At 42.3% G+C, this 288,358-nt stretch overlaps 4 protein-coding genes across 22 annotated transcripts; 3 read left to right on the forward strand and 1 right to left on the reverse strand.

Annotated features, from left to right (window-relative positions):
- Positions 1-12,697: 12,697 nt before the first annotated feature.
- Positions 12,698-17,160, forward strand: SLC39A12 (solute carrier family 39 member 12). Its single transcript, XM_048511228.1, has 3 exons — positions 12,698-12,851; positions 14,201-14,388; positions 16,056-17,160. Exons 1-3 carry the CDS (start codon positions 12,719-12,721, stop codon positions 16,182-16,184), a joined length of 450 nt encoding a protein of 149 aa, XP_048367185.1. The 5' UTR covers positions 12,698-12,718; the 3' UTR covers positions 16,185-17,160.
- Positions 17,161-39,017: 21,857 nt separating this feature from the next.
- Positions 39,018-197,957, forward strand: CACNB2 (calcium voltage-gated channel auxiliary subunit beta 2). Of its 13 annotated transcripts, XM_048510600.1 has the most exons (16): positions 39,018-39,468; positions 55,615-55,707; positions 144,209-144,328; positions 165,972-166,094; positions 168,812-168,948; positions 172,013-172,089; positions 176,592-176,725; positions 180,314-180,394; positions 180,772-180,830; positions 182,944-183,053; positions 185,264-185,272; positions 190,777-190,928; positions 192,316-192,411; positions 193,196-193,381; positions 195,059-195,105; positions 195,936-196,023. In XM_048510600.1, exons 1-15 carry the CDS (start codon positions 39,352-39,354, stop codon positions 195,059-195,061), a joined length of 1,497 nt encoding a protein of 498 aa, XP_048366557.1. In that variant the 5' UTR covers positions 39,018-39,351; the 3' UTR covers positions 195,062-195,105; positions 195,936-196,023. The 13 variants fall into 13 exon arrangements, with proteins under 13 accessions (XP_048366557.1, XP_048366545.1, XP_048366549.1 ...); XM_048510588.1 differs by lacking the exon at positions 195,059-195,105 and having other exon boundaries at positions 39,022-39,468; positions 195,936-197,957; XM_048510592.1 differs by lacking the exons at positions 176,592-176,725; positions 195,059-195,105 and adding an exon at positions 176,872-176,891 and having other exon boundaries at positions 39,022-39,468; positions 195,936-197,957.
- A 9,714-nt stretch (positions 197,958-207,671) lies between these two features.
- NSUN6 (NOP2/Sun RNA methyltransferase 6) lies at positions 207,672-232,946 on the reverse strand. Of its 6 annotated transcripts, none has more exons than XM_048510674.1 (12): positions 232,928-232,946; positions 228,616-228,725; positions 227,693-227,848; positions 226,861-226,940; positions 226,074-226,183; positions 223,770-223,923; positions 222,895-222,976; positions 219,386-219,505; positions 215,169-215,313; positions 213,633-213,781; positions 211,699-211,824; positions 207,672-208,267 (listed from the first exon to the last, which is right to left on the reverse strand). In XM_048510674.1, exons 2-12 carry the CDS (start codon positions 228,688-228,690, stop codon positions 208,061-208,063), a joined length of 1,404 nt encoding a protein of 467 aa, XP_048366631.1. In that variant the 5' UTR covers positions 228,691-228,725; positions 232,928-232,946; the 3' UTR covers positions 207,672-208,060. The 6 variants fall into 6 exon arrangements, with proteins under 6 accessions (XP_048366631.1, XP_048366630.1, XP_048366629.1 ...); XM_048510673.1 differs by lacking the exon at positions 232,928-232,946 and adding an exon at positions 232,899-232,919; XM_048510672.1 differs by lacking the exon at positions 232,928-232,946 and adding an exon at positions 232,575-232,645.
- On the forward strand, positions 232,938-248,007 carry ARL5B (ADP ribosylation factor like GTPase 5B). 2 transcript variants are annotated; one of them, XM_048510675.1, is made up of 6 exons: positions 232,938-233,200; positions 240,049-240,109; positions 241,225-241,372; positions 242,431-242,514; positions 243,354-243,505; positions 244,883-248,007. In XM_048510675.1, exons 1-6 carry the CDS (start codon positions 233,155-233,157, stop codon positions 244,929-244,931), a joined length of 540 nt encoding a protein of 179 aa, XP_048366632.1. In that variant the 5' UTR covers positions 232,938-233,154; the 3' UTR covers positions 244,932-248,007. The 2 variants fall into 2 exon arrangements, with proteins under 2 accessions (XP_048366632.1, XP_048366633.1); XM_048510676.1 differs by having other exon boundaries at positions 232,940-233,100.
- Positions 248,008-288,358: the final 40,351 nt, after the last annotated feature.

The following is a 288,358-nucleotide window of genomic DNA, read 5'->3' on the forward strand; positions in this document are numbered from 1 at the left end:
GGGGGGGGGGGTGGGGGGGGGGGGGGGTGGGGGGGGGGGGGGGTGGGGGGGGGGGGGGGTGGGGGGGGGGGGGGGTGGGGGGGGGGGGGGGTGGGGGGGGGGGGGGGTGGGGGGGGGGGGGGGTGGGGGGGGGGGGGGGTGGGGGGGGGGGGGGGTGGGGGGGGGGGGGGGTGGGGGGGGGGGGGGGTGGGGGGGGGGGGGGGTGGGGGGGGGGGGGGGTGGGGGGGGGGGGGGGTGGGGGGGGGGGGGGGTGGGGGGGGGGGGGGGTGGGGGGGGGGGGGGGTGGGGGGGGGGGGGGGTGGGGGGGGGGGGGGGTGGGGGGGGGGGGGGGTGGGGGGGGGGGGGGGTGGGGGGGGGGGGGGGTGGGGGGGGGGGGGGGTGGGGGGGGGGGGGGGTGGGGGGGGGGGGGGGTGGGGGGGGGGGGGGGTGGGGGGGGGGGGGGGTGGGGGGGGGGGGGGGTGGGGGGGGGGGGGGGTGGGGGGGGGGGGGGGTGGGGGGGGGGGGGGGTGGGGGGGGGGGGGGGTGGGGGGGGGGGGGGGTGGGGGGGGGGGGGGGTGGGGGGGGGGGGGGGTGGGGGGGGGGGGGGGTGGGGGGGGGGGGGGGTGGGGGGGGGGGGGGGTGGGGGGGGGGGGGGGTGGGGGGGGGGGGGGGTGGGGGGGGGGGGGGGTGGGGGGGGGGGGGGGTGGGGGGGGGGGGGGGTGGGGGGGGGGGGGGGTGGGGGGGGGGGGGGGTGGGGGGGGGGGGGGGTGGGGGGGGGGGGGGGTGGGGGGGGGGGGGGGTGGGGGGGGGGGGGGGTGGGGGGGGGGGGGGGTGGGGGGGGGGGGGGGTGGGGGGGGGGGGGGGTGGGGGGGGGGGGGGGTGGGGGGGGGGGGGGGTGGGGGGGGGGGGGGGTGGGGGGGGGGGGGGGTGGGGGGGGGGGGGGGTGGGGGGGGGGGGGGGTGGGGGGGGGGGGGGGTGGGGGGGGGGGGGGGTGGGGGGGGGGGGGGGTGGGGGGGGGGGGGGGTGGGGGGGGGGGGGGGTGGGGGGGGGGGGGGGTGGGGGGGGGGGGGGGTGGGGGGGGGGGGGGGTGGGGGGGGGGGGGGGTGGGGGGGGGGGGGGGTGGGGGGGGGGGGGGGTGGGGGGGGGGGGGGGTGGGGGGGGGGGGGGGTGGGGGGGGGGGGGGGTGGGGGGGGGGGGGGGTGGGGGGGGGGGGGGGTGGGGGGGGGGGGGGGTGGGGGGGGGGGGGGGTGGGGGGGGGGGGGGGTGGGGGGGGGGGGGGGTGGGGGGGGGGGGGGGTGGGGGGGGGGGGGGGTGGGGGGGGGGGGGGGTGGGGGGGGGGGGGGGTGGGGGGGGGGGGGGGTGGGGGGGGGGGGGGGTGGGGGGGGGGGGGGGTGGGGGGGGGGGGGGGTGGGGGGGGGGGGGGGTGGGGGGGGGGGGGGGTGGGGGGGGGGGGGGGTGGGGGGGGGGGGGGGTGGGGGGGGGGGGGGGTGGGGGGGGGGGGGGGTGGGGGGGGGGGGGGGTGGGGGGGGGGGGGGGTGGGGGGGGGGGGGGGTGGGGGGGGGGGGGGGTGGGGGGGGGGGGGGGTGGGGGGGGGGGGGGGTGGGGGGGGGGGGGGGTGGGGGGGGGGGGGGGTGGGGGGGGGGGGGGGTGGGGGGGGGGGGGGGTGGGGGGGGGGGGGGGTGGGGGGGGGGGGGGGTGGGGGGGGGGGGGGGTGGGGGGGGGGGGGGGTGGGGGGGGGGGGGGGTGGGGGGGGGGGGGGGTGGGGGGGGGGGGGGGTGGGGGGGGGGGGGGGTGGGGGGGGGGGGGGGTGGGGGGGGGGGGGGGTGGGGGGGGGGGGGGGTGGGGGGGGGGGGGGGTGGGGGGGGGGGGGGGTGGGGGGGGGGGGGGGTGGGGGGGGGGGGGGGTGGGGGGGGGGGGGGGTGGGGGGGGGGGGGGGTGGGGGGGGGGGGGGGTGGGGGGGGGGGGGGGTGGGGGGGGGGGGGGGTGGGGGGGGGGGGGGGTGGGGGGGGGGGGGGGTGGGGGGGGGGGGGGGTGGGGGGGGGGGGGGGTGGGGGGGGGGGGGGGTGGGGGGGGGGGGGGGTGGGGGGGGGGGGGGGTGGGGGGGGGGGGGGGTGGGGGGGGGGGGGGGTGGGGGGGGGGGGGGGTGGGGGGGGGGGGGGGTGGGGGGGGGGGGGGGTGGGGGGGGGGGGGGGTGGGGGGGGGGGGGGGTGGGGGGGGGGGGGGGTGGGGGGGGGGGGGGGTGGGGGGGGGGGGGGGTGGGGGGGGGGGGGGGTGGGGGGGGGGGGGGGTGGGGGGGGGGGGGGGTGGGGGGGGGGGGGGGTGGGGGGGGGGGGGGGTGGGGGGGGGGGGGGGTGGGGGGGGGGGGGGGTGGGGGGGGGGGGGGGTGGGGGGGGGGGGGGGTGGGGGGGGGGGGGGGTGGGGGGGGGGGGGGGTGGGGGGGGGGGGGGGTGGGGGGGGGGGGGGGTGGGGGGGGGGGGGGGTGGGGGGGGGGGGGGGTGGGGGGGGGGGGGGGTGGGGGGGGGGGGGGGTGGGGGGGGGGGGGGGTGGGGGGGGGGGGGGGTGGGGGGGGGGGGGGGTGGGGGGGGGGGGGGGTGGGGGGGGGGGGGGGTGGGGGGGGGGGGGGGTGGGGGGGGGGGGGGGTGGGGGGGGGGGGGGGTGGGGGGGGGGGGGGGTGGGGGGGGGGGGGGGTGGGGGGGGGGGGGGGTGGGGGGGGGGGGGGGTGGGGGGGGGGGGGGGTGGGGGGGGGGGGGGGTGGGGGGGGGGGGGGGTGGGGGGGGGGGGGGGTGGGGGGGGGGGGGGGTGGGGGGGGGGGGGGGTGGGGGGGGGGGGGGGTGGGGGGGGGGGGGGGTGGGGGGGGGGGGGGGTGGGGGGGGGGGGGGGTGGGGGGGGGGGGGGGTGGGGGGGGGGGGGGGTGGGGGGGGGGGGGGGTGGGGGGGGGGGGGGGTGGGGGGGGGGGGGGGTGGGGGGGGGGGGGGGTGGGGGGGGGGGGGGGTGGGGGGGGGGGGGGGTGGGGGGGGGGGGGGGTGGGGGGGGGGGGGGGTGGGGGGGGGGGGGGGTGGGGGGGGGGGGGGGTGGGGGGGGGGGGGGGTGGGGGGGGGGGGGGGTGGGGGGGGGGGGGGGTGGGGGGGGGGGGGGGTGGGGGGGGGGGGGGGTGGGGGGGGGGGGGGGTGGGGGGGGGGGGGGGTGGGGGGGGGGGGGGGTGGGGGGGGGGGGGGGTGGGGGGGGGGGGGGGTGGGGGGGGGGGGGGGTGGGGGGGGGGGGGGGTGGGGGGGGGGGGGGGTGGGGGGGGGGGGGGGTGGGGGGGGGGGGGGGTGGGGGGGGGGGGGGGTGGGGGGGGGGGGGGGTGGGGGGGGGGGGGGGTGGGGGGGGGGGGGGGTGGGGGGGGGGGGGGGTGGGGGGGGGGGGGGGTGGGGGGGGGGGGGGGTGGGGGGGGGGGGGGGTGGGGGGGGGGGGGGGTGGGGGGGGGGGGGGGTGGGGGGGGGGGGGGGTGGGGGGGGGGGGGGGTGGGGGGGGGGGGGGGTGGGGGGGGGGGGGGGTGGGGGGGGGGGGGGGTGGGGGGGGGGGGGGGTGGGGGGGGGGGGGGGTGGGGGGGGGGGGGGGTGGGGGGGGGGGGGGGTGGGGGGGGGGGGGGGTGGGGGGGGGGGGGGGTGGGGGGGGGGGGGGGTGGGGGGGGGGGGGGGTGGGGGGGGGGGGGGGTGGGGGGGGGGGGGGGTGGGGGGGGGGGGGGGTGGGGGGGGGGGGGGGTGGGGGGGGGGGGGGGTGGGGGGGGGGGGGGGTGGGGGGGGGGGGGGGTGGGGGGGGGGGGGGGTGGGGGGGGGGGGGGGTGGGGGGGGGGGGGGGTGGGGGGGGGGGGGGGTGGGGGGGGGGGGGGGTGGGGGGGGGGGGGGGTGGGGGGGGGGGGGGGTGGGGGGGGGGGGGGGTGGGGGGGGGGGGGGGTGGGGGGGGGGGGGGGTGGGGGGGGGGGGGGGTGGGGGGGGGGGGGGGTGGGGGGGGGGGGGGGTGGGGGGGGGGGGGGGTGGGGGGGGGGGGGGGTGGGGGGGGGGGGGGGTGGGGGGGGGGGGGGGTGGGGGGGGGGGGGGGTGGGGGGGGGGGGGGGTGGGGGGGGGGGGGGGTGGGGGGGGGGGGGGGTGGGGGGGGGGGGGGGTGGGGGGGGGGGGGGGTGGGGGGGGGGGGGGGTGGGGGGGGGGGGGGGTGGGGGGGGGGGGGGGTGGGGGGGGGGGGGGGTGGGGGGGGGGGGGGGTGGGGGGGGGGGGGGGTGGGGGGGGGGGGGGGTGGGGGGGGGGGGGGGTGGGGGGGGGGGGGGGTGGGGGGGGGGGGGGGTGGGGGGGGGGGGGGGTGGGGGGGGGGGGGGGTGGGGGGGGGGGGGGGTGGGGGGGGGGGGGGGTGGGGGGGGGGGGGGGTGGGGGGGGGGGGGGGTGGGGGGGGGGGGGGGTGGGGGGGGGGGGGGGTGGGGGGGGGGGGGGGTGGGGGGGGGGGGGGGTGGGGGGGGGGGGGGGTGGGGGGGGGGGGGGGTGGGGGGGGGGGGGGGTGGGGGGGGGGGGGGGTGGGGGGGGGGGGGGGTGGGGGGGGGGGGGGGTGGGGGGGGGGGGGGGTGGGGGGGGGGGGGGGTGGGGGGGGGGGGGGGTGGGGGGGGGGGGGGGTGGGGGGGGGGGGGGGTGGGGGGGGGGGGGGGTGGGGGGGGGGGGGGGTGGGGGGGGGGGGGGGTGGGGGGGGGGGGGGGTGGGGGGGGGGGGGGGTGGGGGGGGGGGGGGGTGGGGGGGGGGGGGGGTGGGGGGGGGGGGGGGTGGGGGGGGGGGGGGGTGGGGGGGGGGGGGGGTGGGGGGGGGGGGGGGTGGGGGGGGGGGGGGGTGGGGGGGGGGGGGGGTGGGGGGGGGGGGGGGTGGGGGGGGGGGGGGGTGGGGGGGGGGGGGGGTGGGGGGGGGGGGGGGTGGGGGGGGGGGGGGGTGGGGGGGGGGGGGGGTGGGGGGGGGGGGGGGTGGGGGGGGGGGGGGGTGGGGGGGGGGGGGGGTGGGGGGGGGGGGGGGTGGGGGGGGGGGGGGGTGGGGGGGGGGGGGGGTGGGGGGGGGGGGGGGTGGGGGGGGGGGGGGGTGGGGGGGGGGGGGGGTGGGGGGGGGGGGGGGTGGGGGGGGGGGGGGGTGGGGGGGGGGGGGGGTGGGGGGGGGGGGGGGTGGGGGGGGGGGGGGGTGGGGGGGGGGGGGGGTGGGGGGGGGGGGGGGTGGGGGGGGGGGGGGGTGGGGGGGGGGGGGGGTGGGGGGGGGGGGGGGTGGGGGGGGGGGGGGGTGGGGGGGGGGGGGGGTGGGGGGGGGGGGGGGTGGGGGGGGGGGGGGGTGGGGGGGGGGGGGGGTGGGGGGGGGGGGGGGTGGGGGGGGGGGGGGGTGGGGGGGGGGGGGGGTGGGGGGGGGGGGGGGTGGGGGGGGGGGGGGGTGGGGGGGGGGGGGGGTGGGGGGGGGGGGGGGTGGGGGGGGGGGGGGGTGGGGGGGGGGGGGGGTGGGGGGGGGGGGGGGTGGGGGGGGGGGGGGGTGGGGGGGGGGGGGGGGGGGGGGGGGGGGGGGTGGGGGGGGGGGGGGTGCTGGGGGGGGGGGGGGGGGGGGGGGGGGGGGGGGGGGGGGCGGGGGGGGGGGGGGGGGGGGGGGGGGGGGGGGGGGGGAGGGGGGGGGGGGAGGGGGCGGGGAGGGGGGGGTGGTGCGGGGGGGGGGGGGGGGGTGGGGGGGGTGGGGGGGGGGGGGGGCGGGGGGGTGGGGGGGGGGGGGTGGGGGGGGGGGGTGGGGGGGGGGGCCTCTCACTCTGCTTATTACCCAAATAGGGAAAACAATTCCCCAACAAAAAGGTTATGGGGGCCCAGGACAGCTTACTAGCTGCTTAGGAGACCAAGCAAAGAGATTGCTGGTGCAGATTTGAAAAGGAAAGTTTTTTTTTTTCTCAGCTGCCCTCAATGGGAGGTATCTTGGATTTACAGTGGTGCTTTTGAATGGGAAGAAGACACAAAAAAGAGTAGGAGCAACATGTCCACAGCAGACAGCGCATCCAGATCTTCATGCACGTAATGCCTGGTAATACAGGTCACGTAAGTCAAGCCCCCAGTTTGCCACCATTAAGAAAACTAGGACAAAAATAACTTCCTCATGTGGCTTGACCTGCATGTTTTCCAGAATTTGGAAGTCCAAGAAATAGCATATGTCCTTAACAGGGAATCGCCAGTGGCCTGATGCCGGTGATAGAGCCCAGAGCCAGTTTAAACGTGATGATAAAGGAGCCTCACTCTTCCATATGTTCATCTCTGGATGAATCTGAAGGCTGCTTTAGCAATGGATTGCCAAAAACTTCTGCACGTGCTCTCATGGGAATCTTTAAATGGTAGATATGCATTTGGATCAAGTCAATTTGTCAGATCCGGCTTCAGGCAACAAACCTGTATACATGCAGAATGTCCCCAAGTGGAGTTTTAACTGAGCATCTACAATATATGGAGGATTTAAGACATCCAAACACGGTGCAACTTAGGAGCTACATTGCTGACGAGTGATTTTCTAAGTGCTTTACTTGTGAAGAGTTCAGGCCAAGAACGTTACTAACTCTCATGTAGCTGTACTTCAAGCTTCGTGGATGATTTTAACAGTGGATTATGCCTTTAAATTACTTAAGAAATGCTGCAATTGGTCTTAAAGAGAAGCTTCCAAGTTCTCCAGGAAATGGGAACTCTACTTTGAGAAAGTGGCATGGTCATCTTTCAAAAGCAGCAGAAAGTTCCTGTTTCACCTGTGGAAAAAGGTCACGTGTGGCTTCTGGACTGCTGGTCCAAGCAAGCTAGCCATTCAGATGGTAATACAACCCTAAACAAAGAAAAATGCCTGGAAAGGTAGAAAGGAGATTTTAGAATGAATCCTCTGGAGCGAAAAGAAAGGGAGGTGGAAAATTCCCCTCAGCTCCAAAAACCTTTTGCTAGGCCAATGACTCTGAACGCAAAGGAAAAGAAGAATTGGTTTCTGTTAGACTCTGGCGCAGGAAAGCATGTTTTGAATGACAAAAAAGTATTTTACTGACTGAAGCCATGCAATGAAGTTTTAACCCAAGCTAATGGGAGCAGTTTTTGCCTCCGAGGAGAAGGATCAGCAAAATTGCACTTTTAATGGATGAAAAAGGAGAAATGATATTGTTTACTTTGAAAAAGGCTTTCTATGTCCCAACTGCTGGGGACAATCTCTTGTCTACAGCAAGCTTTGTAAAGGCAAAATGTGAAATTGTTATGAAGGAAGAATGTTGTCTAATCATTGACAGGGAATTAAATAAGACATTCCGTGCTGAGCTCCATGGCAATTATTACTATCTGAAAGATAATAAAACCCGATATTTGATGCTGATGATAAATCTTTGAAAGTGTTCTAAGGACATTTAAAACGCAAAACGCATTGCTTTATTTTCTTGCTTGGCAGGTCAAAAAATTGGGTCATCGATCTTTTAAGTTCTGTGAAACAACTTGTTGAAAGTTGCAATTTGAAAGTTTTGATTGTGGCCTCATAACTCTTGAGAAATGTAGAGATTTTGTTTGAAAGCAAAAGGGACTGCACCTAGGGTCAGTAGAACAAAAGGCCATGAAGCCAATGTGAAGTTTTTGGAAAGGGTGAATTGTGACAGGTAGGCCATGCATCGCCCATCTTGTGGCGTGAGTTGCATATGTCTCACAATCTGTGAAGCCAAAAGTAGAATTTGTAAGCCGTTTATTTCCTGGAAGTCAGAAAGACCAAGCTGCTGATACAACTGAAAGGCTATCTAAGCATCACTTAGAAAAAACAAGTTTGGCAGGAGTCTCCAGAGGTGTTATTCTCTGACAATGGCTCTTGAATTCTATTAATAACAATCTTGAAGAGTATTTAGCCAGTGAAGAGAAGGCATTGTGCATGCCTAGATCAGTAAAAGTGATGAAGCGCTTTCCAGAATGGTAGGAATTGGAGTGAGTCAACAGGACTATTCGCCTTAGAAGCGGCTACCTTTCGTTGTTTGTTGATGCAAAGCAAACCTGCACCTGACTCCCCCTACTGGGCAGAGGCAGCAAAATACTGCCACCTACTTTGCAGTACCAATAGAAGCATTCACTCAGCAACAGGAAAAGACTCCTTATGAGCTGTGGAATGGCAAGTTGCCAGGGATTAAAGAAACATTTTAAAAGTCTTTCGGATCAAAAAAAAGTTTTTAGCTTTGTCCCTAAAGAAAAGAGAGCGAAGTTGGATCCAAGAGAATTGGAACTTGGTATTTTAATAGGATACAACCCATTTTCATGGGGATATAGGATCCTTGAATCCTACAACTGGACAAGTTGACGTCTTGAATGCAGTTTACACTGATGAAGGAATTTCCCAGAGGCTCCTATCAGGGCAACAGCACGAGTGCAAAGCGCCCGCCTCCAGAGCCTGGGGAAATCACCTTATCAGAGTTAGTCAGTGAAGCAGCTGTTGCCCCAGTGAGAGGATTTGGAAACTGCCAGTTTAGAAGGAGACAGCAACTGGGCAGTCTGACTCAGAGCAAAAGTGACACAGAGAGGAAGTTAAAAGAAAGATTCCTCGTCACTGAAAGAGGGAGATCACAGAGGAGCTAACAAAGGAGTTATGCCAAAGGGAAATATGATGACTATAGTTTGTCATGCAAATTGTTGAATCTGAAAAAATGTTGAATCTAAAAGTGAACCCACTAGCCTTGATGCCGGAAAGTATGCAACTGCCCCACTCCTGGAGGTAGGTGAGTGGACCTTCAGGACTATCTGTTGAGTATTGCAGTTTCAAGGCACAAGATGCAAGTGCAACACTTGAATATTGGCACTATTTCTAGCAAAGCAAAGCTACCAGCTTTACTAAAGGGAACAAAGGTTTTCCAGCAAAGGGGACAGAAGCTGAACCATGTTTATTTTCAAAGAATAAGAAAGAATGGATGTAGTACCAGTACATTCTGACATTTGTTGATGATCTTTTAGTCTCATTGCTGCCAGATGCGTAGTGAGGGATGCAGCACAGGAAATTGCCAAGATGATGAATGCGATCTGTTGGAGTAAAGCAACTGGGATGGAAAAAGCAAAGCAATATTTGGAGAATACAAATCTGGAAAGAACCCAGGATGGAGGATTTCTTCTCTCAACCAGAAAGCTTAAAGATCATGGACTTTATTGAGTCAGTGAACATAGAAAGATGCAAAAGGTGTCAGGACACCAATGAAGCCCTGAATACCTCAAGCTTCAATGATGGATACAGCCAATGGAGAACAATAATAAGATATTAGAGAAGCTATTGGAAAGCTGTTGTATCTGGAGCACAGTCCTCAAGACCAGATATCACAGCTGCTGTAGGAATAATGCAAGAAGCAGAAAAGACAAGTGCAACAAATCATCGCATGATTGGAAGCTGTAAAAGAATAGCTCAATATCTGATTAAAAAAACAATGGACTTGAAAATTGAGGAGTTTCACTTAGTACCTGCAAAGGATCCAAAACTACTAGGTTACATGGATGCAAAACTGGGGGTGAAGACAAGCACTGATTTTAGCTTCAAGCAAGAAGTGGATACAATTTTCTACTATGGAAGGGAGCTTGATAGAAGCTGGACTGAAGTAGAAAAACAGACTATTATTGCCCAATCTACTTACAGAATCTGAATGCATTGCAAGCCAATAGTGCATGTCGGAGAAATGGAATGGATCATTGCTCTACTAAAGGACTTTGGCATAGATGAATCCTAAGCCAATCACCCTCTTTGGCAGGGACGAAATCAAGCCAGTATTACCCTTGGATGAAGTCTAGAAGGGATCAACAACAGAAGTAAACTTACATACATAATCAAGATCTCAGGACTGAGAGCGGATGATGAAGGAGGGACTGATCAATGCTCGAGTATACACTCCTCAGAAGAGATGGTGGCTGACATCTTCAATAAGCCACTGGGGAAGACTGGAAGTTTGAAAATCTTCGAGAAAGTTTATGCCAAAATGCGAATTTTAATGTGATTGAATTTGATATCTGCATTGTTATGATGAAGTTGAATTTTTGTTTTACTGTTATGATTAAGCTTTACATGATGTTATGATTGCAAGTGCATTGTGACAATGACACTTGAGAAAGGGGATTTGTTAGGAGTTTGCAAGAGTGTCGTTGTCACAATCCTGACAGTAGCACAAGGGGTTAACTGTTGTGCATGTTAATTAGCTTCAAGTGAGGTCAGTGTCTTGCTATCAATTCATTGTTGATTAGTCATTGGGCAGCTAATCCGACATTGCTTATGTAGGAAGGAAGGGGCAGAGCACATAGGGGTCCAGAGAGTTATAAGAGTTAACTATGTTTTCTTTGCCTCACACACACGAGGTTTTTTCTTGTACCTGTAAGATGGATTCACCTTAAGAGGTGAAATGCCTAGGCCACATGTGGGCTCACATGTGCCTAAGTTCTGCAACTAAGTTTGTACTAGAATAGTAAGGATTTGTTATGTTTATTCCATGTATACCCTACCCTGATTTAGTTAAGTAAAGTTTCTTTTTATAATCACAGCAAAAGTCTCCTGGTCTTTCCTCTCACTCTGCTTATTACCCAAATAGGGAAACAATTCCCCAACACCCCCCCACTCCCCCTGCAGCATCCCCCCACTAAAGTAAGTGTGTGGGGGGTGCCTCGGGGGGGAGGGGAAAGGGGGAGGGGCTGGGGCTGGGGGGATTTTGTACCCACTACGTGATCCAAATCCATGCACCCAATGCGTCGCGCCCCCTGCCCCTGGGAGCTTCGCTGCTGTCCTGCCTAGAGGTTAGCAACTTTAGAGGTGAACAAGGATTCATCCAACAAACTACTAAGTCCATCCCACAGAACATGTAGCCTCTGCATCCTATCTTACATACTTCTCTTTCAATGGATGCTTAACAGTGCACGCCTTTGGACAATTACTTCAGTCTAAATCTATAGATTACAGGATTGTTTTGTCAATCTAATTTTCACTCCCACCTCCATAATAGATTATAAGCAACAACTACACACTATTATTTTCTGAGTTTTTATCTTACTCATCACTGCTGTTCATAATAGGACTTATGGAATAAAAGATATAAGCTTCTGATTAATATTGCGGTGATAGCCAATGACTACAATTACTTGTTTGCTTCCACGTGGTCTGTCTTTAGCCAGTCCATCAGGATAATCACAAGAGAGAATGCCTCTGATTCCCATCTAGCTTGTTTTTTTCAGTGCTTAGAGCTATTTACTTCTCATAATCTCGACTGTTACCTCTGCTTGTCAAATGATAAAGTTTGAAGCCTATTTTTTCATATATTATAGATGTAAAGCTAGATAATGGAATTGTGTGGTTTGCCTGGATTTCAGCCCCTCTAGTATATATTACTGAGGAGGGAAGGCAGCATGGTGTAGCCCAATCTCATCAAATCTCAGAAGCTAAGCAGGGTCAGTCCTTGGATGGGATATCACTAGGATTGCCAGCCTCCAGATAGTGGCTGAAGATCTCCTGCTATTACAGCTAATCTCAAGGCAACAGAGATCAGTTCATCTGGAGAAAATGGCCACTTTGAAAGGGGGACTCCTTTGAAGTCCCTCCTCCCCACAAACCCTCCCCTCCTCAGGATCCACCTCCAAAATCTCCAGGTATTTCCCAAACAAGAACAGGCAACCCTAGAGACCACCAAGGAAGATTCTGCAGAGGAAGGCAATGGCAAACCACCTCTGCTTCTTGCATGCCTGGAAAGCCCCTTGGTGGAATCACTATAAATCAGCTATAACTTGTCGGCACTTCACACGCACAGGGCATGAATTACTAGTTACAAACTTCATGTGGTGGAGCAACACTATTATTTATTTCTGTGCTGCTCTTGTGTTCTGCAATATGTCTGTTATATTTTTGAAGCAACTGTTCACAATGGGGACATCTTAGGTTTAGTACTGCAAGTTGGCAATGAAATCTAGCTAGCCTGCCAATATTATGGTTCATAAAGCTCCCAGTCAACTAAAGGGATTTTTAAAAATATAGTTGCAAGATTTTTTTAAAAAAAATTGATGTATGTTTCTTTAATAACCATTTAGAAGGTTTCAGTTCTGGACAATTTTATGGAACAAAAAGCAACTTGGCCTGGAAAAACACTATAACAGTAAAATTATGCCCCCACTCCAAATCTTTCAGTGTATTCTCTGAAGCACATCATGTATCCAGGAGAGAAGAACTGGGAAATCAGTAGGCAAATACATGTTGCTGAGGCACCAGAAACACACCATCCTTTCTGTAAATGCTCCCACTCTGTATATAACATGACATACTCAGATATGCTTTATCCTAATCAAATGCAAGCAGAACTGTGGTAAATGAGCAATGTTATCACACAACCATCTTTCAGCGCTGTACTAAATGTACTAATGCTTTTGACTACGAATGCATTCAACTTTGGCCTCAATGAAAAGGAATGCAAACATGACAGTTTCACTGAAGACAATTATTTTTCATTTGCTCATAGATTCACATGGTTCATACTTTAAAAATCTTAAGATGTTCAAGCGGCAGTAACCAGAGGTAGATTAAACTCTTTGAAAATAGCAGCATAATCCTATGCAGAGTCACTCAAACAAGCCTCACTAATTTTAGTGGATTTACACTGGAGTAGCTGCATAGGATTTCACTGCAAGCAAGGAAAATTTAGAGAAAAATGATCCAATGGAATGATTGAATTAACTATGACTTTTATTCTTCTAGGGAAAGGAATTAGTTTTCTAGCCATTATGATTCTGGTGGGTGACAGTCTACACAATTTTGCTGATGGCATGGTAATAGGTGCAGCATTTTCCTCAGCTGCAGAAACAGGTGTGACCACAACCATTGCTATTTTATGCCCCGAAATTCCCCATGAGATGGGTAAGCATGTTCATATGTTTTCCTAAAGCTTGTGCAAAGGAAAAGACTGTTACTTTTTCCTTTTTGAAAACTGTGTTTCATCTATTTCCAATTCTTGCATATTTATGATTGTACATTATTACTGCATTTCAATGTAAATCTTTTCCACAATGCACTCTGATGAAATTATGCTTTTTAACCCAGAATAGGAGGGAAAGAAAGATTTGTGGCAGCTGGATCATATTCTATCACTGATTTTTGTATGATGGGTCAGGCCTTAGCAGTGAGTCATAACAACTTTGTAGGTGGGTTGCCAAGCTGATAGCTGATAACAGTGAAGCACAAAGAGCTAAATGAAGGATATGTTTTCCTTCCATTTACAGTGTGTATCTACAGTAACATCTCTATTGCATTTCAGCTGCCTTGTAGAAATATAGAATATCACTGGCATGCAGATATATGAAGCTGAGTTAGCTACCTTAGTTATGTAACTATGTGCAATTTTTGGCAACAAATCAAATAGCAGCCCCACCCCACAGAGAGGTGTGCACAAACAGTGTGTGTGTGTGTTAATGTGAAGCTGCTTTTCTCAACTTGTCACAGTTGTGAATAGAAAAGCGTTGTCAACCTGAGAGGCACAACACTTCCATTACATATCAGGTACAAAGTCTTCATGTTATTTCACAGAAAACAGGATGACTTTATAACATGTACACTGGACTTTAGTGACACACCAGTATAGTCTGTTGTTCCGTTTTCTTCAGAATTTTTTTTGACTTTTGGTAAAATGGGTCATAATTGTCCCAAAAAGATCTCATTGCTGATTTCTAAAATAGATGAATTGGCTTTTTATTGAAAGGACATGCTAAACATCAAAAGTGAGAGAAATCAAGTGAGGACTCTGAAGTATGGCAGCAGATTAACAAAGCAAATAGAAGATTAGGTTAATAAAAACATGATTAAGTACAGAGAACAGAATATAGATTCACCTCCACTTGCTGAGAAAACCTCATTCCCCCAAGTTGTATCTGGAAATATAACAGCAGTGAGCTCCAAGCTTCTGTTTTCAGTATGAATAATCTCATGGAAAATAATTTCATGCTTTTTATTTACATGTGAACTAAGCCTGAACATAGGAAATAAATTTCCCAGCATTTTCTAAACTTTATCTTTAGGAACAAGTGAACCTTTGTGTTAACAATTCACACCAATTGTGCAAAAGAGGTTGAAAGACTATTTTAGTGTCAAGTATGGAAGCACTGTAACATTTTGCATGGATAGATCTATCTTAATATTTTTGCTGTGTGAAACTCTACTAGTGTTTTATCTGCCAATTAATATTTTATGTCTCTTTCTTCCTGTCTTCCCAGGAGATTTTGCGGTACTGTTAAGTACAGGACTTTCTTCAAAAATTTCCATTTTAATGAATTTCACAAGTGCCCTAACTGCTTTCATAGGACTTTACATTGGCCTTTCAATATCAACAAACTCTTGGATTCAAAATTGGATATTTACTATCACTGCTGGGATGTTTTTGTACTTATCATTAGCAGAAATGGTAAGCGATGCAACATCATCATCTACTTTTTATCTTTTAAAGATGGAAGTTCATTATAAATTGTTCTGTTAAAATTATATTACTGTACTACTGAAAGGCAAAAGTTTTCATCACTTAACTGTAAAGATGGCACTGTTAGAGTACATTGCATTTTCTTGTATTTTTCACACAAGCAGAGTTTATAACAGTCAAACTTGTCTAACTTCAACTGATTTCAATGTAATGGTAGAAAGTACCATCAAATCACAGCTGACATGGCAACCCAATAGAGTTTCCATGACAAGACTCATTCAGAGGTGGTTTGCCATTTCCTGCCTCTACATGGGCTGAGAGCATTTTGGCAGAATGTGATGGGCCTAAGGTCACCCAGCAAGCTTCATGTGGAGGAGTGGGAAATCAAACCCAGTTCTCCAGATTAGAGTCCACCATTCTTAATCACTGCATCATGGTGACTTTTAATACTGTAAAAACTGAGGTCAGTATCCCCTCGTCCTTCTTCAAAGATGTTTCTTGCTCAGGCACTGTAATTTCCTCTCCTGAGGGTTCAAAGCTTATATTCCCCAAGGGTCCAAACCTATTGGACAATTCAAGGTTATTAAACAGAGTTTCTGTCTCCGGCTGAGGCGGAGGCCATGGAGGCGGAGGCCATGGAGGCAGAGGCCGTTCTCAGACGCATCTAGCGGGCAAGTCGCGGCCTCTGGAGGAGGCCCGGTAGAGGGCAGAGACGGCTGCCCGCGATGGAGCCGCCTCTTCTCTCCATCCCACTCACCTATTTCCCGTCGTGCGGCATGCTGTGCGTTGAAGCCCACGCCCATACAGCTGCCCCTCCAACCTCCAGGGGTCGGAGGGACAGCGTGGGCGGGGCTTCGACGGGCCAGCAATGGCTGATGACGGGGACAAGGTGAGTGGGATCGGACGAAGGGAAATGCAGAGCCCGGCGGTGCTGTTGCGCACCGCACGGGAACACGCTTCTTTTCGTTAAGTGGGCAGAAAACAACCTTTAAAGGGAGGCGAGAAGCCAGGGCTGCCTTGATTCTGCCGCCTCTGGGGAGGGGAGCGGCGGCATTGGTCGGCAGCTGCTGCTTAGCAGCAAGCGCAGCTTCAGTGCGAATATTGGCTCCTGGGGAACTGCAGCGTTTTTACCGTTCCCAGGGCGCCATAAACAGGCCGTGCGGAAACGGCCTGTGTATGGCATATACCTTTTACTAAAAGAGAGAATTACAACAAACTCAAAGTGAAAGGAAATAATATTTAGGTTGCATTAATTTTAACGGAAGAATTAGAAGATCATTTGAACAACCTCCTGGTTACCATTTCACCAACTCTCAAATAGCTGTAATACAGCCACACAAAAAATTAGGCTACTTTACTATGAGGAAGCATGACTATTTAGAGGAGATGTTTTTCTTGGAAAGATTAAAAATAGTGTGGATGTAAACTTTGATTTATCACGATGATAAAAGATCTGAAATCCTGTAATTTATCATCCAATGGCATAAAATAATATAATATCTCAAATGAGCAACAGATTTGTATCTCCTATTTTGAAATTAGAGAGTTAGAAGTTTATTCTAATGAAGTTTGGCATGTTTCCCATCAGACTCTCCACCCCCGCCCCCGAGACTAATATATTTGGTTCTCATTCTGATGTCTTATTCTTTTTTTAGCTTCCTGAAATGACTCATGTTCAATCACAGCGACCCTGGCTGATGTTTCTCCTGCAGAACCTTGGGTTACTATTAGGTTGGCTGTGTCTCTTGCTTCTAGCTATATATGAACACAAAATTAAAATATAAATCTTCTACAAGTAATCTGTAAAGACCAGATTGTTGGACAACTCCCATTCATGTCAATGGGATTCACATCTGGAGAACTTCAATGTGAACTATGAACTTATTACAGAACTGCTGATATTTTTGTATTGGAAGCAAAGTAGGTTACTACCGTATTTACCTACATATTGATTTGTGGTTCAGATATCTGTATTTTAGCAATAGGAATGTTTAGATGTATTGGATTGGATCCAAAGTTTCAGAATCTAGCAAAGGATGACTCCCCTGCCTTTCCCCCTCTACTACAACCCATGAAGACCCTTCCCCCACTGCTCCTGAAATATCAAGGGACCTTCAAGGACTTTGTAGGATACAGTAAAGATCTTCAGGGAAGTGGAGAATTGCCAATAATCACCTTCTCAGCGGCTACCAATTAAAGTGCCATTCCACTGGTTGAATGGGGTTTTTACCAGTAGAATGATACCTTTCCCCCAACCTATTGCATTTTACTTATTTGCAATGTTATTTTAACAAACCTCTTAGGTACATTTTGTCACAAAGCATCTTTTCAGTTACTATGACATTTTTAATAAATAAATATTTATAAATGTATATACTGTGATTGAAATGAAAAAATGTAAACTAAACAGCAACACATTTTACTAATCTGCATCCAGTGTTTGTGTCCAAGAAATATACCAATTTTATGAGGAAGTATCAAGTACTTTCCAGACTGTCAAATTATGTTGAACTAAATGAATCCACTAAACATATGAAATAATATATGAAATAATATGTGAAATATACAAAATAAATGCATCTACTAAGATTTCTTGTTATATATGTATTATATTATTAGTACCAGGCAAGTTCAAATGATGCTGAATTATAGCTAATTTTGTTAATTTATAGTTTGATTCTGAAAAAATAGTTTGATTCTGAAAATCCGAAATAGTTTGATTCTGAAAATCCAAAGTTCTCTACCCTGTGGTTAATTTTTTTTAAATGAACTAAGTAATGAGAGCCAGAGGAAAATAGTAGCTTAGACAATGAGCTGTGTTCTGGGAGTTTTCGTTCTAATCTTGCGTGGGTGGGTGTGGGTGTGCGCATAACATGTTATCCAGTCACATCTGATTTATGGCACCCTGCAGAGTTTTCAAGGTAACAGACTAACAAAGGGGGTTTACCATTGCCTACTTCAGTATTTCAACCCTGGACTTTCTTGGTGGTCCCCCATCCAAATACTAACCAGAGTCAGCCCTGCTTAGCTTCCAAGTTTGATGAGCTTGAGCTAGCCTGGGCTATTTAGGTCAGGGCTTAATCTTGTATCTAATCTCATATTAGCCACAAAATCACCACATGTAGGCAAACTGCTAGCTCTCCGTCTCATTCTCTCATAAACAATTTGGAGATAGCAATATTGATCTATGTTATAGAGCTTTTATTAGTATGATAGTATATGTTAAGTACTGAAATTTCTATGTAGGTACTAAATATTATGACTGACAATTTGCTGCCCTTTACTAATAAAACAAAACTTGCCATCTGAGGCAGGCTTTTACTACCTCCTGATGACAGAAGCAAATGTATGTCCATAAAATGTCAAGGTGCTGCCTCTCACAACATGTCTGCTATTTCTATGAGTACTTTCTGCAAGAAAGCTGCTGCTGTTCCTACCCCGTTTGATTTTAATAGGTTTGAATTGCATATTAAAGTAGATTTACCCCATTATAATGTTATTGAATGCAAGAGGAAGCATTAGGCTAACATATGCTAAAACTGGCATCAGTTTTAGAAAATTGTACAGCAGGACAAATATTCAAAATGTATTCACTTCTATACTTCAATACATTTCTACTATACCAAATACAATGTTGGCAATAGATCGTATAATTAGACAGCACTGTACAAGCTTTCAAGAGGCTTTCAAGAACATATTTTTGTAGATTCCATGGTCTGTGAACATAAGCTTATCTAAACTGCCCATTATACTGTCTTTAAGATGTTTTAAATAAATGACTGATATCTTTTTACTCCATGTGAAATTGTCAAAATGTTAACCAATAAAAAAATGAAACAGAAATCTGCCAATGTTTCCTCCATTAGTACTGAGGCACAATGCATTCCACGACCTTCAATATCTACCATGATATACTGTGCAAATTCACCAAATCTACTCTTGTATCACTAAATCCAAATTAATATACAGGACATTTATAGTCTTAAATGATAATTCTACTATAGAATGTGCACAGGTGAACTACAGCCAACAAAATGAAGAAGAATAAGAGTTTGGATTTATACCCCACCTTTCTCTCCTGTAAGGAAGCTCAAGGTGGCTTACAAGCTCCTTTCCCTACCTCTCCCCAAAACAGATACCTTGTGAGGTAGATGTGGCTGAGAAAGTTCCGAAGAACTGCAGCTAGCCCAAGGTCATGCCCTTTCCGCATGGGCCTTTTACAGCGCCCTGGGGACGGCAAAAACGCCGTCCCGAGGGAGCTGTTTGCAAGGGGGGTGCAGCTGCTTCGCAGCCGCCCTCGCTCCTCCCCAACTTCGCGAAGCCACCATTTCTCCATCTCGCTCCCCAAGCAAGGTTTTTGGAAAACAGCGGCTTCCAGCCGCTGCCGTGCGAACGGCAGTGGCTGGAAGGCAGCATCCCTCCCCCCTTGCCCAATCGACTTACTGTCCCTGCGACCGTCCGGCGCGTCACCGACGCCTGGGGACACGCCCCCCCGCCCTGCGACTCCGGAGCAGTCGCTCAGGGCAGGGGGCGTGTCCCCTGGCCTCGGCGATGCGCCAGACGGTCGCAGGGATGGTAAGTCGATCGGGTGACGGCGCAGCACTGTCTTCCCGGTCATTACCGGGACCATTTGTGCAAACGGTCCCGGGGGGGTTGGGTCAGCATCTTGTACGCCGACCTGACCCCCAGTGTGGCCATGCGGAAGCAGCCTCAGTCAGCAGGAATGTAGGAGTGTGGAAACACATCTGGTTCACCAGATAAGCATCTACCACTCAGGTGGAGGAGTTGGGAATGAAACCTGGTTCTCCAGATTAGAATTCACCTGCTCTTAGCCACTACACCACGCTGGCACTGACATCCTTATGCAATGGTGAAAACATGTACATGTTTTTTCCTAACTTGAATCCACCAGATTGTGTGGCAAATAAACACACCAGAGTCTCATTCTTAGATAGTAGTAGCATAGTTTGTGAGCCAACATGGTTAAGATGTTCAACTAGGAAACTCACGTTTGAAACCCCATTCTGCCATGGAAACTTGCTGTGTGACCTTAGGCCAGTCACATATTTTCTGCCATAACCCTGACAAGTATTTGGATGGAAGACCTCCAAGGAATATCAAGGGCATGGCATGGAGACAGGCAATGACAAATCACCTCTGAACACCTCTTGCCTTGAACCCCCTATCAGGTTGTTATAAGTCAGATGTGACTTGATGGGGAAGGGGGGAGAAGTAGCATAGTTCAAGCAATACCACAGTCTACACATTCTCATCTTCACTCATATTTTATGTTGTGTCTTCTGGATACAATTTTAGATAACTCTAGGGGGCTCTGGAATTACATAGGACAGTTTGATATAGAGGTAAAATATCCAAGGTAAAATATATATATATGTGTGTGATTAGAAGACCCAAAGGAGATAACCTCTGCAACTTCAGAATGGGTTGCGATAAATGGACAAACAAACAAAAAAGCAGAAGAAGAGGTTGAGGGAATGCTGAAAGATTTCGACTTGGATCCTGCCTAAGTGTATGCAGATGGAAGGATTTCTGTGTGTGGAAATATGAGTCTGTCCCTCCCACTGCAGTCTGAAATGCCCCACAAAATCTTACTTCTGGGGGATGGAGGACACTCAGAAATAGCCCAGTAATATGCCAATAAAGGTATAATAAGGTGGCTGTGGATTAATTCAACATTCAGGTTCCATGTTTCTCTGAGACAAGGTATAGTTGCTATCCTGTGCTTCCTCAACATAGGAAAGAAATGCCAAAACAGACTCAACCCGAACTGCTGAGAACACAGCAACACCATTGTAGCTTATAGCAACAGTGTCACTAATTGCAGAGCAGCAGTCCAACAATACCCCATGTTAGTCACATATGAAATAAGCCAACCAATATTTGATCATGCCAGCATGTCTCCCTGACATCAGTGTGCCCACGTTTAGTGACAGAAAAGAACAAAAGAAGGAATGAAAGCAACCCTCTACCCTCTGCTATAGGAACGACTCTAGTGGGCTTCACAGAAGTCATGAGAGATTATATCATTCTTGGATCTCTGCAGATAGTAGTTCATATATCCTCCTGGAATTGGATAGCATTTTGACTGGTAGACACAAAGGGGAGTAGGAATAGGCAGTCAATCAGACATGGCAATCTTGTTTTTTATTCCATGTTCAAGCTGTTTTCCATTTGAAGTCTGCATACATAGAATCATAAAATACAGCATAAAAGCAGCATAAAAATAAAAGACAACCTTTTTCAAGTATTATAAATATATTTATTATTTATTAATATGGTCAACAATTAGAGAAACTGCAGAGGATATTTCCTACAGCAACAAAAATTGTTAAAAGAGTGGATATTCAAAATACAGGAACAAACATAAATTGATAATTAAAATTTTTACAATGTTGAATCATAATAAACTATGATAGTTACCAATATCAGCTCAACATAGCAGATTATGATGAATTTTAAACAAGGCATTTCAAAACTTAGTAATGCAAGCTGAAACGTGAGGATTCTAATCCTTAAGCACCTTTTTTTGCTCACTGAGGCCCCTTCCACACACGCAAAATAATGCATTTTCAAACCACTTTCACAACTGTTTGCAAGTGAATTTTGCTATTCCGCACAGAAGAAGAAGAAGAGTTTGGATTTATATCCCCCCTTTCTCTCCTGTAGGAGACTCAAAGGGGCTGACAATTTCCTTGCCCTTCCCCCCTCACAACAAACACCCTGTGAGGTAGGTGGGGCTGAGAGAGGTCCGAGAAGCTGTGACTAGCCCAAGGTCACCCAGCTGGCGTGTGGGGGAGTGTACAGGCTAATCTGAATTCCCCAGATAAGCCTCCACAACTCAAGCGACAGAGCTGGAAATCAAACCCGGTTCCTCCAGATTAGATACACAAGCTCTTAACCTCCTATGCCACTGCTGCTCCCAGCTTCAAAGAGCACTGAAAGCAGTTTGAAAGTGCATTATTTTGCATGTGCGGAATGAGCCTGAACTGCTATCTGAACAGCTACTGAACTATACATAACTCTATGTTGTTCCTGAGTTTAAATAATTTCTAAATCCCAAAGAGGCCCATCAGATATATTTAAGGTTCTTAAAGAGGAACTTTTTTAAATATGAAGATGAGCTCGTCACATTTAAAAGATTTCCCCTTTAAGAATCATAAAATACATTTTCCTTTTGTGACAGTGAGTACACCATGATATCTTACCAATAAGGGTTCGAACATCCAACGATGAACTCTTATTCAATCGCCATGCAGGACACATATCTACGCAAGCCCTGTGCATCCTGCACCATGTCTGGCCACTCCCAAACAACTCTACTTTGCCAGATCAGACAGCTGAAGCAAGTAGCTAAATAAAGAAGACTAATAGGGGGTCAGGGTTCTGGTACCATTTTTTAGTACCAGAACTTATAACATGTGCTTCTTCCCATATACCATATATACATATACCATGATAAAAGAGGTGTAGCAAGGGGCAAAAGCATCTGGTGCACCGGTGCACCCTCCACCCCGCCCAGCCCCAAAATGCCCCCACTCCCCTGCAACACCCCTGGAACACCCTCGCCACACCCCCACAGGGGCACGTGCCCAGTGCATTGCGCACCCCCCATTCCCTTGGAGCTACGCCTTTGCCAGGATGTTGTGAAAATATACATACGTTGGATGCTTCTGTCCTTTGACCAGACAAACTCTCCTTTGGCTAAGAAAGAAAAGGTTAAAATACTGTTATCAGATACCAATAAAAATCTAACGTATTCTGTTGCCAAGTTTGCCTGGATATCAAGTAAAATCAGGAAGGCCCGGAAGGCCCGACAGAGCACTACTGGCTCTGCCAGCTAATCCTTATTATTAATTATTATTAGACTGACCTTCCACTCATTATTTTGAGCTGATGTTCTGAGTTCCTGAGGCCTATTATCTGCATTTTGTTAACTGTTTTAATCTGTATATTTGTAATATCTGTAAATTTTACGATTTTAATTCTTTTGGATCTTGCTGGTCAATGACCGTAAATAAACTATGATGATGATACATACACATACAATCGCATAAACCATGAAAGAAAGAAAATTATTTTAAGTTTGAAATCTCATTTTCTACATTTCTGAAGTTATACCATGACCCATATGAGTTGAACACACCCACAAACTCTTTTGTTTCTTTCACTCTTTTTTATATTTCTGCTATTTTTGTTAAACTTAACATGTAGCCCAATTAAGAGTCCTACAAAGCTTGTTTATTTTTGGCTTGTATCCTGATGTCCCCTTCTACTTGCAGTAGGCATTTTTGCTCATGGAAAAGGTGGAGAGGTATTTTCATTGAAGCCCCTATCTATGCAGTCCCCACATGGGCCCTCATGATAATTCTGGGAGTCTGCCAACCACAGGGGAACAATTTCAGGTGGGATAAAAGAGTACAGTGGGAGGCAGGGAATCTATCATTTATATAGTTCAGCTTGAACTGTACTGCACAAGATCTGACTCTTTATAAATAGATTCATTAAGTTTAAAGCTTTATTTTTCTGGCCTTTTTCACTGCAATATCATCAGTGATGATCTCCCTGAACCATTTCTCTTGCCAGATAAAAATAAACAAAACAGTCTCTATAGTCTTAAAATTTATTTCTATGGAGAAAAGGCCTATTAGTAAAAAGCCTGAAGTTTTTGACGACTGCTTGCTTTTTTGAAGTTTTTGGCGACTGCTTGAAACTTCTTTCAGCTTCTGCCACTGTCACTGGCAATGCATTTTAACTACATTAATTCTGTAATACCTAAGGAAATTGCTAGCAAAAAGCTTTGTTCCATCTTAGTCAGAATATAATTTGACTTCAAGGAACTGAAGTCTGTCTTTTATAATAACAGCATCTATTTTATTGCTTTCTTCTCTATGATCTGAGAGTATATCTGCATTACATATAAAGATTTAACACTCATTCATTTTCCTTGGGGAAGTATAGTGAAGGGAGCTAGGCACCTCTAAGGCCCTTTCCGCACGGGCGGAATATGGCGGCCTGGGGACGGCAAAAACGCCGTCCCCAGGCCGCCATTCGCATAGGGGGCACAGCTGCGCCGCCCTCGCGCCGCCCGACCGGTGCCAAGCCGGCATTTCCAGAGTGCGCTGGGAAGCGCACTTTCTTGGAAACGCCGGCTGGAAGCCGTTGCCATGCGAACGGCAGCGGCTTCCCAGCGCTCCCCCCCCCACTCCCTCCCTCCACTTACCTGCTCTCCGGCCCTCCAGTGCGTTGCCGAGGCCTTGGGACACGCCCCCCTGCTCTGCGACGCTGAAGCAGGTGCGCAGGACAGGGGAGGCGTGTCCCCAGGCCCCGGCGATGCAGGTGAGTCCACCGGGCGACAGCACCCAGCGGCGACGTCTTCCCAGTTCTTTCTGGGACCGTCCATGCGGACGGTCCCGGCGTCATCGGGTCAGCGTTAATGACCTCCGTGCGGAAAGGGCCCTTGTTACTAGAGGGTTCTCGGAAAATGAGTTGTCAGGATTCTTTGGTAGAAGTAGTGCCCTGTTGCTTTTCTACAGTTTGAAGCAATTTGCAACATTATGAGCCATCATTTGGCCTCTTGTAACAATCCTTTGAAATATGTAGAAGTATGCTAGACCTTGAATCAATCTAGGTACATTCGAAGTTTTGCCTAGATCTCTTGTAATTCCTTTGAACAGTAAATAGTCTACAATTAAACACTGAAGGGTCCATGTTGGGCTGTTCTCTCAACACTGCAGAACCATGACCCAACTGATGTGGCAACCATAATCTGGAAACAGCTGCCGGAGGGAGTGGCAATCTCAGCTCTAAGTGACCACACTAGGACCAAGAGTGCCCATGTTGTAAAAGGATGTGAGATGATGTGCTTCCACTACAGCTGATGATAGAGCATCAACATGGGGCTTTGAAGAGACTATAAAATCCTCTGAGTCCATGGGAAGAGATTTCTGTCATCTTGGAAACTCAAGGCAATGGAGATGAACCAAGGGAGGCAATTGCTGGAGGAGCATTAAAACCCCAACAAACTAACCAAAGGGAATACCAGTTGAATCCAACAAAGGCCAGCAAAATAACTGGATCTGGAGTGAAGGGCCAGGCACAGGATCTGTGGTTTAATGGAAAAAGAGAACCATGATATTTGTAGTAATACAAGGCCAGTGATGAAGTTGATTTCTTGGGAGAGAGAGAGCTCTAATGCCCAACCAGCTGTGGCCAAGAGCTGGGCCTGTAATTGCTAAGCCCATTTTTGCAAGGAGGAGTTGGGATATACTCTATAAAGCTGCTATATGGTCTGTTCTGCACAGGCCAAGAAACACGCGTGTAGGATGCTATATAACCAGAGGTGGGATCCAACCAGTTCTCACCACTTCTCTAGAAGTAGTTACTATTTTTTTCTGAGTGCCGAGAAGGGGTTACTAAAGCAACCTTCCTGCCCAATAGGGACTGGAGGTGCGTGTGTGCGGCGGCGCCACTGTTTGAATCTCACCACCATCGGAACCTATTATTAAAATGTTTGGATCCCACCACTGTATATAACCCATTTGCTGGGGGGGGGGGGACTTGCACAGGTCCTGCCCCCAAAATGAGTCTGCCCATTTTATTTTCCCCAACCTGTGTTTTTCAAAAATCATGAAACAAGCGATCCTTTTGAAAGATTCCAGTTGGAGCTGCTCCCAAGCGAATGGCCAGGCAGGAGGCACTTTATTTCCTTCCCTTCCACACCATCCTCCAGGGTGAGAGAGAAGCTGCCCGCCATTGCCCTCCATTACAGGGAGACCCCTTTTCCTTTTTTAAAAAAATTGTGGCTTGCAACTGCATAGCTTCACAAGTGCAGCCAGTCATATAATGGGACATCAGTATGGCTGTGGGGATTCATGTCAGCCTGCCTGTGTAGCTATCCATGTGTTGCAGGACAATAAAAAAAGAGAGAAGTGTCTCCAAATGAAGGCGCAACAGCAACCCGGATTGTTTCTGTGGCCTACAATCACTGCCTGCATGGGGCGCATGTGAACGGGGAAACAGGAAAACAGGTTCCTTTATCACGACTACAACCCATTATACATTTGCTGTGCGAAAGGGGCCTATGTTTGTCATTTAGGTAAAGTATCAAAAACTCTCATCCACATGTGAATTCAGAATTCTGTATGTCATTTTCAACAGCAACCAAATGTGATTTGAATAGTTTTTGAAAGGTGAATGTGCATCTAAGAACAAACCAAGCCTGTTTAACTGAAGGACTTTATATGATTTTTTTAAAACAAAAGGGGTTGTTTGGATGCAAAACTGTTTTTACTCATTTGTTGAACATAGTCCACATCTTCCTTTCAGGTGCTTTTATTGCAGGAGAAGGACAATTTCCTTGCACTCAGATTACTGTAATTTGCACATAAACTGACATGATTGACTGCACCTTGTCCTAATAACAAAACAATTGCAGCACATCTCATGCATACTTTGTGTGGTTGTAAGTCACCTAGAATGAGTACTGTGTATTTGGAAGTTTTAGAAAATTCACATACATTCTCTCTCTCTCTCTCTCTCTCTCTCACACACACACACGCACGCACGCACGCACGCACGCACGCACGCACACACACTTTATCACAGTTTAATTATTTTTCTTTTAAAATACATTTCCATTTGAAAACAAATAGCATTTATTTTCCTTTGGTACAATGTACATTTTTTTAAAAAAAAAGGTAAGGTGAAAAAGAGCAGTGTGGCTAACCACTTCCAGTAAAGCTTCCCTGCTGCTCACCTTGCAGAGACTAGATGTCCGACTGTTGAAATGAGGGTTATAACATTGTGGCAAAAGCAACTGGTATGCTTTTGAAAAAAAACACAATTACAATTGGTGAGGCAATCCTGTATTTTCAATTTACCGTTTATGCAGCCCATTTTACTAAATATATATATATATATATATATGTATAGTACCAGAAGAATACAACTGTTTGTAAAAAGGGGGAGGCAATAATTCTAGTGATTGTTTTTACATTCCATCTGAGATGATGAGTTAAAGGCGTATAATCATTTTAAATGGGATGAAGCTCACTCTGCCGACTTTCCATGTGGAAATTTTTCAACAGTATATAGTGTTGAGTGACAAAGTAAAATAGTTTATCAGGGCAAAAAGTGATACATGTGACTAATGACCTAGATTTGTGAGGGGGAGAGACAAGGAGAGAGAGAGAGAGAGAGAAGATAATGGCTTTTACGATAATGTCTCCAGTCACAAAAGCCTCCTCAAATATCTTACAATCCTTCTCACATTGCATTTTCTCTAAGTATATTTATCAATGTGCTCTACAAGGAAGCCACGATGCAAGCATTTACTTTCTCTACCAGAGAAGATTAACTCTAAAGAAAATCAGGAATGCACTTTTCCTATTTGCAGGAACATTTGCATTACAGAAATGGCACGATGACCAATAGTCCTAAGAACATTATTGTCATCGTTTTCTTTGGCGTAGGTTATCAATTCAAGATTCCCAAAACAATGACTGACAACATAATTTGGATCGATCGCTATTAGCGATGGTCAATTATCAAGTTATTTTACTACACAACAACCAACACATCAGTGGAGACTGCTTTTCTCCCCAGAAAGTTTGAAGCAGTGGCAGGGAAACAGCACAGCCAGATGCTGGAACCGAGTATTACTTATTTTTCTTATTAAGGCATTTCTACCTTGCCTTTCTTCTTGGATCATAAGAATTCTAGTTTCCCTTTTCTCTCTTTCAGTTCAGTAGAGCTTCAAGTTCTAATCACAGCTTCCTGTGACAGCAGAGGGGAGAGATACGGTAATATAAAGGGCCAAGGACAGTTCTGCTGTAGCATAAAAAGACAAGGAGAGTAATGCAAAAGGAAGTCAAAAAGGAAGGAATAGAAGATGGGAGATCTTCTATTCTCTGGCTCTGGTGAACCCCCCTCCCAGCAATTGCGTGATGACCTAGAATAATGTACAACCCAGAAAGTCTTTGTTTGTGTCTAACTTTTTGGTTATCACTCTTTATGTTGGAGACATAAATGGTAAAAAGACTGATATAGCAGACTGGATTCCCTGGCCTCCTTAGTACTGTTTTTTTAATGTTAATCTATATCCTGGCCTGATATTTCCATATAACCCATTTGAGAATTTTATTGTGGCTTTCAGATTTCCACATACAAAAAGAAAAATAACTGGACACATGTGCTGCCAGGCAGGAACAGATAGTTTTCTGATCTTATAAAACAACCAAAAGCGAGGCAAAAATACATTGCACAAAATTTCTTACATTTAACATTCCCCCGAATGTGATTGTTTTTCAAAGTCTGTGTTATTTCTGCAAAATTCATTTTGCTAGAATAGGTCATCTTTCTTTCCTTCTTCCTTTCTCTTCTTTTGGTCCTTCCACTATAAGCAACACATGGCAATTATCTTGCCAAATGCACTGTTGTACATTTTCTACCATGAATAGGAATAGCAGGCACATTAGCCAACACTCGAAAATCTTCCAAAACGAAGATTAATTACCAGATGTTCCAGGAAGCTTATCATCATCACCCCTCTCAGCCCAATTGTCCTTGCTTTAGTTGGCTCTTTGATAGTTCACACAATATCCTAGACAGTTTCAGGCAGCAGCATGCTGTTCCTCAAATGAACTGATTTTATTTTAGTACAAGCCCCCCTCCCTTTGCCAGGAATTCATTTTCAAGCTGTAGAAAAACAAGACCACTATATGGTTTCTCTTGATTACACTGCAGATTCCCTCACAATCTGGATTTCAGTGGGAAAGCACCACCATGGGAGTCTACTCTCTCTTTGCTCTCAGTGTATAGAGATTAGTGTTAATGGAAGTTGTATGTGAGACTCCCTCACACCTTCAACAGAGCATCTTTCTAGTTAGCATCACTGCTGGAATAGGGTCTCCATCTGTGCTAATATCTCAGAGAAAGTGGGGCGCACGAGTTTGTCTGGATGTGGTCAAAACAATGCATTTTTAAAAAGAAATATAAAAATGTATTAAAATCATGGAGGTGGGGAAGAGATGTCTTGGAGGCTGTTTAGCATCTTAACTGGGACTGGCAGCTTGAAAGAGATCTAAATTGACTAGTATTAGTAAATGGAATTAAAAACATTGATGTGTCACTTTTAACATTTAAAAGTATTTAAAGCAACTGTCGCTGTCAAGAACACTGATAGTTTGCTGCATCATGTAACCTTTCATTGTTGTCTGTTAAGTTTGGAAAGTCACGTACAACTGATGAAGAGCACATCCTATCAGCAGTTAGTGAGGCTCTAAGTACTGTTTTGCATAAGTCACCACACAATATAATTAAAATGATTCTTCTTATCAACAATTCAGGGCAAAGACACATAGATGAAATGGCTGTAAACATGGAAGGTACATTGTGCAGTACACTAAGGACAATGGAATTTACATTACAGCTGGATGAGTCAATTTTGCCAGGCAATGAATCTTAGCATCTCGCTTCTGTGCACTTTATAAAAGTTTAGCTCAAAGGTTATTTGCAAGGCAATTAGGAGCAGATACTAAAGGGGAGTCAAAATTTCATGCTGTTGAGCAATTCTTCAAAGACAAAGAAACTCCATTTACCAACATACTTGCTTGTGTAACTGATGGAGTACCATCAATGATTGGTCGCTATTGTGGGTGTGTTGCTTACATTACAAAAAGCACTGCCAAATGTCTTTGCCATTCACTGGCAACCTCTGGGTGCAAAACCCCCTCAATGATTGCCTGCACAAGTCATTACACAGTAATTGCTGCAGTGAGTAAAGCCCATGCTCTCAATGATCAACTATTCTGAAAGCTCTGTGTTATGAAAATTTTGAGCTTTCTACTGAAGTTCATTGGCTTTCAAAAGGCAACTGTGCGAGATGCTTTTATGACCTTTTTGACACTGTTGGGGAGTTTTTTGAAGACATGAATGCTTTGCTCAGTGATGATCTCAAAGAGATCAGGCAAGACACTGCTTATTAATCAGAATTATTTGCAAAATTCAATGAAATGAATTTGTGCTTGCAAGGAAATGAAGTCAATCATATTAAGACCAAATCTGTCACCTCTGAGTTAATTCTATTCAAATGCAATATAAGCCGTCAAGAGTTATACCAGTTTTCAAGCCTGTCTGAGCTTGAACAGAAAGGTAGAATACAAGAAGATCTGCAACTTTTTCATGACCACTGGGATATGCTGCATGAAGATATGTGTGAGTGATCTGAGGATCTTCTTTTGATGGAAATTCCAGATTGGATGATAAATCCATTGTCAAATACTGAGGAAGTTTGGGTAGTGGAAGAAGAACTAACTGAGCTACAAAATGACATTGAGATGAAGCCAAAGAAACCACATCGGGAGTTTTGGTTACAGAAATAAATTTCTGATGGGTTTTTTTTTGCACTATCGACAATCATATCTAGTGGAATGTGGTTTTATAGTGTGGTAATCCAACTGTTCTCCAAGCAAAGAAATTGACTCTAGATTACAACATTCGGTGATTTATAACTCCTGCTAAATCAGACATTGGGAAACTAGTATCAGTTCATCAAGTCCATTAATTGCATCAAGAATTACTGAATAGTGAAGAAGTTACTAAATATCTAAGATTCATAGTTATCTGAGACACATAGTTCATTACTTTCTGCAACTCTGCAACAGAAGAAGTGAGGGTTTGCAACTGATGAAGAAGAGACTTTGAAACTGGCTTTAAGGCCGTTTCCGCACGGAGGTGGAAGGGGTCGGGTCGACGTAATCCACGCCAACCCGACCCCTCTGGGACCGTCTGCATGGACAGTCCCAGAAATGGCCGAGACGACAGCGCAGAGCTGCGCCGTCGTCAGAGTGACTCACCAGTCCTGCGGCCCTCCGGCACGTCGCCGAGGCCAGGGGACACGCCCCCCTGCCCTGCGCGACCGCTCCAGAGTCGCAGGGCAAAGGGGACATGTCCTCAGGCCTTGACGATGCGCCGGAGGGCCGCAGGACTGGTGAGTCGCCTGGTGGGGGGGGGGAGGCGCCTGGAAGCCACTGCCGTGCGAACGGCAGCGGCTCCAAGCCGGCGTTTCCTGTAAACCTCGCTTGCCGAGCGAGGTTTGGAAATGCCGGCTTCGCGCCGGCGCGGCTGCGCAGCAGCTGTGCCCCCTGTGCGAATGGCTCCCTGGGGACGGCGTTTTTGCCATCCCCAGGGTGCCATATTCCGCCCGTGCGGAAAGGGCCTACGTTTACTTTTGGAAGTGGATCTAGCCATGCTGACAGCATAAGGTGTAGCACTGTCTTCTAGCCTTACTTTGGTAGGAAATATTTGTAAAGTTCCCAATTCCTGTTGAGATTCTTGTGGAAAGTCATCTAGTGATGGATCAAACCCACTGCAACAGCTGTGTTTGTACTCAGGAGATTGTTGGTCACATTTTGAGTGCATAAACCTGGAAGCTGTAGGCTTTCCCTTGAAAATGGTTTGAGGTTCATATGATGGTAATTTTCTTAGACTAATTACTTATTTGAATTCTACATTTTTGATATTATGGTCCCTTTCAGATTGTTGTTTACTCTTTCACCATTTCAGTATTCAATAAGGTTGGATGGAGATTTCAGAACACAGTAAAAATTATAAAGTGCAAACAAAACAAAGAACTTTTTTCTGTCTTCCATGCTGTGATTAGGAAAGCAATGTCTTACACCCTGTGGGGAATAAAAGCTCTTACTGAGAGTATGTTGCTCTGGTCCCTGTTGCCATGGATCTCTTGCTCTCTGTTAGTTTTCAGTGAAGCCTTGAGTTTGAACTTTCCATTTCACAGTGAAGTTTACCATTTTCCGAACCTTTCTCTTTTCTCATAAAATCGTACATATCGGTCTTCCTGTGATAAATTATTGCAATTAAAAAACCAATCTCTTTTGATGTTAAATTTTCAACATTTAAAAGATGGCTTCAGTTTTTTGTGATAACTGAGACTGAAAATGGTAGCAGACTTCATCTTTCAGGCTTATCTATTCAGGTTACTGGTACAAACTGAAAGCTCAAAAAACGTGGTCTTTGATTTTCTTGTGTTTATATTGCTCCAAACAGAACATATTGCTGTGATATAGAAATGGTTATATATCAAAGATACAGGTGAATAGTGACAAAATCAGCACAAGATATTAGTTTGCTGGTGGGGAAGGGGGAATCTGAAAGGTTTTTTTAATTGGATATGTTGATGCATAATGGTGCATCTAAACCAGTGGTGGCGAACCTATGGCACTGGTGCCAGAGGTGGCACTCAGAGCCCTCTCTGTGGGCACGCGTGTGCAGAGTTCGTCATGTGGGGGGGAAATCGCTCCCCCCGCACATCTAGGCTGGCCTGGGCCACTGGGCTCGATGTGTGTGCACCTCAGCGAGCAGGGAGGACTCGGCTGGCGGGCCTGGTGCCTGTGCTCCAGGTGGCTGCTGCCCGGGGGGGAGGGGGCAGAGGCGGCAGAGATGCTAGAGAGGCGCAGAGTGGCGTATGTGGGACTTCCTGGAGGCTACAGCAGGCTGGCCCCTGCTTGAGGGGGTTATTCAGGTTAAATTCTTGCTTTGGCACTTTGCAGTAAATAAGTAGGTTTTGGGTTGCTATTTGGGCACTCGGTCTCAAAAAGGTTTGCCATCACTGATCTAAACAATGCAGGTGATGTGAGCCATGTTGGGAGTACCCCAAATCCATCACACACACTCTTCGGGACTCATATTTTTTTAAAAAAATGATGAGTTGCTCAGATGCAGCTCTGAACACTGTGATGGAGGGGGAGCATTTTCCCACCTGCTGCAGTTTCCCTAGTAGAAATGGCCATGGGGCTGTCTGCCCTTTCCTCAGGCTCCTTGTATCCAGAGATTCTTTGATCAAGAAAACATGGAGCACGAAGTGAGAAAGCAGGAACCCCCCCCTCCCCCAATGGCTTTTTCCACTGGGGAAAATGCTTGGAGCTGCACCAAGTGACCCAGCAGTTTTTAAAGGTAAATACCCAAGAGTATGTTTGACAGTGAGATGGGCTGAGGGAACCTCCAACATAGCTTGCATCGCCTGTACAGTTAAATAAGCCCCAAGAGCAACAATTCTATAATGAACATTGTAAAACAGCGCAGGAAAGTACATCATAATAATTGTATCTGGAAAAACTACACACTTCCTAAAACCCAATCAGTGTAGAATATACAGGATTCCTCCCATCATCCTGTTATATGATTAATCTTTAGAATACGTACTGCTCTGTATTATACAGATCAGTGTAAACCATTATTAAACATATGCTTAATAATTCTCTCAATCTAATCCCCTCAGCCTAATATTGAGCTATCTTACAAAGATGTTGAAAGTGTTACTAAGATAATTATGTGAAATTATTTGAGAACTTTAAAGCTTTAAATAAATTTTATGCACTAAGATGGCACCATCAGAGCAATTGCTACTGCATCTGTGCCTTTGGGAAAGGGGCAGTCAATGTACCTGTTTTTGTGTGTGTGCTCAATGTGATTATTCAACAATAATGTCCCTGACCCCTCACCCCCACAATTTATTTGTCCCTTCTACCTAAACCTGAAAAGGAAACCCTGTGCAACAGGAAGTCAGTGTGGAATCATGTAACCCAGTTGTTCCCTCCTTTGTACACCAAAGGAGGCCCAACAGAGGCAGAGATGATATAACCTTGCTACAGAAGCAAGAAGCAGAACTGCAGGAAATAGCACTTTAACCTTTTCATTTCAGTGGAGAAAATGCTGAGGCTAGCCTTGAGATAACCAGAAACATGGAGGAAAGTACCAGCTAAGATTTACTGTTCCTTAAAACCACACTGTCAGAGTATAATAACATTATATAAAATCACATAAGCAAAGTTTGCAATTTTGCACACCACTACCGAGGGTCTAGCAAGACAAGAAATGCACTGTTAACTCTCTGCAGCTTTTTAAAAAGTTAAATAATATCTGTGTGCTGACTTGATTTGGATTGGAATTACAATGAAGGAGGAGAGAAGGTTTCACCAATCCAACTTGGCATTATCTCACCAAGACTCCCCTGCCTTGGGTGCTATTAGCTCTGGCTGGGAAAATGATGGGCGTCGTCTTCCACTCCCACACAGAGTTTTATCTCCAGCTCACTTCCTCAACTGTGTTGGTTTGTCTGGGAGGTTTCCACACAACATCATTTTCTGGCCATCTCCCTTCAAAGTTTTCTCTGGTACTGTGCAGTTTTTCCTAAACCTGCTTTGGTATGATCTTTTAGAAAGAAAGAAAGAAAGAAAGAAAGAAAGAAAGAAAGAAAGAAAGAAAGAAAGAAAGAAAGAAAGAAAGAAAGAAAGAAAGAAAGAAAGAAAGAAAGAAAGAAAGAATGAATAAACATACGCAAAGTTGGCCTTGGGAAACTGGAAAGGAAGGTGTAGATTTCTGCCTTTCCCTCTCCATATCTAGCACCCTTTCCATATCTGTCAGTCATCCTGCCAGTTTATAAACTGCTAACTAATAAAAGCCAAAAAACCCCAATGGAGATGTAAGGAGAATAGTAAGTGTGAGGGGAAAGAACAAGTAGTTGCCCCATGTGGAGGTTCCATGGCACTACAAGGGCTGTGCCACATGCAGTCTCAGGGGCTCCTTTACCACCTAGTGGCGATGGGGGAGCCCACCCAGCTCACAGCAGGACCAAGCCCATGGTATCCAAGGAATGCTCTGCACAGGGAAGAAGATGGCCTCCCCAGGCACCTTATAAGGTTTCCAGGGCCTCCAGGCCCTAGCAGCGCCTCCTGAGCAGCCACCAATCAGAGATCTTGGGTGATGAGATCAGTCAGGAACTATCAGTCAGTTCCAAGATGCTTTGGGCCCAGAAGCCTGGTTTCCAGTTCCAACAACCAAGCTAACAGTTGAGGGCCTTTCCAGCAGCCGGAGCAACAGGTGGGGCAACAGGCCCCACCCCAAGCAGCCACTGGGTGTGGGCTCTGGGCCCCCTGCCAATGGAGCAAGTGGCAGGGCAGATGGACGAGCAGTCAGGGAGGGTTCCAACCCTCTGTCCCTCACATTTTCACCCCCTTTACAGAGGAGATGGTCCTTCGCTACCTGGCACACCCTCAAGGTCAAGGCCAGACCTCCAAGACCTTGCGCATGCACCTAGCTGCCATTTCCTTTTATTGCAAGGCACTGGGCATAGCCAACCCATGTCGTTCTTTCCTTCTTAGGAGATATGTTCACCCTGGTTTGAGAACTAATGTTTTTTGTCTTTCAGACCTTTCAGGCCATCACAGGACTATCTGGATTGTCAGCCACAGCATTGTCTATTGGGTCTCCAAGTATGCCTTGTCTTCTGGTTGGGGGAGAGACCTTGGCATCTCCAGCCACATGGCCATGTTTTGGATGGGACAGGGAGGGATGTGTTGGGAGGCCTTGTAGTGCAGTGGGGAAATCAAACCCAGCTCTCCAGAGTCCACCATTTGTAACCCCTACACCAAGCTGACTCTCAGTCCTAAATTGTGATTTTAAATTCTGGTTTTATGTTCTTAATACAATTTAAGCATTTTACCAATATTGTAAGTTGCTGTGAGCTTTGTAAAGAAGAAAGGTAGCTAATAAATATTTTAAATAAATAAGAAGCTTCACGAGCTTACTCAAATACATAGTGTGAGTGTTTGCAAACATGTATATCATAAAAGTGACAAGGAGAACGAGAGAGAAGGTTAACTGCAGCTCCTTCCTCATTATTTGGTGGCAAGCTGAGCCTTTACTGAATGGTTAGTATTGCTAAAAGACAGTGCTTGACTAGATTACTGTGGTATATTAGACTTGCTCATTAGAAACTTACAGCCACCCAGTATAACCTAGTCATGTATACATTGGTGTTCATTGTTCTCTTTACAAAGTCATTCAAGGACATCAGGCAAGAATGGAATGTTCTCACTGTTTCTCTTTAGTGTACCGCAGATTTAAACTAGACAAGGAACATAATAAAGCAGTAACAAAGACAGCACTGACTGTCCTAACAGATTCAATCTTTCTCTCAACAAAATAGTCTACAAATGGGTCTCCCAGAAAAACTAAAAGCAGATTTCTTGTTCAAACAATTAGTTATCAATAAAACACATACTTTATTTATTTATTTATTTGTTTGTTTGTTTGTTTATATCCCACCCACCCCCATAGGGCTCAGGATGGCAAACAACAACAACATCATAAACAGCAAAACATCAATAATCATAGCATCACAATAATCATAGCATCACAGCAGCATAAACAGCAAAACATCAATAATCATAGCATCACAATAATCATAGCATCACAGCAGCATAAACAGCAAAACATCAATAATCATAGCATCACAATAATCATAGCATCACAGCAGCATAAACAGCAAAACATCAATAATCACAGCATCACAATAATCATAGCATCACAGCAGCATAAACAGCAAAACATCAATAATCATAGCATCACAATAATCATAGCATCACAGCAGCATAAACAGCAAAACATTAATAATCATAGCATCACAAATAATCATAGCAGCATAGCAGCATAAACAGCAAAACATCAATAATCATAGCATCACACAATTACAATACTAAAATACAATAAGCTAACATAGTCTGCTCCACCTACAGCATAACCCTACCCAAACAGTCCCCAACGGGCCCACAACAGGCGGCGCCCTTGTGCCACTGCCCTTTGGCTGCCGGCCAATTTAAATTTATTAATATGCTGCCTTTCAACCCAATACAATCCCGAAAGTAGTGAACACCAGGCATTAAAACATTTAAATACTATTTGAAATGTTTATAGAATTATTAAAATACCAATGGTTTAATATTTTAAAAGATATAAACATACAACACACACCCTGTCAAGGAAGAGGGTCAGTAAGAGCACTACTGGGAAGAGTAACACTTTACAGAAAGGGAGGGGTTGTGGAGATTCAGTAGAAGAGACTTTGGTTGGCATGCAGAAGATCCCTGATTTAATCCCTGGCATTTCCAGTTAAAAAGAACCAGGTGATGTGAGAGATATCTACCTGACATCTGGGAGAGCTGCTGTCAGTCTGATTAGATAATGTGGCCCTTGATGGATTGATGGGCTGATTCAGTTTAAAGCAGTTTCATGCGTTTTCAAATGATAGCAACACATTGACACCCACTTTCATCTCCATAGTTAACGCCAACAGATTATTCTAAGATTAAACAGACATTTAAAGAGAAGCAGAACACAACAGCATGCTCTTTAAGAATTTACTGTCATTCCTTTAATGTACTAACTGCGTGGTAGACTGATGCAAGTTTTCCCTGTTACATGAAATAGGTGATATATGCAGGCCCTTGTTTCAAGAGGCCTGCAGAGAGAAAGGCAGCATTTTGTAAGATGCCTGGTTGACTTTGGAGACAATCATTTGGATTTGTGAATGAGGACTGATGACCTAACCATCTTTGCAGGGCTGCTTTACATTCCTCTCTTCTGATTCTTCCTTATACAGTTGCTTCATACGGTGGTATGCTTGAGAAGTATATGAACATAAAATACTTGAACAGACAGTTCCAGCAAAGCTCGTACCTTTTTGTTTTATATTTAAAGTGCTTCTGTCTCACATCAACAAAAGAATCATTCTTTATTATCACTGTTACAACCACTGCCTGCTAGCTCACCACTTGGTGGGGATGCTCTGCCTGGCCTGCCCATTCATCTCCCGCCATGGCCAACTCGGGCTTGCAGCTGCTGGGCCTTGTGCTGGCCCTGCTGGGCTGGCTGGCCATGCTGGCGGCCACGATCATGCCCCAGTGACAGATCTCGTCCTACGCCGGTGACATCATCACGGCTGTGGCCATCTACCAAGGCCTGTGGATGTTGTGTGCCTGGCAGAGCTCTGGACAAATCCAGCGCAAAGTCTAAGACTCAGTACTCAGCCTCAAGGGAAATTCTGTGAAAGGTATTATCTGGCACGAACTTCAGTATCCTCCTTACTGTTCGCAAGATGCTTGTGTCAGATTAAGAGCTGCTAATGGAAACTCCAACCTCTGGGGTTTTGGGGTGTGTGTGTGTGTTGGGGCACTGTTGAATTCCAATGTCGCTTCTGCTTTTGATGTACCTCCCAACTAAGGCACAAGACCCAGAGTCACAAAATGGGGCAGGACTGTAAGGGTTTTTAAGTCTCCATCTTGGTTGTTTTTAAGCTGCATTATATTGTATTGTTGTTTTATGTTTTAGGACATTTATTGTTTTTATTGAATTTTATGTTATGCTGTTGTACTGCTGCCCTGAACCCCTTCTGGGGATGGGCAGGGTAAAAAAATCTAATGAATAAAAATAAATAAATAAAGATACTATATTATAAAATAAATATAGATACTAACAAAACAAAAGACTAGAACACAAAAAGCATACTGGCTGTTGTGGGTTTTCTGGGCTGTGTGGCTGTGGTCCGGTAGTTTTAGCTTCTAACTTTTTACCCGTATCTATTGCTGGCATCTCTGGAGGCATGCCACAGTGTCTCTCTCTGTGGCAAAGGGACATGCCTCCAAAGATCCCAGCCATAGATGAGGGCAAAACTTTAGGAGCTAAAACTACCAGATCACGGCTACACAGCCTGGAAAACCCGCAACAGCCAGTTGATTCTGGTCATGAAAACCTTCAACAATACAACCAACATATTACCATGCTAAGAAAAGCCAATGAAGCCATCGCTGAAATTGTCAAATGGAAGATATGGCTTAAGGGAAATTATAATAAAGTGTAGAAACAATTATTTATATATAATAAGTCACGGCTGTCTTATGGCAACCCCCTAATGTTTTCAAAGCAAAACATGTTCAGAGATGGTTGCCATTGCATGCCTCTGCAGTGGAAGTCTCCACCCAAACACTACTGGTTTCCAAATGCTGATGATTGTATACTTTCCCATATATAAATATTATCAAAATGTGCTAGAGCACAGCACAGGGCCTTTTTGAGCTTGTGAGCATCTTCGCAGTGAAGAAGACTACCTTATTCAGAGCCTGGCCACTGGTTTGTTAAAGTTAGTATTGCCTGTACAATTGGATGCATGGTTCAGCCACTGGGAAGACAGTGCATTTGAAGATTGGGCTTATACTCTTGAACGAAACTAACTACAATTTGGCTTTCTTGGATCTTTTCCTTCACAACAGCAGCAGTTGCAGGCTCGCAGCACTGGTTAGTTTTGTGTGCTTTTCCAGGACGTTAAGCATCCTCCAGCCACAAAAGACTGTGACAAGCTCAGTCCATCTTGTACCGCAGACACCAGGTATTTCTTATTACAAGTCATCAAGCCCTTGAATTTCTCCTGTTCCGTTGGGAGGCTCAGCCTCTGCGCTGAAAAGTCATTTTGTGGAAGGATCCTGAAGGCTGGCATAAGTCTAACCAACGAACTGAAGTTCCTCCCTTCACAATAAAGTTCCTCAGACAACCCGGCGCGGCAGATACTCAGCTATAACAGTTTGCAAGTTCCCCCGAAATAGATTCCTGGCTCCTTTTCGACGGCCGCTGTCGACCTCAGCCTCTTCGCGCGCTTTCCCCCCATCCATTGGTTTCGAGGATGGGGAGGAAAATAAAGAAGAGAGGAGAAAGGGAGGGTCGTTGTTGTCACTCTCAGCTTCTCTCCGGCTCCTCCCCTTTCGTCGGCTGTAGTAGCGGCTGCCGTGCTCCATTCTCTGAAGCAGAGACTACGGTAGTTCAGCCAGGGCGAAGCAGGAGCCTGGACTTGGAGGAGCCCGTCTCCCTTTCCTGCCGGCACCCCACTTAGCAAGCACTTCATCGTTTGGAAATGGCCCATCCATCAACGAGCAGCAGCAGCAGCAGCAGCAGCAGCAGCCCCGTCCTCGTGCTGCAACAATAAGGGTCGCCGCCACCGCCGAAGGCGTGGGGGGGAGAGCAATTAATTTCCAGTTCCGTTCCCGAGGCGCTTTGTTGCTGAAAACGCCTGCGACTTTTTCTCCAATGGTGCAAAGTGACATGTCCAAATCGCCTCCCACTTCGGCAGCAGTGACGGCGGCGCAGGAGATGCAGATGGAGCAGCTACTGGACAACCCCCCAGCGCTGGTCACGGCAGTGCAGGTGAGGCATGGGGGAGGGGGGAGCGGGGGGAGCACCGCGGAAGGGGGTAGGAAGAAGGGGGGCGGAGGCGGCTCCCCTTCCCCCCAGTAGTCCGGGGCGGTTGCCGTCTTCTGCCTGGAGAAGTTTTATTCTCTTTCAATGGTTAATGGCTTCCATCTTTCTGTCTCCATGAGGAGGAAAGCAGGAAATGCAGAAGCGGCTCCGCTCTTGTTCAGTCCCAGATCAGGGACATAAAGATAAAAGTCTACCCTGCTTGCAGTCAGTTTATTAGGTTCAGAGGTTGGGGTTGGGGGCTAGAAACATCGCTGGAAAGCGCCCTACCCGCAGCCAGTCCCAGCCCCGCACCGCCCAAAGGAAAAGCCGGAGCAAGAAGTCCCTGGACGGGGCACTTGAGCAGGGTGGGGCTGGGTGGGGTGGAGTGGCTCCGTCCCATCCTTCTGCGGGAGAGGTGAGACCCGGCGGGGCGGCCCTGTCCCCACTCCCGTCCCTCCCCGCTCTGGGGCATAGGGGTCTCCAAGACTGGGTGGCCGCAGTGGAGGGGGCGAGCCCAGAGACCCACCTGACCTTTTCTAGCCTTGATGTTTTACCAACCCCTGATTTGGAATCACTGCCTCTAATATCAGCCGCGATCATTGATTTAGAATAGTCTCCCTTTTCTTTTCAGAGCGCTTGAAAATTACTTTCATTGCAACAGGGTAGGCTGATGTGGTCTTTGTGTCTTGGACGTTTCGTTCTACCGAAGACTTCATTCTTGCTCTTATCTGGTTAAGAGAAGATACAGGCAGGAACAGCCGGAGTTGGGAAGAGGGAAGGAAAGGGGCAACACTGGCTGGCACATCAAGTTGGCAAAACACATGCTTTCCCAGATGGGTACAAGCTTCAGGGAGTGGTGGCCAATCAGGAGTTCTTGAGATGCACGTGTGTTTCTAAAATACACGTTTTTGAAACACCAAATGTCATGTTCGAGTAGATGCTGGAAAAGTAACATTTGATGCATTTATTATGCCTTGGTTAACACTTTGTGGTCATCCTGTGGATTCAGAGTCAAACAAGAAGATAGGGATTTTCTTTATGGGCAAGATAGAGATTATTGTAGGAGAGGTTGGAAGGGACAGTTCTATCAGTAATTTTTTTTTTTAAAAAAATCTCAAATACACTTTAACAAGATGTGTTAATTTGAGTAGACAGTGATTCCCAGCAATTCTGCTCACTCTTTTCACAGTCTAAAATACACATTTGGAGGACTATTAACCACAATGGTATACTGGATGTTTTTCCTGTTTTTGACAGTGTTGTTCATTAATCTTTCTCATTCTGCATTCAGATGTTGGAAGATGAAAGTAAATTAAGCTTCACATTATCCTTGGGGATGGGGCAGTTTATAAATCAAATAAATAAATAAATAAAACATGTATAAAATACACATCTATTTCTGTGTAGTATTCAGTGTTCTGTAGTAAAGGAACTGAAACATATTTTATGCATACACACACACAAGGTGCAGTTTTCTTTACTAATTGTATGGTACCCCAGGTTATCTCAATTTTGTGCTAGGGGGCTGCATATGTTATAAACGCATCAGGATCAAGGGAATCTGGATCTGTCTGTATGTGTTAGAATTTATTTTATTATAAACGTTCGCATTGTAATACAACAACATGCTGTTGGTGTTTAAAGTACAGAATAGATACAGCTACAAATCACTTGCAATTCATAATTCCTTGACAGAATGAAAATACAACAAATGTATGCATCTGATTTAAAAACAGATAATTTCAATACACATGTTCTTGAAGGACAATGATTTGTTTCATTAATGAATACAAAAGATCCTGGATATTTCTATCAAATTGGACAGAAAGGTTTGGATTCTTCTAGGTGTCATATACTAAGCAATCCGTATATACTGTTGGCCAACTTATCCCCCCCCCCCCCCATTTCTGTATGAATGGTGACAGCATTTCCAAAAGTCTAGATCCAGGTAGCCACATTATAAGAACTTATGCTACCTTGGCATGATTCACATGCACATGTACATAGGGGGACTTACCTTTTCAAAGTCTTCCACTGCTCTGCATGGCAGTGTGGAGAAGCGCCTTCAGACTTCCTCCCGTGCCATTTTTGCTAGCAGAAACCATTGTGGGGGATCCTTTGTGCCCCTTCTTTGCACCCCACATGTGCTAAGAAGGGATCTGCAACCCGCGGCTCCAGAGACGCATGCGGCTCTTTCAGCCTTTTACTGCAGCTCCACATGGCCTGGAGGTCAGAGGGTAGCGTGGGCATGTCCCTCCAGCCCTCCAGAGCAGCGCTGGAAGGAAAAGTGAGTGGAGGGGCCAAACCGTAGGCAGCTACGTGCATGAGGGCGCCGCTTTTAGTGTCCCCTCCACTCACCTCTCCTTCCAGCACTTCTCTGGAGGGCTGGAGGGACACGTCCACGCTGCCCTCTGACCCCTGGGGGTTGGAGGGCAGCATGGGCATGTCCCTTCAGAGCAGCTGCCATCCCCTCTCTGCCATCCTCACAGCCGCCATCCCCCCTCTGCCCCACAGAGCAGGCAGCTGCCTGCTCCATCAGGCAGAGGGGGTTTCCCTGCCTGGTGCTGCTGCCTCCTGCAGTGCTAGAGGCCATGGCACTGGGCAGGCCGTGGCTGCCATCTCCCCTCTGCTCTGTCAGGCAGAGGGGTTTTCCCTGCCTGGCGCCTCCGCCTCCTGGCAGGAAAGGTGAGTGGAGGAGCTGAACCGGAGGCGACTTTGTGCAGAGCTGCCTCTCTGGCTCAGTAGATCTTCGGGGCCGTGGAAAACCGGTCCAAATGGCTCTTTGGGTGGAAAAGGTTGCCGACCCCTGTGCTAAGATCATGTGATTGAGGACACCTGGAGCCCAAGGAAGAGGCAAACTGAGCTCTCCGTGGCTATTTCTGCTGGCAGAAATGGTGCAGGAAGGAACCTTATGCCCCTCCTCCATGTTTGCAGTGTTTGGAGCTGCACCGGGTGGCAGCATGCTTTAAAATGGTGAGAACCTCTTTGCAAGTGTGGCTATGAGTTGCACTGGGGGACCTGAATGAGACTTGTGTCACTCCTATTGTTTAAATAAGTTCTTAATATTGATAGTGGTGAGTGGTTAGAATTTTGGGGTAGGATTTGAGGGACCTTAGTTCAAATCCCCACTCTGCTGTGGAAGCTTGTTGGGCCAGCTGTACGCTCTCTACCTAACTATCTTACAGGATTGTTGCAAGGATAATATGGAGGAGAGGAGAATGATGTATATTGCTTTGGGTCCCCATTGGAAAAAGAGGCAGGGAATAAATGAAGTAAATAAATGAACTGGAACACTGTTACAAAATGTCCTTTGAAAAAAGAAATTTTAGCTTTGATGATCCCAAATGCTACCTACCCGGAGAATCTGACAAGAGTATTGCATTGTTTGTAAAGTGAATGGCTGCCTGTCACTGATCACCAAGGCATGAAAAATAATTATGCAAATCAACTTGCACAATTCTACCTGGCTTCTTTTTATGAAGAGCATCACATCTTGAAAAACTGTAAAGGAAAGAAAGTAACACAAAGCACTAGTACTCCTTTTGTTTTGATCTCTAGTATAATACTCTAGTGGATAGCTCTTGGTCAGAGTGGGTGATATGAAATTAGCAATAAAATAGAACTCTAAATAAAGTCACAGCCTCTTAAGTCTGTTTATTTCAATGGACTTAGGCCTGAACTAGTCAAGATATTAGTCCACAAGTTGGGTCAGGACACTCTTGCACTGACTTGCCTTCTTTACCCTCAATTCTACAGTTGCAGAATATTTATTTCCCTAGGTGCTGCCAGGCCCTGCCTGGATCAGGACAATTTCTATGGGAAAGGAGAGGCCTTCCCTTTGGGCTGTTTTCTCAAATTAACTCCTGCCGTTTTTATGGACTAATATCTAGTTCTACCCTAGAAGATTGCACTGGAAGTATTTCTTAAGATGGTTCATTAAAGTGACTAGCAATGTTGTTTTCAGCAGTGAAAGGCAGCAGTGGTGGGATCTGCCTTTTATTCTTCTAGCAAAACAACATTTTGGTAGTTAATCAAGGACAATTTAAAATATGGCTGATTAGACAGAGAACCCTTACTTCAGGACTCTTCTCTGCGCAGTGGGCTTGCAGAGGACTCTCCTTTTCTCTGTTTACATGCAAGGAGGCAGCCCAGTACCTGCCCCACAGTGGCTTGCTGAAGTTTCAGTTGCCCTCCCCTTTTGCTGCTTCTCTTAAGTCCACCCAACAACAGACTTAAATGTGGAGATCTCACAGATATTCTCTTTCCCTCCCTTCCCCGATAAAAACACCCACTCTCTGCTGCTGCAAGACAGAGACTTGTTTTTAAAATATAAGCTCGTCTGAAAGAAAGTTTTTTAAATGCCCTCCCAATCATTGGAGAGGCAGAGTGGAGGAGGTGGGATGGAAGCAGAGTGGAGGAGGTGGGATGGAACCAGAAATAGACCCTGCTTCTGTTGTTCTTATCAATGTATTGATATAAGCGTTTTGAGATGTGGAGGGGCAAGCATACAAAGCAGTGGGAGAGAGTGGGGGGTGAGATTAGGCAGGCTGACTATGGGCAGAGGGAAGAGGTCCAGGGCAAAGCTGTGCTCACTGGCAAATCTGCCCACTCTGGCTGCAAGGCAAAATTAAATTCATCCTAGAAGTGGTCTTGCTTGCTGCAGGGAGAAGAGAAAGTGAAAGCAGGGCTTGAGGAAATATGTCTGTACAAGAAATCTTGCGGTGAAGCACCTTTGCCAATTCGCACAGCAGATGTCTTTTGTGTAATCGACCTATATAAAGTTTTTTGGTCATAGCTGAAAGTGAGAGATTTTGTGAAAGACAGAAATACTCTGGTGTGTGGGTGTGTGTGTGTGTGAGAGAAAGAGAGAATGAGAGAGAGTGTATATAGTGTGACCTTAATTAAGTTAGCTTTTAAGAATTTTAACTGTTTTTCTATAATTATATTTTAAAAAGGTTTCTAAATAATATCACATTAAAAGCTGAAGTCAAAATTATTGTAAATTTATTGTTGTAAACTAGATAAATTTTTTGTTCTTAGCCTGAAGAAACAAAGATGTTCTTACTTGATATTTAAAACTATATAAAGAAGAAGCTTGTCAGATCTTTCTGGGAGGTATTTCTAAACTGTGATGCCAAAACTGAAGAAATATCTTCTCTAGGCACTCATTTCTGTTTAAGAAGGAAGCCAGAACAATGCTTAGGAGGTTAAGTGGTGTAGGAGGTTAAGAGCTCGTGTATCTAATCTGGAGGAACCGGGTTTGATTCTCTGCTCTACCGCCTGAGCTGTGGAGGCTTATTTGGGGAATTCAGATTAGCCTGTACACTCCCACACACGCCAGCTGGGTGACCTTGGGCTAGTCACAGCTTCTTGGAGCTCTCTCAGCCCCACCTACCTCACAGGGTGTTTGTTGTGAGGGGGAAAGGGAAAGGAGATTGTAAGCCCCTTTGAGTCTCCTACAGGAGAGAAAGGGGGGATATAAATCTGAACTCCTCCTCCTCCTCCTCCTCCTCCTCCTCCTTCTTCTTCTTCTTCTTCAATTGCAAATTGTGATTCTGTTAAAAAGCATCAAAGGCTGCTGAGTTATCCAGAAGGCATTCAGCAGTTTCTGTTCCCAATCTTGGCCAAAGGTTAAACTGATGTGATCAAGAGAAGGACTTCTAAGAGTCACCAAGGACCCCTAGACAAAGATTTGCTCTGCCCCACGCATGCCACTCTCACCCAACTTAAGTATCATATGATATCACTGTTAGAATGAATGGGATACAATGTAGTTGTAGTTTAAATGGCTAAAGTTAAATACATGAAATGAATATAGACAATAAAGTGATAAGTAATTTCTATTCATTGCAGGTGAACTGGAGGTAGGCAACTGTTTGTCAATTTCCTCTGACTTTTGACTCTGTGCCTGTGCCTGCTATTAGCTTCTGTGCTGCTGCTTTACGCACACATTGTACTAATGGCTAGGAAAACTTTGCATCAGCTCCATTTAATTTGCTGGTTGCAGTCTTACCTGGATAGATGGGATTTGGCAAATACACCAGATGCTTCCTTCATAGTGTTGGCTCATTCCTTGCTGATGCTGGCATTTTTAAATTCTTGATTCTCCTGAATTCTGCAGATCCTGTAACTTTCCACTGCCGTAGTATTGAAGGGTTATCTCTTAGTCCCACCGCATTAGAAGTGTTTGTCTGTGCAGTGATGGTTATTCCCAGTAAAGTTTCCTTAGGATTGCACTGTCAATTCCATTCTGCTCTTGGAGTTTTGCTCTGACAACCTGTTGTCAGATGACCTTTGTGAAACAGAACTCTAAGAGTCTTGGGTTTCCTTCTCTTCATTAACCTTTTCCTCCCCCAATGCCTGTAGAGGTTGTGGGCACTGGGGAATCCCTTTCTCCTGAGGTCTGGGTGCGATTCAGGAAACTCTGAAAATGTGTCCTCAACAATGCAGGAAGAATGTCTAATGTTAAATAAGTAATTCTTTAATTCAAAACATTTTGATGCCATCTTAGAGAATTTCATTTTTTCATCTTTATATCCCCTTGGAATTTGCTAAACAAATAATTTCAGACACCTTGAACACACTGATGCTGGGATTAAACCTGGGACTTTTTGCATACCAAGCAGATGCTTAACAACTGACCTATGAGCCTTCCTTATTAAAGGTATCCTATCAGTTGTAGTGAGTAAAATTGCAGCAAACCATCATCAACCTTATTGCAGTAAGGGCTGTTCACCTTTCAAATTTCGCACACTACGTAGTCCAAAGAGCTTTCTGCATAAAGGCACAGTTTTACTGTAACTGTCACGCACATTGTCTTACAAGGTCTTACAGCTGTAGTTTACTGGGCACAATTAGTTCCAATAAGATCCTGGGCTTTTATCAATGAAATTGATAAAATTTTATTTATTTATTTATTTACTTATTTATTTATTCACCTTTGTAGCTGAGTACACATAACAGATGTCTAACCACTTCATTCAAATCACCTAAGATCAGGAATTTTCTTTCATTATGAAAATTAGTGAAGTTCCATTGGATTACTGGGAGACCTGCTGTGGGGGAAAGTAAACAAGAGCGCCCAGAAGGAGGTGGGGAAGGAGGTGTGCCCAGCCAGGAGAGGAGCCAAGCAGAGGTGAGTGGTCAACACTCCCACCCCAAAATTCAGCCTGGCTGAAAGAAGGGGAACCCTGCCTTTTCAGGGGCTACCATGAGAAGGGAAGGAGAGGCAGGGATGTGTCCCTGACTTTGTCATGATTGCCCACATGCATCCCTGAGGGCCACTGAAGGGGGGAGTGGCCAATATCCAATGGGTGGGAGACACCTGCAAATATTATAGCTGACCAGCAAACTACGGAGATCACTAACCCCCACCCCAAGAAAATGGCTGCTTAGGAGGGTGGGATCAATGGTCTTCCAGAGTCTAGTACATAGGAAAGCCCCAAAGTGACCCAACACCCCAACTGAGCTCCATTCTCTCCCCAGACTCTGCTGTCCCAGGGTGCTGGGCTCAGAACTCCAGGAATGTCACAAGCCTGAGTTGGCAACCACCTAGAGATCCCTAAGGGAGGGATTAGCATCCTGCGAACTCTTTTGCATGTAGAATTTTAATATTTCATGAACAATAAAAGAAATGACCAGCAACAGTTTTCTTGAGCCTGTTGTATTTTTCTCAGAATGGACTTTATTGCTAGTAATATGTGTCAGACAAAATGAGAGAATCTCCTCATAGAGGAGAATCCAAACATTGTCAACTTGAAGTAGGTCTAGTCTGAAGAAAATGTTTATCTTCATTTTTCTCCTTCTATGAACTGACAACAATTTTCTTTTCTTTTCAAGTAGATGAATTTACTTGTGTAGAAGGGATGGCCTTTTTAATTTTTTTAATGTAATGGATCTTATGTAGTTATTATAGTTATTATAGCTTTGTATTGTAGCCTGCCCCAGCCGCTGCTCTTCTACCAGTGCTTCCCCCCACCTCCTGCCCTTCAACTATGTTCTCTTCTGTGTCAGGAAACACACTGGTTTTTATTTTTATCTCTTTTGTAGCACTTGTACTTCTGACAGTGTAATCGTTGTTAATCAGTATCTCATTCATTGCAACACAGAAATTCTTTTCAAGGTGGGAATTCATTCATTCTTTGTGGTACATTCTAATATCAATAAATTACCTCTGTCCCCTTAGCAATTTCCTAGTCTTGCTTAATTTCTTTCCACACTCTGATGCTTTAGTCATTTTAATCTTTTTCGTCATCTTACTGCTAGCCCTCTGTGTTTCTAATTTGGAATTATTTTCTTTTCCTTTCTTAAGTAATCTTTGGTTTTCTAATTTCCCCCTTATATGTACATCTTGGGCTTGCTAAAAATAGATTTCTAAATATGACAGTCTCTGGTTTGAATAACCTCTTGAAAGTTTACATATTGTCATGGCTTTTTAATTCCTACTTGTTGGGAAATATGCATACCTTCTGAGTCTTTTTTTCTTTCTTTCTTTCCTGGAGTCCTGTCAGTGCCATGACTGAAGCAGTTAGTTCTTTGTATTTTTATTTCAAAACTGCTTTGTCTAGCTTTCACATCTTATGCAATCTCATTGTTTAAAACAGAATTGTTGTATATCACTAGATTTTCTCTGGTGCCTTATCTCATTATTCAATTGGTATTGTCATCAAATACTCTCTGTAATCTCCCAATGGTTCTAGCGCCCCTTCTTGCGTGAGTCATATTTCTATCCCTCCTACAAGGTTATTGCAGTGAGTATCTTCTCACAGGTAATGAATGTACTTTTTTTGTATGGAATGTGGGGTTTATTATGAATATCCATATGAGTCAAATAATACCTGCTTTGTGTTCGATAGAAATAGAACAATTCTGGCATCTGACTGCTTGGAAGACTGTTGTTTTCATTAGTGGAATGGCCTTGACAAATTTTCTAGGAATCTAGGAGCCAGCTCCCCCCTCCCCCCCCCAAAAAAGGATCCAGACTCCTACAGCTTACTTTGAACTTCTCTAATAATAAAATGCATCATTTGTATTTGTTCTGGAGAAATTATGAATGACTGGAATTTACCCCACAAACCAAATATTACATTTGTGTAGTTGAAAGGTGGTGTTAAACCATGGAAAACAAATTTATTTTATACATTTATGGACCTCTTTTCTTATTTTAAGGTCCTTTTTTGGATTTGAGAATTTGATGTTATTTTTTCCACCAAGTTACTCTTGAACTTGCTGTAGCTGTTAACTAGATGCTGTGTTCAAGTCTGGCCACTGGTTCTCCTCTTCTTCCTTTTGTTTGTTCCCTTTCCAGCGCCCCCCCCCCCCGCCTCTCCCTGGCAGTGCGCTCACTGCTGAGGGCAGACTGCAGCCTACCTCTCTGGCACCTTGGGAGGCCCCTTGGTGCTGACTACAGCAATGTTGGAAAGACTGGCCAATTTGGCACACTCAATAGCGCTGTTCAGCTGTTGAGTGGGGGCCTACCTCACCTGACAGCCAACTTCCTCAGTGAGCCCAATAGCAGCAATAGGCCTCCTTGTTGCTCTTGTGCAGGTTTTGATACAGCAGATCATACCTTCATAGCCTTGGCAGTGGTGTAGTGTCAAGGGGGAAGGTGGGAGCATGCAATGCACCAGGTGCGTGCCGGTGCAGGGGCTGGCATGGGTGTGGCAAGGGCGCAGGGTGCACGTATGCCCCGGGTGCAGTTCTCCCTAGCTCCAGCCCTGCCTTGGACCCTCATATTTATGAGGCTGTCTCCTCCCTATGCTCTGCTATGACAGCTTTGCAGACAGGTCAGCTGCCATGACAGCTTTGCAGACAGGTCTTCTGCAGCTGCCAGGCTGCAAATGGGCAAAATCAGCAACTGCTTGTGCACATGCCTTCCCATATTGGTCCCAACCTGGTGGAATGGCCTGCGTAAGAAAGTCAGCAAGGCTCCTACTTTCTTGGCATTCCATTAACTATGCAAAACTGAATTATTCAAGAGGGCTTTTCTCTGCATGTAATAGACTTACACTGAACTAGATAACTCACAGAGTAACTTAGAAAAATTACTGGGGACTGTGGTCTGTATACTGTGTATAGATTGTTGAAACTGGGATCCTGCTGTGGAATTTTGTATCATTTAGTGTGTCATGTTAATACTTACACTTTGCTTCAGTTCTGTTTTTAGACTACTGGTTGTTCTACAACCCTAACCCTATTGCAATGTTTATTGAATGTCCCATCCATCAATTGTATTAACCTGCTCTGTGCAATCTGCTTTGAGTCCAAGTGAGAAAGCAGACTATAAATAATGTAAATAAATAAATAAAACAAGCCTTTGCATTCCCAAGCTGGTTGAGACTGATCCTCTCCTAGCCTGATGTAGTACAGAGAGAATGCCGGGGGAATTTGGAGCAGCCCAACAGGTGTCAGGAGGACCTGAGATGACTTAGACATCCCTGCCTTCCAAATCTGAGCCCATGGACTGAAGCCAAGGCTTGGAAACCTGTAAGTGATGACCTCTATTCATTGCACGTAGCATCTATTGAGGCTGCTCACCCATGTATAGTTCATTTATTGGATCCTCTATTCAGTTATACTTTGCCTAGTACTCTGAAGGTGGCACCTTTGACCTAGCATTGATCCACTTGGTTGGTGGCCAACTGGGGCACCTGCAACGAAAGGCCCTTCAGAAGCCAGTGCCAGCGTCCATGAATCCCAGGGGCATGGCAACAGCAGAGAAGAATGGTGGGATTTCAACCCATACTGGCAGTTAATTCTGCTCTGAGTACAAAATTGGTCCCCTCCCATCTCTTACTAAAATGAACAAATACCTGGGTATTGATTATAGTAAGCATAAAGTCTAAGGCTGTAATCTAAATACACTTTCTATTAAGTAAGCTCATTTGAGGCTTCAGAGTAAGCATGCTTAGATTGTACTGTATGTAATTCAAAAGGAAGGGGATCAGTTACCAAGAAATCCTTTTTAACTGAATTAACTGTGCATGTATTGCAAATTGCTCTTCATATTTTATTAACGTAATCTGTATTCTTAGGAATGAGTGCTTACATTTTTTTGTTCCAGTGAACATCAGATGTTTGAAGTCTTATAAATATGCACACATTCCTAGAAAAAATGGACTGCTGAACTCCAGAAATGAAACATTTAATATCATTTTGAGTTGTAATAAAAACTCACCATGGAAAAATTACATAAGAATATTTGCTGAACATGTGTTAGTGGGGGAGAAATCTCTTGATTCTGCATATTGTGACTGTGTGTGTATAGTTTTAAGCAAAGCATTTTCCAAGAAGGTTAACAAAACCAGTACTAAAACCAGTACTTACGAAAACCTAAAACAATACAGCAAAAGAGAACTCGAAATTTTAGTAGGAGTGCTTAGAAAGTTGGGCCAGGTCTCGGAAAACCAAGATTAATATCTCCATTCTGCAGTGAATATCACTAAGGGCCCCTCTGCACAGCAGAGGCAACTAGGGTTCGACTCGTGTCTTCGGAAATGGTTACCTGAGCTCAACTCCTCTGTTACTCCGCACAGCAGCTGACTCGTGTCTCCGAAGCCGAGTTCAGAGGGCGGGATTACCTCCTCACATCTTCCATTCCTCATTCCCGATTGGCTGCCGTTCTATGGCGGGAAACGTGAGTGCGCGTCCCTTTTTTTCCGTTTACCGACGTAGGAGCTATGTAGGAGGATTTTTTTTAAGGCGCGCTTCTTGCCGCCGCCACGAGTCTCCCGTTCTGCGCATGGCTGAAAATACTGCACTGTGATTGGCTGGCTGGCAGAGTTGAGGCGAGGGAAATTCCGCACTCTGCCGGCTTCGGCTTGAGTTCAACGCGCAGAAAGTTGCACCTCCCAGTCGAGCTCAAAAATTTAATGGTGGGGGGGGGGGGAAGTTGAGACAGACATGAGTCGAACGCTACGGCTGTGCGGAGTACCCCGGTCGGACCTACATCGAACTAAGGTCGAATCCTACAGTGCGGAGGGGTCCTAAGTGACCTTTAGCTAGTCACTCATTCTCAGTCTAAACTCATAGGATTGTTGTGAGGATAAAAATGAAGAACAGAACCTTGTCAGTTGTGGTTCCCTTTTTGAGGACAGGCAGAATATGAATGGGAAAGATAGATCTTTCTTAAAACTGTGTGGGTGTGATCAGCCTTAGTGGTGGTGATTAGAGTTCCATAACACCACTACTACCACTGGGAAAGTCCTGTTTCAATGAAAACCCCTTTATAGACAATGGCCACACCTGAAGTAGGATGTGTCCTGGTAATCTCCTACCATCACTTTGGGTGTGTAGGTTGGAATCTCCTGCCATACATATGTTAGATGGTATTTTCAAAGTGCAAAATAGTTTCTGTAAAAATGTGTAATGAGTCCATGTGGTGTGATTTTGTAAGAATACTTCAGAGACATTGGGCTTTCAGAGTTTGGCAAGTTTAAGTGCTGATCAACAATGCGAATGCAAAAGCACATCTAGATGGCAGCAAAGGACAATAAAAGACCTTGAAACAAGAACATCCATTTGTTCTAAGTGATAGCTAAACTAAAGTTTATGGTGACAGGGTCAGATGTTAATACTCTATGAAGAGAAAGGGGAGAACCCTGCCTGGATTGTGATACTTGTGGGCTCTACTATATCCTGACAGCCAGGCTATTCCTGTGACTTTGTGCTGCAGCTCATGATCCCATTTAGAACACCCCTGCAATCAACTCCAAGGTTGTGAAGGTAGTATGTCCGAGCTGTAGCTGAGACCAGAGAAGGTGAAGCATGAGACCTCACTTCTTTTTTCCCTACTGGGGAGGAAGGACATAGGCTTTTACTTATAGGCACCTGGATGCATTTCACTAATGCATTGGGAAAAGGTGGAGCTATGGGGATAGCTATGAAACACTTCTGTAACTGTCTGGACTCTAGTGCCGCAGTGTTCTGTATCTTGTGTAGCATCTTATCTCCTGTTATCTGATTGGGTTGCATCTTCCTCTGAATCTGTTCTTTCACTCCTCTGGGTTTTTTTTCAGCAACTCCCAGCTCTATGGCTTGATGGATCTGGTTTGCGTTCTATGGCTGGGTGTTTAAAACTGGAGTTCAATGAAAAATGGGGTAGAAAAATGGATGTGCAGAAATTTTGGGGAAGAACGGGGAATGCAAGTTGAGGAAAGGTTCAGGTAAGAAAAGAACCCCATTGGAAGAGACTAATGGTTCATCTAGTCCAGTGGTGGCAAACCTTTGGCACTCCAGATGTTATGGGCTACAATTTCCATCAGCCCTTGCCAGAATGGCCAATTGGCCATGCTGGCAGGGGCTGATGGGAATTGTAGTCCATAACATCTGGAGTGCCAAAGGTTCGCCACCACGGATCTAGTCCATTATCGTATTTCATATAGTGTCTAATCAGTTGGCCTGGAGGGCCAACAAGCAAGGCATAGAGACCAAGGGGCTTCCAAGATGTTGCCTTCTAGCACCAGTATTCAGAGATTTACTGCCTCTGAATATGGAGGCTCCCTTTATTCACCATGGCTAGGAGTCATTAATGAACTTATTAATCTGTCTAACCCCTTTTTAAAGGCTCATTTCCATCACTACCTCCAAAATTTAACTTCTTGTTGGGTAAATAAATATTTCCTCCTGTGTATCCTGTGCCTATTGCCCACCAGTTTTATTGATGCCTCTGAATTCTAATAACAACGAAGTCAGGTGGGTCTTTGGAAGGTTTGAGTAAGTGCCTGGTGAAAGCAAGGGGATAGATGAGAAGAGATGGTCAATGAACTTGAGCTCTGCCCAGACAAGATCTGTGGGTCAGTGGTGAAGCTGCTTTGCTGTGTGGGGTCAGCCTGCCCTGGAGGGTGCTTCACTGGCTTGCTTTTTAATGACTTGTTCTTATATTATTACATTGTTTTAATTGTATACTGCCTGAAGGAGAACTCTGATAAGGTGGTTAAGAGCAGATGGACTCTCTAATCTGGAGAATTGGGTTTGATTCCCCACTCCTTCACATGGCGGCAGACTTTTATCTGGTGAACTGGATTTGCTTCCCCACTCACTCATATGAAGCTGGGTGACCTTGGGCTAGTCACAGTTCTCTCTGAACTGTCTCAGGCCCACCTGCCTCACAAGAAGCCTGTTGTGCAGATAGGAAGGGGAAGGAGTTTGTAAGCCACTTTGGTGGATTCTGAATGGACCAAAAACAGCGGTGTGAAAATGGTGTGAAAACAGTGTAAAATGGTGTGAAGATGGTTTTATGATTTTATTTAAAGGAAGTCATTCTTCATGGATATGTGTAAACATGTATTTTAATAATCATTGAAGGGTTTCCAAATCAAGGGCAAATATCTTGTGACTTTCAGTCGAAAAAATGAAAACTAATAATATATGTTATCAACTTCCATCTTTGGAATTTTTTGAACTTCAGTTAAAAAGACTAAGCAGTTGGCAACAGAATTTATACATAGGCTTGTTGTGTTTCCTTTCTATAGTAAAAAAGGTTTGCTTTAGTTCACCTCGCAGATCAGAATAATAAATAGTGATGAGGACCATTTTCTTCAGATACTTACAATTTACTTCAACGCCATTGTCCTGAATTCAGTCTTTTCTTCTGTGGGTAAAGAAGAAGCCAGAATTTGGAAGTCTCTGTGTTGTAAGAACACATTCTGCTTTGAATTTCAGTATGTTGGGTATTGTTTTTCCCATTCATGACAATTACAGTGGTGCTTCTAATTTTCATATAAGGGAACTATGAACCAGTTGGGGCTTTACCTTTACAGTTCCAGGTGTTCCCCGCACACACTTCGGACTTTTGCTTTGTAATATAGAAAAACAATCAAAATAAACTCTTCTTTGATTTTCTCTTTTTGAAAATATTGGGTGTTGGGTCAATCAAATCTCAGCACAGTTTTGAATTTTATGGGGATGTAGCAGAACAGGCTTGCTTTGACCTGCAGTCCCTATTCCACTCAGCTCTCTCTCAGAGGTTCTCACTGCCTTTTTGATGCCCCCCCCTCTCTCTCTCGTAACTGCTGCCACCATCTAATCTTTGTAGAAATTTCCCACTGGGGAGGGTCAGGGTCCACTGCTTCCTTTATCAAGTCAGATGCCTCCCACTTCCCCACTCATGTGTACTGCAAGGCTAGTTTATGGCCTTATGCACCCCTGGAGGAATAGCTGCTTGCCAGCTGCCAGCCTCCCCACTTCCTGGTGCTCCTTTCAAATAATAGCATGTCAAAGACGGGGGAGGTCTATGAAGTACAGAGAACTTCTACCAATGTTAAAAGGTATTTATTAAAAAGAAAATGTTTACAAGCATAATTTCATCACAGCACTAGATTGAGCAAGGAATTTTTTAAAATGAGGGATAGACACAATTTCTCTGTTCCTTCCTCTTTAGATATCCTCAGTCGTTAGAATAGGATAGGCTCTTAAGCTGAAGAAGTTTCAACTGTCTACAGATTCTCCAATACTTGGACAATGTCCTTCAGCTCCTTGGGTGAGCACATGGTCAAAATGGCTGCCTCCTCCAGAACTCAGACACAAGATCTGTCCCTTTAATAGTCCCAGCCAGAAGAGCCTTCTGCTTCCAAGAGTTTTATCAATTTCTAGTTACCATCCCCTTAACCTGGTCAGAATGGGTCAAGGTATCTTTTTCTGCTGGCTCCAGGTATGCTGTTCCTGAGACTCTTCTGTCCTTTTTGAGACCTCCAAATTGATACCTGCTTGGAGAAGGAGGGGGGATTTAACCAGTGGTGGGATTCAAATGATTTAACAACTGGTTGTTTACAAACACCATTTTAACAACTGTTTCTGCTGAAGTGGTGCAAACCTGCTGAATACCACCACTGGATTTAACCCAACCCATTGTCTCTCACTGCCAATATTAGCATTTCTAAAAGGGAGTCTCCTGCCCAGAGAGAGAAAAAAGATGCTTAAACATTCCCTTCAAACCTCAGGGAATGGGGAGGCATTTCTTCACAGAGGGCAATAGTGTCATTACACAGTACTCATATAAATGAACCTTACAAAATGTTATACAACTATAACTAATCGTGATAATGTTCTCAATGCTTATGCTTTATATAATCCTATATGCCAAATCAAATAATGGTGTTTTATCTTTTTCAACAGTCTTATGGCAAAGGTGCAAGAAGAAAAAACAGATTCAAGGGATCCGATGGGAGTACGTCTTCTGACACTACCTCGAATAGTTTTGTCCGACAGGTATGCTACATTTTTCTTTACTTGAGTGCTGTTATGTTTTGTTGACCCCTAACTGAGATAGATAGTGGTCTAAGGCGAGCCGTACAGGGTTCTGTTGGTTAATGTGTGCATACTTTGAAGAGCTGGGAGCTCTTGACACTGTTATAATAGAGGGTTGTGACTGATTCTGTAAAACCTGCAAGGTTGTAAATACTCACAGAAAGTTTTGTAACAAAAAGTAAATGTCTGGGCTCATTTCTGCATTATGCTGAAATCTGTTTTTTATTGTTGGTTAAGTGATCAGAAATATATTCTAGGGTTTCTAGTTCTGGACTGAGAGGACAGTGTTAAAACTGGACACAAGTCTGCGGGTATTCAAAGCATTTTGTGTGTTTGTGTGTATTTACAATTTTAATTTCTGCAAAGCAGTAATGAGATTAGTTTTATGGAAAGGAAAGTTGTCGCCACAGATGTGGCTTCTGAGTGCTTCTATCAACACAACAGGAATGTTCTGCTTTAAAAACATGGCCAGTACAGTAGGTCTACTAGAACTTGATTTTGATCTGCATGTCCCACTCCAGGGTCAGTGAGTGGCTGTGGAAAATTATGTTCAGTTGAGCTTACTTCAAAGGATTGTTGTTGGGTTATTATACAGAGCATGACAGTTTCTGACACCTTGAACTTGTCAGAAGATGGCGAGATACAGATGTGGTGAATTAAATAATAATCTGCTGGTGGTTCTTGGGTCAAAGGAAGTTTGACTAGCCTCAACCAGGGCTAGGGCTTTTTTGTGGAACACTCTATCCAATGAGGAATACTCTGTCCAATGAGACCAGGCCCTGCAGTACCTTAAGCAGTTCCGCAGGGCCTGTAAGACAGAGCTGTTCCACCAAGCGTATGTTTGAGGCAGCTATGATACCATCTGGCCTCTCCTCCTCCTCTTTTTTACTGAACTACACCATTAATGCCTTGAGTGTGTGGAATATTGCTGATCGGCGTCTTGTTGATTACAGTAGTTATTTATATGCTTATCTGAGATCAAGGGGCAGCATAGTATAATCTAATAAATAATAATAACAACAATGGTAATAAAAGGTACAGATCAAGAGGCCAAACTTGACAGGCAGCCTCATCCAAGCAGCAAGGCAGGCAGCACAGCCTGCTGCTCCCAGAGAGACTTCCAAGTGGTGTGGGGAGGTTTGCAAAACCAAAACAGCCTCCCTGCCACCCAGAAGCCTCTATGGGGCTAAATGCACTTACACTACCTAAAAGATTTATGTAAGTAGCCTTACACACAAAAAAATTGTGTAAGTCGCAAGTGACCATCACTGGCGTAAACTGGCAAATTAACGAGGAAGCCAATTAATGTTGGCTCCTCCCTAGCCATGCCCGTGGACCACCTCCTCTGCTCCAGCAGCAGCAGGGGCACTAGGATGCTGGCTTAGTGTCCCACACCATCCTAGTGCTGCAGAGTCCAGGGGTAGCTACTTGCCAGCAGTTTCACCCCTCCTCTGGGGTAAGTGCCCCCAATGGGGCATTTCCACTGGCGGAAGCCTGCTCTGCTTCCACCAATGGATTCAGCCCCTCCCCCTTTGGTGGGGCTTTAAACCAAATTGCTTTGCTGAAAAGCACAGAGCTGTTATGAAGCAATTCTGTAAGCTGTTGATGTGTGTTTACAGTTATACTCGTGGATGTTCAGATTTTATTTTACATTTTCGTGTTTGGAAAAAAGAAGAGGATTGTTGATTAAAAAAACTTTGGTAAAGGCAGATTAAACTGATAAAAGACTGCAATCTGTAGGATTGCTTTAGACAGATATATTCAAGGTATTATAAATCCAAACCATCAGCCTCTAAAAACTGGCTTGGTGCCTGTTACACTGTGTTCAGTCATAAACAGAACTATAAATATTAGTGAAGTAAATGTATTATCTTGTGGCATTCAGTAAAGGCCTTTCTGTCGGTAGGCCATTTTATAGATGATGAATGATTTCACAGCTGTCCCTCCTGAATCAGAGATTGCAGAGATTGCATGTATTATGTGTTACAAAATATGCTCATATTTATATTGCTGAACGTAGATATAGCAGGCAGCCCTTGATGGCAGTGGCTTCGTAGGATGCTGTATGTATGTATGTATGTAGGGGTGTGTGTGTGTGTGTGTGTGTGTGTGTGTGTGTGTGTGTGTGTGTGTGTGTGTGTGTATGTGTACATACATACATACATACATACATACATACATACATACATACATACATACATACATACATACATACATGAGACGGGACGTCCTTGGGGATACGGAGTCTGGAGCTTATTCGAAAGACCATCTGTGCTAATATCTGTGTTGTTCCGGAGATGTGAGGGAGCACAGGCATCTGACGACATCATTGCCTTCTTTGCAACGTGTGAGCCAGTCGTGAGAGGGCTGTGTAGATCACGTGGCAGAGGGCAATTTTCAGACGCAACGCTTCTACTTCCAGGACTGATTGAGACGACTGGTGGCAGCAGCCCCTCAATTGCTGCCCTGACCACAACTTTGGACTTCTCTGGCTTGGATATTCGGCACATGAGCGGTGGGTCTGGGTGGTGTGAGCCCCACGCCCACCGTTCCTGTAGCTACAACTCTATCATTACCCCCACAGATCTTAGGGGGTCCAGGTAGTGCCATCATCCCATTAGAGAGCGGGGACTTGGGTAACAGTCATTACCCTTGCCGCCGCTTAGTACCCTCCCTTGGTTTTGCTCCCCATTCTCTCAAACCTTAGCACTGATTGCGCATTAGTTTAGTATTAGTTCAGCATTAGCATTAGTGGTAGGTTAGTTGGAATTAACTATTATATCGCTCAGTTAGTATTGCCCAGCCTGTGCTTGTAAGGCTTAGGTTGGGTTGGGGTTATTTATTGCTAGCTGAATTGGGCCCACGTCAGTGGGATATTAGTCAGGCTGTTGGATAGAGGGGGCTTGGCAGTGTTATGGGGGCACCAATTTTGGGGCTGGGGATCCCAGTGTTGATGGGACGGGGTAGATATTGCGTGTAGGCGCATGGCCATATGATAGAAGGCTTAACGCATGACGGGGTTGCTCGGGTCCGGGCCTTCTGACCTCCGACCTATCCCGCGAAACGAGGGTGGCTGGGATCAGGGAAACTCTGCTTCGTCTTTGGTGTTACTGAATGCCAGGTCCATCAATAATAAGCACATTCATGGTGTCTCCTCGGGATTTTCTCGAGACCAGCAGATGGACCTGGCATGTGTCACTGAAACCTGGGTGCGGAAGGTGAGACCTGCCGCCTTTGGGCGAAGTTACGCCCTCAGGTTTCATGTACGGCTACCACCAACCAAGCAAATACAGGGCCGGGTGGCGGGTGGCACTTGTTTTGTCCGGCGTGAGTCTATCCCCTTCAGGGCGCCCCCCGTCCCAGAGATCACCGGCATGGAGTGTGTCGGCCTGGAGTGGTTGGCCCCGGAGAGGTTGGCTGTTCTCCTGGTGTACCGGGTCGCCAGCCGCGACCGAAAACAGCGCCTGCCGCTGCTGCTGGAGGTGGTGTCGTCGACTGGCGCTTCGCCATGTTCCCCAGCGACTTATTGTCTTGGGGACTCTTCAACGCCCACGCACGATGCCGCCTCATGTACGGTGGCGGCGGCGACCTGGTGTCATCCATAGCTTAACGCTTAGGCCTCTCCTTAGTAAATTCGGCCCTACTCATGGGCGAGGCTGGGCACACACTGGATTTGGTCTTTGGGTTGGGGATTAACTTGGTCGTGATCCCTCCTGGTTGACAGAGTGCCATGGTCCCGACCATTACGCCTCTGTTGGTCCGATGGACGTGCCCTTTCCACCGGGCCTCTGCTCCAGGCGGTATCGGCTGATTTTACGCCTCGCTCGCGGAGACTTATGGATCCACTTTGGTTTCCTGAATGCTCTTAAGTGGACTCCTGAACTCTCGGCCGCACACCTCGATGAGCAGATAGAGGATTGAACTCCCCGCTCTGATGCCATCGAAGTTTGTTGTTCTCCCCGGCGGCTCCTCTACGCTTCACTCCCCGGGCGTGCTCCATGGTATACGGAGGAGTTACGCCGTATGAAACGTGGTGCTTAGGACGCCTAGAGCGTAAGTTTGAGGAAATCTCGTGACGAAGCCGCTAACATCTTACAGGATCGCTTATGAAAGCCTATGAGATGCATGCTACTCTAAGGAGGCGAAGAGAACTTTCTTCTCCTCCTCTCTCAAGCGATCCGCCAGTTCTCGCCCCAGCACAACTGTTCCAAGATAATTCGATCCTTAACCTCCCTATCGGAGAGTTCTTCAAATTCTCAATTGAGCATTAGCTGTGAGGCATTCATGAGCTTTTTTGTGGATAAGGTCGCGTCGCTCCGCCAGGACCTTCCCCCGACGTTGGATACAATTACCGAACTGGAGGCTCCCTTGCCGTCTTCAGGCCCTTGTATGGCCCAGTTTTCCCTGCTCTCTGAAGCTGCTGTCGACAGGGCCTTGGCTGCTGTTAGACCTACTACCTGTCCTCTGGATCCATGCCCTTCCTGGCTTGTAAAAACCTGCCGGGAGGAGCTACGACCCCATCTGTTGAGTATCATCAATGACTCCCTTGAGCAAGGGGTCTTCCCGGATGGGTTGAAGGAGGCAGTGGTCCACCCACTCTTAAAAAGACCATCATTAGATCCGAGGGGATCTGGCCACCATCACCTGGGCCGGCTCTAATCTTTTCGTTTCTGGGGAAGGTAATTGAGAGAGTGGTGCTGGAGCAGCTTCAAGGCTTTCTGGATGACACATCGGCTTTCTCGGACCCCTTCCAGTCCAAGCTTTCGCGTGCTGGGCATGGGACGGAGACTGTTCTCGTCGCCGCCACAGATAGCCACTTCGCGATACAGCTTGGATTCCGGCGGATCGGGCGCTGCTGGTATTGTTAGATCTTACCGCGAAGCTGTTTGATATGGTCGCATCTTCATGACCTTTTGACCCACCGCTTGGTCAGCTTCTGGAGTGCGGGGCTACGGTCCTTCAATGGATTGCCTCGCTTTCTCCGGGTCGGAATCAGCAAGTGAGGTGCGGGGATCAAGCCTCCCGGAAGTGCCCGCTTTCTGCGTGTACCCCAGGGGCTTATTATCCCCGCTTATTATTTAATATCCACTAATGCATCACCCTCTTTGCTCAGCTGGTACGGAGTTTTGGGCTGGTTTGTCATCAGTATGCGACATGACACCCAGCTCATTCTGTCGATGGAGGGGGGAGCAGCCGCCGCCCCCGCGGCTCTACAGTTAATTGTCTGGAGGCGGTTGCTGGTTGGTTAGCGACAGAGCATAGGTTAAAACTGAATCCATCGAAGACGGAGATCCTTTGGTTTTGGTCAGCGCAGGGGGCGGACTTTTCAGCCGCCGGTGTGGAAGGGGCTCAGCATTGGTCGCCGACCCTTCCTCGCGGCGCGAATCAACCTGGGGTCCACCTGACTCTGCCTTCTTTCACATGGAGACTCCAGGTGGCCCATACAACCCGGGTTGTTTTTTTCCATCTCCGCTTGCACCCGCCCGGCCATGGCTGGCCCCTTCCTTCTCTGGGCAAGCCGACCTGGCCACTGTGATCCATGCAACGTCACCTCCAGGTTAGACTATTGTAACTCGCTCTACGCTGGCCTTCCCTTGCGCTCGAATCCCCGAGACTGAAACTTCGGTCCAACATGGAAGCGGCGCTAAGCAAGTGCTCACAATAGGCAGGCAGCCAGCTGGGGATCACATTCAGCCTGTGTTGCGCCAGCTGCATTGGCTCCCAGTGCAGAGTTCCTCCGATCGCTTTCAAGGTGTTGGTGTTGACCTTTAAGGCCTTTTACGTGGCCTGGGGACCCTCGTGATCTTCGGTGACCGGCGATCACCCCTTATTGGCAGTAGCCCCACACGCCTCTTCGCTCCGCAGAGGCCAATCTGCTGGTGGTTCCCGCCCTCGATGATGCTGTTGGAAAGCCTCCACATGGGCCAGGGCCTTCACAGCCCTGGCCTCCCGCCTGGTGGAACGCTTCTTCCACCAGCATGTCCGGTATTCCTGCGGACCTTGGTGAGTTCCGCAGGGCCTGCAAGACGGAGCTGTTCCGGGCCGGCCTTTGGAGAGACCAGCCGCTGATGGTGCCCCCCTCCTTTTGGCCCTATACCTGGGCCTTAACATCTACTAAGATCTGCCGCCCCTCTCTAGGGGGAAGTATTTGATATTAGGTATCGGGCGCCACCTATACCTATACTTGTGCTTTTACTCATTTCGCATTTTAAATGTTAATGTGTAGTTAGTTTCGCTGCTTTTATAAGTTTTAGTTTATTTATGATATTTTATGATTGTATCCATTATATGTTGTACGCCGCCCAGAGCCCTTCGGGGACGGGGCGGGATAGAAATTTGAAGCATAAATAAATAAATAAATAAATAAAATACATACATACATACATACATACATACATACATACATACATACATACATACATACATACATACTAGCGGGCCCGGCCATGCGTTGCTGTGGCTCAGTCTGGTGAAGTAGAAAAGAAAGAAAAGGGGAAGTGAACGGTTCGAACATGTGTCATTGTACAATGCTTGCAAGGGAGGGGAGGGGCAAGGGGCCCCTCACTCCCCTCCCTCTCTCCCATTCCCTTCCATGGCACCCCGTCCCGTCCTAACATTCCCCTTCTTCTGCTAGGGTGGGCGGGCCATGTCCAGGTGGCGGACCCTGTCTCTTTCACTCCCTTCCCGGCGAATTACCTAACTTAAAACACGCTGGGAGGCATGAGCTACGTTGTGTTCAAATTTCAGAGTGTTTGGTCCAGCAAACCCCCAGACCCTCCCTCACCTTCCCCTTCCTCCGCTAGGTTGGGTGGGCCATGTCCAGATGGCGGGCAGTTTTCAAGGAAGGCATGGTTGTTTCCCTTGTATCAGAGAGTGTTGCTTTGACGGCCAGCAGATGGCACTGTTGCGGGACAAAACTGTGGTTCCAACTGTCACAGGTGTGGCATGTACACAGAAACTGGCACAATTGTGACATGTACACAACAGGAGGTGTGGAAACAGTATGGAAACCTGGCCACACACGAATGTGACGTTGTGTGAAAATTTCAAGCAATCGGTCCAGTAGTTTGGGAGATTACCTGTCAGCAGAAAAACACACTGATAGATTTTTATATATATAGATGTGGGTTACGGTATATGATATTTCTTGTACTAGATCTGTTAAGCATTTTAAAAGGCAAGGCAATGTACAAAACAAAATAACTAATGAACAAAGAAAATGTAAGAATAAAATTCAAACTTTCATGATAAGTATTATGAACATACTTAGAAGTAATTTTAGTTTCTCCATCTATACATGAGTATAATTTTCTTTCCCCCTACATGCAACCAGTAGTGTCTTGAACCACATTCAGGGGAAAAATGTTTCATCATGGGAATTGACTTTATAGACGGCCATTGGATTTCAGTGCCAAGCTTGACCAGATCTTTGTGTGTGTGTCTTTGTAAGTATTGCTGTTCGTTGTATCACAAGCTGGTCTAGATTGTACCCCTTTCTTTGGGCTATGGCCAGAAAAAAATAATCTGTTGTAGGCCAAATGGGGGTGCTGGATTTCTTCCAAACTGTACAGCAAGCAGATTTCTTCTAAAGTACAGAAAGTGGGAATATTACAGAGTTTGCAAATTCAGTTTAATGACATAGCAATATTTGCAGCACAGATACCTTTCAGAAATATTAAGCTTGTCATCAAGGGTGCTATGTTCATGATGATGTAAGTTTTACTAATTACATATCAAGCCTCTATATTGAAAAAAAATCAGGTTAATTGGGCCACATTTTAAGGAGTCAGCTCACTTTATAGTAAAACTAATTGCAGGTCATATCAAAAGTGGAACAATTTAGGTTCTTCCTCTATTAGTTTCCTCAATGCTTTTTCAGTGAAGAAACAATATTGTCACAGTTGACGATACTGCATTTATTTGCTTGCTGACTTGATAGTCTCAGATGCTGAGGTGTACTTATTGGTGGAGTGTTTTCAGTTGGGAGTGTTGGGAGTTTTATAGTGCCATCCAAAAGCCACAGAGGCAGCGGGACATAGCGCCAATACGGTGCCACCCCTCTGCCTCCAAGAGGGCTTTCTGGCAGTGCGGGCAGCAAGAAAAAGCTCCGAAACTCTTGCTGCTGGAAAGACCCACTATAGTGTTGTGAGTTTCACAGCCCCATCCAAAAGCCAGAGGTGGTGGGACATGGCTCCAATGCAGTGCTGCCCATCTGCTTCCAAGAGGGTTTTCTGGCAGCACAGAGAGCAACAAAACTCCAAAATTAGCTTGCCGTTGGAAAGCCCCATAGGGCTTACCAAAAGGGTGGTATAGAGGAGAACTGGCGTGCTCCTAGCTGTCAACCCCAAGAAAGAGCTGTCTAATGTTGGCTCCATCCCTGGGAATGCCCTACCACCCCCACCCCCCGCCCTCCCCCCCACACACTCACCAGCATTCAATCAGGATGCTAGCACAACCCTACTGCAGCCCAGACTTCCAGGTTTTGCAGCCTGGGGCTGAGGGATGGGTAGGCACTGGAGCATCTGCCATGTCTGCTGGGGTAAGTGCTCCAGGGTGGACGAATGCGCTGGTGCGTGGCCACACCACTGTAAAGATACTGCCTTGCATAAGTCCTTCTGGTCCCCTGATTGGATGGGGCTGTTTATGACCCATCCTAGAACTGCATAGAGACTGCAGATTTGTATAATTGCATTATAAATTGCAGTGTAAAATATTTAATCTTCCTTTCTTTTCCAGCACAGACCTTGGCAGTTGCTCACTTGACAGCAGGTTTTCCAGTTGTCTTATAAATCATGTATTAAATGACCTGTAAAACACCATTTTGTCATTAAAAATCTTGCATCATATTTGGAGGCAATCTGTTGCCACAATTCTATGAAAATTGCCTGTTTCTCCTTCTACCCATTTGTTCCCAGTTCGCTAATCTATATTCACAAGATTTTTGTAGTTTCCCTGCACAGTTATTCAAAAACTTTTTTAAATTCGGGGAATATAATTTGTTTTCCATTTCCACTGTCCATTTCAGCAGCAAACCAATTAAGAAGATAATGCTGAGATCATACTTTACCCTTAGCAGTAGACCATGTGCAGAAAATGCTAACAACCTCCAGACATTATTAGGGAAAAACGAATTTGGTATTTGTCCAGTTGTTGCTGTTTAGTCCAGGGCAAGTAAATCATATTGTAAAAAAAATGTTTGTAAGTACAGAAGTAGCCTCTCAGGAGTAGTAAAAATACTTGTTAGCTATATATTTTGAATGTTTTTACTTTTTAATGTATCTGTTTAGTATTGATCAGTGTAATTATTATTGGAACAGGGATAAGGGCAGTTTTCTGTTGTGCTTTCAGTGGTGGCATTGGATATATCAGCACGGACAGGGTGACAACTGGGAGTGGAATTGCTCAACCTCATTTGATTCTTGTCAGGTCAGGTTCCACAGCGGGAGCAGTTGTGTCCTATATATCTCCAGTGGCAGAGATACTGCCTTGCATATATTCTGATCCCAGCAGTCTTTACACAGCCTGGAAACCACACAGCACCCAAGTCTTTACATTTTTTGACAGGAGGGCACACCATAGCAAAAGTGCAGCATGAACAAATAATAGAAATGAAACAACTGGTTTATTTATTGAGAGCATTTGTATGCTTCCCTTCTGCCTCCAACCAAGGTACCAAAGACAGTTGACAATCCATAAGGTATAAACACAAGACCATTCTATAAAGCTTTCTTTCTACTGGTGTGAATAGCCTTAATTGTATGTACCTTGTTCTTGTGACATGTAAGAGATCTTTTAGATTTTTCACCTAGCTCTCTAACAAATCCCCTGGCAAAGAAAAATGTCTTGAGGCTGGTATTGGAGACCACTAGCCATTAGTTTAGAGGGAGCTCATTATTTATTTACAGAGAATATACCCTGCCTTTCTACACATATCAGGGCCACCAAGGTGGCTAACTGATTAAAAGTATACATTGTAAAAACCATGAAAATCAAACAAAAAAATACAAAAAGGACCCAGAAGCCTGGGGAGGCAGTATCAATGTCATCTTTTATAAGATGTTAATGTGTATTATGGGATTTTGAACCTATAGTTAAGTGATTTATAATGGGACATACAAAGAATGGGCTTCCCCTCTCTTTTCAATATAAGTATATAATTGCAAAACTGCAGATGCATAGACATGGTTCTGACGTAATGAGAAATCATGTTTCCTCAGTAAGTGAATGTGGTATAGTGCTTAAGAACAGTGGACTTCTACAGAACCAGGTTTGATTCCCTGCTCCACTACATGAAGCCTGGGGCCAGAGGCGTGGGGGGGGGGAATGGTGCCTGGGTCCAGTCCCCCCCCCCGGTGCCCTGCCCCCTGCCCTTAGTTCAGTTGGCTGCAAAGAGCAGCTGGCTGAAAAGCTTCTTCTGGACCTGGTGGGGCAAGGCGAGGGATGTAGGGATGATTTTCTGCCTCCCACTGACTCACCAGTGGGGAGGGGGGGGCGCCCAAGGTGTTTGTCCCTGGATGTCCCCATTATAGCTATGCCACTGCCTTGGGGCTGTCACAGTTCTCTCAAAACTCTCTCAGCACATGCAGAGGCAGGCAATAGCAAACTCCCTCCAAAGTCTCTTGCCTTGAAAAGCCTGTGGGGTCGCAATAAATCAGCTGTGATGTGGTGCCACTTTCCACAACTCCTACCGTCCTTACCACTCCCTCCCCTCATTTGTAGCCACTAATGAAATACTAATACTTTTGCAGCAAACTGTAGCTTTTTGTTACATGTGAGCTACAAACTATGGCTTGTATTCTTCTCTAGAAAACAATATTTCAAACCACAGTTTAATCCTGGAAGTGGGATTCCTTAAAATGTCCATGGAAGCGTGGGGAAAAAAATTGAAAAGAAGCAAGTGCCCCAGGATCTAGCAGGTTTGTTCACAGAGGGACAAAATATTGGACTCACGCCATGAATACAGTGGGGTAAGTCTGTTTCCTCTCTGGGGCTCTTTGGGTGGCAGGAGGGATTTTGAATTTCCCACCTCCCTGTGCTGCCTAGAGCCCCTTTGAAGGTGATGCTGTCTTTGCTGCTTCATCTCTGGACACAGTGCACCCCCCCCCCCCCAATCTGGATTGCACTGTTGGAAAAGTATTGTCATGGAGCAGTGGTATTTTACCTAGTTACTTCATTCAGGTGTTTCCTCCAAAACAATACATATTCCAAACTTTTTGGCCATATATGTATTTAATACACTAACAACGCTATCCTGAGAACACTTTCCAGGGAATAACATTGAACAGACCTGAATAGGTTTCTGCAAAGGTATCCTTTGACCTGTTCTCGAGGACAGTTTTTGGTGTTCTCTGTGGTTTAACCAGAATTAAATTGTGGTTTGGAATCTTGCTTTTTAGAGCAAAGAGCAAACAATATTTTGTGATCAGGATGAAGTGCCACATGTCTTTGGAGGTGTTTAATTTCCTAGCCATGTACAAGGACAGGAAAAGAGCAAGTGCATGAGCCTGAGGATCTCCCCAGCTTCATACCTATAAAGTTTTATTGTTACATGTGAAACTAACCAGTGTTCATTGAAATGTTTTCATTGGCCACTGTGCTGGGCATGGTTTTGACTGGTAAGTGATTGCTGTATGCGCAGCATCACTGAAGTGGCAGAGATGCTGACTGGAATCAGGTACAGGAGCAGACCTCTAGTATTTTATATTTATTTTAAAGAGTTTGTACTTCAATATCACAGCATTGTAGGAGTAGTATAAAGCATGTTTCATCTATATTTGACTATTGTGAATCAACTTCCTTCCCCTTGTTATCTCATTCTTCGTGATTATTTTTTTTAGACATTGATTGTTTGCTTCCCTGGTTTTGATGACTAAATAATATTGTCATGCACATACAATAAAATATATAGATAAATTTATGATCTTTGAAGTTTTTGGAAATGATTGATGAGCTTTTCCAAAATATTTTCTATCCACATTCTGTTTTTGCAGTCCACTCTGGATGGCTAGAACTTGACACCAAATGAGGTGTGCTAGAAACTTTACTTTGTCACTTAGGTGTCAAGGTTACATTCGGATGTCTGCCTTTCCTCCATCTGGCGTTGATCCTGTTGCTAGCACCTTGGCACATATTTAGTACTCAGGTAACTATACCTAATAGTTTGTCAGGAAAGTTGGTCTGCATTACTCAGGGTGTGGAATGGCAGAAGTCTCTGTAGAAGAGACCCCAAATGAAGAAGAAACAGGGAAGGCAGATAAAAAGCAAAACTTGGATACAGTGCACAAAGCAGGGAATCAAAAAAAGAAAGAAGAATCGAATGCAGACGAAACTCAGGATGAAAATAATATTTTAGATACTAAACCTCAGAATAAGAAGGTAAGAAAAGCAACATTTAATATTTTCCTTTTTTCTTTTCATTTTATTTTTACATTCTTATTGTATTACACTTTTCTGACTTTTCGTGAACAAAACAAAAAAAAATCGGGGACAATTTACAAGGTATGAAATACTGTGTTTTTATTACATGTGATCTTAATATTAGCTTCCTTCCAACAAACCCGAGCTTAACAAGGCTGCTTTTGTTCATAGATGTCAGGTTATGACTGTACATGGGTCTCCCCTTCCACTGTTTTATCCTTGCAGAAATCCAGTGAAATAGCTTAGGCTGAGAAGGACTGATTGACCCTGGTCACTTGGTACATTTAATGAATTTCTAACTCCAACATGGAAAATTCCTAGATAATTTTTTGGGAGGGGGGCTTTCTAGGGAGAACAGAGTTTGGGATTGGGAGGGAGCCTAGTAGTGAAACAGAGGCATAGCTACCAGGGGGCCGGGGATGCACATTGCACGGGCGCGCACCTGGGTGGGGGCGCAAAAAATTTAGGTTCGTTTGTGGTTTTTTGTATTTTTTCAGTTTGCGGCTTGCAGGGGGCGCAGTTTTTAGGCTAGCAGCACCAAAATTTCAGGGAGTTTGTGGGAGACTATCCTGATGATACTGTCCAGGTTTGGTGAGGTTTGTTCACCCCTGGCCACTAGTGGGGGTGGGGGTAAGGTTGCCAGCACGAAGTTGGGAAACACCTGGAGATGTGGCTATGAAGCTTGGGGAGGACAGGGACCACAGTGGAATACTGTGTCATAGAATGCACCCTAGAAAGCATCCATTTTCTCCTGGGGAATTGATCTTTATAGTCTGAAGATGAGTTGTAATTCTGGGTGATCTCCAGGTCCTACCAGGAGACTGGCATCCCTTGGATGTTATTTTTGAAAAAGCCACTCTCATGATCAAAAAAGTCATCTGTTGGCAGAAGTCAGCAACTTTTGTCCTCCACAGGAAGGCTGTTCCTTTCCCTGTAGCACTCTCTTCTCATCAGAGATGCTCTTCCTTCATCTAGTGGCTTTATCAAGGTGGCAGAGTGTGCTGAAGTCCCATACTTATCTTGGGAAAAGCATATTCTCCTTTTACAAGAAGGAAGAGAGGAGTTTGGATTTAGACCACATCTTTCTCCCCTGTAAAGAGACTCAAGGTGGCTTACAAACTCCTTTCACTTCCTCTCCCCACAACAGACACTTTGTGACGTAGGTGGGGAGAGAATTCTGAATGAACTATAACTAGTCCAAGGTCACCCAGCAGGAATGTAGGAGTGGGAAAACAATTATGGTTAACCCGATAAAAGTCTGCTGCTCATGTGAAGGAGTGGGGAATCAAACCCGGTTCTCCATAGTCCACCTGTTCTTAACCATTATACCACTCTTGCTATTTAGGACAATAAGTTAAAATAATTAGCATCTGCATTTTCTGTTCTTAGGACATGGTTCTGATGACTATGAAATAAATTAGATTGTAAGTAATCTCTTTTTTTTAATGTGTTTCTATGTTTTCAGAAAGATATTCTGGAGAGTGTGATCATTAACAGAGCAGAAAATTCATACCATCCTTTTAAAATGCTTCTGCCTTTTTAGGAATATTAGCAAACTTTTAGTGCAGATTTTAAGTGCTCGATGGGGTGAAGCATTTGTATTGCAATTCGTGGTTTGTAATGTTTGGGTTGTGAACTTTTCTTTGACAGTGAACAGGCACTGCACAGTGCTGTTAGGTTCATATTAAATTCCTATAAAAGTGATTAATTCTATTCGTTTAAATTCCCATTGATTGCTTGGTGCTACTTTTACAATGTTTCTGTTATCTATTATTTTTCATGAATTCTTTTCTCATTTTTAGAAACAACTCAGATCTTTCCTAGTAACCTGTAGAATACCTCAAGGTACAACAACGTTGGAAATCATTCATTTTGATATTTTCCTTTAAAATCCTTGGAACTAGTGTTAGTTTTTTAGTATCTTAGGTTTCAGGTATCGTTTGGTTGTTTAAAACTTTAAAAAAATATTAGTTCCTTCCAGTGGTGGGATCCAAAAATTTTAGTAACAGGTTCCCATGGTGGTGGGATTCAAACTGTGACGTAGCGCCAATGAGGCTGGGCAGGGCACGAAGGGGGTGTGGCCGGGCATTCTGGGTGTGGGGCATTCCTGGGCGGGGGTGTAGCAAGGATGCAGCTGCTGCGCCGGTCCTTGGGCAGGAAACGAATCCTTGGGCAGGAAACGGTCCTTGGGCAGGAAACGAATGCACGAATGCACGTAGGCTGCCACGCATGCCGGTGCACCTCCTGCTAGATTGCTCCAAGTTCTGCGCGCTACTGCTGAGAAGAGGGGCATAACTAAGGCAAAAATCACGTGGCAAAATCACCAATTAGGAACACACAAATAATTAGTAACCTACTCTCAGGAACCTGTGAGAACCTGCTGGATCCCACCTCTGGTTCCTTCCTTCAGTCACATTTCATTATGCTATGCAGAACCACAGGGAAAGAGCCACAGCCACTTTGCCTGCACCTCCCATGTGCCTTTGCAGTTCAGTTGGTAGCAGCAACTCCAATAGAACACTGAAGACCTGTCTCACACAAGTGTTCAGATGTGGACATGGGGTGAGGTGCTCAGGAGCACTGCCTGTTTGTCAATCAAGGAGAATGCAGATCCTTAAACAGCAACAAGAGAATGTACAAACACACATTTACAACAGTGTTACTATCATCTCTGCAGTAGTTCCCTGGGGGGAAGTACCTAGGCAGTAAACATGAGGCATTGCTTGAATCCCACAGGGAGCCAGCAAGAATGCAAAACCTCTTGCCAACAATAACGGATCAGTGGCAAAACAGAAAGCGTTCAGGCTTGAAATCATATATGTACGTTGGCACATATCTGAGGCAGAAACAGCAATAATTAGGGTCATTAGGAATTCCCTAGCAACTGTAGTTTATACATTAGCCATATATACCAGGACATGATATATCTGTAGAGAAATGCATTAGACAGTGGCATAGCATATGAGGGGTCCCCAGTTCAAACTCTCAATTCAGGAGTCACGTTGATGGAAAAGGTCCCAGCATGAGGCTTTGTGCCATCAGAATAAGATAAAAGTCTAGTAGTATCTTAAAGACTGCCAATGTTCATTCCAGCTTGAACTTTTGTGAGTTACTTTTTCAGAAGCTTATTGAAAGGAAAACATTTCCCCACACACCAGTATTTGTTGCCGTCAACCCCACCAATGCAACATACTCTGCTGCATTCAGGGACAACACAACCCACTCCTGTTTACCCCAGCAACTTTTGTGTTTCCAGTATCACAACGCTATCATACAGAGTGCAAGGCTTACAAGATAGCAGCAGCAATCAGGAGGAGTATGTATCTTGAGGACTCTGTCTTTCCACCTTCCCAGAGCACAACTGTACAGACAGTAGCACAAAGTGTCCTCAGTGCTTTCCCAGGGTTGATCCCATGTTTATTGTTTATTTCCTTCATTTGTATTCTGCCTTTCTTCCCAGTGGGGCTTCAAAAGCGGCTTACATCATTCTCCTTCATTCTATCCTCACAACAATTACATAACGTAGGTTAGGCTGGGAGTATGTGACTATCCAGGGTCAACCAGCAAAGTGGAGATTCAAACCTGGGACTCTCATATCCTAGTGTCTGACGCTGTAACCACAACACTATATTGGCTCTCACTTAAGTTACTCAAGGTCAATCAGGAGCAAGGTAAGGGAACTACCAAACCCAGTCAGATAGACCACAGAATCACCGGTAGAACTGTCTTTGTCACCATATGCCCATGAGAGGAAAAACTGTGCTGCTCAAAGAACTTTATGGTAAGCAACTTTCAATGGTGCAAGAGCGAGATTAGGAAGCCCCAGAACAGAGCAACTAGATCAGGGGTAGGGAACCTGCGGCTCTCCAGATGTTCAGGCCAGCCACTGGGCTGCTGACAGAGGCTGATGGGAATTGTAGTTCCTGAACATCTGGAGAGCCAGCAGGCCTCACCCCCAACCAGGATGCACATTGGTCCCTAAAGCTATTAGTTGTGTTGTAGTCTTAATGGATGTGGATAGTGCTGCAGAGGAATGGAGTCCATTCAGCCTCTCTGCTCCTCGTTGGATGACTGTCTGGCAGAGTCAATAGACAGAAGTAGTAGTTCTCTCAAACAGGGAAACATCTTTCACCTTGATGATTCTACGCGATGCCCACTTCAGCTTCCTGTTTTGTGGGGCCAAATGTGACTGGGTAATACATGCATTTTATGTATGGTGGTGGTGGGGTGCTTAATGGTAGCATAAATATGAATTCTTTTTCAGAACACTGACACTGAGTACCTTTACCGGAACTGGGACAGTAGAAAAATTGTAGTTCCTGAACATCTGGAGAGCCGCAGGTTCCCTACCCCTGCACTACACCATGCTGGCTATCACTAGTTCACACAGAACTGCGGAACTCATATCAACCACACAAAAGACCAAATCCAGCATGTGGCCTACTTTATACGTGTGGCCAAAACAACCTGAGACAGTCCCAATGTTGCCATGGCAGCCAAGAAGTCTGAGGCAGTCCCCGATGAGACAGACTAAGTATGGACACTGAAGTCCCCCAACACTAATAGCTTGGAAAAGGACAATGCCCACTTGGCTACTTCCTCTGTAAGTCTCAGTAGGGCGTCAGCTGGCAAACTAGGTGCACAGTAAACCAGAAGAACACCTACCCTTTCACTGGCATCCCACACTAGGTCAACACATTCAGTACCAGGGATCACTGGAAGGAGAACAAATCTTGCATGAAGATTGCCATTCCACCCCCTCACCCCCCACCCCCATTCAAGGTTGACAGATGACCAAGTAGCCTGCAGGGAGGGGGGGTCATCTGAGTGAGTGGAACCACTTCATCTTTGTCCAACCAGGTCTTGGTCAAGGATGCCAGGTCAAAATTCCCTCTGCAAATAATCTCCCTGAGGCTACTGATCTTGTTTTTTATTGATGTGACATTACGCAAAATCAAGCTCAAAAAGGAGGAGAGACTGATCCTGCATACCATTATTCCTTGGGATGGATTGGAGATTTGAAGGAATTGGTACATACAGTAAACTTCAGCAATCCAGTCCAGTGGTTACAAAAGTATGGACCAGCATTGTCAGGTCAGTGGTATCTAGAGGGTGGAAAGGGCATATGTAAATTAAGTGAGATGAAAAAAGGTGGTCCTAACAAAATGTCCAAACTAAGTTTTCCATCCATGCGGTTAGATCCAAATGCACTCTGAAATTCTGTACATGATCTGTCAATGCCAGTCTTGGTCAGGGTGGTGTCCAAGGGTCTCTCTCTCCTTCTATAACAACCTTTTGAGATATGGTGAGGAAGAGACAGATTGGCCCAAGTTCACCAATGGGCTTTTATGGCAGAGCAATTTTGGATCCAGGTTTCCTCAGTTCTCACCAGATACTCTGATCAACAAACTGCACATTGAAAAACCAAAAATTAAATACTAGAAATAAGTTGGAAAACAGATGAGATCAGGGAAAAAAATAAAACAGGTTTGCACATGTGGACAATGTCATCAGGGTTAATAGAACATGTTCATTGTTGCTGAACTCCACCCTCTTGCTTGACAAGCAGGTGGCAATGGTAGTTGTGGCCTTTCCTTGGTACTGTGAGGCATGCCCTGCTACATCTAGAATGCAGAGTGCCCCCCATGATTCTGCCTTTGAAGAGTGTTCCAAAGCTTCAACTGATAATGCTGTGGCTACAATACTACAGCCAGAGGGGATCACAGGGTACTATCATTCCCATTTTGTTCCACTTACACTATATTCCCAATGTGCTTCTGTGCCCAATTCAAGGTTCTGACATTGACATTTAAATCCCAAAGGGGTCTGGGACCAGCACACCATAGGACCTACCCCCACATAAACCTACCCAACCACTACAGTCATCTTTGGGGGCACCTGCAGAGATGGGATCCAACCAGTTCTCACCACTTCTCTAGAAGTGGTTACTAATTTTTTCTGAGTGCCGAGAAGGGGTTACTAAAGCAACCTTCCTGCTCAATAGGGACTGGAGGTGCGTGTGAGCGGCGGCGCCACTGTTTGAATCCCACCACAATCGGAGCCTGTTATTAAAATTTTTGGACCCCACCTCTGGGCACCTGCCATTAAACCCTGCAATGCATTGGACGGGGCCTGATGACATCATGAGATGGGACATATGATGCCGCACTGAACTGTTTAAGTAGTTTAAATAGTGCTACTTATACACATCACTAGGTACATACCATTTGGTTTCTGCATTCTGTTCCAATCATGTGCTTTAACAAGATGAGCTATCTTGCTTTTTTAAAATGGACATTAATTATGAACAAAAGGTTAAATGTAATTAAGCTTTCAGTGCTGATTGCTGATATATAATTACAATAGGGTACACCATCAGCTGACTAGGAGAAGGAGATTTGTTTATGATTACACTAGGACTCCATTGGTAATTTAATTCTCATGACAGGCTATCAGGAATAACACTAAATATCTTCCCAGCTTTCTGCTCTATGTTCTCCCTTTTCCTCATACACATTAAAAGAGGGTGGAAACTATTATAATAGTGTAGCAACAAAAACCTTAGTTTCTCCTAACTCAATTGCTCATTTTTAACAATACTGGGAAATGCAAGCTGGACAACTTGACTTGAAGGGGAAAAGTACAAATGACTGAGACTTTCCCTGGTTCCTGTCCATGCAGACCCATGCAGTCTCGCAACAGGTGAATAGTTCTAACCATAGTTCTGTTGTATGGATTTCCCTATCTACTCAGGGGTTACAGCGTGACTGTTAAACAAAGGGATTGTGATAACAGATGTTCTTCTTTATGGAGTGTTTATAAAAACTGTTAAAATAAAATAATACAAGGCACTAGAACAGGGGTTTGCAACCTGCAGTTCTCCAGAAGTTCATGGACTACAATTCCCAATTGGCCATGCTGTCAGGGGCTGCTGGGAATTGTAGTCCATGAACATCTGGAGAGCCACATGTTGCAGGACCCTGCACTAGAACATCCTGGATGAATGCATACACAGAATGAGAAAAAAATCAGGTTCCTGTTTTGTAACACAGTCCCTTCTCCTGAACTTCAAATGAATGTGTATGTGACTGTGTATGTGTGTATGGGGATCAACAGTCCTCAGCTGATCAAAAAAGAGAGAGAGAGACCGGTAGAACTGAAGCAAAATAGGAACTTGGGAAAAGAAACATAAAATTGTAAATTACAAAAATCATGAGTCCTCTGTGGGTCATTTCATCCTCATGACTCAGCTGAAATAGTTTATATCTGGGTTGCAAGGGATTCCTCTCACATTTAAAAGGTGGCAGTAAATAAAATATGGTTCCCTTTCTCCTCAGGGCAATGTATTAGACAAACAGATCCAATATGCAAATTACCTACTATAGTACACCACTGTGTAGGATTCTCTTCAAAGCCTACCATCTTTCCTAACTCATAATGTCTCTATACCTGGTCATAACCCATTGGTTTATTACACCTAATGGTTGTCTGCATTTCCCTAATTCTATGTGCCCACTTATAATACTAATAACAGTCTCATGTTGTTGATCATTTCATCAGTCAGCTAGCATTTTTTAAGCAGTGTGTCTGAGCTGACTCACTCACATCCCAGGACCAGTGCTGGCCAGACACAGTGTTAGCTGATCAAATGACTGTCTGGAACTAATGAAATGGATTCACGGAGCTTGATGCCAGCAAACTGGGGATACTGCAGTCCAGAGAGCCTAGTTATTTTCGCTAATGGCCTATGTGACTTTTGAGTGAGAAAAGAAGTTTTAAAAAACTGGTTGAACTAAAAAAAGACAACTCAACTGAAAGAAGACTTCAGCACTCAGATTAATTTCCATTAATTTGTGGATGAATTCTTTCTTCTCCTTTTCTTTCAACATTTCCTTGGGATTGGTGCAAAGGTGACTCAGAAAAAAAAAACCCTAGCTATGTGGGAATCTACATTCTTCATAAAGTAGGCAATTACAGTAATGCTTATTATTGTTATTTATTTTAACTGCAATAAATTTCATGGTCAGCTGTTCACAAAAAACATAAAAACTTGGGCTTGAGTAAAAAAAAAGCCCAAAATATTCTGAGAGACCCGTCTCATCCAGCACACTCTCTTTTTGAACTTTTACCATCCGGCAGATGATACAGGTCTATCAAAACTAGGACAAAGAGGCTTAGAGACAGCTTCTACTCTAGAGCTGTGGCTATGCTAAACTCTTCGGCTTCGTGTTGATGTGTTTGGGGCTGTGTAGGGAAGGGTGGAGGAAGGGGAAAGTGAGGATGGGGTATGAGTCTGAAATTGTGTGCATCGAGGAATGCTGCTGTAAATTTCGTTGTGCGTGAACAATGACAATAAAATGCTTATGCTTATGCTTATACTTTATATTACAGCAGAAGTGTTCATTTAACTGCTAATGCAAAAACACTACTTGCAAGAGTAATCTGAGAGTGTTGAACCACACATCATATTGATTGAATGAGGGGATACTCAAACAACAGACTCTGCTCATTACAGAAGTCAAACTACCTTATGGTGTGGGTTTCCTTCCCATACTGCACTTCTCAAGAGAGTGGAAAACATATGTGAGCTGTTAAATTATGAATAAATGATAAAATATAATGCATGAATAAGCCCTAAACATGGCCTACAAAGGAATGAAGAATATGCTGCAGAAATCTTTTTAAAAATCCATGTATGATGTAACTTAACAGCTCCCATTCATTTCAAGCCACAAATAAAAGAAATTCTGGCATATTAAAGGAACCAACCCAAATGCACTTTAGATCAGGCTGAGAATACACATCCGTGAAACACATCTGTGGAAAGTAGGGTTTTAAGTAGACCTGTTTAGGATGGTACTGTTGGGAAAGGGAGAACAGGAGAAAATGTTTGAAGATACACAAAAGACTACTCAGATCTCCTGCTACTTCAAAACTAGAGATTATTTTAAAGCCATTTAGGATTGGAAGGGGCCATATAGGCCTTTCAGTTCGACCCCCTGCTCAATGCAGGACCAGCCTAGATCATCCCTGACAAGTGTTTGTCCAAATGCTGCTTAAAGACTGACAGTGAGCAGGAGCCCACCACCTCTTAAGGTGGTCAATTCCACTGTTACCCATCAGACTGCTAAACAAGGCTCACAACACCAACATGTGCTGTGTGTGGTTTTAATGAAAACATGCAAAAGTGCAAAAAATCCTAAAAACCAGCTCTATAGACCCAAAACAGCAAGGAATAAAACAGAGAGCTATACTGTTGCAACTGCAGCAAACCTCGGGAACATCAATAGTCTCAAACCTCCAGGCTGCAAAGACCTGCTTCCATGATTTTTGATTGCCTCTCCTAACAGTCTTCAAACAGTCTATGAAACATCCAATAGAGATAAGTTCTCAAAGTTCTCAGTATAAAGGTGAAATATATCTGGTAGGTCCCCTAGCAGGAATCTGGGAAGTAGCACACCCCTGGGAAGTAGCACACCTTGGGCCAGGGAATCAAGCCTGCCCTGGACCCATGAGTCACCTGTAACCAGCACTTTCCTTTTCTTTCTGGTAGGAATCCAAGAATGTGACTCCTCAATGAGCTGAAAGAAAACAGACAGTTCCTGGAAAAAATCAACTGGCGATTTTCAATTGAATCCACACATTTTGCATAGACCTCCTCAGTGGATAGTCTTAATTATTGTACACTTGCCTCATAGGAAACCTATCAGAATCTAATATAAGATTTCCTTTCCAAAAGCTAAGCCTCAAACTGCGCTCATATATATAACTTATGGTGCACCCATACCCCCTGATAAATTCCTTCGTTTTCTGCTAAATACATTCTTCCCTGACCTTAATAGGTGAAGTCCCTTGAGTGCTAGTAGGTCATCATCCAGAAAACCTAGTCCAGGGCCCACAATCCAAATTGCTCTATCTGGTACCACCAACACAGCCAGTGGTTCACTCCAATTATTTTCTGTTTCCAACACATTGCCCTTCCTTTGACTGGAAGACTCAAAGAGAACAGAATCTGGCCCCCCATTCCTTTCAGCTTCCTCCTGGAGTAAAAGGTAAAAACCCCCAATATATACAGTGTTATCTTTATTTTAAATGTCAAAAATTATTTGCGGCTCCAAGTGTTTTCTTTTCCCATGGAAAACAGGTCCAAATGGCTCTTTGAGTGTTAAAGGTTCCCTACCCCTGTCCTATATGAACCTACCCATCCATCCCGGTCATGTTTGGAGGCCCTGCTTTGAGTGACATACACACCCACACTTGAGGCTAGATGTTTGGCAATGCAAGAAAGGGCCTTCTTGTAGTGCGAAAACCATGGAACTCCCTCCCCAGGGAGATCCTTCTATCATCTACCAGTAACCTTTCTTCTTCCTCCCCCTCTTCTTTCCCTTTTCCCTCCTACTTTTCTTCTTTCTCTTCTTCTTACCGCCAATAACTGGTATTGACCCTCTTCCTTGGCTGTGTTGTTAAGTATATTCATATGACTATATTGTACATATTGGACGTATTAAATGCTACTTTGTACATATTGTACATATGAAATGCTACTTTAACATTTTAAATGTTTGAAAGTTTTGATTTTTGGTGCCTTGCCGATTCCATTTGAGTGCCATAGACACGGTTTAAATAAAGTTTGTCCAAGATGGATTGTTTGATGGTGATAAATGTTCAGAGTCTAGAAGATATTTAGCTAAGCAACAGGAGCTTGAAATGGATCCAGAACCTTGCAACTAGTATCCACTAATGCAACACCAGCTCAGCTAATAGTTGTAGAGATGGTAAAATGTTCTCTATCTGGTTTTGGCCACTAGATGGCAAAACTGACCACAGATCAGTTGTCACAGTTTAAAATATTCAATCTTACTCAACTATTGAAAGGTTTATATACCCTCGCAATCATGTACATTCCAGGATTCACTTACTGGAATACTATTCCTCCCTGACTGAATCATCCAGTAAAGCCTTTTACATACAGACCCAGTAAAAAGTCAGTTTCATAAAATTTCTGATCAAGATTAATAACAGTATTCAGTAAGTCAGCAGAAGCATTCCAAACAACCCTGGTTCCCAATATGACTTTCTTGCCATTTGACTATATATATATATAATTTCTTCATATAGATAACCATGGCGTTGGAACCATGAGCATTTCAGTGCTTTGATAATACTAGCATTCATAGTCACATGTCAGATCACAATAATAATGCCCAGTTTATTTACAAAAAATCTAGGAATGGATACTATGATATTCAAAAGCTGCATATGAATAAAAATATATTTATGGAAGCGATCTCCAACGCAGCTTAAATTAACTGAATGACATCATTGTATTTAAACACTATTAATCTTTGCAACATTATAGAAAAGAGAAGAAAGAATAGAAAATTGTAATTCTTTACAAAAAGGCCTGCTATTCAATGAAATAATTTTTTACTTAATCATCTTCAGCCTGACACCATGAGAGGGCAGCAGACTTTTGCAATTATTCTTGCTTGCTGTTGGCTTTAGAAGAATCTATGAAGTACTTTTGTAGATATACGATGACTCATGCGAGGGCTGGGAAAACTTCCTTTTTAGGTCAGTAGCTCCCTGTACAATGTCTGTTCCTTCAAACTAGGAAGGAGCTTTAGAGGCAGAAAGAATTGTTGGTCTTTAAGAGAAATTGTGCCAACGTTAAGCTGAGGAGGAAGTATTTTTGCCATTTAAAAATATGACAGATACACAGAAAATTAGCATCAACCAGTGAGAAGCCGCACATGGAATAATCGCACTACCAATTTCTGCCCGTCTGCTTGGCCAACAATTCTGAGTGTGCCCAACTAATTGGGGTCCTGTTACACATTACAGTATTGATAATTATCTTTAAATCAATATTCTCTGTTACAGTGGCTGTCACACACACATACACACATCAAGTGGCACTTTAACCATAGCAGCCCTTAATACACCATAGCAACAAGGAGAGATTGAAGTAAAATGGCCTGGTTTCTATAGAAACGATCACACAGACCATCTGTAATCAAATGGATCACACAAGCAGTGAAACCAAAGTGAGTGATCACAAACATTAGCAACTATTTGTGTTTGAAACCTGTTCACAATATGTACATGTTGTTCATTATTAGAATTAAAAAAAATTTTGATATCTTAAGTACTAATGCAAAAAGCAATGCACATAAACTCCCTGTCACATGTATCAGTAGCAAAGGTGCCTATGTATCTGTAGAAATGAATTTCCTGCTACAGACCTGCATTCCCCCCTAGTCTCTTCCTCTTTCCTAGAAAGATAGGATGTAAGCACTTCAGAATAGGAAGTTTCTTTTTGCTCATGTTATTAAGTATACATTACAAGCAATAATCAGTGAGGTATCTGAAAGAGACATCTCATTTCCCATTGCATCTCATCCCCTACATTTCTTCAGTCTCTTTCTGGCCACCCCTCAAACTGTCTTTTTTTCTTGCTTTCTTTTCTCTTTCCCACTTGTTAGCCCAGCAATCTTTATTGTTTTCCCTCCTCCTCCCCCCCCCCCACCCCTTGACAACGTCTCTGCAGGAAAAGCTGGATCCACCTGCATAGTGGCTGGGAATTCTGGGTAATCAATCTACAGTGGTCGCCATAGGGCCTGTTCCTAAGTAAGTCCTCCTGCAACAGATGACATGCCAAGGGAGGGAGACTGTACTCTGTTCCCCATAAAGATGATAGCTCATTCAGTTGAGGTATAGTAGTTGAGAAAGTTGTATGCTTCCGCATTAGAATATAGTCCCAAATGAATGTGAAAATTATCATTCATTTTCATGCACAGCCTTTGTCAAAACCATTATTTTGTGTAATATTGATCATGGTCCTTTGATACGAGAGCATTTATGCCAAAATCTATTTTTATTTTCAAATGGATGAGGGGAGCAGGGCTAGGTAGGCACTAGGACTCAGGTGGAGCATTCTGCAACAAAGAAGGTCCAGCATGCTTTGTTGTGTGGCAGAGGAATATACAATCTACTATCATCTCTATAGGGAACAGAGTAGAGACTCTTTCCAGGGTTGTTTTGACCTCCAACTCCATCTCTGCTCTCCTACCCACAGGTTTGCTTTACAGAAACAAGGCTTGGAAAGCGCAGCAATATTGTTGTGGTTGTCTACATTCGTATGTGTATAAATTGCCCTCAAATCATAACTGACCAATGGAAGTCCCAGCAAAGGGCTTGAAAGGCAAGAGAAAAACAGAGGTGGTTTGCCACTGTAGAGACTTCCTTGATGGTCTCCCATCCAAGTACCAACCCCACTTAACTTTCAAGATCTTATACGATTGGGCTTTACTGTGCTTCCTTTCTTCTCCCATTATGGTTGTCTACCAAACTCCAAAATGGTGACTGAGAACTCAGTGGCATCCTTTTCTTAATGCTACAGGTGCTACTTCTATTATTTTAGGGGTCTTTTAACTTTTTAAAAAAGATTTTTCTGCAAACCTGGGACTTTCTTTGAGTTTATAGAAAAATCCCATCTACGGGTATCTGTCCCTAGACCCATTTTGCAGATTCACACTCTACAGCCTGATTTGAAATTAAGTAAATGATAATGATACCAAACAATAATAAAGCGGTGCTTTACTGGTCTCAGTTTCTCCCAGCCCTCTTGAAAACTGGTAGTCAGGCTTGCCAGGCTGAGGATGTGACCTAGCAGGAGACTCACTGGGGGAGAACTCACTGGCCGCCATACCGTTGCTACTTCTGCAAGCCCAGTGTGAGGGTTTGGACTTGTTTTTTTCTCATACAGAGTTCCTGCTAGCCATATCACAGGAAAGTCTGGGGATTTTGGCTACGTCACAGGAATCTGCTATTCAAAGGTCCCCACTGTAATTGTCTGGATAACTAAAGAGGTTATAATGGTCAATGTTTTTTCCAGGGCAATTTGGTAACAGTATAACTAAGAACTGTAAGCAATTACCACTCGATAGAAATCTACACCACTCAGCAGAATAATATAAATGTTACAAACCGTATCTATTTAGTAATGTTTGGGACAGCTGTCATCCTAAAGCAGACCACAAAGTCGTTCCACAGTTTCTCACAATTTCAGAGCTTTTTCACGAATGGCATCCCAAGTAATTTGAATAAAATGATGTTATCCTGAAGTACAAACACTTGCCCGAATTTTGTATTTCTTAAATTAGTACCCTACGTCAAAATATTTTTGCAGCCTCAAACATAGAATTTTGAATTGCCTTCATTGTTGCTAACTCACATAATTAGACATGACTTCCAAATTATCAGCTTGCCAGAATACAAACACAAAAAGCTAATTAGCAACTGCTACCAAAGTGTTATTCAATGAAAAAGTAGAGAATGGGAATGAACCTCTTGTTTATATAGGTCTGAAAGGAATGCGGTAGTTCTGGAAACCATGAAATGATGCAACAGTTCCAATGTCCCCACCAACCAGCACCACTGCTTACTGATTATGATAATGATGCCTCATAGATATTTGTACCCAAGGGGCCAACTGGACATTGTCCTGGTGAGCCAATGTGCTGAAGTGCTTCCTCGTTTGAAGTGGACCGGAGCCACACACACTGGCAGCCCTTGAGAGTGGGGCCAGAGCTGTTCCACCACAAACTGGTGGTCAGAGGCCCCAATCTAGTGGTAGGATTCAAATAATTTAACAACCGGTTCTGAAAGGACTCAGTGGTGGGATTACAATTATTCTCTGAACTAGACAAAAAATCAGCTACCGGTTCTACCAAATAGGTGCGAATAGGCTGAATCCTACCACTGCCCCAATCCCAAACAAGGTGGGCAAAAGCCAGGTAGAAGCAATGAAAAGCCTTCTCCTCCCCTTTCCTCCATCAGGAGTGGGGCTGGCAGCAGGGCCAGGTCTTCTCTCTCATTCCCTCCTCCTGTGTCAGAAGGCAGAGTCTGTGAAGCAAGGACATAGCACGAGGAGCTGTCACCCATGGCCCCTTCCGCACATGCAAAATAATGCGTTTTCAAACCACTTTCACAACTGTTTGCAAGTGGATTTTGCCATTCCGCACAGCTTCAAAGAGCACTGAAAACAGTTTGAAAGTGCATTATTCTGCATGTGCGGAATGAGCCCATGTTTTGTGTATGAAGATGGATCTTGCAGCAATAACATTGCAACACAGCATGATTTTACTGCAACAACAATTTCCCAGAAAGCCTTTTTGGTGGGAGAAACCAGAGAGGGCAGCAAGCGTGCAACAGGATAAAAAGAAATAAATCCTGACCAGGCTTGAAGACAAAGATACCAGAACCCTCTACTGATCTTTACATGTCATGCAACCACTAAGTGTTTTGTGACAGCTAGGAAGCTCTAATTCAAAATTTTCTACTGTCCCAAAGTTCCAGGCAAAGGAATAACTCAGTGTCAGTGTTCTGAAAAGAATTCATGTTATGCTACCATTAGCTTCCCCCACCACCACCACCGCATAAAATCGCATGTGTACAGTCACATTTGACCCCACTGGAAACAGGAAGCTGAAGTGGGCATGCGTGAATCATCCAAGATGAAGATGTCCTCCTGTTCAGAGGAGAACTACTACTTCTGTCTGTTGACTCTGCAGACAGTCATCCAACAGGAGCAGAGGCTGGAATGGACTCCATTCACTCTGCAGCACTATCCATCCATTAAGACTACAACACAACTAATAGCTTTAGGGATCAATGTGCATCTAGTTCAGGGGTAGGGAACCTGCGGCTCTCCAGATGTTCAGGAACTACAATTCCCATCAGCCTCTGTCAGCATGGCCAATTGGCCATGCTGGTAGGGGCTGATGGGAATTGTAGTTCCTGAACATCTGGAGAGCCGCAGGTTCCCTACCCCTGTTCTAAAACCTCCCTAGCCCCTGGTATACAGAGAAGCTGAGGGACACAAAGAGAGTACTCAGAATAGCTAGAGCAATGCTGGGGGTAGATGTGTGACAAAACATTGAAAACACTTTGTAGAAGCATTTGAAGGTCTAAGAAGTGGCAATGAAGAAGGGGAAGTGATCTTATTCCTCTGCCTCCATTGTATCTGCATCCAGAAGTTTGTTTAGGCTAATTCAGTAGTTGACCACTCCTGTAGTGGTTTCTAAAATGGATAGCAATTTGGCTATTAGCTGTGACTCTTTTGATGCATTTTTTGCAAATAAAGTCTTTTCCTTCCACCAGGACCTGGCTGCCAGGTTTGGAATCAGTATCAAACGGATGGCTGTGCCTGTCACATTGGGTCCTGTTTTGGACTCCTTCAACCTGCTCTTCCCAGACTGATGTCAAAAGGCTTTTGACTGAGGTTTGACCTATTTCTGCTCCTTGGATCTCTGCCCTTTTTTGGAATCTATAATCCTAAGTAGTAGATCTGGCTAAATTGAAGTAGTGTGATTTAAATATTTTAAATAAAGAAATACTTGACACTCAATCTTTTGATATATTTTGATACAAATTTGATATATTTTGATATAAATCAAAAATATTTAGCTCCAAAAACAGCATGACCAACCCCCAAAGCACACACATCTCTTAATGATGTGCTTCTCTTTAGACTTGCATGAATTAAATGAATTTTGCTGTTTGGCAAAAGATCTCTAGGGACTTTCCTATGATAATCAAATAGTAGGCTCATTGACAGATTCCAGGAAAGGGATTTTTTCCCCTCGAGCCAGTTTCCTGTCTTGATCCAAACAGCCATTCTTAAACCTATCACAGGTTTCTATATGTCTCTCCCCAAGGCACAGGAAGCATTCCACGTGCCTGTCATTCTTGGCCACTGAAGCCCCACAAGTGGAACACCTTTTAAAAAATGCTCCAGATGACTCCATGGTCAAATAATCAAAAAAGAAAGAAAACACTCATGCTTGGTGCAAAAGAAGAAGCAGACAAAATGTTCTCACTTGCAGGGGCAAAGAAAGAACTGAGGGGAATGCTCACTCCTCCCCATTGTACCCCATGGCGCTTGGACAGGGAGAGGGAGCATTCAGGAGAGTTCCAAATTTTTCTATAAAAGCTAGACAGTGTCCACTGCAGAAGGTTTGCGCATGCCCAGACCCATGTGTGCCTGCACAGAAGGCCACTTGATGAACAACAGTTACAGGTAAGGGCAATGTTGTTCTTCAAGATGGCTTCCAGTAAGTTCCCTCTCTGTCCATCATTCCAGTTATCCATATAGTGCATAATTTCTTCTGTTTCATCTGCTTACCCTCATTATTCACAGGGTTATGGATTTCTTCCATTGCTGGGGTCTGTCTCCAGGGTATATCAGATGTAGGTCTGTCTTCATTGGATACAAAGGTCTATCAAGAATTTCTTCTCACCCATGACTCCAGGTTTCAGCTGACCTCTTCCAAGTTACTTACTTTCAGTGAATGTTGCAGTTTCTTCTCTTTTATTTCTTGCAGTTCTCCCTGCCCCCCAACCCCAGCATTTTATCATTCATTAGTCTTCCACATTCTCTTCTATCCCATCATTGCTAGTAGGTTTCTACATAAATGAAGCCTCTTGACTCTCAGCTGACTGCAGTTTTCTACAGCTGAAGCACAGCGGTAAATCATCTAAAGACCTTCAACTGGAGGTCTTTACAGCTGATTTCTTTGCTAACTTAACTGTTCATAGCAGCTGTTCAAACACATTTCTCACTTCCTTCTTCACAGACTTTTCATGACTGCTTTAAGAACAGCTTCATAAAGTTGCTACTACTGCTCTCTATTTTATGTAAGCCTGCTGTTACAAACTTTTTTTTTTTGCTAGGTACTCTAATTTATGTTAGGAGTCATGCTGGTTGCTCCATATGGATCAAACTTTCTTGCCAAGGAAATACATTCCCACTAGTGACACCAAAGTTATGTGTTCACCACACCCCTAAGCATTTCCGGGGTATTGTTGCATAATTTTCTTTGGGGTCACAGGACACAAGAAATGTCTGGTATATTTTAATAGTTACTTCACTAAAAATAGACAAGGAAGATAGAGCAAGGGGAAAGATTGTACTGTAAACTCACAGCAAACACCCAGATAGCTTATCATGCACACCTCTAATGCTACATTCCCAATTTAATCTCTTCCTCTCTCCCTCCCTCCCTGCCCATTCAGAACTAAACTGCTGTTTCTTTCTCATACATACCCTGTAAGACACCTGTGTCTGACACCATCCTGTCAAGTGAGTTGCTCATTCAAAGGACTCTCTTTTTATAAAGAAACATCAACATTGCTTTGTCAAAAAGCCAGCCTTTTCACAAGAGATTTTATTCTCTAAATGTTAATAACCATGAACCTACAGTAGCATTCTTCATTTCCTGAAAAAGGTGCATGATGCAAATACAACTTGTGCATGTGTTTTAGTGTTATCTCGAAATCTTTTTTTTTTGGTCACTGTCAACAGGAGGAAAATACTGTGCAGCTGCAGTTTCTAAGCCAGTCAGGTATTGCAGCCAGTCAAAATCTCTGTCTGCAGTTCATGTGAAACACGTACTGCAAGACAAAGCTTCTGACAATTTGTGCGGTGGTTCTGTAGTCTAAAGAATCCAGAGAGAATTAAAGTCTAGACTCAGTCATTTTTCAGGCTTGGGGACTGAGGTGGGGAATAAATAACAGATCAGATAGATATCCATTGTGGTTCAAAGGTAATGCTGAATTAAGGAAGCTCTTGCTAGTTTGTGTATTGGGAAGAAGCCTGTAATAGCAGCTACAGCAGCAGCAATGGCAGCACCAAGAAACCAGAAAAGGGGCATTTCAGTAGCTACAGATAAAAGGTTCTTCTGTTAGATTATTTTCTAAGTTCAGAGCAGTTAGAGTAAACAGAAATCCAAGTAAGAAAAGAGTAATCTCAGTGTAGATGCATTTCAGTACTATGAGAAGGACAGAGACATTCAGTAATTACATATTCAGCTGAAAGAGAAGGGATTGATTTATTGAAAGGAAAAAAAATCAACTGCAGGACTATATTTTAAAAATTGTTCGACTGAATGATTTCTATACCTGTTCTCCTTTCCTGGGGCTGGAGAGCAAGGAGGAATGGACAAGGTCTCAGAGGAAATGACAAGAAAGACTGAAGCTTGGTGAGACCATATACTGAGTGTTTTCTGCTGTCCTCTTCATGCAGTGCTGTGGGTTGGCACACCGGCGGCGAGTACGGGTTTCGTATGTAAGTTTCTGATTGTTTTGGAATGGTGATGATTTTGGAGCTGAGCATAGTACATTTGATGGTGCAGTGTGCTTCATGCAGATGGTCTGAGACATGTTTGTTGGATGAAAGAGAATATTAAGCAATGGTTTTCTGGCAACCGAGCTCAGGAGCTGTTCTCTAACAGGTAATTTAAAAAATAAATATAAATAATTCATAAGGAGCAATGACATGAAAATTGAAAGCAACTTGTTGTGGATGACTGACCTTTGTAAGATATTCATTCACAAAACAGATTTTTTTTTGTTCTTGTAATATATATGTATTGCACCTGATTGGCAATTAGGGATGCATTTCATGTACATAATACATGAGACATGTTGAAAATCAGATATAGGCATAAGTGAAAGCTACAGGAGTAACCCTGAGAATTCAAGGGTAGGAAATATTTATTTTTTCAGCATTGCTCTGTAATATAAACATCAGCATGGTGGCAAAAGTGTGGCATAAGTGGCTTCTGGTATTTTCTAGATAAAGAAAATAAAATACTTTTTTGCAACCTGTATTGCAAAATGGCTGTAAGTACTAGCCTTCTCAGTGCAATTTAGCATTAAACTGATGTATTTGTAGGATCAATAAGTATTACTTGAAATATGTTGGAGAATCACTCAGCTATAATGTCTTAGTCTAGTTAGGAATTCATTATGTTTTAATATGTCTTCTCTGCTTTACTGTCCTGTTGTCAAATGAACATGTTTGTAAACAGAAGGGTTATGAGATCTGGCCTAACTTACAGGATCGAATTGCTTATCTGCATTTTTAGCAGTGTTTTGGGTATGATACAATAGCACATAGTGTCCCTGGGTAGCACACAAAGGGTTTAATTTTTACCATTTCATTTATTGTTATAGGCCAAGAATAGCCAAATAGTGATTCAGTTTTAATTTTGTATTTTACTTTCGTCTACAATAGTTTATTTTTTACTTTGACTATTGCTGCTGATGCAGCAATTGATATAATGAACTAGTTTGTAAATAAAATAGTCGAAATTACAATATAACATGAGTGACTACCTTTTTTGCACTCTGTACATGGGCAGGCAATGTGGAACAGAAACAAACGTATATATTCCATTGTTTAACATTTGTTTATATGTGGAGTCAGTATATTTGACCAGCTAGACATTCATGCACAAAATTATATTCCAGGATTAACTTTTGTTTGTTTGCTTAGTAGCACAACTGTGAGACCCACATCATTTTATGAATAAACTAAAATGCCACTGACTTATTTAAAATAAGAAGAGATTGCTTTCTTTTAACCAACATATGATCTACTAATTAACATCTCTCTTGGTCATTTTGTAATTGCTTTATCAAGGTTATGCACCTTGATTTTAAATTATTGTGGTGTTTGAGGTTTGGGTGTCAATAGCTTTGATGCACTATGACCATCCTCTCACCTCTACTTTATTTACATAATGGTCAGAAATATTTGGCACTCCAGAGGTTTTTTTTTTTTAAAAAAAGTGAAACTTAAAATTGTTTTCTTTGTTTTCTTTGAGGGGAATGTAAAGGTTAATGAAGTGTCATAACATGAATGTTGCTTGTAACAGAACAACGTGAATGAGGAACTTATGATGATTATATACATCTTGTAATTCAAGATTTATCTAAGGTGGTTGTCAGTCAAGTGGTGATACTTTTATTATGTACCGAAATTGATTTATCAGTCACTACTTTGTTTCGTAAACATAAACTTCTTCAAATAGTGCTTCTCAAGTTGGAGGAGTTAGGAACATATATTTCTTCTTCAAACTGGCCTAGGAGAATTCTTTTCAGGAGAACTATTTCCTGTTAACTGCTTAGGGACCAGCTTCTCACCACTAGAACTATTTCCATTTATAATTGGTTATGGATCCTTCCAGATTCTAAACCAATGTGTGTTCCTCTCACTCCAAAGGAGAATCTTCTACAACTTTCAGCTCACCCTGCTGTCTCCAACACTATCCGTAAACAGCTGTCCTTCCACTGTTTGTTCCTAACTGTCAGTTTTCCTAATTGCTATCCTTAGAATTTAATTTGAACTCCCTATCAGTCAAGAGGTTTTTTATGAACATCTCTTCAAAATGTAGCTGTCAGTCACATTCACTGATAATTTGTGCACATGGAAAATATTTCCATCTGTGGAGAGTTCAGTTTTCCTGTGCCCCTGCACCTGAGGCAGCCCCAAATGCTGCTCAATGTTGCTGCCGTGGAGCTTGTTGAATCTGGCATGCCTGTTGGTCTTGAAACAGATTTAGAGATAACATACACAAACAGATTTAGAGATACATACACAAAAGCAGTCCAGGTACTGTGCAAAAGTTTTCCCTCTCCAAAGGTTGTGTAGCTTGTGTGAGGACTATTGGTGGCACAAAGAAGATGAAGAAATTAGATCATGTTTAAGGGCAGACAACTGTATTTTGGTAAAGTCTGAAGATAAAATAAGGCACTGTCATGTATAGGTATGAGCAGCTACCTTTAACTGCAGCTAAGGACATTTGCAAAAGATGCTCTCATCTACCAGGTCTCATAAGATTGCAAATTTAAGGTACTTTGGACATTAATATATAGAGATGAAGGAAGAGTTGTACAATGTGCCTTCATGAATACTGAACTACGAGAGCATGTCAAACAATCTGCACTGTAAAGTACAGACTATTCCAATCTTAAGCATACTTTCCTGGGTGTACTGTATTTAATAGACTTGAGAAGGTTTATGATGCAGAACATGCAGAACAGTTTATGATTGCTCTGCTAGGCATGTTATATAGTTAAAAATTTTAGAATGTACATTCAGTACATTCTGAGCCATTTAGTTTCACACACCCATATGGGTTTAGTGATGCTAACCAAAGATTTTGGTTCTAGCAAATACATGTTTGAGTTAGGGTTATATTGTTACAGAATTGGTGGACCTAGCTGTGTACTATCGTTTTGTGTGGGCAGCATCTTCTAATCTTTCAAGCAGTTGACTTTTCTGCGATGTCCTTTAATTCTCCTTAATGTACTGGGGTCTGAAGTTGGGCCGGTAACATGCACGTCTTCAAACCATGCCATCTGAGTTCTTACAGGACAGATTAAAAAAAAAAACAACCTATGGAGCAACGTCTTTGCCCCTGTGGTCTCAATCAAGCTGATCATATTGTCCATTATGTTTTGTATTGCAATTTTTATGTGCCCATCAACTATAAATTGTTGAAGTAATTTCTGGCAATTTTTTCTGGCTCTGATGAGGAAATCCATTAACTTCCCATTGGCTGATGCTATTCCAGTGGTAACTTTTAAAGTGGCTACTTTCTTCTTTTTAACAATAAATATAAGGAAGAAATTAGTACCTATTAATTCTGTAAGAATCCTAGCCAAATTGTAATGTTGTAATATCTATGGACTGTTATTTTATTTTTGAGATTTTATTTTGTTTGTAATATGTTTGTATTAACTGTCTGTAATATGGGGTGCTGTATGGTTTCCGGGCTGTATGGCCGTGTTCTAGCAATGGCCATACAGCCGGGAAATCACACAGCACCCCAGTGATTCCGGCCGTGAAAGCCTTCGACAATACATTGTCTGTAATATGCATTGTGTAATATATGTGTTTAGTGATGGTATGGTCTATGACTACAACAGTAAATAAATGACTGACTGACTGACTGACTTTGGAATTAGATGCATGATTTCAATGTACTTTATATTGTTTAACCTGTTCCTTAGAAATATGTCATATTTTTTATTCTTTCTAAAGGTTTTCTCCTTAGTGTAAACTGAGCAAACAGGACCATTCCCAAACCTTTTACTTGTCTAGCTTCACCTTCCATAAACTTACAGAAGCCTTTACTGCTATCCAATTTGGACAGGAAAGTGGTGCAGTCCTTAGGTACTTTAGATATTCTTCGGGGGAGGGCGACTCATAAATCAAATAAATAAATCAAATAAATAAATAAATAAATAAGTTCTGGTTACTATATTATTTCTATACTATCACAGTAGTCTGTTATCAGAGCTATCTTTTTCTTGTCAGAATGAATTTACTCCTAATTGCAGTTGAGATATACGTTTTAAAGGAAAAGAAAGAGGTTCTAGAGTTTGTATTTGCAATAAATCTTTGGTTGAAACTGTTGAGCACTTCTTTCCCTGTGCAATTTATTCTGATCTGAAAAAGAATTTTCTGGATCCTCATCTTAATAAAAAGTTTTTTGCTACACTGATTATAATTTAATGAATTTGTTAGCCAATTTGAATATTCACTGCTATTAAACATTGTTTGTTTTCAATAAAAATGACTAGCAATAAATTTTGTTTTATTGCTGCTTTCCTAGTTAAACAGCCCTTTGGCTGTAAGACTTAGAGGGGATGAGCTATCTAATTTCAAACAGTGTGAACTGCCTTGTTATCCACGTCTGTATGCAAAAACCAGTCCTTCGGCAGTGGGGTGTATGTAGGAGTAGAGAACAATGTAAGTTACTTTTTATTCACATTGGGCAAAAAGGTATAAGGCATAAATGATGAAAATAAATAAATCAAATAATTCAATGTGATATTATTATAAAGTTTTGCCTTATTCTTAAACCAAGGGTCTTCTCAAAATGTCTATTCAGTCTTCATTCATAATACCATTGCCTCTATTTATTCAAAATGTTTGTTTTCTTTTTGAAGCTGCAATTAGTTTTCATTTTAAGGCAGTTACACTACAGTCCTAAGAAGTCAGCCACACTGAATAACATGTAACTTTAAAAAAGTAGATCTGGTTTAGTTTGAACCTGAAAGCTTTAATCTTAACTAAATCCCAATCCAGATCTTTATTAGGACGTGAGGGCGACCTGGCTGCGACATCTGTCACCCCATTGATCGCCAGGGTTGATTTGGCAATCTTAACTATATTTCCTAGCAGTAAGCCCCATTGAGTGCTAAATGGTTCTTACTTCTGAGTAAACGTGCATATGACTTCATGATACTTGTTCTGAAATGCAGTTGCCTTCACAATTAATGTATAAGATGACCAACCTGAAGCCAAATATTAATATTAACTCATATTTTAAAATGAATAATATAGTTCTAAATTATTTAAAACCCTTGATAATTTAAATATGAAGTTCTTTGGAGTCCATCCATTGTGTGAAAATGATCAGTGGACGCTGATTTAGTTTTGGATAAAAGATATTCAAAGCAATCCAACTGTGCTGAAAACTGAAATGAATGATTATCTGCTCTTTTTTTCTGACGTGTGATAATACCTTTGGCCTCAGATAGCACAGCTCCAACCCAAGGCAAGTCATTTGCGAGATGTCCATGCTCCACACACTCGGAGGATCGGAAATGCTCCTTATCATTGGTTAAGTAATCTTAACACCCAGGCCTCATTCTCAAAGGAGGTAAGACATCTCCCTAGGCTAGATAACCCTCTAGTGCTTGTTTCTCAGGGTCACCACATGGCAACCCTGTGTTGCTTCACATGTGTGGGCAGAGGTGTAGCTATAAGGGGATGGGGGTGTGCTGTGTACTGGGCAATTGCTGGTGGAGGCGGAAAATTGCCCCCGCCACCTTCCCTCCTCACCTTGCCAGGCCTGGCCCCACACCACCAGCCTGGCCTGTTTTCATCCGGCAGAAAAAGATAAGTCAAGGGGCGGGATTGCGGGAGGGGGTGCCCAGGAGCTATTTTGCCCCGGGCACCATTTTCTCCACCTACGACCCTGTGTGTGGGCACTTGTCTATCAATGGGTGAGGTTATTTGGAATACCTGTGATGTGTCTTGCAGGCTTATTGTGGCAGTTCATGAAGGTTTCTCACAAGAAGTCTTCTCCTGGCTTGGTATTTTAGCAATCCTAACTGCTTTTTGGCTTACCTAATGAGGGCACATTGCCCCCAGCTATGCCAGGAGAGGAGTTTTTATATTTCTCTAGCCCCGGTATCATGGCTTCACTGTGTTTTGTAAGTGATTCTGTCAATTCCTTTTGACTTGGTAGATGCAAATGATCGCTGAGGCATCTGCTTGATGTGCCTCACCACACTGTTACTCTGGTTCTTTGTGTTAGTGGTTTCGCATAGTGGGAATGTGTGCAACGCATGATGTGAAACAAAACTAGAAGAAAACAAGGCTTAGAGTTTGAGGCCCTTCCCTGCTGCTGACTCCCAGCCCTGGTATTTAGAGGCTTGCTGCATCTGAATGTTGAGGCTTCCTTCAGTTGACACGACAACCATAAGCAGAATATTAACTACCATAAGCAGAATAAAACTATTCATAAAACAAAAGTAGACTATTAAAATTGATAAGATAAAACACTTAATTTAAAGCCTTGGTTAAAAAAAATGTGTTCAGCCTGGTGCCTAAAAGAAAATAAAGTAGGTATCAGATAACCCCTTGAGGGGGCATTCCAAGGGCAAGGTGTCACCACAGCAAATACCCTGTATGTAGCTTTTCCTCACAGCTGAAGCCAGAAACGTAGACAGCCAGGCTAGAGAGGCGGATATTGACCAATCTTAACCAAAGTGAATGAGTGAAGGCATAATTCTGAGAATTTTAAATGCTGTTTCATTAGTTTTTTTATTTTTTTAATTCATAGTATGAAAGAGGAAGTGGAACTAACAGACAATATAAATGATGGCTGAGTTCTAAGAATCTTAACTGTTTCCTTTTTTGATTGCTAAGGTTATTTGAATACTGTAAAAAAGACTAGTGCACTTTTCAAACAGAAAATACATTAATTTAGCAGTCAATGCATATTCTTTTTTAACATTTCTATGAAACTGTTGTCATTTAAGCAGCAGTAAGAAAATTAGTCCGGTATTTCTAGCTGCTAATTTAACCAGTACAAGAGTATGGAATTTGTTTAGAATTCCCCAGGAACATGGCAGGAGGTAGTGACCATGGAAACCAAAGTTCATATTTTGGGGGAATTTAAATACAGTCAATTTTTTTCATAGGAACATGGTGAGAAAATTTTGTGTGGGCGACAAACGTGTACAATTTATGTTTCCTCATGAAATATGTATTCACCAGCCATATACTGCGGCCTCATAAATGTTTGACTATTTTCTCCCCACTTTGGGTCACATGGGCCTTCCACCGTTGCTGGGTAGATGCCATGGCTGTTTGCAGCACCTTAGCTCAGCTGAAAGGTGTCAAGGAGAAATTGGTGTTTACTAAGCCAAATTGTAGTGGTCACCAACAGAGTAAGCAGAAATTATTCAGACCTCTAAAAAGCATGGAAGATTACAGGTAAGCCAAGTCATTTGCTGGTGTTGGATATCATCCACACCAAGCTCATTGGTTACATGACTGAGGCAACATTCTTCAAAAATGATGATAGTTTTACCATAGAGTTTCTAACAATTCCTAGAGCTGCCATTGTTGCTTCTGAGTTTACTACAGAAGTAACTCCATCATGCTTGAGCTGCTGGTCCCCAACCTGCCTTCCCCCACGCCTCCCACCAGTTGTCAGGCTTGACCTGGCAACCTTGTTACGGTATGTATTTTGTGTACCTTTAACATAGAGAATTTGGCCTTGCTGAAAAGGAATTAACATACTGGGAAATTCTGCCTCAGCATCATCTCAGATAACAAACATGTTTCTGGATGTTGTGGTCATCTGCAAAACAAACCAACAGTTGATCATGCCGAAGTCAATGGGATGCAGTGACAAACAACCCTTGGGGGCTTCAGCTTCAGGTTGCATTGACCCTTGCCAAGATTTTTCAAGGACAACAAGAGCTTCAGTTGGAGTTAAAACAATTGCTTCTTTTGTAGATAACCAAGTAACAAGTCCTTTGCCCCTGGACAGTTCATCAAACCCTCCAAGGTCAACAACAATGGCTCTAAACCCTGACTATGCCAGCCTTCTGGTAGGAGACAGACTGCTGCATTTTCAAGATGCATGATTTTGAGATCACAAGGATGCCTGGGCCCTAACGGTGTTCATCTTTTCACCAGTAACTATTAGATCAACAGGATAGGAGAAAAAAGAGGACAGAACTAGATACTGCATAGCTGACATCACCCCCATACCTCATAGCCAAGCAGAGTCAACATCACTGGACAAACGTTTGGCCCTGGTGAGAACAGCACTGTATATCAGGGAAAGAAAGACTATAGAGACAAGTATAGAGCTGTGGAGCAGAACTGGTTCAGCATCCTTGAGATTCCTGGCTCAAACTGTGTGTGATTAAGCACCAGACAGCTTTGGAAGGAGTTCCCTGCACAGACATGATTGAGGTTTTTCCTGTCATCCCAATTCACTGGGGATAAACTGATCATGCTCATTAAGTGCCCCAAATGTCATTATTTTTACTTAGTACATATACATTTTATCCATAACTCTTTACCCTGGATTCATAAGATGTACTTGAACTTTCCCGTCCTGTAATGTAACATTCATTCCTTATCATACAAGCAGTGATCAAGTGGAGATTGTGTCCATACAGTGACAACGTTTGTGTGGTTTCCCCATTACTACTGTGGATGCTGATACGGTGCAGCAGCAATGGATCTTCAACATGGCAGGTTTCCCTGGAAGCAGAGGCGTAGCTCCAAGGAGGTGGGGGGTGCATGAGGCATTGGGCGCACACCTGTGTGGGGGTGTGGCGGAAATGTGGCGGGGCGTTCCGGGGCAGGACAGGGGTGTTCCAGGGTGGGACGGGGGCAGAGGACGCAGCAGTGCACTGGGCGCTTTCCCCCCTTTCTACACTTTTGCCTGGAAGGTGCATGAAAGCACCACAGAGATGTGGGGAACCATGAAAAATCCTGCTAGCTGAAACCATTGAACATGCAGCAGATGATCCATGTGGAAATGGGCAGAATGTGAACCCCAGAAACATCCTTTCAAATTGCTGCAGCACTATTCAGAAGGGGATGGCACACTTAGTCCTTAGCCCAGTTAACCTTCATGTGAGTCCCATCTTAAAGATAACTTACATTGTAACAAGCAGACAATGTGGACACATATCTAACAAAGCCTGTTAATGTGGCAACACGATGCGGGCCTTTGAAATTAATGGGCTTTGGCTGATGTAACTGCACTCAAGAGGCATAATTTCTGGAATTATAATATTGACAAAAATGTCATCATATAGATTAGAATATGATTCTACACCATCTATAATTAAAGGTGTGATTCTGATATTATTGTAACTCAGCTCAATATTTCTAGCCGAATGAGTTTTTTCATTTTAGTTACATATTAGCCTATGCTGCTATTTTATTAATAGATTAACTGTCAAGTAATTGTCAGATTTCCTGACAAGATTCAATGCAATCCTAAACATATATACTTAATAGTAAATCCATGCGGCCTTAATATTAAGCACTCATCCTTTATCTGGTATTTTTGCTTTTTTCTTGTAGTACCATTTGATAATTCAATACCACTTAAGTATTTATATAAAATGATATTCTGTATTATTATGCTTTTTACTTTTTGCCAGGGTGAATTTGATTTATATTATATTGATTTAAATCATGATTTAAATCCCCAGTCAATAAGACTTGGGGCTTTTGTGCACTTTCTGCTTGCCTCGGGATGGTTTGCTTCATAGTGGGTTTTTCCAGCACTTTTCTGTTTACATAAGAGATTGGGGCAGAGTTCTCCCATAGTTCTCAAGCCCATTCAGTAGAAGAACTTCATCAAAATATTTCCAAACTAATTGTCTTTTACAATCTGCTGCTGTTAATAGGAGATAATACTATAATAATCCTTATATACACAAAGATGCCAAGACTTGTGGTCTACTTTAAAAGTTTCACTTTCGTTTTTATTGCTTGCCCCTCCCTCCTCACAGTTCCCAACTTCTGCAGATCTATTCCACTCCAAAACCTATTCATTGAATGTCTTGAAACTTACCACTTATGATATGAGGGGTTGGTTCTGTGTACATAGATTTGCAAAAGAACAATGGGAATAAAGTCTTTTTTCAACTCTGTACGTTGAATATTTTTACTGTGAAGAAGAGGCATGTTATCTCTGCCGATACAAATTCAAAGTTTTGAGAACTGCCAAACCGAGTGCCTGTGAGAATATCTTCTAGAAGGAAAATTGCCCAAAATAATCTTACAGAAACCTCTGGAAGAGCATGACATTGTGAACGGATTAATGGAAATCATTTATGAAAAAACAATCAAATAAACAAATTACATGAATACAGTCTCATGCTATATAATTAAAAATCATCCTTATTTCATGATGAATAGCCTTTTGACTGTAATGTATATTAAATACGGTTTAAACCAACTTTACATTTTTGCTCAAAAATAATTATACTAAAAATATCCATCTTAAAAAATAATTTTTATTTTTAAAACATCATTGATTTCTATCCTGCTTTGACCTTAATTTTTGTATTTACACTGCTTTGACCTTAATTTTTGTATTTACACATACATGTTATTTAATTATATTCTGTAACCATGTTCACCACTTATTAAAAACAATGAGAATAACACCCATATTTCTACAGATCACAGCTGTATAGAAATGGCTCAGTAAAGGGGTATTTTGAATAACTAGAAATTGATCATTTTCAAAGTATGTTTGGCTGTGGCAGTTATTTGCAAAGCAGTAAATAATCACTACATTCTCCCAGTGTTCTCTGGAGGTAATGCTGTGAATCATGTATTTAAATCCCTTTTTGAGCCTAAATATTAACATAGAAGTTCAGCACTTTGCTCTGTTATTCCATGCCTGCTTTCAGTCTTCACAAGGTCAGTTGCAGTCTTACAGCCAGAAAGCAATCCTGCTGACAATATTTTTGCCTCTCTCTTTAAAAGAAATCACAAATCTCATTTGCCCATGAATTCGAAAGTGGATTGTACCAAATGCTGTGATGTTGGTGAAGTGGAGCATAGTTTTTAATGGTACTGGCCTGCTTGCTCAGTGAGAAGGCAGAGGTCTTCTCGTATAATCCGATTTCAATCAGCTCACGCTAATCACTACTGATAGTTGCAAAATTTAGCTTGGATCTGCTTTAGTAATCTAGATTGACAGGAGGTAAAAGTAAAGAGACAGAAGGACAGAGATACTAAAGGAAAGAAGCAGACAGTCCGTTTTTCAGGTTTTGCTTTCCCTTCTGAGGCTTCTCTTCCAAACAAATGTTACTGGTTGTTAGGTTACCATTCTTTTCACTGTGGAAATACATCAGCAACAGGTGCACTACGAGACTCGAAGCAGCAGCAACAGCCTTGTGAGGAGAATGCGCAGAAGGTAGCAACAGGTATATACTGTGTACTGCTTGCATGCATTATTAATGGAAACTGAGATCTTAATTTTTTTTTTTATACGTCAGTAGAGTCCTGGAGTTCAGAAATATTCAAGCACAGCAAGTCTTAATCAATGCTACCGGAAACCAACTTTCTCAAGGTCCTCCAAAGGCCTCAGTATTTACTGGTGCCAGTATTTATTTCTTAATTCTCGGGTCAGCTTCAGCTTTTATTAAAACTAGGTGAATAACCGAGCACTTCACTCTTACAGCAGCAGAACAAATTCACTTCAGTATCACTGAGGTTTTTGGGTCAGTTTTTTCACTGAGCAGCCAACTTTGTACAGACCAGGATTAAAGGTTTTTATGTGTGTCTCTCTTGAATTTTTTGCATCATTCTAACTGGATGGAATATTAAAAAGAAGAAAATGACTTTTTTAACTGTTTCCTTGTCTGATGCTCACTGTGCCTGTACTAGCCTGGCTAAGGGACTTTATACATTTGGGTAACAGACACTTGGAATATCCCTTCATCTGACTTTCCATGCTGGTAGGGCTGTTGGTCATCTCAGCGCTGCATGTTGCCATGCTAAAGACACCTAAGGGTAAAAATGTGTCCTGGGTAAGTACACGGTTATCAGTAGTATACAGATTTTCTACTATATTCGTATTTTTAAAAATGTATTGTAAATAATGAATTAAAAAATTGATAGAACTGTTATTTTCAACACTTCTTGTTTATTTATGATCCGGTTCCGGAATACTAATAATGACCTATTTTAATCTCAGTTGAACAACATTATATAATGATGTCCACATCTATCCTTCTGTCTAGAAAATATGGTATCCCATTCTATGGCTTTTCACAGAGCCTGTGCTGTCTCAAATAGCGTTGAACATATGGTCATATATTGTTTTAAATCTAGGGCTTGTGCATCTATCATTTTTATTTGACATTTACTGTGTGCATAAACTAGCTGCACTGTACTAGCAACTGTCTGGCTTCATAGTATATTAGGGTAAGATATCTGGTTTTTACTTGGTAGAGCATTGTAGAGCATGGTTATTGCTGGATGTAAGGATATAACTTTTTAGTCATATAATAAGCAGCTGTGGTTAGTTAAAATAAACAAAGCTGTTGTTCTCAAGTTCGCTGTTTCTAAGTGAGAGATAACAATACTGGCTAAATTGGTGTACATCCCTGCTATATTTAGTTATGATTCTGCTCACATGGGTAGCTTGTGTTGAACAGTTTGCAAAAACCATTGGGGAGTTTGGGTGATAGAATATGTTGTACTTAATTACAACATTCAACGCAAGGCAGAAGAATGTATAGTCATCCTCCATTGCTCTATAGCTAGGCATAGCACCTAGCAATACTACAGGCTGTAGCATAACAAGGTAAAGGTCTTCATATCTCCCAGCTGTGTTCTCTTTTGTCCTATCCACTCTCACTATGAAGCATGCAGACATTTAGACTCTTAGTGGCTAAAGGATAAGTCATCTACGCTGGACTCCACCATTTAGTCACCTGTATACTTTCTCACCAAAAGATTTAAGTGCTGTAAGTAGTGCTTTGGCAGAAGAGAGAAAGTACCATGCTTCTGCAGTAGAAAATAGTCCTTTGGTGTTTGGGTTGGGGGGAGGGTTGGAGATGGCTTGGCAGGGCTAGTGCCAGACCCGGCTTGGCCACCACTTCCCCTCCAGGCCCAGCTTGTTGTTTGAGGCATGGGGAGGGTTAAAGAGGGCTTGGCAGGGCTGGTGCAGGGTCTGGCTTGCTGTTTGGGGTGGGGGAGGGTTGGAGGGGGAGGAGGGGGATGAATTCAAAATTCTGGTTATATCTTTTGGTGGGAGTATAGTAGATTCTGAGTTTCAGAATCCAAATAGCAACTATATTAGTTGCTGGAACTTGATGGTTACTGCAGAGCAAGCTATTTTACCTTCCGTAACCTCTAGGATAATAATCCTTTCCTTCATCAAAGGCTGCAACAAGTGTATGCCTTGAATATATAACTCTTTACCCATCCTGTCAGCCCCTTCTCTCTGTTTTACAATCGTATAGTTTTGTCATCTCTGACCAAGTAGTATATCTACTATTGAATTAAATAAATGTTTGCATGCATCAGCTTGGTGGGCCTCAATTTAGACAATACCTCTTTCCACATCTTTCTTTGTAATCTTATATGGCAGCAAGCAAAAATATTTTTAGAGGTTGTCAAATGAGTAAATAACTGCCCAGGCTAAATATTTACGCTTGAATTTCATATTCAGTCTCTGCCGAAGAGCAGACTCTAACAAATTTATTTTCTTTCTTCCTTTCTTAAAAAAGAGTGCATGAAGTTTCTTAAATAAATGTGGGTAACTAAATCAGTAACCTGGGAACAAAATAGTTGGTGTGGTGCTAATGGTTGGGTTGCTTCATGTCCAGTCATAGATTTATTTGTATGTCCTTTCTCTGTTCTATTTGTAAAACCGTTCCTAAATATAAGTTCTGAATTGTTAAATACAAATGGACCGACTGACTCTGAGGCGGGGGGGGGGGGGGAAGAGAGAGAGAGGGTTGGAGGGAGGAGTTGAAGCAAGAGGCGGATATAGCACAAGTTACGCTCCTAGAAAGGACGTTAATCTGTTTATGTAACCATGTTGTGTGTTTATCTCTTTTCCTTATAACATACACATTTTCTGTGTTCACGCCTCTCCCCATTATGTCATCACATTTTTATGTAAAGCAGATGGCGGAAATGGTGAATTTTGAATTCCTGCATGTCTGAAGAAAATATGACTAAGTACAAAGCTTAATTAAAGATGGATTTACACCATTAAGTTACCAAAATTAAAGTACAAAAATATTAAATAACTGAAATCTTGAAGACTTCATAGCTTCTACACTGGTAGCTTGTTTTGAAACTTTAAACATAATTTTCATAGGAATTGCTTTCAGAGGATTGGACTGCCAATAAAGGCTTTGTATTGTTTCCTGAACCTTGCTGAGTCTGCAGAAATGTTTACTTTTTTAATTGTAGAGTCTGTGTACAAACTTACCCTGGAGAGCAGTAAACCAATTAATCATGCACTGACTTTTCAGGATGGAGAGCTGTTTAACATTATCAGGGTTGAGCATGTGTATGCTTCAGTGGTTATTGCTGCAATCTGACTATATGTCATATGTTGTTCATGTGGGAAGGCAGAGAGTGTGCTTTTGTTCAGTCACAGGTTTTGGAATCAGAGCTAGTTACGGGGGTGTTCCATTGAAATTAAAATGACTTGCTGTTTAGTAAACTAATATAGGAATGTAGTACATAAGTGGTTAAATCTTTTTTATGTATTAAAACTGAGACATTCATGTCATCTGTCCACATCGTCTTTCAATTTCTGTTAAAATTCAGGCTCATTGAGTCCCTTCTGATCTGTGATAATTCTTTCACCTTTATGATGAAGAAGAAGAGTTTGGATTTATATCCCCCCTTTCTCTCCTGTAAGAGACTCAAACGGGCTTACAATCTCCTTGCCCTTCTCCCCTCACAACAAACATCCTCTGAGGTAGGTGGGGCTGAGAGAGCTCTGAAAAGCTGTGGCTAGTCCAAGGTCACCCAAATGGCATGTGTGGGAGTGCACAGGCTAATCTGAATTCCCCAGATAAGCCTCCACAGCTCAGGTGGCAGAGCAGGGAATCAAACCCTGTTCCTCCAGATTAGAATGCACCTGCTCTTAACCACTATGCCCTTCTGCTCCTCATGTGTTTCCTTTGTCGCTTCCTCTGACTTTTCCAGAGTCCTCACTATGGCTAGATTCTTACTTAGGATGATTGGCTAGATTCTTACAAGAAAACAAAATGTGTTCATAAATTGCTGAAGATAAATATGTCATAGCCACGATGAGTTTAATTAGATGTGTTCATATACACATGTATTAATTTATATTTATTAATGGGCAGATTGTTTGTATTTGAGGTTGTACTCGTGATTTATTTTGACCTGATTATTGCTTCTATTAGATGAGCGCAATCACATCTCTTCTTTTTTAGGTGTGTAAGACTCAAACATTTGGGCTTATTTGTTTATAAAATGACATGATAAGTATTGCCTCCTAGCACTGGATTCAATAATTTGCCACCTTGGTCATTTTATTTTAAAAGTGTATTTTCCATTGTGGACTAAATTGATTTGATCCCATTGATCTATATTTTTGTAATCTATAGACTAGATTACTGCAGAACATTCTGTGAAAGCTACCCTTGGAAGATAACTAGGAAGCTTCAGTTAGTACAGAATCTGGTAGCCTGACTGCAGAGACCAGCAGCTATGTATAATGTGCTTATTATACTAGTAGCAAGACATCTATATTGTCTACTGATTTGATTTCTCAGAGCTCATGACCATCTTAAAGCATGTTATTGGCCTGGAACCCATGTATCTGAAGGGCTATGGTTTTCTACAGTAAGTAATCCATGCTCCAACTTCAGCACCAGAGTAATTCCTGTGAAATGCTTTTGCTGCAAGCAGTATGTGCTGTGGCTGCCCATCTAAGAACGTTTTCTATTCCCATCTATTGCAGTGGACTCTCTGAAGTAGGTTGGATGGTCCCCTTCTAGGCCATTCAGAGGGTTTGCAGATCTATCATATTTTAAAGGCCCTTTCATTGGGACTTTGGAATAAAATTCATTCTCTAGAGTTGTTTTTTTATAGGCGAATATGCCAAATTGTTGAGTTCTGTGTGTGTGTGTGTGTGTGTGTGTGTGTGTGTGTGTGTGTGTAGCATTATTTATTTATTTTATAACCCACCTTTCTCCACAATGGGGACCCAAAGCAGCTTAATTTGCTTTTTTTTAATCTTTACACTGCTAATAATAGTAGTAGTAGCAGCATCCTGTGCCCTGATCTGAATGGACCAGGTTAGCCCGATCTCATCAGATCTTGGAAACTAAGCAGAGTCTGGCACTGGGAAACCATTGCTGGTCTTTTGCCTTTGAAAACCGCAAAGGGTTGTCATAAGTTGACTTGATGGCATTGTCCACTATCACTTCCAGTGTGGTCTTCAAACATGGTTGTACAATGAATAAATGCTTTGATATAAGCTGCTGTGAATTTTTATGGGATGTTTCATTTTTCAGATAATAATCTTATGTGTAATTGTGGGTGTATTTTCAAGGCAAGAGACATTCAGAGGTAGTTTGCCATTGCCTGCCTCTGTGTGGACTGAGAGAGTTCTGACGGAACTATGACTGAAGTTCACCCAGAAGGCTTCATGTGGAGGAGTGGGAATCTGGTTCTCCAGATTACAGTCCACCGCTCTTAACCACTACACAAGTGGCTTTCAACCTGGGGGTCGGGACCCCTTTGGGGATCGATTGACCCTTTCACAGGGGTCGCCAAAGATTCTCTACATCAGTGTTCTCCATCTGTAAAATGGATAAATGTTAGGGTTGGGGGTCACCACAACATGAGGAACTGTATTAAAGGGTTGTGGCACCATGCTTGGAGTAAATTTATTTTAATTAAAATAAATAAATATATATATATTGTTACATTTTCAGCTTTGCAAAGAATGTCATATATTCTACTATCTAATTTATTTTGTATTATCAACATTTTTTCTTTTGTGTCAGTTGTATAAACAAATAAAAATCTATGCTTCAAATAGCTTATTATCTAAATAAAGACTTCTTTTAAAGAGGATATTTTGACTGAAGCAATTATACGGTTAGGCTAGAAAGCAAAGTAAAGACCATGCAAGTAATTTTATTTTGTGTTCACAGAGGGTTTACAGCTTATGTAATTTGTACATTTTCTGCAGGCTAGAAACAATTACATTTATACCACTTTAAAAATTTAGTATGAATGTAATTTCTGTTAAATGTAATGGATTCATGTTCTTGAAACAAAACTGTACAAGCTATACTATATACTAGGTTTAAAGATATCAAATATGCTATGAAAAGTTGGGACATTCAAGAACCCTGTGTAGAGGGTGCATCCTGCTCCCCCATTTTGCTTCCTTCCCTCTCCCCGTTCTCTAACAATATTCCCCTTCTCCCCTCTCCTTCTCTACCAGCCTACCTCCTATCTCTTTTGCCTCCTTCTCCTTCAATCTACCCCCCATTCATACCCCTTACTTCTTTATCTGTCAACCTACTCCTTCATCTCTTTTGCCCACTCCCACTTTTCTCCATCCATCTACCTACTCTTGTTGCTCTCCCCACCTATCCTTATCTTTGGCACTTCATTCAGTTCTACCTTTGCATCTCTCCCTATCTAACCCCACTCTTGGCTCTCTACCTTCCAGCAGGTGGGCAGTGGGTTTGCCAACTTGGCAGAGGAGTGGCAGTGATGGCAAGGACTTCCTTTCCAACCCAGTTGAGGGGGCTGCTAGACTTGGGGGAAGAAGACCCACCCCCCTACACTTTCTCACTGGGCCTGCCTCCCAAGTGGGGATTTAAGATGCTTGAGGGGGGAATCCTCCCCCCCCAATTGCTGCCAGGCTGGCACATCTCCCAGCTACCTCTCACACCATTGTAGCTGCTGCCCTCCAGCTTCCTCATTGCCAGCTGGGAAGGTAGAAAGGACTGTCGTGCCACCCCATCTGACTCCCTGGTTGCTGACCGGATGGGGACATCAAGGAGTGGTGCAATGCTCCCTCCAGATTTCCTTGACTGCTGGGGTGGTTTGCTAGCTTGGTGTGGAGCAGGGGTGACACACAGGGCTGCTCACATCTTTCATTGCTGGCGCTGCAGGGATGGAGACCAAAGAAACCTTCACCCCTCTTTACCAGCTCAATCAGGGGTATGAGGCTTGTGGAAGGCGGGATCCCACATTCCTTCAGTAACTTCCTCCTCACCCCCCAAATAGCTAGTGCTGTGGGAATTACACATATAAATGCCCTTTGCAGAGAGCAAAAATATGTCATAATATGGCTGTCCATGAAATATATTTCAAGGAGTCATAGGAGCAAGCTAAACACAAAACATTCTTTATTGAGAGCTTAACAGAGGGAAGTCTGTTACACACTGTGTTACACACAGGACACAGTATGTAACAGACTTCCCTGTGTGATACTCCTCTGAAGATGCCAGCCACAGGTGAAACATTAGGAACACGATCTACCAGACCATGGCCACGCAGCCTGGAAAACCCTCAACAACCAGTGATACAAAACACCTGAGAACCCAGAATTATTTTTGAGATGTACAATTTACAGAAACCACCTAAAATGAGATATAGTAATAAAAATATCAACCAATCCTTTATTTCTTCCAGTCAAACAGTGTTAACCTTGATAGACTTAGGGTCCAAATCAGAACAAAGCAGCATCATAAGTGTTCAGTTATGTTTATGACACAGAAGTTAAGTACAGTACTTGACTTGTGGCATTTAACAGCCTGCATGTGAAAATTTTGCATGTTACTTTGCTTATTTCAAAAATATAGTGCATACAGATTACAATTAGCGCACATACTGACCTTGTTCTACATTTTTATTACTTTTGAGTTGCTAATAAAAAGATTGAACCTCCCCCCAAAATAGCCAATTACCGGTAATATGATCTTTGAATCATGATTGCTGATAAAGTGAAATTGTGTATAATGAGATCTCTGGAGTTAAGTAATTCTCTTGTTGTTTCAGATAGGAACTCCTGCTAATGTTGTGTACTATAGTGTCTTTTTAAAGCAAGAATAGATATGATAATTGATTATATTGTAATCATGAAAGATGCCAGAATAAAAGAAAACAATGGGAAGGCACAACTGAATTTATCTTTCTCTCAGTATGAGTGTCTGCAAATCTAAATCTTTCAGTGTAAGAAGTGGTAACATCTTGGTATCCTTTATTTTTACTTGTTCTTTACCTGTTAAAATTTTGGAACTGATGCAACTTATTTGATGCAGGTACTATGGTACAAGTTGTTGGGAACCAGTCAGAACATCTTATCAGGGACGTAGGTATGGATTTTTTATGGGGTGGGTTTGGGGGCGGAGTCATGCCCCCACCCCCTGGCCTCAATGCTTATAAAAGCAGCTCTCCAAGGCCAGGCAGGGCAGACACCCCTGCTCTGCGCGCCCCACCGGCTGGGCTCCCAGACGGCAGATGGCAGTCCCTTCTGCCCTCCCCTCTGGGCAGAGGCGTAGCTAGGGAAAATGGAGCCCAGTGCAAAATCTGAGTCCCCCCCACCCACAAAAATTTTAGAGTATTTCTGCAGGTGGCTCTGCCAGCACAAGGAGACTGACCAAGCAGTGGAGGCCAACTAAGGTTGACCCCCCCCCCCGCCACACGAGCATAGCATTTTGTGCTGATGGGCCTGAGTGACAGCAGCGACTTCTGGACTGAGCTCCATGGAGCCACACAGTGTCCAGCTGCTGGGGTGAGTACTGTCTCCATCTGTGCATTTGCCCCTTGTGCTGGTGAGCTGCATTGGCTCCAGGAGGGGATTACTCCTCTCTGAATTAGGCTAGTAGTTGTTGAATCTGGCAAAAGGGCAACAAAGATGCCAACATGGACTGAGCGAGAACTGAGTGCACCTGCATTTTGGAGAATAAGGGGCAGGCAAAGTAGTGGAAAAAAGTGTAAAGGTCAGAGACACCTTGATGTCATCAACCATACAAAGGAGAGGGTCAGAGATGGGCCAGGCAGAGTTCTAGTCATCAAGGAACTCTCATAGTCAAACGGCCAGCTTGAGCAACCTGCACAGCAGCTTGTGTATATCATCCGGGCTGGCCAACCTAGCTGTGGAGTGAGTGCAAAGTGTGAATGAGATTTGTTTAGGATGCATAAATGCTTTCCATAAAATTTTACTTCATTTCAAAGATACTTGCTTGGGACTCCCCATTTGTTCACGTGTGTCATAGGATGCCATAGGTTCAGAACCCTTGGGTCTGATTGATCCTGAAATAAGGAGTCAAGGACAATTTTGTACCTGATAATAAAATGTAATTTCTTAACGCTTATCTCAGGGCTCTTCAGGGGCCCTTAGGTATCCAGTGGGCTTGCAGAGGAGTCTCCTCGTGTTTTTCTGTTTACATGCAAGGAGTCATTCTCTGCCTGCCCCGAACCCAGCTTGCTGGTCTCAGTGGGCCTCTGCAGCTTTTCTTGGTTTTCTTAATTCCACCCATCAACTCCTCTTAAAGGCCCAGAACTAATCACACCTGCAATACAAGATAGTATAGATATAACTGTGATAGCTAGTATATCAATATTGTAGCCCATTTCCCAACATAGCCCCCCACCAAAAGAAAGAGGCAAAACCGTTCCCTGGACCACACACTGTTGTGCTAGATTCCTTGCCCGCCTGCCCGCCCGCCCGCCCGCCCGTCTCTTTCTCTCTCTCAATGCTGCAGCCAGGAAAATTGTTTAAAATACAGTCTTGTTTGAAATAAAGCTGCAAAAACCTCTCCTGATTACTGGGGAGGGTGGAAGCAGAGCAGGGGAGGTGGGGTGGAGACAAAAAAGACACTGCTTGTTTTATTTCTTCACAAAACTCAAAGAGACAGACTGTTTTTAAAATGGAAGCTTGTCTGAAAGAATTTTTTTTAAATGCCCTCCTGATCATCGGAGAGAGCAGAAACAGAGCGGGGTGTGTGTGTGTGTGAGGTGGAGCAGAAAGAGACCCTGCTTCTTGTGTTGATCCTATCAGTGTATCAATACAACCATTTTGAGAGGGGGAGGGGGCAGCATGCAAAGCAGCATGAGGAAGTGGGGGATGAGACTTGGCAGGCTGGCTGTGGGTGGAAGGAAGAGATCCAGGGCAAAGCTGTGTCCACAGACTTGACTAGTGGTATTTTTTCCCTGCCTGCAAAGCGGAGCCCAACTTTCTGCCATGACCGACCCCTCCACCCCGGGCCATGATATGGCTCATTTCCCCTGCATGGCTCCACAGATGGGAGTCAGGGAAAGGTTTTCCAAGAAACATGTAATGTGCGATTCTCTTGTTTGCAGCCATGGCCGTTCACTCGGCCGCTACTGTGAACTGCGTTAAAACAAAAGAATGACATGATTCTTGAAAAACGATGGTTGGGGAAGAAACACGGAGCGGAACTGCGTTAGGATTGGGATCCATGCAACCCCCCCCCCCCCAAAAAAAATCTGGGTTTTTTACCGGGGTTATCCTGGTTGGATTGGCCTGTGCAGAAAGGCCTCAGAGTGAGACAGAATGCTTGTCTGTAACTCTTCTTTTGCTTCTGTAGGCCATTATAGAACAGGATAGTATATTTAGCACAACCAAGCTTTTGCTTCCAATCTGGGATGATTTGGATAATTCTTTCTGGAAAATTGTGTTAAAATTAGAATGTAAAAGATTATGCATATCATGAAAGTTTGTTGCTCAATTTAAATTCTGAACCAAGTCTTTGTGAATAATAATTTCTGTTCAGTTTTAAAAAGAGGTGATTTTTCTTGGCTTCAGTTTGGGAATAGAATGAAGCTTTACATTTCTATACCATACTACCCTGGTTATAACATGTTGCATTGGATATATATAAATATGTTACAGTTATTCTAATTATTTCATGGTTTTCCACTAAAAATGGTACCTGGCAAACAAAGCTCTAATCAAAATTAAATAAGAAAAATCCAAAATACTGTGACTTTTCCAAATGCCTTTACGCATATTTATGGTGGCAATACTGACTGAAAAAAATTCCCATGATATTTTTTAAAATATCAGTTAATGCTGAAGAACACTATAATAACATTTTGGGGAAAGATAAAGATATTCCATATTAGGTTTGTATTAGTGTGCAGTGGTGTGAACAATCAAATGTTGTTCTGAACTAGCAGGTGTATATCTAAATTCTACTAATGTGATCTTAGTAGATGAAGAATTATTCTTGATCCACTAATTGCTGCAGGTAAATTGGGACACTTGTGCAGTTCATCGTCTCAGGTCAGGAAGGGATTAGTTCCAAGACAAAAGCTGGATATGAATAGTAGTTGAAAGGAACTTGTAAATCACCAGAGTTGAAAATACAAAATCTGGGTGAAATATTATGAAATTGCTAGAAATTTGGGAAGAGGTAGGGTATAATACTATCATAGTATTATGTCAGTAATAATATTCTCCAAGCAACTATCCAAAACATTTATAGCTAAGAGGCATGAATATACTGAGGAAGAGCTAAAGTTAACATGACTCATTGGATAGGAGTACCATGCTGCAGAGTAATAGGCAGCAGTTTTGCCATCAAAGTTCTGTTCACGACCTGTGTTTGATCCCAACAAAAGTTTATTTCAGGTGGCTGGTTCAGGGTTAACTCAGCCTCCCATTCTTCCGAGTTTGGTAAAACGAGTACCAGCTCACTGGGAGTATAGGGCAAATGACTGTGCAAGGCAGTGGCAAACCATCCCAAAAACATAGTCTGCCTAGTAAATGCTGTGATCAATCACCTCATGGGTCAGTAATGACCTAGTGCTTGCATCTGTAATTACTGACCCACCTCATGGGTCAGTAATGACCCAGTGCTTACCTTTTAAACACTTATTGATTGGAGATCTGTCATTGTCTCGGGGTGCAGCCTAGTGTGCCACATGAAAGGGTTAATCAGCATCATGGTATCTGTGTTTGGTTATGATCATGCGGCTTGTTAGAAAAAAAGAGATTTACTGCACCTAAAATTGAAAAAATAAAATAGAGATTAACTATCTGGATACAAATCCAGTTGCATCTTAGAGATCAACAAGATTTCCAGAGGATGAGTGAGCTTTCGAGAGTCAAAGCTACCTTTGTCAGAACTTTTACTTTTTGAAAACTCATACCCTGATCATTTTGTTGACCTCTAAGGTGCTGCTGGACTCGTATCTAATTTACCAAAAGGTCCAGGAAGAAAAAGTTTACATACGACAAATCAAAAGGTAAGGTTTTGATTAGGAAGAGGATAATTGGCTCCGGCATCAGCCTTGTGCCTTCCTGCCCCCCTTCCATTCCTTCCAGGCAGCCCAGACAAAAAGTGCTTACATATTTCCTTTTATATCTTGACAATGACAAGAACTCTTATAACTTTTGTTTTAAAAAAAGAAAACGGGGAATTCATTTTTAATATTTAGGAATGTCCCGGCCAATGGTGGGATTCAAATAATTTAACAACTGGTTCTTGTGGTGCGAGTCAAACTGGTTGTTTACAAGCACCATTTTGACACGCGGTTCTGCCGAAGTGGTGCGAACCTGCTGAATCCCACCACTCCCGTCCCCCCATTATCCCTCCATTAACCCCAAAGTCTGGTATTCCTCTTGGCAGTGGTAAACAAATACATGGTATGACCAGTGGTGAGACCCAAAATTTTTAATAACAGGTTCCGATGGTGGTGGGATTCAAACAGTGACGCCGCCGCACACACGCACCTCCAGTCCCTATTGGGCAGGGAGGTTGCTTCAGTAACCCCTTCTCGGCACTCAGGAAAAATTAGTAACCACTTCTAGAGAAGTGGTGAGAACTGGTTGGATCCCACCTCTGGGTATGACCCCTTCTATAGTAACGAATCTGCTCTTCCTTAGTGGGAGACCAAAAATGGCATAACTGGGCTACCCGCAATGTAGGGTGTGTGTGTATATTTGGGGTGCTTAGAAAAGTATTTACAAAAAATTTCAAGTTAACTAGAAGAATGTCTTAAGTGCTCCTGGATCATAGTCTGTAGAGAGCAGCTGAGAATCAGTAAAAAGGCATGGCTTTTCCACCAAGCCTGTCATTGAGAGCAGCAACGGGAGTGAAATATCCATCTTACTGGCCTCCCTTCTCCCTTTCCTTCCGTTTTTCTAATTAATCAGGGCTGGTGGTGTGTCATCCCATGCTTGGACATGTTTTAGCACCGTAGGCTCATAATTTTATAGATTACTGATATTGAAATTTGATATTTGATTATTTTAAATGATACTTATATGCAAATTGTATGTATTGGAAGCTGCTCTGAGCCTGCTTCAGCAAATTGATTAAAATTAATCAGCCAATCGATTACTTATTGTGAGAGCTTGTGTGTGCCACTTCCTAATAAAGGACTCACAATAACCAGAGTTTGGGCTTCAGAAACTTTATGGATTATTAATCAACATGTTAATAGTAATAAGTTGTATTTATGCAAATGGGCTTTTAAATACTGGCTGTTTGTTAATCTGTTCTGAATGTTGATAGACTCTTTAATTATAAAAGGTTGCTATCCCCTGCTCTACAGTGGAACTAGGATGGGACAAGGCACAAGTGGAGCAAAAGGGAGTTGTGATAAGAACAGTGAGCCCAAATAATGCTTGCCGTGGGTTGCCCCCAAATTTCCTTCTCTGCACAGGTCTGGAAGAGCATGAACCAGAATAAAGACCTGCTACAGAATTAGACAGCCATCACATTTGCTGACAAACAAGCAATGTTAGTAGGATGCCCCAGCAATAAAATCAACTGAAAAATTATGTTCAGGGAGGAGTTACAGAGTTAAGGGAGGAGGGATCATTAAATAAGAGGTGTCTCATGTAAAAAAATCTAGCAACTCAATTTCACAGCATAAATAGTCTGATCATGTAGGAAATCCAAATCTCCTAAGGATCTGCAGATCATTAAACTATGGTGAGGCTAGAAAAGGAATTATATTGTACATTTTGTATATCTCTCCTCTGCTTAAAAGCTGAAATATCTGCAGGAGTGAATTACCCAGAAAGGGTAGGAACAGAAAGCCCCTTGGCTCTGTGTCAACCAAAAGATTAATCAGATAACCAGGGCATATCAGCAAATGACTGCCGCACAGCAGGCATGCAAGTATACTTCCAACTGACTGGATGGGCGGGTCACTGCTTTCTTCTTCCTGTCTGCTCTTAGAAGGGAATGACAACTTCATTTTCAAGCAGATTTCTGGGGGTTATTAGTCTGTCATAAATGGTTGTAACAAGAAATGTTGTAAATGGAGCACAGATGTCTCCAAGATAAATCCATCACTGATGGTATAAATGAATATAACAAATATAATTTTAGATTTATATATTTTAGTAGTTTTTAACAGAAGGTACAGTTTTTATGTAATTTTAATGCATTAAGACAAAATGCTAAGGGTTTAAAATCAAGTGTTAAAACATGTTTTGTAAGACTAGTAAATACAATGAAATAATAAATGGTTTGGACAGAAGTGAGAGTTGTCAGTTCTTAATGCTACAATTGTAATATTAGCTTTAATTGCATATTATGCAAGTAGAACAGATGGAACGGCTACACACATTTCCAACCTGACATTAGATATCTGAAGAGGAATCCCTGAATCCTAACACTTTACAATTGCCTGCTTCTCACTTTTTCTGTTCCTTCTTTGCTAGTTTTTCTTTCAGATACATTCCTCTGACCTTTTCGTACCATTGCTACTTGAAAAAAGTCATTAGGTATCTACCTCCTAATAAGCAGCACCTACTGAGGAAAGTTTACAGGAATTAAGGAATGTTAACATTTTTTATGTCCGTCATATATCAGTCATTGACTTGCAAACGTTCTGCGTACTTGACTTATTCCATCTTTTCTTGGCAGTATATCTACAAACACTGGAATTGTTTTGGTCATTGATCTTCCACATGTGCAGGGGGCTCTACAGTGTCACAGTTGTGGAGACAATTTATTTTCTTCCATAGGAACCTTAAATATCCAGGATTTTCAAGGAAGGGGGCTGTCATCATGGATGGCATCATAGCACCCTGCCCCATTTAAAATGTTTTTTTACACATGCTTGCATTACTATGTTGATATCATGGCTGCACTTTTTTAGGCAGCACTAAAATATTGATATACTGTTATAAAGATAGGTTTAGCAGGTTCTCTGAAATCACAGCTTTCAATTTAAAACAAAATAAGCCTCAACCCTCCTCCCTTGTGGAGATATAAGGAAAAAGGCATCTTTCTGTAGGAGAAGGCATTCCTGGATAACTTGTGTGTTTCATGCCACATTATGGGACAGACACTGCACTCCTGGCTTTAGTTGTTGACATCTATTTAAATGGTTAAGTGGTTTAAAATGTATAAGTTGAGACTGAATCCTGACAAGACAGAAGTAATGTTACCTGGGAAGGTTGGAGGTCTAGAAGAACATTGTGTTTCTCACATTTGGTGGGATCCAGATAACCTTTGCTAACTTGGTTAAGAGCTTAAGGGTTATACTGGACCCAGCTGGAGAATCATTAATGCAGGTCCAAATATGGTCTTTCATTTAGCTTGCAAGATTGCACTCTACCTTGACTCTGATCTGACCATGTGACCATGCTACAGTGACCTCAAGACTAGACTATTGCAATGTACTTTGTATGGGTCTGTCTTTAAAGTCATCTTGCAGGTTTCAGTTGGTGGAGAATTGGTGGTTGCTATTGGGAGCTAGGCAGACTATGCATATTACCCCAATTCTGCAGTTATCCCACTGGTTATCTATCAATCACTGAACTCAATTCAAAGTTCTTGTTATCATATAGAAAGCCCTATGTGGTCTTGAACTCTCATATGTGCAGGACAGGTTATCTTAGTAAGCACAGATGCAACATCTTCACTCATCTGAACAAAGCCTGCAAGACAACAATATTCCCCTTGTAATATGTGATTTTTCTAGTTGCTAGTGTACTTCAACAGTTATGCAAATATTTTGTGTAGGCAGACAAATGTCCTGGTATAAATCTGTAGAAGTAAATCATCTCAGTTAGTTAAAACATTAACTCATCTTATTGTCGAAGGCTTTCACGGCTGGAATCACTTGGGTGCTGTGTGGTTTCCGGGCTGTATGGCCGTGTTCTAGCAGCATTCTCTCCTGACGTTTCGCCTGCATCTGTGGCTGGCATCTTCAGATGATCCTCTGAAGATGCCACCACGAACCGGCAGGCGATCAGGAAATGCTGCTAGAAGGCCATTCTGACCCTTGGAAACCTGGCTCCCAAATCTAACTCATCTGCTCACTGATGTATTGAAGGTGGGCGATTGCTATTCCAAACCTGTAATCCCTGAAGTCAATAGAGCTTTCAGCATCCACTTTTTGTGATCTGGGTTGAGATTCGGCATACTTGAAACACACCCTAAGAGAACCTGTGCATTTGTTTCAAATACTGTTAATTTGCAGGAGAGAAAGGCGGGGTGTAAATCCAAAATCTTATTGTTATTAATTAAGCAAAAATATCAGTAAAAATATGTGGGTAAATGGGCAGTTCCATATCATATGAATTCTTTTGCTGAGCTATATGGTTAACCAGTTCTAGTGTAAGGATGTTCTCATGATAAGGTTTCTGGAATTTGCATGTCCTTTCTCTGGATGCAGGCTTAATCAAATGTACATTGTCAAGAAAAAGGCAGTGCCTAATTTGTATTAAGGGGGAAATCCAAACATTTGGCTGTGATCAAAATCATATGTTTATTGTATTATTCTCACTGGATCTTGCTATCTGGGTTGAGCATGACATGAATATCAATATCCGTGGCTAGAATTCAAATTAACCCTTCAAGCTCTGCAATTTAGTATAGCCACTACATACGTTTCTTGAAACCTTAACATGAAACAGTTCCGAATAATTTTAAAACATACACACAATATTTATTTCTTCTGAAAGAGAAATTATCTGACAGAGATAATTTGTAGTCAAGCAATAGAAAAGAAATTTTTCAGTGTGAGCCAAACATCTCGAATGCCTGTATCACCACATTCACTTCAGTTCTATTGTCTGGATTCTATTAATGTAGGGCCCTGCATGAGAATTATTATATGATTAACAGTACAATTCTAAGAACGTATTGTCAAAGGCTTTCATGGCCAGAATCACTAGGGAGTTGTGAGCTTTCTGGGTTGTATGGCCGTGTTCCAGTAGCATTAGCCCAACTTCGCATAGTTGTTGTGAAGAAAACCTAGAGGACAGGAGAATGATGTGAGCCACTTCAGGTCCCCATTGAGGAGAAGGGTGGGGTATAAATGAATTGTATTGTCAAAGGCTTTCACAGCTGGAATCACTGGGATGTTGTGGGATTTCCAGGCTGTATGGCCATGTTCCAGGATTCAGAGGATCCTCTGAAGATGCCAGCCACAGATGCAGGCGAAGTGTCAGGAGAAAATGCTACTGGAACATAGCCATACAACCTGGAAAACCCACAACACCCTAATTCTAAGAATTCTAAGGAATGAGCACCAATGACAGACTTCTTAGGATTTTAAGTAGATCTATTTAGAATTTTTACTGCGTTCTTACAATGTTACCACTTTAGATGTAACTATTTAAAACAGTGGTTCTCAACCTTCCTAATGCTGCAACCCTTTAATACAGTTCCTCACGTTGTGGTGACCCCCAACCATAAAATTATTTGTGTCTCAATTCCTAAGACCATCGGAAATATGTGTTTTCCGATAGTCTTAGGCGACCCCCGTGAAAGGGTCGTTCGACCCCCAAAGGGGTCATGACCCACAGGTTGAGAACCGCTGATTTAAAAGAACATTCTAATGTTTAGTTATGAAAAATTGCTTTCCTTCTTTTTCCCTCATCTTCCTACTAATTAATAAACTATTATTTAATTTATGAATAGAATTAATAAAATTCATTTGTAGTTATGACTTTTCATGAACACCTTTCTAAAGAAAGAATATCTGATTCCTGTCTGATCAGAAATTCTGCCATAAGATTTCAGCCACGACTGCTATTGTACTGGTTTCTGATTTACATCTGCATTAGTAATTAATTCAAAGTTGTTTAATGATTCAGACAGGGTTCACTGTCAGTTAAAAAGAATGTAGAAGATCCTTCCACAGTGAATTCTTAATTGATCATGATACACCTCTCTGAGGCTCATTCCGCACAGCATATTTATAACAGGTTGCAATCGCTGTAAATGGGCTGTGTGGAATGAGCCTGACCACAGCTTGATTTAGTTAGAAGCTGAATCAGACAAGTGTTTCAGATAAACTTCTACTGAGGCAGAAAACATGTATTTTAATTGAATCTTAGCTAGAAGTACAATTCAATTGATAGCTAACAAAATAATCTGTAATTGTTTTTACTTGTTCCTTTCGTTGTTGAGGTTTTATACCAATAAAAACCAATTCTAGTACTTTTTGTTGGGACCCATCTGGCATATGTGACAGATGCCTGATACACATTATTCCTATTCAGCTAAGCACATTATTCTTAAGGTAAGCACATGGAAAAGGAAGAGCAGACATAGGCATATATAACATTCCTTGAAAAGGGAATGAAACAAACTGAAAATTAAACAAATAATATCATTTAGAAGACGTATGGCAATTACAGCATTCAGAGTGCTTCATCTGTGTCCTTTTCCTGTAATTCTTACAGTAGAGTTGTAAAGTAGGTCATTATCATACATTACATTGGAGAGAATGAAGCTGAGAAAAAAGAGAGGCTTTTCTAAGTCTGTCTAGTAATATTGTGGCAGAGGAAAGACTTGGGCGGATTCCGCATGGGCCAAAAACAGCGGTTTGAAAATGGTGTAAACCTTTTTTACACCATTTTCACGCTGTTTTCACACCGTTATTTTTGGCCTATGCGGAATCCACTTTGGAAAGGGATCTCTTAGATTGCAACCTTTATAGTGCCACCCTAATGCAAAGGTCAGTAAGCTGAGAAAGGAGTACCGTATATACTCGAGTATAAGTCGACCCGAATATAAGCCAAGGCACCTAATTGTACCACAAAAAACTGGGAAAACTTATTGAGTATAAGCCTAGGGTGGGAAATGCACATAAGAACTGGACAACAAGGGGATCGCTGCAGCCTGTGCAGGGCTCGGATCCAGCCTGGATCCAAGCCTGGCGCAGGGTGCAGCCTGGCCTGCTTCCCTCCCCACCTCCATCTGAGGCCCCGTGGGGTCTCCGATGGAGGTGGGGACAAGATATCTGCAGCCTGAGCCGGGCTTGGATCCAGCCTGGATCCAAGCCTGGTGCAGGGTGCAGCCTGGCCGGCTTCCCAACCCACCTCCATCCGAGGTCCTGCGGGGTCTCCGATGAAGGTGGGGAGGGCATCTCCTACAGATCTCGCCAGAGGCACCGGGATCCAGCCTGGATTCTTGAAAAGCCCGGTTGGCAGGAGTGACAGCCTCATGCTTTCCCTCCCCACCTCCATCCGAGGTCCCGTGGGGTCTCCGATGGAGGTGGGGAGGGGATCTCTGTAGCCTGCACCGGGCTCAGATCCAGCCTGGCCAGCTTCTCCTCCCCACCTCACTCGAGTATAAGATGAGGGGGGCTTTTTCAGCACAAAAATATGCTGAAAAAGTCAACTTATACTCAAGTATATATGGTAATTGTCCTTAGCTATGCTGTTAATGTTAATTTAATTATTTTTCTTGCCCAGTTTAATTGTACAATTTCAAATGCTAAGGTTAATTAATAATATTCATAGTGTGAAGTAAACAATGAACACTTTACAAATGGTTAATAATGTTTTGTAGTCAGAGCAGGTTAATTGGCCTTTTACCATATCTAGTTGGTATGGTAGCAAAAGGTAATATTCAGTTTTTTCTTTTTGCTTTTATCAGAACATTTTTGTTATGTGTTTACCAAGAGAATGTGAATTTTTTCTGTCTAATAACAATGGTATTTTCTGATGACAAAAAATTAGAAGCAGACAGAAAATATCCTGTGAATATTAGTTTGATGGATGCCAGATACTGTATCATGAACTTTGGTACGCAGCTGCTAGATTTACTATATTAAGTCAAGCATTTTGGTTTATTATAGCAACCTGTTCTGTAAAATATCTTAGGTGCCCTGTACTTGGCCAGAACAGAGTGGGAGACTCATAAGCAAGGTGTAACCGTTCAAAAAAAGAGGTTTTATTGCTTAGAACAGAGGTGTGAAACCTGCGGCTCTCCAGATGGTCATGTACTACAATTCCCATCAGCCCCTGCCAGCAGGGGCTGATGAGAATTGTAGTTCATTAACATCTGAAGAGCCGCAGGGTGCAAACCCCTGGCTTAGAAGAATTAAGATCCTAACTCCTCCCAGGGTCTGACTTTAAAAAAGTACTTGCTTGACTGAAACAACTTGAAGCTTGAGACTTTTATTCTTTCTTGACTTCTTCCAAGAAAGTCCACTTTTTCTGTGCTTTCTCTTGGTTTCTTCAGTGCACTCTACCTGGACTCTACTTTCTGTTAACATCTTAGACTTAATACACTATATACACCCTAGACTATACATAGATGTAAGAGATATTGCAGCCTTCCAGCTTCCCTGACACCTTAGACTAAATTAACTAAACCGGGGCAGCACTGGGTAATGAAAGGAAGACTGCCTCTATGGGGATTTCTTAAAGGGTCACAGTCTAACTAAAGTTCTCTCTCTTAGAACACTGTACAAAAGGAACTGAACCCATACCAGCTATGGGGACAACTGAGACTTATAAAGAAATAATAAGAGCTTCTCTGGGGGCATGACACAACCCATTAATTCAAAGACATCATAGAACCCATCAACAACCTAGATACAGTTTGGTTTGGTCAGATTATCTGTGTTGTAACTTTAAGAGGCAACTGGAATTTTCAGTCATTAATTCTGACAGAATTTTTTAATGCAGAAGAAATATGCATTTCTTTTTATTGTGAAGTTGCAACCAACTTATGGCAAACCTGTAGGGTTTTCAAGGCAAGAGACATTCAGAGGTGGTTTGCCATTACCTGCCTCTTTGTACTGACCTTGGTATTCCTTGGTGGTCTCCCATCCAGATATTAACCAGGGTTGACCCTGCTTAGTTTCCAAGATCTGACATGATTGGGCTAGGCTGGGCATTTGCATTATGCATGTACATTATGTTTATTAAAAATGGATAAACTGTAATATAATACAAATGGACACTCGAAAGGCACCATCTGAAAATCTTGTTGAGTTTGATTACTTGTCTTGACACAATTTGATTTTGTTTCACTTGTGTATTTCACTTCAGTTTTTGTGTTGATTTTGTTAAAAAAATAAAAGCTACTCTGGGGTATGTTGCTGAGTAATGGAATGCAAGAAATAAAATATTTTGCTTTTACAGCCAAGTCCTCTGCACTGATATTTGGCAGCATTATATGTTGTAGTATCACATAGGCCCCTTCCACACATGCAGAATAATCCACTTTTAATCCACTTTCAATGCACTTTGTAGCTGGATTTTACTGTGCGGAATAGCAAAATCCACTTTCAAACAATTGTGAAAGTGGATGTAAAGTCCATTATTCTGCATGTGCGGAAGGGGCCACAGGTTTGTTGCTAGTCTGGTAGCCTGTGTGCCATTGGCACTGTCTTTGGTTAGGGACATGATTCACAGTTGAGTTGTGCAGTACTCAGGATTAGATCTACAGTGCTCTTCATGCTCTTGAGGAACACCTCTAGTGAGTGTTTTAATGCTGCTTAAGTCTTTTTTGCATCTTACCCACATATTGCAAGTAAGAGGCCCTGGCCCAGCATTTAAGAAGTTTAATAAAGAAATCTGAGATAGCATCACTAGGAAAAAAAATTAACTTCCTGATGTACTGTAACCTTGTAACATTCAGAAAGCTACAACAAAATAAGCTATGGCAGTTCACAGCAGATTACAGGATCCACATATTTGAAGACGCAATACATCACAAAGATTTCTAGACTGCAGTAGCAGTCAGAGGACCTCTGACAGGAATTTCTGCAAGAGGCATAGTCACTATTGATAACTGTGGTAATGAATCTCTAGATTACTACAGCTTTGTGCCTGCTGTTTTGACTCTGCTCACCAGGAGGGGTTTTGGCATGCCACGTGAGGTTGCCTTGAGTGATTAAAAATGCATGGAGTAATAACAGGGGAAAATAAAGCAATGGGAAATAGCTGTTCAACAGCTGTCGCTGCCTGTGTTCTGTGAAGGAAACGATTCCTGTAAAGTTGCACCAACATGTCACGCTCAGTAGGTGTTGATGTAGAGATAGGAACAAAAGGAGGGATGCATTTATGCAAAGCATAATTTTGAATCAGATTTTTATTTCATGGATTCTAGTCTCTAGAGGAATCTGAGCAAGTAAAACAGCCATGCTCCAAACCATGTTAATAAAGAGCAGAAAGGAAAAGCATGCAGAAATGCTTGAAAGAAGCAAGATGTATGTCTGGCAATTGCTGTGACTGATAAGGTAGGATGTACCTCTTTCTAGAGTTTAGCCACCTAGTGCTAAACAACAATGTTATTTAAACTCTAGTATGGGGTCCCCAAACTTTTTGAGCATGTAGTCACCTAAAGAATTCTGACACAGGGTGGTGGGTACAGTGATAAAATGGCAGGAATAAAATGGCTGCTCCAGCTTCAATCACACAGTAAAGATTCTTGTTCTATGGTGTCAGCTGTTGCCAAAGCAACATTTTTTTTAAAAAAATCTGCTCAATCAAAACTCCGATGGCCAATTAGAAGTCTGGCTTAGAAAAATTCCCAATGGGGTCTCCCCATTTTCTAAAAACATTTGGTGAGTGCCAAGAAAGATGTCAGCAGGTGCCATGGGACCTCTGCATTGATGGATAGTCACAGAGATTTGTCAATTACCTGGCATTCCCCATTTACATAGGCGTTAAAACATTATTTCTAGTTTTATATATTTAACTGTGTTGAAGTTATCAATTTTTTTAAAAACTAGCTGGAAAAAAAGATTAATGCTCTATATTTATTAAGGAGACTGTTTCATACTGGCTGTTTGATGTTCTGCAGTTGCTTGTTGGAACATCCAGACAATTATATTGTCAACCTATTGTATTCCATTGTCTTCCATGTTATTGTTCTGTCTTTTAAAAAAAATCTAAATTATGGTGTATTTTAAAAAACTTAATATTCAGTTATAATTTCAGAGTGCCCATGTTACGTACATCAGTACTACTTCTAGCCATCCATGGACCTATGCTATTTTACGTTATTTTATTTTTGGTGTTATTTTGTAATAATGCTTTAAAAATGGACTCCGCTCCCTGCATGCCACCCCTCTTTTCCTCCCTCCCCTCTCCCTCTGCTAGGGTGGATGGGCCATGTCCTTAAAAGTTTTACAAGTTCCCTCCTTTCTTTTTCTGCTCCCATCATTTTTCAATAATTTTTTCCTCACTCTTATTTTGCCTTCATCCCTTCTATGTCAGTTTCCCCCACTGCTTAAAAAAAAGTGACTCTTGCTTAACCCTGCTCCCATATCTTTAAGGTCCTTTCCGCACATGCAGAATAATGCACTTTCAATCCACTTTCACAATTGTTTGCAAGTGGATTTTGCTATTTCGCATAGTAAAATCCAGCTGCAAAGTGCATTGAAAATGGATTGAAAGTGCATTATTCTGTATGTACAGAAGGGGCCTAAGTGAACTAGAATTAATAATTAACCATTCATGAGTGCTTTGAGAGAACTGGACAGTGGCTTTGACCCCACTGTAAATCTTCACTAATGGAAGGCATTTCCATGAACAGAACAAGACTTCCTCATCACTTCTTTGCCACTGCAGCCTGAAATGCTTTCCTCAGTGGTTTTCCTGGTGAAGAGGTGAGTCAGAGGCCTATGGTGTCATTCAGATGATGAACATTTGTCACAGGATCCAAGTCAGAGGAACAGAATGAAAAACAGAGGAACAGAATGAAAAATGCAGAGAGGATAAGAACCTTTGATGGACCGCTGGGAAGAACTGTGCAGTGTTGTGCAGCTATGCGGTGCAGAAGGAATCTATGTGGATGCTGGGTTTTCATTAACGGTTACTAAGTACTTGCTCTTTTTTTGATCCTTGTATCCACTTGCAAGTGTGACTTTTTTTCTGCCAACCCTCCATGCTTCTGTGACCTTTGGCATGCTAGTAGTAGTTGTGGACACTCAGTATTTCTATTAATCCCCACCTGCTCACCAATAAGTGCCTTTGATATACTGCTTCCTACTGACCCCACCTGCCAGGGATTATCCATTGTGTTTCTGTGGGTTTTTAAAGTGATTCCTATACAGTGCCTGTTATGTATACCTGTAAACATCAATGTCTTTCCTGAAAAAAAGTGGAGTTTTTGTTTTTATTGTGGTGGGACCCAGTTCCTTTGATAGCGTGACTGGTGGAACATAAAGTATGGCAGTCTGAGAATCACTGTCCTAGTATACAAATAGTAGGATCCTGCTTGTTTGGATATTTTTTGGTGTAAATATAGCACTATACAGAGCTGTGTGATACCACTGCTTCGATTCCACTTGCAGTAGAAAGTAGAAAAGTGGGACAGGGATCCTTCGATAGCACTAAAAAGGTCTGTCCAACCTTGAGAATTATAACCTACATTTACAGTTGTTTATATTGTGCACAGTGTACAGTTAATTATAGCTACTGTCTGGAATTTCTTTATCAGACAGAACACTGACTAACCCGTATACATTTGATAAGCAGAAAATCAACCCGCTTTGTATCTGAGAAGAAATGCATTAACATTTGCTTTTCTTGTGAACATTGATACATGTTATTGAACAATATCTACTGAGAAAATAAGAGACAGAAGAGTACACTGTTATGTGAGGAAGTGTTTAACTAGTGGACAGGATCCAGCTGAAGTCAAACAGTTTTTAAGTCATGTTGATTTCTGTGGAACAATTAATCATGTGCCAGAAAGCCCAGTCTTGATTGGGGGTGGGTCTGAATGGCCGTGGGAGATGGCACAGGCTCATGCTGATGCATTTACCCTCTTGGTCAGCATAAGTAGCACTTACAAACAGTGAGGCAGACGGGTGCCGTGGAGCTCTGCGATGCCTAGCCCGCTTCTGGCCACTGCATCCAGAGTTGTATCAGCATTCCAGGGACATTCCAATGTTAGTCAGCTTCCACTGGGCTCTGGCCCCGGGATTGCCAGCAGTCGGGAGGACTTTGGGGTGGCATAACTGTTTTCCCCTAAAGAGGACTTTCAGGTGGCTGGGGAGCCTTTTTGTTTTTTTCTGCCTCCCCAGCTGCCTCTGGAGGCACCCCTGGCCACCTCCTGAATCTGGATTGTGCTCTCAATTTCTCTCGACTTTAATGTGCTTAAATTTTATTAGCTGATTTGCTGATATTGAGATTGTTGTTGCAGTTAATTGATCTTTAATACTACTTTTTTTTACTATACATACAACAGTAGTTATCATTAACTGTTAATGAAGCCACTGTAATGCATATTTTCAAAAGCTAGAGTAAATGTACACCTAGGCGGATTCTGCATGGGTCAAAAACGGTGGTGTGAAAATGGTGTAAAATGGTTTACACCATTTTCACACTGTTGTTTTTGGCCCATGCGGAATCCGCCCTAGAGAGCAAGCCTAAGCAAATCTATCCAGAATCCAGGTCTTGTTTACCCCAAGAAAATGGTTTTAAGATTGCACTAATATTGAAAATAGATGGCAGTTTGATTTTCAGTTTGACATGTACTCAGACACCACTTTTTTAAAATGATGGGATCATTTGAACAGGTACGCTTTAATTCTCAAACATTATCAAGCATTTACCACACAATACCTGTGTTTTTGGTGATATCTGTTACAAGTCAGATTACAAGAGCACAAAACTCTCGGTAATCATTTCAGTAGTGAGTATTCTGATATTTAGCACAAATAAGCCAAGAGTAACAATAATTAAGTTAAGTAATTAAAATTAAATATTTGTATGACAGAGTGCAGACACAGTCACTCCAGTCCAGCCATCTGCTTCTCTCTCCCACTAAATGCTTGTTGCTGCCACTCATTATATGACCAGAGCTACATAAGCCACCTTGCTGCTAGATCCGATTAGAAATCACATCTGTAATATCCAGCTATGAGTACATGTGTGGGAGCTTGTTCTCAGATATGCATGCCCTAGCTGGCTTGGGCATGTGACTTAAGTAGTCTTGTATGTCTGGATTCTGAGGGCCACTCTATTTGTGCAAAAATAGCCGCAGCTCAGAACAAAAACAAAAGTGTTGCTTAATGCATTGAGGGCAAAGAAGTGGGGCACAAAGAGATAAGGAGTAATAGAGTCCGCTGGAGAAATCTGAGGTTTATATAGATCGCACAGGGAGGCAGGATAAACATGACATGTGCAGCACCTTTTTACCAGGACGTGTATTCCTGTGTACAAATACCTAGTGCAAGCAGAGATAAGTATATGGGAAGGTGAGGCTGAGTTAGGCTATTAGAGATCAAACTCCTTATTAATACAAGAAAAAAACATATCTGTTCTCTCAGTAACAGTGGAGTTTCAGAAACAATTTTTTTATTGAACCTCTGTATGTCATGTCAGCAACTTCCAACAGTGTTCAAGTACTATGTGAATTTAGTCACATTGCTTATGGTTCATGAGTCAATAAGAGTTTTCAAGATTCACCTGTCAATTAATAATTTGATGAGAGGTCTTAAAGATGGCTTCTCAAAAGTTCATAAAGGTATCCTCAGTAGGTCTTTGCGCCTTACTGTGTGGTTGTACACTATAAAAGATTTTTTTAAATGAAAGTGTTTCTGCTCCTACTTTACTCAGTGGGTACTTGTTGGAATCTCAGTGAAAAATTACAATTTGAAGCAATAATACAGCCAAATAAGATGATGCAGCTATTTGCAAGATAAGGAGAAATTATTGTTCAGCTTTGAGGCTTTTCTGCAGTCCCATATGAAACCATGCATTCACAGGTGTGACAGTCTGCAGAAGAAGGGTTAATTTTAAAGTGCAGTTTTGGCACGGAAAGGGAATGTAAGGAGTTAACCCATAGCTCCACCTGATTGGCTGGCTGCTGCTGTAGCTGTTTATAAAAGGCCAGAGGAATGTTTTCGTGAGGCAGAAAGGAGAGACCAGAAAGAAAGAAGACTTTGCTGCTGAAGAGGCTGTATAGCCAGTTTTAGTGAAGGACTGGAAAAGGCCAGGCTGTGTGTGATATCTGAGCCTAAGTGCAAAGTGAAACATAATCACAAAGGCAATATAACATTTGAAGGACTTTGTCATAGGTTTCTGCGGAGAAAGCACCTAGATGTGGGACAGTGAAGTCTCTGAGGGTATGTGTTATTTAATTGGCAGAGTCAGGAGTGGGTTCCAGGTGGGATGCCTCGGAGCCTGCTCCATGAAGCTTAGTGTGCCTCTTCTTTAGTGGAAGGAGTAGGATATTTAAGTATTTGTATAGGTCTGTGAAAGAAAGATTTTCCCTGAGAAATAAGTTTAGCAGGAGAAAGTTTTATGTAAAGCCGTGGTGCGACCGCACTTGGAGTACTGTGTTCAGTTCTGGTCACCACATCTCAAAAAGGATATCGAAGAGATAGAAAAAGAGCAGAGAAGGGCAACGAGAATGATTGAGGGACTGGAGCACCTTCCTTATGAGGAGAGGCTGCAGCGTTTGGGACTCTTTAGTTTGGAGAGGAGAGGTCTGAGGGGGAATATAATTGAGGTCCATAAAATTATGCATGTAATAGAAAATGTCGACAGAGATAATTTTTTCTTTCATTCTCACAATACAAGAACCCCAGGAGGCATACATTGAAAATGCTGGGGGGAAGAATTAGGACTAATAAAAGGAAACACTTCTTCATGCAACGTGTGATTGGTGTTTGGAATATGCTGCCACAGGAGGTGGTGATGGCCACTAATGTGGATAGCTTTAAAAGGGGGCTTGGACAAATTTATGAAGATCTATGGCTACCAATCTTGATTCTCCTTGATCTGACACTGCAAATGCCTTAGCAAACTAGGTGCTCGAGAGTAGCAGCAGCAGAAGGTGAATTGCTTTCACATCCTGCATGTGAGCTCCCAAAGGCATCTGGTGGGCCACTGCAAGTAGCAGAGTTCTGGATTAGATGGACTCTGGTCTGATCCAGCAGGCTCTTTCTTATGTTCTTATTATAACTGAGTCAAAGAACTGACTGAAACAACTAAAAGGTTTATCAAAGTATTCCTGCCAAAGAAAAAGAAAAGCTTAACTATTTCTGTAACTTGTATTCTTGTAACTCTGTAAATAAACGTTCCATCTTTTTCCTTGTTAATAAACCTTGAAGAGTCATTGAAGAATGTGCAATCCAACCTGATAAGATCAGTTGGAATTGGAATAACCAGCTGGATGGGGGAATTTTCTGGTGTGTATTATGCTAAAAAATACCCCCCAAAATACCAGTACAGTCTTTTGGGGATATTTTTTCAGCTTGTAAATTCCCAGATATACACTCCTGGTCCCCACAACTCATGGCAGTCAGCTTCCTATCTGCAGCATTGAACACCTATTGAAAATTCTGAATGCTTTTCAAGGGCAGCCCCACACAGAGCGCGTTATAGTAATCTAATCTAGATGTAACTAGGACATATATCATGTTGGCCAGATCTTTTTTTGCTCAGCAAAGGCCACAGCTGGCTAACCAGCTGAAGCTGGCAAAGGTATTTTTAGCCACAGCTTTCCCCTGGATATCCAGAAGCAGGGCTAGGTCCAGAAGCCATCCCCAAACTAGACCTGTTCTTCAAGGAAAGTACAACTTTATCCAGAATGGGTGACACCTTAAAGTCCCGTCTTCTGCTCATTAGCACTTCCATCATGTTGAAATTGTGCTTCACTTTATTAGCTCACATCCACTCCACTTTATTATTTCCATAGCCTCTGGGGTTGTATGGTCTCCTGCCATGGCAGAAGATCTTCCACCAGCAACTTCTGTTTGCCATCATTGCTCAGTTAGCTGATGAGAGGAAAATGAAGGAAAAAAGTCACAGCATGCTAGCATGAAACCACTCCAGGAAAAACACAGAAGTGACACCATACCTTTGTAGGAATTGCCAGGAACTCTGTGATTTTACCATAGAGTTGCTGGCAATTCCTTAAGAAGCATGATGTAACTTTGAGGTTTTCCCTAAAAGTGATGTCACACTTTACCGTACCAGCATGCTCCTTTCATGTCACCACTCCTCCAAATTGCTGCCAGTTGCCAGCCACTAGTTGTCAACTCTGGCATTGGCTGGAAGTACAAGATTTTATATACCATTCCTAGCCACATGTAAATAAATAGGGATGGACTTGAACTAGCTATGTCGTTCTTGGTATATGGATACTATGGAGTTCTGTTTCATCATACAGGGGTTTATTGTGTTATAATTTGTCCTTGTTGAGTTCCAAGAAAGAGTGTAGAATGTAATATGGGTGATTACTCTTAGCTATTTGAACTTATCATTCAACATTCTTGCTGCTTTCAAGTGCAGTCCTATACTTATGGCTAATCACTGCAAGGCTGGCAACACGTGATTAATGTGGAACTTGAAATACCCAACACAGTATGCTTCTAACTGCATGCTTCTATCTATAGAAATGGATTAAGATAACACATCCTTGTGGCTGCCTCTCCTTCTTTGTGGAATTTTTTTGTCTGGTACAGCTTGCCAAATCATTATTTCTTTTAGCTGCCTACAGCAAGACATTTTGTTTTTGTGCTGGAGAGCAATACTTAAAGAGCATTTTGAGCGTGGGAACAAGTACTGAAGGTCTCTAATCCAGCTGTAGAAAGTGTACTGCTGAGATGGGGAAGTTTTAGATAATACTGAATGTTGAACATTGTTTTCAAGAATGTGTGGAAACACTGGAGAAGATCATTAATGCCCTGTATACAAAGATATGTATCTTTATGACAGTGAAGATTATGAAAAGGTAAGTTATAATTGTATAGATGGGTTTGGGGGAACAGATGTACAATTCTAGATATTTTGAAACCATAGATCATAGAATAAATTTCCCCCGGAGCAGGAACCTTGATGGGAAACATATGTTATTTTCATATTGGACTTAAATTTATCTTATAACTGCAGAAACATAATATGTTTAATGAATAGTACAGTGTATTTATGATTTTCACAGTATAAATGCCTCAGTTTTATTCAAATCAAACTTGCAAATATAACATTCTAAATGAGATTATGAACAGCTGCATCCCAAGGTACTTAAGCATTTTAGTTTTCAGTAGTTGGGAAATTTAAAAAATACAACTGTACAATAAAAAGGATTTTTATTATGGTGGCTTACAATTTTGTGTTATTCATCAATGCCATGCTGAAACTGAAGTTTATAGTTTGAGTCACAATAAAAATCTCAATAATATGATCAAGCAGTCGCAACATATTTTCATGTGCCATTTACCTTTTAATAATTTTAAACTAATAAAAAGTATATTATAACTTTCAGCAGATGTTATTGTAACTGTAGGCAAAATAGCTATCCTGACCTCATATTATTTGTTTTATTTATATCATCCATTATTTATGTCATCCATTATGTAAATAATCTATCCTATCTCAGTACTTGCAAACTCAAATTTATTTCTCTGATCAATTTCTGAAAGATCTAGCACTTCTGAACTTTCAACTTGAGCTTCATAAACTTTAGTGAGTGGTAGGTTGCATGAATTGAAATAGTTTGTAACTCTTTCACGTGTTAGTTTGTTCTCTAATGGTGGGAGTCCTTAGATGCCTGTACCATCATAGTGCTGATGTTACTAGTCAATATCCTATTCCCACTCTACTGTGGGGAGATCTGTGTCAGAAAAACAACCCCTGGCAAGGTACAGAGAAAATAGCAATTGCATGCGAATCCATAGTAACTCTTCTGTAAATCACTAATCATGGAGTAGCATGCCTCTGATGTCCTCTAACAGGCCAACAGAGACAGCATTCTGGCACATGCTGATATGCAGTGTCCTTCTGACCCAAGGTACTGTAGTCCATACATGGAACACACTGAAGGATGGAACCAAGTGAACACAGTGCCAACTAATGAAAGGAGCACTAAATCTGGCTTGCAACACCCATCATTAGTTATTTAAATATTATAACCCAACTTTCCTTTGTAGATCAGTTCCAAAATTTAAGCCATACATAGTTCAGTAAAACTCTCCTAAGTAACATCTCTAGAGATGGTGAGCTCCCCCTCACTGACAGTCTTCAAGCAGCAACTAGAAAAATACATCAGAGATTCCTAAGACTGATCCTGCATTGAGCAAGGTGTTGGAGTAGATGACTTATATGACCTCTTCCAACTCTATGATTCTGTGATTCCCCTTCCCTCCAAAAATGCCAGTAGTCGACACCCCATTAAAAGCCTTAGCAAATAAAGTTGCCCTGAAGAACCTTCTAAAAACATGTAAACCTTCTAAAAACATGTAAAGATGGCATGGATGCAATGCCGTGTATTAAGTGAACTCTTGTATTGTATCAGTCCAAGGTTCATCTACTACAGTATCCTACTTCATACGGTGTTCAACTAGATGGCCCATTCTTCATGGGCCACTGAAGCAGCTGCACACCAGCATACATGATGCTAGTGTAACCCCAGGGCTGTTCATACGCTTTTGTGCAGGTGGCCCCAGAGCAGCTGTGGCTGCAGAGGCGCCTTTGCACAAAGGCGCCTCTGTTTTGTTTGTAAACTTCTCTTCCCTGCGCAGCTCCGCAGGGACGAGGGGACATGCCACTGTGACCATGGCAACACCTTGGGAATTGGAGGCCAAGAGGCATGTCCCCACGGAGCTGTGAGGGGAGGGAAGGTAAATTTACAAACAGAAAGGATGCACCAAAAAGCAGCGCCTCCTACCTGGTGCCGTTCACATAGCGTCAGGCACACAACGGTGTTTGTGAAAAAACTCTCTCATTGAGTGAGTTTCACAAATGCCATTTCCCCACCAATTGTGGGGGGGAGCACAGCACTGCCTCATTTCAGAGGCAGCAGCCATGCAAACTGCGCCCCAAGAACAGTGTTTTTACCATGCCTTGAGCGCTGTTTTTGGCCTGAGCAGAATGGACTGATGGCTAACAACCAGGGCATGAGGTCAAGGTGCCCCATGTTTGCCTAAACAGGAAGGGTTCCAATTACTCACTCTATTAATGAACCTATCCTTCATAAATCTGTCTGTAAGAATGGAATGTGGGAATGTGTTGTATTCTCTAGACCTTCCACTAACAGCAGGGGAAGGAGGGGTAATCTTGCCTGTTCATTTCCTCACTTGACAACCTCTTGACTCACATGATTTTTTTTGCCTGCTAAGCTCACTGACCCCTGGCAGTATCCTTTTGCTGGTCCCTGGGACCTGCTGGAGAAAGGAAAGGTCAAGGAATTTCTGCCAGTGGAATATCTGTAGGATGCAACCAGTTATTTCTGAATCAGCCATCAATTAACAAGTGATTTGGTAGTGCCAGGAGAAAAGAAGAAAACAAACTTATAAATATAAAAAAGACAAATATTGCAAGTTTTTACAAGGTCATGAATATGGGAAGGAAAAAGTTAAGCAGAAGTGAAAGTAGCTCTTTTTGTGTTTGGAAGGAGGAAACATCATCAGGTTAATTGAAGGGGGAAAGAAAGAGGATGTGTGAAAGATTAAAGATTGGGATTTTTTGAGATTACAGTTGAAAAAGTGCCCAAGACATAACAGAGAGATAAACAGAGGTATTCAATGGAATAGAAGAGAGAGGCATGTAAAGTTGCAAACTGTCAATGCAAAAATTATGGGAAAGAGCTTAAACTTTATTAATTAGAGACCCCATCATCAACAGAAGGCCATCGACAGAAATTGTGAAGGGATGAAAAGATACTATAATAAGAATGTTTAAAACACTTTTATCCATTTGTAGAGAACAAAGCTTTTAACATGAGAAATCCAGCCTAAAAAGAGAAGAGAGAAAAGAAAAAGAGAAATGGTAATTTGTAACTGAAAAACAGTTCAGGGAAAACATCAGAAGAACAAGACTGATTAAAAATATGAATAAGCAATAGGAGGAGCAATGGTAACCCAGAAATAACGCAATAGTCCTAGAAAAACAGAGCAATGCTGTGTAAAAGAAATATATGCAAGAGGAGAAAGCTAACAGATGTTTCAGAGGAAGAGGGTTAAATAAGAAACAGGAAACAGGAAAGTGAAGTTGATGGAGCTGAAGAACTGCAAGAACGTTATATGAATCAGGTTTATCAGCAAAAAAACAAAACAAGTCACGGGAAAAGGGAAGAACAGAGGATGCAGGGTGAAATAAAATTTAAAACGCAGAGAGAAAATACCAATTTTGTGGCAGATAAATCAACAGCAAAAAAAGCTTAATCTAAATTTGCATACCTGTATTAGTGACGTTTACATGCATGAAATAGGTGGGGCATGTGAAGAAGCAGCCTGCATTACCATTTGGTGCTCAATAAATGGTATTGATCCCATAAGCAGAATGTGGCCAGGGCATCAGGCCATCTTTGAAATCTTCCAGGTGCCTTGGCCACAGTGTCAGATAAGATAAGGACATAATGAAGTATTTACATAAAAGATAAGGACATAATGAAGCATTTACATAAAAACCTGCTGGCTTGAACATTTCAGAAAATATTATAATCAAGCCAAACATATAGCCGTGTTTATGATACTAAAGTTAACTTTTTCCAAATTAGTCTAACTTAAATATACTTTGGACACATTTTACTGTTATTTCTCTCAAATTGCTTCAAGCTTATACAATGCAAAGCTGACATATTTCTGAGTGTGCTTTGTTGTCCAGAAGTCACAGTATTTTATTTTAGAACTTGTCACATAATTAATTTTGTACACGAGAAATAGCCTTCTTTCACATAATGCATTGCCACCTCTCAAAACGCTAGAAGTTGAACGCATCCAATTAAGCTTAGGGGCAGTAGATTTAGGGTGGACCAAAGAAAATACCTCTTAAGGAGTGATTGTAATGTGAAATTTGCTGCCAGTGGATTAGTGACAGTTACAGGCATTAACAGTGCTTAAAGGAGAGGTCTGTTTGTGGCTATTAGCCATGGTGATTAAAGGCAACCTTCACTTTCAGAGGCAGTAAACCTCTGAATACTGGTGCCAGGATTCAACATCTGGGGAGGCCTTATTGTTGGACCTCCAGAGTAACTGGTTGGCCGCTGTTTGAGACAGGCGATAGGATGCTGAACAAGATGGACCGCTGGTCTGATCCAGAAGTAGTGAAAATACTGTATTCTCTGTAAATACTACATTCATCATTATTACAGTTGTCAGGTGAACTGTTTTCCAAGTGTTCTGGACAGCTCACTGATATTAACTGTGTCCCCTCCCTAACACCATTTTGTAAAGCCTTTCAAGGTACTCATTTTCAGAAGAGACTTTTCTTAAAAGTTATGTTGTCTGCCTTGAATTGTGATCTCTGAAGGAAGCTCATATTTTAACCTTCCAGGATTTTTGTATTTTTGATTTATTCATGTCTGTTTTATTGGTGAGAAGGAGGAGGGGCATGGCTGGGCCTTGACGTGATGTGCAAACACAGCCTGGGCAGGCCTTGGCCCAGGCAGCATGCGCACGTCACGCCAAGGCCCAGCCACGCCACTCCTCCTTCCCAGATGTGTGTGTGTGTGTGGGGGGGGGGTGATTTTCCCACTCCCACGTGACTTCCACAGGGGCACCCAGAGCGTTTGTCCCCAGATGTCCCCATGGCTGCTGGACCACTAGCAGGGGCAAATCATCTGGTGCCCAACCACTGTGGCGCCCTGCATCTGTTGGCTGTTGTGCCTGGCCTCACATTGGCCTCCTGTGGTGCCATTAGTTGCATCGGCATGGCAGGAATGTTCTTGGGGGTGGAGCCAACCTTAATCAGCTTCCTACCAGGTTTGGTGCCAGTTATACAGTGACCCTGTCCTTCCGTCACCCTTTTGGGTGACATAAATGCATTAGGAGAGTCCCAGTGTAACCTCCTTCTGTGGGTTCTGTGGGGCAGTACTTGGAATGAGTTGCAACAACAATTTTTAAACAACAAAATGGTTTACTTTTCTTTACAATTAACACTTTTAAAACATCAACATTTAACGTTACAATTCAAGGTCCTGTTCAGGTTGCATTTCAAGTCCTTCTATTTACAGTCTACTGATATTGCCAAGTCCAAATCTTCTTTGCAAGTTGGCTGGCTCCTGAAGACTCCAAGGGCTTGATGAACAGGTTGCAACATGATGAAGGTCTCCAGGAGAACTCTCACCCATTACAACCACAAAAGAAACCCTGAAACAATAAACTCCAACATTTACAACACAGCAAAACAACAACTACCTTCCCAGTAGTTCCCAACAATATTGCAATTACCTTAACAAGGTGTTAAGGGCTTATAGAAATCAAGGTCCGAGTCTGGTAGCCTTGTTCTTCTGCAAAAGAGCTCTTTCAGCCTCTCTGCTGCTCCGAGTCTCCACCCCCTTACTGGGTCAACCCATTCTGGGCCAATCCATTCAGGGCATGGGGGTTACACCAGCAGTGGGAAGGGTTTTCAGATTTCTCTCCTCTCCACAGCACCAAGGAAGTTTGCTGGAGGCAGTACAGCACTGCCTCCTGCATGCCAGCCCTGCTATGCCAGCAATCATGATTGGGATGCTAATTAAGGTGGCGGAAGATAGATTTCACTGTTACATTTGGAGAAACATTTTAACAGTAGAGCCAATTCAGTTGTATTTCTCTCGGCTTAAAGATTTTTTTTTCGACGGCTATAAAGCTTCTGTGGCTGGCATCTTCAGAGGATCATCTGAAGATGCCAGCCACAGACGCAGGCGAAACGTCAGGAGAGAATGCTGCTAGAACACGGCCATACAGCCCGGAAACCACACAGCACCCAAGTGATTCCGGCCGTGAAAGCCTTCGACAATAGTAGAGCCAATTAGTTAGTAGGGGACTTCATTGAGATTTTCAAGAGAGGTTTTTTTGAATGCTCACTGAGGCCGTTTCCGCACGGAGGCGGAAGGGGTCGGGTCGGCGTAGATGATGCCGACCCGACCCCTCTGGGACCGTTCGCATGAACGGTCCCAGAACCGGCCGGTAAGGTGGCACAGAGTTGCACCGTCGTCAGGGTGACCTTCCTGTCCTACAGCCCTCCAGCACGTCGCCGAGGCCAGGGGACATGCCCCCCTGCCCTGCGCAATCGCTCCGGAGTCGCAGGGCAGAGGGGGCGTGTCCCCAGGCCTCGGTGATGTGCTGGAGGGCCGCAGGACAGGTAGGTCGACGGGACATGGGGGGGAGGGAGGGTGCCTTGGAGCCGCCGCTGTTCGCACAGCAGCGGCTCCAAGCCGCCGTTTTCCGAAAACCTCGCTACCCAAGAGAGGTTGGAAAACGGCGGCTTCGCACCGGTCAGGCGGAGCGAGGGTGGCGCGGCTGCGAAGCAGCTGCACCCCCTGTGCGAATGGCTCCCTGGGGACGGCATTTTTGCCGTCCCCAGGGTGCCATATTCTGCCCGTGCAGAAGGGGCCTGAGTTATTGTGGTTTTTATGTATTCGGCTCAGGGATTTTGCCATGACTTTGTATTCAGGACTGAATCAAACCCACAAAAAGCTGAATTGGGCTTTTTTTTTCATTTTTATTTTCTTATTCAGCAAACCTGTATGGATATCTATATTTTAATTCTTGTTACTAGTTGTTTCTTGAATCATTAGTCATTTCAACCACAGACAAGTATTTGTTTTGATAGATGACATAACTTGTAATGTTTCTGAAATGAAGAATTTAAACTTCAGTGCTTTGCAGTCATTGCTTAATGCTATCAGTGTAAAGGAGATGTTTAGGAAAGTTCGGTTTTATATTTCATGAACAGAAATTGGTTATTTTTTTAAAGTAAATTTGTACCAGAATGTGGAATGGTATAACATAGCCCAGTCTCATCAAATCTTGGAAGCTAAGCTTGGGTCGGTGTTTGGAAAGGAGACCTTAATCACGTGCCTTGAAAACTCTATCAGGGGTTGCTATAAGTTGGTTGTGACTTGACGACACTTTGTACTCACACACATATTTGTACCATCACATTCAAGTTGATACACATATTCACTATAAAACTCTTACTTTCTAATGATGAGGAACTTTTAATATCTAATAATGAAAGCACCAGTTCTGCAATTTTGGTAAATGTTAATGGCTTATTTTGTTGAAGAGAGCAATTATTTAAACAGCAGGTAATCTCTGTTGGGAAGAAGAATGTGATCCATTTCCTGAACATCATAGGATTGTTACTGAACTACATACTTTTGTTTCCATCCCTTGCTGGAGTGTCTCTGTATGCCTAGCTTATAGGCACATATTTTGTACCTGTGAAAATGTTAGAATCCCTTTAGAAACCTTTTCCATTAGTATTTGGATCTGTAATGCGGTTGCTTGAGTACCTCTGCTACTGCTACAAACCTCTGCTACTGTGGAAAGGAAATCTGCTATAAGTGTTAGGCCCTTTCCGCACAGGCCATTTAGACTGGCGTGGAGCTGGCGTTTTCTTGACTCATTCATTGAGTGAGTCTTTTTGAAAATGCTGGCTTCCATCCGGTGCCAAGCGAATGGCACTGGGTGGAAGCTGCCGTTTTTCCCATGCCGCTCCCGGGTCCCCTTTTACCTCCTGCTTTCTTCTGTGGCTCTGTGGAGGCCAGGTGAGTCCATTTGTGACTGACATAACTCATTGGAGAATAGAAGACTCAAATTTGGCTACTGGTTTCAATATAATTGTGGGTGTTCCAGGACCCAAAATGAAAGACATGGAAATATTCTGGTTCCACTTATCTTAAGTCACCCCCACCACATCCTCCATTGCTATGTTCAATGGAAACTAAGAATCTCTGTTTGTGGCAGGCTTAACTTATCAGAAAATAATGCTACATATTTGAAAACTGGCCATAAACCCCAGCTTGAGGATGGAAGTTGTAGTGCCAGAAATGAAGGGAACTGTAAACTGGGTTATTTTCACGATATGCAACATGTATTAAGAGAGATTTGAAGCATCCTGTCATATGTTCCTAATATTCAGATCCCCAGTTCACTGCAGAAAGTTGCTGGGTGTCATATGTTCAGCTGGACCTACCAGGTAGGATTGTTGTGAGGATAAAGAACAGGAAAATAATGCAGCTGGGGAGAAGGATAAATTAGGAACTGCACCTGGTAATTGAGGGGCTTTCCTAACTTATTGCTTTCGCAACAAATTATGTTGATAGAGATGGTATTTGGGCAACAAAAGGGTACTTTCTCTTCAGGGTAATTGTTGCAAGATATATGTAACCAGCCTGCCATTATGTAATGGACCTTCCTCTCTCTTGATCTATAGATCTATACAAAGCAAAAAAATACATGATGCTTGTTGATTGACAGAGGGTCTAGGCCAGGGCAAAGGTCCCCAATGACCGATTACACTGGAGGCTCCCAACATACAAGGAAGTTGCCATGCACGGGTTGTAGATGGGATGCATGGCAAACTTCCTTGTACCAATTTACAAGGAAGTTGCCATGCATTTACTACTCTTGCTCTCAGCATTCCTATTTAAATACTAATATTCTAAAAGCCCTGTGGGATTTGATTCTGTCTAAGTAGAATTGAGCTTCATGGCTGAAACATGTAATGCCCTTAACTGGAACTTCTGTTGAAGTCTTCTCAGTTTAATGTATTTTTCTCAAATCAGATCTTCTCAAAACATGCCCGAGTCTGTGTAACTTTTTTGGTGTTAACCCTGAAATTTTTGAATGCAAATGTGCTCTGTTACTTTGTGTGTTAGAATGTACTTTGTAGCATGCTCCAAAATGCTTATCTAAACAAACAGAGGATTCCCAAATGGGAAGAAATTAGTTCATTGGCAAAGTGGCAGAAGCACTATCACAGCTGGAGGTAATCAATGCAGCTAGATTGATTGGTATTCTACCTTTGAAATACAAACTTGCAGAAATGTTCAAGCTAGAGATTGGCAGGCAATACTTTAAAATATTTCATCAAAGCTGGATAGTAAAGTACAAAACATTTAAGTGAACAACTAACAGCGGAGTTGATTTGATTAAGCACATTCTAACAAACAAATAAAGTTATAGAAGCCCATTTCAGAATAAGATGTACTACTTCTGATTTCAACTTTTAAATCACAAAGAAGGTGACTTCCACTAGGAAGGACAACATGTATCGCTGTGTACCTCATTAGCCAAGTACATGAAGTCATAAAAGCAAGCACACTCTGTCAAATTAGAACTGCTAGTACAGAATACAGATTCTTTTACTATCTTGGGGGCTTTTTAGGCAACATACACTAAGTACACCATCTGGATATCCTCTTCTGGTACCCCCTCCCCTACTCCATCAATATATTTTAGAAAATGGAGTCAGGCCTATCAAAATTAATTTGGGTGAGCAATTCTGACTTCACAAATGATATTTACGAACTTTTTATATTGAGAAGCTAAGGAGTAGGAGGTAGGTTTGTCAAGGCAGTCAAGGACAATGCTAGATATACTTTAAAAAACTACATCAGAATGAAGAAAAATACTTAATGAGTTTTGTAGTGGTGTAATAGATGGTATTAGTTATTTATCATGTCTGATCTGAAAACTGAAATCCTACATATATTACTAGAGGACTGTAACTCCTGGGCATGAGTGACCTGTATTTAAAGCCAACATTTAATCATTAGAAGTATATGACTAGATATAGATAAGAATTTGGTGACTACTAAACCTCTGATGCCATACATTTTTTTTGCCTTGCTCTTTAAGAGGTTGGCTAGACCGTCCATAATTTGACAGGTTAAAAATTGCTATTCTAGTTATAAAGAAGAAATACTGTTCTAAGGAGGCAACATGAAAATCTGGGAAGACTAGGGACTCCATACTCCTTTTAATAGTATTGATGGTCATATCTTTTAACAGTGTCCTGTCTCTGCTTGATCCTGCCTCTTTTCCAAAGGACTTGAGGTGGGTAACAGTAAAAATATAAAAGCAACATATTTAAGATGAATGAACAAACAGGTGATGATCCCTAACAGCATACTGGTCTGCCTACTTCAGTCTAGAAAGTCAACCTTGCAGTGTCATGAGGTTATCATGAAAACAAGGGCCTTCTCCACATTCTCAGGCATGCACATTCCCAGGAAAAGCCCTTACCTAAGAAGCAAAAACTGACATTTATCCATAGTTAGGAACTACAAATGGCTCATTAAAAATAAGCTATTGTTGGGGAATGCACAAGACAGGTACATGTGAGGCCTACAGGCTATGCAGCATTTTAAGAAGTAACAATTAGGGTTGCCAGTCCTCCAGGTGTGTCTTAGAGGTCTCCTGGAATTATAGCTAATCTTCAGGATACAGAGGTCCATTCCCTTAGAGGAAATGCCTTGGAGCATTGATTCTTTGGCATTATGCCATGCTGAGGTCCCTCTACTCCCCAAACTCTACCATCTCCAGGCTCTGCCCCAAAATATCCAGGAATTTCTCAGTCCGGAGTTGGCAGTTCTAGTTATAATCAGCACTTTGATTTGTAAATAAATATCTGGAAATAAATATCTGATCAGTGCAATGTCTGCAACATAGATGTGATGTGAATACTTCTGTTGACTTGAGCAAGCAAAGTGACCCAGATATGCATTTGGGGACTACCTCTCTGATCAGTTGTGCTATCACATTTAACTCGGTTTGGTTTTAGGCATTCACTGGTTTCATATTTTAATTCTGAAGATAAACTATTTCAACTCTTGGCACTATCTCAGCAGGATTCTGGCCTTGTTCCATTGATGCACTGCACTCCATACAATCTTCTGTGCTCTTTTGACATGTCATGAAGATAGAATAAAATTGTGTGATACACTGTTTGTCATATTCTGCAAACACTTGCAAAGCATTCTGTTGCCTGACCATACTTCAAGCCATCTGCAGTGTCTGCAAAGATTCTCAAGAATGAGACTTCTCTAAAATGTTTGCCATTTAGTAATAAAAGTCTTGTTTCTGGTGCTTAATGAATATTGTATTTTATCTTGATTCACCAACTAAGACGATTGAATACCTGCATATGTATAAACTAAGTAAGCATACAAAAGACATATATGAAAAAACAAAACTTTCATTTTCTTTAATAATTTTGACCTGGAAGTAAATATTTTTAACAATATAGACTACATGTTTTATACTGATAGAAAATAATATATTTGATCAGTCAACACATAATAGCTAGGAATTATAACCCTTAAATTGCTAACATCCAGTTTCTTCTGGAAAGATATTTGAACAAGATTAGTTTTGAGGATTTTGTATTTTATTCTCTATAATGTTCATGCTAATATGATCCACATGATACAACTCAACATGTGGGACGAATGTAGTCACAAAGTGAAGTTATGTTGGTGATCAGTGATGTAATTGAAAACAATATTTGAAGTTATAGAACAACCTTTTTTCCTGCTATACTCCTACGTAGCCAAAAAGTATCATGATGCCCTTATAGATTTTAATTGGAAACTGCAACCTCCCCTGTATACATTTTCTGATGTTCAAGAAATCTGTCACAGATGTGCTTGATAGATTGCTGTATCTAAATTCTTTATCAGAACCTCAAAGAAAGAAAATTTTGGTTATATGCAGTGGTGGGATTCAGCAGGTTCGCACCACTTTGGCAGAACCGGTTGTTAAAATGGTGCTTGTAATCAATCAGTTGTTAAATTATTTGAATCCCACCACCTGAACCAGTTGTTAAATTATTTGAATCCCACCACTGGTTATCTATATATATATAAAAGCTAACAGTGACTTTGTTAGTCATGCCCTAATGCTGAACCGGCTGGACGGATCGCCCCCAAATTTTCACATGACGTTCCTCCCTGTTGCAGGCAGGTAATCGGACCTTCAAATTGCCAAAACTCCATATCTGAGCCAGGTAAAACGTCTTTTTCCTGGCACACCAGGCCATGAAGCTGGCTGTGTTTAACTGTCACCCTTCGAATGTTTGTGCAGCATGTCTATGGCCTGAGGGATTGGTATGCCCTTAGAATGTTTGCGCAGATGGCCAGAGATGAGCATTGAAAACAGTAAATAGGTAATACTGTTAGGCAATACGAGTGGAAGTGAAACACATGCACACTTCGCCACGTGAGATGTCAGGTGGGGTTCCCCCCCTCACACGCAGGTAACTTTCACTCTTTGTGCCTCACCCGCTGCTACCACACAACACACATACCACACAATACACATCCAGCTCATCCTCACACACTTCACTCTGCCCTCCCTCACATCCAACCACCACTTACCCACTTCCTCACCCATATTCGCCACAGCTCTCTTTTACTAAAAGCGAGCTGGAGTTTGCTTTTTTCTTCTAAGAAAATCCGTGGGTGGGGGGCGAACCAACACTACTGGCTCCGCTTCTTTTGCACATGGCGCTTTAAGAACCCAGGGAGCTGGCCTGATCTGAGTGCCTCATCACCCTGCCTCTGCTTCCTGACTGGGACAGCCTCCTTGCCCCAGTCCTGCCTTACCCAAGCCAGGACTGTTCGTGTCAACCAGCCTCATTGACAGCGGGATTCGCACTCTGGACAGTTCCGTTGTGGAATGGAAAGGGTTACCTTATACTATAAAAACAAGACAGCACCATATAACAATGTGAATTGAAAAGGGAAAGAGGGATTCAATTTGACTACCCCAAAAGGCTACGCTGCGGATCATTGGACCTGCATGGACATCTGTGTGGGTTGCGGACTGTGACAAGAAGGACAATTGCCACAGCAACACGTGGCCGGGCCCCGCTAGTATGCCATGTTATTCTACTGCATCTATTCTTCAATGTGGTGTTGGGCCAAACTAGCTGTCATGTGGGAGATCTGTGATTAGAAACTCCTTCCCTGAAATTATTCTGTTTGCTGATTTTTCACCTGTTCTGCTAAGCAGACATCTGATCAGAACCGCAACTCTGTTGTTGTTACATATTCAGCGGTTGGCTGATTTAACCCCTTATTTGGCCCTGATGTAACCACCTCAATTGCTGAAATGTTTTGTTCATGTAATTGCTAATTTTGGTAGGTATTGATGTTCCCTCCTAGTCTACCAGGAGTACACATGTAACATGTGGATGCAGCCAGTCATGTTTTCAGGCAATATGTTGGGATCAAATTTCCTTCTCCATTATTTTTTAAACTTTTATGAGATTGAACAAGCTGGTTTCTCCTTAACATTCAGTTGCCCTCATCATCCTATCAATTCTAGAGAATATTTAGTCTGTATTAGCTCATTGTAGGGTTCCCATCTTTTATTAACTTATCCCTACAAGGATAGGGCGGGGAAATAAATAGATAAAGCCATGTTTAGCATCTCCAAGGCGGATTCCTCATGAGCCATAAGCAGCACCCCTGGAATGGCAAAAACGCTGTCCCAGGGGCACCATTCAAACAGCTGCCACCTCCCGAGCAAGTCACTGTTTTTCAGTACGTCTTTTCAAAAACATTGACATCCACCTAGTGAACGGCACCAAATGGAAGGCGCCGTTTTTTGACACACCGCTTTTCTTTTACTTACCTCCTCTTCTCTGTGTAGCTCCGAGTGGACATGCCTCCTGGCCCCTGACCCCCAAGGTGTCGCCCTGGTCATGGGGGGGGGGGTGTCCCCTCATCTCTGCAGAGCTACACAGGGAAGAGTTTTAAAAGTAAGTTTTAAAAAGTGGTGTGCCTCAGTCTGGAGGTGCCTCCGCACAGAAGCATGCGAATGGCCCCGGGGGTGCACCAGCATCAAGTGTGCTGGTGCACCGCCACTCTTAAGCCCATGTGGAGTGGGCCCAAGTATGTGGAGACCTTGCCTGTGGATAACCTGATTCTAAATCTATTCTTATCCACCCAGGGAATAGTCTGTTTCCTAATAGAAACAGTTACAAACTGGGGCCTACCCCAAAGTGCTGGAAGACAACCACTTGAAAATGCCACCTTGTTCTTTAAAATTACCACTGCTGTGATTCTCTAAACTATCCTGGGCTTCTGTAGGCTGATGCTTAACTATTCTTGTCATTACATCATAATTAAGCACATTTGGATCTCATCAGATTATTTTTTTAGAGTGTTTTTCTTGTCCTATTGTGGGGGTGGGGGCTGAAGAGGGTGACATGTTTTTCTGCATACCAAGAAAGTACCTAGATTTACAAGGGGGTGGCGTCTTATATGTGGAAATCACCTCCCACCATTCTATCACACTATAGTGTAAGTAAGATCCAGATTTAGGATAATGCTATGCTTAATTCTTAAGGGCTGGATTCACCAGAGACAGAGAACAAGTATAGCCTTCATGCAACCAGTGTCAATTCATACAAGTGTGTGACTGATTTTTGCTACTAAGAGGAAAAGTAAAATGCTGTATTTGAGGCATATTTTGTAGTGGGGCAAACACTACCCATCACCCTGAACTAAAAAGAATTAATTTCTGCCTTTCCCTCCTACCACCCTGAACAGGGCTTCGTGTTTGTGTATGTTGTGTTTCTCATTTATTACCCGCTTTGTTTTCTGTGAGAACCATTTTCAGCTAATTCAGCGAAATGCAGAAGAATTAATTGGACATGTGCTTTGTTTTTGCTATAGATTTTTGCAGTACAGTTATAAACTCAGGGTTTGGAAAGATGAGGAAAGAGCAATCATGTGACAGAGTTTAGATTCAAATAGGGAAATGCATTTTTTGGCTGATATGTCCTGTACCTGCTACTGCAGCTTTCCAAAGACCTTGCTGTTTTCTAGCTGTTTACCCTTGAGATGTAAAATGGTAATTTGACATAGACTAGCTACACTGTGTGATGTGAGCATCTGCGTAATAGGCTGTGCATATGGAGCATGCTCAGTGATGTGAAAAGCCTGTTACCCCACCCCCACCTCACACAGAGCTCTGAAGATATGAAATGAACTTTGTACTTGCAAATGTTACATTTTACACTGGATTTTGAAGGTTCCTTGATAAGCCTCATATATAGCAGTTTATTTAAAAAAAATAGCAGCAATAAAGGCAGGCTTTCCTGTGCTGATGGTTATATCAGTGAAACATCTACGGTATACTTGATGCCTGGGATTCCCCCCGCCCCTCCCCACCCATTAAAGGTCTTTGCTTTTTGGTACCATGGGAAAAATAAGAACTTACACTAGACACAGGAACAGTGAGGATTTGCAAAGCTAAGGAAAGAGAAGGAAAGAGCTTGCAGCAGAAGATGGATAGGAAAAGAGCAGTGATTCTGCGGTCCTCGGTGTGCACATGTTTTATGAGAATCAGTGCCGGGCGCCGCAGCTGCGGACAATAACTGAGCTGTCTGGCTAATGAAGGCCACCTGGATCAGGCTTCTGAAAAGAGCCAAAGGAGGACGGCTGAAGAATTCTGATATCTGTGTAAGCACTGCATTTCCATTTGCTGGCATATTTTGCTTTGCAGGTGGGTCGGGTGGGAGAAGGACTGTTTGCTTTCATTCCATTTTGAATTAGCAGATAGTCATTCATTCGATTGTAAGGAGAAAAACAAATTGGAGATGTCAGAGACGATAGTTATTTTGCTGAGCTTTTTTGGCACTGTGACCCAGGATTGGATGTGTGCTTCTGTCCAGACATATTGTGTCAGCTGCTACTTGATTTGTGCTCTGGCATTGCTGAAAGGCTACGATAGATTTTGAGCCATGTTCGTTTAATGATGGAGAAAGTGTCAGGTGAAGGGGTGTCCTGCATTCAGATGGAATTTTAAACCTGTTGTTTTCTTCAGAGATAAAGACTGTTCATACTAAGTTGGCATTTTAGTCTGAATTTTGCCTGTAACATAATTCAAAGTGTTTGTCAGCTTTGCTTATCTAAAGCTATCCTTGAACTGCTGCATGTCCTTCAGCCCTGCACTGCACCATTGTTGTTTCTACACAGAGTAGCAAAAGGCATATTCTGATGGGGCATGTGTCAACGAATGCTTTTAGTATGGTCTCCGGACCAAAACAACTACCATACTTATTGTTTTTCTTGTTAATGCTCTTTGGAATGTAAACATGGATTTTTTTAACCAAAGCACTGAGAAAGACTTAAAATATGGAAGCAATTTGAGACAACCGTATCAGTTTTTAAAGGTAGCAGTAATTTCTTCATTTCTAATATTATTTTTCTCTTTCGTGTCTAGGGTTCGGCGGACTCCTATACTAGCCGTCCATCTGATTCAGATGTATCTCTTGAGGAAGACAGAGAAGCAGTGCGGAGAGAGGCAGAACGACAGGCCCAAACACAGCTGGAAAAAGCGAAGGTAAGATGCCCCTTTATAATCTTGATTTGTGGGAATGATTTGCCTTATGTCTCTTAAGTTATCAGTGGAATTTTTCACTTCTGTGGCAAGAAGCGAATATAGGCATTTACTCCATAGGTCTTTTACACTATACAAGTAGCTTGGAAAATGTAAAACCCAGGATTTATCTTCACAGATATTTGTAAAGTTTAACTCAGCAACAAAATTGTGGCACATTCAAATGTTTGTACTTAGATCCTTGACCATCTGAAGTGGTAGATGTAATTTCATGGAATCCTAGTTCCTCTTCTCCACATATTAACAATTCTGCTAGTACATAGCAGTGATTTTAGATTACCAGTATACTGCTTGCTTTAGATCCAAAATAGCATGTGTGTTAATAATCTTGATTAAAAGATGCCTGTTTTGATGTTCATACTATTGTTGTTTATCCCTTTACTCCACCCTCCTAACATTGTTTTGTAAAATTATTCCAGTCCCACCCACCCCTCTCTCTCTCTGTCTCTCTCTCTCTGTCTCTCTCTTATTTTAAACTCTCTCTCTCTGTCTCTCTCTTATTTTAAACTGAGATTGCCTTGTTTAAGCAACAGTATGGGAGTTGCCAAAAAAAACAGTAAAGAAAAGCCTTTCATAAAAATAAGATAACAGGACATACCAAAAAATGGTATTCAGCACAATGTTTCATGTGTTTAATCAAAAGTAAGCCATATATATGTAATGGGAGTGATGCCCAGATAAGTGTGCATATGTTCACTGCCAACACATCAAACACTCTCCTTAATTTTGCATCTTAATTCCTGAAGAACTGTGGCAAATATTTAAATATGTTTAGTGTCCCTTTAACTTTTTGGGAGGGAGGTTGTTAGTAAATTGCTGGAAGTCAGGGAGAGAAATACCCATTGGTTCCAAAAACTATATATTCATAACTTTGGAGAACAAATTTGGTTACTGACAGGCTGACCAATCCACATTTCAAAACTTGGAAATACTGGAGCAGTTATGACTTTTCTGTGCAGTTTCATGCAGTGAAAGATTTTTAACTTATATTTCTTGATGTTGTGGTTTGTTTGAACGGTGGGCTTCTTCTGATAACTTTAATCTGCAGTCTTAACCAGATTCCTGAACAGCTACAGACTTTTCCAAAAATAACAAAATTGGGGTGCCAGTGTTCAAGAAGTATAATTTTTCAGGTGGTGTGAAAAGAGCTCTTGAGCTACTTCTTTTGGATTTGTTTAATCCACCAAATCTGTTATCTGGGGGGGAAAATACAGTCTTGCCGGTCATCATCTGCCCAGCTCCTGTTTTAATTCTAGACCTTGGGAATGTTAAGCTTTAAGGAGCTTTGCTCAATAGCACGGTAGGGGTCAGAGTGTTGTCAGTTTTCTGCTGGTGACCACCCTGAGAGGTAACTATGGGGGTTGGGTTGCCAGAGATTGATAAATGTGAATAGGACTATTTTTTACCTTCTCTTTTGAAGACAACCTTTGCATGACACATCAAGTAGCCAAAAAGAAGTAAACATTTTACTAATGGCTACAATAAACTTTGAAGGCAAGAATTTGAAAGGAAAGAATTTCAGCATCTTGCAGGGAAAAAATGAGTAGCATTAGAACATTTCCTGCTAAGCTGATGCATCTCTTACTGATGAGTAAATCTGTGTGAGTGTTGCTATGGGAATTTGGCTTAGCGATGCTGACTTGAATGCATGGACAGCCTTATGTAATATTCATGACCTCTAGCAAAGCTGCTATGGGAGTTTACAGAGAAACTGCTAGCAGACCTTGGCTTTTTAAAACCGAATTTCTGTGCATCAAAACATATTCTCACTTCAGTGGGTTGAGGAGCAGTCTCCACATCTGACACTGTCTCTGACCGTGAGACAATATATGAGCGGCAGAAGTGAGAGGGCATTGGGAGTGTCAAGCTGCTTGAACAATGATGTGTCAATACTACATACAAGTTATTGATTTTATATTCGTTCTCAACTAACATGAATATTAAGCAGGCACCCAAAAATGCAGGCCAAAGTAAAGCTAAAAATTTTTTTGTACAACCCCCCCCCCCTGAATTGGCTTATGATCCTACTTGCCACTCCACATAGTCTTTAAATGTTTTCAAGCTGGTGTAGAAAAAATACAGCTCATAGAGAGATATTAGAAATAGAAGCTCTATTAAAATAGAAAGGCTTCTTCTTGTTAAAGATGATTTTGCTTGCTTCTATAGCTGTGTCTTAGATTAATACCTTCCTCTTAACATTAACTTTTTACTCATATTTGCCGCTGCTACTATTTACTACTTTTTAACGTTTGAATCAGCAGTGCATCCTTTCCCCAAAGTTTGCATTTGATTTTATGTATAACATCTTTATCGCTGAAGGTGTCATAATTGAAATGGTATGTGGGTTCCATGGTGCCCACTGTCATCTTTCTTGGGCCCCCCCAAGTGTTTTTAGAATGTGGATGTGACCATATGGGGCTGTTGCCCAGCAGTGCTTCTGACTGGCCTTTGGAGATCTAATTGGCTGTGCAGATTAAAATAACGTTTCAGCAGCAGTTGGTGGTACTGTGTTGGTTTTATTCTTTATCACTTCCAGTGTATTTTAAATTACCCAATTTCTTGCTTGCACTTGAATAGTGTCTATGTGTTTGTGGCTCTGCCTCCTGTGGCAGCCATTTTGTAGTTGTGCCCACCACTATGTGTCAGGATTCCAAAGGTGCCCACAGGCTCAAAAAGGTTACTTTTCCTGACACTACAGTTGGAAATACATTGATCTTGATTAATGTTTGGTCGTTTATGCATGCACTACTTAACCCTTGGCTGTTTTCTGCGCAGTGGGGGTTTTCTTCAGTTTTTTGTTTGGATAGGGATTCTTCTCCTGCGAAGTGTCCCTTGATGATCCAGTCTGTCATTTTGCCCACCCCTCACCCACTTCTTCATTATTATTGTGCAACTTCCATTTGGGGAGGTTGCCTGTTGCCTTTTTTTCCTCCGCCATCTTTGGCCAAGTCAATTGCTAGATCATGTCAATTTCTTGTCAATTTCGCTTGGTCTACTGCTGGAGTGAAAGACCTTCAGCTTAGAAAATTTAAAAAAGAAAGCCCTTCTGATCTTTCTGAAATGGTGGCTTGAAGAGTGGGAGGAACTGCTTTAGTGTGGGTGGGGTAAGGCAAGGATGAGTGAGAAAACCCCCTCAAAAAGCTACACACATGCTGAACGCGGGCCTTCCCTTGCGTTTGACCCGGCGATTAAAACTGGTTCACCATGCAGCAGCACGTCTGCTCACAGGCAGCGGCTTTCGAGAACACATTCAGCCTGTGCTGCGGCAGCTGCATTGGCTTCCAGTAGAGTTCCGGATCATATTCAAGGTGTTGGTGCTGACCTTTAAGGCCATTCGCGGCCTGGGGCCATCGTATCTTCGAGACCGCATCACCCCATACGTCCCTACGCGGCCTCTCCGATCGGCGGAGGCCAATCTACTGGTGGTCCCTGGCCCCTCGGCAATGCGGCTGGCCTCCACACGGGCCAGGACCTTTACAGCCCTGGCCCCGGCCTGGTGGAACGCTCTTCCACCAGCTGTCCGGGCCCTGCGGGACCTTGGGGAGTTCCGCAGGGCCTGTAAGACGGAGCTGTTCCGCCGGGCCTTTGGAGGAACCAGCCGCTAATAGTGCCCCTTCCTTGGCCCTTAACATCTGGGCCGCTAACCACCTAATGAGACTCGCCATGCCTCCCTTTACCGCGGGGAGGGAGGGACTTTATATTTTCGGAACGCTGGACGCCACCTACATCTTGAATTTAAATTTAAATCTGAACTTGAGTTTTATACTTGGTAATTATATTGGGAAATTTTATTGCTGCTTTTAAATGTTTATTTAATTATATTGCGTTTTAAATGTTGTACACCGCCCAGAGCCCTTCGGGGATAGGGCGGTATAAAAATCTAATAAATAAAAAATAAATAAAAAAATAAATCTTCTTCAGTTTCCCTTTGGAGAGGAAAAGTTGCAGCTTCAGAGCTTTCAGAAACCCTGGGGATTCTTTGATCTAAGGCGGGGTGACTTCCAGAGAGGAGGAAATGTGTGTAATCAAAAATCAAACTCAAAGGGAATGTACACTAAATGCAAAGGTGACCAAAAGTGCCTAAATGGCCTTTATTATACTCCATTCAAAGAAGTAGGAATTAATTCATCACATCTTTATGGATCTTCTTTATGTTGAATGTTCTGCAGGGTCCTAATGCCTGCCATTCCCCCCCTCCAATGCTGTCCACCACAGAACAACCCCAGGGCATCCAACCATACACTCCAGGGTTAGCAAGGGGGCCAAGAGGACCGGTGAATCTCTCCCTGCCAGGCCCACTGCTTCACAAGACTCTGGCCCACCATCTCCCTCTCCACGCCCAGCACCCAGCCATACCACTGCAAAACGGCTCCTGGCAGGGGGGCCAGGGGGAGTTCAGGGGGCAGGGTTTGCACCTGGGGAAATTTTGCCCCAGTCTGCCACTGGTCATAGGGATTCATCAGAAGAGTTCAGCAACATAAATACAATATCAAGGATGTAGGTTTTACTACAGTACAATATACTGTATTGTCATCATTTACTTCATTTTGCTTTTGCCAGATGCTTTCTTTAAAGTGATGCAGGATAGAAAGACAGGCTAAACATTTTCTGCAGTTTTGGAGTTTTCACAAACTATCCTCCCCCCCTTTTGATCAATTAAGCCCGGTTCTGAAGGACATTTCATTCTCTGCTCTCAGAATGACAAAATGATATGGTACCAGTGCCCTGACCTGGATGGCCCAGGCTAGCTGAATCTCCTCAGATCTTGGCATCTCATCAGGGGTGGCGCGGGTTAGTATTTCGATGGGAGACTACCAAGGAATACCAGGTTCACTATGCAGAAGCAGGCAATGGCAAACCACCTCTGAAGGTCTTTTGCCATCAGTACCCTACAAAAGTCATCATAAATTGGCTTTGACATGGCGCCACTTCACACACAGAGATGGTATCAACCACTTCAGCAGATGTCACAGCTGTGTTCTTTGTAAAGCACGATCTGGTCAGAAATATCCATGTCCTGGGTAAACCCAGATTAGATTACTGACATTGTTCTCCCCTTGAAATCTGTGTGGAATCATCAGTTGGCTCAAAGTGTGGCCAAACTGTGCTGGTGCAGATTAGAGAATTATAAAAGAAGTGTACTTTGTTTCAAGCTTGTTTCCAGTTGCAATGTAAAGTACTGATTTTTACCTGAGACTGAAGGATATAGAGGACCACCTCTTCTCATAAGAATCTACCTGTCAATTATGGTAAACTTTAGAGGCTCTGCTCTTTGTAGCATACTTAAAGGTAAGGTGGGTGGCTGCTAGTGACAGAGCCATCTCTTTTATAGTATCTCACTTTAGAACCCTTGCCTCGCAGTGGTTCATGTGGCACCTAGCTTGTGTTTTAGATTTCAAGCAGAGATTTATTAATTTGTATTTATTTTTTGTTTTGTTTTGTTTTTTCAAACCTTGGTGAGCTCTTAAGCTGGATTTTTGAATAACTTCTGTCTGTTTCTGTTAGCTGTCATCTATCTTTTCAACTGTGTATTTAACAACTGTACTCTTTGTATATTTTTAGTATTGTGTTTTTTAATCCAATAGCTGTTTTACAGTTGATTTTATCCTGTTTTTGTTTTGATTAGTTAATAAGAAACTAGTGGTTTGGTTTTATTTTTAATCTTTTGGATGCAGCTTCAGGAGTGTTTTAATAACAGATATGTTAAAAAAATAAAGACGAAAATATTAACTGTGGCATACACTTCCATGGGCCAGAACCCACTTCATTAGATTCTTAGAATTTATTTTCAGTAGGCAGATACATACACAAAAAGAATTATAAACAGCGGGGACACAGATCATGAAATCCAAGAGGTACAGTGTTTTTGTGCCTCTGAGGAAGTGGGCAATACTTCATGAAAGCTTATGCTACGGTAAGTAGTTTGGAAGCTGTCAAACTATTTTGATATTGCTTATTTTATCTATTTATTTTATTTACTTCATTATAGCCTACATTTCTCTCTGATTCTCAAGGTGGATTCCAGACTTTAAAATAATTAGGCAACAGAAACTTCTAATTAATAGTGCAGTAGGACTAGGATAACAGGATAGGACAACAATGAAAACAAACAACCTCCCTTAAAAAAACCTGTTTCAGGCATGACTACCACAATACAGAATGTTGTAAACAAAAGTGCAATAAAAAGGGAAGGTGATACACAAAAAATGTTGCAGTTAGACTTACTAGCCATTGGCTGGCAAACAGCAGACTAAGGAGGGGTTGAGGAGGATGGGGATAATGCCATCACCCCAATGGAAGGATGCCATTCTGATACCCAGAAGTGATTTCACATCATCCGCATCATGTTAGTGTGATCCTCTAAAGTTTGGACAGAATTCTAGGTAAAAACATAAAGTTTTGCTTGAATCCTTGAACATCACACTGGCAATGTAACATCACTTCTGAATATTCACTGAATGTGGCTTCATGTCATTGGCATAACAATTCTTTTAAAAACATATTGTGGCCTGCCAGCTCTTTGTAGGTCAGCAAGCAAAAGAGAAGGTGGCCTGGTAATCTCCCAAATTGCATTAAACTGCAAACCTATCCCTTATAAAGCAGCCTCCTGCATTATTCCACTGTTAACAATCTCTACAAAAATGCTGTCCTGTACAGTTTGGTTTTGCACATTCAGAGGAATGATGGAGGCATAAGTGCCTCCTACTTAAATCAGTCTACCAAAGTGATTTGTTATTCACGTAAAGCCCTGTGGCTATGGAGGAGGGGTATTTGGGGGCAACATTTCCCAAATATATGTCTTCTTTTTTAAAAAATTGTTTCTATTCCTAAGGTATGAGGGAAAATGTGCTTGCAATTTTGTCTGAATACTGAGAAAGAATGTAGGCAGGGAAGGTATAAGATACTTCTGTGGAGCTGATTAAGTCCTTCCTGACCAAAGATATTTTATTTTGATGTGTACCACTGGCCCTTGGCTCCTTTCTTTTTTCTGTTGGGTATATTGCCTCTTATCCAGAAAACCTAATGGTTGACTAACTGTGTGTGTACGGTAGGAAAACTAGTTTTGCTTTTGTAATTGGTTACCTGGATAGATAGTAGGCTTCCGTGAACTGTTCAGATCCAAGATAGCACAATTTTGAGCCTAGACGGATAGGAAAGAGAATCAAACTGACTTGTCTGGATTTTCCAGAGTTCTTTAAAATGAGTAATTTTGTTAGAAGTAGCTGGGTTTTTTTGCTGCTGCAGTGTATAATAGTTTTTGTCCTCTTTTAATGGCTGGGAACATCAGGCAGAAAATTGGACTGAGATTTATACTATCTGGGATGGCCTTCTTAGCTGGAATTGGGCAACAGGAGGAGCTATATGAGGGTTGAGTTAGGAGCAGCAATATGAATGCCCAGGTTTACTAAGCATGGTATGCTGCAATTTGCTAGTCTAAAGAAATGCGTGTTTCTGAGCATATGCATGTGCAGCAGACCTCTTACTCAACAATGAATAGGTACTATTAAGCCCCTGTCCTTGCCACCTCCCCCTCTCCCAAATCTGGGATTAGGGCTAAAGGATTGAAGAAGCATAATGCTGAATTTATCATTACAGAAAAGAAAGGTCTTTAGAAGGATCTAAATAAATTTGAGCTTCTTTTCTAAAATCTGAGACTACAGAGTGCTTTTCCTTGTAACACTAAGTTATTGCACCTGGTTATTAGGAACATATTTGCTAGCAGTTTTTTTTTTAAAGACTCTTCCTTTTGAGTCATTAGGTCATTATTTTCCCCACTCACCATCTCTCTTCTTTCCCAACACAATTTTGAATCCTACCCTGCAGTGCTCTGTCTGCAACTTCTCTTGATAATAACAGTGCAGGCATGCTGTATCAATAAAAGGCCTTTGATGATCCTAAACGAATCAGTTTTCCCTAAATAGATGATGGTGTGCCATATTACAGACCTATGCCTTCTTTTATATATAGATGCTTGTGTCAACTCCTGCGCTTGGGAACTGGAGATAGGAGGCAATAATTGACATTAAAAGCTAAAATACATTTTACATTTAGCATGTAGTAAATTTCCGTGTTATTTCTAATGTTTTAGTTGGGGTCCAGAGGAGGGTGACCAAAATGGTAGATGGTCTGAATTCCATGCTGTATGAGGGGCAGCTTAGGGAGCTAGGTATATTTATTCTGGAGAAGAGAAGGTTAAGGAGTGACATGATGGCCACTTTTAAATATTTGAAGGGATATCATATGGAAAATGTCCTAGCCTCTGCTGCTCCAGAGGCTAGGACAAGGAGTAATGGTTTCAAGATGCAGGAAAAGACATTCCACCTAAACATTAGGAAGAACTTCCTGACAGTAAGGACTGTTTGACCGTGGAATATGCTGCCTCAGAGGGTGGTGGAGTTTTCTTCTTTGAAGGTTTTAAAACAGTGACTTGATTTGTCAGGAGTGCTTTCAGTGTGTATTCCTGCATGGCAGCGGGCTGAACTTGATGGCCTTTGCCAGCTCTATGATTCTATGGTTGCATGGATCACTGTGGCTAGATTAAGGCAATACAAATAGGGCAAAAGCTGCCTAGCCTGGCGAAGGTGGAAAAATGCCACTCTGGCTATGTTTGTGATCTTGTCTTCTATTGAAAGAGAGGCATCCAGAATCATATCCAGGCTCCTGATGGTTGGTGCTGGTGTTAATTTCACCACATCCAGAGTCAAAAGCTAGTGTCTCAGTTCCAAATCTCCCCAGCCAAGCCACAGGACCTCCAACTTGGATGGATTCATTTTTAGGCAACTCTGAATTGGCACTTTAAAAGGAAGATCAGGTGACTATTCATTTTAAAGTAATTTAAGTGAATATAATTTGACCTCTCACTACCTGACTGCCAACTCTCTGTACAATATATTTGTGGCACATTATAAATTAATAGTTATATTTCTGAATTCAGGGGTTAGTTATTCACACAGCTGCCACTGTGAAGGCTGTACAGAATAACAATAATCACTCTTACCTGTCATTATTGCCCTTAATCGTTACAGTTCCCACTTCTTTAAGGAAAAAATACACCCCTTCAGCCTTGTAATGCCAAACATTACAGTCTAGCTGGTTTATCATTTCAAGAACTTTGGTAGGCAAGAACATATATATTCATTAAACGATTCCTGCAGTTGGCCTGGAATATATTTATTTATTATTTTGTTTAAAATCTTTCTAGGCCTCCTTTCCACCCAAATAGGGTTCCCAAGGCAATCAACATCAAATCATTAAAACAGTTCAACATTAAAATATGAATTAAATTAAATGTGTATTTAAAAGTGCAATAAAAACTTAAAACCAAACATAACAACACTGAGGGAGAAGAGCCAACAATAATTCATCTTCCATCTTCCGCGCATCCAGTGGTGGGATCCAAAAATTTTAATAACAGGTTCTGATGGTGGTGGGATTCAAACAGTGGCGCCGCCACACACACACACACCTCCAGTCCCTATTGGGCAGGGAGGTTGCTTTAGTAACCCCTTCTCGGCACTCAGAAAAAATTAGCAACCACTTCTAGAGAAGTGGTGAGAACTGGTTCGATCCCACCTCTGTGCGCATCCCCATATAGGGACTGCTCATGTTGAGGATAGACGTTTCTAGCTTCCCAAGGAAGGAAAAAACTGCTTCTCCACAATTACTTTCAAAGGTATCATAAGAACATAAGAACTAGCCTGCTGGATCAGACCAGAGTCCATCTAGTCCAGCATTCTGCTACTCGCAGTGGCCCATCAGGTGCCTTTGGGAGCTCACATGCAGGATGTGAAAGCAATGGCCTTCTGCTTCTGCTGCTCCTGAGCACCTGGTCTGCTAAGGCATTTGCAATCTGAGATCAAGGAGGATCAAGATTGGTAGCCATAGATCAGGGGTAGGGAATCTGCGGCTCTCCAGATGTTCAGGAACTACAATTCCCATCAGCCCCTACCAGCATGGCCAATTGGCCATGCTGACAGAGGCTGATGGGAATTGTAGTTCCTGAACATCTGGAGAGCCGCAGGTTCCCTATCCCTGCCATAGATCGACTTCTCCTCCATAAATCTGTCCAAGCCCCTTTTAAAGCTATCCAGATTAGTGGCCGTAACCACCTCCTGTGGCAGCATATTCCAAACACCAATCACACATTGTGTGAAGAAATGTTTCCTTTTATTCGTCCTAATTCTTCCCCCCAGCATTTTCAATGAATGCCCCCTGGTTCTAGTATTGTGAGAAAGAGAGAAAAATTTCTCTCTGTCAACATTTTCTACCCCATGCGTAATTTTATAGACTTCAATCATATCCCCCCTCAGACGTCTCCTCTCCAAACTAAAGAGTCCCAAACGCTGCAGCCTCTCCTCATAGTGAAGGTGCTCCAATCCTTCAATCATCCTCGTTGCCCTTCTCTGCACTTTTTCTATCTCTTCGATATCCTTTTTGAGATGTGGCGACCAGAACTGAACACAGTACTCCAAGTGCGGTCGCACCACGGCTTTATATAAGGGCATGACAAGGGCATGACAATCCTTGCAGTTTTATTATCAACTCCTTTCCTAATTATCCTCAGCATAGTTTGCCTTTTTCACAGCTGCCATGCATTGAGTTGACATTCCCATGGAACTATCAACTAAGATGCCCAAATCCCTTTCCTGGTCTGTGACTGATAGCACTGACCCCTTTAGCAGATGTCAATGAGCAGCACCCTCCAATGAAATCACAGCAGCAGTCCAGTCATGTTATGAGACTACTGGCAAATCCTGTCCTCTGGATCATGTCCTAGCCCTATCTGCCAGGGCACAAGATTTTTCAGCTGCTTTTCATTGGAGGGTGTTGCTCATTGACATCTGCAAGGCAGCAACCTGGTCAGCTGAGGATACCTTTGTGAAACATTTATGCACTGGATCTTCAGCGAAGGAGAGATGCAGCTACTTTTCTGTTCTTTGCTGCACTTCAAGTATCAGGTCACATAAGGAGAAAGAGAAATCTTTGTGCTTCTAGAAAGCTGCAGGTTAGTTCCTTGGTTAGATGGCACTCACGGGGAATGTGGGTTACTAGTTAATCAGATGTGATGATGCAAACTTATTGAAATGTTCTATCCCCTATCCAGAGGAATCACATCACTTTGGAATCACTAAGGCACTGGGAACACCAAGGCCATTGTCAAGCCTGGTGAGATCCTTCTCCTGTCTCCTCCCCATTAAAAACCTATGGACCCATCACAACAGGCAGACAGCTAGGCTGGCTGCCTGGGAGCCCTCCAGCAAAGATGGTTCTTAACAGTTCAAAGCAGTTCGAGCTTCTTTGTGTGGGGGAGGTGCATTGTGTGGTATGGGTTGGAAGCTGCATCTCTGTTTTACCAATGGTAGAGCCTTCCATTGGTTCAAAAGGGGCTTCTGCTAAAAGGATATAAAACCCAACTCTAGTTTATTAAGCAGAACATGATATTCGGTTGGTCTCTGAAAGAAAGAGACAAAGTGATTGCAAAAATTGCATTTGTATTCTCTAAGATTCTGATGTCTACAACAATCAAATTAGTTCAGATATTTCATTTGTTAGTGTTAACTGTAAATCACAACAGTGGCCTTTCTCCTTCAGCGGGGCTCTGTCACTCTGGCTGGTTAAGTCACGCCTCCAGCTGTTCAAGCAGGGCTATGCAGATTTCTTTCTATGCTTCTAGGCTGTATGAGGCTGGACCTACTAGTTCTTGCAGTTTAGATAGGTTGCTATGTCTCATAGGTTGGTAGGTCTCATAGAACCCCTATTGAATCTCCTTCAGGCTACAAATTGGAGGTTTCCTAGCCACAAATCTTGTGGGAAACATTTCAGCAGAAAACGCCATAATGGCAGCGGCACCATTGTGTGCCAGATTCCACCACCACCCCTCATAGGTTGGAACATTAAACCCTGGGCGCTTCCTTGTGCCATAACTATGATGTTGTAGCAGGGCTTCCGAGAGGGAGTGGGAACAGTTGTGAATCTTTTCACCACCCTGACAAAACAAGTGGGCAAGGCAGCAAGCGTGGGCAACACACACACACCCTGCGGCACAGAAAAAAGCCACACATCTTCAGGCACATAAGGAATAGATGAGAAAGGCAATCAATAAAGCAAGAAGATCTCACTGTTCCGACCAATCCAGCCATCAAGAAGAAGTGAGCTCCAGCCAATCAAGTACCAGTAAAACAAAGAAGTCCACAAAAAATGTCAACATTTGGAATGTTGTGAACTGGACTTTGAGGACTCCCTTACCACTAAATCCCAAGCTATAGGATCAGATAGGGAAGAGGGAGAATGAACTGGAGATGAGGAGGAGTCATAGGACAGATCTGCCAGACTGTTTGCTATGGGACACTACCTAAGGTTCTTTAAAAATGTTACTAGTCCCCTCAACTAAAGGTGGGTAATGAGGACATTAAGGACTCTGCTTCTGCTAATCTTGACAATAGAGCTTTCAAGCAGCCAGCTTCTGGCTGCCCCTTTTCAGATCACTTCGATAACAGTCATCAAAAAGGGTTTTTCCAAGTAACAGTTCCTCCCTGGGTCTGATAAGAACTATTATACCTTGAACAAGGAGGCCATGGCAGATTTAACAGTGTCACTAGTAGATGTCCCAGTGGTGGCAAACAGGGACTTTAAAAAGCTTATGAAGCATAGTTGCTGGCTATTAGAGCATTACAGTCTTATCAATTTTTGCCAGAGCCTGTGTAGTTTGGGCAGATGACTTACTGCAGAATCAAGAGGTGGACCCAGTACCCCTCAGATGATCCTTAGTAAAGATGCAGAGGACTTTCCAGTTCATTGTGGATGCTTCTCAAGATTGATGCAGTTCTGTTCCCGATCCCCGGTTCTAGTATGAAGAAATCTATGGCTGAAAAATTGGAAACTTGATACATTGACCTCTGGAGAAAGTACTAGTGTAGACCGAAGAAGAGTCCTTCTTTGCACCTGTCTTCAAAGGATAAGGACCACAAAGGAAAAAGCTGTGGGTCCTTTTGTCCTTCATTCAAGTAAAAGGATCAGAAGAGATTGAGAACAGGTAGATCTTCTGGAAGTGGAGCCAGAAATCAATGTAATCAGTTTGCCAACAATAAGCAAACTTCAAGGCCTCCACAGCCTGTTTGCACAGTGGGAGGTCACTTGTTACACTTTGCAGATACTTGGGAGATGACCATCCATGACACCTGGGTACACAAGATGGTTCAGGAAGGGTACCGAATGGACTTCCCCTCCCCACATGTACCAAAGATATCCAGACCCAAAATCCTCAGAAAAACTTACCATCCTGAGGGAAGCCATGAACCATCTGCAAGACATTGGAGCCATAGAGACTGTACTTGCAATGCAAGTGGGTCACCTCTGTTCGCTGTCCCAAAAAAGTCCACAACATGGAGAGCTGTTCTCATCCTGAAGCAACTAAATTGCCGGATAAAAAAAAGAGAAAGTTCAGGATGGAGTCTCTCTGTTCCATATTACAAGCACTGAAACAGCATTTTTTAACCCCCTTGGACTTAAAGAAGGCGTACTTACATATCCTGATCTACCCATCATCCCAACCTTTCTTGGGTTTCTGCATCCAAAGGCAGCATTTTCAATACAGAGCCCTACTCTGTCCCCAGGTTTCTTGCCTAATTCTGGGACCTTAGGCAGAAGGGGTGGACTCCCTGAGGTTTTGATGGCCCAGGGGTCTGTTATATGCATTCCCCGCACTTCCTCTAGTGGGAAAGGTTATATACAAAATGTGGGAGGGGGTTCTATGCTGATTTTGGTGGCACCCTTTTGGAGATAAAGGCCATAGTTTTTGGACTTAGTACAGTTATCATTGAGAGAACTTTGGAGAATACCAGTGTTCAAGAGACTCCTCATTGAGGGACCCATAGCTCACTCAGATCCAGCATGGATGCAGTTGACAAAGTGGCTGTTGAGGGGGAAAACCTAGAGAGGATGGGTTTGCCAAAGGAAATGGTCAAAATTATGCCAGGTTTATTGGCCTGAAGGGGCCTTGGTTTCTGTCAGTAAAAGGGGAGTTAAGAGGACAGAACCTTTTCCCAGGCTGCCTTTGCCTTTGAGGGAGGACACATCACGCCAGGTCTAGTAGTAACCTCTAGGTGACTTGGTACTGATTTGTTTGAGCCACTCAGGCCTGGCTGCTTACTGTTGTTTCCCTAGCCCTGCAAGTTTTGTAGGTCCCCTGCACACATAGTTTATAGTTCTTTGTTTCTTCACTGGAGGGCTTAAATAGTTGCTATTCCAAGCGTGGTCAGCTGCCACTCAATGAGCCTCAGCTCCAAATTGCTCCTTGTTTTTTTTAACATTTCGATCTGTCAAATTAGACTATAGAGATATCTTAATTTTTTTCTTATTTGTCTAGTACTAATTTATTTATCATTATAGCTAATCAGCAACTTTATTCAAAGCAGTACCTCTGAGAATAACCCAATTCAAATAGAGATGATACCATAAACATGTTGTTGAGAAACCCCACAGCTAATTTACTTTTGCTGGAATTTACAACTCCATAAATACGAATGTCAAAAAGTTTGGCAGCCAGCTCACAAAATGTGCTGTTTCAATTTTTCATGCTGTATTTGCTAGTTGCAATCAGAATGTAGATAAAGTCTTAGAAATGTCAAATCCCTCATCTGATGCTATTTATTGCAGTTACACTGATGCAAATAAGTTGTTCTAAAGACAGTCTCCCATTTCATAGAATGTTTCTTTTATTAATATCCTTCATTTGCATTATCATAAGCAGTAGGTACTAAATATAGGATATTGGCTATTCTCTGTCTGTAGAAGGACATATTTACCCTACAAACATGTCTATGTGAGCCTGTCCCACTTTTCAGTAGGGCCAAGCCTGAGCATAAGGGAGCTGTCTTCTGCTATGTCTGACTCCTAGGCTAGAAAAGCTCAGCTTTCATGCTTGACTTATAGAAATGCACCCCATCTGGAAAACGGGGTGCATAAATGCTAAAGGGATCTGTTGACAAAATTACACAGTTTCTCCACAAAAGCTGTTAACTTGGGCAATGAGCAATGTCAAGTTGTCACAATAATATCAAGCCTATCAACAACACAACAATACCCAGATTAATCACTTGTAAGTACTCCCACACAGTATGCAACATGCATTACTCAAGAAGCACGAGGTGAAAGGCCAGCCACTATTTTATGTGCATGTTCAAGAAAGAGGTTCAGATTCCAAGCCAGGAATTCAGGCATACAGGCAGCAAATACTCACAGCATGAAAAGACGAACGATTCATGACAAAATAGGTTGGGCATCTCTTACCATCAGGACCTATAATAGAAACTGGGCTATTTTCCCCAGCACCATAGGATCGTTACTATTCAGTACAAGGAACTGCTATTGAGCAGGTGAAATTGTTTAAATATCTGGGGATTTATTTTCAGTCTAATGTCAAATGGGTTCGCCATAGAAATTCTGTAGTCAAGGGCTGCTCTACAACTACTGCAGCTGTCTGTCAGTTTTTCTACTCGAAAGGGCAAATGTTTATACCTGCGGCTTTAAAGGTTTATCAAGCCAGGGTAGTACAACATCTCTTGTATGAGGTGCCATTATGGATCGGCTCTTGGAGTAGATAGTCAAAAAGATGAAAGCACATGAAGCTAACAGAAGTGTTGCTAGATTGGCTGAAGATGGGAATTTTTCCAGATAAGAATGAAGAATATAGGTCTCTAGGTTTTAAAAAAAGTATGTAGGAGATCTTCTTAGCAGATCCTTAGCAGAAATTCAGATGGAACATTTCAACAGTGTAAATTGGATCAGTCTGGACTGTGTACCTTGTGACGAGGAAATGTAGTGTAGGTTTAAGTTCTGGGGCAACTAGATCCTTTGAATTAAGCATACTCTGATTAATCCCTGAAGGCCATTAGTTAACAATCTAACAGTTAGGCGCAGGCAAGGTTTGACTTCTCTTTGTAGCTATTATTGTCCTCAGCAATTGTGATTAGATTCTGGGTTTTTCTAACTTTTATTGGCTAGTTTGTACTTGTTGCTAATTTAACCCTGCATTTGTCTGCTGGTTTTTGACTTCTGTAATGGAAATAGTCAGTAACTCGTTTTTGGCATCATGTGAAAAAACAAGAAAAGAATTGGTTTTATTGCCTAAATAGAAGAAATGTCAAGATGAATGTTTGAGATCAACATCTGATGGAAAGTTGAAAACTCAGAATGGTGGAAATGATGTCTTATGATGGAAAGAATAGTTATTTTCAATTTTTGTTTTCATTTATTTATTTAAAACATTTTAGGTCAGCTTTCTATCCAATCAATGATTTTCAAGGCAGTGAACAATAAATCATCAAATAAGTTATAAACAAATATTGATATATACAAAACAGTGAAAAACAATTAGAACAAACATTGACATGAATAGGAAGGAAGATCAAAACTATTCTGTGCGAGAATACCTGACAAAAGTGAAAAGAAGCATAAGAGACTGGTAGAATTGGTGTTTATTACATTTTAGTCTGTTTAGGGAAGACAAGCCCTGACCAGGCTAGGCTAATCTTGTCAGATCTTTGAAATTAAGCAGGTTTTTCCTGGTCAGTAATTGGATAAGAGACCATCGAGGTATATTATGCAGAGATAGGTAACGGCAACCACCTCTAAATGCCTCTTGGTTCACAAACCTTATAGCTGCAACTTGAAGGCACTTTACACAAAGGGAAGACAAGCTGGATCAATCTTTTCTTTGGATCTTCCTCTTGTGCCTTATAATAATTTAGATTATATATTTTGATTTTATTCTTCCTTATACCAGGATTTATTTTGAGAGTGAAGCATTGGTTTTGGAACTTGTTAATATATTTGCATACTATCTGCATGCTCTAGAACTCCTTTGCATGCATGACTGCACTATTCATTGGGATGAAAAGGACATTCCATCTATGTAACTTATATCTACAAATGATACTTTTCAGCTTATTCAGTCTAGGACTGTAGACAGGTCTGTAGGATGTCTGAGACCAACCTCTTGCCTGTGTGGCTTTTGCACCTCCTGGTTCCTTAAATCTACTAGGGAGACTGGCTGACCGGATCAGTGAGGCAGTTGAGGCCTCCTTGAGAGAAGGGGTTGTTGTCTCTTCTTTGAAACTGGTGGTAGTTTGAGCATTCTTAAAAGAAACTGATTCTAAAGCAGGAAATGTTAATAATTACCATCTACTTTCAAATTCTGGAGAAAGGTGATTCAGCAAGTGATTGTGGGACAGGTTCAGGGATTCCTGGATGAAGCAAACGGTTTGGATCCTTTTCAGTCAGCTTACAGGCTTGGTTATAGAACTGAAAGACGGAGATATTCTTTTAAGGCAGTATTGCTCAATTACCCTAGACCAGGGGTAGGGAACCTGCGGCTCTCCAGATGTTCAGGAACTACAATTCCCATCTGGCCTCTGTGCTTGTAGCTGGTGGCCATGCTGGTAGTTCCTGAACATCTGGAGAGCCGCAGGTTCCCTACCCCTGCCCTAGACACAAGAGGATCCAGCTTTAACACTCAGACAGTAGCCTACGGTTCAGCTCGCTGCAAATGCATCATATGAAGTCACATGACATCAGAATTACATGGCACAAAAGGAAAACCCAGCTATGATCTTATGAGTAGTGAAAGAAACTCTACATTGTTAAGAGTGTAAGGGATGTTGCCAGGCCATGGGGTGGTGTTACCTGGTTAGGCTGGAAAGAGAAAGAAGTCAAGGGACATCTTCTGTGAAAAGGGGTCTCTAAATCTGTCTACATGTAGAAGAATCTTCTCCACTGCTTAGTGTTGCTTCCTTGTCCTGTTGGCATGTGTGCACATACATGATATCTTTGTTCTCCATACAAGCATACTAGCAACATGTTCTTCCCAAAAAAAGCACCATTAAAGTGACTGTAAGGGATCCCAAAACCTAGCATGTAGGGTTCTGTATCCCATCTAAATATCCTGACCAAAGGGTTTAAGACCATTGGCTTAAGCAAAACGAAGACTTCGTATTGAGTCCTATCCCCAGCTCAACCATATACATTATTCATAACCAGAGCTGTAAAAACAGCATAACAGTTGTGGTCCCTGTATGTAGGCTGACACTGTTTTTCAAGGATTCTTTAAAGTTTGCTTCTTTTGAAAGATGTTTCTTTTCATTTTTTTGTATCCTTTAAATGATAAAAGTCCCCAGCAGCCTTTACGAAGCTAGCAAGTGAGCAACTGGAGCATGCTTCCCATGGTTCTTATCTCACTATGTGAGAAAGGGTATTCTCATAATGACTATTACTGATTGATGCAGCCATTGAAAGAGAGCAACCAGATTTATGAACCTTTGTTGATACAAAACTTCTGGTGCAAAACTCTTCTGATTTTCTCTAACATAATTTTCCTTAGCTGACTTAAGTTATATCTGTTTATTAAAACATTTACATCCCAGCAGCTTACAATAATATAAAAAAACATTTTCAGTTAGAACTTTAAAAAAAGCACAAGCCCTCCCCCCCCAATCCCTGCCATTCAAAACCCCTCAAAAGCTCTGGCAAACAAGCAGGGCTTGCAGCACCTCCTAAAAATCTCCAGGGAGGGTGACCCCCTCATTTCTTCAGGGAGTCTATTCCACAGAGCTGGAGCCACAGTGGAAAATGACAGGACTCTGGTTGATGGCAGATGGCCAACTTAAGTGGTGGGATAGCCAACAGATGGCTATCTGATACCCGTAGTTGATGCCAAGAGAAATGTGGAAAGAGACAGTCCTTCAAATATGAGGGTCTGAGGTCTTTTTCAGATGTTCAAAATACCAGCTTTTGATCAGTAATCTTGATAGCTTTTGTCAGTAATCTTGCCTTTCTCAAAGGTTTTTAAATTATGGTGTGTCCCTGTATTTTATTAATGTTTAATTATATGGCATAAGCTGCCCTGAGCCCCAACTGGCCAGGAAGGGTAGACTATAAATATGCTTTTAAAAAAGAGACTTTGTTATATAGCTTTAATGTGTAATGTCCTTCAGGTGACAATTCGTTAAGATTATCTTATAGGCCCAGCTCACAAGTTACTCTGGAAGTGTGGTTCTCACTGAGGAAAGCTAGGTGCTACCAAAGCTACTCAGGCCAATTCTAACTACACCATGCATTTTAAAAAAAGTATTATTATTATTATTATTATTATTATTATTATTATTATTATTATTATTATTATTATTATTATTATTATTATTAATAATAATAATAATAATAATAATTTATTTAATTTGATTTGATTTAATTTAATATACTGCCCTATCCCTGAAGGGCTCAGGGCGGTGTACAGTATAAAATATCACATAAAAACCATACATACAATTTAAAACAATTATATCCTAAAGCAGATTATGTCCCAAAACAGTGTCCCACGAAACCCTTACGCAACCCTCCCACAGTAAAAGAATAATGGGTCCTGATGCTGTTAGGGACCCATATAGAGCAGGGGGGGGGCTGGAGCACCCTCAGCGGCTGGTCTCTCCAAAGGCCCGGTGGAACAACTTGGTCTTACAGGCCCTGTGGAATTCTCCAAGGTCCCGCAGGGACAAAAGACAATAAGTAATTTGTCTAAACCTTATAAATATCACTTCATAAAGAGAAGTTAGACCATATGGTGTGCCTTCTCAACATCAACAAACACATCTCCAACTGTAAATCATTCTTTAGTTATAATTTTTAAAAATAAAATTATTTGTTCTCCAGAAACCTATGCAAGTAGCATGAATGTTATAGAATATCTGACTGACTTTGTATGGTTATTTTTTTTGTGATCAATATTAAGAAAAAAATGTGGAATGATTGGGTTGGGTCCAGCCTTCTTTTATGCTAATGAGCAAGGAGGAAAGGGTCATTTTTATTTATTTATTGGATTTGTGTCCTGTCCTATCCCCACAGGGAAAAATGTTTTTTATTACTGCACATAACTGTAAATTCCGTGCAAATTTTTCTTAATTGCACATGTGGAAATAAAGAAGTCTTTGTTTCATGCACATGGAGTCATCGTTTACCAGCTTTTCACGCTACAAAGTTTAGTGCATAAGCACTAAATTAACAGCTTGAAATATCTGAATTGTGCTTTAAGCTGAGGCCTTTGTTAGAGGCAACTTTTACATTTTGTTTACTTGGTATGTCTCGTATTTGCTTCCTGATTTTATTCTTACTATTGTATAGTAAATGTGCATTTTATTGTATTGCTTCTTTGATATTGTGAACGTTTTGACAGATAACAGGTGGTCCAAAAATATTAAAAAATAGTCCATGAATACAAATATTCAAAGTTCCTATATGCATATACTCATGTTGGTTATTTTTAAATTGTTAAGAATAAATATAATAGAGTTTTACCTCACTATCGGGATATTGCTCAAATAGTGTATAAATCAAAGAACTCTGTTCATTTATCTTAAATTTATCTTAAACCCACACAGGGGAAATGGGCTGTATCATGGCCTGGGGGATTGGAACTTCGCAGGCAGGCAGGCAGGGAAGAAAAAAAAGATGTGCCTTCGTGCAAAGGCACATGGCCTAGGCAATGCGCTGGCTGTCCATGGGACAGCCAGCCATGCGAAGGGGCCAGGATGAGGGCGGGTTCATGTAACCACCTTTCCCCTGCTTTTATTGGCCCGTGCAGAAAGGGCTTTAGAGTGCAGGGTTGCCTCAACCAATCAGATTGCTTCCCTGCTCTTGGGCCTCTATTCCTCATTCTGAGTGTAAACAGTATTGGCTGCAGACACTTTTAAAAATAATACTTTCTTCTGTAGTCCATCACAGAAACATTAACCTCATGTTCAGTATTATATCCCCATATACAACAACAATAATCGTCATTCCATGTTTCCCCGAAAATAAGACAGGGTCTTATATTAATTTTTGCACTAAAAGATGCATTCTGGCTTATTTTCTGGGTAGGGCTTATTTTAGGGGAAATATGGTACCTCTGCAATTCATTAAGGTGGGCTCTTGGCAGCCTGGTTGCTTCCCCGTCATGTGTGATGCAAGCTGCATCCTCATTGGCAGGGAGCACCCTGCTGAATCACACCATCCTGATGTGTAACTACTGGTAGGTCTTATTTTTGGAGTAGGGCTTATATTTTAAGCATCTTCCAAAAATCCTGAAAAGTCATGGTGAACCTTTGGCACTCCAAATGTTATGGACTACAATTCCCATCAGCCCCTACCAGCATGGCCAATTGGAGTGCCAAAGGTTCTGGAGTGCCAAAGGTTCGCCACCATGGTTTATTTTTTGGTAGATCTTATTTTTGGGGAAACACGGTAGGTAGGAAAGGCTGAAAGAGCCTTCTGTGGATTTAGAGAAGCGTGCATCTATTTAGGATTGTACTGTTAACATCCCAGCTTCTAAATAACTGTTAAAAGGTCATTGCTGTGAGAGTTATCAATGATCCTGGGTTCACTGTTGCTTTCCTTGCTCCTCATTTAATACAATTGCAAACTTTTGCTAGACATCTCTTTCCGGATATCCAACGGTGAGAATGAGAAGCCAGCTTTTCACTGCAAAGTCTGTTCAAGTTCCCTACTTGTATTTGTATATGAAGAAAAAAGAACACTCTTTATTTGGTTTGCTTCACAGACAAAACCCGTTGCATTTGCAGTCCGGACAAATGTTAGCTACAGTGCAGCCCATGATGACGACGTACCAGTCCCAGGCATGGCCATCTCATTTGAAGCTAAAGACTTCCTACATGTTAAAGAAGTAAGTTTTTTTTTAATTTACATTTTGGAAGGTAATGCCAAAGATGACATTTTTAGTGCATGATGTTTATATATTCAGAATACATTTCATCTTTTAACGTGGATATGACAGATGATCAAAGGATAAAGCATTTCCTGGATGGTTCAAATCAGGATTTTTCTGAATTAGTTGCCAAGTTTCTGTTGGATATAATTGGTACTTCTGTCAAGGGAGATTTTTTATATTAAATGATGGTTATTTGAGCTTTATTTATGTTATTCTGGTTGTAAAAGGTTTCTGGTTGTAAAAGGTGGACAACCATAATATAAATACAATTATAAACTTTAAAACAATCTAAAACAACACAGTAATGCCAATAAAGGCTTTGTATTTGTATTCAGAATACAAGCTAAAGTATCTGTAAGTGTACAGGAAACATCCAGGTTTTCCTTCCCATTTTTTGTTCTTCCAGTACCCTGCTTGCTATACTGATAAACTTTAGTAGAATTTAACATGAGGCTTGAGAGTTTAATAGTAATGTGTTCAATGTAATAGAAATGGGAGACAGGAAAATGTATGTGTGCATTTGAATTCTGGAACACCTGGTTAAAAGTCACTTTCTTCAAGGATGCAACCTACTTAAATTATGGCTATATATTCTTAAAGATGCAGTGATTTTTTTTTGTTGAATAGTATTTATTTCTGATTCTACCCCTGAATATAAATAAGCAGGCCATGTAGTTGCTTCTGCAAAACTCCCATATGATCTAAGGTGGTGTACAGTTTACTATTAAAGAAGGTTATAAATTAGGATGAAATTATAAAGTTATTGTGAAATAGCAAAGTGGTACATATTAGAACATCTGGATTCTCTTGCAGATTAACTAGACTTTTCCTTATGTGGTTAATAACCATTAAGGCAGTGTAGCTCCTCCCCTCTCCCTTCAAGGCCAGATGGCTCAGTAAACCATGGCCACATTTTAGTGCAGTGTAGTGGTTAGAATTGGACAAAGTTCTCAGAGGTTCAGGTTTGGATCTTCATTCTGTTATGAAAACTTACTGGGAGACTTTGGCCCAGTCACACATTTTCAACCAGGTTGTGGTTGTGAGGATAAAATGAAGAAAGGGAGACTGCTATAGGCCACTTTGGGAGCCCATTGAAGAGAAAAGTGGTGTGGGGCCAGGGCCGCTCTCTGGTCCTACACAGCTGAGTTAGTTTTAAGAAAAACTAAGTTAAAAATAAGAGCAAAAGACATCTGACATTAGAAAACAGACAGTTTTTTTACTTAGCAGAATTTAGATCAGTTTACAGAATGTGAACTCTCCCGAGGAAGAGGCACGCCCCGGTGCCCTCAATTGAGAGACACGGATTTTAGAACGTTACAGAATACAGATAAGTTACAGAAGGTGACCTCTCCCGAGGGAGAGGCCCTGGTGCTCTCAAGAGAGAGACACGGATTTTAGATCGTTACAGGAGGTTACCCCTCCCGGGTGGCTCTCAAAGGAGGCACGGCCAGTAGAGGAAGAGCCTTAATTTTTATAGATGCAAAAACGTCACATAGTCCATCCCCTTATTCACATATTATGATTCATATACCTTAAAAATCTTATTGGTCAGAATCTGTCTCCTGGTCACAGTAAGACAGCCTATATTTCTACGTATTCACATTCCTTCTGTAATTCAAACGCTACATGCTGTTAGTTTATGGCCTCTATGCATATACAAAGAACAGCCATCAAGCTAGCCTGCTCCTCCAAGAAAAACCCGTTTTGCTAAGTTTCTCCCAGAGAGAGCTATGTCCCTAGGGCATGCAGGCTTGAATCTACATACTTTTAGATCATAAAACTTCCTTCGATTCTAATACAATGATTTTACCTGTGAACAAATATTGATTCTAACAATTATACAATGATTCTAAGACAATAGAATTATAGTAAAATACTAATACATGTGAATTACTCTCATTATCATTTCTCTGTGCTCATTTAACTATATAGAAAAACACTTTTGCCTTTAACTAATCACATTCATTTCTAACCCAAAAACAGAGTAATAAAATGCATCTGTCTGCTGTCACGTAGGCCCTCAGTGCCAAGATACTAAAGATGCTATCTGTAGTTGCCTGCATTTTCACTAGCAAGCTTTGACCTACTGCAAAAATGCAGGCTTTGGGTCACTTACACAGAAGCTCCCATTTTGATTCTTTGCAAATCCTTGGTTCTATGACTTTCATGTTTCTTGATTAAATACAATTTTTATACACATTCTGATCCGTTCCCACAGTGGGGTATATATATGAAGAAAATAAGTAAATGAAATAAAAAAATTAAGTCCAGTCTCACATGTATAATTCCCTACTATTAAAATTAACTGGAGGAAAGAGGGGATGAATATGGCAAAGATGGATTTTTCCAGCCGCCTCCCATTGAGCATCAAAAAGGTTATACCAGGAATTAAGGGACTTACTGTGACAAAAGGCCATGTGACACAACGAGAATGAGGAAGCAAGCAAAATTATCCTTCTGGCTCTTCTGCCAGCATAGCCTCTTCTACTGGCAGAAGGCTTCTTATGCTGTTGAAATGGATACATTGGATATAACCCTATGTAAATACGGTACCTTACTTACAATTTTTAATAAAGACTTGCACTGCAGTTGTGACACAGAAGGATGGGTTTTACAGAAATCCTTTGCCTTGAATCACTTCTAACATTTAAATACATGACCTGTTTCTTTAGAAATTTAACAATGACTGGTGGATAGGACGATTGGTGAAAGAAGGCTGTGAAATAGGTTTCATACCAAGTCCAGTCAAATTAGAAAACATGAGGCTGCAGCATGAACAAAAGGCTAAGCAAGGAAAATTTTACTCCAGGTAATTAAAAATATATTTATGTCTTATATATTTGCCACAATGTTTTGTATAGTTTGTGTATATTTGTATTACTTGGATCAGTGATGAAAAGAATTAGATTAAAATGTTTGTTGCTAAGTAATATTTTGAATAACATGATTTTGCTATGGGGAGGGGAGGAGGGAATGAAAAATTCATTCTTAACAAAGATGATTGTTTCTTCCTTTAAAATATTCCTCTACTGCTTGGTGTTGTTGGTTGCAGTCTCATAATAACTATACTGATAGTTTTGGCATTCATATCACAATACTATTTTAGTAAAATTTACCTTGTTCCCAAATTATAAGACTATCATTAGTACCAGCAAAAGTAATACTGTTTTATATGTTCTTTGACTTTATATGAAGCTTTATGTTAAAAGAGTCCTTAAACCTGTTCAGACAATATTTTGATCCCCTGGTTGTACTCTATGAGGAGAAGAAACACAGGCTTTGGTTTTACATGTTTCCTTTCATGTCATGTCAAATCCTGGATACCTGTCAGAAAAACATAGGATTTTCCACAGTTGGTATAAACTGGACAGTCATAATTATTATCAATGGATAGCGGACTGACAATAGATGTTAGGGGCTTTAAAAGTTAAGGCTGTCACCATGCCCAACCATCTGTGAAATATTTTTGTTCTTTCACATGTTCTTTGTGCAGTCCTAAATATTGATTCTGTATCTATTATATTTTCTGGAACTTTCTAGAGCTTCAGCTAGCTTCATTGTAATGTACTGACAAAATGATTGAATGCTTTCCCGCTCAGTTCTGTTCTAACTGCCAGAAAAAAAAGCAATACATACATTCTCTTGAGTTTGTGTGTGTGTGTGTGTGGGGGGTCTAATTAGAGAGGCTCTTTTCTCCTCTTTGGGTTTCTTTCTTTTTAGTTTTTCTGATGCTGCAGCTGTATTGTGCAAAAGGACATGTGGACATAATTGTTCAGAGATGCTCCAATATCCCCCAGTTTAGCTCACGCTCTGTTTGCCAGTTGCAAGCAGAAAGACAATTTTTCATTGAATACTTTGGCTGTTCATGCGCAGCTCAAATCTATACTCTCCAGATATTCAGTCAGTACAGTGCAATGCAACCAGTAGCATTTATGCATGCACATCCCATTCAGTCCAATCTCAGTCCTTGATGCCCCTGAGACCTGCTGCCTCAGGGCACCACCCATTGCTTAAATTTTTTTTAAGAGTCTACCAGTAAATAAATAAGCTCTATTTTAAAAAATATTGCTTAACATTCAACCTAGCAAATGTTATCGACATTATTTCACACATGGCATGTTTTCACACAACTTTATAACAATGGTAGTTTTCCATCCTTATACACATCATTTTACTAACTAACCTAACCACCCATGACAACGGCCCAACCAATAAAAAGCAGGCCCAATCTACAGTGATCCCTCTTCATGTGTTTGGTATGATAATTGTGCCCTTTGCCAGATTCAGCCTTTTGATTTGCCTGTTTATGACAGACTTTATGTAGTTTGTGTTATTGTGGTTTGTGACAATCATAAGGCTCCACAACTAACCATCCTACCGATCTAGCAATTATCGCTACAATCACTCACTGATGGGAAGTTTATTGTGTTACACTTGTCCTCTGATCCTCCATAAAATACAGATATTTTCCTTTTGGGGTTACTTGCTGTGAGACTCATTACCATTAACAGTGCTTTCATCACTAGGAGCAATTAAGTGCACGTAAACTTTCTAGAGATGTAGGCTGTGCTCAGAGTCCTTTCATACTTCTTGTTCAAGACACATTAGTATAGATAACAGACTTTGCCTCATGATGGTACAACATGGATGTACAGCATAATATTATTTGGTTCGATCACTACCTAAAGAAATCTGTGGTTCTGTAGGAACTGTGCTTAGAGCATCTATCAGCAGCTCTTCAGCAAATATTCTAAGATGATCCAAGGAAGAACCTTTCAAATGGTCCTTGAATTGTCCCTATTAACTAATCAGTCATCCTATTGTAGATTTCTTTCACAACTATAATATGTGATACACCAAAATTTCTCCAGCATACAGACACCAATTCTCTTGGAGACTTGTTCATGATGATTTGTACAGAACCTCTCTTGAACGCATTTATACCTGTTTAATTACAAAGTATTCAAAGATTTTATTAATTGTATATTGTATATTCACAGTGCCTTGGTAATTTCAGCAGTCATAATTTACCAATCTGTACCACTTAGCTTGACACAATTTTTAATACTTATTATATATACTTATTCATTTTAGAATTACCCACACCTTGCTTGCCTTGTAAAGGCGCTATTTGGGTTTTTTTTTAAGTTCAGCACCCAAAGGATACCCATATTGTGGTTGCTACAAGGGACCTAGTCCTTTATTTTGACAGAGGGTTCAAGTCAGCTTCATATTTTTGTATACTGTGGGCCCACTCAGAGACTTTAACATCAATGCAGTTATGTAATCTGGCCACTTTTCACACAGCAATCATTTGTCGCTTGAAGTGCATTCCTTTTTTCTCACAGTATTTGGATAGAAAAAAAGTTTGAGTTCAGTGGCACTTTTAAGACCCACAAAATTTTGTTCTTGGTATAAGCTTTCAAGTGCATGTACGCTTTTGCGAGTATTTGAATAGGTACTGAATGGAAAAGTTTTTGACTCCTTTCAGAGTATGCACAGAAACAAAACCACCATCCCAAAAATGAGGAGGCAGGAGCATTTGGTCTTTTCTAAAGTTCTTTACTGGAAATTTCTAAAGATTGCTGCGGTTGGGTGCAGAGCACTGTCTGGCTGCACATAAACTACCTGAAAACTAGCAACTCCACATAATCAACCTGTTTTTAAAATGATAAAAAGTTGCACGTGTGAAACTGAACACATTATTGGCCAGTCCATTATAGAATTAGATTGTCCTGTATAATTTCTTTAAAAATTCTTCATATAGTTTATGGGAAACACTAAACATCTGCATTTGGTCAAGAAAATTTCTCTGCATGAATGACAGGTAAATATATAATTTAAAACAGTTAAACTATATTTATTTACTCTAGTAAATCAGGAGGAAATTCATCATCTAGTTTGGGTGACGTAGTACCTAGTTCAAGAAAGTCGACACCTCCGTCATCTGGTAAGTGGGTCATTGCTGTTTTAACAATGAGTGTCTTCTTTTAAGCTACAGTTTTTAGTGAAGTAACAAATCAGCCTTTCATTGAGATGACAGATCACTATCTTTTCCTCCCCTTATATAAACAATACATTGGCAGGTTCAGGTTCCAAATAATTTTAGTAAAACTGTGTCATGTGTATGCTAGAAATGAGAATCACTGCTTCACTGGCAGTTTTGCTTGCAAAGAAAATAAAACAAGTAGGATCTATTGTTGAAAGTGGGTATAACTCTGCATTGTTTTATGTCTGCCAAGATTCTTAGATGAAACCAGGGGCATGCTTTTAATACCGTTTTTCTCAGGCAAATGATCACGGCTCAAGCCCTGAATTACACACATTGCTAAAGGCTGTATTCTGTCAGCTACATAGTGAATGTTCTACAGTACCCTGCTCTTAAAAGCCAGTTTAGTTGAAAGATACACTAGAAGAACTTAATAGGGTTCTACAGTGTGTCATCAGCAGTTCAGAATAAAGTACATAAAGTGAAATGGCAGGCTGTGTGTACTATGTGGAGTTTTATTGTTCACACATATGAATTTACATTCATGTGCACTAGACACAACATGCACTTGCACCCTGCTCAGGTTCAACATCTTGAGACTGAAGGAAGGGGTGAACACCTTTAAAAGTGATGACTTTTGCAGCACACACATCGTTCTATTAATGGAATCCCAAAAGACAACAACAAGAAGAGAATAGGGACAGGTATTTTACAAATACTTGTTCCAGAAAACAGAGACTAACCTGATCAGTAGTTTATATCACAGTGTATGTTTTTTAATATCTGTACCTTGCCTTTTGACATGGATGTCCCATGAGTCATGGATCTCGTCAGATCTCAGAAGCTAAATGGGGTCAGCACCAGGATCACTGTTCGTCTCTTGCCTTGAAAACCATACAAGGTTGCCATAAGTCAGCTGGGACTTGACAGCACTTTATACACACCCTGCCTTTTCCCATGGTCCAGGCTGGCTTGCAAATTCAAAATATAATACAATAAAATCCCAAATAATGCAGAGTACGCCCCCATCTGAATTGCGTTCACAATTGGATGGATGCTGCAGGGTTTGTTTTTTTTAAGATTTTCTTAAATGGTTTACTTTTTGCTACATTTTGATAAAATATTCTGTGTTCCTGAGCCATCTGTTTGAGTTAGAGATATTTTTCTGCATTTTTAAAATTCTTGTAAAATTCATTAAATCAGGCAAAGGGAACTTCATGACTTCTCAAAGAATTTACAGCTACAGAACATTCAGGGTTTTTGGTAAAATAGATTGAGAATGTTCCTATGCTATTTTTGTTTTACGCTGTTATGCCTCAATTATTTTTAAGCATGTCTAATCTATAAATTTGATTAAGGCTAACATTCAAGCCTTTTCAATTGTAGTTATTAACGAACTGCATGTGCTTATAAACTCTTTTTTTTTGCTTAAAAAGGATCAGGGTTCTTTAGAAATAGATGAATGTTTAGCAAATTAAGTATAATTTTCACTTAGCTGATATGCTTTCTTTGCAAAGAGTGTAAGGAACAATAATCCTGTTGAGCTACAGATATGGAAGATTAATGATATTTTTACATAAAGAGTAAATACAAAATGTTCATATGTAAATAAAATCTAAAAAGGTAAGAGAATTATAGCTCTTATGATGGCATCAGCCAACCATTTTGGGAAGTCAAGAAACTGCAATGGGAAGTTTTGAGCTTGATGAATTAGTTATGCAATCTATTGTCGAAGACTTTCATGGCCGTAATCACTGAGGTTCTGTGTGGTTTCCGGACCATACAGCCCGGAAACCACACAGCACCTCAGTTATGCAATCGTTTCAGAACATTGGACACACATTGTGGCACTGGATCATATGTACATTTACAAAGCCATTCTCAAAAATGGCGTTTAACAGTGATCATTATCACTTTTGAATGAGCTTGAAAAAAGTCTACCCTGAAAGTTAATGATGGCCAACTGGAGGCTGGCCTGTGGGTAGCACCTACCTCCTTCCATTCTTTTCTGTAGTCATCCTTCCTCTTCACATAGGCTCATTCTGCACATGCAGAATAATGCACTTTCAAACTGCTTTCAGTGCTCTTTGAAGCTGTGCGGAGTAGCAAAATCCACTTGCAAACAGTTGTGAAAGTGGTTTGAAAATGCATTATTTTGCGTGTGTGGAAGGGGCCATAGTCTTATTATGGCATTATCTAGTGCCACAAGAGTTCTTCCATTTTGAGAGGTCTCACTAACAGAGTGTAACGGTATCATGACTGGGACGTCTATCTCTCAAGTAACTTGACTGAGTATGAATACCCAGTTCCTAGCAGAAGTTGCTTTAAGATCCTGCTTTAAGCAGCTTGCCATTCTCAATGACATAACAGCTAAAGTTGTCCCGTGTGCCCCCCCCCCCCCCCCGGCCACCCTCTACAATAATGATCTCAAAAATCTATCTTGAGCCACAGAGAGTCTTGAATGAGCAAAGCTGCATGAGTGGGCGGAGTTTGGAGCACCCTCTGTGGTACAACAGACATGACTACATAAAGTATTTACTCAAATGCAAGAGGCAGTCATTTTACACTTACACACAAGTTACTGTTATATCCAGTAATAATAATTTTGTTTGAGTACAATATTTTAATGGGGTTGTCTTAAATTTATGGCTGCTTTTCTTCCAAGTAAATTTAGGGTTTTCCTTTTCAGAAAATAAGCTCACATGCTTTAAATGGAAGCTGTTATGCCATAAATTAAAAGCTGTGTCTTTTTTTTTTAAGTGTGGGTAGAATGAACCAGTTGACCAGTTGGCCCCACTATAGCTATTGCCCTGTTACAATTTGTCATTCAGAAAATAATAATAATAGCTTGTTTGTTTCTTTAAAATTGGCTTGCTGATTCCAACTGCATGACTGACAGAAGTAAAAACACTTATTCTGTCTGCACGCGTGATGATCTAGGATAGTAGCCAACATCTCTAAAGATGTAAACATGATTTACAATTTGAACTGCTAAAACAAATGCTATAATCTGCAAAGTACAAATGAATATCAAAACATACTACTATTCATCCTTGGTATGTTACTCTTGTATCCATTGAGAAGTGGTTTATGGGGGCACAGATATGCTCTGGAGAACTGCACAAATTGTTAAGATTATAGTTTATTACTTCTAACTTGCAGCAAATTCTTGGTAGAATATGTTACAAACAAAACCTGCAGAAAATAATTCCATCTATTGAAAATAATTACAGATCTCCAACTTTATAAAGCAACATGATTTCCTGTATATTTCAAACACTCCCATACTTAACTTTATTTTGTATATTACCTGCTTTGCATGATATTTAAAGTTTATAGGTTATGTTGACTTATAAAATCACTACACATCTTTTTCCTGAGGAGACCCAACAAGAATAGCTGGGGTTTTTTTTAATGAAATATTTTATTTTAATCCTGACCCAAAAGTAAAATCTCCTTTGATTTTTGCACTCAATTTCCAGTGCTGATCATATGGCTCAGAGTTATAAGTTCTAAGCTTTTGCTATACACTACTTAGGTTATGGTTCCCCAACATGGCACCCATGGATCCTCTGGCACCCACCATTACTTTCTTTGGTGCTTACTAAACTTTTCAGAAAGAGGGTGGGGCCATTGTAAAACACTGGGCTTAGCTACCCTCATTTAAATAAAAAAGGCTTCCATAGCTGCAATAGCAGCCATAGTTACTGGAGAATCAGGACTTTTTCCATTCCCACTTGTGGTTCTACCCTCTTCCCCCTGCCCTTAATGCTCTCCTTCTTTTTATTCCTCCTTCTCTTTCTCTGTTTTCTCTGTTCCCCTCATCCCACCCTTGCTGTCATGTTTTTTAAAAATTCCCTTCTGCAATTTTTGCAGCCATTTGTGGATTAATTTTACCTCCCACTGCTGTCATTTTCTAATGGCACTAGCCACCCTCTCTCAAAATTGTAAAGGTGCCCACAGCGAACCCTGACAAAGGGTATATTGGGAAAACACACACACTTATTCAAGGGAAATTAATCTGGACTGCTTGGATGTGGGAGTTTCCTGAAACTTTCTTTACTTGTTATGCATGTAGGTCTTTCAGTATGTTGCCTTACTGTGTCAATCTGCCCAGAAGATTTGAAAACTAAAAGTTTATACAACCGGTGTAACCAAGAATGCATTTGTATTAATTTATATAAAATAGGGCGGGGGGGGGGGGGGGAACACAGTTGAATAAAAACTACATTAAATTTTTAGTTTCATATAATTTCCTGTGATAATTTCACAGGAATTTCACTGTGATGATTTCATAACCCTTGTGTATTATACCCTTATAATTTCCTTTTTCTCCTTTTTATTCTATATCATATACTTGACCGAGATCTGACCAGGGATATTATTGCTTTGTGTTTGTTTCTCTTTACCTTTATCTCGCCTCCCTGCCATCTGATAATTTTACATTGTTTATCTACATATAGCTATAGACATAGATGCCAGTGGCTTAGATGCAGAAGAAATTGATATTCCAGCAAACCATCGCTCCCCCAAACCCAGTGCAAACAGTGTAACATCACCCCACTCCAAAGAGAAACGAATGCCCTTCTTTAAGAAGGTAACATCGACTTCTAAGCTGCCATCTGTACACCTGCTCACCAGCCCTGCGTCACATTTCTAGTCCTGTTGACTGTCTGTGTCCTTTGACAAGCCAATAACATGCATGCTCTTGTTATTCTTTGTTTCTTTTCCATGCTGCTGTAGCTAAGCAGAAGCAGAAATCGGTAAGTCGGCATTGACACAAGCTATGTTTATTCTGCCACGGGCATCATTAGCATCGTCACCTACAGTTTATACAGCACAATCACTTTCAAGCAAGGGAAGAAACCTATCAAACTACCAGCTGATTCAGTGCAGTAAAAACAAGCAGAATAATCCCCATGAGTGACTCAGTCAGACAAGGCTTTTGGTACTTTTCCTTTTTGATGGAATAATAGGCTGCCAAGGGAATTTCTTTAAATATCCGCAGGAGCAAAACTTTGACAAGACCTGGTAATGCACCTCTTTAGTGCATGCTTACTGTCTTTTTTTTTTCAGATTTTTTGATTTGTAATTCGCTTTTATTCATTTTTGTTGAATCTTAACAGCTGCGCATCTTGTTCTTTAAAAAGAACCTTCAGATTTTAATTTAGTCAGTATGTAAACTTCTAATCCACTAGGTGCAAAATCTGCAGATGAGCAAGACCAGTGGAAAACTGCAGACTTGTTTTGGCGGTCTACTGTGAGTTTTTTCTATTGTCATCTATAAATTCTTTCCCATTGTTCTTGCCTTCTCCTCCATCAGTCAGACAGTAGCATCTTGCCTATTAGAGAACATAACTAGTGGTTCCCTTCACAGGTGAAGTTACTCACAGGTAGGCTAATGAATATGGTATATAGTCATCCCTTATCCAGGGACTACAAGAAACTAAATCCTTGGAATTTGTTATCTAGCAGCCAGTTATTAAACCAATGCAGAGTGAGCTAGCAATTCAGATTTCTATTTTTTTACACGAATATTATCACATTACTTTTTTAAAAAATTCAGAGGCACAACTTCATACAGAACATGCAAGCTTTCATGGACCATAGTTTGGCAAGCCAAGTGAAACTTGGCAGTATAAAAAAATTCACTTCTTCCTTTTCAAACCCTGTTTGATTCTTTTTGCATTAAAAAAATTCCCTTGCTTGCCTCCTTTCTCTTCCATTATAGATGCTGCAGTTATTATACCCAGATGTTAGAGAACGCCAATAAATAAAATGCAGTTAATTTGTTTACAATGTTTTTTAAAATTTAAAATTCATCGTTATTGTGACCATTACATTTTTTAAAAATACCAGTCAGTTATTTGTTTTCACTGGATTAAGTTTTTAGGAACAGGTCAAAGTAATTCTTTCTGCTTTTAATTTTCTTATGCTATTGCTAGACAGAATCCCCAAATTCTCTGCAAAATTCCCAGATGTAGTTGTGATTCCTTTTGTGTCAATATGTGCCCACCATAACCTAGACAGACATTCTGATTAACTCACTGGAACAGTCAAAGCTTAGCCATCCAATGGCGAATATATCCACCACAATCTATTTAGATGCCTATTTAGCTATTTCAGTAATAATTTTGATGTGAAGATCTGTTCCATTTCTGTTATATATTGCCACTGATATGACATTTAATTAGAGCTGAGAAAAGTTGATGGTTGGCACATAACTGACTTTAACAAGTGACAGTATTCCATCAAATAAGGTAATTTCTGTACCTACGCTAATTTTCAAGGATTATGATTACAGCAAATGCTATTTTATAGACAGCCGTCATAAAAAAGGGAAATATTACTGTGGGGCATTGATCTGCTGGATAAAGGAGGGTGAGATTTTAAGGGCTGCTATAATAATACACCATCCTATTATTTATATTCATGGTAACTATAATGCATATCATCTTAATTAGTGCAGGAAAATTATAGGCTTTCCCTCTAAACGTTAAATGAAATCCAGTCCTGTACAAATAATTCACAATGCTATTGATGCCTTGGGCACTTTTTCATTCTTCTGTATCTATTATGTGGTGATTTACATGGAACCAAACAAAATAAGAACACCCCTGACAATGTGTGTTTCATGTTTTAGACTACTTTAGAAAGCTGTTTATGTGGCTTTTTGTGCTGTTGCTGTATTAACGTTTGTCTTTGTTCTCTTACGTTTGTATTCTACCTTATTGCTTTTATTGTGGTTATACCTAAGACATGTTCAATTCTGCAGTAATTAACAATGACAACTTTCCATGATGTACACTGGTATATTTACACTATGTAGGCTCTTGAAAAATAGATCTGGCACAGCTGCTTTTAAGCTTTTTACAGGTTGGTGGTTTTGAATTTGAAAAATTTGTTCTTTGAAAACAAACAGGCAAACAAAACTATGAGTTTTTAAAATTTATTTTTAATGCTCATAGTACACTTTTTTAAAAAAGAAAGAGGTTTTTTTTTTTTACCATATTTGCAATTACTTGTCTTACAGCCCCATCCAAGAGCCGGGCACCTGGTCACCGCCCCCAAAGAGGGTTCCTGGTGGCGTGGGGAGGTTTGAATAGTGAAAGAGCCTGCCACTGAGAAGCCTCTATGGGCCTCAGTACACCTATGCCATCCAAAAGGGTGCCTTAACAGCCCGCCAACATAACACTGGTAAAGGCCTAGAAGTAGCCAATGAATGTCACCCACGCCCCAGCCAGGCCCCAGCCCACCCCTGCTATGCTGGTGATAGGGGCCCTGGGACACTGGCACAGCATTCATGCCATATTCCAGCACCAGGGGGATGGGTGGGCGGGCAGTGGCCGCTGTAAACTGTCAGGGTTGCTCCTTTGCTGGATTCACCCCACCCCCTATGGGGCTCTGATACTTGCATTTAATTATCAGTAATTGGTATGTATTACCATGCAATGCTATCAAGATTGGTAGAAGTTTTCTCTAGAGGAAAGATTGTTGTACTGGGTATACAGATAATTTTTCAATTGCTACCATTATCATTATTGTGAATTCATACATCAGTAGTGCTAAACTGGAGAATTTAATGTACACTGTGAATGAAAAACTTGCTTATGAGCAATGAGAATTCTCAATGGGATCATTATGGTTTAGTAAGGAAAAACCATGGCAGTTTTTCCTATGTTTGCATTTCAGTGCCATCCCAAGCAGAGATTTGCTCTTCTAAGGTCATTAACGTAGTGAAATTGAAAACTCTATTTAGGATGGCACTGTTAATGTCTCCTTTCTCTGTCAACTTACTATTAGATTTTAGAATTGTTTTGACTGAAATAACTGTCTTATCTAGATATCAGAGACCAATTACAATAGAATTCTACAGATACAGTACACTGACCACTCCGAGAGTAACTATATTGTTGTGAAATTCTGGCTCTGCTGATGATAGTGGGATGAGCGATAGAATTTTATTTAAACTTAATATCAAACTTTGCTGATGATGACTGGGTGAAAATTTTTTTCAGAATATTCTCCTCAGAGTCAGGACTGATGTGGGGTCATTTCACATTTGTGGGAAATAGAAAATCAACATGCAAAATCTCACATGCTTGCACCTTTGAGTATTCTATTAAATAAAATAAAGAAGTGCTTAATTATGAACTGAACACTGAGCGCTTTCTCTTTTCATCAGACAGAGCACATCCCTCCATATGATGTAGTGCCTTCGATGCGGCCAGTAGTTTTAGTGGGGCCTTCCTTAAAGGGGTATGAGGTAAGTGTAGCTTCTCTGTGTGTACGTGTGTATGTGTTTTTTACAGTGTAACACTAAGCCAAGTTGTATCTTTGCAAGCCAGTTGACTTCAGGGAACTCAGAAGGATATATCTCTGCTTAGGACTGCATTTTTAGTATAAAAGAGAAATAATGTGTAGTAGCATCAGAATTAATGTAATGAACATTAAGGGAGAAGGAACAATTAGAGAATATTTTGGAATAATTATTTGTTTTCTCCAGTTTCTTCTGGGGCTGATACTTTAAGAAAGTCAAGATACTGTCTCCCTTATCCACTGCATTCATTTTCATTGTTTCTGTAACAGTTAGAACATTAACTAATAACATTTAATCCATTTGTCATTATCTTTTGCTTTTAGGTGACAGATATGATGCAAAAAGCATTATTTGATTTTTTAAAACACAGATTTGAAGGGCGGTAAGTACTTCAGGATCTAGAATCACATAAAATATTTTTCTCAGTCAAATATAGATATTTCAGTTGAAGTCCTTTGCCCTTCACATATCTTGACTGTGAATGTTCTTGACAGTGTTTTTCTTGTGAACCAAGGAGCAGGGCTAGTGCTTCCCCAATTAATGCCTCAATTAGCTTAGCACTAAACAAACTAAACTTGTAATGATTCTTTTAACAGGTTGTGTTTTCAAATAAAATTACTAAATTTGGCTTCGTTTATAGTTCTTGCAACTAATAATCTCGGCAGGAGCAACAAAAAGACTCAAAGAACAAATAAAAAGAAATGTGATCAATTTTATAATGTTCTGAAAGAATGTGACCTCTATCTAAATATGGATAACCAGAAAATTGAACAAAGGCACAATGCCAAAGTGTGAACGTTGACTCTAGAAACCAAAAATAAGCATCAGTAAAATCTTAATTCTGAAATTTTTAGTCCATTGTATGCTGAAATAGAGCCACTGAATTCTGTGCCTGTGAATCATTGATAGATGTTTGAATAGTAGTAGGAGAAAAAATGCAGCAGAATCTTAATGCCCTTCTCTGCAACACAGTTGTTTAAATACATGCAATCTGCTGCCATGTCCTTCTCAATATGTCCTTCCTTAGGTTGTCAGGTCCACCTGGCCACCAGTGGGAATAGGGGGGGATAGGTTGCCAGACCCAGGCTCAGAAATGCCAGGAGATTTGGGAATGGAGCCTGAGGTGGATAGGGGCTTCAGTGGGGTACAATGCCATAGAGTCCACCTTGCAAAGCATCCATTTTCTGCCCAGGGAAGCTGATCATTCTAGTCTGGAGATCAGTTGTAATGGGGGATTCCCTGTTCCCAACTGGAGGCTGACCTCCCTAGTCCTTTCTGAGCTAAACATCTACAGTTGTCCCTTCTACATTGATGGGGTTAGGGGTGCAGTGCTCCCCGCTCTGGAAAACTGCCTAAAATTATTTTTGACATGAGGCTACTGCATCTGGGTGGAAATGAATGGAGAGGCTACAAGTTTTTTGGGGATCTGTGTGCAGCAGCAGCAACTGTTCAGTTTCTCTGGGTCTGCTGTGGACTGTGGCATTGGTGGCAGCAGCCCCTTGACAGCGGCAGATGGAAGGGGGACTTTTCATCAGCAGCCCTCCTTGTGATACTGGGAACCACTTTGGCAGGTGCCCATGTTGTGGGGGTGTCCATGATGAACAGACCCACGATAAGCCGAAACCACAATGTGGACAGTTACAATGTGGAAGGGACGACTGTATACTTTTAAAGAATCAATTGGAGGTAAAAGCCTGCATACTTGCCTACATTTGTATGAGTTTGATTCCAAGGTCTTCAGTGTATGAAAGTTAAAAATGGACTACTTCACATATTCACAGTTACTACAGCAAATTTAACTTGGTTTTGTAAAAAATAAAAATATGCTCGTATCTGATTCCAAGTGAAAACAACTATCCCCCAACTAGTTAAGAAAATGAAATGTTTTTCATTGAATTATCTTATTTATTTATTATTTAGATTTATTCCCCACCCTTTACTACAGTCACAGGACAGATTACAATAAAAGCCATAATAAAATCTCATACAATAGGACAATAAAACCACTATAAAACTGATCCTAAAACCATAAAACGTTCCAGACTAAAACTCCCATACCCAACCATCCTCCAAAGAATTATGTAGACTTCTCAAAAAATACTCAAGAATTTGTTTTAAATGCCATAACCTCTACAAGATTGGAAAAACTAAAGAAATGTGTAAAGTTGAGTAAATCTGTCTAATGTGTAGTAAAAAGTTAGATAAGTTTGATTGATGGTATTCTGACTAGGATGGTTCATTGAATCTGTGTGATTTGTTTATAGAACTGAAGATGAACTTGTAAAGCTCTGTATCCAACTTTGTTTTTTTCAGAATAACTTTAATTAAAAAGAAAAGAAAATATTTTTCAAATATCAACATTTATTTAGAATGATTGTGGAATATAAAATTTGTGTGGTAATGTATTTATTATTGTCTCTTGTCTCTGCTTTGCTTTTTTACACCTTGGGTTCCTGAACAATGAATAACAATATTATTCCTCTTTTAATGTTCAGTATATCAATCACACGGGTCACAGCTGACATCTCGCTTGCCAAACGTTCAGTATTAAACAATCCCAGCAAGCATGCAATAATAGAACGATCCAATACCAGGTCAAGCTTAGGTAAGTGTGTGAAGTGATAAGAGCACAAATTGTGACTGGTGATAGTGCTCAAAAATCTCACAAATGAACGTTTACTTTGTACGGAAAGGTTCATTGAAATGCCACATAGGATGCCGGGACATCAGTTGTTCACACTGGTAGTCATTTATGAGCCAGATTTGAAGAATATTACCCATTTCCTTTTTGAAGTAAATGCTGATGAATGCCTATATCTTACTGAGACTTTGCTAATGTATCTAAAACTATTTTAATGTTTCAAAATAATACAAGCTTCTCAAGGGGATTCTTAGAATAAGTGTTGGCGAGATGACTTCCATAGCTGAGTAACTGACTCATAAAAAGCATAGAAGTTAAAAAGAAAATGCATCTAGCATTACAAAGGTTGTCACAATACTCATCTATAAATATTTCACTTGTGCTAGATGTGCATCTGAAAAATCTTCTATCCCTATAGAAAAGAGGAAATGCTTCATAGACTTAAAATAACTTTGGTTAACTGGTAAAGTTTGAGATGCTCTTGAGTAGTTGTATTTAAACACAGATTTGCTTTCATATTTATATACCTACAACTGTATTCATGTAAAAAGACCATTTGGCAGAATTGGAAGCAACTTTGGACAGTCTTTTCTTTGAACTCAACATGAGAGCACCATGATTAATCCTAATCATGTTCCCATGTCGATCTGTAGCACATTGTTGGCATTACCATTAACTCCCCACTTACCGCTGGCTTTTAAACTCCCCAAATGTTAAAACATGGCAATTAACTTGATCACAGGTGCTAAAATGAGAAGTCCTAAGCGTAGATATGTATCTGGGAGACATCGCATTGGTGTTTGCAGCCCATTTTATTGCAAAAAACTGTAGCTGTTTATGTGCATAAATAAGTAGAGCATCATATAACTAGTTTTTTCGTACAGTTATACATTATTCCCACTAGTTCTGTTGTGATTGAATTATTTAGTTCTGTTACGATTGCTTTATTATTCCTTGGGCTTTCTGAACTCTGCCCTTCAAAAATGGTAGACAATTGTTGTTTCTCTTGCTAGTCATTAATCAGCAGTCTGTCTTCTTCTGGGTGTGCTCAACGCCTTGGGCATACCTGAAGTAAGCTTAGATTTGGCTTCAATGGTTTATATTATAGGTTAAGATGACATATTCCTTTTTATTCACAAAAGCTCACTAATGGCAGTGTACAAGCTGCCACCTTCTAAAAATTGCAGTTAACCCAAAGAAAAAATGAAATCATTTTTCATCCAAGTGCAATAGAAATTTGTAGTCTTGAAAAAGAATAATTCAGTTCATATCACTCTACATCAAGGGTCACGCTCTTGTAAACATTTCCGCATATAGTAGTATATCAGCTGTGTTGTACAAGCTAGGTTTGTGAAATATAATAGGCCGAAGGTAGTAATATAGACCAGCTGTTGTTACTCTGTTCATGATCTATTTGTGGTTGCCCTTGGTGCTGGATAAAGGTGATCAGTGGCACAGCCACTAGGAGAGAAGGAGCAGCTATTTTCTCCCCCAGGAGAATTCATAGTGGAAAATGACTCACGCCACCTTTTTTTGATGGGGTAAGTCTGTGCCACTGAAGGGGGGTGTATTCCTGGACCAAAAGTCCCTTGGGAACCAACTATGGAACACCCCCTCCATGCCAAGGAAGGCTGTTGTGCTGAGGCCTGCAGCCACAGAGCCAAACTTCCAGATTTGGCCATTGCTGCAGCCAACTGCCAAGGTAAGTCCCTCTGCGCCGGTGTCCATGCTCATTTGGGCGGCACAAGTGGCACAGACGCCAGCACAACCCTTCCGCTGCTTCCGCTGTAGCTTCAGCTCCACCCCCCCTTTGGATTGCACTGTTAATATCTTAGGTAAAATATGCCAAAGACTGGAAAATTCTTTAGAAGTGTTTGAAAATGTATTTCTTCAAGAAAAGAGATTATTCAGAACACATGAGTAAAACCCAATAGCCACATGTGTGTCTATATGTGTACATGGCTTCTGTATAAGTTGCTGAATCAAAACTACAGCTTTTGCTTCATTTCTTTGTCAGTCTCAAGAACCCAAACTTTTTTCCTTGTTTGTTCCCATACATGTTACATTTCTAGCTGCTCTTGTTGTAGCCTTATGTCATTCTGTATGCTTTGGACAAGAACCTGATTGTCTTGGGTTTTTCCATTCTTTGCTTCATTAATGCCCTCCCTTTCCAGATGTTTTGGGTATGTATATATAGTTGCTAACTTTGTCCCCCTTTTTTGTGTGTGTTCAGTATGTTTTGTACCTCACAAAGCTGCTGTCTGTTTCTGATGGCAAGTTTTGTTAAGGGGAAAAAAAGAATAAGTCACTGAACAGTTTGTTTTTTATTAAATTCTCTGTTCTGGAAGACATTACAGAATTTTAATGCTTGAGATTAATTAGCAACCGGCAAGAAGATGATTGACATTTTTTTAATTGGATGCCTAAATTCTGAACAAAAAATCTGTACTACCCTGATCCAAAATCTAGTAGTAAAGAAACAATGTACAAAAACAGTGGTATGCAGCTGTTTGTGGACATAGTTTTGCATTGTGCTAACATTTGTATGTATGCACCCTCTTTTGCATGCGTAAGAGGTGCTTTGCTTTGAAAATGTTGCTTTAGAAGCTTTGTTGTTTTGTCGCTACATGTACCATGTAGATTGCATCATAGAGAGCAGCCTAAAAATGTATGTGAAGAATTTGTGTATGTACAATTAGTTGGTGTCCACAATAAATTCAACACTTCCTTTTTCTGCCTAAAAGTATATATTCAAACTAGATGGAGTACACAGTGGTAGCAGTTAGAAGCATTTCAGATCTATCACAGCAAGAAATTAAAATTTCCGTGACATTATGTCTTAAATGTTACCAGTTATACCAATTTGCAGTCATTTTTGGAAGCTATATACATCATTGAATTATACATAGAACCTGATTTTTTACTATGGCTGATTCCGCATGGGCCAAAACAACGGTGTGAAAACAGTGTGAAAACAGTATAAACCCTTTTACACCATTTTAAACTCTTTTACACCATTTTCACACCATTTTCACACTGCTGTTTTTGCCCATGCGGAATCAGCCTATGTTAGGACATGTATCTAACAAGAGATTGGTATAACTAAGATTACATTACAGCAGGGGTCCCAAGTCATTTTAAATCTATGGGCATCTTTGGAATTCAGGCACAGTGTGGTAGGTTCAGCTACAAAATGGCTGCCACAGAAGAGCTGCCTTAGGAGATAGAGCCATACATAAAGTAGTTGCTGCAGCTTACCTTCAGTCACACAGTGAAGACCCTTGTGCTGTAATAGCTGCTGCTGCCAAAGCAAGCTTTTAAGAAATCTACACAGCCAATCAAGTCTCCAGTGGCCAATCAGAGCCCTTGCTGGGCAAAAGCCCCATCTGGTCCATTTTCTCAAAACATTTGCCAGGCGCCAAGAAAAGTTTCAGTAAGCATCTGGCGCACACAGACACCACTTTGAGGACCCCTGCATTCCAGCATTTCCTGGATCAGAATCAGTGCCCAACATGTGCTGATAAGATAGTAAAATGAAAGTTCCCCTCTTGTACCCATCTTTTAATTCCCTTAGCACTGGACCACTCATGGCCAAAACTTGAAATAAAGGTTGATCCATGATCCTCAAGGTAAACATAGTATGGTATGAGGCTATAAGCTGGCAAAGCTGGTATGAGGCTATAAGCTGGCAAAGCTTTTGGCTCCATTTTTTTTAGGGTTTCAAGCCCTCTATACCTTCAAGAGCAATTTACTAGTTCTCTTGGAAGAACAAACTGGACAGATTCTTATGGCAAGGCAAATTTTATGCATTTCTATGTAAGAGAATGCATGACTCCTACAAGAAAGTCACCCTGTGATAAATGATCACATGTCTACTTGCAAGGCCACACTTGGTGGCAGCTTGGTGACAGATCTGTCATGCCATGTCATGTCCATCAGCAAGCATACACAAAAAGTGTTGGAGCTTGGTTAGTAACCATTATTTGCAGCTACCACTACTCTACACATTCTAACCCATTCTCACAATCACATTTCTTTTCTCTATTTCATCCCAATTATATTGAATTTCTGTTTCCTACTCATGTGTTCCATCGGTAGAGGCAGAACAGTTGAAGCCACCTGAACAACTATAGGAAGTAAGCACCGGGTCATTGCAGACCCATAGGGTGACATCACATTGTGATGTTTACTAGGCAAGACTGTGTTTACAGGGTGGTTTGCCATTGCTTTCCCCAGTAACCTACACTTTACATCTAGCTAGCTGAGTACTCATTTTGCTGATCTCAGCAGAATGGAAGGCTGACTCAAGAAGCGTAAAAAACAAAAGGCGTACTGTCCTATCCCACGAGGTGGACACAATCACTACCAAATGTGTTGTGTTTGTGCACTGTCAAATCTCAGCCCAACCTGATACAGTAATAAAGCTCAGCTACATAAATCCTTCTTTTTGCCTCCTGAACGGGAGCAGAAGAAGAAGCAACTCCACCATCTCAGTGGTTTGGGAAGTTGGTAGAATTAGTTTTATTGTTGCCACAAGTGACTTGGCAAGTGGATGTGTGGGGTGCTGTTCATAACACTTAATAAAAAATGCAGGATTTACTGAACATGCTACATAGAAGTGACTTGCACACAGGAAATTTCATCTTACATAACACTAGTGTGGTGCCATGAAATGTGCAGGGAGGAACCTTTCTCCCCATTGCTGAGGTAGGCCCCCCCCCCCCCCGTCTCAGCTGTCAAGCCTGCTGTGGCTCTCTTCTTAACGTGGCGATGCATGCGGCTCCCTAAGAACCGCTGACTGGAGCTTCCGGTCCTGGAGCAAACTCAAGAATTACCATCTTTTGTCTAGGCAGGAAGTCCAGGCAGGGGGCAGACTTGGAAAATGGGTATATAGATAGGCAACCTTTGTTTTTGAGCTGTCAGTTAAATCCCTTGTCATTAACATTTGACCCCTTGTATTTTGAAATGTAGGCTCCTTCCGCACATGCAGAATAATGCACTTTCAAACTGCTTTTAATTCTCTTTGAAGCTGTGAACCACTTGCCAACAGTTGTGAAAGTGGTTTGAAAACGCATTATTCTGCGTGTGCGGAAGGGGCCGTAGTTTGCAGAAATGCCATGCCATACCAATTTCCCCCCTACATTAGCACTTGATTTAATCCCGTATTATTATGCCTGTGAAGTTAAGATTATTTCCTTTGTTTACAGCGATCATATTGTTTTCTGAGGAAAATGTCCTTAACTTTTTACCCCCAGAAAAATGTTATTTTGTTTTGCCACTATTTGAATCTGAAGGATTATCTGCTGTGCAATTTAAAGAAATAGGAATGTGTAGTGTACAGATGATGTTGCTTCTTGTAATGTCCTTTAAAAAATGTGCTGTGTTAACATTATATGTACAGAGCAGTCCAATCCATATGCGTACCTAATACAGATATGTACCCATTTGAGCTTAATTAGACATCTGCTGGTGTACATAGTTAGTTGCACCTGTACATGTTACATGCGACAGATACAGTTATAGCTAAACTGTAGCAAAATATTTATTTTTAAGATTGAAGCATTACCTGTGATTATTTTCTAGGAATATCCAGTGAAAGAAGTTAGATATTTCCATGTGATTTTTTTTGTATTCCATAAAGATGTCTTTTTGTTATTGTGCCTTTGCTGTTCATGAAAAATTAGCACTCTGTCTCTTGTATACTCCCAATTAGGGATGAGCACCAGTAATTTTTATTGGTAAAGTTTAAGTTCAGGGGTTTTAAACCCGGAAATTTTTAGTGAAGCCAGTGTCTCGAAAATTTTCAGTTCTCCCCTCTCCTCACCATTTCCCAAGCCCTTGGGGGTTGGAAAGCATCAGCAAGAAACAGAACTTCATGCTTCACTGAGCTTGTCCAGCGCAGCATGGAATTCTCCCCCCCCTCCAACCCGCCCAGCCGTCTCCCAAGTTTACATGGGCTTGGGAAATGGTGGTAGGGAGGGAGGAGATCTTAAAAGGTGATGAAGCCAAATATTATTTGGCATTTTCAGCCCCAAGTGTTGGCTTTTTGAATGCACCTGGGTTTTTTTTTTTATTGGTCAATGAAAAACCTGAAAAAGCCAGTATGACTTTTTTCAAGTTTTTCTGTGATTCAGGTTTACCAGATCACCAACCCTACTTCCAATATATGTTAGAAATCAGATCAGTTTATTATTTAACAAATCACATTTTTACCAAAACGTTTACGGATGATGGAGCACGATTAAGCCAAATTTAAACATTTTTAATTCCTTTGGTTTCATCTGGAGTTTCTGCTTTATACTTCCATTGAAATCACAGAACTTAAAAGTATTTTACTTTTGCCGGTGCATACCATAATTTGCTTTTTGTTTCCTTGAAGTAATGCTAACAATTGGATGATAAGCATATGCACTGGTAAACGAGCTAGAGTTACCATGATACAGCCTGTTCCTTCAACAGCCCTATAACATGAAAGAAGGAGACTTCGTATTGAGGCAGCCTTGACTGTTGTCAGGGTCTGAGAACATGGATCATTTCCCTATGCTTGAATGAGCTATACCTGCCTATTTGTCTCTGAAGACAATTCAAAGTGCTGCTTTTTAAGTTTAATTCCTAAGTGGCCTGGGGCTAGGGTACTTAAGGGACCACTTCCTCATGTCCAGCTTGCCCATTAAGATCCCCTTCCCAACCCCAACTCTCTCTGTCACCACCTGCAGAGATGAGGCTAGTGATGGCAGAGATAGGGATATTTCCTCTAGTGGTCACATTCCGTTGCCCTTTGGAATGCTCTCCCACTTTAGGGCTCCGGGGGTTTGGAAACCCTACTTTGCTATCTTTTAAAATGCGCCGGGCAACCAGTAAAGATGTTTTTTTCTCAGGTTTTTAATTGGAGCATTCTGTCATCTTTAGCTGTTTTTGTGGTCTGCTTCTAACTGAGAACTGTTTTGTGGCTTATAGTTTTATGGTTTGTGTATGACAGTTGTAAACAAATAAAATAATGACACAGCCACACCACAGCGCATATTCTAAAATATTTTAAATATATGAAAAATTATAAGATGTGTTTCATATGCTAGCCATTTTAGAAGCACCACCCCATGGTTGTGTGGAGAAGGCTATTCTTTCAGCAGTGCAACCAAGTATCAGGAAAGGGAACTCCTCGGAATACTTGTAAACACTTAGAACCATATTTGGCTGACAGCAATGGAGCACGAATTGCCAAATTAACAAATTACATGCGGAGGAAAAAAAACCCTATTAACTATCTATTGTGTTACAGGGTGGGTTCTGCATGGGCCAAAAACAGCACCCAAGGGACAGTAAAAATGCCATCCTAGGGGCGCTGTTTGCACAACTGTAGCCTCCACAACAAGGCAGCACCTTTAAGATTTCTTAAAACTGTTTTCTCAGCACCTAGATCTCATGATTAGAAGTAAAAGTGACCTCAGCCTCTTTGAGTAATAAATTGTTCTGAGAGTGGCAAGGCTTAAGTACTTCCTTTGGATAATGCAGATCTCAAGAACCACATTTTTACTTTAAACAGAGTGTATTCTACGTAAAAGTGTATGTGTGCAGGGGGAAGGGTATTTTTTTAAGCCTACTATTATTCTGTTGAAGATGCACCCTCATGTACCATTCAGCATTTTCTTTAACACTAACATAATTGGATTTCTTTTACTTTTCGCAGCTGAAGTTCAGAGTGAAATTGAACGAATATTTGAACTAGCAAGGACATTGCAGCTGGTTGTACTTGATGCTGACACTATTAATCATCCAGCTCAACTTAGTAAAACTTCTTTGGCTCCCATTATAGTATATGTAAAGATTTCTTCTCCAAAGGTAAATTTTCCTAGCTGTTTGCACACATTTGTGCTTTTAGTTCTCAGCTGTAGTGTGGAAAGGTACATTCCATACTAGTAAATATTGATGAATTATATATATATATTTGGGTGCTGTGTGGTTTCCGGGCTGTATGGCCGTGTTCTAGCAGCATTCTCTCCTGACGTTTCGCCTGCATCTGTGGCTGGCATCTTCAGAGGATCTGATGTTGGGAAAGCAAGTGGAGTATATATATCTGTTGGAGTGTCCAGGGTGGGTGGAGAAACATAGTCTGTGAGTAACAATGCCTTTGACAATACATATATATATGCCTTTGACAATACACATATATACTATATATACACTATGAACAGGGAAATACCTGTGAATGGGACAATTTCCAGTTAACAGTAATTAGCTTCCTTGCTGACAGCCTCTCAAGCATGAGAGAAAGGTGATGAAAGAAGTGGACACCTTCTTCTCATTAGAGGGGGATTTTGTGGCTGAGGGTGGAATGCAGATAGTGTGAACCAAATCTAAGGAAAGCTTCTGTGGGCTGCGCTCCCATCACGTCCTTACTTGTATAGTGCAGTGGAAGCTCGGTTTTCGTCGGTCATCCGTCCGGGAAACCTCGGCAAAATCTGAAACCGATGAAAACCGAGGCAAACACTGGCAAGCAATGGAACTGCATGGGTCGCTATTTGTTGTTGCAAAATTAGCACACGCCAACGAAAACCTATGAAAACCAAAGCAAACGATGAAAAACGAGACAAAATTTTCGGGGAAAGAGTTGATGAAAATTGATGACAACGAAAACCGAGGTTCCACTGTACAGCCATTGGAAAAAAAGTGTGTTTTTACTTCTGAGTAAAGGGGACAGAGAAGCTGGTGATTTTGGAACAAACATGAGGAAGTGTGATTCAAGCCTGTGATGCAGAGTGCTGGGATAGAGTTTTCTGCCGCATATGTTAACTCACCCTTTGCTGCGTTTGGCTCAGAAGGGAATAAAAGCTGCCCTGACAAAGAAGGCTCTTCCAAACCTTGTGCAGCTGTTAAATGCTGTAAAATGGTCATTATGCCTTTTCCATCCTTTTATTATTATTTTCCCCCTGTTGGTCCCCTTTTCCCTTTTCCTTAGTTTCTTGTCTCAGCACCTTGGAGGACATGGGACATTGTTGATTATCTGCCTACAACAAGTTAAGAATAATCAGTATTATATATAGTAGGTAGCAAATTAGGATGCCATTTTTTAAATCTGAATCAGTGGTTGTAGTAGTTTTATTCTGTGTTTTAACACATATATTGTTTTTCATATGTACATTTGTTGGAGGCCACCCTGAGTCTGACTCAGTTGTGAAAGGTCATGGTATAAAATACCATAATTTAACGGTATCCCTCTTTTCCACAGGTTTTGCAGAGGTTAATAAAATCTCGAGGCAAATCTCAGGCTAAACACCTAAACGTCCAAATGGTAGCAGCTGATAAACTGGCTCAGTGCCCTCCAGTGAGTTGTTATTAATTTAGATTGCTGAAAGTGCATTATTGTTAATTTTCTGTCATTTATTTATTTTTCAGAAAAACAAAAACTGGGCAGATTTTTTGTGTTCATTATTTGAATTAGTCACTAGCCATGACATCATAAATCTCCAATTCTTCTGGCCCCACTTCAGGCTATATGCATGTTGCAATTCTAGTTCCATATACAAAGCAGTTTTCAAAAAGCAAATATCAAACCCATCAGCTATTTGGCAAAGAAAGTTGGCTTGGCTGCTTCCCTTCTAAACAGTTTATTACAAGCAAGACTTTATTGGCATAGACAACAGTACAAAGTCTGCCACTATCATACAGATAAACAGTTTATTGGCATAGCTGGATTGAGGGAGGATCAGTATGCATACTGCCTGTTTGGGTATTCAATTCTTCATTCAGCCATGGCTGTTATTATATATAAATAAGTAACTGTTGTGTTTTGAACAAGCCCCAGGACACTGGGAATGCTATAACTCCCTGGCAACCTGGTCTCTTCTTTGTAAATAAACTTTTTTTGCTGATATATCGTATGCTTTTTATTGACAGTTGGATCATGCCAATCAAAATGGTAGAATTTTTTTTCAGGATACTTCAGTGTTTTATAGTAAAATTGTTAGTGCTTTTAAATTAGTTCTTTATAAATTGTCACATGAGTTTTATGACCCAAATTCAGTCGTGGTTACTTTTTGGTCATTATTAGGTTTGATTTATGAAGTTTTGCCGCATTGGTTGATGTAACTAAACTATCCCTTTTACAGGAAATGTTTGATGTGATTCTGGATGAGAACCAGCTTGAAGATGCTTGTGAGCACCTGGCTGACTATTTGGAAGCATATTGGAAGTCTACACATCCTCCTAGCAGCCATTCCCCCAATCAGCTCCTCACTCGCACGCTGGCAACTGCCACTCTTCCTATCAACCCAGGCCCAGATGCTAACCTAGAGGTATTTAGACTTTCTCCCTGGAACCTATTGCAAGAGCCAGTACCATTCACAGGCACTTCATTGGCTGTTTGTATTGTATTTGCTATGTAAATACTTAACACTTGTCCCTTAGCTTTTTGATCTGATGCAGATAGAATTTTGCATCATCCAACAGTTCCAATCATATTTGGACTCACTCAGGCCCCTTCCATACACGCAGAATAATGCACTTTGAATCCACTTTCAATGGTCTTTGCAGCTGGATTTTACTGTGCGAAATAGGAAAATCCACTTGCAAACAATTGTGAAAGTGGATTGAAAGTGCATTATTCTGCATGTGCGGAAGGGGCCTTAATAGCTTGAGAGTCATATGTGACTCTTTGACATGTCACCTGTGGCTTTTCCAAGCACTGTTAACCATTGCACCCACCCCATGTCCTAGCAAAGTGGTCAACTTCTTTAAAAATTGGCATAATTTTTAAAGCACAACACAACTTGTCCATGTCAATTATGTTAAGGTTCTGGATACACAGGGGTTCTGCATCCACAGGGGAGTTTGGGTCACTATATGCAGCTGAATGAGATGGAATGGGTCATAGGACTGCAGAATGCTAGCCTGTAAAACAAAACTCCTTATGAATACAAAACGTAGCACTGAAGGATGTTCTAACTACCCTTCCTCCCTTGCGTGGTGCCAGCGTGGTGTAGTGGTTAGGAGCAGGTAGATTCTCATCTGGAGAACCAGATTTGATTCCCCACTTCTCCATATGAGCAACAGACTCTTATATGGTGAAGCGGATTTGTTTCTATGCTCCTCCGCATGAAGCCTGCTGAGTAACCTTGGGCTGGTCACAGTTTGTTCAGAACTTTCTCAGCCCCGCCTATCTTGCATGCTGTCTGTTGTCGGGAGAGGAAGGGAAGGAGTTTATAAGCCGCTTTGAGACTCCTTACAGGAGAGAAAGGCGGGGTGTACGTCCAAACTCCTCTTCTTCTTTTTCACAGAACTAAACTAAAACTTGAAAATGAGAGAGAAGTGTTTTGTTATAAAGAGAAGCATTTCATTAAACACCCAGCATGGAGTAATATGAACCCAGCATGAACTCAAAATATTTCCAGAAATTGTCAAAAAGCTCGCAAACTGTTTTGTGTTGTAACTGTGACTTGAAAGCGTTTTTCAACAGATAAACAAACCTGGCTAAGGCTTCAACAGTTGCAGGGAAAGACAGTTCAGCAAGCTCAGAGATATTCTGGAAATTGATCTCAAAATTGCAGTAATTTGCACAGAAAGCTCATGAGAATATTTCAAGATTCAAATTTCTCATATTCAAAGCCAAGCCCAGATCACAAATTCTGATCTGAATCTATGTAGCTAGATCCAATATCATCCATAAATCCAAGCATTCTCTGCAACATTAAGGGAGAAATGCTTTTCACATATGTGCTTGCAGTTTCTGTTGAAACTTTTGCTTTGAATAACAGCCAAAAGTTGGAAGAAAAAATAGGAAATATAAATGTTCTGGTCTTATTTTGTTAATTAAATTAAGCCTGATATCTAAATATACATGTTTCCTTAAGAGTTACTAATGACTTTGTATTTAAGTTTTGCATTTAAATTTTTTTTGTTGGTGTGAAATATATAACATTAATAAAACTGGTATCCTAACCTGAGGTAAATAATCACAATTGTTCATTTTTCAGTGATTTCAAAATGTTGCGCTGATGAAGATTAGGTTTGATTATACTTGGTAATTTTGATTTAAGCTTTTAGTTGCCAGTAATATGCTAGGAAATTAAATGGTTATTTAATCTGTATCTGAATTTTTTTGGCACTGTCCATTGTATTTGCAATTTTTTGGAATGTTTAAATTATGAAGACAAAAAAGATCATCTTACCACAACCACAATTCCATTTAATTGCCTAGAAAAATAGTGTGGCAGTGATATTAGTGTTATAATACAAGTGCTTTTAGTACTAGATTAATATGTATTTTAAAGATAAAACCCAGGTGTTGCCTTTTAACTGAAACTCATCTTCACCCTGATGTTTGCTATAGATTTTCCCCATTAATGCTTGCTCTCCACATTAGTCTCTTTGAAATCTGACTTTAGTTTCTTTGATATCTTGATGCCAGATCTGTCTTCATTTTCTGTGTGGTGTGTGCTGAGAGGTGGGTCAACTGGAATATTCCAAAAGTTAATACAGTCACTAGAGTTCAGGGTCTGTCCGAAAATACAAGTTGTTATCTTTTTTTTCTTTGAAAAAGAAGATTCACTTTTACTATAAATATTTCCAGTGAAAATTGAACTCTTACAGCACACTCCTGTACATGTCTACCCAGAAGTAAGTGCCACTATATTCAATGGTGCTTACTCCCAGGTTAATGTGCACAGGATTGCACCCCTAAAACTTAGATTCCAAGTTTCTAGCCATAATTTGCTGCCTAAAAGCATTTCCTCTGGAATAGCACTGAGTGAATCAGTGAATCTGCTCATGAGCAACAAGTCTAAGATCTGTAACACTCCTGATTTCGTGTGATTTTCTGTTGTCAATTTACAATTCTCTCCCATTAACCAGGGCTCTCCAGAAGATCAGATGAATGAACAAGCAGCCCTTGAACGAACTGGTTCTCAAGGGGAAGAAGAAACACGGGCTGAACCTTCCAGGAAATCCCAACACCGTTCTTCCTCTTCAGGTCACCACCATAACCATCGTAGTGGCATTAGTCGTGGCCTATCTAGACAAGAAACTTTTGACTCCGAAACCCAAGACAGCAGAGATTCAGCTTACGTAGAGCCAAAGGAGGACTACTCACGTGAACACTATGATTCTCATAGAGATCACAGTCACAGGGATGAATCCCGTGGGAGCGGTGATCACAGGCATCGAGAATCAAGGCATCGCTCAAAGGAAAGGGACCGAGAGCAGGATCACAATGAAGGGAATAAGCAGCGTAGCCGCCATAAATCAAGGGACCAGTATTGCGACAGAGATGGGGAAGTGATATCTAAAAAACGCAATGATGCAGCCGAATGGAAGAGGGATGTGTACATCCACCAATAGCATTTGCCTCTGGCAGTCTTGTGTTCCTTGAAGCTGTGTATGACAAAAGCCCCCTTTTAAAAAAATCTGGGTTTTACATTGCAAATCACGGGGTATCCTGTATGCTGATTTATACGGCTGTTGCTCCCACAGCAATAGCATGAAATAGAATATTCATTTTGATTAGTGCTGTAACACTTCAACATAGTACAACTGCAGAGTTCCTCATGTTGTACTGTGAATTTTTTTTTCCAAAGCTGTTTTTGGTAGTTGCCACTTGAACAATATCTGTTGCTATCAAGATGTTGTTAGTGTTTCAGACAAAATACAATTGTTGTTTATTAACTCCCTCTTCTTTTTTCCAGCCAGCCAAAATCAGCACATCTGAAATGGAAGCACTAGTCTATTCTGATTTTTTTTAAAAAAAAATTATGGGCACCTGATTTGCTTATTGATTTAAGGGCCACTTTCTGTTGCTTATACCTCTAGTGGACTACATTTGGGGACAGAATTCAGTCTTGCCTTACACACAGGATCATAAAGTCAAAATCTCTTTTCTATGTACTGGTACTGTGTACTGTATAGACAGTTTATAAATGTTATTTCTGCAAACACCTTCTTTCATAAGATTGACCACACTGTTTTAGAGTCCTAATGCCAAGTCAGCAGATTTGCTTTTGAATTACTGGCAACTGGAACTAGCCTCATTCAGGAAATGTGATGGCGTTCACTCTAGACACTTCTGTAGCAAACAGCTTGTACCTAGTATGAATTAATGCTTTAGACAACGGTTGAATTGTCCTTACCATTTTTCATATTAAACCCATGAAACAATCAATGGTTCCGTGCTGCACAGTACACACTAATCACAGTGGGCACACAGATATCTTTTCTTTGTGAATTTGATGAATCACATTTGAAATGGAATGTAGAAGTGTGCCTACACAAAACGATAAGAGATGTGAAAATATAGAACGGAAGTGATTGTGGAGTGTACACAAGCCAGTCTAAGGGCCAATCCCTGTATTATGAATCCAAGCTAATTGCACATTTAGCTACTCAGGCCTGTGAACTATGCACCTGAGGATGACAATATTCAAGGAAAATGCTCATTGAAGATCACAGGGTCACTTACCTTCATGCCATTCTCATTGAAGTAATTTGCACAATCTTCCGTGAGTGCCCCCTTCGAGTGTTGCACGACTCATGTGAGACAGTTCATTTGAGCATCTTAATGTGCAAATTAGCAACAGTTCATGAGCAGATTGATTAGTTCTGAGAACATAATAGTTAGTCTCTTTCTTCTGCCTGTTACTCTAAAGTCTAAACTTTAGGCAAGCAACATGAGGAAGTTTGCAGCTATAGGTAATTGAGAAAGTGTCAATCTGCTGGCTCTCCATTGAGGATTCAGGAAGTTAAAAACACAGGCAAATGTAACTGTGAGTGTTTCACTGGAAATGTAAAATCTTTTTGTGTTTTAGAGTATTTGTTTTAGTAAGAAAAGTTTACACCGCTTGTGGAGAGTTATTTTGTTGGAAAATAAATTTTTGTAGCTTCTCCACTTTTTCTATACTTTATAATCTCTCGGTGTTGATCAACTTGTTTTTCTGTCTTTCATCTCTGTATTGTAGCTGTCTGTAAACTGCTACTAACAGGTTACCCTAACTACCAAATCTGACAGGAGCAATCCAAAAGCTAAATGGAATGCCTGGTCTCTAGTGAACAATTAGAGAGCTGTAATCAGTGCTAAAGGTGTAAATCTTTTATTTGCCCATAGCGTAACCCAGTCTGGACCAAATTCTGCTCAACAGTTAATTTGCACCACAGTATTTCAGCACACTTATTAAAGAAATGGATATTAGAATAAAGAACAAGGACGAAAAGAATGCCTAAATATATGGGCATTCACAGCTCTTGAAAATTCCTTTCAATATCTTCCACAAATGTGTAAAATGTTGCATTTTTTATTTTTACTGGTTTTGAAGATCTTGAATTTTTCACATATATTTAATAGTTCTGAAATTATGCCTTGCTCCAGAGCTTAATGCAGGTGGAAACTCATTCTGCATTACCAAAGGAACATTGCCTGTACATGAAACTGTATGACTGGAGGAGGATGACCCCTAATCCCAGAACTTTACTCACTGGAAGCGGGAGTTGCATGTCCTCTGCCTGCTTTATAGTATTAACTAGTGTGGCTTACATTGAATCTCTTTAACATATGAAATCATACTCCAGTTTGGCCAGTCAGGTCTGCCATAGTTTCCTTCTGCTGTCTGCCTTAAAAGGGACTTCTGTGTTCCAGTAAGAACTGCAAGAGATCCAAATTACCTCACCCTTTTATATTTTCTGAGAAAGTTCTGTTGTGTCTACCCAGCTGTCTTTAGTTTTTACACTGACAACTAATTAAGTCTGCATGACCCCTCGTGTATGCATTTTAACAGACTGCAAAGTGCGACTTTTCTACCCGGAGACATTTTTTCTCTTTCCACCTCTCTTTGATTGTGATTAAATATCTTGAGGAACAGTTCTGCAGAATTCAAAAGCTCGCTTGCTACTTTCAAACACTTTAGGTGGTCCTAATAAAAAATATTACACTATTACTTTGGATTCATCATTGTATCCTCAGTGCAGTCCTGCATGGGGCGGCACAAGTCAACCACAGAGAACTGACCAGAAGGCTTCCAGAAGCTTCAGAGCACTTGGGGCACTTTCCCCACTCCACTTCTTACTGGAGCCAAGAGTGGACTGGTTTCCCACTCCAACAGTCATATGAAAGGAAGTAGAGTGAGTTTTCCTTTTTCTGTTCACTCTTCACCAGTGTGGAGAGAGGACCTTATTTAGCTGAGTGCTTTAGTTTCCCTCAGGATCTTTTTCTTCTCGACAATGGCGTTATTCAAAAGGCGTCCAATATGTAGAATGAAGACAGCTCAGGATTATCACCATGGTGAATGTGTCTTCTGTCCTGGTGAGACTCATGTCTCCACAACATGCCTCTCTTGTGGTCTTCTCCTTCCAAAGACCAGACATGAACAGGCTTAGAGGCTTAAGGCCACTTTGTGAGAAAAGTCCCTTATGTTGGTGGATATAGTAAGTCTTCACAGAAGACCTGTGTGCCTTTGGCCTCTTCAATTCCAGTGGTTCTGCCAGGACCATCTTCTGACTTGGCTTTGGTGGCTGCATGCACTGCTTCACAGTCCCGTGTTAAAGGGCTAATTTTAAATTTTAAGTACCTCTCAAGCCAAGCCCTTTGTTTCTGCATCACTGACATGTCCACGATTGGATTCCATGATTCATCCACCAGAAATCTCTTCTCAATGTCAGTTGCTGTAGTTTCCTTGTTGCCAACGCTCATTGCTAACGCATCAGTCTGACTTTCCAGTTCATCGATGCAATGTCTCTTCTCAACATCAGTCTCCAGCAACTTCTTGATACCAAGATACTCCAGTTCTGTATTGCCCAACACCCCAGTGTCGCCTGTCACAATCTCCTCCTAGTCAAAATCCCCACAGTCATGGTCGGGATCTGAGAATTTCTGATTGAGGCTCCCACTCCCCTCACCATCAATCATTATTGTCTTCCATCATGGATTCTGCTGTCGCTGCCAGTCCACAGCTCCTCTGTCATCTGAGGACACCTCCTATGTTCAGTAAATATTCATCCTCATCAGGAAATGATGTTTCTCTGCCTTCCTTGGACTGAAAGAAAAGGTTGACACCAGTAACTTATTTGTCTTAACATCCACAAGGTTTTTATCATCCTTGCTAGCCTTCCTATTCATGCTATTTGGTGATGTATATGCTCCCATTCACCCTCTGGGACATGCCTCCTCCATGTCACATCATCCAAGATCAGCTACTCAACTGCCTTTGATGTCAAAACATGACTCCATCATTTCACCACATCTCTATCAAGGTCCCATCAACAGTTACCCTTTGAGTCCAATGTTGAATTTGAGGACACTTCCATGCCTTCTGAAGACTATGTCAGAGATCCATCTCTAGTTTCTCTAATTCTCTAGTTACTCTAGTTTCTCTAATTCAGAGCAATTGATTCAAATGGCTAAAGCCATGGACATTTATTATGTTCAGCTGTATCTGAGATTTTGGATCCAATTATGAGTGTCCTGCAGTGCATCGATATTGGGCTGATGGCTTTCTCTTTAATTAAGGCATTTGAGAAATTGCTGAGGGGGTATAGGTTAGTTAAGCCTCTCTAGTCAAGCCTCCAAAAAAACTGGAGAATATGTATAAAACTAAACAGCAGAAATCTGAATTCTTGTTTCACTACCCACACCTAATTCCATAGTCACAGAGGTGTTCCCCTCACATTACAGATCCAGTCCCCATTAATCTCCCATGGCTAAAGAGGGGAGTAAATTAGGATCATTGGGTCAAAAAGTGTATTTTTCAGGTGCATTAGGTCTCAGTTTCCCATTTCTTCGCAATGATGGGTTGCTAACAAAAGTTTCTTTGGGAACATATGTCACAGCTAATCAGTTCCTCACCAGAGGATAAAAAGACTCTGTAAGGTCTTATTTGCTGAAAATTCCAGACTGGGCAAGCAGAAGTTAAACACTACAAGATATATAGAGCATATAAACACTACATCAGTACAGCCATGACAGCTGTAGTGCCTTTTTAACATGGAAAGGTTGTGCTGTGTACCCCTATCTAGACAACTGGTTGTTTGTTGCTCCTTCCTTTGTATCCTTGAAGCATGATTTGGCTTTCACCTCTCAAATGTTAACTAACCTGTGTTTGCTAATTAATACTGAAAAACCTTGTTTGAAATCTACACAGCACATAGAGTTTATTGGGTCTGTGTTGGATTCCATTTCACAAAAGGCTTATTTACCATATGCCCTTCAGTCTTTAGTCATTGTCTTTTCAAATTACAGATTTCAAAAAGTCATTTGCAGGCAAAAACTCCTGGGATTCGTGGTCTCTCCTACCTCTGTTGTTCCACATACTAGATTAAATATGAGATGTTTACAAAATTAGTTCCTTAAAAGATTCAGACCTAACATTGAATCTCAGTATCATAATCTCTCAGTGCCCAGAATGGTTCTTTGGTCTTTCCATTGGTGGGTGTTTCTAGACAACTTGTTTAAAGGTGTTAACCTGGGTACATTTCATTGTTGACATAGATATCCCTTCCACAGGTTGAGGGTGGGGGGCTTCCTGCAACTTCCTGTAGGGTCATTGGTTAAAAAAACAAGTCTAACATTTTTAAGTCAGAGCAATCAGGTAGCTCTTACATGTCTTTCAACAACTGTCACAGGAAAACATCTGCTCATTGCTCTAGACAGTACAGCTGGCAAGTATTATATCAATAAGCAGGGTTCCAGGTTCCTCTCTGCTGAGGCCTCCCAATTCTGGAAACATTTGCCTGTCAGCCATCCATATCAGTGGAGAGACCAACATCCTGCAGATTTCCTGAGTGGTCCCTTAACCCTCAGTATTTAATTCCTTTTTCAAAGAATGAAAATTTAACTTCGAGGGCATTCTATGCAGACCAGCCACAGTCTATTTTTAAAGCTTTTTTCAGTCTTCTGTACAGAGTGGGTCTAGGTTGGGAATATCTGGGGAATGCCTTCCAGTTTGTCTGGATGGGCATTTTCCTGGATGGACATCTCCTTCTCCCTTCACTATACTGAGGAAGATGGTTGCAAAGGTCCAGGCAGATCATTCTTTTGCTATTGTCATAGCCCTGATGTGCCTTGAGATATCTTGATCTCCCATACTGTAAACCCTCTCTCTTGAGGGGTATGCCACATGTTCAGACCCATGCCAGACCTCCTCCATCTGAACCATCTCCGCTATCCAGATGTAGCCTCCTTCAAAGTAACAGCTTGGCGGATTCAACTTTAAAGAGTTGTTCGGAGAAGGTTTTTAAAAATGTGCTGTTGGCTTCACGGTGGTCATCCATGAGATGGTCTTATCTTAGCAAACGGAAGAGATTTTGTATGTATGCTGCCTGTCATTCAGTAGTACCTGGCTCTCTTGGCTGTTTTTAAATACTTGTTGTACTTGTTGGCAGAGATTCATCTTTATCCCCCATCAAGATTAATTTATCTGCTATTTTGGCTTTCCATGTAGGCTTCAAATCCTCTTGCCTTTTCTCCCACCTAGTGGAGAAACAGTTCCTTAAGGGACTGGGCAACTTGCATCCTCCCTGTAGCAGGCCACTTCCTCAATATAGCCTGGCTCTCACTGCCGTGATGGGACCCCCCTTTGAACCTTTGTTCTCCTGCAATCTGGCCTTCCTGTCCTATAAAACAGCATTCTTAGTCACAGTCTCTTCAGCTAGGCAGGTTGGAGACCTTCAAGCCTTACACCCTAACCCTCCCCTTCCTCAAGTTCCACCCCAACAATATTATGTTACACCCTAGTCTTATGCATTTCCCAAAGCCAGCTGGTGCCTGCCCAGAAGACATTTGATGAACAACAGTTAACTGGTATGTGCAACTTTGTTTTCTCTATGATATTTGCCATGTTTATCCTAATTCCAAAATTCTACCCAGTAGCAAATTCAGTGCTCAGTATTCTCAATCTGGTTGTTAATGCCTGTGCTCTGTCATATTTACCCCATTTTGAGTTTATCTTTGCAACTGGTTGTTGGCAGAATTTCAGGCTCTTCAGCTGCTATAAATAGAAACTTTATAGCAAGCATCCATATAAATATGTGATTAAATCTGTGACCACATTGCCTGAATCCAGGAAGCCTAATGTTTATTGGTTTGTTTCTGCTATTAACTAATGTCTAATAGTAGATGTGTGTTATTTCTCAGCATCTCTTCAATTAATTATTTAACAATTAATTTGATAATCCTGTTCATACCTTATTTTATTCACATCACTCTTTGGAAAAGTAAATATCCCTGGCCTTGAACTCTAGCTATGGTAACATGAAGCTACTGACCAAGAATTTAACACAGAGAGACAATATAAACAGGATTTTTAAATAATCCAATAAACACATTAAAAGCATCTGTGAATGAAGTGCTTTTAATATGTGTTTGGTTTCACCTACAATGTTGTCATATTACTCAGGATTTGAGAGGGATGCTAAAAGCAAACAAAACGTCTTGCCCTGAGAAGATTAAAAACATACTAAGAGGAGTGATGAAGGATTAACATACAAAGAGTTTGTTGACTGGTAATGTTGACAATAAACTAGGCAGATTTATGTTGAAGGAGTTTTGTTGTCAAGTAACTCAGAACAAGCAGCATGGACGGAGAAAAGACATTTATTACCTAAACATACGTTGCTTCCATACAGACTTATCAACAGCTTTACTATCAAAGCCGAACATAAGGCTCTCATAAGGCCCTTTGGGGTTCTTCATGTGGCTCTGCAACTCTCCTACTATAGTCCACACAAATTACTGAACTATCTTCAGGGTTAATTAATGGTGCCCTGACTCTGGATAGGTTTATTTCCAACTGCCATTCCCTTTAAGTTAGGCATGAGAATGTTGCGACAAGCCTTTTTTGTCCCACTGAAGGGACACGCATCCTCCTAAGACTCTTGGGAACTAAATTCATTTTGAACTATAAACCATCAGTTTCTATAGGTAGTGAGTGCATAGGCTTTGGATTTGCAGCTGCGATGTAAATTTTGTGGTACACTAGATTATTGAGATCATGGAGACTGGATTAATATATAAACGAAGACATGTTATTTATTTGCAGGTTGGTTTTAAAGGAACAAACCAGCAGCACAGCTCTCCAGATAGACAAAGTAGAAACCTGGCTGAGGCACAAAACTTTAAACTGGTTATGACTTCAGAAAGTAGTTAGACTACAATGGTTTCAGACACAGTCTTTTACTGATTAGCCACTAGGTTAGATCTTCTCTCACACATGGAATTCCACCCACACCAGCAGCCTTTTCCCCAAAGTCAGATTAAATTGTACAAGTTCTGGTGTTCACCAAAGACAGGCTTGACAATCAAGCATTCTTTTCTCCTACACAGAGACAGAGTTAAACTGCCATCCCACTCTACCAGGTAGGACTACCCTTCATTCTGTCTGCCCGTTTTCTGGAGCCAGACCTGAGTTGTCTGCTCTTTCCCTGAGGCAGAACAAAACTATCTTTTCCTGTGTTCCCTCCAGTATCTCATTCACCTTCAAGAAGGTGATTAGATGGTAGAGCAGCACTTTTGTGAACATATCTGACTGGCGGATTTTCCCTTCAGGAACATGACAGTCTCCTGTGCATCACAAAAGTCTACAGTGGTATACTCTTTTCCACAAAAAGATTAAAGTGGTGTGGCAGAAGAGAAAGTTGTGTGTGGCAGAAGAGAAAGTTGTGTGTGGCAGAAGAGAAGTTGTGGTGTGGCAGAAGAGAAAGTAGTGTGCTTCCGCAGTTAAAAAATGACTTGAGTGTCATAATTCTAAATGAGTCCTAAATGACTGAGTGTTATAATTCATTTTTAAGCACAGCCTTTGTCAAAACCATTATTAAACATGGTACTTTGATAAAAGAGCACTGAACGATTATCAGCAACATTTGCCTTTTTAAAATGGCATCATATGTTTCCTTTGTAAAATGGCTGATGGAGCGGGCAGCTCATCCAATGGCTATTTCACCATAAAAAGTAGATGAATATAGTTTGTTTTTCCTGGCAATCCCACACAAACGTTGTTTTTTTCCTTTTTAAATGAAAAATCTCCGAAGCTTCAGAGTCGATACGAGAGTTGCAGCTGCTTGGAATGATTTTAAGATGGTTTGATACGTTTGCGTTTTTATGGTGTCCTTATGATTGTACCCCACTCAGAGACTTGGTGATGGGTGGGAAATAAGTTTACAGGAAATAAATAATGTTGTGTCTGTTGTGGGGAGGGGCAGGGAGGCAATTGTAAGCCGCTTTGGCATTCCTCAAAGGTAGAGAAAAGTGGGGTATAAAAACCAACTCTTCTTCTAAATGATGCAGAATTACATAGTAATATCTACTTACAGCAAACTATATACAGTAGCACAGACTACAGTCCCTAATCATTTATCAGAGTAGCAGTGGGAATATAGCTCCAGGCATCTGCTGGGTAGGAAGTTTGGTCCTCAGTTAGGTATTGCTGAGATAGTTTATTCATTAATTATTTAATTTATTATTTGTGAAGATTAGTTTCTGGATGGCAAAAATATTTTTTTCATTCCACACAGGCTTGAAGCTCAATACCATTTCCAGTGATGGAAGGGGCCTTCCTTCTCTTGCCGCAGATCAAGATGTTCCCTCATCCTTATGAAACAGAGACAGTGCGGTGCTTCCTGGATTACAGCCAACTACTCATTATCAACGCACCACGAACATTTCATGAACAAAAACTTCAGGTAATGGTTTCTGTGCACAGGATTTCCTACATTAACTACCCTCCTTCTCATACAAAGCTGTTTGAATAAATTGCTGGGACAAGCGGCACTGTTTCCAAAGTTTCCCATTTAGTTTTTGCCTAACATTATGCTCTGAAAATAAATGGCTGCTATTTATAGGTCAGAAGCAAACAATAGAGTTGTACCCAATAGCATACTGCAGTTCCTGGAAACAGATAGCTGTGTGAAAACAGCACTATGCAGGTATATATATAAAAACTCTAAATAGAGAAAGATTCAGAGTTGGGTCCTAACCTATCATTCTCTAGGAAAAGATCCTTCATGTCTCAGCCTGGCAAGGAAGGAGGGTTCTACATTCTAACCTACTTACTTATTCATTCTAGCTTGTTCCTTTCCTTTCTCTGTGGGAGTAATCAAGCCCAGGAAACCTCCTCAGCCAGACTTATGATATAGCAGAAGATCCATGGTATGAATATGTTACTGAGTGGTATTTAAGGTTGCTGATGGACATGAAATTACTTGAATGTAAAAACTTCTTGCATCTACAAAATCAGAATTACTTGGCAAAATTCCAGGGAAAACGTTTGCCTAACATGCCAACTATGTCTGTGGGAACAGTTTTATAAGACGGAACACTTGGTTATTTGATCTTCCAGCTCCAGTGTAATGTATCTGCAACAGGTACATTACATGAACTTCTGCTCATGTTTCAGCACTGTTTAATGACTACAGGCATAAATTCACATACGTTCTACCTTTCTACATTTATTTGGACTTCTTGGAGGATGATTTTCTGTAAGATCCTTATCTTGAGTGTGGTTTTTGAAAGTTATTTTTTTCTGTAGACTTTTCTTACCACCATAGTAGAGGATTTTCTGGATGTTATTTATCATCAGAAGTCCATAGAATAATAGATGGTGTTATTAGCCTTGTATTAATTTGTATGTTTCTTAGGTGATGGTTGTATTAATATATTACATATGTACGTGTATTGCATTCTTTGCATTTACCTTCTTCGTAGCCTGGGTATAGTAATTTGGACACAGTCCCTCCGACTTGGTTATCTGATACATTATACCTGCTTCCTTGCTGTTCTACAAAATATAGTAAGCCATTATTTTGAAGAGATTTTAGGAAATTTTACCAAAGTACTTGAATTACAAACAAAGCTTCTAACTCAATAGGCTGGCTGTTCTCCTGGACCCAGCCTATGCAGGAGGGGGTGGGGGGAGAGGGAGGGGGAGAAATTCAATGTTCAAAGGCTGTGCAAGCAAGTACTTCAATTTGGTCAGTCCCAAATATCTTTACTGCCACCAATGTCTTCCAGCTTACACTGTCCTACAAAAATAGGCTGATCTCCTTTGACCGACCACCTTATCTGCATCCATGTAAATATTTAAATCAGGGAGAGGATTGTATCCCCAGCCCATGATAGTGAGTTCTGTAAATATAGCATAAAACTCTAGCCTACAAACCTCAAAATACCCACCATAAGGTAATAAAAATACAATATTATGTAAAAACTTGTAATAAGGGTGTTTTACACATAATAGATGTTGTTTAAATGTACTTGAAATTTATTTGAAACTAATAAAGCTTTAATAAAAAAACATAAGGTAATAAAAGAGCACATAGAATTGCAAAATATTTTTTAAATCAGAAGATGTAAAATGCCATGTGAACACTCAGTTGTAACCACTTCAGTGCAAAAAATACAAACAGTGGCATTTCTGTTGATCACTCAGTTTAGGAGCATTATGTTATATCTGACACAGAAAGAGATATGGAACATCTGAGTCAAATTTCCATTACCAGAGCGGACATGGTAAGTGTACATGTGCTGCTAGACACATATTCTACAAAACATAATTTTATGTCTAAATCAGACAGAAGATTCTTATGTGGATTAAACAGTAAAGGAATCAAGCAACATTCTACATCACTCTCTTTAATAATATAAAACTGCCTATCAAAAGCATTTATTTAGCAAACACAGCTTTACAATGCATGATAGAATATTTTCATCACCAATTTTGTACAATATATAACACACTCTTTAAAAAGGCCCATATTCTAGAACCAGTGACCTTCTAATACAAAACCAAGCAACGACTTCCAGACAGAAACTGCCCCCTTTCTGCAGACTTGTTTCTCCAACCTGTGGATCTCTCCCAGGAGAAACAGCTGGCAGATTTTCTGCTGCTATAGCAACCGTGTCGTCAGTCTGTTGGCTTGACAACACTGCAGCAGTACTATATGGAGTTCAGAACGCTCCCAACATTAACAGGAGAACATTCTTATATTAAACAGTACATTTACGGCTTTCACTGCACTTTCATAAATTTAGCAATAAAAAATCCTATGCAATCTTTATTTGCCAATTTGATTAAATCGTCATATTTGAAATCTTGCAATGAATTAAAATCAATTCCCTGCAGAACTGTATCAGATGGATCAAACCTCTGCAGCTGTTTCAATTGCTCAGGTGACAACCCGGCTCCCTTCATTCCTTCTCGTCCAACATGAGGCTCCTTTTAAAGAAGGAAAATAAAACAAGTTGTTTAAGTTGCTCTCTGTTCAGGAAATTTTACTTTTAGAAAGGCTCGGACTGCAGGAATGCTGACAACCAATGGAGACATTCACAAAGGATATATGCCTTTGAGTACAGCAGCACGAATAGAACTGATACTAAGAAAACGTATCAGTGCTTTTTATGTACAACAAACACATTTTTACATTCAGTTTATGCTAGGGCGGCCATATTATTCCAGCAAAGTACAGACGGAAGACTGAACATAGGTGCTTAGCTGCGGCAAGGCCGCTGAAGGACAGGAGACAATTACACCACTTTGCTACCTTAAAGGGGAGGAGGCTTTTCAAGGACCTGGGATTTAAGCAACGTCCCCACACTAGCTGGCAAAGTGCTGAGGCCAAGGCCCATTTTCACAATTCAAGGGAAAATAAGGTGAAATACTCTACATTTTAATCTCTAATGAATCCAGGATGGCAGCCAAGAACAGAATGGCTGACGATGCTTCATTCCCCTAATAAGAAATGGAAACTGTGCAACATGTGCTCCTGTTTCTCTTAATTGGGATTTGGCAAGTGAGGGTTCTGTCTCTGGCCAGGAAGGAAAAGTCTGTACTTTCCGTGTGCCTCATTTGAGATGAACAGCAGGTTTTCTGCCTACCTCTTAAAAAAAAAAACCAAATAGGAAGACTAGGTAAAGCTGGGATGAAAAAGTATTTTACACATATCAACTTCTTAGGCATTCTCAACAGAAACTGCTTGAAGTAGGCAAGGTGTTTTGAGACACTTCTGCAGCGTGTGTTGGAGTCTGCAGTTTAGCATGGCTACATTCTGACATCAAATTCCAAGAGCCTGAGCTTCTTCCATTTTTTACAGTTCTTCCATCTACCATGGCCCTGCCATTGCATTTCCATCTGAGTCGTGGTCACTGGACAATATGTAAGGAGCATTCCTTCTTCTACTTCAAGGAAGAAGCTTGTTAAGAGTGGGAAAACGGTTAACTTTCAAAGACATTTTCCTTCTTGCAGCCAGCAGGAACATGCGTGTATTCAACACACCTATGTATTAGATATGCATAATCAGCCTTGTAAAATAGGTTTTCCAGATTTAGCATTCAAGGATACCTGAAACTGACTGATGCTGAGTCAGACTGTTGGTTGATCAAGGACATTACTATCTCCTTTGATTAGCAAGTCTCTCCAGGGTCTCATACACAGGTCTGTTATATCTACTACCTTTTAACTGGAGTCGCCAAGGGTTGAACCTGGAATCTTCTGCACACCATTGCTAAGCCACATTTCTTTTGTAAATGTCAGCCCTGATTTGTGCCCGATTCTTTTATTTGTTTTTCCCCCCTTGCAGAATTGTTATAGTGATGCTTAAAATTGAACCAAAAGGAAGCCTGGCACAAAAGCAGATACATTTATCAAGTGTCTGGCAGCACTGTTCCTTCTATGGATGACAATGTACCACTTCCATTACAACATGACACGCTGTAACAACGCATTCAACATCGTCAATAGGCATACATGTCAGATAAGCATGATTACAAAATTATACAAAAACCCACTATCAAATCCGAGTTTGTCTCGGCCATGTAATCCTGCAAGATTAAAAATCACTTCAGCCACCCTGCCAGCGAAGGTCTGGGAAAACTGAAGTGTAACTAATTAAAATGTCCAGTCACACTATTATCTAATGTATTCTCAACGCAAGTCTTTACACAATATTACCGTTTTGAGTCGTGATTTGGTGAATAGCTCACATAAATATGTGGGACAAATTAACCTTTACATTAGTTAATGACTGGCAAACTGCCGCTGACTCTCAAAACACCAGCACAGCCTGCTGAACCCTGTACAGGGAAGGGCAACAGAGTTGTGGAAGCTCATTGGCACAGCTGTTTCTCCATCCCACTCTCTCTGCGTGATCAGCAGGCTGCCCAGACTCAGCTAAGTCAACAGAGACACCCTTCACTCCCATCTGGTCCTCCTGGTGCCCTTTTGTAGGGGGCAAACAGGAACTCAGTGACAGGAAAATGTTTACCAGGCTTCTCTTCTGCAGTTTCTCTTGTACTTTGGCAGCTAAAAGGCATTCGGCTGAGACGATGTGTGCAGTCAGGGAATCAGTTAAACTTCTTACAACAAGGCAACTTTTACCACAATGGCAAAGACCCTCTTTTAATATCAGTTGTCACCTCCTGTTCCTGAAGGAGAGTTAACGGAATCCCTACCGAATGGGCCATCATTACATCAAGGTCCCTTCAGTACCTACAGGTACTGAAACAGAGGAACGCCCTTTCATACAACAAGGAAAGCTAAAGCCTGAAGGAAGCACCATACCTATCTCTAACTTGTCTCAAAACCAGCCCAACCTCCTTGGAACGTATAGGTTCTGGAAGTGTTTTCCGATCTTCCTAACCTTGATATGACATACACTCATGCATATGTATAAATACACACACATCTTCTCTATAACCACTGTAAGCAGTGGTGTAGCGCAGGGGGGGAAGGGGTTGTGATGCACCAGGCGCACGCCCCAGCAGGAGTGGAGTGGGGGCATTCTGGGGGTTGGCAGGGGAGTGGGAGGGGAGCAGGGCACATGCATGCCCCGGACGCAGTTCCCCCTTGCTCTGCCCCTGGTAAGAAGGAATGAGTTTTCTCACCTGAGCTGCAAATTCTGTGTGATTTTGTGACACAGAAATTGCTACAATCTTGTAAGATCTGTTCACATTAAAAAAGCAACTCATGGGCTTGCCAGGCCTACACCAGGGGCTTCGATACATGTGCCCTAAATGTTAGTATACAATACCTCTCTGGCATGGGGGGGGGGGGGTTTGCTTCTCAGGTCTCATTTGTTTATGGTCAGTAGGAGAGGAATTCTAGGCTATTCGGAACCTGGAAATAGTATCTGAAGGTATTTGATTTGCTGCAGCCAACGTCAGCAATTGTAGTGTTATGGAAGTTGTAGATTTTTTAACTTGCTTGCTACATTTTATATGGAATTTGCATTGTATTATTATGTGTATTAGTTGCCCTGAGCTGGGAAAAGGTGAGACAGCAAGCCAATAAAATAAAAAAAATCTTTGTCAGTATTGTCCACTGTGACTGGCAGTAGCTCTACAGGGTCTCAGGTGGAAGCCCACCTAATCCTTTTAAATGGAGATGCCAAAGACTGGGCCTGAGATCTTCTGCAACCAAAGTAGATGCCTAACCATGAAGCCTCAGCTCCTCTCCGTTGGTGGATAAAAGGCAAAGAAGCAAAACATTACCAGATCTTTGTACTTGCAGCTGCCAAGAAATACAGTAAGTAGATGATGCTGTGGATCGTGACACCCCCCCCCCCCCAACCAAGAAATTCTTCTTCTTTCTTTTCCACAGTTCATAATTCTTACATAACTGGATTATGAATCCTCAAGTGAACCCGTTCTTACCTGCGACTGAAGCCGGAGGCAAGGGAAGGTCTGCAGTGCCCAAGCAACCTGCTCCTCATTTTCTGAAAGTGTAATTGTGCAAGTACTGTATACCAGGATGCCCTCTGGCTTCAGCAGCTGTACCGCCTATGGACAAAACACACTAAAATGTGGATGGGAGAAAAGAATCTCTGAAGCACACCACTGTATCATGTGCATTTAGGCAAGAACAAACCCCCACTTTTCAAGAGAGGTAACTCCCAAATGGAGTTTGTTCCGCATGAAATGAGCGCTTTGTGTTGAACCAGCTTGCCACACACATTGGCCCTGGATACAAATGATGTATTGATGGCCCATCCATGCGCGAGGTATGAACGCCTTGCCTTGTAGAAACAATCATATAATAACAGGCTGCTCTAGGACTTCTGCTTCCATGCATTCAATGAACCGGGCTTATGTTCAAAAAGTTTATGAACACCAGCCTTCATGTTGCAAGGTCTCTTTTGGAGCACCATAATTAAAACAGCCTGAAAGAGTTCATCCCAAACAATCCAAACGATCACTATCTCATACCAAGAGATTAAAATGTGATGATGGGAGATGCTTAACAGTCTGACAGTAAAATGGTATAACTTTGATGTTCGGAAATCTGACTAGCTTCCAATAGATCTCCTCAGAGAGTGAAATAATAACTGCATCTTCTTTAGAGAAACCTGAATCTGTATATTAAAGCTGATCATCATTAAACAAACATCTCAAGTGTTCTAAACCCCGCCCCTTTCTTTTTTGGTTCGGCAAGCTCAATACACAAGAGAGAACAGCTGAATAAATCATGACTGTTGCCAGTCCCAACATCTCTCTGAGCACAGCATGAAATTAAAGGAAATGTCTTGGGACAAGTCAAAGAGGGCGCCGGGTCATCTTCCCACTGGATCTGCTGAAGGACTAATTCAACCCACGTGTGTTCTTTCTATTCTCTTGATGTGAGATCTTTTAATCTGAGGTGACTTTTGGCAGCCAGGGTTAAACTTCCGGTGAGCTGGGAATTTTAGTGAATCTATTCTTTTGTGTGACTTGAAAGACAAAGACATGTTCTCTGTGCTTTTAATTAGTATCATCCCCAGGACTTACAGATGGGATAAACTAGCAATCCATTTGTTTAGGTAGGAGTTCAGACACACACATTTCTGAAAACTTTCTGGTTATATACTGAAGACAGCCATGCTGTCAAAGCAATATGTGGAAATATAAACTATATCACAGGATATGAATGCCTCATTGGAGGAGGAAAAAAGATGACTGACTTGCCTGTTCATGAATATCCTGCCACAGGAGGTGGTGATGGCCATTAAACTGGATAGCTTTAAAAGGGGCTTGGAGAGATTTATGGAGGAGAAGTCGATCTATGGCTACCAATCTTGATCCTCCTTGATCTCAGATTGCAAATGCTTAGCAGATCAAGTGCTCGGGAGCAGCAGCAGCAGAAGGCCATTGCTTTCATATCCTGCATGTGAGCTCTCAAAGGCATCTGGTGGGCCAGTGTGAGTAACAGAGTTCTGGACTAGATGGACTCTGGTCTGATCCAGCAGGCTCTTATGTTCTTATGAAGAGTGGACATGTTGCCCTAAGTTGTGTGAGTCGCTAAGAATTTTCCTGTCAACTTCTGAAATATTTCTAAAGAGATTAGTTATATGTTACAGATGTGGAAACTCATGAGACTTTAAAATTGAATATTACAGAGCTCAGGAACTTCCCAAAGAGTGTGAGTGTAATCACCAGATGGTGGTACCAGCCTCATCACAGAGACTTATTTAAGGGCTGCTGAAACTGTAGTTCTCTACCACAACTATAGCTGAAGTATGATGACATGAGCAGCTAGTCTTCTGTTGATCAAAGGTTGAGTCTACAGATTTGCAGCATTCCTTAGCTTGTTTTTTTTAATCGCTGATACGTACCACTCTGAAGAGCTTGCGCTGCAAGGGCTGGTAAGAATTCATTTCCTTTAAAGACCAGGAATAAGCCATGTTTGGTCTTTGCCCCATCCCACTACAGGGAGCATCAAGAAGTATTCGATCAAATGACTCTGGTAAAAATGGAGGCCCTCCTACACAAAGAAAAGTCAGTATTTCAAGAACTGTAGCCAATTTTTGTTTTACTTTTTAAAATACACACACACACACATCCATACACACCCACCCACATACTTTTGATTATTTGGAGGTTTAACAGAAAAAAATATATTTAAATTGTCTAGTCTTGATATCAATCAAACACAATTCATCTCCAGCTCCAAAGGAAATCAATCATACTGGCCTGGATTTCAAAGTCTTTAGTAAGTGCTGGCAAATTACCATTATATTTCAACAAAGGAAGCAAAAGTTTCATCAAACCTTTCCACTGATGTCAAGCAAAGATTTGATTTGTGTGCTGAGATACATGCAAACAACAAACGTGGCATACTAATTGCTGCTGGGGTCAGACACAATGAACACCAGCCATTTATAAATTATGTATTTGTAGAAGGGGGAAAATGTATGAGAAGAAAAGGACATTTAAGGGACAACCCAAAAGGTTTTCTGTGCACTTCCCAGCTGTACTGAAAAAGTGCAGAAAGGACAGCACACCTTTCTGAAACATGCACTTACCCTGTTTCCCCGAATATAAGACATCCCCTGAAAATAAGACGTAGTAGAGGTTTTGCTGAAGTGCGAAATATAAGGCATCCCCCGAAAGTAAGACGTAGCAAAGTTTTTGTTTGGAAGGATGCCCGACGAACAGAACACAGAAAAATAAGACATCCCCTGAAAACAAGACATAGCGCATCTTTGGGAGCAAAAATTAACATAAGACACTGTCTTATGGAGGAGCAGCAGTGGCGTAGTGGCTAAGAGCAGGTGCACTCTGATCTAGAGGAACCGGGTTTGATTCCCAGCTCTGCCGCATGAGCTGTGGAGGCTTATCTGGTGAACCAGATTAGCTTGTGCACTCCCACACACGCCAGCTGGGTGACCTTGGGCTAGTCACAGCTTCTCGGAGCTCTCTCAGCCCCACCTACCTCACAGGGTGTCTGTTGTGAGAGGGGAAGGGCAAGGAGATTGTAAGCCCCCTTGAGTCTCCTACAGGAGAGAAAGGGGGGATATAAATCCAAACTCTTATTATTATTATTATTATTATTTTCGGGGAAACACGGTATTCACAATTTGGAAATAAATATAGGTAGGATTACCATATAGAAAGGTAGATAATGGTTTTCCACACAAATTTCCAATGAATAGGCACTCCAAAAAGTAGAAAGGATATACAGTACTGATGTTTTTCAGGTTTTCAAAGATTTTCAGGTTTCAAAGATTTTTGTTAAAACTGGCAAAGTTAACAATATTAATAAAGCAGTTCGGCAAAATCGAAGTAATTGGCTTACAGACTGCAGCAAAACTGGTTGTTGTTGCCTTCTGAAAACATAACCACCCAAAAGAAAAAAATAATAATGTTACCTTGCCCACATTCTGTCTGGTTGGTGGTAAGTGCCTTCGTACTATCATAGCAAAATGTTTTAATACAATTCAGCTGGAGCAGTGCAGCATTTTGCCCAATTTTCTTGACTTTATCTGCTATCTTGTCCATGGCAATTACCTCCCCCTGAAAAATACAGTGAAAATCAAAAAGAACCATTGATTTAAAAATATGAGAAGATCTTACTGAAAACCTTACTATTCAAGTTCTTTAGTACACTGTCCAAATCATGTGTACCATTTCAAGTAATGACTGAGGTGCAATCCGCAAAGAACCTAAATTGCAAGGTAAACTGTTTGAAACGACTATTGCTCAGCCTGAGATACTTGAGCCCATTCCGCACGGGCGATATACAGCGGCCCAGGGACGGCAAAAACGTCGTCCCTGGGCTGCTGTTCGCACAGGAGGCGCTGCTGCATCACAGCAGTGCCGTCCTGGCCACCTGGGAGCGGCGTGAAGCTGCTTTGCAAAGTGGAGTCTTCCCATTGGTGCAGGGCAAACTGCACCGCTGGGAAGACGCCGCTTTCCCCATCGCCTCCACTGATCGTCATGTCCAGCGTCGCTCTGGAGGGCTGCAGAGACCCGCCCACGCTGCCCTCCGACCCCTGGAGGTTGGAGGGCAGCATAGGTGGGTCCCTGCAGCCCTCCAGTGTGACGCTGGACATGACGGTCAGTGGAGGGGGCTGACCGAGAGGCGGTTCCATGCGGAGCTGCCTCTCTGGCTGGGGGGAAAGTGGGGGCTGCTCGCACGCTAGCGTGCGAACGGTCCCCGAGCCTCCACCGGCATAAATTATGCAGGTGGAGGCTCATTTCCACGCATGTGCGGAAAGGGCCTTGGACACATGGATCTCAAAGCATGGGACAGACTTACAATCATTTCATTTATTAATTTAAACTGCTTATACATCTGCTTTAACTTGTGAGCCTCAAGGAGGGTAACAACAGTATAAAAACAGTATCAAACAACTGAAGAAAAACAAACATTAAAACAGGATGTCAGGAAAAACTGCTACTGGAACATGACCATGCAGCCCAGAAAATTAATTAATTAATTAATTAATTTAATACTAGGGTTGCTATGCAAAAAAAAAAAGCAATGGGAAATCCATTCTGCTCATTTGTTGTTCTGAAAACCCCAAGAAGTGTCACCAAGTTTACTTTTTTAATGTCTTGCGGTGTCTTTTAAACATAAAGACTGCAGTATTCATGAGAACTGCAGTGTTTATGAAACATAATGATGTGCCAGCTTACTAAAAAGGTATCCATTAAAATAAAGCAAACCTTTGAAAACAAGCAGTTACACAATTTGTGGACTAACACCACTAAGTAAATGGTTATTTCTTGTAAATATCATGACTCTGCTTCATGAATGCTTTTATGCATGTTGGCAATGTCTCCGCAATGAAAGTGTGAATACTTCAGTAGGCATTAAATGATCATGTCAACAAGGTTGTCACATATCACAAATTGCACGGGTCTTCCATATACACATGACTGGCTAAACACTTTCTGCTAACGCATGAAGCACGGCACCCAAGCTGCGCGATCTTTCAAATTCACCTGACATTTTACGTACTACCCTCTTTCTACCAAAACAGCACTGTAGCTAAATGTACGTTAACCTGTCTCAAATTGATAAAATGGGCACATTTTCTTACATACACAGTTCCTTACAGGAAGAAATGATGTGGCATATATCAAATTTATTAATTCTCTAATGCTGCTTTTCTTCCCGGGCAACCAATTAAACAATATTAATGTTCTACAATGTTACTAATGTTACTACTACTAAGAAGTGAAGATGAAAAAGGTACAAGAGAGAATTCATTTGAACGCAACAGGTGGATCAGAAAACAGAAACAAGAAAATCAAAAAGAAGGGGAAAACACAGTGAAATATAGTAAAAAAAAATATTAGGTCCCATCTTAATTATTAGTGTTAAACATAAGTCCAGATATGAAACCACTGAAAATCACTGATCTACATTGACCAGCCACAGCTGTTAAGATAGAAGTCCTTCCGGGTGAAATCCTTTTAGGTAGAGATGTCGGACAAGGGACCCTCTATATGCAAATCATGTTCAGGGTGAGGACAGGGCTAATTAGTATATTATTACCAGGCATTTGCAAATGGGGATAGGATGGGTGATACTGGCATTATTACTATTACAGCAGTGATTATAGCTGATTCAAACTGCTCTTGAACATCAAATATGTAGAAGAGATAATAAACCCTTCGTATCTATTATAAATCAGTCATTAACTCAGGTCACCTTCCCTCGGCCTCTCAAGGAAATGGTTATGTGTCCACTATTTATAAAAACCATCTTTACAGAAAAATGATGTGGCCAATTAACACTCCATCTCTAACCTGCCCTTTCTGTGAAAAGTGACTGAGAGAGCAGTAGTGGACCAACTCCAGGATCATACATGTTACCCAGTGGCATAGCACCAAGAGGGCAAGGGGTGTGTGATGCACCAGGGGCACGCTGGTATGGGGGCGTGACGAGGGTGTTCCAGGGACGTTCTGGGGTGGGCAGGGGCATGGCAGCGGCACAGGGCATACGCGGGGCCTGGGCGCAGTTCCCCCTCGCTCCAGCCCTGATGTTACCCCATTCCACAGTCACTCTAATGGTTGCCCATCAGTTACCAGGCTCAGTTTAAGGTACGTACAATGCTCTCTATGGTCTTGGTCCCTCAAATCTGCAGGACATTCTCTCTTCTCCACACTACCACAACATCTTTGCTCATTTGAGCAGGATTTTCTGCAGATATAAATTTACAATTGGACAAAATCAAAATTAATAACTGCCCATACACCTTCTTTCTCCATTGTTGTCCCCATCTTATGGAGTGGCCTGCCTGAGGTCAGAAAAACTCCCATGGTCATGGATTTCCACGAACTATGTAAAACTGAATTATTCTAGAAGGTTAAGCCACACAGGTAACAAGGTGAACTGTATAAAATGGTCCACAAAGTTACTCAGATAAATTATTAGGGACTAAGGTCTATACTACTATGTACAGCTTGATGTAAGTAGGGTCCTACTGTATAATCTGCATGATTTAATGTGCCATGCTAATATTTATGCTTTGCTTCAGTTCTGTTTTTAGATTTCTGCTTGTTTCCAGATTGCTACAATCCTAAACTTATTATATTGTTTACTAAATGTCCAATTCTGTTAACTGTTTTGACACATAATCTGCCTTGAGTCAAAATGATTTACTTTTATTGTGGCATCACATTGTGTTCACATGGGATACCACCCATATAGTTTTAAAATGCACCCACCATTGGAAAGGAGGCGCAGGCAGGTGAGAGGCAAAATGCAAGAAAGAAGGAAAAGCCTAAGGATAGCCCAACAACAGTTGCTGGCACTTGGCCCAGCTGAAGATCCTGAATGCACCTGAAGCAGCCAGCTGTCAGGCATAAACCGGAAGCAGAGAGTGCACTGCCTGTTTGGACTCATGCTACTGCTCCTCTCAACCTTGACCTGCCTGTTTTCCTGACCCTGAGTTGGATGTGACCTTGGACTGGTGGACTACTCTCTTGGAAACCCCTCAGGCTTCGACTCTCTCTTCTCCTTTGGCTTGACTGGCCTCGCACCTGACCCTGCTCCTCTGAGTGATCCTGGAGTGCAGCCCGTGACAGACCTGAGGACTGCAGTACACCCTCTTCATGAACCAACCTCAATTTCCTTCCAAAAGAAATAGCAAAATCTACTGGGTCACTCATTCCAACATAACAAACTAGTATTCACCATTACATCATGAATATATGTAATATCTCAGAGCACAATACCTTGGTACATTTCAGCTACTTTGATTTTAACTGCATTATTTTTCCTCAGTTGGAGAAAAATAAATTGAAAAATCGAATAAAAACTAAAAAAAAAGATTTGCATTATATTCCTTTTCACAAGCCTGTTGTAACTGTAGTTTTAAAATGCACCCCCTCTCGGGTGAAATTGGACCTTTTGGTTCTAAACCTGATTGTAACCGTTAACTTTTAAAAATGATGTTTGGTTCAATAACTCTTCTAAACTGCAGAGTCAGACAGCAAATAAGCACTATGTCCAAATATTAACGTTGTGTTGCCATGAGTTATCTGTGGAGCTCAGCAGATGAGTGAAACAAGGCGTGCTAATGAATCATGGGTCAGTTTTCTCGTTGAGACAGAAAATGTTCACTTCACTTACCTCATCATGCATTAATGTTGCAAGATGGGTTGTTTTTCCCCCAGGAGCTGCACACATATCCAAAATTTTCTCGCCTGGCTGGGGATTTAAAACATAGCTCACAACTGAAGAGGGCAAATTCTAGCAGAAAAAGAGAAGAAATTAGAAACTAGGGGATTCTGAAAGCTATCTGGTTCAATGTGAATATCCCCACTTTGGTTTCATTTCTCCGTTGCCAGAAATAAGCCCATGAATTCGGGTCCAGTGAAAGACAGTGGGAGGGATGGCAACCCCCCTCCACAGTCATCCAGCCCCCTCCAGCACTGCTATCTTAGGCTCATTCCGCACATGCAGAATAAAGCACTTTCAAACTGCTTTCAGTGCTCTTTGAAGCTGTGCGGAATGGCAAAATCCACTTGCAAACAGTTGTGAAAGTGGTTTGAAAACACATTATTTTGCGTGTGCGGAAGGGGCCTCTGTGACTATTTCAGTGGCAGGGACAGCAGAGGCTCCTCTGGCCTCCGGGGCTGCCCCTTGGTGGTATTTGCTGCAGTGGTGATAGGGAAGCACAGGCTCCTGCCCACCTCCAGTTCTGTCACCTTAGTGCCACACCTGAGAGCCCTCACAACCTCTCCCTTTTTCCTGTTTCCATCTCTCCTTCCCACCCACAAACAAACCTAACTTTTATCTGCCTCACATCTTCAACTAAATAGTTTGCCTTTCTCCACAACGTCAACCCAAAGCAGCTTCCATCATTCTCCGCTATTCCATTTTATCCTCGCAGCAACCCTGTGAGGTAAATTAGGCTGAAAATGTGTACCTGGCCCAAGGTCAACTAGTGAGCACCCATGACAGAGCGATGATTCACACCTAGGTCTCCCAGATCCTACTATGAATCTCCAACCATTACACCACACTGGCTTCTGTGATGTGCCTGCCCTTGAACAGTAGCAAGCACCCAGCTCTGGGTGAGTCATGCAAGTTGTGAAATAGCAAGTTGCCCGCTGGTTGTTTGGGGGGAGATATGGCAAACCACAGTGAGTACTTCCTGAGTACTTCCTGAAAACCCAGAACAGCTCTTGGAAGGGCTTTGCTCCCTACCCCTGCTTTTTTCTGACAAAATCAAAGCTAGAAGACTGGCAATACTGTACGGTTGCCTAGCAATGGCCATTGAGAGCATTTGTTTCTTAAAGCCACAGGCTCCTATTATTTGTGGGAGGCAAACCCACCTTCCATATTTTTCAAGAACCCTTGGGTGCTTTGATATTTGTGTGTTCATGGCTCCAGTCTCTGAATTTAAATATCCACAGATTTAGCCATGTTAAGAATTAGGTATGTTGATGATACCTACATTAATTTCCCCTAGAATAGAGAATTGTCAGTCATTCATAAAGTCACACATATTACCTAATAATGTATGGGGTCAAAATATTAAATCAGTGGTACTGGATTAATAGTAGGAAACATGAGCAGAATAGTGCTAATAAATATAATTTTGATTCCGCTTCTCAAATAGCCACATGATATTTGTTCTTCATCAACACACTTCTATGTATAAAGCTGCCCAGTGAAAAAGGTCATGAAATGTTCAAATACACATAGCCATCAGTTGATGCTTTCATCAAAGTACATGTACTCTCCACTGAAACACATTGTATATGAGCTGACTAGGAGATATGAAAATTCTGTCTATAGTGATTAGTTAATTCATTTATGCAGCTCACCAGCTAACTCTACTAGTGATAAACATACGATAAGCATACATATGTTGCCCTGGACAATTTCTTATGTAAATTCTAAAAGAAAGCTGACATAAAAAATATTCATAACCTTATGTTTAGAGTGTGACAGAACAATCAATACTGCTTTTGAAGGAAGGAGCAAGAAACTAATGTTGGTCTACAGCGGAAAGAACACAAAGGAATTAAGGAATAATGAATACAGGGAAGCAGGTTGTGCAAGAGAAGTTTTTGTTAAAGAAAATAAAAATTATAGAGCAACTTTTACTTTGCCTTATGATGAATTCGCCATCAACAAAATAAATTAAACCAAAACAAATGCCCCCCCCCCCCTATAAATGAAACCTAGTATAAATTACAAATATGTCTAGCTTGGTAACCTTTACAATATCAAATTAAAGCTTCTTGTTATAGTGTCTCACTTTTTGAAAACACAAGTAATTAGAGTTTTTGTTTTGGAAGCCCAAATTACTTTGGCTCTGCTGGACCAAGCAATATTGATCTACTAGTTCAGTATACAAACCAGTTCACCTGGATAGCGTGAATTTAAGGCAATTAAGACTTGGTAACTGTACAACTGTCTAAACTGAGCTGTGGCTACCATGTTTGATTAAACAATCATGCCAGCTGCAATCATAAAACAGAAGCAAAAATAAGTACTATCTCCCACAAAGATGATACTTTGCTAAGAACTGAGCCTAGTGTTAAGACCTGGCTTATTTATTTACTGTAAAGAAACAAAAATATTAGAATTCTAGAATATTAGACAGATGACCATAAAAGCTGCTACATACTATACCCACTATACCCACATAGATACTATGCCCACATAGGAGAAATCAGAAACCATGTGCCACGTATACTGTCAGGCCCTTTCCACATACATCATGTAGAATATTTTAAATCACATATCATAATGTTTCTCGGCACTCATCTCCTCCAAAAGTTACATGGCTGCCATAATGTTGTTGTTTTTTTGCATATTCCTTGAAATGATGCCATTGTTGATTCATTGATTTTATGCTTTGAAGATTCATTTTATTAATGCTTCATTGATCCACCAAAACAGCAAAAAAAGAAAGATCCCGAACCAAACCCCAAACCAACAAAATGATGAAAATGAAGAGGCAAGGGGGAAAGGAGTGAGGCGAGGAATGCAAAAAAAAAAAAAAGGTGGACAAGGCACTGAGGGGAATGTTGGACGATGACAGCGGGGGTTTGAAAACAGCCAGGCTTTTTTGTGGGAAAGATAAAACATTTCAAGCATGATCCCACTGCAAGGGAAGCTGGGTTGGAAAAATTTCAGCAAAAAACAAAAGGGTTTTCAGAAATAACTAATTAAAAGGTAAACGAAACATTTCAGAACCAAATGGGAGGGAAACTAGTGGGGAACTCCATGGGGAAAATGTTTTAGAATCATCTTGGAAACGTGACGTGCAAAAAAAGCTCCACCCATTAACAATGCAAGCAACTATGGCAAGCAAAATGTATATATGCTGCTTGAAATAGCAATAAATACATTGCTTCCTCAAATACCTTGTGTTGTGTTACGTTTTGCAGAAAATGAACCAGGAGTAGTTCTCACAGTAAGATTTGGACTATAAGACACATTTTGAAAGTTTCAATGATTCTGAGGGACTGACTTACACTTAGAAGCACAGACAACCCAATCCTATGCATTTGTACTCAAGAGTTAATCGCACAGCATGAAATGGGAATTATTTTTAGGGACACAGGACTGCAGCTTAATTTCCAAAAACACTACCATTATTATATTTAATAACTGCTTACCTGCAAGAATATATAACTGGAGAGAACATTATCAAATGAAGGGCTAAGGTAGATCGGCTCTGTCATTTTTACTCCCAATCCTCTGAAAGGCACAAAATTCACTGTTAAAAACAGTGGGTCTACATCTTTGGAGCTGTTATGCTATTGTAAAATGTCCTGATTCTAAAAAATTTTTAATGTGGCATGTTATCAACATTGCCACATAATATAAGCCCGGAATTAATTCTAATTTTATATCTGTGACCATAACTAGAAGAATTTCATAATTCTGGATCAGTACTAGCATAAACTTGTTGCATGCAAAAGCTGAGCAATCTCTCAGGTGTATATAGTGGTACACTATTTTATACTTTCGAAATCCACAGTGGGCAGAGATTCTTTCTTTCACCAGTCACTACCCTCTGTCCCTGATCTTGGAGGAATGAACCAGGGTTAGAAGGGAATGCTGGAGGGAGGAAACATAAGAAATATCCATGAGCTTTGTGTGACTGGATCACAGGATCTAACTACTGAATCCAATGTACAGTATCTGACAATGTGCTCCTTCCTTTATGGTCCTCAAAAACAATCTATCCATTCTGAAATAAATTTCACCGCTAAATTGTGATCATTCCCCTTTGAACTTTCTCATATGCCTCAAAAATAGAAAAAAATAGTATAAAACGTTATTAGGTTTTTTTTAATTAAGAAGGGTACATAATATCCACCCTTGGACCAGATGGATACTCTCAGCCTAACCTACCTCACAGGGTTGTTGTGAGAATAAAATCAAGAAGAGTATACAGAAACCACATGTGAACTGCTTTGGATCTTCACTGAAGAAAAGGTGGGATAGAAATGAAATAAATTATACTATAGGCCTTATTTTTACTTACTTCAATGGGCCATTAGAATTAAAAATGTCATTGCGTCTCACTTCAGAAATCCCATTTCCAAGGAAAACTTTGGTACCCAGAAATTCTTTGGCTCCTCTTTTACATTTCCCTTCAATATCAGAGTATACAGAAACCTCATCACCAGCTTTCGTAACTGGGGAGAGAAAAGAGAGAACATTTCTGATTATATTTGACTTGGAATGAGAACACTGGTCAAATCATTAGGGACATCTCCTAGGACATGCACTCCAGCCCTATGTACTTTCAAGAAAACATTTCCGGTCAGGAGTCGCGCTGGAACATGGCTACTCCATGCCCACTTGGCAGCATTCTCTACGACTACATCCCAGTCGTTCAACACAGCAAAACAACAACAACCCCACATTCCAGTGTTCAATCTATAAAAGTGGTTTATATCAGAAGATCTGAGGAGGAGAGAAGCAGCAGGAACCTTTATGTGTCTTTTCTTTAGAATGTACAGAATGGATTTATTTTGTTACACAATATATTCCTTAACACCAACTCCCGAGGCTTTAACTATCATTTAAATCTTCCTGTTCCGAGGCATATCTTCTTACAACTGCCTGAATCATAAGGCCTGAATAGCAGCCAACCCTTTTAAGGGCTTCCAGAAATAAACAAATAAATGTTTTAAGCTTCCAGGACAAATAACTTGCATAACAAACGAGTGTCATAAATGTTCACAGTCCTGTTTATTCCCATCGAGCCTTCTCCAATGGAACTCACCAATATTGCAGAAACAGTTACTCCAGACAGTCCTGAAGTTAAATACTGCACAACTTCTACCCCACTAAGCAACATGCTGCCCAGTGGGTGCTCATTGAACCTGCCTTTGCTGCAGTCTTTGGCTAGAATAATTGGAGTAGGGATGTGAAACAATCAGCGGGCCTCCAAAGCTGGCTGATAGATTGCATTTGGCTTGGGTGAAGTATACCTAAGAAAGTGGCCTGCTCTAAGAAAGAAAACATTGTAAAAGAAGAGGGGGGAACCCCACAAAATAGTTGAGCTAAAAAATGGGTACAGTGGTGATATAGTGATGGGTTTGTTTTTGGTGGTATGGCTGTACCTTTTACAAAATTCTTTTTGTTCCTCATTTTGATGGTAGAGTTTTTCACACCACTTTTCAAAGATGTCTGAAACAGCATGTATAAGGATATCCCTTTTTCCAAGGCATGTAGGCTAAAGCTTTCTCTTCCACATGAGAGATGCGCAACAGACTACAGTACTTGGAGAAGAATGTGGATGGGCAGTCAGACCTTCATCCAACTGCACCTCCCACTGAAAGTAATGCAGTAACATCCCTATTCAGAAGCTACATCCAGACAGGGCAGTCAAATGTCCTTAGGGAGTGGTGTCATACTGGCATCCCAATCAGACTCCAGCACTGGGATGGGGCAGCTCAGGGTGTTCCCGAAGGTGGAGCTGACATTCATCGGCTTCCACCCTAGGTTTGCACCTGATTGCGCAGTGGCCCAGGTCATGGACTTACACCATCCTTTTAGGTGGCATAAGTCCATTTAGCCCTATGGAGGGCTTCCCAGCGGAAGAGGGAGGGTTGGGCTTTTGTGCCTCCCCACACCAGTGGAAAGCCTTCTGGAAGTAGTGGAGCGGCACGGCAACAGCGCCACCCCTGGCCACCTGGGGATCTGGATTAGGTTGTAAATGAAACAGAAACTAAACATAGGCTTGCCACAGATTGCTGGAAAGATCAGGAGAGCCAGTGTGATGTAATGGTTCAACTGTTACATCTGAGACATCTAGGTTCTAATCTCTACTCTGCCATGGAAGCTTGCTGGGTAACCTTGGGCCAGCCACATATTTTCATCCTAATTCATCTGACAGGGTTGTTTTGAGGATAAAATCGAGGCAAGAAGAAAAATGTAAACCACTTTGGATGTCCACTGGGGAGAAAAGTAGGTTGCAAGTGAAGTTAAAAAGTAAACTGCCAGCACAGCACAGAACACAGGTAAGTGTTGTCTAGTTGGCTACGGAAATTAGATACATCCTCTCTTTTCTCAGTTCAGAGTAAATGCAATGGTTCATTTTCCCTGAGTGCTGCTATGACATAGACTCGATCCCCTTGTTTGCAATAAAATAGTAAACAAACGAGCGGCCTAAAAGACACTTGAAATGCCTTTCAAAACTAAGCCTTAGTAACACTTGGGGCAGCACTAAAAAAAGAGATTTGTATACAAAAGGAGAATATGCAAAGAGACAGTAGCTTTCAACTATGTAATAGTTGTTTCCTTGACATCCTATAGAAAGATAAGGAAAAATGCTTACATTTTGAAGCGGATATAATTCCAGGGGCATATACATGTGCTCCTCGAAGTACTGCATTCCCACATTGGGCTCCAACAATTACTTGATTTGTCAATTCTTGCAGATCCTTTCTGGGGGTGGGGGAGGAAAGACATTTAAAGAAGCACCTATAAATGCTTGGATGAAAATTAAATGCCATTCACGGGGCCAGATGCAAAACACATCTGTTTAATTAATTTAATGACATAGGGCCACACATTTTGCAACTGACTAGCTCATCTGAGTTGGGACAACAATTGCCATTGAATTCTCAGCCATCTCTCCGTACCATCCACCTGGTTGCCCAGACCCCCTTCATTCACTACTGCTATTGCTATCCACCCTTCCACTGTACTTCCTGGGTGTGATCTTCATGGCCACTGCTGTTTTTAAGCAAAGAAACGGTTTTTCATTCTCTTTGGCCCCTTCCGCACATGCAGAACAATGCACTTTCAATACACTTGTTTGCAAGTAGATTTTGCTATTCCGCATAGTAGAATCCAGCTGCAAAGTGCATTGACAGTGGATTAAAAGTGTGTTATCCTGCATGTGCGGAAGGGGCCCTTGTCTCACTCACAAGTCATATATTTAAATTCTGAAAGGGAGTTTTGTAAAACTGGGAACGTCTTAAAAAACAAAATAAAAATACATAGAATTTAAAGGAAAGGAAACTTGTAGTTATGTTATTGGTAGTGAATTATCATCTGAGTACTGGAGATAAAATGTAATAGCTAAAATCTGTAACATTAAAATTTTTAAAACTACACACCTGGGTCCAATAATAGGAATAAGTAAAATGTCAGGAAGATCTGGATGTTCAAGAAATGGAACACTAAAACCTTTATATTGCTAAAAGTTAAAACAGACAAAAATACAGAGATTAAATGTGTTTACTAACAAATAACTTGCAGTACTAGAAGTGTTCTATTTTTCATCATTAGAAAGGTTTAGACGAAAATCAAACAAATAATTTAAAAGGAATCTACAGCGGTACAACTATTTTATTGTTCATAATGAATTAATGTTTTACTTGGTCCAGATATTTATGCTAGAATAAATTAAATAGACAGCCAAAATCCTAATAAATATTTATAATTACTACAATGTACACCATTCACCGAAATGATTTCAGAACTAACATTTAATCAATGTTATTATGTGCACAGATTTTTTTCCTGAAATGTTATGTTACTACTGATAGCAGAAAAAAGCTGCAGTTTAACATCCTCAGTTAAGATCAGATTCAAAATCATGTGGGCATGACAAGTGTACAGCCATTTAAATGTACAGAAAAAGCACCTTTAGAGCTCTTTTCATTCTGCAGGTGGAGGGGTCACATGTTTGAATGTTATTTAAGACCACCTGCAGCAGAAAGGTTGTTACTCCAAATCTGAAGTATAAATTCTTACTATTTGGTTATTTCTGTTTATTACGTCTACCTTTTTCATTCCAGATGTTCTTTTGTTTGCTATTCACACATCTCCTTTGATTTACAGTGAAATCCTAAGCAGAGTTAAGCTCTTCTAAGTTAAACTCTTCTAACTGGTGTCAAGGTTAGGATTGTACTGCTTAACTGAGACATACTAATGGACTGCACAGACCTTGTGGATCTCTTCAGACAGCAGACTTCTTACATGTTCCACAGATGCTAAGTGAGTGTTCACTCGGACTGTTGTGAAAGCTGGCGGGTGAGACAAATTATTTAATAGACGTTCATATTTCCTCTCAGCTTCCAAGGGACCTACATCAGATATGAGCTTAAAAGAAAAGTGCATGAACAAAATATATTAGTCTAGAAATAATATGCTGTAATTATATTGTCATTCCAGAGACAGATTTAACTCAAGCAACAATTCAGTTAAATTTAAGACTTCAATGAGAAAAGCATTCAAGTAATCTGTTTTAACTAACTGATGAGCAATGGCTTTTTCAGTCTGGAGAAAAGCAAGTTCCCTTTCAAGAGTCCTAAAGTCCATTCTTTTGTTTTATTTTGAAATACATTATAAATAAATTCATGGAGTCTAAGGTTAACAAGAGATAAAAGTCAAATAAACATCCACAGTCTTTTTATTAATATCTTCAGTTCCGGAATGTTTTAACTCAAACATAGAAAATATGAATGAAAACTTGCCTCTCTGTATTTAAAAAAATAATAGATCTTATCATCCAGCGGATACGTTACAGCTGCCAATTTATTCCTGGCAACAAGCAACACACATACATAGTGTTACTGTTTCAAATGGCCCTACGTTAGTATGCCGTTCCATATGCCTCTTTCATTTACTATCCATAATTTTCTATAATTTTACTTTACATATTGTTATAAGCACAAAGCAGTGTTCAACAGAAGTGTGCTATTATTGTAGCATGCCTCCACACAACAGATCAAAGTTTCCTTCCTACCCCATTTAAAATGTACTTGAACAATCATCATATAAAACAGAAAATTACCTCAATTCTTTTACAGAGGCAATGAGCAAACTGAAAAAAATAATCATTTTATATAGCATTTTTTAATATACACCTCATCATTTTTAAATGCAGCCTGCAGGTATTCTTCAACCTCTGGCCTCAGTTTGATCTTGGGGAAAACAGACATAGTCCTTGTTGTCTAGTATTTTCTCTGGAAAACATCTGTAATAAACAAGATTTTAAGATGTCTTTCATTACACATTTGGACATGCATAATTCATAGCCAAACACCGACTCCGAAGGGTTATGTAATTTCTTTTTTCCTGTATTGCCACCGGTGGTTATGATGGCAGAAAGTACCACCAAACAGCAGGCAACTTATGGTGATCTTGTGTAGGTCTCCTTCAGAGGTAGTTTGCCATTCCTTCTGCACAGCAACCCCAGATTTCCCTAATGGTCTCCTATCCTGATATTAACCAGGTCTGACCCAGCTTAGCTGCTGAGATCACACAAGATCGAGTTAGCAAGACTAGGCCATCCAGGTCACGGTTGCAACAGAGCATGAATATGTCACGATAAAATGCAGAATGTCTTTTTTATAACAATTTTAACAACCACCACACTCCCAAAATATGTGAGTTTACAATAACAGACACAGTAACAGATCCTAGGCTAAATTATGCAATTCAGTTATATAGTATGTAATGTAAGAGGTTATTTATTAAATAAGCCCCCTAAAAGCAGAGTATGTTGCCTCATCTGGTATCACGTTTTCACACAGCAGTTTGATCTTCTCAGTAACTCTGGGATGTGCTACAAATGTTTGAAATATGTCACAGAGCTTTTGGAATAGCCAGTCTGGGTTGAAGAGAATATGTGCAAAAAGTTATTTTTAAATGATGGCTTGTAAAGTTGGTTTAATATATGTTGCTTTTTTAATTATGTGATTTTTATGTTCTACTGTCTTTCATTTTACTTTTATCAAACCCAGGTTCTGACTTAGTCAGAAATTAGCCATAATGATGTTTGCTGGAAACAAACTTTAAAGGGGACAGACAAAATAGATATTCCAAGTTGTACTACTCAAAATCCCATTATCAAAGATGCTGTTCATTCCCAACCCTATTTTGCCTCTGGACTAGCAATCAGAAGCACATGAAACTAATTTCTCAGTAGTTCCCAATTGCAGATTTTCAGATTTAAAGACTAAAATGTTGCAATGGCAAGCATGTTTAGAGTTGGCATATTAGAAACAGAAACTGATGGGTTAAAATTGCAATGTTTTAACTTGCAAATGTCCAAGATAAAAATACTTGTTTTAGAATGTAATCTTTTTTTACTGATACAGCCAAAGGTTTCAGAAAGGAGGCGGAATAACTGTCCTCAAAAAGGCATAATCAGGTTTCTTTCTGGGAAATGAAAGGAGATAAAAGTCCTAGTCCTGACAATTGTGACCAGTGAGAACCAGACTTCATTTTCAAAATCTTGTATATTTTTTCCGTAGCCAGGAAGGTTAGCCCTGGGTGTATTTCCTTAGAAGTTCCAAGAAAGCAATTCAGCCTTCAAGATTTTTGTTTTTATTCACCATGTGTACTCGCTAATTTGTGTACTAGCTCATTTGCCTCATCCAATTATTTGAGCATGCCTAAAGCCTTGTTTCTTTGGAAACTTTTCCACCTCAAACAGAAGGTGCAGGGCTGCTACCCTTTCCAGCTTGAACTTGTAAGACTGTAAAAATGCAGAGGGGACTCAGAATACATTCCTATGCACGTGATTCAAAGGGCCATTTCTCTGACATGATCCCAAACAAGCAGAGGAACACAGCTTTCAAATTAAGATGCAGCAGATGGCCTGAAACCCTGCTATATAATCTGTCAATTCTGTAATCTCAGTTCACTAAAAGTGTTTACAGCATACATGCAGTTCTCACGCTAGAGATTGAGTCCGATCTCATTGCAAACATGTTTCACGCACAAAGTAAAGATGGGATTCCAGTGTCTTAAGGTCACAATTTCAAATAAATGTACACGGTATGATTAAACTCAACGAGTAATGTACCCCCTCCCCCCCTTATCTCCAGCCTCAAAATGATTTCTTGCCTGTCTTCCCACTTTTATAATCGTGTTTTAACCCATGCACCTGAGGCTATGTTCCAACTCTAAGGTTAGAGATGTGGCTCTCGACATCAGCCAATTCTCACGTGTCTGATTACCTGGGGAAAAAACCCGCTCGCTGTCTTTTGTTAGCTTTTCTCCTTAGGTTTGAGATACACGAGAGATAAAAAAATCCAACCACTCTTTTAAGTTTTGCAATGCAGATCTTTACATTTCTACTCGGAAGAAAGTCCCGCTGTATTCAACGGGGCTTACTCCGAGCGAATGTGACTAACTGCATCCACATATCCAGATGGGAAGGAAATGACCCTCCCTTGAGCCCACAGCCAGTGGCTGCCCCTCGCTGCTTTTTCCTACTTCAGCCTCAAAAGCAGCTCCATTCAACCCGAGCCTTACGCTACGCCGGCCTGTTTAGCATCATCCGGGGAAGCCACTGCAAACCTTCTTCTAGCCCACCCTCGGCTCTTGGTCCCTCCTCTGCCACCGCCTCTCCGCTTCCTAGCAGGGCGGCGCCTGCCACTGAATTGCAGGAAGTGTTCCTGCAGGGAGCCATGGTGCGCACTCCGGAGTCTTGCTTGTGAGAAACGATGTAGAGTTCACGCGAACGGACACTTTGGCCATCCTTTTAAGAAGGCGGCGTTTCTTTTCAGAAATGGCACCCTTTGCAGACACTATGAATGTCCCGACAAATATTTTGCAAGCTCTATGTGAAAACATCTCCACGGGGCTCTGCATACTGTCCATTGAATGAGGAAAATTTTTACAGAGCAGTCAAACAGGTTTACTGGGGAGTCCCGTTTTATTCTGGTGGGCTCACTCCCTGGAAAGTGTTCGAAAGGTTTCAGCCTTACAACAGTGCAGAGGCTTAGAGATGTTTTGCTGCTAGAAAATTTCTTCAGATTTTAATGATTGCTGGACAAGTCACTCTCAGTCTATTCTACCAAACAGGACTGTTGTGAGGATTCAGAAGAGAAGGGCGTTACTAGGCGAACGGGCTGTTAAAAAAAAAGGATAAAGTTCTGTTGCAAATAATATTTCTGACTATTATTCATGGTCACAATTGGTGTGGTGTAAAAGTTAAAGCACAGAGTACATAGAGCAGGGGTAGGGAACCTGCGGCTCGAGAGCCGCATGCGGCTCTTCTGCCCTTGCACTGCGGCTCCACAAACTGAGCCGCCAGCCCCATCCTTGCCCGCCCTGCAGGCAGCAGGGCAAGCGCACCAATTGCCCGCGGCCGGCTGGGCCGCACCAAGGGCTTCCCCTCTCGCCCGCCCTGTTCGAGCAGGGCGGGTGCTTTCCCGGCAGCTGGTGAGGCTGAGCCGCTGGCTTCATCCTTGCCCGCCCTGCAGGCAGCAGGGTGGGCGCACCAATTGCCCGGCTTCCCCTCTCGCCCACCCCGTTGGAGCGGCGAGGCCGACCTGCTGGCCCCATCCTTGCCCGCCCTGCAGGCAGCAGGGCAGACGCATCCATGCGCTTCTCAAAATGAGCGGAGTAAAAGGTAAAAAAACCCAATATATACAGTGTTATCTTTATTTTAAATGTCAAAAATTATTTGCGGCTCCAAGTGTTTTCTTTTCCCATGGAAAACGGGTCCAAATGGCTCTTTGAGTGTTAAAGGTTCCCTACCCCTGACATAGAGCATAGCGTAGAGTGCAGGAGTACATAGATTCTTGGGAGTTGACATATCTGTATAAACTCAGAAAGGGAGACAAAAATTACGAGTGAAAATATCGAAATGCAAGAGTTTTGCGGCACTGAAAAGATTAACAGACTCATTACTTAATAAAAAATATTGCGCTCAGCTGTGTTGGTGCATAGAAAACTTCGTTAAAAAGGAGTGTAATCAGTTTTTGTTAAAGACCATCCATACTTTGGTTATTATCAACAAAAAAGTAATCATGTTACATCAATCATTATCATTATTATTATTTTATACAATGCATGGAAAATATCCTACGTTATATATACCCGGGCATAACGGATGCCCACAAGTATTGGGAAGTTTGCAAAGCACCAGTCAAACACCTCAGGTGACGCCCTGTCTGTTTTTCCTTTAAAGGGCAGGATCCACTTCCGGATAAAAAGAGTCACGCCTTGAGGAGACTGCAAAAACTACTAAACTAAAGTCACCGATCATCTCAAAGGGGTGTACAGACTCCATACAATGTACACTTCCGGTTCCTTATAGAACGCGCAAGGAATAAAATCAGCGCGAGGCCCCCCTGCCCCGCATATGGTGACGACATTCGAACAGAAACAGGAAATGAGGACGCTACGTTACTTTTTGTCCTTCTCTCTCTAAACCCCAACCTGGTTTCGGGGATAAGTCACGCGATGCGTCACCTCTAGTCAGAAACGTAGCCTGGGCGGGTGAGCGCGGTGACGTCTAGGCGGCGAAGCGAGAGAAGGATAGGCGACGCTGTGATGACGAAAGGGAGGCGGCGACCAGGCTGGGCCGGTTTCGGTCCCTCCCACCACATGGGGTAAGACAGAAGGGAAGGTTCCCCGTCAGTCCCTGGGACCGGCGCCGCCTCAGGATGGGGCTGCTCTTTGCCAAGCTGTGGAGTCTGTTCATCAATCAGGGTGAGGAGAAACGGAGGTCGGGGGCAGAGAGAGGAAGACATGCTGAGGGCGACGGGTTGGGGGAAGCTGGCGAAGCGCTGGAATCGTATCAGTGGGTCATCCAGAGGACAAGACTTTCTTGTGGGAACGGGGATATCATCGGGGGAGGCGGGAGGGGAGAGTAAATTAGGAGGTTAGTGAGTTGTGGGGATGTCTGGGTTTGGGATAGGGAGCGAAGGTAGCTTTAAGTGGGCTAGTAGTCCCAGCATGAGTTAACCCACAGGAAAAAAAAATAAGCGGGAATTTCATTGTGCCTTTCAGAATGTGTTCTTCCAAGTGCAATGAATGAGCCCTTGTTATGCAGGCGCGGATGGATTCAATAAATAAATCTTCACAATAGGAGTGCTTATGGATGCATAGTGAAGATCCAGTCACTGTGTTTGTAAAAGTGGGCTGTAGGTTGTGAAGGGGTGTGTGTGTGTGTGTGTTCTCAAGTCAACTGCGGATTGTGGCAACTTCAGCAAGGGGATTTCGAGGCAAGTGAGAAGCAGAGGTGGTTTGCAATTGCCTTCCCGATTCCTGGTTTTTGTTAATGATTCTTGGTTTTGGTTTCTGGGCTTGGAGGAAGGGTTGTTGTGCAAATTACACTGCTATTGCGTTATCGTTAAAGATCTATGTGAGGTTAAAATGGGGAGAGGAAGACCTGAGTATGCTAGCCTAAACAGTGTGCTAGCCAGCCTGTTTTAACTGAGAACTGTCTACCGATTAAACAACCTTTCTTTATCATGTCTGACTACCCCCATCTCATTCATGACTTGGTGGGGATCTGAATCTGGGATCTTCTTATTCTAATGTCCTAATTAAACTATCTTGCAACCCCATCCAAGAGGCCAGGTGGTTGGCTGCGACACCACAGATGCGCCGTTCGTGAGTGGTGTGGGGAGGCTTGCAAAGCAAAAAAACCTCCCTGCTGCCAATAACTCCCCACACTCCCCCAATGGACTTAATGGACTTACAGGGGCTGTAAGTCTAAAGTCCTGGCTACCAGTGTAAAGTGGGAAATGGAGGCTAACTACTGTTGCCTCCTCCCCAGTCTGCCACCACTGCTCTGGTGACAGAGGCACTGGGATGCTGGCGCTGCGCCCCAGTGCTGGGCAGGACTGCAGCATCTGCGTGCTGGTGAAATCACCTCTCTTCTGGGATAAGTGCCCTGGGGCTGCCACGTGTCACTCTCACAGGCAGATTCACTCCACCTTTGGATGGGGCCATTGAAGAGCAGAGAATAAAACTGTAATTAAGGGTAATGGGAAGTATGATGCTTTCTTGGCTCTAGAAAAGGATGAAGAAAGAAAAATACAGTCAATAGTTTATTTATTTTACTAGAAAAGGTTTCTTTTTCACAAAAACATGTCCCAATATATTTGATCAGATATTTAGTTCTGAACTTGGTAGTCCCACGTAGATCAAAAAGCACAGAGCCTTGGCCCAGGTGTAGATACAGGATATCTTCAATAGAAGAGCCCCATGGCACAGAATGGTAAACTGCAGTCAAAACTCTGCTCATTACCTGAGTCTGATCCCGACAGAAGTACATTTCAGGCAGCCAGCTCAAGGTTGACTCAGCCTTTCATCCTTCCAAGGTTGGTAAAATGAGTACGACTGGGGAAGGCAGTGGCAAACCATCTTGCAAACAAAGTCTGCCTCATAAACATCATGATGTGACTTCTGGCACCGCAATGACTGCTGCTCTCCTATGGGAGAGACGACCCTTTTCGCTCAGGTGGTGCCTCTACACAACCATAGCTCCTTGGATTAAAAAGTGGTATTGGAGAGAAAGACACTGTGCTCTGCAGAGATGGGAACGGTGGGGTAAGAGGCACTGGAAGAAAACCAGAAGCCTTGGCTGTTTCACCCATCAGAGCCTGCTTTACATCCTCTTGGCCACTGGACAAGAAGCAGTTTGTTTAAACTAAAGCTGTAAGTGACACTTTTTTTCTGAAGAAGATAAGAAATGGAAAAAGGGAGACTCGCTTATCATTGTATACTTCATCCAGTGAGAATTAATTTCTTACAGATAAGTGTAACTGAGTCATATGCCTGATTTATGAACTATGTAATAAATTCGCCATGTTGGAATGAGATACTTTGTTTAGAGATCTGTAAGTGCCATATTGCTGTAATGCTCTTCAACAATTTAAACAAATGAAAACTTAAGAAGCTTGCTTGAACAAAGGAGTTATAGCTCACCCAGACTTATAAACTACCTCTTCAGAGTAAAAAGACTTGATTTTAATATGGCTGGAAACCAAGAGAAAAAGAGAAGGAGATAATGGCTGATTTAAAACAAATCAAGAGCCGTTTCGGATGCGGCTTTTCCAGTTTCATCAGACCAAATGCAAAAAATTGAATCTGTGCTTGCATCTGTGCAGAAAGTTGTATTGGAAATAAAAAATAAGATTGGTAAAGTTGATGCAAGATTTAGTAGAATTAAAAGAGATTAGTGGTCTGGGTAAAGATATGCAAAAAGTCTCAGATGACACTAAAATATTGGAAACAAAATGAAATGAAAGTTAAAAAATATAACACCAGCCTGAAAAATTAATTGGCCTGGAGTTAAGACAGAAGGAATTCGCATTGAGAATTCATGCTGTACCAGAATCAAATAGAGAAGATTTGCAAAAGCATTTCTACCAGAGCTAGAAAAATATGTGTCTATCACAGTTCCAGAAATACAAGCAAAGGTCGATAAAGTGTGTCACGTGAGATTATTTGCTGCACAAAAGAAAAAGTGGCCCAAGGCTGCGTGATGTATCTGACATTAAGATCAGTGAATGAAAATGTACTTCATATACATTTAAAAAAGAGAATGTAGTATTTGGGTCAGGACTTGATAATCATGAAGGAGCTGCCACAGGAGATGTTGGTGAAGAGGAAAGAATACAGGTTTCTTACAGAGGTGCTAAAGAAAAAAATTTCCTTTAGATGGTGGTTACCAAAAAGGACTGGTTTTTACCTTTAATGGAACCCAGCAGAAGATCCTTGACATGCAAGGAGCAAGAAAATTTATTAGCTAGAACAAAAAAGACTACTAAAGTCCTTTAAAGTGTAGTAAATCAAGCTGGAAAAGCTAGAGGTTTGGAATAAACAGAGGGGGAGTTACTGAAATCATATAAAATATACTTTAAAATAGCAGAGGCTATCTAAAAGGATAGGGAGAAAAAGTATATAAGAGTGCATGTGTATTAATATTAGCAGAACTCTGAATAAGGAAGCAATAGTGTAAATGTGTGATAATAGTATAAAAGTGGTAATCAGGTCATCCAATAAAGGTTACAAAGACTTTTTTTCTTGTTGTAGGAGAAAATAAAAAGCTAGTGTAAAATATTTTGATTATTTGATATAGAATGTAGGGTATATGATGTTCATGTTCTTTTATCTTTTTACTGTGGTCATAGTATGTGTTGAGGTTGAATGTATGGGAGTCTATGGGTAACAATCTATTTTTTCTTATTTTTCTCATTTTTTTCTTTTTATTGTCTTTGTTGGGGGGCTGCTTCACCATCTGGTAATTTTGTATTTATACGTTTTTTTTGAAAAAATTACAAAAAAATAAAACAAAGGTCATGATGTGAGATCACTGGGTCAGTAATGACCCAGTGCTTGAACAGGGGCCTACTGTTACCTTCAGCTTCAACAGATGTGCCCCCCACTCCCAGGAAAAATAAAAAAATATTTGTTTTTGGAAAACGCCACTAAATGTGCCAGAGGAGAAACAGGAGTGTCTGCCCCATCACCTGCACTGCTGGCAGACAAGGACGAAGGGGAGCTTCTGCTCTGTGTGACTCCACAACACATGCCTGAGATGAGGAGGCAGTGGCACTTCAGGCTAGCTGGTATGTGGACATCTGATTGGGTGTGGTGAAAGGATGGGGTCCCCCCCCCGGGTCTGGTGAATCACCCATTGTGAAAATCTAATACTTATCATCTAAGCCAGGGGTCTGCAACCTGGGGCTCTCCAGATGTTTATGGACTACAATTCCCATCAGCCCCTGCCAGCATAGCCAATTGGCCATCCTGGCAGGGGCTGACGGGATTTGTAGTCCATGAACATCTGGAGAGCCACAGGTTGCAGACTCTGATATAAGCAATGATAAAAACACAGCATTGAGATTCACTAAGTAAATGCCAATGGAGTTCACTTGGTTCATTAGGTCAAAGGAGGGTGGTTGTCGCTGGTGGGTGAAATAGGCAGCGTGCGCACAAGATCTGCAAAATATTCTTACAAATGTAAATCAGTTTGCCTGATGACTGCAAATCTAGAAAAAAATAAAGCTGGTCAGCTTTCCTCTATTTTTAAAGTACTATCAGAGTTAGCCCTGTGAAACAAATACATCACTCCTCTTCAAGACATGGCTTTAAATTGCTTTCCTAAAGTAAATTGAGGTCAGACAGCATATTTTACTGGGGTGTCTGTCAGTGGCTTCACTATCTGTGCTTCAGCAATAATGAGCAACTAGGGGTGGGAGGAAGGGTTGTGGCTCTGGGAAGTGAAGATTAACACTTTCTCATCCTGCATGTGTCTGTGTTTGTGTCGTCAAGTCTCAGCTGACTCGTGGCAATTCCACAGGGCTTTTAGTTTTTGTGTGGGCCGAGGGAGTTCTGGGACTGGCCCAGGGTCACACAGCAGGCTTTAGGTAGAGGAGTGGGGAATCGAGCCCAGTTTTCTAAATTAGAGTCAACTGTTCATAACCACTACACCTTGCTGGCTGTCTTTTATCATGCTGTACCCTTTTTCAAGGAAAAATTCCAGGAAATGTGTGATTTTGTCAGCCAGATCTTGCTGGATCTGCTTTTTGTCGAAATGCTCCATGGGGTCCTAGTGCCTGCCTCATTCTCCCCCCCCCCTTTTTACCCATGGTCCAAATCTCTTTTAAAAGTAAAGAATCTTATTTAAATGGTGGGTTTTCAATGGGGGGGGGGGTGTGTGTGACAGTATAAAAATGAAAGTGCTGCTGATAGCCATTTGGAGCAATATAAATGTTCTTTTATCAAAGTGTTATGTTTAATAACGCAGAAGGTAATGGAAATCGGTGCTAAAATAAGATTCGTTAGTCTTAAAAGAAAATCTGCATTTCTTTGATAAATGGGGCCTGCCCATTTGACTTCTGCTGAAGGACGCGTAATCCCATTGTCATCTTTCTGCGAGAAAGGGTATAGTGCAGTCTTAATAGAAACTAACCCCTCTGTGCTGCTATTCATTGGTTATCTCCTCTCCACTTTATCTCTACAACAACTGTTTGAGGTACACCAGGCTGTGAGGGAGCGACTCTCCTGGGGTCGCTCAGTGACTTTCATGGGCTGTGGTGATTTGAATTGGGTCTCCCAGATACCCAAACCATTTTACCACAGCGCCCAAACCATTTTATCACACAGCAATAATCTATGTTCTATTTGTTTCCCCCCTACTCGTGCTACTGGAAGTTCTCTTCCGAGGGTCGCCAACTTTTAAAATGTCCCTGCAGCAATTATCAGATTATATTGTTTAGCACAATGCCATGAAAAGCTTCAATGACAGGTTTCTGCAAACTATACTTCTATTAAAGGGCTGGAATTCTTTACCTCTGTCCTTTCTTTTTCCCCCCCTAACTGCTGTCAGGGAAGGAATATGAGGGATGGGTTAATGCCTTCCTCTTCACCTTGATCCCAATTAAAATTGCCAGCTGGTGAGGAAAAGAATATGTCGTATTCCTTTTCATAAAGGCTTAATATTCGGAAATCTGCCCTTGAAGCTTCTCTGGCATGCAGCTAAATAACCTCACCAGATAATTGCTGCAGATCAAAATGATATTAAAGGGACAGCTAGAGGGACCCATTTAATAGCTGGCATGAAGTTTGGTCCTTAGTTTATGCATATGGTGCCAATTTTGCCAGTAGGCTTTCTTTATGCTTAGATCTTAAATGGTATATTAAATGTAGGAATAATGAGGCCCTCCAGCCATTCTCATGTAGTCTCAGTTTTATAACAGAGGGAAGAAAAAAACCCCAGAGCAAACTGCTGCCATGCAAAGCAGTCTAGAGCCGTTCCATTCTTAATGGAATGTCTGTTAACCTTTCACAAGACATGATAGATGATTCCACTGCCTTGAAACAGCACAAAGAATCCATCCAGGCAGACATTATTTTAATGACTATCTTGACGCAGATTCCTGCATTAGTTTCCTGAATTCAGTCAGTTGGAAGTTCTGTCCTGTGGCAGAAACTCTGTGCAGCAGCTGCCATGCAAGACAGAGATTGCTGGTATTGTGTAGAGCAGCACCTACTATTGGCTGCTGGCCACAAATATGTTATCTAGGCACAGGAGCTTCCTTCAGTAGCGGCATTCCCATGTAATAGATTCCCTTTGGAGCCACTACCATCATCTTTTACATGAGGCCCAAAGAGAATCAACCTCTCTGTCTCTCCTCCTTATAATAGTTCTCAAATAGTGAAAAGTCTAGCTGTGAGTGAGCAATAATAGATGGGGTAGAGGACTGTATAAGCATTTTCACAATCCACTTCATTCGTAGCAGAGAACAGCTGTAAGGAATTACTAGGTGTGTTGTTTTTAATCCAGCAAAGAAAATGAGTAATGATATGTGTTTTTGAAAAAGAAGAAAAGAAAAACATTGTTTTGAATAGCAAAAGGGACAGAATTTAAAAGCAAGCAGACAATGTGGGGAAAAGTGGACTAGGAACAGCCGTGCAGAAGAAGTGGATTTCTAGGAGGATGGGCGGATATAACTTGGGAGTGAAATTGCAGGTAACTGACAAGCATGGAATGACTTTTAGATTTATAGATACTTATCAGTGTTTGTATTTATGCCTTTCAGAGCACAAAGTGATCATTGTGGGACTTGATAATGCCGGGAAGACCACCATTCTGTACCAGTTGTAAGTATATGAATCAGATATCCTCTTCAGTTCTTTGGATCTGAAACTGGGCACAGCTTAGTTTGGTGGGCAGGGTTAAAAGTGTGAAGAACATGCCTTGGAGACAGGAAATTTCCACAGCTGATCTTTAGTGATAAAGCAGGCAATTAGGGAATATTTTTTCAGCTCCCCAGCTGTAAACTGTTACATGCACTAATGACCTTAAAGCCCGTTTTCAGTCTTGAGCATATCCACACAAAAAAATTAACATGTAATGTCTTATTTCTTCCTCTCTGCCCTCTCCCCACCACTCGCCTAAGTTCTATTGTAAGAAGACATTTACTGTAGCGATTTCATTGGTCAATATTTTATCCGCTGTAAATGTGAGTTGTTTGTGAATGGAACGAGTTGGCCATTGATTCCTGCTGCTATCTTCTGACACCATCTGCGGAACTGTAAAATCTTGCTGCTAACCAATCCCTTTGCATCACACACGTATTGGTCCTTGAGAATGGGATTTCATTATGTTCCATAATTTTTTTTGAAACTTTGTGAAGCTGTGCCTGTAAAATTAAGTGAGTAATTAAGAGATTGTCCTGACATCTGATTTAAAAAAAAATACCCTGTCTCTCTATAGTAAGAGAAAGACTGAACTGAATAGACACCATAGTATCTTGTTTCTGTGCCACAGGTGGCTTTGTGTTGAGGAGTTTAATGCCCGTACAATTAGCTAATCTGCTGTAGAATAAATACTCCCCCACCCTACCAGAAGGGAGTGTTCATATGGCTAAAGACCTCCACATAGTTGGGTATGTGGAGGCAATTAGGGCTATAAATGTAATGAGCTGACATCCATGCCTGATCACAGCCATACTTTTCCAGCAGTTAGTATCTCAGAGGCGTCTGCTATGCTACCGCACAAACACTGTACAGACCTTCCTTGGTGTATTTTCTGTATCTTCAAAAACAATTTGGAGAAGCTTATTCCAGAGGATGGACTTCAAATGAAACTTTCAAATGAATTTTTTCCTATACAGCCTTGTTAGATACTTAATCCAAAAGTGGAAAATTATTCTTCGAATGGTTTATGTAGAATGGTTACCTTTAGTTTATTTTTTTCTTACTCTTCCCTTTAGCTTAATGAATGAGGTGGTTCATACTTCTCCAACTATAGGAAGTAATGTTGAAGAAATAGTAGTAAAAAACGCACACTTTCTCATGTGGGATATTGGAGGACAAGAGTCCTTGCGATCATCCTGGAATACCTATTATTCAAATACAGAGGTAGGTTCACTTGTTCCTTCTTAAGCTGATCAGTTCAAGAAAGTTGGTTGCATTGGCATAAGGGATCTGGTACAGATGAATGAGTATTACCTAGTACGGTGGAACCTCGGTTTTCGTTGGTAATCCGTCCGAAGAGAATCAATGAAAACCAAAACCGATGAAAACTGAGGCAAACTTTTCCATAGGAATCAATGTAAATCCAATTAATCCGTTCTAGGCACTCCAAAAAACATACCAAAAACATATTTTTTGGTGAATAAACACAGTGTTTAATGCTGAAAACAGTAACAAACAATAACACTAGGACCAGATTCAGAGCCAGTGGACCAATGTCGCACCAGAAAGCTGTCCAAAGAGGTCTGTTTCTTATGCCTCTTTAAGATTTTTCTGAAATGGGGCAAGACATTGTCATTAAACAAGTTGCAGACTCGGCCTGCAACAGCTCTGTCTGGGTGATTTTTCTCCACAAACCCCTGTACCTTACTGCAAATTGATGAAAACCGAGACAAATTTTTCACTGAAAAAATCGATGAAAACCGAAAACGAGGAAAACCAAAGGCAATGAAAACCGAGGTTCCACTATAGTTAAAGTGCTATTCAAGAGGAAGAAGGAAAAGTTGAGAAAACTGTAGAGAATTGTACTGTTCTAACAGCCCAATCGGGGTGGGGGGTGGGGATGGAGGCTTACCTCAGGAGCTGGCGTGGAGCTGCCCAACCCACCGGCACAAGGGACAAATACATTGGCAGAGGGTCAGATACATAGGTGGATGGGGCCCCTCTGCCCTGTCACCACAAAAGCCAGAAGTCCTATAGTGGAGCTGTGCTGACGTTGGGGAGGGGTGGGGTGGGGTTTTTTTTGCTGTTTTCTCTGTCCCTCTGCCCCCCAGACAGCCTTCTGGAGTCAGTGGGAAAGCATGGCATCAGTCTTTTTGTTCAGCATTTTTGTTCCAAATTGTCACTTCTTGAGCCTCTGTACTTGGAAACACTTGTTTAGCCCTGAAAGCCTTCGACAGTACTTGTTTAGCTGCTTGTCCAACATTGTGATCTTGTCTCCACAGTTTATTATTCTAGTTGTTGACAGCATTGATCGAGAGAGGTTGTCAGTCACAAAAGAAGAACTCTACAGGATGTTGGCACATGAGGTACTTTGGAGTTAGGATTCTGGATTGTGTTGTAAACCCCTCAGGTTTTGTTGTGGCACAAACGAATATTCTGGTTTATGAGATTGAATCCTATCTGCACGTCAGAACATACGTTGGCCTCTATTTGAAGTGAAGCAGGGCCATTGGTTAGCTTTGTTCACGGTAAGCTTTGTGCTGACAGCAACATTAAATTGTGCAATTAAAACTTGTAATGCTCAAACTGCGGACAGGAGAGGATTGGAGAAAGGAACGTGCAATCCACAAAACTGGACATAATATTTTATTTGAGAACACTGAAATTCTGGACAATTCAGAAGCTTACTATGTCAGACTGCACAGGGAGGCCATTGAAATTCACAAACACCAGGACAACTTCAATAAGAAAGAAGTGACGTTAAAATTAGCAAAGAGTGGCTCCCAGTTCTTAAAAAATGGACTGATAATCCCACCCACAATACAATGCATTCAACCACACCTTTGCATAGCAAGTTCCACCCAAACACTTAATGATTGGTTCCCCACCCTGGGACATGGACAATATAACACACTAAACTTTCCCTTCGCACCTAGACACAGTGTGAAACAGACTTTTCTCTGTGATACACCTCTGAAGATGCCAGCCACAGATGCAGGCGAAACATTAGGAACAAAATCCACCAGACCACGGCCACACAGCCCAGAAAACCCACCAGAACCAGTTGCAATCCACAGTTTGGCAACTAGCAAAGCATCTAAACCATCCCAAAATCTGTAGCATTATTCTAATGTCAAGAATCATGTGGCACAGTTTCAAAAATTCAGTAATGTGAGTTTTTAACACATTTCCCCTTCATTTTCAGGATTTGCGGAAAGCTGCCGTTCTTATCTTTGCCAACAAACAGGATATGAAAGGCTGTATGTCGGCTGCTGAAATTTCTAAATACCTCACTCTTAGTTCCCTAAAAGATCACCCGTGGCACATTCAGTCCTGTTGTGCTTTAACAGGAGAAGGGTAGGTTTCTCTAGAAGCTGCAAATTGTGTAGTTCAGCAATGTGCTTGTTCATGTTAATGCTTTCTGATCTCGCAATTACACTGCTAAGGGCAGCTGCTCTGATAAAGGATATTGCATTCGAATTGTAAAGACTGCTTGCTTGATAGTCACAAATCTGGGTGATTTGGGTTTTTTTCCTCCAATCTCCTGAATAACACCAGTTTCCCTCTTCTAAAATGTTTGTGACCCTGCCTATGCAAGGTGATGGGCAAACTTTTTTATAGTTTTGATCATTTTTCTCTTTCTGTTTAGCTAGGTAGCTCTAGGACTACTTAGTTGACTCCTCTGCTTTGTATTCGGTCTTCTGGTACTGCTGCTGCTGTGTTGTTGTCTCCAAGGCTTGTAAACATGGAGCCTCTTTGTGACTGCTTCATCTTGAAAAGAACTTATGTAGTGAAGTTATTCAAGAACATAACAACCCAAATTCATAAGACCTGTTATATTTGAGGGAGTATCCATGAATGTAATTCCGTGTATTGTCAAAAGCTTTCACGGCCGGAATCAGTAGGGTTTTCCAGGTTTTCCAGGTTGTAGTAGTAGTAATAGTATTTCCGGGTTGTAATAGTATTTTCTCCTGACGTTTTGCCTGCATCTGCCCTGCTTGCCATAAGTTTGAAAAAAAAAGCGCCATTGTACTCTTCTCGTTCTCCTCAGTTGCAAGGCAGGAAGCCATTTTGTAGAAGAAAAACTGAGTTTCTTAAAACTAGAATAAGTACATATTAAGCTGTCCCAACAATTTACTGTTGTTCTTGTTTGCCTTGTACAGGTAGAGTGTTTTAAATGTATTATTCTGTGACAATACAGTATTGTCATACATTCTGTGTTCTATCTAGAAGATCTCTGATTTGATCCTGTGGAAGAGGGTTTTTTAAAAAGATCCCTAGGCACAACTGTATACTTTCCTAATTAGGAACAATATTGGGATGGGTGCTTTAATCCCATTTCTTCTATAATAGAAAACCTTTGAGATTTCAGGAGGGCTTGAAATCTAAATTATCTTTTTTGTTAACTTGCACATATCAGTACATCCTCTTTGTTTTGTTTTTAAATTGGAAAAATATGTCTTTGGCAATGAACTATTTCCCTTATTTAAAATACCCGTTTCTTACAAACTCAGAAGGTTTCTTGATTTGGCTTATAATGTTTGGTAAACCATACAGGTACCATTAAATCCAAAATTAGAAGAAAGTTTTGTAGTTGCTTTAAAAAAAAAGAAAAACAAAAAAGCATTTACATTGTAAGAGAGAATGAAGTTTGTTGACTTTGTACCACATACTGGTTGTCTTATAATAAGTATTGCTTTATCTGTTTATCTCCTACCTCTCCCTTCATTCCAGATTGTGTCAAGGTCTAGAATGGATGACATCCCGAATTGGAGTAAAATAACTTCTTCCAGTTACCAAATGACGCTCACTATGTGGACAGAAAGCTCCTTCATGGCAGACAGCTGCTGATGTAGCTACATGTTTAACTTAAAACTTATGAAACCTCCAACAAGCGGCACTTGAATCAAGTGCAATTAAACTGAAACTCAGAAGTATTTTTAACACTTTTGAAAAATGCACTAATTTTGGATGGATGAACAGTTGGAATGTCCAGTTCTCCTGGCCACATAAACTGAACAACTGTCTTTTAACAGCAGTGGCCATTGACAAAAGTCTTGCCATTTTCCTGGGCTGGTTTTCTTCCTTTTGTTCAGGTGCTACAATGAAGCTTTAAGAATTCCAGTGGTGAGGGTGTTAAGCTAAACCCATTTCCAAGTGAGAAAGCTCATATGCTTGTACACACTACAGAAGTTCTGTATAACTTTGAAACAATTATTTATTTACAGTCTTTGCCTGTTATATACCTGTCATTGTCACTTTTGCCTTGGAGAACATATGCCTTTAAAAAACTTTGTTCAACTGCTGAATGTTTTATACCCTGGGTTTACCTAAAAAGTCAGTTTTGTACAAAAACAGTGAATATGCTGCATGTTGGTTGGAAGGACTGCGCTGTGTTCTAATTGCACATTTTATAGGGACATATAAATATATCGCAAGGACACTGGGGTATGCATATAGATCTCCAAAAACATTGTGTGATAATATGGTCATAAAAGCTAAACTCTTCCCAGTACTGTTTTTCAAGTTTATCTAGTTCTACAGCCTGATTCTAAGTAATTCCTGCATAGAAATCTGTGTAAGTTTTAATTACTGAAAATAACTCTACTTCTCAGTAAAGTTGGTCTGATGCCTCAGAAATCTGTTACCATTTCCCCCAGAAAGATTACTCATTCTACAGATTATAGGCACAATGGCTCACTTTTTGTATGTTTTTCAAAAATAACTGCAAACTTTCAACAGCAGTATTCTAAAGGGTTTTAAAATACCAAGTTATTTTCATGTTGTACCACTGGTTGACTTTCTGTCTGGAAGTAATTCTGGTCTGTTACATGAAAGCAAACTATCTGCTTGAACATAACTGGAACTCTATCCAAACTAGGAAGAAGATATCCTGAAGGCCCACTTGCCTGCTGAAAGTAAGAGAATAAAACTAAAATGCCATGCTTGTATTTTTCCCGTCGGCAAGGCCTTATAGGATACCCGTCAGAAGCAGTTAGCATCCAGGAAGTGGCATGGGGAAGGTTTCAGCTTCCTTCCTTATCAGCGTAGCTCTGATTAAAGGCAGGTAAAGCCTGTAGCAGCTGTCAAGGCAGCTTAAGATGCCCCTTGGTTAAGGAGGGAGTCTGGAGGATCCAGTGACAAATCTACTAAGTCACATCTGACTTGGCCCTTGCTCCTATACGAATGCTGTGAAGGAAAGTGCTTGTAGTGAGCTTTTCCTTCTATGCCGAACCACGAGAATGAAGTTACAGGCCACATATTGGCAATGCTGTGATGAATTGTAACATAACTTTTATGAGAATAAGGCAAAGATAAATTTGGGTGGATCTTGCTGTCCCTCCTTTTTCTTCAGGAAAAGTGATATTTAAGGGAGTAGAAGATTATTTCCAGAACAGAAGCTGAAACGGATGGGGCTATCACTTGAAAAGGAGCTCAGCCAGCTAAGGGGGAGGATCCTCAGTACTGTGTATGCCCTTAAAGTGGCAGTTGCCCATTGGTTGTAGCAGGTCGGAGAAATATTTCAACAAGGGGAAGAGGGTCACATTTGGACTACTTGAATTGTCCTGTGGTACATAAGGTCGAGAGCCAACATGTAGTGATTAAGAGTGATGAACTCTGGAGAATCGGGCTTGATTCCCTTCTCCTCCAAGTGAAGCCTACTCAGTGACCATGGCCCAGTCACAGTTTTGCCAGTATTCATTCAGCAAGTTATGGTCAACCATTTCTAAACACACATGGCCTTGAGAACCGTATGGGGTTGTCATAAATTGGCTGCGACTTGACGACGCTTTCCACCCCCACGTAAGATCATCTTCATCACATCCTGGGCTTTTGGGAAACTGATATAGTGGGATGGTGAATCCCCGTGCCTAGAGGTATCGGCTCATTTGACGTCTTAGAATGATGGTGTCTGAAGCCCACCTGCTATAGGAGTTAGATGTAAGCTGTGCTTCAAAGTTCCATGCACTTTGTTTAAGCATGTTTTGCAGTATCTAATGAAGTACCATCAGCTTATTTTTTAATGATGGCCCTTCAGCAGATTTTGTCATTTTTAACATCGTGGACATTTGTGATAAAGTGAAAGGGAGGTTTTCTCTGTAGAACTGGTATGTTGTTTGCCCAAAAATGCTGTCTTTGCAGAAGGCCTTTCTCCTTGCCCTGCCTTCTCAGTTTTGGCTGTACTCAGAGACTTCGCAGTGCTGTGAATTACCACTTGCTGTTTTATTAAGGGTGAAGGCAATTTAGTATTTAAGCTGTAGTTCTTGCTATACCATGAGATTTCAAAAATACAGATCCCTTTTGGCCAATGTCATATGTCATTGAATTATGGTTTAGTAGACTGCACACTTATACCAAATCAGCAGCATTGTATTGCATTATAAATGTTTGTCGAGGGGAAGTACTATGCTGTGCAAACCAGTGGTTATCTTGCACAAAATTGCAAAAACTGTCTATGGTGAATATGGTGCTTGTTAGGGGGAGGATGGGGTCAAATGCCAAAACAGCTTCTCTGAGAGAAGGTCTGTGCAGCCTCTCTCTTGCTTGTATGTAAACTGGTTTTTAACTTGTGATCATGGTGTCACGTCCTTCCAACTTCCTTACATTGTACAATTTTTACTGTGCAAGACTGCTTCAATTCCATCTCTTCCTTTGGAAGAACTTGAGATTAAACAAAGTCTACAGCCAGAATGTTCTTTGTGTTGTGGAAAGAGTCTGTTTAATTGCCAAACTTTCTCCTTACCAGACAAGTTTCCATCAAAATTACATTGTTACTATCATTTTTTTCAGTGATCACTTTGGCAAAGCTGCATTTTGAAGTATATTGGAATTGGCGAGACAATATATCTGTAATTGACCAGTGTGTTTTTCTTTGAGTGTCCCAAGCAAAAGTGTTAGCTGTTCGTTTAAATCTTTCTTTGTTGGGTGATGTCTTCCAGAGGAATTATACAAATGGGGTGAAAATGAAGTAAGAGTAGACAGCTATTGTGACCCAAATATTTGGTAGCAGTGTTCCCTGTAGGCCACACAGTCACACAGACATGGTATTGGTGCCATGCAGCTCAGGTGGCTGCCAGCAGGGGGAGCTCCCACAGGCAGCTCACTTCCATGCAGGGGTAGAGCACTTCCTTACAGTTCCCTTCCGCAATTAGAGGGACCATTGTTTGGTAGCCATATTTGATTATCGTATTTAATTATCAGACCAAATTGACAGTCTTGGGACATGATTCTGCATGTAACTCAGAGACTACACCATTATAAGGACAGTTTCTCACATAATGTTTTACTTCCCAAAAGTTCTGGCGTGGGCCAACTTGCAAAATTTCTACCTAGCAATTTTTTTCCCTCCCTTCTTTCAAGGCATGAACTTGAAATTTTTTTTGCAGCGATTGATTAATGTTAAACTCTGGGCTACACTTCAAAGGTAATCCTGTGTACAGCCTACACTGAGCCTGCCCCAATGGGCGGGGGATGTGTGAACTGGATTTGTCGGGTCCAACCCCAAAAGGACCATGTACACACACAGACATCCCAGCCTTAACTAAATTGTGTTCATAATATGGGCATTCTTGAGCAACATGTCACCCTTCTATCTATGCTGCAGTGTATTGTGGAAAGGCTGTGATAGTAGAGTACAAGCATCCAAGCTATTGTACATGGGAGGCACTAGAGAGCAGCTGCCAGGTCACAAGAGACAGCAGTGAGCGATACATCAGCTACAGCAGATTTTTTATGGGGTGGGTTTGGTAACTGAGGGCTTTCTGGCTGTTCCATTCCATGCATTGTTTCAAGGAAGCCGGACATGTAATGGGAGGGGTTTGAACCCAAGAACCCCCCCACCTAAGTCCCTGGATTCATGGAATTTGCAGGAGATGGGCCACCTTGCCCTGGCAGACCATGAGAAGCTTTTACATTAAACCAATCTGTTTTTAAGCATATACAATGTGAGACGAAGCTGTTCTTGAATATTTGCTACAGCTCAGGGACGTTCTTCACTGGCATATAAAATGTGTCTAATGTGGGAACATTAAGTCCTTGTTGGACATGTTTTGGTCTCCCCCGGCCTCCTTTTTGGAGCAGGGTGCATTCTTGTATGAGAACTTTTGAAAGCTTCCTGCCCAATGACCGGCTGTTCTGACGCAAGGCTGGCAAGATGGCTCTCATGGATACTTTTTTAAAAAATGGTGGTTTTCACCTGATCCAAGGAGTCTTCCTGTGCCCTGATCCACAACATGAGATTTTTAATGGCTGTCAGAAAACCACACCCATTGGCACAAGACCCCTTGGACCAGAGGAAAATGTTGTCAATAATAATTCCGTATATTCAACCCATTTCAATTCCAAAATACGATTTTCTGGAGCAAGAGTGCAAGTATTGACCTGTCCGTTACAGTCTTGTGTACTTAGGCTGATGGAAGTGTGTTGGGTCAGGCAAGTTATTTTCCAGCACTTGCTGCCTTGGCTTATTTACTTGTGATTACTTCATTTTGGGGTCTTCATCAAAAAAAGTATTTATCCCACTTTTTCTAGAGTTTACATGTGATTTTGTGTGAAGGACAGTATGACGCTGTGAGGCCTATTCTCTTATTTCTTTGTAAATAAATATAATTTATATATTTATATAATAAATATAATACCCTGTTTCCCCGAAAATAAGACATCCTCTGAAAATAAGACGCAGTAGAGTTTTTGCTGAAGTGCTAAATATAAAGCATCCCCCGGAAGTAAGACGTAGCAAAGTTTTTGTTTGGAAGCATGCCCGTCGAACAGAACACCAGAGCATGCAGCTGTGGAGCGGAAAAATAAGACATCCCCGGAAAATAAGACATAGCGCATCCTGGGGAGCAAAAATTAATATAAGACACTGTCTTATTTTCGGGGAAACACGGTAGTTGCAAAATAACTGAGAGTAGTGATACTGCTGCTGCTGACCAAGATGCTTTGTGATCATCCTGCAATTTCTTAGTGAAAGCTGCTTTTGCATCCACTGAGTACATTCTTCCTCTACTGCAAGTGTCAGCTACTTCAGATGGACAGGCTGTGCAGTTACATCAGCAATGTGAAAAACTGGGGCTGTGCTGAAACTGCTGGCTGTTTGTCACAGTCTCACCAAGTTCTCCTTGTTTTCTAATTGCCCTTGTCAACATATAGTAGGGCTGTCAGGTCAGAGCCAGCAACTCCTGGGAGAAATTGGAAGGGGGGGCTGGTGCACCAGCACGCTGATGTCATTTCTGATCAAGCTGGTGGAGACATTATTAGTCACTCTAGAATTGACAAAATCTCTGGCTTAATCATGGAGTTTTTGTAACGCTAGAGCATCTATTATATCACTTCTGTTTTGCATAGTTTTTACTTGAAGTGGCACCAGCACGTTGGCACTGATACGATTTCCCATTTATTCCTGTTGGCACTGCGGGTGAGCAAAGTACCAAGAAGCGGGGATCCCCTTCGGGGATCGGGCGGTATAAAAGCCGAATTAATAAATAAAAAAATAAATAAAATTAGATCTGCTGTGTAGTGTTAGGTCATCAGCCTGTCCAACATACGAGAGCCAGCAGGATATACTGCTTAAGAGTGGCAGACTCTAATCTGGAGAACTGGGTTTGTTTCTCCACTCCTCCACATGAAGCCTGCTGGGTGACTTTGGGCTAGTCACAGTTCTCTCACAACTCTCTCAGCCCCACCTACCTCACAAGGCATCTGTTGTGGGGAACGGGAAAGGAAAGCAATTGTAAACTGCTTTGAACCTCCTTAAAGGTAGAGAGAAGAAGGGTATAAAAACCAACTCTTCCTCTGACTTAAGAGAAGCTCCTATATGGCTCTTTCCACACATGCAGAATAATGCACTTTCAATCCACTTTCACAATTGTTTGCAATTGAATTTTACTATTCCGCACAGTGAAATCCAGCTGCAAAGTGCCTTGAAAGTGCATTATTCTGTATATGCGGAAGCCAGGAATGAACAGGAGTGGGGACTGGTATTGAAACAGCAGCAGCTTGAGGAAATGACACCAAAGAGGATCAGGAACAGACAATATGTGCATAATCCAAAGGTGGTATAGACATTTCTGTTCTACTAAAATTATTTTAAACAAGACCCTGCCTTATGATTTCTATCTTCCTTTTTTGCTCACACCCTATGAACTAAGAACGTTAGATGTCTATTAGCTCTGTAATATTGATTGTAACAAATCATTCACAATACTGGGCCAAAGATCTCACATATAGACCGTTTGTTCAGCCTGCACATGGCTAGTAGTGTGCTGCAGTCTAGAAGCTATGAAGTCAGTGGGCACAAGTGGAGAGTAAGTTGCAAGGTGTGAAAGTCTTTTGTTGGACTCTGCAGACCCAGGAATAAGGTTGCCATCCTCCAGGTGAGAGCATGAAGATCAGGGACTGCAGCTGATCCCCAGACTACAGAGAAAATTTCCCCTAGTGAAAATGGCTGCTTTGGAGAATAGACTCTAAAGCAGGGGTCTTCAAAATATGTTCATGAACTACAATTCCCATCAGCCCTGCCACTTGGCCATGCTGGCAGGGGCTGCTGGGAATTGTAGTCCATGAACATCTGGAGGGCCTGAGTTTGACACCTTTGCTCTAAGGCATAATACCTTGATTAGATCCCTCCCCTTTCTAAACCCTGCACTCCCCAGTTTCTACCCTCAAATATCCAGGAATTTCCTCACCTGGATAATTTTCCAAACACAAGGGCCAAGAGAGCTCTCATAGTAGGGATTCAGACTAGAAGATCTTCAGGTGACTTTCGAGGTTTGGAAGACTACAGTATAAATTGCTCTTTGTTTCACAATCCAGAAGTATTTTTAGCAAGTCCAATATTTCTGAGCAGCGTCTGGTTTTTATTTGGCTATTTAAGCTGTGACCTCTAGATGGCAGTAAAGTACTTGATTCCGTGAGGTTGACTCTTCCAGAGTTCCTGTCAAAGGGAACGTTTATTTTAAGGACTGAAAACTGCCAAGCAGGAAGGAAAGAAGGAAACTTCTTGGAAATGGCTACCTTTTGTTAAATTGCTTTGTTTTAACAGAAGTCATTCCCCACTTTTTCTTCTACAAGGAGTTTCTACATGACAAATATACAATTCTTCAAAATATATAATGAAAAATAGCTAAAGGTCCTAAAAACATAAGTACTTTCGTCATAAACTAAAAGTAATGTGGTAGCATGTCTGACCTTTCTGAAGCAGCCATAATTAAGTCTTGGTTATCGTTTGGAAATAGCTAACATAACTTTTTTTCAAGTGATGGATCTTTAGTTCTATTAGGCATCGTTGCTACTGATTTGGCTTTGCCTTTTTTAGTTTTTTGCTTTTATTGATGGTTTTTACGCTATGACCGTTTCTGCACGGCGTTGATGGGGGTTGGGTCACACGAATGGTTCCAGAAACAGCCGGGACGACGGCGCCGCAGAGCGCCGTCGCCCGGCCGACCTGGCGTGTCCCTGGCCCTCCGGTACATCGCCGAGGCCTGGAGACACGCCTCCCGGCCCTGCGCGCCTGCTTCAGTGTCACAGGGCAGGGGGGCGTGTCCCCAGGCCTCAGTGACGCTACGGAGGGCCGGAGACAAGGTAAGTGAAGGGTGGGAGAGCGGGGGAGGCGCCTGGAAGCTGGCGTTTCCAGTAAACCTCGCTTGCCAAGCGAGGTTTGGAAACGCCGGCTTCGCTCCAGTCGGGCAGCGCAAAGGCGGTGCGGTGGCGCAGCAGCTGCGCCCCCTGTGCGAATGGCTCCCTGGGGACGGCGTTTTTGCTGTCCCCAGGCCGCCATAAAATGCCCGTGTGGAAAGGGCCTATGTTTCTAGCAGTCTCTTGTAAAAAAAGTGCCACTGAACTTCTCCTTTATTTTACATTATATCCGCAATTAATGCAAAAAATACCTCTGAAACGTGTAAATATTTACCTGGAAAATGTCAGGGTGAGGGATGAAAAAACTATTGTCACAAACAAACATGGTTCATTTCTCTCCAGAGAAAAATAAAATACAAATGGATATATTTTAACTAAACCTTCCAGCTTTCAGAAGTCAGCCTGATCTTCTCACAGTGAAATGATAAACTTGTGCTTTGGCCAAAACACCGGAGGAGCTACTATGGCTAGATATTGTTGTATTCAAAACACAAACCAACCCCCACATGCAAAATATGGTGCCAGGGCCATTTCATTCTCCATTTATAACTGTTATCGGGATGAACGTTTCATCACATGACCCATTTGCACCAGCTGGAAGTGTAGCAGCCCAGACAAATTCCAGAGGAACAGCTGTTTCACAGGGCCATTGTGAGCAGAGCTACACTCTTCCAAGTCCAATGAAATCAATGGTTTTAGTAGCGTGTAACTCTGCTACAGTTGGCACTGTTAGTCTGATGCAGCCAGAAGACTAAAACATTTATTGTGTGGCATCAGCTTTTATGAGCAAGAGGCTGCTTTATTAGATCCATGAACCCAGATGTAGACTTGGAGTCTCAAGGCTTAATGATGCCATTCTCCAGCATACATTATATTCTCCAGCAGTGGCGTAGGAGGTTAAGAGCTTGTGTATCTAATCTGGAGGAACCGGGTTTGATTCCCCGCTCTGCCGCCTGAGCTGTGGAGGCTTATCTGGGGAATTCAGATTAGCCTGTACACTCCCACACACGCCAGCTGGATGACCTTGGGCTAGTCACAGCTTCTCGGAGCTCTCTCAGCCCTACCTACCTCACAGGGTGTTTCTTGTGAGGGGGGAAGGGCAAGGAGATTGTAAGCTCCTTTGAGTCTCCTGCAGGAGAGAAAGGGGGGATATAAATCCAAACTCTTCTTCTTCTTCATATCTCACTTTGCCAGCAGACAGCATGGAGAGCAGGGCTTCTCCCATTGACATTATGCTCAGAGAAGTTCATAGGGGCACATGCAAGAGGAATGGGAGGCCTGCAGAAGATTTTTCTCTGTGCTTTCTACTCATGGTTGCTATTTTTTTCCTGACCCGTTCCTTCTGGTAGACTTGCTTTTTAAAAGATCTGTAATACATACATTGTTTTAGTGGTATACCTAGTACTTTTTGAAAAGATGATGGCAAAAGATCTGCTACTACCCAGGATGTTACAGTGATATACCTACTGCCTAAAAAGAAAAGACTTGCCAAAAAGCCTACCAGGTATGTGAGGAACATAGGGGCGCACACACTGCACCCAGAAAGACTATGGTTGCTTCAATATAAGAATGGAATTAATGCCAAATGTGGCTATGGAGGTGGGGAATCTGTCTCTTCTGGCCCACAGAAGAACCAACCCTGCTTTGAATACCATCTTTCATGAATGATCACACCAAAACTGGCTGGAAAAATTGTCAGTCATTGCTGGGGAAACTGACCTAGATGATGTATTGGAACCCCCCCCCCCCACACACACACACCAATCCAAATACCCCACTGCAATTATGGGGGAGTATGGAGAAAGACCTCTGGGTAGGAGCAATCTGTGTAGACTATACTTCCTGCACTCCTTCACACAGGAGCTTAGCTTTGTCAAGCTTCATATCCTTTATAAATATTAACTAGTGTGATATCATGATTACATAAAGGATAAACAACTGAAACTGTCTAAGTTTAGTATCAGCCTAAGAAAGCTCAAAATGTTATTCCAGAAGTGAATCCTGAATGCCACAATGTTCAGGTCAGGGCTTCCAAAAATACCTTGAAAGCCTTGGAGTAGATGTCCCTGAGCTAAGACATGTTATCATTGAATCACCAGTCACTCCCAACATCATCTGTCTTAAAATGAAGAGGAGTTTGCATTTATACCCCACTTTTCTCAACCATAAGGAGGCTCAAAGCAGCCTTCCCTTTTCCTCTCCACAACAGATACCTTGTGAGGTAGGTGGGGCTGAGAGAGTTCTAGGAGAACTGTGACTAGGCCAAGGTCACTCAGAAAACTTCATGTGAAGGAGTGGGGAAACGAATCTGGTTCATCAGATTAGGGTCCGCCACTCATGTGGAGGAGTGGGGAATCAAATCTTGTTCTCCAGAGGAAAGTCTGCTGCTCTTAACCACTACACTGCAATGGCAAGGGTTCAGTTGTGCACTTCATAATTATCTTGGGGCAATTCTCTGTTTTTCTCCATGCTGCTTCATGCTTGAGCCCCATGGGCAGTCTGTGGCTTAGTAGCAGAGCAGCTATTTTGCATGCAGAAAGTCCCGGATTCAATGCCCATTGTGACAAATGCCCATATTTGGGAAGTGGTTTCCAGTGAGAGACTGCACTGAAATTGTTAAGTCCTGCCCGGTCCTGATTGGCTGGGGAGAAATTTCCTGATAGGAGAAAAAGAAACAGCTGGAGTGCTGAGGGTTTTTTTCTCTCTCTCTCTAGGGAGGGTTGGAGTGAGGGAGACTCCAGAAAAGGGCTCTGAGCCCGAAAACCCGTCAGGGTTACTAAATATATAAAATTAGGGTGACCCTAGGAATGTGTCTTTGGGACTTGTTTACTCTTCCTTAAGGGGAGGTCTCCTAGATATGGCTGCAGGAAAGTGCCTGAGGGAGACTGGTCTGTTTGGAAGACCAGCTGTGACCCTTCTTAGTTTAAGCCAGTAGACATGGGGATTCTAGGCAGGGGCCCAATCACCTCACTGTTGGTCATAGGACCATTTGAGAGCCTAAACAAACTGTCTGAATTACTATACCTACTTCTTTTTGTGTGGGTGTGTTTATGTGTTCCTCAACCCTGAACCCTTCGGGGGAGGGCATTATATAAAATCCAATAATAAATAAATAAAATAAATAAAACCCTACCAAAAAAATGTTTGACATTACTGTTTATTTTAAATAAAACCTTTTGTTGTGGAGTTGTAAGACGATACGGGCTCTAGTGCTGATTTTGAGGGAGGCCTTTAAAGTCAGTAAGGAATAATTCCTGAGGTAATAACTCCCTGCTCTTGGAACTTGTAAAAGGGGGATTCCTTTCCTCCCCCCTGTTTGGCTTTGTTACATCCATCATCTACCATTAAAGTGATCATGTAGTGGGCAATGTGAATCCCCTCTGCCAGAGATTGTGGAGAGTTTTTATCAGTGCAAATATACAATATTGCCCTCAATAGATGATCTCATTCATGTGTTCAACCTATGAATGGCGACAGACACACAAATTAGCATAATAATTCTATATTTGTATTAAGTCTACCCAGAGCCACTTCAAGAAAGAGGACAATTTTATAACATGTCTTCTTTTATGTATTCTCCATTCATCGGCATCGGCATTTGGCATTTCTTTAGGGGAAAAGTGTATATGTAGGCATGTTATTCTTGCTGATCCACACTGTGTCTATTAGCTTCAGCTGAATATTTTGATTCCTGGCATGTTAAGCCACAAATAGAGATGTCTAAAATAGAAGTTATTACAAGGTCAATTATTTCACACACCTGTGATTAAAATTCCGTGACGCTACTCACATAAGGGGCAAAAATGCTGAAATCCATTATCAAACAGCTGATAAAGAATGCTTAGAACAGCAGCAACCTACATTAATTATCTTCCTAATTTCTGCTTCAATTTGTAGAACAAATTTTCCTTTACTAGTCTAGACACTGCATTAGTACTATGTGATAGCTTTCTAGTGGTGCCAAACACTGCTAATTTATCATTAAGCAGGGCAGGCATTGTCAATAGTAGTTATAATTAGAGATTAAGAGGGGGGTATTCAGTGTTTCAGAAAACAACTTCAGGAGGCAGAATACCATGCTTTGGGGGAAAGAAATGGTTATAAAACAATGAACTGCGAGAAGAGGCTAGGTCTATGGACAAATTCCAGCCCTGTTATACTAATAAACTGTCTATCTGTTAGACTTTGTCCAACAGAGTATTTTGGACAAATGACATAGTACATTTCCATGTGGTAGCCAGGAGGGACTTTCTACTTAGAAGTGCCATAGGGGTTCCAATTACCCATGTAGTAAAGGAAAATTTGTTCTACAAATTGCAATATAAATTAGTTTGGACCATGAAACAAAAGAATAGTCCTTGTCTCCCACCCTGCTGTTTTCCTGTCCTAAAATGGTGCTGGGGGCATTATTTGTATGTGTAGTTCCTCAATGGGGCAAATAATGTCTCCAGTGGAATTTCAGGGAAAAGAGCACAGAAGGGGAAAGGTAGAAGCTCCTCCCCCTACACCATGATCCAAACCAGAATTGTGCTCCCGCACCTCTAAATAGAGTTCCCATGTGGAACCTGCAGTTGGCGCCCAGCTGGTTACCATATGGAAAATGTAGTGTAGTTTGGCCTTTTCTCTGGCAGTTCAAGGCTTCTTTTGCTTAGCAGAAGCGAGCTGTTTGGTCCATTCCTGTGACTTGTGCACAACTCTGCAGGAACATCACCGGAATGGCACCTTTCAACAGACGGACTCAAGGGGCACCAGAAACACAACAGTGTTGCATTCCATGTAGGGTGATATCAATTTTGAGATATCTGTGTGTGGGTTATAGGGTTAATCAGGTATTTATGGAAAGGACAAAGGAAATGCCTGATATGAGTGCAAAATCATGAACTTTATATCAGTGCTAAAGTGGAAAAAAATTACCATAAGCCGATTTGGAAATTCATGTAATGACTTTTAATCTGTTGCAATTGTTTGACATTTTCCTCTAGAGCAGTTTTAATCTCCTGGTTTTGTAGGAATGACAAAAACCCCACTCACATTAAGCCTAGAGAGAGAAAAAAATTAGTTACCATTCCATACCAATGGAAGAAGCAGTAGCTCACAAGTGAATGTTATCATGTGAAGTCCTAAGAACTATCCTTGAGACAGTTACATATCATGCCTGTTATTTGCACAACCCTCTGGGTGTAGGAGACGGAAACGTGACATTGCTGCAGGCATTTGACTGCCACATATATTCCACTATCCCATTAACTCATGAGAATTGTAACGACAAGCTAAAATCCCAGCCCTCTACATGGAGATACCATGAACCAGGATCATGAGACAATTGTGACAACAGTTCATAATTCCAACAGTTCCCACTTGCAATAATGCAAAATGCAAAATGAAATTATTCAAGAGGGCTTTGTGTACAAGTAAATGGAACTGTACTGTAATTGAAATGGTCAGAAAGTTGCGCTAGTAAAAGGTCCTGTGGGTTTTGTGGCCTACACTACTATATGTTCCAGACTAGATAGTTTCTATACCATTTAACATATCATGGTTAAATGCTTGTGCTTTGCTTCAACTCTGTTTGAGAGCTCGGTTTGTTTTCAGATTTCTATAGTCCAAACTCTATATGTTCCACCCTGTTGATTGTATTTTGCTTTTGCTACATAATCCACCTTGAAGTCAGCGAGAAAGGCAGACTGTAAATAACTGAACAATAATAGTAATAATATTAATAATAATATAACGGAGGGTGGAAAAGAAGGATTAGCCGGATAAGTGGGAGGATAGCTTAGGACACAGTTTTCTGGAAAGAGTGGAAAGAGTTCCTCAGAACATAACTTGAATGGATAATACACATTGTGTGGATGGCAAATTAGGGAGATACTAAAGGACCTGGAATTTCTTTTTCTTTTTTTGGTAGTTTAGAGACAAGATGGTTAAGAGAGGACAAATTTGCAGTTTTCCTTTCTGATGTAGATGCTCTAAAACAATCCATGTGTATCTTCCCTCCCTGGACTCAGCTGCTTGGTTGAAATGACCCCTTATCCACTCTTCCCATTGGACAAACACCACTTCCAAACAGCCATTCACACAAGCACATTGACCATGCTGACTACTGCCTTATCTGTATGTCATATTGAGCCAGGCATTATTTTCTTCACATCATCAAATCCATGGAGATTTACTGTTTGGTTAAAAAAAAACCCTATCCTTCCCCATCTTCTGAATAGCTTGAGGCAGTTTACAAACTAATAAAAACAAAAAAAAAATTTCTGTACACTTGGCCAGACGCCCACTCCACAGACCACAAGGTCCTCCCAAATTAAGGCAATTATCTTTTGCTTTTTGGAAAGCAGAATTGATCAGATAGTGTAGGAGGCGAGAAGTTGAAAGGTAGAGAGTGAAAGCAGAAAAAATGGTACCGGGTCTTCATGGTGCCAGTCATTAGCAGGTTTTTTTTTTTATAATATAAAAAGCTAGGGTTTTAGCTAGGGGATTGGAAATTTTCCAGTGACAACATTAGCTCAACTTTGAAAAAAAAGCAGTAGCATTTCTAGTCACCAACAGTGTACAGTTTTCACTTAGAAACTTATGAACAGAGTTATAATAAATTGCATGCAAAACAACTATCCAAGAAAACCACAATAGAACCATAAATAAAAACTCATGTTTCTTTTATAGTTTTGTTGTTTCCTCAGCCCGAGACAAAACAAGTCCCTAGTAAGTATTTCATCTTTTCTGCAGCCTGAGTCCCTGCCTTCTTTTCCCTCTGAATTCTCACAACACTCACCATGTCTTTCCAAACACCACAAAATAGAATAAAAATGTACCAACTTGTATCTCTATGAAAAGTTGTTTCTACTTTGCCAGCTAACTTTTCTTTCATGTGTATTTCCTATGATGGGAATTATCTTCCTGCTACCTCCCCTCGCTCTTCTCACACTTTCTTCAGATGTTCCTTGACGCCTTTGCCATAGCTACTGCATCCTCCCCGAAGGAAGCCTAGCTATATGTACTTAAGACATTATATTCCTGCTTTCAGCTTCTCTTCTGCCCTCTCTTGCTTCCCTTGTGTTGAATTTCAGAATATAAACTTTTGGGGCAAGGGCCTATATGCTGCTTTTAAAAGGGCCTGCCTGCCATGTACATAGTCTTGCCAACGACCTGGGGGAAAAATGTTCTGACCTCTTAATAGTGTCAGACTCTCGAACGTGGAAATAACAGAGACCGTAGGAAAGTCCAAAAGCTGTTTATTCCTTGCGAAGAGTAACAATGTAAAGCAGGATCTGAGCTAGAGAGCTCAGATCCAGGACCTATATCCTTTAATTCCCCAGTTTCGCCCCACACCAAATGTCCACTACAGTTTCTACAACAATTGTACTACAGAGCTTCAAAGAACCTGGGAACCTTTCACACTTCTTTGTAGATGGGCTGGCGCCAGGAGGTTGCCAGGAAGGGAAGAGGGAAACAGGAAAGCATTTACAGGAAAACATTTGCAATTCACACACAGAAAGACATCTAGGTACTGACAGGCATGGTCCTGACAAATAGAAGGTTAATAGAATTTTTACCTCCATACCATTTGTCAATTTCCTCACTTGAACCCAGTGTGGTGTAATGGTTAACAACAGGTGCACTCTAATCTGGAGACCTGGATTTGATTTCCCACTCTGCCACTTGAGCTGTGGAGCTGTGGTGAAACAGGTTAGCTTGTGCACTCCAACACATGCCAGTTGGGTGACCTTGGGCTAGTCACAGTTCTTCGGAGCTCTCTCAGCCCCACTCACCTCACAGGGTGTTTGTTATGGCGGGGGGAGGAAAAGAAGCTTGTAAGCCCCTTTGAGTCTCCTTACAGGAGTGGAAGGGGGGGGGTATAAATGCAAACTCTTCTTCCTTTTCTTCTATTAAAAGAGGAAGACACCAGAGGTGGGATACAGCAGGTTCTCACCAGTTCCCGAGAGTGGGTTACTAATTATTTGTGTGTGCCGAGAGGAGGTTACTAATTGGGTCCGCTTTTCCATCTCCATGCCCTCGCCTGCCCGAGAGGCATACTGCCTTTGAATGTGAAGGTTCCATATAGCAATTGCGACTAATAATGTAACTCCCTGAACTGGGTTAATCCCTTTCAGGTACTGCAATTCATTGATTCTCAGCCTTTCGTACCTTTTATCTTACTAGTCTCTATCAAAGAACCTGTGTGTTTTACCATTGCTGTGTTCAGATTTGTGAGTTGGGGCATTTTCTATAATGTGATGATGATTTAGAAATGACCTGGTGCAAAAAAATGTGGTGGGGGGGCTCCAACTCAGGTTTTGCCCAGGGTTCAGGTTTGCCTAGGTACGCCTCTGCCCCCTTTGCTGGGGGGGGGGGACTGACGAGGGAACCTGTTACTAAAATTTTTGGATCCCACCACTGGAAGACCCCTCCCCCAAGTTAACAACTGTAAAACATGGTGGTGCTATACAAACAATATATATAACTGTGACAATAATTTAAGCTTCTACCCTAAATTTTCCTGCAAATAAACTGCTGCTGTTCTTTCATCTTGAATGAATGGTGGGAGCACATCTTTCCCAGTGATATATGGTGATCCCTGCAGTGATTGGGGGACATCTTCTTGCTGATGCTCGGTATGTGCCAAGTCTAAATAGCAATCTGCAGCAGTGTTTTTGATGGCTGTTCCACATCCACCCAAGGGTCATCTGGAACACCTCTTCATTTGGAAGGTTTGTTACCCAGAAGAATGGGCCTTTAAAAGTGTCAAAGTAGTTTGATTATTTGTTTTCAAAAGTTATTAGCTGACTTTAGCTTATGTGGCAATAATAATAAGTTGAACTCCTGAAACAGAAAATATCAGGGAAACAAGTAACATGAGTGAGCAAGACGATAGCACCACATAAAGATGAAGCCAGCAAAAGCACATGCTTGTGGGAAGATTCTTGGACCCAGCTACAGGTCAGGGATACCAGTTTCCAAGAATTTTAGGAAAATTGGAAGAAAGCCAGGTGAATAGGCATGCTTCCTGACTGGCTCAAGGTGTGAAGGATAAAAGTTCTAAGTCCTGGGAAACTTTTCAGATATGGAAAGTGTGGAAAATTCCAATGGTAAAAAGGAAGTGTGTAAACATGGAAATGTGATAAGAGTTCCACAATCCAAAGATCACTCGGACTGAACATTTCTTAGTGGGGAATGTTCATGTGGGCTTGTGTTCTTCGAGAGACTGGAGTTCTGATTGTTCTCTGATTAATTACTGAGAATTCTTTATTAATATAATGAAGACTAGGTATGGGATTTCTGTCTGGGCTGCTGTTGTTTCCAATGAGTATGAAAAGGTCAATGAGTAGTCCCATTCCTCTCCTGGCAGTAGAGTTGCCAGGTCTAAGTTGGGAGAAACCTGGAGATTTTTGGGGTGCAGTCTGCAGAAAGCAGGGCGTGGAGAAGGGAGGCACTTCAGCGAAGCATGCTAGCATATAGTCCACTTTCCAAAGCGACCATTTTCTCCAGGCCATTTTCTGTGTTGCTTGGAGATCACTTGTAGTCCCTAGAGATCTCCAGCTACCATCTGAAGAACATCAACCTTACCTAACAGTCTTCCTTTTTTGGTACCAGTGGCCAGAAATCTCTGCTTCTTGGCTACCAACTGCTCTTGGAGTTTATCATCTGCAATGGTGAACAGTGAGCATAGTGTAGTGGTTAGGGTGTTCCACTGGGATGTAGAAATTCCTGTTCTAGTCTCTAGTCATCCAGTGGAGACATTACTGAGTGTCCTTGGGCCAGTCATTGAGCTCCTTGGCAAAAGACCAGATGTGTATATATATATTTAAGCATAGAAATATTGAAATATCTATATCTATATATATCTATATCTATCTATATCTATATCTATATCTATATCTATCTCTCTCTCTCTCTCTCTCTCTCTCTCTCTCTATCTAGGAAAGGGCGGTATAAAAGTTTAAATAATAAATAAAATAAATAAATAGATAGATAGATAGATAGATAGATAGATAGATAGATAGATAGATAGATAGATATAGATATAGATATAGATATAGATATAGATATAGATATTTCAATATTTCTATGCTTAAAAGTGAAAAGCAAAATAAACTATTGCTTTTTGCCTAGGTGATGGACAGTAGCTGGCAGACATTTGTGAATATCTTTCTCATGTAAGTGGTGTTAATTGGAAGCCTGTATAGATTTAGGGGGAAGTAATGGCATCATTAGCTGAGCTCTGTGTCTTAGTCACATGTGTCCTCTTCAGTGAAGTGTTGTCCAGTGGAACCAATTAGGAGAAATAAATTCATAAAGCAACAAATCTTCAAAAAATAAGATGGGGAAATGGAAACCTCTCTAATCACAGCCCTGTCCCTGATCTGTGCCTGATCTGTGTGTTTTGTAATTCTTTTCTTTTTTTTAATAAAAGAACCCCACACTCATTCACAGAAAGTAAATTGGGCAGTAATGAACATATCAAATATATTTGTAAATCAATTCACTTGTCTTGACATTTTCTTGACACTTTTCTTGACATTTGATAGAAGCTTCTGACCATATTCCAAATATATAGCAATAGCTACTAGGAGTCCATTTGTGGAGAAAAGAAAGGTAATAGCACCTTAAATAAACCCCCTTTCTTCTCCAATTTTCCTTTAGGGACCATGTGCTTTTATGTTACAGGAAAATCATGCAGTTTATGGGGCTTTGAATCTTCTGGAGTCTTTTCAGAGACAAACCAGAATAGAATAAGGGAAAGAGCTATGACTCAGTGGTAGAGTATATACGTTGCACACAGAAAGTCCCAAAGTCAATTCCCAAAATATCTAATCAGGTTGTAGGCAATGGTGGAATTCAAATAATTTAACAACCAGTTCCGGTGGTGGGATTCAAATAATTTAACAATTGGTTGTTTACAAGCACCACTTCAACAACCGGTTCTGCCGAAGTGTTACTTGCTGAATCCCACCGCTGGTTGTAGGTGATGTGAAAGACCCCTGCCTCAGACCCTGAACTGCTGCCAACAGTCAGAGTAAGCAATGCTGATAGATTGGTGGCATGACTCAGCATAAGGCAGCTTCATGTTTATGTGTTCAATGAAAGGTGGAAAGTAGAAGGTACTTGCCCAACAGAGCTCATTGTCCCTTGATGCTCTCTGACCGAAACTAAATTAGCCTAATATTTTACCACAACACAGGCTTATAGTGTCATATGATGATAAGGCTTTTTCCTTCCAGATTGATTGTTTTTGGTCCCTTAATTAATCTCTTTCTCTCTCCCACCCCTCTCTTTCTCTTATTGTTTCCTGCTCTTTTGACATCAGGTTGAAAAGAAAATCTAAGATCTATTTGTGGCTACTAGCCATGGTGACTAAAGGTAACTCTACACTCACAGGCAATAAAGCTCTAAATACCAGTGCTAGAAGGTAACATCAGGGGAATGCCTCAGCCTTTATGCCCTGTGGTTGGACCTCCAGAGGAACTTGTTGGCCACTGCATAAGACAGGATCCAGGACTAGATGGACAATGGTCTGATCCAACAAGGCTCGTCTTATGTTCCTAATTTTGTTTAGCTAAACAGCTGTTGTTGGAAGTTTCTTTCATTAGAGGGATTGAGTTATCCTGAGTTATTGCAATATTCTTTTATTATTTTGTAAGCAGCTTTCAGTGTGGTAAAAATTAAAAATAAATAAATATAATTAAGACAGGTTGTCCTAGATTCTAATCTAAAGAACAGAGTTAGATTCCCTAGTCCTCTACAGGAAATCTGCTGGGTTACCTTGGGCCACTTACAGTTGTCTCAGAACTCTATCAATCCATGCAGAGGTGGGAAATGGAAAACCACCTCTGGATGTCTCTTGCCTTGGAAACCCTACAGGGTCACCATAAGTCAGCTGTGGCTTGACAAAACTTTCCACTGCTACATACTAAATGTGGTGGAAGGGACCCATGAATATGTATTTGAGTGTCTCTGTGTTCACATCTGAATCAGGTGTGTCTATTTTTGGACCAGAATGGAGCATGTGGGGAAATGATAAAAAGCTGTCTTTCTGGGGTTGCCAGCTTCCAGGTGGGGTCTGGAGATTTCCCAGGGTTGATTTTTAGACTACATAGATAATTTCACCTGGAGAAAATGGCTGCTTTGGAGGGTAGAGTCAATAATAGAGTCAATCCCCACAGATGTCTCTTCTCTCCCCAAACTTAAGCCCACACTTTATAGTATTAAAATTGCTCTGGGAAGAAAGCCACGCAGGCATCAGAGTAAAGTACTTTAAGACACTAGGAGGGTCAGGGTTTAGCTCCCTTTGCCTGAACATTTCCTTTGTATTAAAACAAACCTCTTCCAAACATTCTTCATATATGAATGAGCAGACTTGTATCAGTTTATTTGTTTAAAATCCCAAAACCTCATTATTTTTGTTAGATCTTGTTCAAGCCCACTACCTTTTTTTGCTGTGATTGCCAAATGCTTTCCTGCATTTTCTATGCAAGTGAGAAATTAAATTGGCTACAAAACAGGAACACATTCTTTGTGTCTAAAATTTGGCAGGAAGGGTACCTTGGCTAATTGTGAAAGAATTCATCCAAACTGAGCAGAAAACGGTGAGAAGTCTCAAATGTGTTTCCTGTTGAAAGCACTAAAAAATAAAATAAAATGACTGCACGTGATAACAAAAGCTAAAATGAACTGAAAACAAGCAAAATTTTATGCATGTGGATAATGGCACAGATCATATAGTGGAGAAATTATGAGCTGAGAGATCCAAATTCAAATCCTCACTCTGCCATAGAAGTTCAGTGGGTGGCTGAGGACCAGTCAATTCAATAAGCCTTTATTGGCATATACACGATAGTATAAAAATACAGTTCCAGTTAAAAAGTGAATAGTAAAAAACTTCACGTTTGTCATACATTCAGTTTACAAACTTCTGACAAAAACTTTCCCACTATAAGGCAACAATGAAAATCCTGACAATTTAAAAGCATAACTACTTTATCTGATTCAGTATAATCAATCATAGAGTCTATGGCTTGGGATAACAGACTGGATCGGAGTTCTTGGTATAACAAGCAGTTCAGGAGAATGTGTGGGATGGAAGCCTAAGACCAGTCACTACCCCTTCTTCAGCCTAACCTGTAGGGATGCTCTATCTAGGATCCAGAGTTACAGTTTATCTTCAGACTGTTTTTTCAGTCCCCCTGGTTACATTGGATGCTTTGGAGGGTGGAGTCTATGGCGCTATACCCCACTGAGGTCCCTGTCTTCCCCAGGGAGTTGACTCCTGCAATCCCTGTCAGAGACAAGGGGGATTTGACAACCCTACTGGATTGTTGTTGTGAAGATAAAATGAAGATAAAATGAAGATAGACGAATGATGTTGTGTCCCCACTGGGAAGAAAGTAAGGAACATATTTGTAAGTATGTAAATGTCTACAGCTTGTATTATATTTTTACAATTGCTTCAGTATCCCATTATTATGACAATAAAACATGCTCTAATATTCCTGTTTTTAGCAAGTAAGGTGGTGTACCATGAGTTCTAACGGTACATTCTCACATCCTGTAGTGAGGCTCAAAAGTCTATCCAAGGCCAGTGTGAGCACCATAGAACACTCTGGAATCCAGTCCAATGACTTGTGTCCTAGAACCATTCCAGAAGCACGACTGGCTCTAATGTAAACACTTTAAAGCAATTCTGCATTTCTCTCCAATGTGCACATCTGTGACAGATGTGTAGGGTTACCCAAAAAGAATAATCAATGAGGAAAGAATTCCCCAAAGCTATACAATGTTACAACCAGTGTTCTCAAAATATCTGCCTTGCACCCAGTGTCTGTATCCTAGTAGCCTTGCACAGTTTGTGGAATAAAAGATTAAAATGAGTTCACAAGCAGCAAGCACTTCCTCTGCTGTTCATGATTCATTTTCTGTATGAATGCACTCTATTCCAAAGTGATGTGATTAAAGAGTAGCCATTCATTTTTAAATACAGAAATTGACTACATTTACTTTTTTTTTCAAACAGAAGGAGGTATTGAAGTGAATTGCAATTGGAATGAACATTTAAGATAGCAGTATTTCTGTACAGAGAAAGAGCACACTGGAACTTCAAACACAGCACTCCTAAATTAGGCTAATGTATGTATTTTATTCCAAAGAAGCCAAGCAATAAAATCCTTGAAGCAAGCATTACCATAAGGTAATTGACTGTATCTGCAAGTTAAATGTTCCAAGGAAAAGGCAAAGGTACTTCCAATTGTCAAGGTCAGTTATTCCCTGCCTGCATCACTTTTCAGGAGTAATACTATCAGTGTGAGGAACTTCCATCCCAAAACATAACTGAAGATATAAGGAATACCTAGGCTTGGTCAATACCTTATATATTCAGTAAAATTTGGATTTGGGCTTTAGACACATTCTTTGTGTCTAAAATTTGGCAGGAAGGGTACCTTGGCATAAAAGGATCTGTATGCCCGAATAAGCCCAAATACCAGATTCGGTATGCCCGAATATATTCGGATATCCGAAAATATTTGGATTCATCTGATTTTTTTCACATTTTGGCCTGCATGTGCCTGTCAGGGGCGCATTTTTAAAGCTAGCAGCAGGAAATTAGGCACTCCTACCCTGAGCAAGAACCCCCAGAGCCCTCCCAATCCTCCATAACGCCAGGTTTTGGAGGATTTTTTTACTTTCTTGGTTAATGAAAAATCACATCTTTCTGCTTAGAGTCCCCCAAGTGTGCAGAAATGTTGCCCTTTCTGTGGGTGGTTTGGTGTTGCTGTTTACGTGCAATGAGGTCTTTGCTGCTGGTGATCTTGGTGTGTGGGTGGATTGATGTCTTCTATTCATTAGCACTTGAATTGAGATTCATGGATAATTAATGGTGCATTTTATCTGTTCCTGTGAGAAGCCACCTTTTTTGAATAGAAATTAATAGGCATATATAAGTTTTAAGCATTATTTGATAAGTGTTAAGTAAGAGAATTAAAGATAAGCTATAGATTAGGAAATAAAACCATAAGCCATAAAATAGGTCATAAGCTAAGGCAGAATGTAAGAATAATATTGTTTAGAAAAGAAAAAGTTATGCTATAAAGTGTTTGGTTAAGTTAAGAAGTGCCTTATATTGCCAGTATTAAATTTAATTTGTTTGAGATCTTTATGCCACTATTGTAAAAAGTAATGACTTGCAATTTGCCTTCAGTAGTTCAATTTGCCTTCAATAGTTTTTGGCAAGGGGTTCCAAGACTGTTGTGAATTTTGCAAGGAATTCTGCCTGAAACGTCTATTGTGGTCAGCTGGCGACAATATAAGCCCACCTAACCACCAACGCTGATATGACTATGGAATCATTGTACTGCATATTATGTCCTTGAATAAGACATGACCGAGAGAAACCTTAGGTTGATTTACATACAGAAGGCTGGTTGGAGATGAGCTCACTGTGGTCAGGTGTTAAGACTGTCCGGCAGAAAGATCGAGAGAAAACCTCCTGACATAACTGAATGTGAAAGCCACACTTTCACATTTGCTTGAATTTAAAGGCATTTGTTAAAGCTGTCAGCTGTGATGATGCATACTCCATCTACAGCTTTTTTAAAAATAAAAGGAGTGCACTTAGTGCCTAGAGAGGGAGTTAATGCTGGAATAGACCCCCCTTTTCCTTATATTTCTGGAAGGGAAAGGGATAGAGACTTAATTTTAAAAAATGAAAGATGAGAATCCAGAGAACCTGCTACGCCTATTGTTAAAATGGTGTATTGATATGGCAATTTCTAGGGGTGATTTAAAAAAAAAAAGCCCTCATTGTCAGGGGGAGGGAAAGGCTGTCTTGGGGGGAGGGCCAGGGAAAATGACTATCATGTGGGTCAGAGAATTCAAATTTTCCTAACTACACAGCCCCCATGCAGGCTTTACTGTGATCTTCCGCAAAACTTTGGTAGAAATCAGGTTTGAGAAAGATCAGAGAAAAGCAGGGGAAATACCAAGGGTGCACAAATGTACTGCAATAATGTGCGGAAGCAGGGGGGAAAGCCCCTGCTTCCCAAAAGCCTAGAACTCGAGGCATATAACTAGTGTGGGAATGGTTCAAATAAAACACTGCAGGTTTTTAAAGAAATTGCCCCAACATTTTCAGAGGAAGGAGTTGTTAGTGTACATTACTTTGTTCATTCTTTGGTTATTGTCCATAATTTAAGTATGCTGAAAATTAGAAACCTTCTGTATTATGGCACAGGCAGGACAGTACAAGACTGATGGCTAAGAAGCTTCTATCATGATTTGAGAGAGAACTATGTCCTGATACTGCATCAACACCCTCATCTTCTGCTTCTGCATAAGCATGGGGAAAGTTGTGTAAGGAATATTGGGAAGCAGGAAAGGAACACTCAGAACGGATAGACTAAAAGGAAAGAAATATTGGATATCAAAAGGAAAACTTCTCCCAACTACTATTGGGACCTAATGATGGAAAAGATGTAGCTGTTACTATTTTTAAACGTTCTCGGGTGCTATAATTTTCACTTACCCAGAATACCATAATTCCTGACCCCCTAACCCAGATATTTCATTTTTAATAAGTTCAATTAATTTTTCAATTATCTGGAATGAGTGGAGAGGAAAATGGAAGCAGGGGATGGGGAACAAGCTTGTTACAGAAATATGAAGAGAACTGTCACTTTTTAAATTGGCACTGGCTTCCTGTAAGGCAAAGCTCTCTCTGAGCAACTTTGACAAGCGCCCGCCCTAGCCCTCATATCAGAGTGCTGTTGTTGTCAAGAAGATAATTATAACAAATATACAGACAGGGCTCTTAGATGCTTTCATACTGAAGGACCATTTATGAGCTCTCAACTGGCCAACTTTGCTTTTGTAAGCAAGTGGAGGCCTTTGGAAGTAAGGCATGAGCAATAGAAACAAGAAAGCATTGTAGCCATCACAGAGACTGGTGGAGGAATGACCACCAAATCAATTCTGTACGATATTTTAAGACAAGATGCATTCCTTAGCAAAGGCTTAATGTTCATCTGTTTGTACATATCATGGTGCATTTCTGAGTCCAATATATGCCAAAAAGTAGTTTTTAAAAAATATCCTAACAGTTCTCTCTGTAGCCCTGTTCACATTACAATGAATGCATGTACAACCTCTGCAGAATGTACACTTGATTTTTCTTTATTACAAGAGCTGAGTAATTTTAATATACTGTTCAATTGGTGATTCATATCCAACATGTATTCAGGTATAGATCACTAGTTTCATTTGTAAAGTGAAGGCATATTTGGTTTCTCCTAAAAGTAAATATATGAAAGTACATGCAAGGCATGCTTGAGCTGACTGTAATATGTGAACAGAGACACTGTCTTTCTCGCTAGGGCGAATTCTAATTTCTGTCTATGGTAGTTATTTCATAATGCAGCATGTGGGACACATTGGCATAGTAAGAAATAAGGAGGCTTCCTCAGTTTGTGCAAAACACATTAAATACTGATCTATGCAATCTGGATTCACATTCAGGTTTGGCCACGGACTCATCTAGGTAGTAGTGTGGCCAGAGCTTTTGTGAAACCCTAGAGCACTGCACCAATGTGATAATACATGTGATAAAATGTAGAAGCATCAGTTTGGCCCCTTCCGCACACGCAGAATAATGCATTTTCAAACCACTTTCACAACTGTTTGCAAGTGGATTTTGCTATTCCACACAGCTTCAAAGAGCATTGAAAGCAGTTTGAAAGTGCATTATTCTGCATGTGCGGAATGAGCCTTTATTTTGCTCATCCCCACCCTGTACAACTCCTGCCTACTGCCAGCAGTCCGATCACAACTCTACTAGGTAATATTATCATCCTCTCTGTAAAACAGGCTCATGGTTAGTAGATTTTTTCATTATTAATGGCTCTTTCCGCAGTGCGGAAAGGGCGCTTCCCCACCGGCAGGAATTCTGCCTGTGGAGGGGTGGGGGCCATTTGCACGAGAGCGTGCGAGCGGCCCCCAAAGAGGCCGGCTCACCCTCTCCCACTCACCTCGTCGCTTCCATCGCCCTGCTGGCCTCCTAAGACCCGCCCACGCTGCCCTCCGACCTCCAGAGGTCGGAGGACAGTGAGGGAGGGTCTTAGGAGACCAGCAGGGCGACGGAGGCGACGAGGTGAGTGGGAGAGGGACGGGGAAAACAGCACATTCTCGGCGGTGCAGTTTGCACCGCGCCGCCGGGAATGCGCTGTTTACCAAAAACCTCCCTCCAGGAGGTTTAATGGGAGTGTGGGAGTGTGTGTGTGACACACCCTGTAGGGGTGTGGTGTTAATGGGAGTGTGTGTGACACACCCTGTAGGGGTGTGGTGAGGGCGTTCTGTGGGCATGGCAGGGATGTTCTGGGGGCATGGTGGGGGCGTTCCAGGGCAGGATGGGGTGCAAAGGATGCACCAGTGCACCGGGTGCTTTCCCCCCTTGCTACGCCTCTGCTTCAAGCTAAGTGCTTACAGTGCCAAATTCCCTAACTTCATGTTGCTGTCTGTGCTACTGTACATTAGGAATCCTTCCTATCAATCCTTACATCGACTTTAATCATGGGTACTTTCATTGCTTCCAAAAGTGAAATTCCTTTAATCTTGCTGTTTGAAATATGAAAGTGGGGATGTTCTTGGGGAGTGCTGTGGGTACCCTGATTTTTTTCCCACTTTGAATGAAAGACTATGAAGATGTAGGCACAAAGGGGGCATTGCAACCAATGGCAAATAACAATCATGAAACAAAACTGTGATAACAAAACCACAATAACAAAATATACCATATAAAACAATAATTAACAGTCTGTTTTGGAATTAATAACAAACATCAAACAAACTTCCATGGTTAAGTCTAATAGTGAGCCTTACAGAGAAATTGTTAAAATAAATGCATTTTTGCTGTATACAAAGAGATGAACTAACAAAAGTAAATAATCCCTGTGTTAGAGAGTTAGGATCAAGGACTTGAGAACATTAAAAGGAGAGGGCTTTCATGGCTGGAATCACTGGGGTGCTGTGTGGTTTCCGGGCTGTATGGCCGTGTTCTAGCAGCATTCTCTCCTGACATTTCGCCTGCATCTGTGGCTAGCATCTTCAGAAGATCTGATAGAAGGAATGGAAAGCAACTGGAGTATATATACTGTGAGGTCAAAAGATCAGCTCCACACAAACACAGGACAACTATAGGCAATAGCAATCAAAGGAAACAAAGACCAGGATACTTCTATTCAGATGCATTCACCTATTGACCTTGCTATCTTCATTGTTACTCCCAGGCTACAGACTTCTTTGTGACTCACATACCAGGCTACTCTATTCAGAGGGTCTCACCTTTTGACCTCACAGTATATATACTCCACTTGCTTTCCATTCCTACTATCAGATCCTCTGAAGATGCCAGCCACAGATGCAGGCGAAACGTCAAGAGAGAATGCTGCTAGAACACAGCCATACAGCCCGGAAACCACACAGCACCCCATTAAAAGGAGAATTAGTGCATTGTTATATGACTGCTATCTGAACATATAGGTACCGAGCCAGAGGAAATTAATTCAAAACTGAAATTAATGGAACTTTAATCACAAGTGTTGGTTTCAAGAGGTCTTAACTTTGGCTAACTTTCTCAGGATTGGATCCATTGTATGCTATGTAAAGCATTTAGTTCTTGTATTTTATATTCTGTTAAGTTAAAGGATACTTAAAGGGAAGAATTATAACTCAGTGGCAAAGAAAACGTTTTACATGCAGAAAGCCCCAGTTTCAATTCCTGGTACCTCTGTTTTAAAAGATCAGGTAGCTGAGGATGTAGAAGACCCTGCAGAAAATGTTTGCAGGGGCAAAAATGTTACCAATAAGAGTGGTCAGTACTGACCTTCTTTAACCAATGGTGTGAGGCAGCTATGTCTGTTAAAATGCTGCTCCTCTCATGTCGCAGTAAAGCTACACAATCAAATTCTTAATGGGTTATGAGCTTGATTGAGAATTTTAATTCACTGCCAAAGCCTGGGGCTCACTGCAGTCCAGAAAATTTTAAAAATTAAGGTGTGGGGTGAGCTTGCCCAGGTATTGTCGCCTCATCTCATAATATCTCGTTTTAGAGATTTTATCTCCAGTTCTATGGTGCTCTAAGGAATTGTTGTTGGCAATGAAGAAATAACGATCAAAGTGACAGAGATAAAAGAGGATATTTCCTTTTCTGTTCCCTTTGGGCCGATAAGTCAAGTTGTTCACAGCAAGAGAATATTTAATATCTCAATTTGTTTTGTTTTCAAGTTGAAATAAGCTGTTTGACCACTTCTGAGGAGTAACAGAACTGAGATTTGCAGCCCTCTAGGAATTTAAATTGCCATGTTACGATCTCTTTTAATGGCTGTGCTCATCATTCCTGGTAACTCCACATGGCTGCAATTTCCTGACAGTGCAAAACCAGAAGAAATTATGTTTACTGGCCTGTTTCAAAAACGAAGACAGTACACATTGAAACTCTTTATTAGCAATCATTTTAAGTATATAGTCTCAAGAATAAACTCAGTGGGTTTAGGGTTACCAACTATGGGTTGAAAAATTCCTGGAGATATTTTTTTGGGGGGGAGGGGTTTGAGGGATGTTTGGGGTCTTGGTAGTCTGAAGATCAGTTGTAGTTCCAGGAGATAATCAAGCTTCACATGGAGATTGGCAACCCTAAATGGGTTGGATTCATCATCTTTTTCACTCAACCTGACCTCACTCAACCTTTTACTAATAAAAGGTTATCCATGCAGGTCTCACAATCCCCAACATAGCCTGTTTGGAAGACAACAGTGGTCCCAGCCCTGATGGAGGTAAAGATGATCACCAAAAAGGAGGGTAGAGTCTCAGAAGCCAGAAAAGGCTCAGCTACATTTCTATTCTTGAGGAATTTGTCATGGGCTGTGAGGAGGATTTGAAGGAGGATCCAGAGCCTGGGAAAATGCCTCAATTGACCCAAAGAAGAAATAATTTAAGAAGCCACCCTCTATAGATACTTACAGTGTAGAAATGGGCTGCTAATGCTTTTCATGGGGTGGAGGTAACTGACATCGCCTAGTTAATAACTTCTAATTTAGCCTCTGTTAAAGGGACAGGATATTTTTCTCCGGTTGTTGGCAACCCTACTGGCAGGCTCTTGCTCAAAAAGCAGCACCTTCATCCCACTTTCACATGGAGACCACTTCTGTATTTCATCAGTCTATAATGTCTCCGTCACCAAACCATCTGTATAGCCTCTGGAAACACTTCTCTGCTACCATGCTGAATCCTAAAGTAGCACAAGGCATTCCATCACCTTTGTAGGTGAAATTGTGTAACAGACCATGGTCTCCAACTCTGAGCAGACTGCTGTATGGAGCTAGGACACAGGAGGACTATTTAAGCTCCCATGTAACTGCACCAGCGCTGGAAAAACACTCCAAGCTTTTGGTTTGTCAAGTAATGTGGGAGAGATGTTCATAGTGAATCAACTGAGGCCCTGAAAACAGCCAATGATATCTGTTTTGTCTCACCCATGGGCTAACTATAGTACTAATCCACCTGGTGACTCTGGACTCTTACCGCCTTACCTTACCTTGCCTTGCTTTTCTTCTCTCCTGTTTTTAGCCCCTGTGATGGAAGCATGTTTCATAAAGGTGTTTGCTTTTGTGTCACGGAATTAGAATAATGTATGCAAAACACACTTAACTTGCATAATTCTTGTCAGAGAACTTAGCTGTTTTATTGGCAGAATCTGTTTTTTAATCTTTTCTTGACGCTCTGAGTACATCCGAAGTACTAGATTTTTGTTTTCACTGTTCACCAAGCTGTGAGCATGTGGGGTACACAATCTTGTGGTGAATTGTGGAAGAATTGAATTGTGGAAGAGATTAATTGTGGAAGAATTTGAAAATAATGATGATTACATGTATGTAATTATACATGTAATCTTTCCAAGTTTGCTGTTCCCTTTTGAACTCTGGTAAAATGAAATCTCCCATGCTGCAAAAGTTTTCCTAATTAATGATGGTGACTTTTCTAGTGGCAATGCATTGCCTTTTAATTATTATTCTATTTTCTATTTCTATTGATTTCTATTGTAGAAATCAATACCTCAATTGTTTGCCCATGATCAAGAGGAGCAGCAGTAGTATTCAGTGAAACTTCAAATAGACAAGAAGACTTATTTTCTAAGAAATGTCCAGCATTTCAGACCAGTGTGTTTGCATCCATTGTGTGTTCAGGGAGAGCAAGTATAAACTGCTTCAGACATTATTGACGAAATTCTGGCAGTCAAGTGCACAGTCATGTCTGCATTCTGCTCATGGGTGCCTTGCATAGTGTCTGGTGCCTTGCATAGTGTCTCCCTTAGACAGATACAAGAAATGCTGCAAAAACAACCACATTTGTCTGGTAGCATTATAAACAAGTTCAGAATATACTCTAGCAAGTTCCCCAAGCAAGATTCCACTCCAGAACCTAAACTAATTTCTATGAATCTGCACATCCAAACTCTAACATCAAATCTGCATTGGCCATTTACTGTTGTGACCACCTAAAGCCCCAATTGGCACATCTAATTACCTATAAGCCACTACCCCACAAAAATTCTGAAAGTTCATGTGGAAGATGAAAGGAACCATAGAACTACCACAGCTAACAGATACTAAGTGGGCAACATGAAAAAAACCTTGAGGTGGGGTCAGAGGCGTACCAGGGGTAAATGGCGCCCAGAGACACATTGTCTCTGGGTGCCCCCCCTTGGGGGGTGGAGTCAGGCACCCTCGACCCGGCCCATGTCCATGTTGATGATGACATGGGCGGGTTGAGGGTGCTCGGAGACAACAGCAGGAGGAAGTCCTGCTGCCTCGTCATCTTCGAGGGCCCTTGACCCCGCCCATGTGTCATCGACATAGGTGGGGTTAGGGGTGCCCAGTTCGACACCCCCACTGCCGTCTTCCTGGTCACGTGGGGAGGCAATTTTGCGCCCCCCACATGACCAGGAGAGTGGCGCCCGGGGGCAAGGGGTACCCCTTGTCCCTAGGCAAATACGCCACTAGGTGGGGTTCTAAGCACTGTCCTGTTAATGCAGAAAGTCCCAGCATCTCCAGTTAAAAGAACCAGATAGGAAGTGATGTGAAAGAACCAGCATGGCAGAGGCATAGCTAGGGAAAATGGAGCCTGGGGCAAATTCACCACAGCTGAAGCCCCTGGCCACATGCCTGAACACAACAATCATGCATCCCACACTCTGTGGCGCCACAGTGGCACAAAAACCTGCTTGGAAAACATGGATCCTCATGGATATGATTTATCTGCCCTTTTGCAAAGTCCTCATTTGACTGGATGGAGTCAAAGGCTAAGCTAACCAGGTGCAACGGATAAGTGGGCAGTCAAAGGTAGTTTCTGCATAGCCCAGATATAATGGGCTGAGGAAGCTATTTATCCCAATTTGGTGAAGAACTTCGCACAGTGTTGATTTCTCAAGTTTTTTGAGGGGGAGGGTTTTTCTTAGTATTGTACTTGCAAAATCCTCCCCCTGCTTGGATTTGTTCTGCTGCAGATGTCCAGTGACATTAGTCGAGCTCGAAATGCCACAGTGGCCCTGGGTTCTTCTGGGCTTCTGTACATTGTCATTGGTTCTGTTGGGCTTACAAAAGTTCTCCCCCCCCCCTTGAGATTCCACTGGAGAGATTTTCTGGTTTGATTTAGATTCTGTTTGTCTTGACTCATTAACTTCTAGTTCTACTGGGATTACTGGGCTCTACCATGGTTTGTTAGGACTTGTTGTTTGTTCTTCCATGGGAGGAATCTGACCAATGACTGTTGCCTGCAGGCATGGCTTTTGGCCTGGGTGCAACTTGGAGGATGGTGCTTTTCGGGAAATAATGGAGGATGGCTGGGGGCACTCTGTTCAGGGGCCCATATAATTGAAACTGTTGGAATTTGGGGGGTTATTTAAAGAACAGGTACCAGCAACTCCACTGCAATTTTTTTTGGTGCCAGTGCCTTTGAAAGCAACCTTTCCTTCAGCTATGCAGGAATTTTCCCCATAGGGAATAATGGATTTGAAAAATTCAGAAACATGAAAAACCAAAATTGAAATTCGGGAATATATCAGTAGTACCAATATTTCCCAGATCCAATATACCGGAGTTTTAAAAAAATACCCCCCCCCCATTTTTTGCACACCCCTAGTCCAGGTGAGGCAGGGGTCCTGGAATTGACTTGCCAAAAAAAAGGTATTGTGTAGTGTAGCCTCAATAAATATTTGAGAATTGGGTTTGATGAGTATTACTTATTCTCTTCCATACTTATCCAATTATTCTGGTTCCTTAAGTATTCCATTGTGCATCCTTCCAGTGACCCACTGTGAATATATGTAAATTTTATGAGAATGTTGTTCCAATGCACATTTGGCTATATGTGTGCAATTATCTGTATTGCTATTATAATAATACAAATCTAAATGCATTGTCATTATTACCTCTTCAAGTAAAACCAAGTACAAAACACCAGAAAATGGCAAAAAGGAGAATGCATGGTCTGTTCCACAATAAGGACAACTCAAATTGTAATGGAGGCAGAATCTCTATTGTGTAAGAATTTGTCAGTATTCTTACCTGAGATTACATATAGCTTCCAGCCACAGCACAGCTTAAAAAGACACCATGGGTAATTAACATTTTTGACTGAGATGAAATGTTGTTAAAATATTAATGGCCATTTCAACACTATCACTTAATTTTTGAGTTTTACCATCAAGATCTCAAGTGCTCCTATTCTGCTTATGTTAACACTTTACCAGGAAAGAAGATATTGCCAAATTCTTAACTATGATGTAAGCCCAACTTGTTTTGCTGAACTGAACTGCTCGGCAATATATTTGGCCTTTAAAAGAAATTTATTTGCCACCACTATAAAACCACGGTTTTACTGTCTTGCTGCAATTTTTAATTACATTACTGTCAGACAGAGGCATGGGAATGAGACATCAAAGGCTTGCATTAAACCTGACATTCCTAATCTATAAAATATATACTCCCTGTTCCAGTGTATCATTATCACATCCTTTCCAACATTTATTTGGCTTTAAATGCATATACATGCCAGTGAGGAACTCCTTATAGTTACCTTAGGTGTATGGTCCTGCTGTAAGCAAAGTGTTTATATTAGATACATTTTGTTAAGAATTGTACATACCCACTGTTTTCGCTTGATGCCCCAGGGGATCACACTAAACAAGCTCATTGTGTGACTTCTTCATTTCCTGTAGCCAGCATCAAGAGAGCTCGGCTGGGTGCCCATACTATCACTTCTCCAGGGACTTCTGTGCTGTAGTGATTAAGCCAGCATGTCGCCATAATCTGTAGAAATGTATTTTCCCAGGTGAAAGGGAGGGTCAGAGATTTCTGGAGCTTAGTAAACTTCTTATAGGCTGTAAATTCAAGTAAGAAACTTATGCATGTAATCAGGGTATTCTCATGCATTTTCCACATTGCTATCTCAATGTTCTGCCAAGAAGCTCTGGGTCGCATGCTTCCCCCCTACATGCACCCTATTTATGCTTACAATAAATTTATAAGGGCAGGTAAAGCTGAAAGAGAATGCTAGGTAAACGTTATCCAGAAAGCTATCCTAAGCAGGCATCCCCAGAAGTTATTCATTCTTGTTTACTCTCAGAAACTTGTTCTAAGGATTGCAGGCCCAGTGACCTTCATGATGCAAACAAAATCTTAAACAAAGGCTCTACAGTTCAAATACATTATTCTAACCTCTATACAACTTTAATTCTATTTTTGATGCCTACAGGGCAGGGTGGTTCTGTTGGCAGCTGAGGATAGGGCTCACAATAATGGACAGAAATTACAGGTGCAAAGAAACGCATTGGGCATTAGGAAGATTTTCTTTTTACAGTAGGAGCGGTTCAACAGTGGAATCAGCTGCCTAGGTAGATGGTGAGTTCTTCTTCGGCAGTCTTCAAGCAGGGTCTGGACGAGCACTCATCAGAGATGCTTTAGGCTAATCCTGCAATGAGGAGTGGGTTGGACTAGATAGCCTGTATGATCCCTTCCAACTCTGTGATTCTGTTCTCTGATTCTAAGTAATTCTGGCGTTTCCCCACAGCCAATATATCCTGGGATAAGGAAGTGAACCATCCCGGTTTGGCCATGGCTTCTGGGCCTGAATCGGGCCCTCCCAGTGAGATTTGCCTTATCCCACAGCTTTCAAAAACCGATGAAATTGGTGGTTCTTTTGAAAAAGCCCGTGCCGCTCCCGCTCCCATGCAAACACCGCGGGAAACAGCCCGGTTTATTTTTCTGACTTCACCACCTGCTCTCCCTGCCCCTTTGCTGCAGCCAATCAGAACATCGGAAAAACAGAATCTATGTAAACTTCGTAAACATACGCAAACTACGTAAATGTTCATGTGGAAAATGAAAATAAACGGGGGCTTGTGCATAATTCACTGGAGTTCTTCCTCCTGGCATTAATACACTGATGGGCAGCTGTGCGAAAGGAGAAACTGGGATAAAAACACCCCGGGATATGTGATCTCGGGTCTATCCCAGGATATTTTGTCCATGGGGAAAACACCTCTGTTTATTTTCTTGGACAATTGTGTGGTTCTCCTAAAACCGTGAACACCTATTATTATAAATAATAATTGTTATTTTTAAGATCTAACCTATGGTTAGGGTTGCCAACTGTCCTGACCCGTTAATAGGGGCTTAATGTGATGTTATTAATCATGTGATGCTGTATACATTCATGTCATGAAAAGCGTCAGCTTCCCAAGGGACATGACATTCTTTTTCACCCCTGTTGGCCACTCTCTCTGAGGTGTGCAAAGAAGTCTTAACTTTGGAGATTATGTATTCTGCTGTCATATTATTTCACCTCTGACTCACATTCACCCTTTAATGAGAGGTTGGGTTTAAGAGCCCTTTGGGGATAGGGCGGTTTATCAAATTAAATAAATAAATTATTATTAATAATAATAATAATAATAATAATAATATATTTTAGTGCAAGACAACTGATGATGTAACCCTAACCAAGTCCTTAATATGTGAGAACATAATGTGAGAACACATTAAACTTTCAAATCTGAATGCAGTATCTCTATTGTAAAAACTGCTCAGCAGAAGTCCAAATAATTTTCACGGATTTTTGGTGAAATACCTACATCAGTTCCGCATTTTGATGTAATAGAATTCTCCATAGAAATTCCCTCTGACAGAAATGTCACTGTGACAAGCCAAGTGGTTCTGCACTGCCCAGTCAATGGCTAGGGATGTCTCATGGCTTGGTCAGAAATGACAACTATTGAGCTGGAAGTGTTCCTCTGCCGCTGATGGCAAAGTGAACCTAGCTATGCCAGCCGAAATGTCAGGGAAGCCAACCTAGTGGACAGCGCAGGGAGAACAGTATAAGCTGCAGAATCTATTGGGTCCAATTTTGTTACTGGAGCCCCCACCCCAGAAATGGTAAGATTTGTGGGGAGAATGTTTAAGCTTCTAGTTAAATATTCCCTAGCTCCCCCCACCCTAAAAAAATCTGGGTGTTCTTGCATTTGCTGCTGCTTCTGTTCTTGTTTTGCTTGGTGTTTTGCTGTTGTTTGATGACTTTTTTTTGCTAAGGTTCCCCACAGTTGAATTCCTGCCTTTGCTTTTTCCTGTGTTTGCTGTTTTTGGGGTGTTTCCTTACAGATTGTTAATTGCCAGATGGTACATTTTTAATATTTGAATATTGTTTCCCAAACTCTGGTGATTTTCCTTTCTGTTGGTACTGTATCTGCTTGGTTTTGTTTGGTTTTCTGAAAATAGTGCAAAGGTTTTGGGTAAGTTTCATCAGAAGAGTCTCCCAAATCCATCCTGCAAGTTGAATGTTGCTGTCTTAAAAAATGCACCCCCTGAAGCAGGGACATATGTAAGGGGGGGGGGGTTCTCAGGTTCAAACCTCTCCCATTACATGTCCGGCTTGCTTGAAACAATGCATGGAATGGAACAGCTGGAAAGCCCCCAGTCACTGAATCCACTCCATTAAAAATCTATACCTACATCACTGTCTGCAGGCGTAAAACTGAAAATGCCAAAAACTTCCCCATAGGGTTAAAAGGGAGGTTTGCATGCTATCTGATACTTTATTGTGACACTGTATAATATAATATAGATAAAATAGCTTGAATCCTGCCTAGAAATTCTCTGTAAGGAAAGCGGTGATTTTTGCTGATCCCCCCTCCTTCAGCAGCCCAAGATACATCTCCCCTGGGGAATGGAGGGACCCAGGAATAGCTTGGGGGTGGGGGTAGCTGAAGGTCCTTTTCAAGAAGGGAGAATTAGGAAAAATCATTCCCTGCTTTGCAACTGTGAGAATTCTAGCTTTGCTCCCATATTGTATATATTTCAGTGACTTCATCTTCTTATAACGTATGTTTTTAAAAAAGTTTTTGTGAATGCAACCAGATAGTCACTTAAAAAACAGAGGTTTTTTTTTAAAAAAAAGAATTTCCCACTTCAGTTTGTCATACCAATTTTCCTACTGTGAAAGCCAGGCTACATACATGTCAATCTTCATTTCTCCCATGTGTTTTGTCTTCTCTTGCCTCCTGTTTTCATCAGTGGCTCATCATACCATCTGCCTTTTTTATTCTTGTATATTATGAGCCGCCAAATTTACTTGGCTCCTTCTATCTTTTCAGTGTAATCACTAAATGGCACATCTGTTAGATTGTTATAGCATGGGAAGATGTTGCCCCTAAAAAAAAATGAAGAGAAGCATTGGAAGAATCAGAGATAGAAGCTTGCTTCAGAAGTCCATGTAAATTAAGAGCTACTTGTGTTCCTTATCATGTTACTGCTGCAATGTGAACATCGGACTACAGAAAACCTGAGCTTGGCTGGTAAGAGATATCACCACAGTAACTTGTATAGTGTGAATAGGGCCTGATATACATAAAAGTGTAGTGTATTATGACAAGGAAATCCAATTAGTACAGGACATTAAATAAAATCTGCTCCATTCATCCAATTATAAAAGATACAGCTGCCTGAACACGTAACTTGTTCTGGCTATTTTTATATTCTATCCTTTATACTATTAGTCAAAACACTTTTCATTAATTTGATAATAAAATAGTAAATGGCTTATTTGTGTTTCTTCCAGAAAGAAATGTTTCCATTACTAAGCTTGTAACTCTTTTTCGTGTGATTCCAAATGCTAAGTGAGAGGTTTTTATTATGAGCTTACAAATTCAAACTAGTTTGAATGTAGGCAAATGAGAGAGCCTGGAATTTTTGAATAGTGTTTGACTCATAGAGGTGTCAGACTTCTGATGGAGTTTGGAAGGAAAACATGAATTATGTTTTCATAGAAGACATATAGATTTACAACCCCATCCAACCTGGAGGAGGCGGAACGTGGTGCCACTGCGGCGCTGCCCCACTGCCTCCAATATGGCTTTCTGGCAGTTCAGGGAGCTTGGAAAAGCCCTGAAACTCCACCGCTGCCGGACACCCCATAGGGCTTAAAGGACATACGCCATCCAATAGGCGGTGTATGTCCGAGGGCTGGTATGCTGTGCAACCAGCCCTAAACCCTGGATGGGAGCTGACTAATATCCGCTGCAACCCTGAGAACTCCCTGGTCCAGCTCCCCATGCTGGTCCACCCACCCCCCTGCAGTTTGAACTTCCGGGTTTTGTGCCAGAGAAACACAAAGAAATTAAAAATATTGTATCTTGAAAACTCATCAAGCTCCTTTTCTGTTTTCATTGAGATTGGGTCAGATGTCTTCTCATTGTTTCCTGTGTGTAGTAAATAGCAGAATTTTCCGGAGGAGCCTTTTTTTAACCAAATGGAATTACAATATTAGGAAACCCAGTCCCCTTTCTCTTCTAAAGATTCATCAAGTTTCAAAAGAACTGAACAAAGAAGTCCCATTTTAACACCCTTCTGCATAGTGGAAAAGGCACCAAAATGGCCCCCAGTTTCTGGAGCAAATGTCACCTCCCCCCACCCCAAATACTAACTCTCCCTTGGGATGAAGGGAAGGCTATCAAGTCCAGACAGAATCCATCTTCCCCCCAAAAATGAGGAATAACAAGCACAGCACAGCCATGGATCCACATGACCATAACAAGAGAGTGCAGTTTAAAATGTCCTTCCTCTCCAAGAAAGGCTGTGATTGGCCGTGATGATATCTTGCCTGATCAGTTGCAGGACAAAGAATGACTGAGAGAAATGTTGTTTCCTGGGGAATGGGGGGATTTGAAACAAAAATTTAAGCTGACAGGCTGGCTCTGCTAAATTCCCAACAATTAATTCCCGATCTTAAAAGATCCAGAAATCATTCCAGGAAGCCTTTACCTGTCCCCAGCATAGCAGATCTCCATTGATGGAAGACATTTCCATCAGCAGAGCTGGACTACTTCACCTCACCCCCTCCACAGCAGGCTCTCTCTGCAGGATGAGGAGCAATGATGTTCTTGGAAAACAAGGGAGGAACATAAAAAGGGAATTGGAGCCAGTAACATTTAACTGGACCATTTTAAAGTAAAAACTGAACCATCTTAAAGTGAAGAACCTCTAGGAACATCTACGCAACTGAAGAAACCTATACAGAAATTAATTAAGAATTGCCTGTGCCCAAAGTGATATTTGTATATAGTTATCTCTTGCCTGATTCCCATCCATTTGAAATATCTCCTGATCCCTGATCTAGTTTGTTTAATAAATTTTAATTCTGTTCATTAAATTTGCCTTAGTCCTCTGGTGCCTTGAAAAGTGTGATTTGTTATAGGGAAAAAGGCTCACCACCTTTCTGGAGTTCCTAAAGCTGAGCAAATAAGCTTTAAACACCTCATACGTTACCATCAAAGCAACTTAGTCAATAGCAAAGGAGGGAAAACCTGCCCAGCATTGTTATGAAGCTGCCTGAGCCTGCCACAAATAGTTAGAAGAGTGAAGGGATTTGCTACAGTGGTTCATTTGAAATAGCAGAAAGCCTGAATCTGAATCCACCTTCCTTTGTAGATGGAAAATCACAACAAATTGGATGTGCAATATTTTGATCCATGACTTCTGTGAATCATCTGATCCTACAATAGGCTTTTGCAGCAAGCTGTTTCCTTATAATTTATCTTCATTGCTGTTACTTGAATTACAAAACATTGTTACATTTCTGAAATCCTTTGTGCACACGTGTATATGCATTTATTTAAGATTATGAGGAGCACCTGGAAATTCATGCATGCTCCAAGCATGATGATCATAAATTTATTTGTGCTCCAACATGCTGATCATAAATAAATCTGCCACCTTTACTCTTGTACCACGTGAGCAATACTGACACAGCAGAATCTGACATTTTCTGTTCATTTGTGTTCATTGCCTTTGTATCCATTTCTTCCAGCTGACACATAATTTTGACATATAATCAATTTTTTATTAAAGATTTATATTGGACAGGCCTCGTGGTCATCGTCCTACCCAGAGTCTATTGAGCAAGAGCCTGCAGCAGGTAGATTGGTAGCTTGCTGGTGGTTGCAGCTTAGTTTTTCCAAGATCCAGGAAAAATGGCAAAAGATTTGCTCCAGACTTCTTTTAAAGCTTCATTTCATAGGATTTTCTCTGTGTTGCTTCACTGATAGCTTCATTTCTGGGGCTCTTCATAGTTTAAATTCTGTTTCCAGGACAGAAAAAAAATCTTTGTAACATGAGACCAGGGAAACAGGTTGGGATATCTTTCATTCCTTTAACTAGCGTGGCCCAGCCACGCGTTGCTGTGGCTTATTGTGGTGAAATGGAAAAGGAACAGTAGCAGCAAATCAATTGCAGAGGCCAGCAGTACATGCTCATGCAAACATGCAGCCTGATACTGTGCGATGTCAGTGATGTGTGTGCCCGCATTCCTTGGGGGGGGGGGAATGGAAAGGCACCCCTCCCACACATCTAGGCTGGCTGGTCATGATCCTTTACCTGGGAGTAAGTTTGGTTGGTGGCAATGGGTGTCGCTTCTGAGGAAACCCTCTGACGGGTGCGACGCAGCCATTCAAAGTATGTCATGGTTGCTGTACTGAGCTTACTCCTGAGTAATGCGTGCCTGGTTTTCTTAACTGTAACTGCAGTATTCAGGGAATCTAGGGTGCCTGGCCCCTCCCTCCCGTCCCTTGCAAGTCGCCCCTCACTCTCTTCCCTCCCCCACTTCTCTTCCCTTGCATGCCACCCCTCCCCCTCCCTCCCTTCCCTTTCCCTCCGCTAGGGTGGGTGGGTCATATCAAGATGCTGGGCCCCTGCCTCCCCTCCCTTGCATGCCACCCCTCACTCTCTTCCCTCCCTCACTTCTCTTCCCTTGCATGCCACCCCTCCCCCTCCCTCCCTTCCCTTTCCCTCCGCTAGGGTGGGTGGGTCATATCAAGATGTAGGGCCCCTGCCTCCCCTCCCTTGCATGCCACAGCTCACTGTCTCCCCTCTCTCACTTCTCTTCCCTTGTATGCCTCCCCCACTGTCCCTTTCCTCTCCCTCCCTCTCTTCCCTTGCATGCCACCCAGTGGTGGGATCCAAAAATTTTAGTAACAGGTTCCCATGGTGGCGGGATTCAAACTGTGGCGTAGCGCCAATGGGGCTGGGCGGGGCACAACGGGGGCGTGGCCGGCCATTCCAGGGGCGGGGCATTACTGGGCAGGGCTGTGGCAAGGATGCAGCCGCTGTGCCGGTCCTTGGGTGGGAAACGAATGCACGCAGGCGCAGGCTGCCACGCACGCTGGTGCACCTCCTGCTAGACTGCTTCAAGTTCTGCGTGCTACTTCTGAGAGAAGGGGTGTAACAAAGGCAAAAATCACGTGATAAAATCACCAATTAGTAACCCCCTCTCGGCACACACAAATAATTAGTAACCTACTCTCGGGAACCTGTGAGAAACTGCTGGATCCCATCTCTGATGCCACCCCTCCCTCTCAGTGGCAGTGGGGGTTAAGGGCTCGTGGATCTAGGCTGAAGGAACGGGGTTTGATTCTCCGTTCTGCCGGCTGAGCGGTGGGGGCGGATCTGGGAGAGTAAGAGTAGCCTGTACACTCCCACACACACCAGCTGGGTGACCTTGGGCTAGTCACAGCTTCTCGGAGCTCTCTCAGTCCCACCTACCTCACAGGGTGTTTGTTGTGAGGGGGGAAGGGCAAGGAGATTGTCAGCCCCTTTGAGTCTCCTACAGGAGAGAAAGGGGGGATATAAATCCAAACTCCTCCTCCTCCTCTTCCTCTTCTTCTCCTCCTCCTCCCCTCTCCCTCGTGTGTATGTGTGTGTATGTGTTTCACTTCCACTCGAGTTACTGCCTATGTGCTGTTTCCACTGCTCATCTTTGGCCATCTGAGTGAACATTCTAAGGGCACGAACATTCTAAGAGTGACAGTTACACACAGGCCCCTCCCTGTCCTTCACCAGGGAGCACCAGGAAAAAGGCGTTTTTACCTGGGCCAGGTATGAAATTTCAGGTATGTGAACATCTGAAAACACTCTCGCCTGACTGACTATAGTGGCTGGGAATTTTCAGAGGAATTGGCCCAGCAGTTACTGAGGTACCCTGTCATCAACACATACACGGTTAGCTTTTTATATATATAGATGAGAACTGCTTTCGTGTAAAGGTTTACAACCCGCTATAAGAGAATGCAACTGGAATACAAAGAGCAAGAGAGCATGTTTCACCAATTTTAGAATCTCCTTTGTCTTGGGAAAAGGACATCCCAGAGCCTTTAAAATTATCTGAATTAGTGGGGTCTGTCCTGTTTTAGGTTGGTGAATTAGCAGGGACAGACTTTGTGCTGAGAGAGGAGGGGTAACGAGGATCTTTTCTACCTATGTTTTACAGGGGTTTTCTCATTTAGAGAGCCATAGGAAAGCAGAATAGGTACACATGCAGTTTGGTAAACATATATTCACACACATACAGAGTTTCAAAGAGCCTAGGATATAGATAGAGGTAAAGGATAGATGTGAATAGGTTGTTGCAAGGAAGGTTATATCTACCAGTTCCAGAAGAAAGGTCCGAGGAGGCAGGATCAGTGGTGGGATTCAGCAGGTTCGCACCACTTCGACAGAACTGGTTGTTAAAATGGTGTTTGTAAACAACCAGTTGTTAAATTATTTGAATACCACCACTGGGCAGGATTCAATGCCTGCATAGGATGCAGAGGGAAGGGGCAATGTCAGGCACAATGGAACTGAACTAAAGGCAGTGCAGGAACTATTTGGGAGACCTAGATATTGGAAAATTTGGCCCTCTAGTGATGCTAAGAGAGGCAATCTTTCTGGACATTCTCAGGAGAGAACAATACAGTGGAAATTGGCTGAAATGAGTCAGAGCAAGGGAGAGTCCAATTAAGTTTTAGGCAGAGTTGATGAATTTACAACTCAGGGCATTCCAATTCAAAGTAAGGTTAAATGGTCCTCTGGTAATAGATTGGATTGGCTAGGGAAGAAAGAATTCAGGAAAGCTGGTTATGCTGAGGCAGATTAGCATTTGTGTATCCTCTGCGAACTAGAGAGCAGGTGTGGCTGTCCAAGATTGTGGCTTTTGTTATCCATATTGAAATGGCACAGGCTTCAGGAAAGGAATTGTTCATTGCTATGCATACTTGATTAGGGAGTGGAGCGGAGAGGAATAGGATGAGCAGAGCCCTCCCCCCAATTAGTATTGAAGTCCAGAATTAAGATTTGCATCCATCTACACCCCTCCCCCCAGGTACTGTAGTGAGCGTTGTGGGCAACCAAGTCTTCTGGCAGGTGGTTCTAGACCTAGCGGCCTACATACAACCCATACTGTTCCTGAGGGTCTCCAAATCCTAAAAAACAGTTTGGGGAAACATAAAGAAATGAAAAAATAAGTGGATGATCAGTTCTGAATTCAACCCAAATGAAATGTTTTGTTACAAGATTTTTTAAAATTCAAAGTTTTTTTGAAGAGGGTCCCTAAACTTATGCTTACAGTTTGATAGTCATAGAGGTTAAATTTGCATGTATTTATTCCTTTGCTTTATTCCTTGCTGAGACTAAAGGTGGATTGCTTAATGTAAAAACAATGCAATCAGATAGCAGACAGCATCCAATATTCCATGCAATAGGAGTAGGCTTACAGAATTTTTTAAAAATGCAAATACCAAACTGTCTAAGACAAGATATATAAATGAGATACAGAGCAGTGGTACCTAAAATGATAATCATGAACTTAGTAGCTCTAAGGTCACCAATATCTAAATTTAGTAAGTCTGTTATCAATCTTGATGCATACATAATAAGATTTAGTAAATTACAGAATAAACAGTTCAGAAACTAATTTGAAAAGGCAAAATGCAGTAAAAGCAGGATGATATATACTTTTTATTCTTAAAAAGTCATCTAATCTAATGAATATCTTCCCATCTTGAAATAGTATGTTCTAAATTTTCATTATGTTCATGTGCAGGTGTTAGGTCTCGGACTCTGGATTCTTGATCATTAGCATTTATTGAAAGGCAACAAAGTACCCAGCTTGAGAAAGCCAGTTCTGCCAGACCTGACTTTGCTAGTCCCCTTTATCCCCAGAGAGTAT

Source organism: Sphaerodactylus townsendi, linkage group LG11 (assembly GCF_021028975.2).
Source record: "Sphaerodactylus townsendi isolate TG3544 linkage group LG11, MPM_Stown_v2.3, whole genome shotgun sequence".
In the NCBI taxonomy this organism is placed as follows: domain Eukaryota; kingdom Metazoa; phylum Chordata; class Lepidosauria; order Squamata; family Sphaerodactylidae; genus Sphaerodactylus; species Sphaerodactylus townsendi.

Excerpts from the sequence above, each read along its gene's own strand:
- SLC39A12 (XM_048511228.1), top strand. The coding sequence starts at position 12,719 with ATGATTCTGGTGGGTGACAGTCTACACAATTTTGCTGATGGCATGGTA. Across the intron at positions 12,852-14,200 it reads CGAAATTCCCCATGAGATGG|GAGATTTTGCGGTACTGTTA; the intron begins GTAAGCATGTTC and ends CTGTCTTCCCAG. Across the intron at positions 14,389-16,055 it reads ACTTATCATTAGCAGAAATG|CTTCCTGAAATGACTCATGT; the intron begins GTAAGCGATGCA and ends TTCTTTTTTTAG.
- NSUN6 (XM_048510674.1), bottom strand. The coding sequence starts at position 228,690 with ATGTCTGTTTTCCCCAAGATCAAACTGAGGCCAGAGGTTGAAGAATAC. Across the intron at positions 222,977-223,769 it reads AATTCTAATGGCCCATTGAA|AGGATTGGGAGTAAAAATGA; the intron begins GTAAGTAAAAAT and ends TGTGCCTTTCAG. Across the intron at positions 215,314-219,385 it reads CAACATTAATGCATGATGAG|GGGGAGGTAATTGCCATGGA; the intron begins GTAAGTGAAGTG and ends TGTATTTTTCAG.
- ARL5B (XM_048510675.1), top strand. The coding sequence starts at position 233,155 with ATGGGGCTGCTCTTTGCCAAGCTGTGGAGTCTGTTCATCAATCAGG. Across the intron at positions 233,201-240,048 it reads GAGTCTGTTCATCAATCAGG|AGCACAAAGTGATCATTGTG; the intron begins GTGAGGAGAAAC and ends TATGCCTTTCAG. Across the intron at positions 243,506-244,882 it reads TGTGCTTTAACAGGAGAAGG|ATTGTGTCAAGGTCTAGAAT; the intron begins GTAGGTTTCTCT and ends CCTTCATTCCAG.
- CACNB2 (XM_048510588.1), top strand. The coding sequence starts at position 39,352 with ATGGTGCAAAGTGACATGTCCAAATCGCCTCCCACTTCGGCAGCAGTG. Across the intron at positions 166,095-168,811 it reads ACTTCCTACATGTTAAAGAA|AAATTTAACAATGACTGGTG; the intron begins GTAAGTTTTTTT and ends CTGTTTCTTTAG. Across the intron at positions 180,395-180,771 it reads CTTCCTTAAAGGGGTATGAG|GTGACAGATATGATGCAAAA; the intron begins GTAAGTGTAGCT and ends TTTTGCTTTTAG.